This window comes from Galendromus occidentalis, unplaced genomic scaffold (assembly GCF_000255335.2).
Source record: "Galendromus occidentalis unplaced genomic scaffold, Mocc_1.1 scf7180000077484, whole genome shotgun sequence".
NCBI lineage: Eukaryota > Metazoa > Arthropoda > Arachnida > Mesostigmata > Phytoseiidae > Galendromus > Galendromus occidentalis.
In genome coordinates this window covers 2,054,411-2,329,501 of record NW_003805472.1, presented here as the reverse complement: position 1 = coordinate 2,329,501, position 275,091 = coordinate 2,054,411, and the positions used below count along the sequence as shown (strand labels likewise).

The window sequence follows — 275,091 nt, the reverse complement described above, 5'->3', positions numbered from 1 at the left end:
ATGTTCATTTTTGAGTGATCTATCTAGATTGCGTCGCTCTGCATTCTGCGGTAGAGACATCGACCCCCCACTCCTTGCTTGGATCGGCCTCCCGAGAAGCATCTCACCCAGTGACCACGACGGCCGCGGTTCCTTACGTCTGCCCCCACCACGACAGTGGATTTGTTCTGGGGCGATTTATTTCTTCGTTCACGTTCGTTTATGAATTCCAATTCCATCTGTATCCGCATCCGAAAATCACCTTCCGCAGGAGGTGATCTCTTCGCTGATGATTTTTTGTAGTCCCTCTGGAGTTCTTCATCATAGGATTGATTTATACAAGGGAGTCTCTGAGTGAGCGCAATGTCTCCTCCCAACAGCTTGCTCATTCTTTTCTCCCCCCTGCTCTCCTCAGGAATCTCACTCGATCGCCAGATCTGGTGTCCCGGAGCCGGGGACTTTTGTAAAGAGCCAAAGCAGGCGCGAGTTCGGACTCTGATCGGGTTGTTACAATTTATTTCAGACGTCATGTCTTACGCGCAGTACAGCGAAGGTGGCGCTCCGTATCCGCCGGCCGCACCGGGTTTTGCCCCCCCGCCGGGGTCTTATCAGGGTGCGCCGTATCCCCCTGCAGGAGGCGGTTATCCACCGCCGGGTGGATATGCCCCGCCGGGACAATACCCGCCAGAATATCCGCCGCCCGGTCAAGGTGGATATCCTCCAGCCGGACCTCCCGTTTATCCCCCGGGCGGCTACCCTTCCGTTCCTCAGGGACCGGTCACGCAGCCCCCAATACCTTATGGACCTCCTCCGGAGCAAAAGTAGGTTTTCGACCGAAAGCGCGAGCCCCGATCGTCGCCTGTGAGAGTGAAAAGATCTATTCTTCTACCTTCCGATATCTTTCAGTATTCCAATGGTTCCTGTACCTCAAGCCATGCCGGGAGTCCCTCCAGGCCTTGAGTACCTGACCGCGATCGATCAGCTGATCATCAAGCAGAAAGTTGAAGCTCTCGAGGCTCTCATCGGATTCGAGACGAACAACAAATACTCCGTCAAAAACTCAATGGGACAAAAGGTTGGTGGACTGGGATCGCGCAAGACATCTGCTACCCGATCCAGGACCAGGACTCTGTGGTCTGATCTCTTTTTCCTCAATCACCGACGGTAATAAACTCGAACAAAACCTCCCGATTCTCCCTCAGATCTTCCAAGCCTCCGAGAAAACGGACTGCTGCACCAGGAATCTCTGCGGTCCGAACCGTCCCTTCGATATGAAAATCAAAGATCTTCAAGGCAACGAGGTATTCTTCCGAGAGTATTTCGGGACCTACGATCAGGGCTCACAAGCGCAATGTAGGAACGGAAGCGTGAGCTGATTCTGATTCCGGGAGAAACTCTTTTCCAGGTGATCCATCTCTACAGACCCTTCCGTTGTACGTCCTGCTGCTGTCCGTGTTTTTTGCAGAGGATCGAGGTCTGCGCGCCTCCTGGAAACGTCATCGGTTACGTCTGTCAAGAGTGGTCGATTCTTTCACCGAAATTCACCGTACGCGACGCTCAAGAAAACGTCATACTCAGAATCGAGGGACCCATGTGCACATTCAGCATTTGTGGAGATGTTGAATTCGAAGTGCTTTCCGACGCGACCGGACAGAACGTCGGAAAAATATCTAAGCAATGGACCGGCCTGCTCCGCGAGATGTTCACTGATGCCGATAACTTCGGGATTTCGTTCCCCATCGACCTTCACGTTCATGTGAAGGCCACCCTGCTGGCGGCCGCTTTCCTCATTGACTTCATGTTCTTCGAAAAGAGCTCCAATAAGGAAAGTGACCGAATCGGCATGTTCGACTAGAAACTGAGATTTTTCGTTCGCCGTTCGAATCGCAGCAGCAGCCTACAATTTCCGTCTGTGAAGCATGGCAACTTCATCCTACTTCGTGTCCTGCCATACAAATCCTACAGCTCTGATTCGATTCTGGTTCGACTCCACGATCCGGTTCCTGGCAGCCCCTGATTTTTGGAAGGTTCTTAAGAGGTTTGCCGTTCTGTCGTCGTCCGCATCATTTGGAGGCTTCCCCGCGGGCGGCGACATTGATTGTGGTCGAGTTTTTCCGCGAAGGAGTAACTTCCCCGAGTACGCCGACAGCCTCGCGTCGATGTTCGAATCCGGCGAACGTTCTAGATGAGCTTCCCGGAATGAGCGGCGATCAAACTCTGGGAGCGGCTGCAAAAGACAAGCTCCGTAATCGGAGGGGAATCAGGTTATTTGATACGGTTTCAACGTTTCAACGTCCCCGTTATTGCCATTATCACATGAAGTTTTGAAGTTGTCATCGTTGAGTAAAATATTCATATTGGAACGCTTCTCGTCCTCCGGCCGTAACGTTGATTCTTGAGTGCGAAATATTGCGGGGATTCTTCGGAAAACTTGTGGAGCTCGAAAAGTCTTGTCTCCGCGATATTCTGATAACGTGTATGTAAAAAAATGACCATAAACTTTTCGTCAAGCCTTCAATGGAGTTTTTATATCTGTTTTCATTCATTCTTCGTGTCGATAAAGAGCCTACCCATCATTGAGCAGGTCTTGCCCATCCTTCCCAGGAATCGAGATCATTTTGCAGCGAAAGCAGACCTCATCTGGCGCTCAAGCCGAGTCGAGGTACTCCCACTGCTCTAATGCACCTCCCGTGTCCATCTGACTCCTCGTCGGAGTTCCTCCCACGGAGTCGTTCGGAGCGAGAGGAATGTCATCGAGGTGCTTTTAATCGTTTGCGTCAAGCAGCGCGAATTCCGCTCGTCGGCCTCCCAGTCACCGCAGCCAACCTACTGGGGAGGGCGGCTTATCGGCGGTACTCAAGCCGGAAGCGGGGTCGTTCGAGCGGTACTCGTCACTGATCAGAACGAGAGAGCCCAGTCTACGGTGCTGATTCCCTCGCTGTCATCGCAATAGGGCAGACTTCCCATATACCCGAGATCATGGAGAAGGCATCCACGGAAAGCGCAGTGCCGAACTCTCTGCGGTGAAAAGTGTTCCACGAGTTGGCAAGGTTCGCACTGAAGGCACCGTCATTGGGCGTGGATTACCGGGGTCACTAGATAAGTCCGATTTCTGAAGTGTGAACCCTCGACACTATCCTGACCGGTGTTCGGAGCGATCCCTTGACGAAGTGGCTGGTCGCAGGAGCCTTGGAGGAAACGTCTTCGAACCAGACTTCTCCAAAAATCGATTCAACGCTCAGTTGCGCCATCGAACGGTGAACTCTGTCTAGGAGAAAAACGGAACGGATCCCGATCCATCAAAACGGAGCAGTGAAGCATCGGCTCCCGGTGTGCCTCGGGTTTGAACACTTCACAGTGCCGAGGTACAGCAGGCTCTCTTGACCTTCCGACTAATGCGAGTCGCGGGAATATTTCCATGTGCTGACATCGAGCGACCTCGAGCTCTCCTTTCCGAAACCCCTCGATATCGGACACGGTTGCAGCAGGTGTTCCCAAGTGATCCCCTTTGTCTCGGTCGGCTCCTACGTTTCTGTAATATAACAAGGTGACCTGTCCGGGATTCGGAACTTGTCGGAACAATGAGAATTGTTGAGAGAACTCCTCGGAGGAAAATAGCGATTCGGGTCCCTGCATCCGTTCGAGACAGCGAGAACAGCTGGAGGTAGCCACCAGTTTTGAATAGCGGCGACGGAATCAGCGGGTAGAGAGGTGGGCAGCTCGCGAGTCCCTCCACCCCCGAGTCCGAGGAGAAGGCGAGCTCCCCGTATGGTCGAAGCCCTCTCCGTCGAACCTCTCGCTCTAAGGCGATGTAAACACGGCATCGTTGGCGTCAGATGAGGGGCTCCGGGGAGCGGGCGATCGAGTAGCGGTGGGAATCGTCCGTTCGCTGGATCGTGGAGTGTTCGCTGCGTCGAATCTCCGCCCGAAGTTGGAGCTCCGCGTGCCGCGACCGCAGTGGCTCATCCGCTTGGTCGGCGGACTCCATAGGTCATCATGCCAAACCCGAGCCGATGTAAAGTGTTCCACAACTATGGAGATCTCATGCTTACGTGGCTCGAGGAGCTTTGCTGGCGAGCCGGATCGACGTCCCGCGATCAAATGGTCCTCCTAGAGAGCAACGATGGCGCACACTTCAAGTGTCATCAGTGGCTTCTGGCCCGCTGGTCGCCGTATTTCGAGGCGCTGTTCAGTCGATCATTCTGTGAGAGCCGAACTTCGCGGGCGAAGCTCGAGAACGTCGATGGCGACTCCCTCGAGACCGTGCTCAATTATTTCATGCACGGAAAGTTCAACGTCAGCGCTGAGAATTGTCTGCGGTTGCTGTTCGCCGTCGAGTACCTGCTACTGGAAAACCTTCAGGACTTCGTGACCTGCTTCATCGAGGAGAATTTACAGGACGTCCTGAGATCGGACGAGTTCTCCAAGCTCGAGCTCGAACAGCTGTGGAAACTCGTGCCCATACTAGCGCGCGGCATCTGTCTGGACAAGGCGCTGGGCATCGAGACGGTGGTCCTGTACCTCGAATGTTGGAAACTCGGCCAGAACACCCAGAAGCTCGGGATCTGCGACGATGTGAGAGCGCTCATCAAAGAACTCGAGAACAGTCTCCATCGGCTACGGACACCGGAGATCGCGTACGCCATCTACAAGCATACGCCCAATTGCGTCACGAAGCTATTCACCGAAAAACAATTAGGTTCTCGCCCTTCGGGGAGCCTCAACGATCTCTACGACCGCGGAGAGCTGGAGCCCCCAGCGAAAATTAGCACCGGTCAGCTAATGAGAGCGCACTCCACCAACGAGCTCACGTCTCAAGAGGATTGGATGATCCAACTGCGTTCGCTCATCTCGGAGGGAACAACCCTGATGCGTCAGCTATCGAACCAGGAACTCCAGCTTCCACACGATATTCCACACGAATGCATCAAGAACATGGCCGTCATGCCAAACCGCTTCATTTTGGTGCTCACCGACTCTCGCCGGCTCCATCTGTGCCCGTGGAATCAACGAGGTCCGAGTCAACTCGTCGAAGCTCAATGCGATACTGTCCTGCAGTTCGGCCGGGACATTTATGCCGTTCTCCAACAACAACAGGTTGCCTTATGGAACTGCCAACTGAAAGTGTTCGAGACAATTTACTCTTTAAGCGAGCATATCATTCACGACATATCGTGGTACCGAACCAACAAAACAAGCTCAACCCTATCCTTGCTCATCGCGCACAGAGCGTTCCCGTGCAATGTCGAACTTCTCTGCCTAGATTTCGATCAAGTGAGTATCTATCTGCCGTCGTTCCTCGATTCGATTATCGGAGCTGATCGCCTTCAATATCTTCCGAAGACCGGGAGCCGTGTCGATATCCCAGGGCATTCGACCCTGATCAGGAGCCGAAAGATTTGAAGCGAGCTCAAATGTCAGATGACCTAAAATATCGTTCCCAAATCGATACTCGCGGTGAGGGAAACTGCGCCGGGGAAGGCTTTCGGTCCGGACCTCCCCTCGGCTTGCGTGACTCTCCCCCGGGAAGTTTTGGACAAGAACGAGAAAACGAGCTCTCAGGGAATAGATATCTTGCGTCCCGACCGCTCGGTCAAGGTTGAACCAGGCATAAATATAGTCTCCTGATCGCGCCATCCTGCTCCGGTGCTCATTCGCGCCTCAGGTCGTCGTGTGATTCTGAGCCTCTTAGATTCTCCGATACCGCGGGAATCCCTCAATCTGGCATTTGCGAAGGCTCGTCAGTGGCCCAAAATCGACGAATCGACTGAGAAGTATGATATTCTGATCTTTGAAACTACTGCGATCCTTTTCAGGTCACGGGAAGTTTCAAACAGCCCCCGGTTCGATTCCATCCCGCGCTAAACACGTGCAAACTCTCAAATCCACGACTCGTCGCCCTCAGCGAACGGGTTCTGATTCTCTACGAGCAGGGGGATGCAGACAAGGTGAGTCATCGTCGGAGGAAACATCGACGCGTTGCCAGCCCTCGACGGATTGGGGGTGTCGTTCGGTTCTATTCAATAATCCAATAATTCCAGGTTTTCGTCATTATGATCGGCGCACAAGAGTGCAAGAAAGTCAAATGCAAACTCGGAATCAGCAATAACTTCTACCTCAACGATCAATTGCTATTCTACACAGCAGATAATTCAACTTTTTACAAGATTCGCTATGATTTTAAGGATTTCGACTGTGAGGAATGCGGCGAGGTCGCAAGAGTTAACGCGGCTTGTGTAGCCCCATGTCTCAGGTAGATCTGGGAGCTCCGCATCCCGATTCGAAACAGGTGCCATATGATTTTAATTTTCGAGCGTGGAGGTGTTAATGAGGTATTCTTCGAGGTACAGCGTCAGCGAAAAACTTTATTTTTTGAGCTTCGAGATTTTTGCGGGAGAACATATCTCTCCAAGTTCAGTGGCCATGAAGACATTCCGTGATATCCGTAGAGTACATACATATCGATTGGGCAGAGAGACTCGTCAGGCTTATTATAGTATCAACGTCGAACCTTGGGATAGGAGTCTCACTTAGTAGGTCACGCATGTCATCAATCAATCGACCGGAGAGCCGGAAAGAAGATGCTGCCGCCGGGTGACAAGAATTTCGTACTTTTCCGTTTGCCCTACCGAGCCAATGCGTGATTCTCACAACTAAGAGTTCACCTTGACAATACTCCTATATATGAAGGTCAGGGACGGCGAATGCTTCCGAGTGGGGATTCCCCGAGAATCGAATAAACCAGCAAGGAGCCTTTTTTTAAATTGCGAATAAAAAATTCAGCTGCTCATTTCCCGTTCTTCCCCTTCAGCTGCTCATTGTGGCGCCCACAGGCTTCTTATGTGTCATGATGATGCTTGTATGCTGTCCATCTCTTCCAACCCGATTCGGTCTTATTCCGGGACGCGACCAGGATTACGGGAAACTATGGACCGATCTGATGAGCTCGATCGAGCTTCGCCGACACCTAGCCGACGGAAGAATCCCCGATATCCACGGTCTGAGCACCCAGTCCTTCCGTGGACAGAATTCCTCGATCAAGTCATCACCTCAACATGAGAAATTATCACTTTTTTATTTACATCATGATTGATACGAGTCTTATTTACATCACGCATCCTGTTTCGCAATAGCCCCGAAAACTTCATCGGGTACGGCTCTGGTCTCAACGGTATCCATTTCCTCATCGTTGTTGTCGTTTTCTTCGTCATCCTCGTCCGGTACTTCGATTTCGTCCGGATTGTGCACTTTAGATTCTTCCAACGCTGGCTGCGTGTCTTGTGCCCGGATGAATACCGGGCCTTTTGAAATCGTGACCGATTCGACAACAGCGGCGGCCGCCTCGCCTTCGGCTGCCGATGCTTGCGCGGCCGTAAGGCTCACGCTCATTTGGGTATTGAAAGTTGCCTGGACGCTTCGTTTTATACGGAGGAGCTCACGTAGCGTATCTTCGTTGCCATGCGCAACTTCAAATCTTTTCCATTCCTCCCAGAACACCTGCTGTCTCCGGGGATCGCACATCTGGGAACAATGCATGTAGATCATCCGAGCGCGGTCAATTTCGCCGAGCTTGCACTCGAGTTGCGCGAATTCGATACACATTTTCACAGAATCCGCGTCGGGCAGAGTTTCGATGGCTTTCTGGTATATCGGACGGACTTTCGTGAGACCGAAACGCGTCGCTGCCAGTTTGATATGGAGGTCGAACATTTCTTTCTTCTCTTCATCGGGCACGAGATCTTCAGCTTTATCGTAGACGGCCATGGCGTGTCGCGCGAGTCCGTATTGCTCTTCGAGTTGAGCGTAGAGCAGGAATATGTTCTTGATATACTTCGGCGGACAATCAGCCAAACACTGCTCGAAGAGGTCTCTCGCTCTTTCGAGCTTGTTTCCACCGAAGCGCTTGAGAAATTTCGTCAGATACGTGTTCCATATATCGTAGACGTTCGGCCATTTGAATAAGCCGATGCCTTTTTCGTACAGTCTGAACGCTTCCTCGAAGTAATTGTTCTCCTCGAGGAAAAGCGCCGCGTTGATGATTATCTGCGGACTCGCTATCCGCAGATCTATCATATGATCGTAGACGGCTTTAGTGCTCTGCAACGTGCCGAAACTCTCTTCGAGGTCGGCGTATAACGACCAGATCTTGATATTTCTATAGAGACGCATTTGTACTGTTTCAGACTGATCGTGGTAGGCCACTTTACGTGACGGCGCAGACGTTGCCGTACGGCAGAGTTTTATGGCTTCGGTGGGGTTGTCGTGACGCAGCTCCATTTCGGCAAATTCACACCACACGTTCGCGAGCTCATCGACTTTCGTGTAGGGCACCTGCGTGGCCTTCCGGAAGATTATCCTAGCATCATCGAGCTGGCCCTTGGACTCGTAGAACTTCGCGAACTCGGTCCAGATCTGGGAAAGTTTACCACCGCTGGCCAACTTCGGATCGACGGTGGTGACCGCTTTCGTGTACGTTTTTATAACCTCGACAGGATCGTCTTCGAGCAGCTTCACTCGTTTCAGCCACTCGTGAACGCTGTGAGGGTTCTGCCGCAGGAGGACCGAGTTCAAGAGCAGCGGTCTGCGATTCATCAGATATTCGTATCGAGACAATTTTAGCTCGAGGTCGAGCTCCTCCTCCGGCGACATCGTATCCTTCGCCATCAGCTTGCTTATGACCGTGTATTCGAACTGGGAATAGGCATCGAAAATTTGCGCGAAGTCACGCACCGTCAGCACGCTCGACATTGCCTCCTCGTAGATGTCACGTGCGCGCTCAAACAATTTCGAGCGGATATAATAGTCGGCGAGAGAGCACCATAACTTCCCCAACTGGTCCGTGTACTTCTTCAGCCCGCCCCTGATGATTGCGTCGACGTTCAGGCTCTGCATCTTGTCGGGGTTTTTCGACATAAGTTCGCACAATTCCATCCACAGCTGATGCTTCGATTTTCCTTCGGCCGACGTGAAGCTCGGGTCGTTCACCATGTCGGCCATTCTCTGCGCGGCTTCGTTTAGCTTTCCGACTGAGATCAGATATTCGACCGCCGTCTCTCGCGACTCGGGACTGAGCTTCAGGAAGCGCCGGTAGACTCTCAGCCCGGTCTCGGGAATGTCGTGGAACGATATAAACTTTAGGTAAAGAGGCCAGATTCGATCGTGTTGAGTTATCGGCAACGAACGTAAAGACCGATCGAGCGTGTGTCGGAGCCGGGTGACGAATCGTTGACGGTGAAGGAACTCGCAGTACATGATCCAGATTCGAGGCATTTTGTGCATCCAGACCAGAGCGCGCTCGAATGTCTTGTTGACGGCCTCAAAATCCGAATGATCGATGCACAGATGCTGTTCGTCGAGCTGTTTCATGATCTCCTGGAGGTAGTAATGCCAGATCTTGTACGATCCAGGGAGTTGCGTCAGCGCACGCTCGAAAATAATGTTGACTTGTGCTTTCGTACATTTCCTGCTCTTTCGGAACTCGGCATAGCGGAGCCACGAGCGCACGACAAATGGGTTTCTCAAGAGCTCTTCTTCGTAAGCTAGATGGTCCTCCTCAGACAGAAGATCCGAAGGAATTAGGCTCGCCTCCGCCTGCGCCATCGGCTCCTCGTTTCCAGCCTCAGCCATGACTCCGGGTGATGGCCACGTTCGTGCGAGTCCAGCGAGTCAGAGCGAAATTCTTAAATCAATTCAAAACGACTGCTCTCCACGGCACATAATGGATTCACTTTCCGCCTCTTGTCGGTCGCTCATACCAACGGAGCATTTCGCTTTTCGTGTGTACGAAATGCAACCGGTGCCGACTTGCGCTTCAATGCAGCTCGCCGAATCGACTGCTCTGGCTCTCAGCGCGGATGGATTTCCGGGATCTGGGATCCTCTGTCCCCTATGAGTATCTGTCCAGAGATCGTCGGAGGTATGGAGTACCCTGCCGGAGATTCGCCAATCATCATTCAACGCCGTCCGACGCAGCGTCCGCGTCGGAATCCCGCTCGCTGCAACGAGCCAGGGATGCGCGCGGCTGCATTCAAAGGCCAGCTGCTTTGTTAGCAAACGGGCCAGCTTGATGAGAACCCGCCATTTCGTATTCCGAGTGTGATTTGAACAGTGGGTCAGAATCTGGATAAATCGGGCTTCTTGATAGCTGTGTCGGTTGTGAAAGCCGTGCGAGATGTCGATTGGGGTACCGATCAAGGTCCTCCATGAGGCTGAGGGCCATATCATTACCTGTGAGACGAACACCGGTGAAGTTTACCGAGGGAAGCTTGTCGAAGCTGAAGATAACATGAATTGTCACATGCAAGGAATCACTGTGACCTACCGTGACGGAAGGTAATTCCCGATAATGTTCCGCCTCCCCTGGCTATTCTGAACCTGAATTCAGAATTTCCGCGCCCCGCCCTCCGCACGAAGTCGCGGGGATCGCGATATTCTCTGCGAGATCGCAGAAGCAGCAATAGTTTCTGACGAGATATCTCCCTGTAAACCTTCGGAGGGATTCAGAATCCCGGGGGACGCCTTGAAATCGCCTCAAACTCCCCTCCGGAGCGCCCGGCTATTACTGGGTTCAATTGATCGTGTGACAACCTGATTTTCTGGTAGGAGCGCCGGCATAAGTAAAAAAAATTCCTCCCGCAGTACTTCCCAACTGGAGAACGTGTACATTCGAGGGAGCAAAATCCGATTCCTGATATTACCTGACATGCTGAAAAATGCTCCTATGTTCAAAAAACCGCCTGGGAAAGGCATGCAAACCGGCGCAGCGGCGGGTAGAGGGAAGTCTGCCATTCTACGAGCTCAAGGTGAAGCATTTCTACGGGATTTATGTCGATTATTATGGTTCCGTCCACTCAGTCTCGATTGATCGTTGCCCAACCGCCCATGTCCCAACGTATCCTCACGACATGACTTTTTCTTTTTTTATTGCAGCCGCTCGAGGCCGGGGACGAGCTCGTGCGCTGTTTCCCAAAGGTGGTCGAGGAGGTGGTGGTGGTCGCGACGGAGGTGGTGGTGGAAAGTGAGGCGCGGTCGGTGCGGGTCATCCCTCTGGCATCACACAAGATGCCTGTGTAATAAGTTGCATATATGGCAGAACGAAGAACCGAACAATAAATATTCCATCACTTCACTCGTCGTCATCTCCCATGACTTTCTTACTGACGGAAGTCGGGAAGGAAGAAGCTGCCTCACTATCGAGAGTCCCCCGGACTCCAAAGTTCTCGCTGAAACGTACATATGTGTATTCGAATGATTCAGTACGGGGCACGACAGTTAAAAGCCTTTACTTTATTACATTTGCCTTAAAAAATGATGGACCCTCCTCTCCCTGCTCCTGGATGAGCGCTTTGCCAAGAAGCTCAAATCCGTTATAAATAGATCTATCACAAGTCCAGAATACTTTGACAACGGACCGCAAACCACGAGGCAAGCCGGCGTACTCTTCTAGCTTTCCGCTACCATATCGATCCCGACTTCACTCCTCGTTATCAGGATTAGGAGCATTTGCTGACGGGAAGCTCGGCTCACCATAAATTCTCTCGAGGTATTTGAGTATATTCTTGTCGATGAGGGCCTCGTAAAAGTCTCGATTCAGAAGGCGGAACTCGGCTTCGTCGACTCCCTTCGTGCGCATGTGACGTTTCCAGTCACGAATTCGCTTATAGAGTAGTAGCCTCCCGGAGAAACGTGGGTCGCAAAAAACCTCTTTTAACAACGCGATATCTCTGACCGAATGCCCGAGGAGAAAGTCGTTGGACTCTAAGCAGCGGTCGGAGTTCTCAATGATGAATTTCTTGACGTCTTCGGCCAAATCTGAAACGCCGAAAGTGTGCGCCACCGACAGGAGATCGATCGCTTGGTCGACTCTGAAATCGGCAATTCCAAAAATGATGTATTCGAAAACCGTGTCCATCACTGGTCCCGTGTAGTCAACTTCGAAGCATTCCTTGAGCTCAATCCTGCCGTTCTGGTTCAGAAGTCTCTCGAAATGCGCGAACGAGTTCCTGAGTATCTTCAAGTCGACCAGTCTCGTACTCGAGTCTCCGCATCTTAGCACAACAGGATTCGTTGCTCCTGTGCTCGGGAAACACAAAACTCCGTGTGCCCTGACGGGCGATGACGGGCTCGGAGCACAAGTCGAGAGATCGCGCACAATCATGGCTTTTCACTAGGCGATCGTTGAGCAACGGAATGCGACTTCCAAACAATTGTTCCAGATTCGTCTGCTGATTGCGGAATGACGATGCTCCGCGCGCACATTGACGTTCCCGAAGAACGTGCACGCCAGGGCAGCTTTCGGGAAGAGACCGGGATCTATCACTACCCCTGAACCGAGCAGGACGAGTCGTTTCGAGCCCCTGATCAGTTCGAGCTGGAACCAATGGCTGTGGGAAAGCCAAGCTCTGAAATAGAATTCAAGGGACATGGGAAACAGGAGGCATCCTTGCCGAGGATCGACGCGGCTTGAAGCAGATGGCTCAGGCCTTCCCGGCTTCTGAGTTGATAAAATAAATTGGCCGTCCGACAAATTCGCGGAAGAACAAGAATCTTCCATATTCGACCTCGGTATGTTATAAAACCGATCAGATTATCAAAATGTTTTCTCGACTCCACCGACTCCATGGTAGCTCTGACGCAGTGTCCATTGGAGTTCCAGACAGATCGTTAGAAAGTTGCCTCTCGCTTCTCCTGGACCCCGAAAGCTACATACATGAGTTTATCATTGGAATAAGATGGAAACGCGATGCTGACGTCGCATCCCCTCTTCCACGGTGCAGCATGCTTCGTGCTCGCTTGAACAGAAATGTTTCGAGGGATCGAAGTTTTGAGACTCGCCACAGATGGCCTCGACTCCACCCGCGTTACCGTCCGACGTGCCAACGCTGACATGCAATATTACATAAGGAATACACGGTCCTTACGAACGGTCGAACATCTTTCTTTATTGTCTTTCCCTTTTTTTCGATATATCGTCGTTAAGCCCTCATCATCCAATCGATTTAGGCGCCCGTTGAACTCCTCTCATGAATTGCGTAGTGGGAAGGCTACGGATCTTAAACAATTTACGATCATCCTCTCCTTCCGTTCATAAGATTCCCATACTCGAAAAATTTCAATATGCCAGCCGCTCGCCAAATCTTATCGCTCAGTTTTCTCCCATCGTTTCGATTCCCCGATCCCCTCCCTCTCTCCCTCCGGAAAAAAGTTATCTCCAGAATCGGCGCTCCCGCGGATCCTTCTGATTCTTCGTTTTTAGAGCTCCCAGGCCCCAGGTCGAGCCCCTCTCGAAGTTGTGCCCATTCGCGTTTTCGCGTGGGATCCCTTAAGATTCTCAGTCCGTCTCCGATAAGAGCTCCCGTTCCACCAGTTGGGTTTGCGGTTTTCGCTCGAATCGCTCACGGTGACATTCATCTAGTCATTCATTCATTTATTTATCATCATTCTCCGCTTCTGCTTGCGGGCTTTGGTGATGATCATCATGAGTAAAGAGCCCCTCCCCATCGATCGCTTCTGTTTGAAATCCCTGTGTGCGCCCGCGACCTCCGCGTCGAGTTCCGCCGGGGCAGATGTAGTGCTTAGAAGGAGGAAATCTTCACTCCCAACATTGAGGCTCAGCTCCACCGATATCATCGTAGCCCGACGGAGGCTCGAACCATATTGTCCCGATTGGCAAAAGCGATCTGGAGGAACTTGAATTTTCTGCTCACGAGACGAGTTCGGATGACTCGCCTCTTCCATCGTGGAAAAAAAATCGAACAATCATTTCAACCACACCTTCCACCCCGCACCATCTTCCAAACCTCAATCGATCACGGATCGAATTTTTTTTGTGGATTCCACAAACTGATGGTTTGACTTCAAGCAACCTCGTCATCAGGTACAGCCGAAAATCGATGATAATACAGAGTCCAGCTCCCACCCATCGGAATGAGAGGGTGGATGCTTGGATGAGGGTGGGAGGAGCAAGCAAAAAGAGACGACGACGACCGATGACGTCGAATATCTATATGATCAACAGAGCGAAAAGACAAATCAACACATTCATTCCTGCATACACTCGACACTCGATCACACATTCATCCAGACATTTTCTCACAGAAGAGACAAATACTCCGTGGCCAACGAATTCTGGCATACAATGCGGTTGGATCGAGACGAGGAGAGGCGCCTCAAAGTCGCTCAAATGCTGAGTCAGCAGTTACCTTCGGATATTCTTGAGCAAGATGCACCGGGATAAAAATTCAAGTGTTTTATTCCTTTATCGGATCTACCGTTGTTGCGGGGTTGCTCCCATCGATGGGGAGGCTATCTCGCATGACAACGGGGGCTCTATGAGTGATTTCTGACATTGGAAGTCTCATCAACAATGCCAGCTCTTGATTCCTCTCCTCGAAACTTTGGTCGCCCAGGTCCTGAATTCGATGCCGGGTTGAGGCAGACGGATCATTAGTGGGAAGCGGATGAGTGATATAAGTCGGCAGAGCTCTACATTACTATTCTCAAACTAAATCAACAAGGAAACCTATCAGTTTCATAAGGATAAGGGGCCAGCCCCCGTGACGACTGGCAACCAAAGGCCATTCGGGAACGTTCTGTCGGACTCGAGTCCAGCCCGTGATCTCGATTCTATTCTTCTCCCCGAGCATTCTGAATGTCCCCGCGACCGTTACTCCGAGAAAAACAAATCAGGATGGATTCCATTTCTCTCTCGCCGGCTCGGTTCCCGATCCCGAATTGTCTTTTTTAATTAGACGGGTAGACATTGGGGAGGAGCGGAACGCTTGAATCACGTGGAGAAGATTGAATTCGAATCTGATGCTCGAATATGGAGCCAAGGAATCTACCTAAACAGATTGCGTGTTCGTCATTTGATTTTCTTCCCAAAAAAACGGATCCGGGGACTCCAGGAGTCTCAAGGCATTCGAACCTCGATGAGACTCACATTTCTTATGATGCATCCTAATCTATTTCGACTCGTCTCGATCCTACTACTTATCGCATTGCTTCAAGAGCATGTTCGGACATGATAAAGCTGGTTCTCATACATACATAAATCCACCCATTCTCTCCCTCGCACTCGTTCAATTACTCATTCATTCAGCCAGTCTATCCCGCCCAAGCATTCATGGCCTCACTTCATGCTGGCGGACCCCGCATATATACACATATATATTTATATATTCATACAAATTTGTATATGTATCCATATATAGAATATGTATATGTATATACGGTTGTGTGCAGAGAATTTTTGATCAAGCTCGCGCCTTCGTATTAGAGTTAGGGAAGTCGCTTGTTTGCATGAACCGAATGACACAGGGATGATCGTTGCCTTTCCTCAGAAATGGCTCCTGCATTTGTTGTACACAACAAAATTCAACAATGATCCCGTGAGTTTTTCGCACAGCAGTCGACTCGGCAATCTCAGCTCACTCGAAACCATCATCTAAATTCAACACATTCGCCTAGGATGTTGATGTACACATACTCATTCATCTTGTTAATAATACTTTCTCGTTTGTTCGTTCTTCGATTTCTCTCTCATCCAGTCACGCCTATTCTCCTTCATTGCATTGTTTGGAGTCTTTATCTTGTTTAACTTTAATTTGTTGTTCCCACGAGGTACCTACAAAAATAATGGTGGCAATAAGTATCGTCGGATTTCGATGGAAATTCCCTCGATTAGATCCTCCTACGTGAGAAAGATTCCCTCCCTTCGGAACGAGCGCTCGTTCGCCCTGGGACAGGTCTCAGACTTGCGAACTGCGAGGAATTCAGAGCCCAGGTTTCTTCATCCAGAGGGATAGAAAACGAATCGATTCCCCCATCATCGATTGCTTCTCGGGACACTTGAACTCATCATCCCCAACCGTCGGTATCATCATTATTTTTCTGTGTGCCCAGGACACCATCATCGATCCTTCTCGGGATCCCGAGTATTCGGGAGAGAAGGCGTATGTTCCTTGCGATCTCGAGGGAAAATTATCAATGAATTCATAAAATGATAATCTTCCTGGTTCGCGAATCATGGGATGATTATCAACCTCCTCCCCATACAGATCCTCTTCGCTAGAGTTGAAGTATTCGCGCAGGGTGGCCAGAAAAGTTTTTCGGAGTTTTCTCGTTTGTATCAAAATTTTAGCCGTAAAAAGTACTATCTATGGGTTTCGATTATGTACAGTCTATATTACAATGCTGTAAACTAACTTCTCCTTTCTCTCTTAATGCTCCTCAGTTATGCTCTGTCATCGTCATTATTATAATAATTATTATTATTATTGTCATCACCCGCTGTATCATCACTCTGTGTAACCTCAGTGCATGATCATTGGAAACTCCCTCGGCAAGCAAGGTGAAAGTACATTTCTCCATTGAATACGGGTCGATACCCGGTTCGGGGGCACGTCCCGAGCCGATCAGTTTTCAGTCCCTCGTCGCACTCCCGAACGCGGAATTCCGGCAAATTAATTGTTTGTGCGAGTTGCGTGCTATTCCGCTGTTCGAACGACTCAGTCAGTCCGGCTAGGCGGCACGATCGGTCATATATTGATAGCGAGAGAGGAGAGCATTTTTTTCCGAGCTCTTTCTTCGTCTGCGAAATTTCGCTAGTCTGCCCTGATCGCAACCTGCATCTTGAGCTAGGCGATGGTATCGACGGTCGACAGCGACGATATTTCCGCTTATGCCGTCGAGTTCGTCGTGGTCGTCGGCGCAATAGATGCTTCGATTTCCGCCCGCCCAAAGCGAAGTTGTTGAGGATGAGCACGCAACCGATGAGGCATAAGGAGTGCGACGAAGGGATCCTAACTTTCGCGCCGGACTCACCAGATCGAGCCCCGCCACGATTTTCTCCTATTAGGAAACCAATATGCGAACATTTCTAATGGATCTGTATACCAAGCTTCGCTCAGCGGATCCGCCCTTGAACGCACTCGGAACACGGCTGTCGATTTTGTTCTCTTCGTTTGACTCCCGAACGCATCGTTCTTCGTAACTATCTCCGATACCTCCAAAGGTCTCCTCCGAGTTCATAAATTACTCCGATACCCTTGTCCTAATCCATGTCGTTCACAAAATCATTATCGACATCAAGTCGATGCAGCCTTTCGTGTGACTTTTCTCGTGTATCGTTCCGATCCTCATCGTCACCTCAATTGTAATAATAATAATAATTATTAAATTCTTCTCCCACATTCTCATCCCAGCGAGTGGAGATGGTTAAACTTAAAAAAAGAGACCGGTGGACAACCATTTGTAAGGTATACAACGATTTGCCTGCATCAGTTCTTTTGTCCGTGACCTATCTGATGCCGTACAAAAATAGATCTATAGGTATCGTAGATATACTCGGGTATATATATTCATATATTCTTTGTGATGTAAGTATATGTGTGGATGTACCGATGCACGTATTAAATGTTCCTTAACTATTTGGGACTGTGTCTCGTTCCAGGCAGCGCTTGCTCAATCGTTACCTCACGTTGCTTTGCGCTTCCAGCTCAATCGTCCGCGATTCTCTTACTTTCTCGTTTGCATACCATTCGTATGTTTCATCAGGATGAAAAGTCCGTTATGAACCTCCCATACCCCGATCGACCAACTCATCGCGCCGATAAACGCGTGCCACGTCTCGACGAATGCATCGAATCCTGCAACAGGATGCCCTTTTCGTGTCCGCTCGCGTAATCCGCATCCCCACACTTCTTTCCGTACAACTCCCTCTCTGGAAATCCACATCGAGATCGCCGTCCCCATGCGGTTCTCGGTGTCCGCGCGAAGGTTATCCCGAAACTTCTCGCTGAGGAAATAATGATTATCATGGCTACCAAGAAAGAATTGACGCCCGCCGACAAGATCTCATCTGTAGGTCGAAATTCTTGGGGACAAAGCGGACGCCTCCTTGAAGAAGAGAACATATCGTGTTTGTGGAGCCTAAAGATTGGCATTTGAAATCAGGTCATGTATTCTCATTCAGAGGAAGGTGACAGAAAACCAAGTCCCGATCTCCCTCATCGATTCTGTCTTTTCCCCGAGCGCTACCACATACAGCACATGGCTGCGACTATCCAAGTCATGATCGAGAACTTAATCAGGATAACTAAAAAGCCCCCCAGTCTAAGCAGGGTATTTACCTCTTCGCGCTTCTGTTTCCAGATGAGCGATCGTCTGCTCACATCCTCCGACGAATCCTTCTTTCGTCGAGAAGATACTCGTCGCTGCCAGGAGGGAGCAGGACAACGGTCCATGTTTCTTCAAGCAGAGAGCCCGTCGGATGGACGATCGGCTCATCCTCTTGGTTAACTCATCGATATATGGGTTGATTGATTGTTCGATTGGTGGCGATGACGAATGAAATTCATGATGCTTCAACTTTGGTTGTCTCTGTTGAACTTTTCTCTTCCGCGGTCTCAGCAAACGGGCCACGGCCCGAACGACGCTATCGTTCGTTCATTCATTCAGCAACCGCCGTCTACACTCTCGACACACAGCTCCGAAGTCGCGAACTCGATCGATTATAGCACTGGCACCCTCCTGCAAGACGATGGTCGCCGCACCGGCTCAAGTCGCTGCGTCGATTTCCGTCCTGAGCGACCCGGTCGCCGGATGTTTTCCAAAATGAATTCCCGGAAATGACGGGTTCAAATCTCGTCGTTGACGTCCTCCATATCAGCGTCTTCGAAATTCATCATCATATATAAACTGCTCGTAGATTGACCAAGACCGGGGCGACCGAGCATGTAGATCGCGGGACCGGCGAGCGGAGGGTCAGACGACGACGACGACATCGATTACCATACGCTTGGCGCGGGGAAGTCGTTTTCTTCTGCTTTGACGGTGTTCCCGGATTTGCTTGCTTTACTTGACGAAATGCGTATAGTAGGGACGTGGTGAGACGGACTGGTGGACTTCGATCATTCGGCGGCGTCTCGAAAAAAGATAGAGGAAGAGGCCTGTTGCATCGATCGATCGGGTGACTGGTTGATTGGTTGGTTTGACGATTGAATAATCGGAAGATTGATTGAGGGGTCGTGAGAGCTTCAAGTTCGATTAGCTCTGCCTGGAGTCTGTTGCGTTTGCTGCGACGGCGGCTGCTGAGGGCCTGTCTGCTGACCGCTTTGGTTGGGGGGAGGGGGAACCACAACTCCGCTTGTGGGCGCCTGGCCAGTCGGTGTGGCTTGGGATTGAGCCTGGGGAGGCGCTTGTCCGGGAGTTACGTTCGAGTTTGTCGACGGTCCTGTAACGACAGGATTCGTCTGAACCTGAAGCGCTCCTGGACCGTTCTGCACCGCAATCGCCTGCGCGAAGTGCCCGTGACCGTGCCCATGAGCAGGCCCGTGGCCAGCTGCGTGGGCAGGTCCCATCGGCGGGGGTGCGGGCGCCATTATGAGATGATGAGGTGGCGGAGTGCCCGCAGGTCCTCCGTTTGCACTCATCATCAGCAGTGGCTGAGCAGGCCATGGCGGTTGAGACGAATAACTCATTGGCGGCTGCGATGGATGACCGTGGGGTCCACTACTCGATGGGGGCGTTGGAGCACCCGACTGGCTGGGCGTCTGAGCAGGGGGACTCACGACGAATAAGTTCGCTGCGGGACGAAGAGAAAAATGAATATCCGCGAACGACCGTTCAGCGAGAACTGCGAGTTCCCTATACCGCTCACACCTGCTATTCACCAGCGGCTAGGTGTAAACTCAGGGACTCACCGTCGATCTGACTGGGGTACATCGCGTTCGCGGTAAGCTCTCTAAAGATCATTTGGGGTTGAGGTGCTAAATGTATACCTCCATCACTGTACAATTGCATGGATGGAAAAACTCCTGCCGGAGCTGAAAAAATAAATACCGAATGGGATCACGAGCCGGAAAAGCATATACCAACCCCTCATATATCGGCCGGGTCCGGAGAGCTCTTGATCTTCCTTTCTCTTTTTATCGAACTCACCTCCAGGGGGTGAAATTACTCCTCGAGTTGGAACTAAGCTATAGTTAACCATTTGAACTTGCTGCGCTGGAACGTGTCCGAGGGGTGGTTGCATGGTAACCACGTTTGACGCAACCCCCTGTGGGTGGGCTGGTCCGTATGCGTTTGGTGGCGGATATCTGGAAATTCGATGAGAACGATCGATTTGAATCGATATCCAAGATGCGAGGCTGAAGCTCGGAAGCTCGTACGTAATGGAGCGGAACATCGGAGGCAAGCACTCACCCTACGATAAGTTGCTGCTGTTGCGGACCTTGGACCATGGGTGGACCGGTAACGTGCATAGTTTGATCCATGGCTTGTCTATTTTGGCCCTTGTTGCCTCGATACGATCGGTTGTGTCCACCTGCCTGATGCTGGTGCTGGTGTTGATGCGGCCCAGCGGATCCGGGGAACGGGAATGGAGCCATAATCACTCCACCACTTTGAGCGTGAGGGCCTCCTTGAGCGGGTCCGCCTATGCTGATATGTCCTCCGCGAGGGCCTCCGTGTCCAGCGACGGCGGCAGGGTTCATGTGTCCTTGAGGAACCCCATGTTTGTGCGACATTGTCTGCGGCTTTGGTGTTGGGACGAAGTCCTTGGCGTTAGGATTCAGGGTACTTTTCTTGACGATCTCTTCCGTGTTTGCCTGTTGCCCGCTGGCGCTCGGGGCGGGAGACGGCGCTTCGAGGGTTCGTGGAGAAACGCCTCGTTCAGGGGTCGGAGACGCTTTGCTCTTCGCTTCGCCCGGAGGACTAGCAGGTGGTGATTTTTTGATTTCGTGAACCTGAATGGGCGCTTCTTTCTTCGGGACGTTCTGCGTCGCGTCCAATTTCGGGGACGGGGATTTCCGCGTCGCGGCGTGTTTCTCATTGGGAGCAACCTTCTTACTGTCCGATTGATGGTGGTGTTGTTGCTGCTGCTGCTGCGACGATGCCGGCGGCGGGGGCAGCGACTGAGAGCCGGCGGCCTGCGCGTGCTGTTGTGCCGGCGACGCCGCTCGCGTGCCTGAGACCTGTTGAGGCGGCGTGGGAGCGTGTTGCTCCTTCCGGGACGGCGCTTCTCTCTGCTGCGGTTGCATCTGCCCCTGTTGTTGTTGGGGATGCGGGGAACCCTGTTGTTGGGGAGATGGCGAGCTCATGGGCGGCGAGCGGTTGTGATTATTGCGCTGCGAGTGATGTCCCCCTGTCGTCCCTCGTTGGGATCCTTTCACAGCACCGTTCACGGGAGCCATCTGCTTACGACGGTGGTTGTGTGCGTAACGCGACTCTGATCTTTCTTGTTGCTGCTGCAGCTGTTGTTGCGAATGCTGTTGGGACTGCTGCTGTGTTCTGTTCCGGTCTTCTGACATCACAACCGCCGAGTATTTTATCTCCTCGTCGTCTTCGTCGCCCCCGTTCTCCAACTCGTAGTTCCGCTTGTGCTGTGGGTTGGATTCGATCTCGGACGCGATTTTAGCGGCCAAGGCTTCTTTCGCTCGGTATTCGGCGTCGTCCCGCGTCGGAATCGGGGTTGTGTAGCCTGTCAGGTCGTCTTTGAAGGAAGTTTTCACACCGAAGCGTTCCAGGTTCGTTGCGAACATATCCGCCGGTGCCCATCCCGCGGACGTTCCAGAAATGTCTTCTAACTGACCGTATTTGGTGCTCTCGGTACCGTCGTCTTCCCACACCTGCAGATCACGCTCTGTGATGCGACCGTTCGATCGCGAGATTTGTGAATCTGTGAACGCGTTCTCTGGAAGAGGGGAGAGGCACAACGTGAATAGAGCTTCAATGAGGAAATCACGATCGCGGTGCCCCGCACAACCGGTGACAATTCGCTAGAGGCCCGAACGACCCGTTGGTAGTTTGGCTGCTCACCTTTCGTAACGAAGCCGAGGTCAATGTTCAGCGCAGTCATGCTCACAATGTTCGAGATGTTGAAGATCATCGTTTCTTGCAAGGGCTGACTTGGCTGCTTTCGGAGTCTGCCCATGTTCCTCAACAGGCCCGAGAGATGGCCCGGTGCCTGCGGTGCTTCTGCGTGGGCATCTGAACCGTCCGACTCCAGTACATGCACTGTATTCAAAGCAACATCGAACGTCGGGGAAATGGTGAACAAGACCCCTTCGTAAACATCTTTGTCCCCACGCAAACGAACTTGAACAACATGTCCCTGCGAAAAAAGAGACTTCCAATTAGTGTCTTGGGGGACTTATTCAGCCGAGCGAGAATTCCGTAGCTTCTCAGCTCATTCATCTCACTCTAGTCTTACTTCTCGAAATGATCGACTGTTTTCGAAAATTTCATGAAATGTCGACAAAGAGTGAACAAATGAACTCTGGTGGAGGAGCCGGGGATTCAGGGTCGAAATCCGAGGCGGCATTCAATTTTTTTCCCTCGTAAGGGAGCGATTCCTCGAATTGTGAGCGTTCTCTTCCGCTAGTCTGAGTGTGGGGGAGCGGCGAAACATGCGAACAGCATGAGACTCTGACCGGAGAAGCTCTTGATCATTGGCGCATGTCGAGTAAATGATCGGAACATGTGGAATGGAATCGGGAAACATTTTACGCTGAGCGATGGGCCAGCTTCCGTACATAATTATTAGCCGATCCTTAATTGCTGAACCAGGACTACTCCGGACCCATCTAGGTTCGAGATCTCTTGTGAGTACCTCGCCTTTTAAGGCCGAGGGCTACTCTCGAGTGGCGGCCTCAGGATATTCATGCATGAGTGATTGAGTGACAGGTTCTCACGTGGTCGTTCATTATGTCCCGTACGAATGCTGTACGGACGTTCGACCACGACACATTCCACCACGAGGTGAGAAATGAGCCGGGGAGAAAATGCTGGACATCCGTTCCGAAATGAGTGCCGATCAAAGTTCATTCACAACTTACGACTAAGGCAGCGATCGCGTGGACGAATCGGGCATTGCCGTATACTCCCGTGGCGTTCATTGGCGTGACAACTTTGCCGTCGGGATGTTCACGGTTCTCACGGCTCGTCTGAGCTACTGAAGGTTTTTCCGCCGGGGCCTTATTCTGGTTGCGTCCTACTGCCCTGAAAAATAAACGTCTCGATGAATTGCATCCCGCAGGCTTGACCCCCGTAAGGCACCCGTGGTGCGAGCGTGTTCGGCCATTCGTCTGAGAAAAAGAGGACACTCCCTCGATTCCTGACGAGCCTGCTCGCCATGAATCTCGGCAGAAGAAATAAGCCGACCGCTCGATTGACTGCTCGGTCGCTCGGTCGCTCGCCTAGCTGGCTGGCTGCCTGCTTGGTTGGATGGCTGGCTCGATGCAGCTCGACTGCAGTTGCAGAGTCAGCTTAGCAGCTGCCCAAATCGCAGCCGGAACGGTCGACCGATCGAGCCCGGTCATCGCGTGGGACACTCCGAGGAGCAGGGACAAGTCACGGGGCACACTCACTTGTTGTTTGCAGCCGCACCATTCGACTTGACATTCCTTTGTTTTTTGTCCGCCTGGCTGTTCATGGCGGCGGCATAGACTATTCTCGGATTCTCAGAAAAGCTGCTCGCTTTACGGCCCGCTAGGCTTCGGTGCTATGCACTCGACGCTGCGCTGTCTGCCGTGCTTCCACAATCAGCAAACTGGCAGACAAATTCAATCGAACGTTGTACAACAGTTCTGTTTCACTTAACAGCCTGTGGTAGTAGGCCTATGGCTGAGTGGCACCATGAAAACTAGCAACTTGATACAGACCGGGCTCCCAACGAGAAAAGCGCGCCAACTTTCGAATTCCGCTCCTCGTGATTCCTCCGTCGACGTGAGAGAGCTGACGGCGCCGGAGATCCGGCGGGGGTACTTTCGGCAAGGAAGATAATTGTGGAGAGACGAGGAGCGAGCGAGAGACCACGAGTGTCGTCCATTCGGGGAATCCACTCGATGCGTGCTTCGAGAATCGGGACCATGGTTTAGGAACTTGCTGCATGATTGAAGCAGGGGAGGGAAGGGAGAGCCGTCGCGTCGACATTATCGCGGTCTCCCAGCTCAGTATTTGGGATTGACTCGTTGCTCTTCTTCCTGAGCTCGTGGCGGGAGAGCGTGATCCGTCTCACTATCAGACGGGAATTCGCGGGAGAGATAGCATGCTCTTCACAGAGAGCCTGCATCGATTTCGTTGCTTCCTCGATATTGAAAGAAAATTGAGTTCGCTGCAAGATGACGGTCTCCTGTTTTCGGACTATAACTTTGATTAATTTTTAGACGAACTCTCGACGAGCAAGCGATTACACTCGGGATACTCCGGTAATGGTACGGAACTTCGTTCCGGTGAAAAAAAGAAATCCAATCATAAGCTCCGTCCCTTTAATGACCACCATCCGTTACACTCTCGGCGCCCGTTAGGATAAACAGTTCGTCGACGACAGGCTTCTCGCGCCGTCACAGCAGCGGAAGCGCTTGTGCTTATTGACTTTTGACAGCAGGCGGTCAATGATGCGCGACGGATGATTCGCGGTATGAAGCTGTCTTCCGTGCTTCGTTCATTAATGTCGGCAAAAAGCTCTCTGGGATCTACCATGCGGACGAAGAACGCTCAAATTGCGATAGAGTCGCTCCGGAGAAACTCCACCATGGGTCATCATATTATCTTGTCCAAGTCATCTCAAATCTATAGAAGTGACAAGAGGAGAAGAACCGATATAGAGTTTCCTCGGCGAAATCGAGACCGATATCGCTCTCCGGGAGGCTCGTATCAATTGTGGCCTCCTCGGACTGCCGTCGGCAACCGCACGGGAAGGGAATTCACTCGGATTCTTGTTGGTGGAAATTCGTCGACGCACGAGGGCACGAGGCTACATCACAATATGAAATTATTATCATGAGCGCTCCCGATTACCTCCGTCAAGCAGAGTGTATTGAGCGGAGCACGGGATCGAGGGGGTAGTGCTTATTCAACTCACACCCGGATCCGCTTCCGAGAGCCCTGAAGGCTTCGTCGGGAACCGACCTCCGCGGGATATCATCCTCATAGTGAGGAAGAGAGAACAAAGAATCTATGTGAGCCAGGACAAGCGGGATTTTTTCGAATAGTCGGTTTTTCTCCGAATTCTTCTGGCTCATTCATACCGATGTTATCCTTTCTAGAGGAGTCACCGACAGCTTAGAGTAAACCATCGTGAGTACCTGATACAGTCGTGACGAATCATTTCACATGCACCATTCCCACGCCTTCTGAAACCAGGCGGATCCATGTAGGTCGAGTCCGCGGAGTCGCGGTATCTCGAAGGAACTGTATGGAACCAATCGGCCGGGAAGGAACGGAGGACACTGAAGCCCTTACTTTCCAGCTCATTAATTTTATTTACATTGAGCTGAATTGAAGGTATAGCTATCATCTTCCCGTGAGCTTTCTGAACGCGGGAGCAATAATATCGATGAGTTCGGGAACCAGTCAATGACTTAGTGCACCGATCCCGCGGGGGAGCCGTCGTGGCCTCCAACTGTTACTCACTGCTTTCGTACAAATGCGCCGCCGGTGTCATCTATCTAGAATGTGCTATGAATCGCACCTTCTTCTCGGATCTCCGACCTGCCCCCAACGTTTTTAACCACAGTCACGTGAGAGGTCCTCCCCTGGAATATTTCCTTACGATCTTTGGTACTCAGCATTGCCATGGGTATACGATTTGACTTTTTAGTCACTCTCAGCTACTTTGGCATGTATCCTTCCTGCGCGGTACGAAGGTATACATCAGGTGGCGACAACAGGAGAGGAAATCGAATGCTCCCGGTGAGGCAGGACTCGATGGACTTCTGAAGATCTTGGTCGAGGAGGCGATTGTCCGAGGGGGGAACTAACTGTGAGCTGCGAGCGACCCTGTTGCCCAGAGACCACATCAATGTACCTTGTGATGTGGTGCACCTCACACAAACTGTATCACTGCCCCCTCTCATGTTATGCATGCCTCAATATTCACAGTGAAATGTCCGAAGTGCCTGTAACTTCCATCTGAACGCACGAACGAGACATCGAGGTTCTGACAAGTACGAACCTGCCGGAACGAACACCAACCCTCGGAATGTGAGGATTGATTGGGGTTGATGAAGATCATTCAGCCCCTTGGTTTCGCGATCGCCTTCTGCGACCTCAGAAGAGTCGATGATCGATTGCTTGATTGATTTGGATCCATAAGCGACCTTTATACTGAAAAACATTTTCGTCTCCCGGTCGGAAGAATCTTGCACAACACTTTCCCCTCCACTCCTTGACGCTACTCAGAAGCGTTCACGACAGCACTGGATCCCGTTCCTCGAACGTCGGGCAATTCACAGCTCCGGTCCATTATCGTCTTGTCCCAAAGAACTCGTGAAGGACTCCGAATCTCTCTCTGGAGGATTCCGACGGCTCGAGCTCCCGCTGACCTCGCGACGTTCATGTCGTCTTTGGGCAACGTCGGGCAGAGCAGAATCCAGTACTCAAACTCTACACTATCTACAGTTGTTTGAACCATTGAAAAACTCGGAATACAACCAGAGATAGAGCCACCAAGGTCACAGTTGTATGTAATACTCGTCGCTTGGTGTCTAAGGACCGAACTAGAATCACAGATTTCGCGATCTTCTCTCCCGTAGGTAACTCATCGAGTATCTTCGGCGACTTGTTCACCTGGAAGGAATATTCAGTACTTTTCTCGCTCCCGCCACTCGAGGACGAGCCTGACTTCGGATCGCTCAATGGCTGTCGCTCGTTGAAGAACGAGCGGGAACCGATAGCTCACCTGGTAGTGAATGCAGGGATCGCTGCTCCAAGACATGTTGTACAAAGTACAACAGAAGGCGTTTACGCCCACCAGAGGGAACATGATGTACCTGAGGAGAATCAAGATGCACGAACGTATTGGTGAAAGCCTGTGGCAATCACGCCGCGGCGTCAGCTCGTCCGCCAGCTCTCGGGCCTTCAGAAATCTCGCTTCGCTAGGAGATTGCTTAAACCTACAAGGATTGTGATGTGCTCTGGGTGGTCGAGAATGTCGCCGCTGCAGCGAGGCCACACGCGATTCCGACGTTGTTGAGGCCATTTCCGATTTGGATCCATCTGTCGGATCAGAATCAAGGATTAGATGATCATTATCCTGAAAGAAAGCCTTGGAGGGGGAGGGGGGGGGTCCTCGAAATCGGAAGAGAGACGCTAGCAGAAAAATATCGCAGGGCTTATATACATATATGTATATGCAGGGCTCAATATCCGAGCGTACGGCGGGCAATGGGAATTTCTTGGCATCTTTGTTAGTGGGAGCTCTGAGGATTTTCCATTCTGGGGGGGAAGCTCGATCAACTCTACCTCGTCGTTGCATCGCCGAGACTCCGCGGCTCGATCACGATGATCTTGGGGGTGAATTCTAAAGCTCTATCGAACTCGAGTTCATGAATTTCATGGCGCGTCGATGCGTTCGAATCCGAGCCTCCGATATCATGGATTATGACCCACTCCGGCGAAATATCCGGCGACGGCTGGAGACCTCTGGAGAATTCCCGTGTAATCAAATTCAGGAAACAAAATTCCTCAACATCGGACGCGCGGCGTAGAATGCCGTTGCCGCGTGATAAAAGTTGTAGCTGCAGCAAACAATGAAAATAAGTCTCGCAGCCGATCGCTGTATCATTGATTCCGGATGCATCAAGCTGGAAAGAATTGAGAATAGAACCCAGCGAGTCAGCCTGACGGACTACGTGACTGGGGGAAGATGAGGCCCCCTGGTCGGAACAAGAGCTCTTCGAAGCGAAGGCGCTCGTAGCGGAGAAAAGCTCCAGTGGCTGAAACCTTCGGGTGCAAGCTTCTCTGAGCCCGAAACAATACGCGAAGGGCATCTCGAGTGAAGTTTTATCCATACTCTTCAGCTGACGATTAGCGCGTAAAGGGGTTCTCATGAGCCCCAGCTGATCGAAAATCGCTCCCTTCGTCTGCGGCTAGTGCTCGGTCTCATTTTTTTGCCGGAACATCGATCATGCCGATCAACTTACTGTGCTCGATCGGAACCGGCCATCATGGAGCAACGAAAACAGCAAACGCACTCAAAGAAGCGGTCCCTGGCTAAGGCGACCGCCGATAGACATCAATCGCTAAATTGCGGAACGTAAACCATCGGAGGTCCGTTTGTCAAGTCTATGCATAGCGATTCGAGGCTCCACGAGTGTTCGGTCGAGAGGCGATCCGTTTCGCAGGAGTATACCTGAGAAGCATAATCCTCGCATGAAGATGAGGGCGATCCCAGCGTGATCGGAATCGGACTCGTCCGCGGGTGATCGTGCACAACGACCTGGATGATCTTCATGGGCAATCCGATCGAATCCGGGCGGGCTTCGAGCAGCAATCGACTCTTTGGCTCGATGCGAGTCGTTGAGTAGCGACCTCCGACCCACCGATTCAGGGAGGGGTCCTTATCCGGACTTCCTGGGCTCGTTCATCAAATCTTGCTGCATCCAATTAGACCTAAGATCTCGATGTTTCCAATCCCATGGGCGCTCTCGGCTCCATGTGTTCAAACCTCTCTGCGCAAGAGCTTCGGAGTTCAGAGTTTTCCGAGAGCAGGGCCGTGTGACTAGGCTTTGCAGCGGTTCCGGAACCGCGATTCCGGCGGGTCCGGAACCGCACAGTGAAGATCACCTAACTTCGGAACAAGGAAACGAGCAGCTCTCGAAACTACCAATCATTCCAAAGTCGCCCGATGATTATCGTATCAAGCACAGTGTAACGTTTGCACGAGGGTGAGCATTCCGCTGACGGACTTGGAGAGTCCTCCGAAGAATCTCATATGGTGATGAAAAACGAGTATACCTGACGTGAGTCTCATTCAACTCTGTCTCATTCACCTTGCATCGAACACAGAGTGGCATTTTCTTCGAAGGACAACCCATGTCGGCATCGGCACTCCCGTTGGAAGCTTCTGCATACCGAGGAGAACCCTCGCCCCCCCCCGGAGGAGAAAGAAGCAACTTCAGCTGAGGTCGTTCCTCCATGCAACGAATACTTTGAGGAGCGACGCACTACGCTTGATTTGCGAGTCCAATATCAGCATCAATCAATTCGTGCGGAGCGCGTCAACTGGGCCATAGCGTCGACTGGGCCAGACCGTCAACTGGGCCACAAGTTGATTGGCGAATATTATGAGAATCTTCGGAGCGAAGAGGGGCTATTCTGCGGGAATTTCAAACCCATCAACGACGCTTCATTCATTCCGGAGCGCCTGATGATTCTTCTCTGGGAGCTCGCGTGTACGCACGAGAATCTATTGATGCGATCGATTCTGCGGAGATCCCGCACGCTAGACGTCTGGTGTGGGATTCTTTCAGAGACCGGTCAGTATGATCTACCATGCATATATCACCGAGTTCGAACCGAGCTGCCAATCTCGTCTATTCGTCTTATCGGAGTCGAGGTTCCCCTCCGGGCAGAGTGAGTTTCCCTGGACGAATAAATAATCATCGTGATATTAACCTGAATGCAGTCGCTGAATCACAGGTTTCACGAATCGATGACACGAGAAGTGAAACCATCGCGCATCTGAGGGATCTGCATTGAATCGTCGACGAGAAATCCCGGCATGAGGAAATACACGATGCATTATCCGGAGGGGATTGCGCGCGGACCTCGCGAATCTGCTCCCTCCTATTATCGACCCGCCGCATCTATGCGGAGCACTCGGACTGGAATTCGGTTCACTGACTGTTCATAGAACCCTTCGAGATAGCATGACTACGCTCGCAGCGCAAGGGATAGTCTTTGAGACGATTTTCGGCTCGAGAGTTCGGTGCTGCGCGGAGCGAATCGAAATGTCGCTCGTGACGTTGCAGGATAACGTCCATGACTTGCGCATCACTCTCGCGTACTCTGTTCGCGAGAAGCACGGGCCTCGTGGCGCGTATTGTGTCGGCACGGTTTTATCGGAAGCCGTAGCTTCCTTATTTGAACTTCGAGGTTAGCCATCAATCAGATATAGGCTCATACTGGAATGTCGGCATCCGTGGAAAGTCAACGTGGGAGAGAAAAGCTATTTCACGAAGGGTTCGTGTATGTGTTCGTCAAACTCAGCAGCGACAACAGCACGGAATTTCGGAGATGTCAATTCAAGAATAATCAGTCGAGAAAGTGCTTGGCTCGCCTTCACCGGAATGCCGTTTCTGGCGAAATTTCAGTGAGCAGACGCCATACCGACTTCGCCAACGCATCACAAGTCGAAGTTCAAGAAAAGAAGACAGCGTTGAAACGAAGAGCAGCTGATACCGCGGAAACTCCTCAGCAAGCTTCTGATCGCGGGAAGTAGATCGCTTGTCAAGACTCCACTCCACTCTATTCGATGAATAACAATGAAGCTTGTGTGAACGAACACCGTGGTCAGTATCCGCTCGACTGATCCGCAGCAAACTTTTTGTCTTCTCTGCAAATCAGGGATCGCTGCAGCTGGAACTGATGAATGGATATTCATAATTCGTAACAATGATCGCAGGAATATCGCATGATAGAAGATGATGTCTTTCAGGTGGAGAAGCTGCTGATGTCTTTCGTCAGCGTTTCCTCCTCTGCATCCGATTCTTGGTCGCTCATCAAAAATTGTGTTCCCTATTCCCTCCCAAAAATCGTCCAATGATCCTACGAGAGGGTGATTCGGGGGAAAAGCGCTGCTCTCCGGTGGCAGTCGTGAGTCTCGCCGGAAATTCCTTCTTCGCTCCGAAGATTCTCTTTATATATTCGCCAATCAACTGGTGGCCCGGTTGACGGTCTGGCCCAGTTAACGCTATGGCCCAGTTGACGGTCTGGCCCGGTTGACGCTATGGCCAAGTTGACGTGCATCGCTCGCCTTCGACTCTGCCGTCCTCTTGAATCCGGACGACGTCGGTCTCCGACTCGAAGAGGATTAGGACGATGAAGCACTGGGAGAGATCGAATTCGAGACGATCCAACAGCGGATCCCAGAAGCTCTCACTCAGTGTTCCCGTTGGCGAGGTAATCGAGCGTTTAAGACTAGCGGCCCGTGATTCCAAGGAAAACCGAATACGATGGACGAAATCAGGAAGAATCTGGAAGATCATCTGTTACTTGTGTAACAGTCACTGAAGCGGAAAAATCGAGTGTAAATTATCAAATCTTGTGTATGCTTTCGAGGAGAGGCGAGAATCAGTCCGATTCCGCTTCTATCTATCGATTGCATGCATAGTCACGGGTTCATTCATTCAAAAAAGAGGGCGGGTCGATTCGGGCATGAATTTCCCGAGGAACCGCGATTTGCGGGTCTTTGCGGTTTTCGCCCGCGGTTCTGGCATTGCGGTTCCAGAAATTCGCGGGTTCTTGCGAAGCCTACTTGTGACCGATAGATATCTGCGACGCGCAACGAGCAGCGATCTCTCCGACGTCAGACGAGGCGGTGGACGCAGCGGTGGGAGCGGCTATCGAGCTGAAAGCTACAAGAGAAATCCTTCTGTGGGGCAGTAGTCGACAGGAAAAAACTTCAACCGTCGAAGTGTCTTCCGAAGAGGGGCTCGAGCCCGTGGCTTCCACTCCGTTGATCTCCGGGGTCCGCGACGATATTTGACGGATCTCGATCGTAGAGCACACGGAGCCATGTTTTCCTCCCCGTTCCTGGGCAGGGGCCGTTTAGGCGGTTTCTCGGAGCGACTTGCCGAAGGAACTTTAGTGCTTCCATAGTTGCAGATGACGCTTGTTCTCCTCGGATCGGCGGCTCTTTCCGTGACAGCTCCGCGGCTATCTGAACGCGTACCCTCATCTCTCGAGGTTGCTCGAGCAGAGGGAAGCGGGTACTTGCTCGCGTAAACCGTGAGGAATCATGGTCTCCCGATAATGAGAGCCCATGAAAACGGAGCATACATCCCTCATCAGCATCTCTTGTCGACGCCACTTCCGGACCCCTAATGACCCCTAATCTGACTAAGGATTCCGCAGATATGTATCAAGTATCCCCGCATCGACACATCGTCTTTTATTGCGACCAGAGCCTATCATGTGTCTCCATGGATTAAGCAGGATTTTCTCATAGCATTCGAGGCATATCAAGAACACACAATGGGGGACTTAGTTTCTCGGAGCTCTCCGCTTTGGCTACCACGGATCACTTGGAGCGATGGACCATAGTTCTCCGGTAATCTGATTGAGTTGGCATCCCTCTCAAGTCCGAGAAGCGAGCAAAAATCTATGACAGCTTCCTGTGTAAGCCTCTTCTCGGAAATATACTTCTCCTCGTATTGGCATCCGGAGAGCACCATGTGTACGTTTTTTTTCGAGCTCGACGGTCCAGGAGGCAACGCGACGGTATGAGTCACATCCTAAATACATCTTATCATGCAATAGAGACAAAAGTATCAACGAGAATAACAATTTCCGCTCAGATTACTTTTGAGTAATTTTGTAGATGGAACGGAAGAAATGAATTCGTCGTATTCAGCACAGATGTCCGCACCCCGATCCCGTCCCCATGGCTTCAGCTTGCGACAAGAGTTCCACGACACGAATCTTCGTGTCCACTGCTCAAGAACACTTTGGGTGTAGGCGGCTCTCGAAGCAGCGAACTAATAATGAAACTTGAGAGGAGCTCGGTTTGATAGCGGAATCTAGGAACTAAACTTCGAAGTCAGCGAAGATTTCTTTGAAAATAATGTCGAGGTTTGTCTGGAGGAACTTCTTCAAGTTATCTCTGGTCATCAGCGTCCCGACAGTGCCGATTTGAGTGCCGAGCCACGCGAAAGGTTGGACACCATCAACCTGGACCCTCATGTTATGGAGCTCCGTGAGTCTCACTCTCTCGACCTACAATGAATAAAAAGAGGTGGATCAGACTCGGATCATGACTCTCAGGAACCGACTCTAAGGTAATCGAAATTAGTGTCACGCTTACCTCGAAGTTCGTAAGCTTATTGTGGTTTACTGGAGCTTTCAATTGAACTTCTGCTGTGATTCGATCCGCCAGCGTCCAGAAGCCGCCAGTGATTTGCTTTATACCCGCGAAGTTCCATGTGTAGTGCACCTAAAGAACAAATACCGAAAATTCAGAAAATCCGAAATAGTCGAGCGCAAACCCGACGCCGGACCCCACTATGCAGCATCGATTCAAGGAAGATCTACCTTGGTGTTGTTGAACGAAAACACCAATACAACGTTGGCGACATCGTCAAAGCAAGCCACTTGAGGCTCGTGCCTGAGGTAGAAATCGGAAAGTCCGTAAAGTCGGCCGTCGTATAGTCGCAGAACCTGGAATGAGGAACTGAATTAGGATAAGCGGCTTCACCGCAAACATTATTCGAGATATTCGAGGGGAGTTTTCTTCGAGGGCCCGGCTCGATACGGCATTCGAGTTGGTCCGCCTCTCACCTGTCGGATATCATCTTCCATTTTGAAGGGCTCGTTTGACTTGAGCACAGATCTCAAGTGATCGAAGAGATTTGACATGAAATCCTCACGCCCCTTCCCCTTTTCGCAAATCTGTACGAGCGACATATCACCTCCCGCTGGAAAAACACTTCATTGAGAAGTCACTCGTAGAGCAGACTCCATTTGACTCAAGATCAATGAAAGTCGACTTACCCGAATATCCGATCGCGGTAGCGAGCAGCACAAACACCGATAGCCCGATTCGTCGATCCATCTGTAAGATTTCGAATCAAGTTCTTGAGCCTGTGGATCTGAACCTCCTGTTGGTTTCTCGTCGCAAGCGATCAAAACTCAGGCGAAATCCTTCCCGATCGACAGACCCTGGGAGATCGCTCACGCTTTCGGGCTCTGATTCTCACCGGGCGACAATCGGACCACAGGGGTATCGCGCAGCTAGATCCTGAAGCGTCGGATGGGAACTACTAGGGCGAGACAGTTACCTTTCCGGGCCACGTCTGTTTACACGGGAACTAATTATTTATCCAGACTCGACCAGAGTTTTTCTTCTTGCGGATATCAGGCGTACGAGGCCGCCTACGGCGATCAGAGTCCTTTCCCGGACGAGGTCGTGTTAAGAATACATACAACGACTGTCTTCTGCTTCCGGGTTCGTTCGCACAAAAGCATCCCCGCTCTCACCCCCTACCCTCTCCGAGGTGTCTCGACCGATCGGGGAGACTACCCTCGCTGCCCCTCAGAGAGAAACCGATCGTCTTCGAGAACCCAGGAATTCCGATTTCAGGGATTGCTGTGCGAATTCCAGTATGGTTAGGCGAGTCGACAATTCGAATGGGGTTTCGAATCACCGAGCCACGGAGAGTTTATCACGAGAATCAAACATTCGGACTCTGCCGAATTAAGTATTCTGCACGATGATGGGAGACATCCTAATCGCTCCGTCCGGAGGACGCGTGGAAAAACTTCTCGCTCGAAGTTTGGCGGGAGATTCCGGCGTGATTCATCGAGAGGAGTATCCGCTCCCGGGTGATTATCTGTGACATTACGGACCGCAGCCGAATTCCCGTTCTTCACCGTTGATTCGTTGCGTAGACGGAGCTGGACGCAAGCATGACTCATCACTCATCACATCTCCATTCTGAAACTCTGCGGGGACGGCCTGCCAGCACACGGTACCCACGGCACTACGAGGTTTCACCGCCGGGAGCGTGACTCGGGAATCGATCATCATCAAGTTTTCTCCTCTATGCATACTACCTAGAGAGGGAAGCAGATCATCGGACTCTGTATACGCATTCAATCCTGCGATCTTGTCCAAGCAATGTTACTTCTTCATTAGTACTTCGAGTACTTGTATCAATGCCATCGATCGTTGCAGCAGATTCATACGGTATTCTTCACCGAGCGAGCTTTTGGGTCGCACGGCCCATGAGAGAGTCGGAGTTCTTTCAAAATGATCCGGATCGCTCGGATGCAACATGATCCGAGATGAAATCGCCACTATAGAAATTCGAGGACATCCTGTTTTCGAAACTGTGGCTGACATTGATCGGACGGTTCGATACTCATCGTTCGAGAAATAAATAAAAAAAGTCACTCAAACCTTCACGAAGCGCTAGTTCTCTGACGCGGCTTTCAAGATCTTCGTGGTTGAAGTCGCTCAGCTGATCCAGACAAACATCCACATGCTTTGTCTCGGGAACACCGCGTGAGAAATATGTCACAAACGAGCGAATAAATCGTCTTCCCAGATGATCGGCGGAAACTCGACTGTTCGGAAATGCGGAATCTCAAGAATGTACCTAAATATGGCGCACTATTTTCACGCTAACCTTCACGGAGTTCCGATAACTTTCTTCGACAGGTCGTGACGATGGCCTTGTGGCCCACTTTATCCCGGAATGCTCGACCAGCAGCTCCTGGAGAGAAGTTCACGGCTGAGAGCTTCGGCCCTTGAGTTCGAGTAAGATATCAGAGACGTCGCTCGAGAGCTCGACTCGATTCAAGAACTTCGTTGCGTTCGCACGGACTGTTCTGAGGCGACGTTCACAGCGCTGGCTTGGCGATGCTCTGTTGACGGACTGCTTGTCGGGACGATGTGTGCCGCGAGGGAGGGTTGATGGCGTCCGTTCGCTCATTCGCCTGAGAGTCATGATGTAGTAGAAGAAAAAAAACAGCTTTCTCTCAATTGGCTCACGGTACTCACTCCAAGAGCCCACTATAGCTGTCGGGGGACCGAGGCACGATTATGAGAGCATTGATAAAAGCTTTGAATATAGACTGCTCGGTCGAATGGACTGGCGGTGGCTCCGCTTCGTTCTGATAGGAAACTCAACCATTTCCGCAGACACGACGGACAAGCGGTAGTTTGTCAACGCAGTTAGCGAGGCAGAGAGGAGCCAGCCTTCTTCTCGACTATGAGCAAGCGCCATGGAGTTCTTCCAAGGAGATTCCCGCCCCGCACAGATTTCTCTGGAGGGTTTGCTCTTGATCCGCTCGTGTCTCAGGCTCAGAAGATTCTCCTAGCGGACTTTTCGCAAGACATTCGCCCTGCGGTCAATCGCTCTTAGCTGTACATTCTGACGGCTTCCGAAGAGATCGGTAGGGCCGAAGTCGCAAGTTGACGAAACCGCGGCCCCGCCAGCCTGAGTTCAGACTGCTCTGTTAAGAGTCCAGCTCAGCCTGCTGATCTCAATTTCACACGAAAGTCCCCCCGGCGGGCATGATCAGACGGCACTTCGAGGTTTCGCGACATTGGGAATTCACGGAGGAGTACCATATGGTTCTCATTTCGGATCGGCGGAGCTGATCGACTCCGCGGACTCGGAGAAAAGGCTCGGAAGCTCATGCACCAGCGGGCGTCCCTAATGGGATGCCAATCGTCCTTTAGACTAGACGCAGACCGGAGCTGAATCGATGCACTCGATGTGCTAATCACGACACCTCTGGACGTTCGAGAGTGCGAAAGAGACGCCATATTCTCATCACAGACCTCCGGGATCAGGCGGTCAGGCGCCCCTTTAGGGTGGTGTAGCTTCCGCTCGAGATTTTCATGCTAGCGTAATGAGTGATGAGCCCCCGAAGCCCATCCCGGCGTCCCACGATAGCTCTGATTGAACGCTGATGACTATATTTTTTGCTATCTCGACGATCCTATCCCATTAACGCGGACAATGTGGGAGGAATCTGTCCGATTTAGTATTTTCGGAGGCGATCTTTCGAATTGCCAATGAGCTAGAACCCGCGGGTCGCATTTCGAAACACAGCTCTTCGTCCGGATCTCCTCACTCTAACATCATGGAGCGCTGGCGATGGTCCAGAACGCCTGGGACTGGGGCCGTTGGAGCTGTCCTATCGGCATCTTGCGTCTCTTGACGCTGGTGAGATAGCGAAGAGGAGCAAGCTCGCGAATTAAAGAGAGCTCGAGGGTCGCTTCGTACTCCAACCTGAGGCCGTGAAAACGCTCGGGGTCTCCGGGGGACTGGCTTCTTTCGCGAGCTAGGGACAATGCTTGAGTTCGATTGCGGAGACAAGCGGGCAGCCGAATTTCCCCTCCAAAGGATCAATGTCTATACTGGAGTTTCGAACGACAAAGCCGCCGCGGTCGAGGGCCCCTTGCATGATGGCGAAACTCTGATCGGCTCGGGCTAGTAATTAGTTTCTCGCATTTTCGGGCTCAATCACAGAAAATGGGGAGTAGGAAGACAGTCCCACACTCTTTGAATTCAAAATTTTGGGCCTTGCATGGTTTTCGGACCCTACTCAGCGTCCTCAATGGGAATGGTCGTAAACCGAAGAGATAGATCGTCTCCGCTCGGGTAGTCGCCGCGAATCTCGTTGCGGATCCCCCTCGCTCTGTCGATTCCGCTTTGCGTGCTCTTTATTCCGAATTGAAGTCTGACAACCTGTTCAAACTCCGGGAGCGCTCTTGAGATTGGCGAGCTGGTCTAGAGAACTCATCACGTTCGGATTACTCTACACGAACGCTCAGAAGCCCCTCGACAGAAGCAAGGTCGAGCAAGAGTCTGGACTGGTTGCGGTCAATAACAATGTCCGTCACTCTTTCAACCTTCCTGAACTGAAGCAAAACTTAGTCCCCGATCAGGAGCAGGCAGGGAAAGCGATGGATGAATCAGCTCGCCGAGCAGCAGGTCTCATCCGAGTTTTTTTCGCATGTGTTCCGCCGAAACCGCAACCCGACATGCACCCGATAAATGTTGAGCATCGAAAGTGTGACAGCCGGAACGAAGCTGCAGTCCCAGCCTTAAGGATGCGAATTCCCTTCGAATGATGATTCCAAAGTAGATCACAAAAGGGATCTTTCACATTCGGTGTGATTCCATCGCGGAACCGTAGGCATGATGGGCTTAAGCAGTCGGTAGTGTGTAAAGTTGTACTCGCACAGGTTTCCAAGTCGCGAAAAATTGTAGGCCGTTCACTCGTTAACCCGAAGAGAAGCGAAGCATCCGTCGCTTGTGGACGACGAGAAGTGCTCCCCCCTTTTTCCTTCTGCGCGAGAGCTCTCGGTCAATCAGATTTGCAGGGTCTCGGCCCCGAGTTTCCGAAGCGCCGCGCCGCCTTGAGCGAAGACGAGGCATTTTGTAGGGAATGGTCTCGTCTTGGGCTCTCCGGTGCTAACCGGCCGCACAGCAGTGATTCTATTGATGATAATCAACTCACCTGCACTTTTCGAACGGAGAATTCCTCGCGAAACGAATCAGACCTCGGAGCTGCAAAAAACTCTGTTTCGCGCCCGAATTTCAAACGACTTCGCGCTCGAGAAGATGGCCGCGCGCCGAACGTCATCCCGCCGATGGTCCATATGCGGAACTCCCAGCGAGGCAATGATGTTTGTTTCTGTCGATCTACGAGTGATTGTATAGATGTTACCGCGAGCTAGAGTGTGTCAGGCTTACAACCATTGAGTGCCGATACTCGGCACTCGGGACCGTCGAGCGTCATGCGTGATGTGAGTGAATCAACAATCTGTACTGGGCATGAAAACTTTACCGAAAATTCGACGATGTTTCTGGGTTCAGATTCAGTACCCCGGTATGACAATATGCAAGGCTACAAGATCGGTCATTCTTGATGAAAACCGAGGGGCTGAGCGCCTTGATCGTGTGGAGCTCATGACAATATGCTGGTGGAATCCGCTCTCGAACTCCCCGAGATCATTGCCTCTTGCCGAGTGTGGATGGTAACGTTCGAAATCGTACTCAATCGTTACGGGAGTTCTGGGATTTATTTTCTTGGATATCTTATGAACTCCGTCGGACTCGTCATCGCCCTTGACGGCTCGGACATATGGAGTAGCTGAATACCGTACGGATGAGTCGTCGAGAAGTTCGAGAGAAACTCGTAGAATAAGGGAGCAGGAGCCCAATTAGGGAATCCGCAAGAATCCAGCCTGATGAATTGCCGGAAGGTCTGCCGATTAAGAGTGTTCTTCCTTGAGAATCCCTGTCGTAAAGTTGCATCGAAGTAGGATTCCCCGCAGGCTCGAACAGGATTAGATTGAACGTCTCGTGTCATGATGATGTTTATTCCACTCTACTCAGTATTCTGCAGCTCCGGAGGGGTCCACGTCCGGGAAATCCCGATAAGTCGTACTTCCCCAGCCGGTGATAGCTCAGAGAAGCTAAAATTTGTGGACCAATTGCGCAATCCAATCCACGTGTACGGCGAAGACGACTTCTACATCAGAGTCTTCGAAGGAACCTTATCTCGCTGCCTCAGACTCGGGATTTGATCAGAGCCGCATTCCAGTTGACGACTCCGCGGAAATCGTAATTTCTCTTCTGTCCCCCAGATCCGGCTTAGTGCTTATGGCTACAGCGTGACATGTCGCGTGGCGCAAAGTTCACTCAGACTGGACGTGAGTACCACTGACGAGTGTCCAATCCTCTATTCTCTATTGCCTCTGGAAGCGTTTAATATCGAGAGACTGGGAGTATAGACTTCTGATGATTAGTGACTGGAAAAAAATACAGGTGTCGGCAGATCTCATCCGGGACATGGTTCGGGAAGCCCTCGGTCAGGTTTCCAATGAGAGTGATCTCAAGCTCGAGAATATCTCGGTGAGTATAGGCTCGACTTGGCTCCGAAACGGCCTTCTCAACTTCGCCGCTCCACAGTTCTATGTCTTTGTGTGGGGAACTGATCGAGATTTTGTTGAGCCCTCTGGTGCTAACCTGGACAGATAAAAAAATTTCTTTTCCCATCAGGTGTCACGGAGCGGCTTCAAAATCCAATTTGTGCACGATCCGTCGCTAACCGAAATGAGCGTTCTGCAGCCGCGGTCAGGACGGAAAGCGTCGCCCGACTTCATCGACGGTGTCCTGAACTACGGCGGAACTTTCAAAAAGGTCACCCATCGAATCCAACGTCATTCATGTGGCCTCTGGCGACATCTGTGCTAGACTCGACTTCGACTCATGTTCATTCTGAAAGTTGTTTCTTCCCGAAGGTCCGCAATCATCTCGGTCTCTATTACTTGTTCATTACCGAGGAGCCTGTGGTGGACCTCAGCGCCTCCCCTATCGAAGTGCCACGCAATGCAGTTTTGCAAAGACCCAGTTTGAATGTCACCCCGCGTTCCGTCGGTCTCTCGCCGGCTCGCGAGCGTAAACGAGAACTCTACCAAAGTCTGTTCGACGAGGATATCGATGAACACGAAAAATTCGGATCTCCGGTATGGGAATGAGAACAAATCTCCTGAAGGTCACAGATTTCGCCTTGCGTACTCCGAAGCGGCGTTAACTCCGATTGGCATCTTCGCCATCCTCACCATATCCTCATTCGATTTCTCTCCGCAGGAGAAACCGATTAGAAGTTCGCCAAAAGCTGCCGGGAAAAAAGTTCCTCCGAAAAATCCGTCGATCGGGGATAGTGAGGTAAATGTGGTAATTCACATTTTGGCCCACTAACAATGAAATTGGAGCGAGTATTGCCAAACTCGAATTCTGCTAACAGATCTCGAGTTATCGATTGAACTCTTCAGAGCAAAACCTACACCGATGAGAAGACACCTACGAAACAGAAATCAAAAGATTCTGGTGCGAGATACCGGCCATCCGCTCCTGGTGCGACCCGAGACGTCGAAAGTTACGTGCCCACGGGGGTCAGCGGAAGCTCCTTGACCTATAGCCCTAGCAAAATTGACAGGCGAGCCAACGGTGCTGAGCACGCTGCTGGATACGTCCCTACAGTTAAGGAAAAGAGAATTGTAGGTGCTTTCATCATCAAACGCGCTCGCCTCACCTCAGAGCTTTCGAAACAATGGGGTGGATGGGTATCCTCTTTCGAACTGCTTCAAATGCCTCACATTACAGGCGATTACGAGGGGAGCGGAACAGTACGTCCCTTCGAAAACGGCATCCTCAATGAAGGCTACTTACGTCCCCACAGAGATCAACACGTGAGTGTAGGGGAGAACCTACCCGAGGGGATACTTCGATATGCATTCTGATTGAATAGGACTACTTCATTTTGAATTCACGCTCCTCTACAGGAAATCCGCTTCGAGAACTCTCAAGATTTCGAAAACAGCCACCTACAAACCTAGTCGGAAGCAGTCACCCGAAGTGAATGAGTACGTGCCAGCGGGTGGGACTTCGGAGGCGACATCAGGAGTCTCTTACAAACCCACAATGAAAAGAACGAATAGACTGGGAGCATCCCCAGACACGAAAGCAAAGCACGATGAGGCATATGAGCCCTCCGGAGTCACTGATTCCAAGCTACAATATCGGTGAGATTCGTCGCTAGACTGTTTCGTTATTGCATGTTAGGTCCGGGTGTCCGGGTGATTGGGTGGGACGAGCGGTCTACTCGATGACTCGATAGCGAGTGATTTCGTCGTCATCAGATTTATTGAGAACCGAATACTCAACGGCGCGCCGGAGGTACGGCGCGCTGACAGCAACTCGGTCCCAGCATCTCTCCCCTTCTCAGGCCGTAGACCCGCGAGTGCGCGATAATCTAAGCGGGGTCTAATCCTGTAAGACCGACGTAGCGGAGGGGTACTCGGTACTGCAGGCGGGTCCGATACATCGGTGGCAGTTTCTCGAGTGAGAACCGGGAACTCAAAAAGGTCAGCAGGAACCGGGGGTTGATGATCCCGTGGAGAGCAGCTGCGCTTCCAAAGCTGGTTTCGATGACGAATGAGCTCTTGGCCTTGTGCCTCAACTTTAACCATGACCGGCCCAATGAATTGACGAATCGTCGCCGTTACCCTGCTTCCATCAGCGAGAGCGATCGTCACAGTTTCCCCGATGGAGAACGAGCGCGGTTTTGCGCCATGATGACGATAGTAGTACGTTTCTATCTTTTCCTGGCCCTCCGCACGAGGAACGTCAACAGCTTCTCCAAATTCGTTGATGCGGTTTGGCTCTCGCCGGCAACTAGCCGAGCTCTCGTCGCCTACCTCCGCAACTCGTTCCGTCTTTTCGGGCCACCTGACACCATGGTGTCAGACAACGGCGGCCAGTTCGTCTCGGTTGATTTCGCTAACCTGTGTGCGGATTTCTACATCATTCATCTCCGTTGCGCTCCTCGTTGCCCTCAGAGTAATGGTCAAGCGGAAAGGATGGTTGGGACGTAAAAAAACGCGATCGCCTCCGATCCTGCCTCGTTAGATGCCGCTGTGGCCGCGTATAACTATACGCCGATCCACAATCGGTGGCGAAAACCCGCCCGAAGTATTTTTCGGCCGGAAGATCAGATCCCCTCTGGAGGTTTTGTCGCGGAGGCCTGTTGACGTTCCTCGTACGGAGGGCCAGGAAAAGATGGAAGCGTACTACAATCGTCATCGTAGCGCCAAACCGCGCTCGTTCTCCATCGGGTAGAACTGTGACGATCGCTCTCGCTGATGGGAGCAGGGTAACGGCGACGATTCGTCAATTCATTGGGCCAGTCATGGTTAAAGTTGAGGCACACAAGGCCGAGCGCTCATTCGTCATCGAAACCAGCTTTGGAAGCGCAGCTGCTCTCCACGGGATCATCAACCCCCGGTTCCTGCTGACCTTTTTGAGTTCCTGTTTCTCACTCGAGAAACTGCCAGCGATGTACCGGACCCGCCTGCAGTACCGAGTACCCCTCCGCTACGTCGGTCTTACAGGATTAGACCCCGCTTGGATGATCGCGCACTCGCGGGTCTACGGCCTGAGAAGGGGAGAGATGCTGGGACCGAGTTGCTGTCAGCGCGCCGTACCACCGGCGCGCCGTTGAATATTCGGTTTTCAATGAATCTGATGACGACGAAATCACTTGCTATCGAGTCATCGAGAAGACCGCTCGTCACTCTGTTTTCCTTTGTGTCCCACGTCCCACCCCATCACCCGGACCTAACATTGCTTAGGGTGCTGATGATTTGACTCGCGGCGATGGAAGAGTCGGTTGACGATTTCCCTTTTTTCAGTCCCTCGCAAATCACGACGCTTACGAGTCAAAACACATTTTCCCCGGAACCTCCGCTCCAACTTCGCACCGTCAGACGTAAACGTACGGAAGCGTCACCGGAGAAAACAGACGCACAAAAAAGACTTCGACACAACAAAGCATCAGCCCCCGAGAAGTGTTTGATGTCTGTAAGTTACTTCTTGTCCAACTTCGTGAACTCTCCACTTTCGGAAACACTGGCATTAGATATCGGCATCGACTCGTTGACGTATGTAATTCTATACGAGCGACGTGGTATGTTCTTCTCCGACTGTAGGACTTGATGTTCGGCTGGACAAAAGAGAACCAAGATCGCATCGACAAGAAATCCTACTCCGACAAAGAGATTTCTCTGCTGGAAGCTGAGATTTCCAGGCTCAGATCTCTGAAGAGTCTCACCGAAAGTCACATCAGGTGCGATGTGAAACCCGATCTTAGTTATCATGTAGCCGCTCCGTCAAATTGGTAGTTCGATAGCTGTGTAGGAATCTTGATCGGATTCTCACTCACACGTTGAGCTTTCTTTAATTGCTTGGAGCTCAGATCGAATCCTGAGAAATCTTAGGCGTTCCCTTCTTTTGTTGACTTGTTTCCCTCTGCATCACAACCTCTTCACCGTCTTTCCACCGTCCCGACCGAGTTCAAGTGAATTCATGTGAATGCTTGTCGATAATGATCGTTCGAGACACGCTGCGGTCGAAACCAAATTTTTCGATTGCTTACAACGTCCCATGGAAGCTGTACCTGCTCTATATTAACGAATGGATTGAGTCCGTATATACGAGGGTTTCTTGCCATTTTTCCCGCACCCTGTGTTCCAGCCTCAGTTTCAGAGAGGTCTCACCCGGAATGATCCTTCCAATAGAACTTTCAATACGGCGGACTCCGCTTAATTAGAAGGCATTGGGGCTGGATTATTCTGCTTCGATTAGGCGGAGGTTGCAATCATCCAGAACCCGACCTGATTTACCCGGATGGGCCGGGTCATTCCGTTAGGCCGCCTTTTTTAGGCGGAGTCCGCTGTACAAGGATGTCATGCATGCTTCCCTCTGAGCCGGGAGAACTTTCTCGTCAGACGTTTCTCGATCGTACCGCTATGAGATCTCCTAACATCCTTCCAGGTATCTGTTCTACAAGCTGGAGCACGAAATACCGTTGGTGGCGGTCGGTGAACCGCTAAGACAGCGACATGTTTTGTTCATGAACGAGCAAAGCGCTCTCCTCGACAATGCCATCCCAATTACGGTGAGTGTCCGTTTCGGAACGGATGTCGCACCAACCGCGTTGTTGGAACATGCTCGGAACAACAATCGACGAGGCTGCTGTTACTCACAATCAGTCAGTTAGTCGATCAGTCAAATCTAGGGAAGTCCAAATTGACATCATTAGCAATGGTTCTCAGGCGGTATCTCCGACACAGCTCGATCTCATAAGGAAACTATGCATGGACCATTTCAATCAGGAGCACGGATTCAACATATTGTACGTCGTGCGAGTGCTCCTGCCCGAGGTAAATGGCCCGAGACAGTTTTCTTTGGCTCAACTCTTTCGTTTTGATCGTCATGCTCCCCGTTGCGTTTTTTCCCGACAGGCTCGAAAATAGATTGGATGATTATTCGGTCCTCTCCATAGGTGATCATTCGCATGCATATGCTCGTCCATGGCACTTCATACGAAGAGAGTGATAAGCAAACAGATATAGGGCTCGTTGACTTGAACAAGGCCCAATCTCGCCGAAGTCAGAACGTCATGGATCGTATCCAGCAGACCAAGTAGAAAGTAGTCAATTGTCCAGCTCTATGATCTGGTAGTGTTTCGAGGCGCTCCTGTTATAGCCCGAATTGCCATTCCGAGACCGCTCTTGTTTCGCGGTCGCAGTGGATCAGTCTTTCATTCTGATAGCGTTAGTAATATTAACCCTCGAGCGTCCCCTCCCCGAAAAATCAGTTTCCGATTCGGAGAGTGCCTCAGAGGTCCGGTGTGCCCTGGTTCGCGGAGCTGGATCTCGAGCTCCGTTGTTCAGACATCATAGTGATCCTGCGATGAATATCTCAAATGCTCAAGTATATAATGGGACGGTTTCGATTTGGAAACCGAGCATGAGCTCGGAGCTCTTGGGAGAGAATCGCCTTACTACACTTATGGAAGCACAATCTTAGTTTGCTCATAATAAAGTGCTCATAATTTCTGTGTTCATACGGACGACTCGTTCTTTATCTCTCAAACCCTGGATGGTCGCACAGATCGATACGTCGGGAATTGATGGCCGAAGACGATTTTCAGGCCGAGGCCAGCTGGCAGCGGTGCGGTTGGAACAGATTGATCCCGAGAGTCGCCTGAAGTCCGAGATTCGTCGAAGGAGCGGTGGTGTCCCGCAGTTCGCTGAGCGGCCACTGGTAAGGGTGAGGGTAAACGCTCATTGGCTTTCCGTCAGCGTTGCGAGCAGACACTGCACAGTGCGACTGACGAGTCGAAACACAACAACTACTTGTTGCGATTGACACTTCGACGGCTTCAAATTGGATTGCAGTAAGTCTCGTTCGATTACACGGAATTACCGAAACAGCTCCGTGTTAAGCTGCCTTTCTATCTCAAGAGCGAATTCCTCTGATCGTTCGGAATTAATCAGTGATCAAAACGGACTGCGGGTGATGGGAACGAGTACATCAATCGATGAAATAGTAACCTCGATTAGCTTTCGATTTCTTACAATGGAATCTGATCCATGGAAATGGATCAGATGCCGTGCTCTCCGGGCTGAGAGCGTAAACATTTAGATTTGATATTTCGAGAAGCCCTGTGTCGGCACCATGTCCGTATCAGCACCAGTGGACTAGGAAACCATAGGAGCTACGACGAAGCCGAACCGCATCGCGTTCCTCGCTGATTTATTCGCGTGAATACATCCCGCCTAAGCTGCCGAGAGCCGCTCGGTACTTCCTCAAGTCGTTCACTTTGCAGATTCGAATCAGAAAATGTCGTCGCTGCAGCAGCTCCGGAAGCAGGTGGAACAGCTGCGGCGCGAAGCGAACCAGCAGAGGATTCCCGCATCTCGGGCGATCGAGGATCTTTTAGCCTATGTGACTGAGCGCAAAAACGAAGATTATCTCTACGTCGGCTTCCCGAATCAGAAATTGAATCCTTTCCGGGAGAAGAGTGCCTGCAACATGCTATAGCTTCGAATATTCGACGAGAGTCGTTGACTTCGTGAGCTGATGATGGCGGGGCGCACCAGATTGTCCGGCACTCACACCCTTTCCTTCACTGGACGACCTTCCCAAACATTGTGACATCACACCCGTAGAACGTCCCCGAGAGACGAGTCCCCGGGAGTTCGATCGAGCGTCTTTCGAATCGCGATTTATAAATGCAAAATGAGGAGGAGACGCGGAGGTTTTCTAGGTATTCGTTGTAAAACCCTACAAAGTATGGAGGAAGCACTCATAAACAGTAACCTTATATTCCACGCGTGTCTTGTTTTGCCCCCTGACCTCGAATGGTTCCGCTAGTTTCTTGAACAATATATCGCGGCAGCCACAAAGAAGCCCAAGCCCTGGGTGGACGTCGTCATTTTTATTATCTTCCTTATTGCAACTTCATTATTCATCTCGACGTCTCGGCCATCGGCACGATTGAGAGCTTTGGCGCGGTAGAATCAGATCACACGGTACACCAAATGATGACACCCGTCGGGAAACATGGGAAACACTAGCCACAACAATGTTCAAAGATTCCAAGGCTCACCTTTACCTTAATAATCAAGCCTGGGTTCCTCATGGCCTCATGCTTGCGGGGTAATTTCATGCCGCTGCCGAGTAATCTGACTGTGTTAGATCGAATTAGGGGAATCGCTGTCATTGATCTGGTCGAATTTGGCTGCTGTACCGAACGATCTCGGCATTGTTTGCGCGGCGTTCCCCTCTCAGGATGCTCTTAGCGGATCTCTTTTTCAGACTCCTCAATTACTACCCAGGAAGACTCATTCAAGTCAGGAGTCATTTATGCTCATTTAATTCTATCGAAGATAGATGGCCGATTGAGAAACAAGATACGATCTCTGATTATTCGATCCGAAATGCTGTTGAATATTTTTAAAGTAAAGATGGGATCCCCACGCTGAGGACTCTTTTGAAAATTCGGTCCGTTCCTTGCTCAGCTAGATGAATTCGCAATCAATCGAGATGAGGGACAATATCACACTGGCTTCAATATTCGGCAACCTTATTCCGGTCAATCCTGTGAAACCTTCGTCAGCTAATGATTACAGCCGCAACATTGACGGGCTGTCTTCAGTCTTTCGGCGGACAGTGTATTGCAGGCTAGCGGCGAGGACACCCGCGTAGAATTGAGCCTGAGAAGAGGCCACGCAGAACTCTAATCGAGGAAACGGATATGCGCGCCATGGTCCGGCTAATCACAGAACAGTATGCCACGTCAATAGCCTAGGAGGTGAAGGTTATTTTGTACATTGAGTTATTCCGCTGCGATACCGGCGCGGAGTCGGCGTCGTCAGTCAGTGCGATCCGACTCCTTAATTCGTACACCACCCCCTTTTCTGCAGCAGGGGAATCACGTAACTCCGTCGCGCCGCCAGCTTAGGATTAGACTTCTAGATAAGCGCCCCACAATCCGCATTCGAGCTGGCGAGCTAGCAAGTGGAGGAGTTTCATCCTTCCGAGAGGTCTTCAGAGCAGATTTTCTCAAAGCACAAATAAGGCATCTTCCAACACCTCCCGCTGGCCGGGAGCGGGTCGACATCTCGGAAGGATCACCCGGCTTGTGCGAGTCCGATCAGACTTGATTAACTAGTTAAATCACAGACAAATTCCTCCTACGATCACTCGCCTCGGGAAATTTCGACGCCAGCGGCTGGTGCCTGTGACGGACGTGGGAACCCTTGCGCAGGACATCGGATAATAAACTCCCCAACACAGTACACGTTCATCGAACCCTTCCCATTCCGCGCTAAATTGATATATTCTCAAATCGAGTACCGGTTCTCGGCCCCGCTGCTCGAGTTCCGGATACTGGTGATCATGGATTCAGGATCTCACAGGAAATTCGAATGGTGTCGTTTGTGTCGCTTCGTCTCTGCGCTAGGCTTCGCGGCAGCGGAAGCTGCTTGTGCACCGGCGTCTTTGCCTGAGGCAGGCCGTCCTGAAGAAGGTCCCGCCTCTTGGTAGCGTCATCTGTTGCCAGCGTCAAGGTTCGAAGTCGTCGCTGAGCTGGTCGCGGAAGAGGTCGAAGCGGCCGTCGTAAGCTGAGACGGCATCTGTCGATGCGCCATCTCGGGCGTCGCAAGAGGAGACTTCGCACCTCCGCCGCCGGAGTGTACGCTGACCATGGATATGGTTGGAGAGGGCGCGTGCCATTGACGGAATAGTTCGCAAAACTTGTTGTTCGGGAAGAGAGACGCGAGCATTCCTTCCATGAGTACGTAGACGAGACGCCTGTTCAAGGCCTGATGCTGGAACATCTCGAAAACGCACAGCATCCCTCGACGTGTTGTGTCACTTCCGATTATTCGTTTCAGATCATCTGTAAGGCAATTCAGACCATTTTCAGAGCATCTGTTCACGAAATAATTTGCTGCCTCTCCCATTTTCCCTCTCGAGAGCATTCGATTTTCATCAACGCCCATCGGTGAGTCGGTTCCGATCGGACCACTCACCGGTTACACTGCACAATAGGAGAACTTTCGCGGCGATTCTTGTGCGATTTTTAGTTTTCGCGTCGCGCTCTCTCCCCTGCTCGGCGAGGATGCCGTTGGGCCAGAGCGCGTTCTTGAAGGTCTTGACGTATTCCGCGATCTGCTCTGAAGAGGTCAGCTCCGCCACAGACTCGACGATTCTCCGATTTATCGTATCTCCAAATGTGGTTTTGACGATTTGACGTAAAATGACGATGATCCGACGTCTTCAGATTTCGAGTCGCCAGAGGAAGTGGGAAAAGGGAAGAGCGGAAAAAGCATTGAAGTCGCAATCTTGATTTGAGTTGAACGCCCTCGTATCTACTCATCAGCAGTACGAGCTAGTGACATACGAGATAAGGATATTATCGGAGTTCAAAGCGAGAAATTCCTGGAGAATACAATAGACGAGGCTCACCTCAGCCATGTGTTGCGAGTTTTCAAGTCGAACACTTCGTCCATCAGAAGCAGGAGGATTCTGAATGGGATATTGTCGTCGACATCGATATCGATGCCCGCTCCTACTTTGGAGTTGTCCTCGAAATGCTCCGCGGGTTTCGATCGCATCACCCGTACCAGGCCGTCTTTCAATCCGTCAAATATGTTCTCGGGAACATTTTTGACCATCGATCCGACCGTCCTCACGGAAGTCTTCAGCGGGTTCACGAAAGCGTTCATACCGCGTTTGGCTACGAAAGAAAATTCGATCATACGTTAGATGACCGACAGCGAGCGGCCCCACTCAGCCGAGTCCTGGACTAACGCCGGAATCCAAAAGCGCGGTCCCTCTCACTTTTTTTAATCGTGTGCTCGTATCGTCCAGGCTCCAGGAATTGTTCCACTAGTCTAGCCATGTCTGCGTTCTCCTTATAGTTTAGAACGCTCGGCTGCAGTAGACTCTGGAGGTACATGTTGAGTTGAGTTTTCCGCTGCTCCAAGAAAGCTGTCGACATGTTGTTGAACGTCTTTTTACCGGGGAATGCCGTCGTGACAAGATGAGGAAACTGGGGAGGGAATTTGTCCCTGTCAGCCGGAATCTTTCTGTTTCGATGACACTGTGCCTTTCGAGACGAAGAAATGATCACAACGAAGCTTCGCCGGGGGCGCCGGGGAAGCCTACTCTCTCGTGGACTTACGAGTTTAAGAAGCTTTGTGTGGAAGTCATGAAAATCCGAATAGCGCCTGAAGACACACCACTTTGCTTCCATCTGGTTCGGTTCAAGCTTCGTGACGGAGATTGCGTACAAGGCGTACGTCGATGTACCTCGCCGCACGATTCCCGTATTGTAGATAGAGGCACAGAGGTACGACTCAGCGCTGGGCGATTGCGGAGGAGGCATATTTGACGCGAGAAACTCATCTGGCGGCGGAGTCAGAAATTCGACGTCCTCCCCACCGGGTTCGAGACTGTTCAGACTTGCGGAATCCTCTCCGCTGCCGTACGACCGATTGCCGTAAGACAGTCCGAGAGACTCCATGTCCTCGTCGGACTTGACGCTCGGCTCCCTCTGATCGGTGATCAAATCGAGCTCGGCCAGCAACCGAATGTAATAATAACTCTTCTTGAAAGCGGCATAGTATTGTGGTTCCTGCATTTTCTCCATCACCTGCAACGGATCGACGTTCCCAATTACCTGCGAGAAAAATCTATTCACAATCGATTACGATATTCAGACAAGCCCTTCGGATGGCCCACCTCTGCTTGAATGTCGTCGAACCAGTTCATGTTGAACTTCTCGGAGGAGAATCTCTTTAGGAACTTCTTGATATGTCTCTGATCAACGTTGATACGTGGGGAAGCCTGAAAAGACGAAGAGGGTGAGCTCCTCCATTTCTTCCCCGCTGGTCCCGCAAGGAGTACACGGGCTTATGATCAGAGCGCTGTCTCTTGGTGAACCCCTCACTTTATCCAATCCTGTTGTGAAACATATAAGGAACAAAGCAGAATGGTTGAACGACGATGGAGAGCGGATCCTCTCCATCAGCAATAATTATTCGAGGTAGGAATTCACCTGCTCAGAGAGATAGGTGCTATAAATATGCTGAGCGGCTTCCCGCTGACTTTTGATGGAGTTCTCAACTCGAGAGGGGGTGGCATCGCCTCCCACAGCTCGCATTGTCGATGCGGTTTGTTCCGCCGAAGTTTTGAAACCTTCGACATGCAAGTGGAACATTATCAAGTTTTGGGCATTGATGCTGGTCATGAATTCTGGAAGAGAAGCGAGAGTTCTTCGTAATGGGGTTTTCATGTAAGCCGTGACTCGTATGGCAGATTCAGGCGACAAAAACTCACCAATAAAGTAAGATAAGGCGATGTTCATGTTGAGAATATCCTCAAAGGGTATATTGAAAAGTTCGCCTGCCATGAGTTTCTTCAGGTCGTCCTGACATGGGAATCCGGCAACATCGTTATCACACGTTCCGTCCTCAAGACGCTGTATGCGTTCTGGAAGAGCGAATTGGGTAAACTTAGTCGAACCTTCAAGTGGACGCGAAAAAAATCGCGTGTCCGTGTCCATCGGCGCGTCTGCATTCTCGAGGGGAACTCACTCTCAATAATTTCTCGGACGTAATTCAACGAGGCGAGCTGCTGCTTCACCTGTTCGTCCTGCTCGCCACCTTTGTCTCGACTTCGCTGGACCGCAATCTCGTGATTCACGACCTCGAGGGTGGCCGTCAACTCGACCAAATTGTCTGTGCATCGGAGAACCGCCATGAAGTCGTCGGACGAGATGCCGCTCTCTTTGTTCTGGAAACGAATTTCTCGAGAATGAAAACTCCTCCCTTCACGGAAGCGAATACGCAACCTGGCACACACGCAATCCATGCCTTCGTGCGGGGCAGCAGCGATATTTCTCCACTGTGTGATCTGATTCTCTGTATCTTGGGTAGATATTGAGTATCCTTCGGGGAGTGCTTTCTCCCTTGACAACTATTCAGCGGCGCTCGTTCCAGAGTTCCATCCTAGAACGTGATTCCAATCGTGCATGCCCATTCAGGTCCTAGTCCAGATCAGTGCAGCAGCGTGCGAAGGGATTCCACGGCATTCCTCGCTGTGTGCTTGAGCTAGAGAATTTTCGCTACTCACATCGGGATCGGATTTGTAGATTTTACGCTGACGTACCATCCAAACAATTGTTTGATTTATGTAGTCGGGATCGGTGATGAGATCGATGACCGGTAGAAGAACGATATTAGCTATGAGTTCTCGAAGGAAGACGCGTGTGACTCGGTTTTGGAAGTCGGCGGGGGGTAAGAGTAAGTAGAGTAGAACTTCGGAAACCTGTTGCAAGTACTCTGCAAGGAAAAAAAACATTTCTAGCCCTCCTTTTCCGACACGCCGAGAAACACTCGGCAGAACCTCCTCTCGAGCTCGATCGGGGATTAGTACGCAATCGGCGATCATGAGTCACTCACGAATTTCGCGTTCTTTTGATATGCAGACAAGGTCTCGGCAGAGTGAGCGTTCCATAGCGGTCTCCATGGTGAAGAAAGTCCGGAGGAGATCTTCCGCTCGCGCGTCTGATTCTTGCTGAGGTTTACGCATCACCTGCGAATTCGGGATCGGTCTCGTCAGACTGTTCAGCATCCCGATAAGGACTTGGACGGCGGCACAATTCGGAACCGGAGAGAGTTCTCGTACTGATGTTCACGAGGTCGATGATCTCAAAACTTTACCTTGGCTTGAGCTTGTCTGAAGAGTCGTAGATGTGATGCGAAGTCATCCACGAGGTTGACAGTGAGATAAGAAACCTGTAGGGAAGGAAATTTCAGATGGAGTTCCTCAATGGAAGGTCAGCCCTCGACGTGATGGAGGCCTCGTGCCAGAATTTCTCCAGAACGACGTTCCCCTTGTGGATTGAGCTCACTCTCAAGCAAATGCGACATACCCAATCTACTTCTCTGGCCTTGTTGGACAGGTTCACCACAACCTCATGGAAAAGGTCTTTGATGTGCGCTACAAATGATTCATCCTGCGAGATCAGCGAGTACCACGGCGTGACGTAGTCTCGGAACAGCAACTGGAGGACGTCCGACAACGATTCATCTATCACTGTATGTCCCGTCAGATAACGTTCCCGACGCGGTTTCCGGGAAGGTGAAAGAACAGACCTGAAATTGAGAGCCTTCTGTCAGGATCCGCAGTTCCTCCAATTGTTTCAATTTCAATAAAAGCGATCAGCTCTTCAACTATCACTAGCCAATGTATTCGTTTCGCCCGATACGAATTCGCCCAACGGTCTCACCGTGTGATATGTGGGATGCCTTTGAAGCCGATGGGCGAGTCAGTCGGAGATGAGGCACACAAGGCCGCGGTGAGGGGATCGGATGTCTCCTCGTTCTGTCGGACAAGTTCGAAGACATAACTCATCGAAGCCAACCTGGGAAATTGCAATCAATGAGAGAAAATTTCATGTTGTGGCACGAGCCACTGACGCTCATTAACAGCATCGAGTCGTCTATCCGGACTGAAAATAAAATACGCACCCAGCGAGGAGACTCAATAACGTGATCGGAAGAACGAGTATGAGTGAGTAGCCGTGGCAAAGCCAGAGTACTCCCGCTGAAACGGCCAGCCAAGAGCACACCGCGGTCTCGATGGTCATCTGGAGATAACGAGCAACTCAATACTCGGATGGGCTTGCTTAGCTAGCCGCAAGATAAATATTTAACTATACGTCCAACTTCTCGATGATCGGCAGTTCGCTTTATCTTTTCGAATTTCCCTCATTGAACCGGGTCACTGAATGATCAACGTTAAGGTTCACGAGAGAGCTGAGCTCTCCATCTCCCCGAAGTTTCCCAGCCTTCCCATTCGAATAAAGATATGTCGGTTATTATCTCTGTATGCATGGATCAAATATTTCATTCATCGCATCCACCTATCCGGCCTCTCGCTCGCTGATTCACGAAAGAAGTCAACTGTCATTCCAAGATAAGTGAATTGTTGCACTTAGGTCTAACAGGCGACGATTGTGTCAGCGCTTTTACGTGCTGGCCCCATTGAAAAAATCGCGACCTAGGTTCACGGGAGCATATTCGAGCTCAGCCCGTATATCTCATCTCTGGGAAACTTCTACTTCAGATGAAAGGAAGACAGAGAGATCGAGGGATACATCCATAATTAACAATTCACAAACTAGGTGAGCTGATGGATACTCCTCTCGAGATGATAGCATATAACCTCTGGACTGCCACCGAGATCACTTGTATGTTCTTCAGTTCCCGCAATGACTAATCTCCTCATAGATTCTGCGGAAGCATTGCTCGAGGACGCTTCTTACGCGTCAAGATTCGAATTCGCTCCAAATTTCGACTCCCGACTCCCGTTGACGGGCTCGGAATGAAAGCTCTCTTGGCGCAACCACCGACTCGGAAACCGCGCCTCGGAGCGAACATTGACGCGAGCTGGACCCCTTCCTCCAATTGGATTCCCGGCAAGATCAGCGCGTCAGACTAATCGACATGCGACCCTAGGAAGTTGCCAGAGACTTCCTGGTTGCTGATCGAAGGGTTACGAGTGTGTAGAATTCGAACGAACAGATTCAGATAATCCACAGCTGTGGGAATTCGGTGTCATTTGATTCTCTGGTCGCACCTGATCTTTCCAGGAGGCGTGACTTTCACCAGAAACGTCAGTCGACGATTCTCCAACCTACCTTGGGCGCCTGATTCTTCAGCCGATGAGTACGCGAGACGTCATCGCCGATTCTCACCGCATTCGGCAATCATCACTCAGTCCGCCCAATGTCTCAACAAATAGATCTGCCGGATCTCTGGATGAGCAGAAGATCTGGAGGGGCTCCCAAGCTCGGTGGATACTATCGGCTATCGCGGCTATGTTTCATGAACATGAACGTGACCGAGGCCCTTGATCGCGGAACATGGTCTCTGTGGCTGTGAACTGCTGAGAGCGGAACACACTCCACCTAAGTCTTGCCAGCGGCAGCAGCAGCAGTAGCACCACCAGCACACGGCAGCCAGAGACTTTCACCACAACAGAATCTCGGCATCAAACTCGGCTTGTACGATCGTACGCCTTACTTTCCTCGCGGCCGTACTCATGCTCAAGATACCGTACGACTGTACGAGTGTCAAACTCATGGAAAATCCATCCAAGAATTATGGGGGGTGTGAAATTCAGCATAGATTGAATCTGTCTAAGGGAGAGTGCTGACAATGATGTTGATGATCTTTCGCTAGAATCTAAGCGAAAGAGGGCGATTCCTTCGACTGTCTCCGGTATCAGAGGATTTGGTTCCTCAGTCCCACGGAGGTTTACAGCTCATCGCTCAAGGGGTTGCCTTCCATCAGCTCAAGGTTTGATGAACTGATTCTTGCTTGTGAATCAAGGCGGATCCTTGATTGTCATGAGAGCTCTGAAGATGTCGAATCATCACTACCTCACACTACATATCTTCGAGCTCGCGGTGCTGCTGAAGAAAACTCATCTCGATAACATTCTCGATAACCTCGCAGAAAATGAACGAATATCGCCAGGAAATCTCTCCAGCTGCAGCTCCGATTCTCCCGCCCCTGAATACGGGCCAGGCCCCTCGGTGAGCGAGCTCAATAACGCTGGTTGGGAATCGACAGAGAGCAGGACGCAGCCCGCGCAGGATACCAGGAGGAATCCGAGCCCATGTGATGAAGCCACGAGAAAATTTCGAGCCCGCCGCTCAACACGGCCCGAACTAATCGTAAGCTTCCAAACGATAGGCGGAAAATTAAAATTAGAAACTACGGGAGGACCCTGGTCCCTGAGTGAACGAAGGGGCGAAGCATGACCTGAACTTGGTCCCCGCATCAGAACATAGGAATCGTGCCCCCAAGGGTGGGTTCGGGGCCGGACTGTGGGTAGCATGTACCTTAGCGGGGTTGTAGGCTACTGCCAAGCATGTATAGGAGTTCAGTTTGAAAATGGCGGATGCTGCCACGTCCGATTCAAAACAAACGTTGAAAAAATGCGTTCATCCGGATGTAGTGATGGCGGACGACTCTATGGTGTTTTGAGGAGACTTTTTCTGATGCTGTCAGCGTCAGATGAATGAAATGGCGTAATTACTCCCATTCTCATGTGAATAGTGCTCATCGAGGCGTGCTGCGTTCCTGTGAGTATTGCGTAGTGAATACATAACACGGAAGATCGAGGCGCGCTTCTGTCTTCTGTTCTACCGACACCGTTCCCAGTCCCCATTGACACTTCCAACTGTGGAACTGTTTTCTCTGATGTCATAGCGCCAGGGCAAGGTATCGATTTGAATAAGCTGGGGGAGATCGCGTCGCTCAGCTTGCCGCTCGCTGTGCTCCGAGCAGAAGAGGAGCTGAGGAAACCGCCCTAGCGTGTGATCTATTTTCTTCTTATCCCGAAGCGCCTTCCAGACAGCGGGATATCCGTCTCTTATCACTGGCTGGGAACGTTCGCCTATAGTGTGCGGAGAAGCTCAAGTATGGTCCAACGCCGAGCTCCCGTCGCGAAAGCCCAGGTCGCGATCGAGCTCGTTCGCGTTTCGAATTCGCTCGAGCCTCCGATAGGCCACGCAATATGCCGCCTATTTCTCCCCCGAACCCTACTCGTCGTCTGTGCGAGCTAATACAACGTTCTTCAGGTTGCTTGCCGATTATAAGCTGGCAGATCTCCGTGCGGAGAGTCCGAAACCGTTCCGGATGGAACATTCTTGGCTGGGAGCCCGAATCTCACGAGCTGGGTCTGGAAAAGTGAAACTTTTCGGTGAGCGGGGGTCGACGATCGTCCCTGGACTACTTAGCTCTTTGTTTATGTCGTGTCGCGGTCATGTGCCGAGCAAACTATCAAATTCATGCAAAGACCGTGACGTTGATTCTCGTCGATCCGATCATATGCGAGAAAGTCGTGCAAGCTGTTTTCGTTACTCCGATCCAGTTCTGAGAAATAAAGTCGCCGACTGCTGGCGGTCCGAGCGAACGAAGATGACTTCCGCATCGGGGATGCCACTCATCCCGTCGCTTAGTTCGCCGCACACAGAAACACCGATGGCGCCAAATGCGGTCCGAACCCTTCGTTCATCTTCTGCGTTGCGGTCTTTAGCGGCTACGAGCTCGATTGGCGTGTGAGGATTATCCATAATGAATAGGCTACTGGAGGCGCTCGTGATTGAAAGCGAGTTGCAAGGATATCACGAAGAAAAATCTTTGAGGTGTGATGCGATGCTGGACCCTGAGAATTTCGGACGGTAGACGAAGCGAATGAAATACCGAAGGGAGGGGGAGTCGCGAGAAACGGAGTAGGTCTCACTAGAATCCTGTCGCTTATCTTCGCAAAAATCAACATCGGAATTCCGAGATCAGGAATTGAATTCTCCGAGAGAGATAGCTCGATTGTGGACTCGACACCAACTCGACACTTTCCTTGCAGCGATTCTGGAGAGGCTAATCCAGAGAGTCCTTAGTGTCTGCATAGACTCGACTAGGCCAACTTGTTCCGCATTAAGGCAATGCCCGGTCCGGGTTTCGAACCCGCGCTCGGACCCCTAATTTTCAGAGTGCTCATCGACTCTACGCCGGTCCTTCTGGGCTCATGGAGGTCAGTGGATGAATCACATCGCAGAATTTCAATCCCAGAAGCAAAAGGGGAAAGTCGGAGCTTTGTTCCATTCATCGTGCGTCTGGGTGATCTGACGATCCCATTCCGCTCCTACAGGTAGATCGACTGCCCGATGGGCGACCTCTGGCCCAACTTTCCTTGGCTGAGATCAAGGAACAGTGTGCGATACGGAACCTGTCAAAGAATGGATCCCGGAAGGACTTGACCGATCGTCTCAAATTGGTAAGCTCATCGATCTCCCGCCACCTTTCGGAGTCGCCGAAGTAATTTCTAAAATTATTATTTTTATCGTGATCGATTTGACCGGGCTCCGTGCTCGAGAAAAACGTGTTTGCCCTCTGTAGGTTCAGAAGCTCTCCCCGTCCCATCGATTTCTCACTAATAATTGACTTTCTGACTGTTTTTCAGCGGCTCGAACTCGAAAAGCTCAGAGAAGAGGCATCTCGTGCTCTAGCCAAAGAAGATGTTGTGCCTAATATTGGCTTGCAGGTTCGTCGAATCCGCGAGATTGATTCCTCCCATTGAGTTCTCGGCTTGCTTACCGATTGGGGCACCGATGCATGCAATATATTCAGTCCACTGATGGAATTTCAAAAGTTCGTTGAGCCTATCAGGAAGCTTCTCTCTCCTGCAGGATACCCCCGTCGGTCAATCGGACATCGTACGGCAATACCTGGAAGCTCAACAGAGGAGACTACTTCTCTTCGGAGTTCAACGGCCCCATTTTGGGAACACAGTTCCGATCCAAGAAACGACACCGAGCGATGAACGGGTGAGGAGACAGCGGCAGCTTTTCCAGTATTCTGAGCCTTACGCGAGCGATGCTCCCGTGAATTGAGGAGCATCGTATGAATTGTCGTTCGACAACTTACTTCACGGATATTCTGCTGTCAGCATGCGTGCTTAGGATTGATGCGAGTCTCCACCGTGAGAGGCTTTCCTGCATCCGCATCAGTACAAAAAACTACCCGATCGATTCGGTCGGGCCCTGGAGAGTTCTTTTGTTCGTAGCTGTCGATAAGGCATATTGTGAGACTCGGAGAGAGGCTCAGCCTGATTCTCGATGCACGTGGCCGGCATTGTAGACCACAACCGGCTCCTGGGTCCCCGTCCCGAGGCAGGCCGCGCTATTGTTCACGGCCCTTGTACGAGAACACAGTCGATTTCCATATGATTATCTAGGGGATCGTGCGTGCTGCATACCGCCGTAAGATGATGATGATGATAATTATAATAATTATTAATATATTATTATTATTATTATTATTACTCGGGAAGATTCATATGGACAGCCATCCGCCTTGTAGATCGTAAACTCCTCAGGATTGGTTGACTCCAGCGCCTGATTTCGAATATTTCCTTCCTGCAGAAACGTCCGGTGGCTCAAAAAACGAAAGGATCTCTGAAACAAGCCGATCTGCTCGCTAGCACACCGGGAGCGACTAGGAATGTTTTGTCGAACACTGAGGCCACGGTCCTTGACGACCTCGAGGAGACCTCAAGCGCGGTGAAGACGACCCGCGGCCGATCCGCGAATCACAAAGCTCGAGCCGATGAGACTCCCGCCCGGAAGAAGACGCGCTACAATGCCAACGATGCGAGCAACTCTGTCTCAAAGATTTACGAAGATGCAACCTCAGCCGCTCCCAAGCGGCGACGTACGGTTCGTGGAAGTCCAATACAGGCAGATGGGCTCCAAACGCCAACGGTGACCCTAGAGCTCAGTCCGACTGGCACTGATGGCAAGGAAGTGAAACGCGGCCGTGGTAGACCCCGGAAAATCAAGGAGACACCTCCTGCAAACACCGTCGCCGAGCCGCTCCCTGCTCCCGGCTCATTGTCTGACGATGTTGCGCCGCAAGAACACCCGACGGTCAAAGCCGAAAGCGAAAAGAAGCCGATCGCTGCGGATAAAGATGAGAATCGTAGCACCAGGGCCAAACGGCTCAGATCTCAGGACGAGACCCCTCAGACGTTGCAGGATAGAGCCCGAGCCCCACATCCGCCGAGCTCGGTGAGTATCCGTCGCTCGAGAATCGGAATCATTTCCTGCATCACAAAATCGAATTCTTGGCTGGAATGGGAACCTTGAGCAACATTTACTCTGGCACGACGGTCCTTCCCGGAAGCGATTGAGATGCATTGAATTCATAAAAATCTTCAGGCGGATCCCGCACCATCTGACGCGTCTCAGGACCCTATCGAAGCCGCTCTTCTGGCGATGCACGGTGTCGAAGACGCTACCAAGAGCCCGAAAAGACGAACCGTAAGTCCCGGATCCTTTTCATATTCCCTCATCAGGGTGGCTGGTTCGCTGCTCCATAACTTTTCAAGAGAGATACGATGAACTTGTCGTAACGAAACCTTCCGTGTCTCATCAGTTGCCTGCCGATGAGCTCGGAAATGAGATCTTGAAAAATCATGAGAGTGAAGAGAGATCCGAGCAGCAAGACGATACTCCCGATCAACATGTAGATGATTTGGCCCATAATGACAGTATCCAATCTGGGGAGATCGTTGAAAATTGCGATACGGTGAGACTCGCCGTCGTCCGCGAGGACTCGTACTACCTCACTTGGCGCTTCTCGACTCTGTGCTTGCGAGTACACCATTTCCGCGCTCCCGATCTTTCGCAAGGCTCTTCGGAATTCCGGAACGGTTGCCCCGTCCCGTAATTTCGCTTTCGACATCCAGAGGGGTGATGCGAGAAGGCAGGCTCTGCAGGCAGGCTTGCTCTGACTATAAGCTCCTGGGAGACCCAAGAGAGACCCATATCCGAAGCTTGTCGTCTTCAGACTTCTGGCAATATTTCCCGCTCCTCTCACCGGCTCGCTTGCCCTCCTGTCACGTCATCGATGCTGCCCGAACGCCACGAACCCTCCCATCTCACACTCGAACACCCACATTGAAGTTCTCTCTGAACTTGACAATTTTCCGTAGAGGACGAAATCTCAAAAGATTTTCATTCACAGCTGCCTCGTTCTGCCCCCGGTGTCGATGCAACGGCGAGCGATACGACGGCAACGAGTCGAGAACGGTCGAAAACGGTAAAACCAGCCCGCAACAAAGAGGTCTCGCTACCTACCGTGAAGGAGGTCCCGAAAACCGTTGAGCCGAGAGCCGAACGTGTTATAGAGAGAGAATCAAAAGAGGTCTTCGCGAAAAAGTCGACTCCAGTCAGTCAAGGAAGTCCTCGACAAGATGTTAAACGTACAAGCGGAACCGTTGAGCGCACTGTTCGCGAAACTCGGAAGCGATCGAAAGTCGAGAACATCGTTCAGAAACTGACTCAAGACAAGGTGGAGGCCGATATCGCCGCAAAGGGTAAGCGAAACCCGCTCTCGCAGTTCCTCCACAGAGAATGGGGGGATACCCCGTCATCTCAAATTCCTTTAAATTAGCGATATTTTTCTACAACTTGTTTTTCATTCATCGTCACCAGAAGCTAGCCTCTCGAAGCGTCCACGGAAGGAGAACGGTCAGGCAGACACTTCGAAGCTTTCGGATGCATCACCCCCGAGCAGCGGGATATCGCCGGGTAAGCCATGGTTCATTCCGGTCGGATACCTTTCGGCTCTTTCGAAGCCCATCTCTGTTCGAAGTCCTATGGTTCCCCAGAGCGACGCCTCGTTCGGGGGGACATGCAGGACGCTTCCTTTCCGGAGATGAAAGGGACGAAGAAAATGACGCGGGAGCTCAAGATCCGTATTCACTTTCAGATGACTGTGTTTTACGTCTGCTCGGCGAAGGTCCCAAAGTAGAGAAGACCGACAAAAGGCCGCTAGACACACCTAAAACGAGCAGAGAGAAGAAACCCGATCTGGGAAGCCCTCGTGAGAAACGAACGAAGGACGAGTTGCCAACTGTATCATCTCCACCGTGAGTTTCTCCGCGATATAAAGTCGGAAATCATGTCGAATGTGCCCTGGTTCTCACTATCATCGAATTTCCATTCTCTCCGTCTCCAGGTCGCGACGAACTCGACGAGGACCCTCTGGCGAGGGGATCGATGCGAAGCTCGGATCGGAGTCATCGACGACGAGCGGAGCTGTGGCTGCCGCAGCTCCTGTGGCCGCGATCGATGCGGAATCCGGTCGCAGAGACAGCGTAGAAGCAGCTGTTGCTGCGCTAATTGGTGAACCTCTGGAGCCCGAAACCGTCGGAGAGTCAGCTTCGAAGCGCGCTACGCGAAAAACTTCCAGAGAAACAAAACGCGCCGATGAGCAGCAGCAACAGCATCTGCAGCCGCCGCCGCAGCAGCTGCAGCAAAAACAACAACAGCAGCCAGATTCATTACCTGCGGCAGTTTCTCAGCCGTCGACCAGGAGCAGCCGAAGTTTACGGTCGCGGGAGACTTCGACGGAGGCAGAAACTGTCGATATTGATAGTCTTCCGAAATCTGCTGGAGAAGTTGCTCCCGTAGAACAGAAACCCCCAATCGCCGTAGCACCTGAACCGACGATCCACGAAAAACGTGCCGCTCCCTCGACCCAGAAGTCGAACATCGAGCCAAGTCCCGCCGGAGGGAATCTTCCTAGCAAGTTGGAGCAGGTGATCGCTAAATGCGAAACGAGGCGAACATCCGCCCGGAAAAACTCCCTGGAGGTCAAGGAATCAAAAATAAGCGAGATTCTCAGCGCTGAACAACCAATCAAAAAGAACGCGATCGCAACAGAGCCCGTCGTCGACGTCGTCGCAACTGCATCGTGTTCCGTCAGCGGAGAGGCACCGAGTATCAGCGTCAAAGATGAAATACCGGAAACTCTCCAGGTGGCAGATCTCTGTGAAGAGAAAGCTATCAAACAGATGGCACTCGCTGTCGAGTCCGGCACCGACCCCCTCCCGGAGCCGAAAACCCTCGTTGAGGTGAACGATGTGGGCGACAAAGAGACGATCGCGTCGCGGAAGGGGGAGCTACTCGGCCAACCCGGAGAAACGACGCACAACAAGGCTACCGTCGTTGTAGCGCCGGAGAAAACTTCCATAGATCCGAACACAGCTCCGGAGAAGCGGAAGCAGAAGGACGAAGCCGACGAAGACCCCGACTCGTTGAAGATCGATGAGAACCACGACGATGAATTCGACGCTGAAGAGAGTCAGAGGCCCCTCGTCAGCGAACTCGATGGAGAATGCAGTAGTTTGCAGAAAGCGACTGCGGGAAAGCCCGCGGAGGACGAAGTGGTACCTCCGCCAAAGAAGGAGAATGAGACCTCGAAACCCTCGGAATCGAACATCGAAAACCATCAAGGAGCGGAACCTGACGAGCAGCACAAAGAAAATCGCGCAGCGGAGGGGGAACTATCCGAGACTGCAGCGGTAAGCCCTTTTCTTTTTGTTTCCTCACGGGTCGTACGTCCTGGCTCCCGTGAGGATTTCCGATCGTTCTCTGCGGATTCGAACACTGCGAGAACAGCACACTCATTGGGCCTCCTCTCTCGATTTCCGCAGATGAACAAAGTTTCGGATCTACTGGATGGTAACAAGGATATCGCTAGTGACATCGAAGAGGAGGTTTCGAGCAAACCACAACCCGAGCAGGATGATCTTTGGGAAGCCGTTTTTTGTGGCGATCAAGAAGGCAATCCAGCATCAGACTGGCCGGAAGGCAACAAGTGAGTGGATCTCTGTCTCTTTACCGCTGTTTGATCGAAGAGTTCGAGCCGGTTCCCAGCCCCGAGCTCGGAGGGAATATGAGAGAAAGACACGCTCAAACTCTGTCGCTGAATTTCAGTAACGAGGACCCGAGTTCGTCTTATCGCCAAAGTGAACTGTTGGATGACAGTGAAACAAGCATCAACGACACGCCTGGAATCAAGCTCCCTCATAAGTTCCAAGTGAGTGAGAAGATCCACGATAATTAGCGGAATATGTGGAGTAAGATATTATTTGAGGAATCGGAAAAAATCGGGGGTGATTTTCGCGATGGCCTCGTCCTCATCTGATGACTCTTGTTCCTCAGCCCAATGTTGAGAGTGCGGTGGCTTCGATCCTCGATCTGAACGACATCATGCGGCCGTCATCGAGTTTGTCTTCGCAAGGTGGACACAACGAAAATGACTCCGCGGTTATCGACAACGTACCGGATGCCGATAGCGCCGTGGCTGGGCTTCTGTCGGAGACGCCTTTCGACGACGACGGAGGTCACTCCGAACTTTGCATCGACGATGAGGTCGTCTCCGACGCCGTCCCGCTCGAGTTCGACGAAACGGAAGGCCCCGCCGAGGTGTTCGACCAGGAACCCAATCCATCTGAAATGGGCGAAGTTTTGCACGAAGAGAGCAGCACTTGCAAGGAAACTCCTGAGCGACGTATTAGCGAGGAAGTTCGTTCTGTTACCGGAGACGTTGTTGAGAGCGTGGCCACCACGAGTCTCCTCGTCGACGCCACAGAGCAGCAACAGCGAAAGAAAGCGGTATCTCCATGCGACACAGAACGGACATCTTCGGATCCGCGCGAAGACTCTTCAGTAAAGCCGGGGAAAAATCCTCCCGCGGATGCAACGACAGTGACTAGAAGTCCGCCCCAAGCAGCGATCGAGACGCCCCCTGAGGCCAAGAGCAGCGTCAATTTATCCGAAGAGAGTAGCTCGGAGAGCGACCTGGAAGATTTGGGGTCTAGCCGCAAGGCCCGGGTGAAGCAGCAGAGAGACAAATCAGCTGGATCATCCCTGCTGAAATCCACTGATAAAAAGATCGGGGACCGGAAGGCCCCGTCCAAAGGACCGTCCTCTGTTTCTTCGTCATCGTCCTCGGGTTCGTCGTCCGGCTCATCATCGTCGGGCTCTTCTTCTTCTTCTTCCGAAGACGACGATGATGAGGAGAACGATGTTAGCGAGAGGAAGACAGTGAAAGCTCGCAAATCGAGACCGAAATCGCTCGAAGATGCCGCAGACGATTCCAGAGCGCGATCATCGGCGAAGAAGAAGCAATCCGAGCATCAGATAGACCAGACGGTGCGGGACGTCAAGCGGAATGAGGGAGATACGAAGAAGTCCGAGACGACGAGTGACGGAGAATCGAGAAAGCAGCAACACGGGGCGGATCTCCGGAAACGATCGCAAGAAGGCGCGCGGCGGGAACAGCGAGAGAAATCGCCCAAGAAGGTGAAGGAGCAGCGAGCTGATGAGGCTGGAAAACTGCGCGAGGAGCAAGAAGCAGGAGCTGAAAAATCACGCGCAGAAGTCGACGCGAAGGCTGAGAAACTGCGTCGGCAACAGAATGACGACGCGGAACGCGTAACCGAAGAGAAACTGCGAAAAGAACGAGAGGCGGAGAAACGACGTTTACAACGAGAGGAAGAACAGAAAGAGCGGGGAAAGCAAGATAAACTTCAGAAGGAAGCCGAAGAAGAGGCGCGGAAGGCTGAAGAAGAAATAGTGCGGAAGGCCGAAGAAGAAAAGCGCGGAAGGCCGAAGAGAAAAGACGCGGAAGGCCGAAGAAGAGAGAGCGCGGAAGGCCGAAGAAGAGAAAGCGCGAAAGGCCGAAGAAGAAAAAGCGCGGAAGGCCGAAGAAGAAAAAGCGCGGAGGGCCGAAGCCGAAAGAGCGCGGAAGGCCGAAGCCGAAAGAGCGCGGAAGGCCGAAGCCGAAAGAGCGCGGAAGGCCGAAGCCGAAAGAGCGCGGAAGGCCGAAGAAGAAAAAGCCCGGCAACTCCGAGAAGAGGAAGAAGAGAGAGTGAGACTACAACTGAAAGCAGAGGAGGAAGCAGAGCTCCTGCGAAAGCAGCGGGAAGCGGAAGCGGAAAGACTGAGGCAGGAGGAGGAGCTGTTGAGGAAGCAAGAAGAAGAGGAGGCAGCGGCGGAGGAGCTGAGGAGAGTAGAGGCGGAGAAACTGCGCCGGCTTGAGGAGGAGACATTGCGCAAGCTAGAAGAAGAGAAACTTCGCGAACTAGAGGAGGAAAAATTACGGCTAGCAGAGGAAGAAAAGTTGCGACTACGGCGAGAAGAGACAGAGAGGCTGCGTATAGAAGAGGAGGAGAAGTTGAGGATTCAGCGAGAAGAAGCCGCTGCAGTGAAACTCCGGGAGGAAGAAGAGAAAGAAAGATTGCGGCAGCAGGAAGAGGAGAAATTGAGGATCCAGAAACAGGGAGAAGAACGGGGGAATCGACAAGAAGATGAAGCTCGAGCTCTGCGCGAGGAGCGAGAAGATAGAGCGGAGATCCGCGAGGGCCAAGAATCTAGAAATGAAGAAGCAGGAGGCCCGCAGATGCCACAGGCGGGAGTCTCCGCCCAAGAAACGCAGCAATCGCGAGACCCGCCTCCAGAGCAGAAGTCCGTGACGACAGAAGCTACAATACAGCCCCCACAAGCACACAAGACCCTTCCCGACGCAATAGCCCAGGTAAACGTTCCCGTTTCCGAGGAATCAGCCGCTTCCAAAGCTTCGACGTCGTTCGACGATGCTGAGGGAGGATCTCTGGGCCGAGGGCCGAGCGACACGAGTAGAGAGCGAGCGGCGGCTGGTGGCTCCACGATAGGATTGAAGAGTCAACAAAGGAAAAATCCTCTAGTCAGTTACGGCTTCGACAGCGACGACGACGAGGACGACGACGAGGAAGGTGACGACGAGAATGACGACGATACCGAAAATCGCGGTCACGCAGCTTCGAACGCGTCCGAAGCTGTGGCCAAAGACGACACCTTGAGAATTAACGACGGAGGGTCAAACGAAACGGGAGACTCATCGTCCCGCGCCAAGTCCGCCGATGGAGCACGCCAAGACGCAGCAGAGAGTTCTGGGGACTTCGTTGGGGTCGATGTTTCGGCAGCGAAGTCTTCTGACGATTCTGGGGGCGTCCAGGTTTCGTCGTCGCACACAACGAGCATCTTCACTCACTCGGTCGCAAGCCCCGGTCTGGCTACCGGAAATCCGAAAAAATTCGAAGTCACCTCGAGTAGCGACAACCCGACCGGAGTAAGTCGCTCCGCAGTGCCTGATGATCAAGCCGAGGCTCCAGGCCCCTCCGGGGACGAGACCGAGGTCGGGGCTCGCGAGAACGAGCTCTGCGACCAAGGACTCGTGGCGCAAAGCGCCTGTTCGCAGGCGACGAGTCAAGCGGAAACCGCGTCGAGCTCCGACGAAAGCGGTCGTCCGCTCGAAGTGGCTCCGGTCCGTCTCGGTTCGTTGTCGGCGGAGGGGGCGTCATCCTCCGCCGAGATGACATCGTCCTCCGACAGGGCGAAGCAACACTCTCAGGATGGCGCAACGTCGAGCTCGGATGGCCTTCATTCCGAGTCTTCGATGAGCGTCCGTCCACCGGATCAGGAAACCGACTCGAAAGCGTCATGCGTCGCATCGTCTTCGCCGTCCCAAGCGATCGAGCACCCATCGGAACAGCAGGACCAGCAGGCCGAGGACGCGTGTTCGAGCTCCGACAAGCTACCGGAGAACGACGATGATCCGCCCGTCGATACATCGTCGGGTGAGGAGCTTCGAACCGAGGTCCAGTCGTCGTCCGAAGTCAAACCGCTCGCGGAGAAGCCCACCGACGCTTCGTCCAGCTCCGACGAGAAACATTCGGCCGAATCGTATGCGGACTCGTCCTCGCCTCAGCATACGATGACGACGTCGAACATCGACGTTGGGAGCAGAAGCGTAGATGCGGAGGGAGCTCCATCGAGTTCTGACCAGCAGGGCACGGCGGACAGCAGAATCGAAGCGGAACCCGATGGCGTGGATCCAGTTCGAACGTCAGTGGAGGGTTCCGACGAGGCGAGTTCCCCCGACGAGGGCGGTGGCGGCGAGAACGACGACGACAATTCCGTCGACGCGAGCGACGATCCGACTCGGCCCAAATGCTGCTCGAGTAGTAGCGTTCCGACCGAACGAGGCTCAGCCTCTGCTGAAGAATTCGAGAGCGGAAGACCGCGTTGCGAAAGCACGAGCGAAACGAGCCGGATCGCCCGGATCGCCGTCGACGACGACGACGACTTCGAGGACAATTCTCAGCCGGAACTTCCGGGAGCCTGCACCAGTAGTCACAGCCAGCAACATTCGAGTCAGCATGCTGCATCCGAGCAAGCCGACCATCCATCGAATGCCGCTGACGAAGACAAAGACATATCGAGCAGCAACAACAATCACAATAACAGCCACGACAACAGCAACAACAACAACAACGACGACGACAGGAGCAACAGCAACAAGGACAGCAAGAACAACGACGGTAGCAACAACAATCTGATCGGCGAGAGCACCAGCAGCCGCACGAACAATCAGGCGACCTCGGAAGCTTCCTCTGCCGAAGTCGATGCCGCTACGGCGGAGAGCTCCTTGTCGAAGGCCGCCGAGGACAAGACTTCCATTTCGAGCTCCGACGCTCAACCATCCCAAAGACCGGCGGACTTTAGTTTAGACGAGTCCTCTGGCATGGCACAAAGTTCTGACGAGTCGCGAGCTCAGATGATGGCGTCGCCGTTGCAAGTCCCCGACGGCAACGAGGTATCGGCCAGCTCGTCGTCGTCGTCCTCGTTGACATCGACCGTGACTGGCGAGAACCAAGTCAACACCTCCGGTGGGAAGGACTCTCCAGCCCCGACGCCGAGTAGCAGCAGCTGCAAACCCGACCTGAAGTCTTCTCTGACGTCTTCGATGGAAGACGCGTCTTCCGAGGCGATACCAATGGGCGTCGATAGCTTGAAAGACGAGGATGCCTGTCGGGACGAAACCGCCGTAGCCGAAGAGAACGCCGACAGCAGTCGTGAAGACGAGAACCCGAGCTCGAGTTCCCCGTCCGAGATGAGCGGCAACAAGGGGAGCAAGGAGCCCAAGTAGAATTATTCCTGTAGACAGAGGATTTTTCATTTTTGGTTTGTTCGACGATCCGCGGCGCTTTTCCGATTCACGCCTTGGTGGGGAGACATCACGGAACTCCCTCTCGAGCCGGACAGACGTAGGGAGGGGGGTCGTTCGCTTTCGCATCGCGTTTCGACCTCTCCAGTCCCGTCGCGGATGGGTATTCATTATCATCACTATGGCTCCACCGTCGATTCACTATAATTTTTAATCCGGATTATCACATATTATTTCAATATGCTTCATTACACAGTATGCCGGTTACTACTTCAAGAGTACATAAGGATGTGTATAATAATCGTCATGATCGGGAAGGGCTTATCGTTCCCTCTCGGGAGACGGCCAAGTGCAACTGCATGCGCTGATAGTTGATAGGTTAAAATACATGACGTCAACCCCTCTCGTCGGTCGTGAATGACCGCCGATGAAATAATTTCCGACTACAAGACTAAGTAGTAGCCCTTCTCTCGTTCATATGGTATCATACTCGATGTTAGCGAACGTTTCGCGACGTGTCAACCCTGCGCTCGCTCGAGGTGGATACTCGTTGCGGGAAGGACACGATAGTTACCGTACGGCGAGACCAAGCGGACGCGGCGACTCCGGTCCAGACAACGTTTGCGTTTACAGCATGGTTCGGCACCCATCGGAGGTTTATCTGTTGGGTGCTTTTGTACACTTTGTAGATAGTAGGTGAGACATCGAATTTATCGAACACGGGAAGACAAGAAACGTATGCAGGAAGTATGAACTCCGAGACTAGAAAATACGACGCGAAAACTCTACCTCGAGTTCTTCGAACACGGTACGCCCTCGTCCTCGCAACTCGCTACTCAATGAATGAATCCGCATCGATAGCGAGGCACAACACGTTGGAAAAGCAACTAGGAACAATATATGAAAGTATTCGCAAAAAATCGTCCGACTCATACCACTGAGTTCTATCCGTGAGCCCGGCTCTCAGCGGAGCGTTGAAGATGAGTCTTGATATCGAATCGGGGAGTGTCAACCGGAATCAAGCTACCTATCGATTTCCGATAAGCGTATTTTCGCGTTTCGTGCCTGTTCGTGCTTAAACTACAACCCACATAACTGTAACGTAACTGAGTGTTATTCACTTGAGAAACTATAACGTTCGACCTAATATAAACATGCTTAACCCCACGACTTGGAAATAAATCTATAAATATATATATATATATACATGATGCGAATATATAAAGAATGCAAGAGTGCGTGAATTTTTAGATATATACTAGCGGGAGAAAACAACAACAGTTTTTGTCATCGTGGTTTCATCGAGTCGCCAGTCAAAGACAGTCAAACCTGTAAGCGTACATCGGGAACCCTGAATTCCTGTCGTAAATGATAGTCGCAAATGTAAAAACAAATTATTATTGTCGACGATTCCTGTACAAATTGGCTTGATACATCAACCATTGTTTCAACCAACTTCTCGGATGTGTTTGTGTGGCCTGCTACGGTCGGACTTTGAGGAGAAGAATAATAAGCGAATTCGATAAATCCTGAGTCTTTTTTTATTCTTGAAGGTAGGGCTTTGTGGGAGTGGGTCAGTTCGGAGAAGCTTCCTCTGAAAACTCTCGGAACCACGGCTGCAGAAAGAATCTCCTCGACATTAGAGTAGCACAGTCATTCTTTATTCAGAGCTAATACTTCTTGACTCGACTCTCAAATTCAATTAATTGTACTCGTAGCGGCGTTAAACATAAGCCTTCGCAGAATATTGCCACATTCCAATCCTGACTCAAGAGATGGATGCAAGGCCTAATCAACTACAACCTGGAAAATTTGTTCAACAAGTAACGTCCAACAAGTAATGGAGTGGCAAGCTCTTCCTTCGTCCTCTAAGCCTCCCGAAGTCGTGTCTCCGACACTCACAATCTCTCAGAAATCGATTGCTTCATCGGCATTGTTCAAAAGTTTTCTAAGCAAGACTTTCTTTACACCTAAGACTCGTATTCGTCACAAAAATCAACAATGAAATGCCACTCGTCATCACGATGCTCGTGAGACTGCGCGAATTCAGCTGGCAGTCCAGCCTGCATAAGGCCGCAGATCGGCTCAACATATCCCGGCAGTTTGTTCTATCATCGAATGATCATATGGAGGAGTCGACGCGGAAAGAACGACGGGTTGATGAAATGCTCCCTCACTCCGAGGAGATGATTCGAGCTCCGAAATGGACATCTCTGCCGGAGTTCCTCTTTTTTTGCATGAGAAAGCCCGCTTGTCCATCATTGGATGAGGTCCATCGCGCAGAAGAAATGCAATATTCTCTCTATTGCTTGGTGGTGAATATTTCATTCTTTGATTCATTACCGAAAATGCTGCCTGCCCGACGTACGTCGCGAGCTACGATTTTTGACGCAAGCTTACACAGGGCTGCCGGCGCCGTTGTAAATAATGTTGAGCTCTATTATTTTGGGTACATTCTCTTGACTCTGTGATCACATATACAAGCACTCAGCGAATCCCATCCCTCCGAGGTATGTTGTACCAACGTTCGACGGAACTACTCATGAAATTAAATTTTTCAACGCTCGAATTCCTTAGATTCCGATACGATCGCGGTAGAAAAACGCAAACAAATGAATCAAACCAACTCAAAGACGTCCTCGCTTTATTACAAATCATCGAACCTTAAATTATAAAACGGCCGAGTGCAAAAAAATACCAGAAGTTTGCGAAATCATCTTCCCTCCTATGCTCCTCGAACATGATCGTACATGCTTCCGTTGCTTCGATGTTCGATAATGAAAAGAGAAATCAAGCTCTGAATTTTTCCGTCGTGATTGTTTGGAAGACTCTACCCGGCAATAATGGGACATAAACTTCTAGACTTTCCCAAACTCCAGGAGATTTTCGGCTATACGCCTCGTACGCTATACGCCTTCCATGTACGCATCGCTCTGGCATAAATAACAGTGGTTTAATTCTCTATAGGCGGTCTTCAAAGTTCGCTCATAAGCAAACAAATCATTCCTTCGATTCGTCTCTAATTGTACTACAGAGGTCTTCGTCGTGATCGTCAACAATTAAAATATCTCGTATGTTGTACTCGGAATTCACCGTACCATCGATCCGAAAGTCCACGGCTCCTCCCTCTCGAAAGAACGGAAAGCCCGAAAACCAATGGCTTGACTCTCGCTTCCGTTCAAGCTTGACCGCTTTCAAGAGGGGATCGCTTCGTTTTGCATCGATGGAACAGGAGGGCAGGGCCATTAGTTCCTCTTGTATGAATGCACTGCAGTTCCTAGCCCTGAATCAGCCTAATGCCGCCTCGCGTTAACAACTCTTCGTAGTACGACCGTTGTCAAATTCCCGAAAAGCATCTTCTCGCAGTTCTTCTCCGACCGTGTAGAGGTCACGGAGGATTTCGTGGTATTCAGTGCGTTTATCAGATTGTATTCCCCGGGTACTCCGGGTCTGGCTTTTCGCCCCCCAAGGATAAGGAAAAATCAAGTTCCTTCTCCCTGAGAAGCGTCACAGAAGCAGAAACCGGACGAAGGAGCCATTTCGAGCCGTTTCGATTAGACGGAGGATTCGATTTAGGTTTGGGCCGTTACCATCTCGACCCATCGCCGTAAGTGTGCGTGCTTCGTTCCGTGGAAGCGATTACGTTCCCTGCCTCCCATAAATGCATGACGTCTCCCTCCGTCGAGGTTTTCGATGGATAATGATCGAGTTGCTCTTTAGTTAGCGCTATTGGTCTTTCCGTTTGGGATCTAGATGGTCGTTCTTTTTGAAAGTTTCGTCTGATGACAATGAAAGCGCCTCTCACGATAACTATGGGGAGGACGGAAATCCTTCTCATACAAATGTCGAGACTCGGAGCTCCATCGATCCCATCAAGCAGGGATCGGGAATGCTTACTCATCCCTTGCTGTATTGCGGGGACTCTGCTTTTGAAAGACTAAGATTTTTCCTAGCGGTATACCTCTACTCTTTGGTTGTGTAGTATCGTAGGTTTTTGAAAAACTATACCTCGGTATAGGTGGACTGAGAGTGGCGTTCCCCAGAATGGAACATCGTCACCGGAAACGAATACCGACTATGATCGATTGAACTCCGCAACCAAAAAGTAGACAACAATGGAGACATTTTGTAAAAAGTATTGCACTCTGAAGTTGTTGCTGCTATGCGGAAGCTGGGACCGCTGTCGCGTCCCCTGCTGTCGAGGCTCCGCATGACTTGATTTCCGAGCTATTCCATGCTCCCAGCCTCAAGCCGGAGTTCGAGCCTCGGAAGTAGCCCTCAAATGGAGGTTTTCATCACGCTCCGCTCCCGGCGGTGAAGAAGCATAAATATCATTCTGGCTCCCAGGTGGTTCCAGTGCTTTCTGTTTTTTGTGTGCTCGTGTCAAGGTAATATCTTCTCCAGCTCCATCCGATTAACAGTGGAAACAGTCAGATAGATCTATGAAAAAAAAAAGTTTGTGTGTGCCGGTGTGAGGTATTGTTCGCTGATTTGAACGAGGTATTCTCTTTCGGATTAGTTCGGAGGTGTATCACACCCCGAACACCGTATCACACGTCCTTCAAGGGGTTGGCAGTCGCGGTAGTTTTCTTGAACGGTTCCGTCGAGGGGTCCGAGCTCGCATTCGCCCTCGCAGTAATTGAGCATCGAGCGGAATTTATCCAACTGAGGAATCAAGTAGTCCGAATGATTATTCCGTATATATATTTCGAGCTCCGCAAAGTTTCTCGTGAGACTCCACCGTTATTAAACCATGATATATGGAATCTGACCTGTGCTTTTGAGAGTTCTATGCATTCCCGCATTAGGATCCAAGTGACGCTTTCATAACAAGGTGGAGTTGTGAGGGAACCTTCGTACGTGAAGTAGTTTCCTGGTTGGTCTGAGAGGCGAATGGAGCAGTCTGAGATTTGGCTCGCTCTGAGCAAGAAGGATCGTCGAGATCAATTCGGAGAAACCGAGGGCTATCCTACGATACTCACGAGGGTAGAACGCTCGAAGGTTAAAAGGACCGACATCCGTAACGCTGCTTCCTTTGTGCTTGATTTTATCGATCAGAGAACAGATCTTCTCGAATTCAGGGTGTTCGTCCCCTTCCTGCAGAATTTTCATCTCGTGATTAGTTTGTTTCTCGATCACCAACGATGTCAAACAATAGTGAGCGGTGACTCGGCCTGCATTCCGCCACAGCCTCATTGGCGTCCACTCACCTTCAGGAGGATTCCGACGACGGCGAGCCCGTTTTCACCGCTCATCGCTTTGGCGGGCTCATCGTAGAGATCGATGTTGTAATGCACGAGGTGGAGTTCCCCCGCTGTGCAAGTACCTGCGGTGAGAGCATATTGAGCATGGCTTTCAATCGGCAATAATGGATCTCGGAGAGTTTCCGAGCAAGAGAGCGAAGGGAAATCTCACCATCGATTGTGTGTTCGGATCCAGAACAGCAGGACGGTCCCCAATGCGCGTGGAATTGAACTAATTTGTACCGGTGGTTCAGAGGACCGCCTTCAAGGTCTGAAAAAGCGAGCGCTATAATGTCACGCGCCGGGACAGGACGACTCACTCAGTCGAATATTTTGTTGTTCCCATAAATCGATGGCCTGGAAAAGTTTCCGACAATCATACTCACTATGGCTTGGGCTGTTGACATCGACTCTCCACCCGAAACCTCCGTTCGTGAGCTGCGTGGCTGCTACATCCTGGCAAGAGGAAATTCGCTTGAGCCATGCGATTGCCCCGACCCTTCATTCGTTATTCTTGAGACTCTGGCCAGGACACCCACGAGTTCAAGGAAAATGATAGTGGGGGATGACACGGGATCGGAGCTCAGATCTCACCTCGTATTGATATTTCAAGGGTTTCGAAAGCAGCATGGGATCCCTGACCGCCTGCGAGCTGACGATGTTAACTGGACTTTGTCGATGCCCCAGTGCCAAGGGAAAGTCTTTGCCCCAGTGTTTCGGGCCTGAAATCAAGCACAGCATTAGGACACAACTCGTTTCATGGGAGGACGCGAGTGAAGAATCAGGGATCTATCAGCTCCCTCCGAGACCTCGTTGCCGACAGTTTTTTTACCCGCCGTCTATGGGGTCGTATGCGGGAATCCTCATCGTAGGAGAAGCGAACTTGTATACGAATAGTCTGTAGAAGCGAGGAGGAAAGAAATTTAAGACGGCGGTCTCCTCCATGACGATGTGACAGTGGACTTGCAGCTCATACCCACTGGGATGAGGAGAGACGGTTCTGACAGCTTTCGTTCCTGCTCTTGACAGCGCAACTGACAAGGGAGGATAATATTTCCGATCTCGGAGTCCCACACGGTGGTATGATCTGACCCGGAGACCTACTCTATACGAGGTATATTTCCCAATAGGAATCGTTCCCGTGAACGCTTCCCCATGAGAAAAAGGTTTCCGAGATCCGATTTGATCATGTTCTGATTCTCCACCTTGAGGTTCAGCTCCAGAGATATTATTTTCCCAAAGAGCTCCGGCTCGGAATACAGGGATGCAACAAGTCAGAATGGGCCCACAAGCACGTAGGATGACGGAATTCCCTGCGAGAACGTGTTCATCGCCCTGTCGACGCGGACGCATCGCACAAGTTGTGGGACGGGGAGTAAATGGGGTGCTAAGTGGTTCTCGAGCGAGAGCTCGACACACCGAGCGAATACATACGTCTGGAATACGCTGGTGTGATTCTGTTGCGTGGCTCGCGACGGAAAAACCCGTAACTTTTCACGTGAGGAACCTCTTCGTCGAGAGTTGAAGTAAGGGAATTTACTTCTCCGTAAAACCCAGCTCGGTTTGCACTGGCAACCGTACGCGACGGATGTGGACGGGTCGAATTCCTATGCTCGATCACCTTGACGCAAGCCGAACCCATCGTCGGTATCGGTGTTATAGAAACTCCTGAGCCGCGAGCATCGGCTCGACCGGATGAACAAATGCGTGCATTACTTCGCGTCCGATATACACTCACTCTACGCGATGGGAAAGCGTTCATTGTCATGCAAGCGAGCCGGTTGAGCTCAGTCAGTCAGACGGTCCGCTCGGATTTTCTATTGAAGCCGCGTTTCTGTCGGACCCGCAGTCCGATCGAAACGTCATTGTGTTTGATTTCTACGCCATAGAGGACAAGCGAACGTCGAAGGATCTATTCCGAGTCGCTCGGTCTCCGTATCACGGAAACTTCCCGAGGAAGGTTTCTGCTTTCGATCCCTCAACCACGAAAGTTCCCCATGGGTAAAGTCGCCTTGTCATCGAAGGGTGTACGTATTGCGTGATGCAACTGTGTTGTAGCGAGAGATATGCCGGTATCTAATCGTTCGGTATCGCGACGAAGGATGTCGCGAGATGACTCGCAAAAAATGCAAACGACTCCCCAGTCAGTTGCCAAGGCAGCTGATCGCGCGAGGGAAAATGAGACTATACAACAATCTGCTCCATCAGTCTAATAAATAGTTGTGATATGGGAAGGGATAGAAGAAGACTCCATTGGCTGCATACTGATATTATCTGCCGAAAACCTCGAGGGAACAATTAGCAACTGAGTACACTTGGAAATCCTGGGTCGACTGGTCGAAGGAGTCAGCTATCTCCGTTTCTCATGCGGACCGGTCGGATTCGTCGGAATCCGCCTTTAGAACTTCAAGAAGATCATCCGCTCAAATGCCGCGATTCAGGGCCCGCCGATCTCTCCAAATATCCAGACGGGGCCCCTCTGTTCAGGCGTGAAGTCGATCTCAACAACGAATAGCTGCTGAGGAATCTCCGACTCGAGTCGTCAGCGAAAACATGTGGCGCCATCTTGCGAATGAGTCAAACTCCCTCGCAGAGCTCTCAATGTTGACATCAATAGTGGTCGAAGATGAGCAGCCCCAGATTACTACAGATGATGTCTGTCCGAGCGTGGGGCAAAGTCTTGTGACTTTCTAGAGTTCCTCCCTTCGAAATCCAGAGTCATTCAAGTACTTCTGGCGGAGCCTTCATTACGGGGCATCCACTGGAGCCCCACCGTAATTGTTCTGAGATTGAACTTGATCTCAGAGGTGCAATGGGATGTTCAAACTAGGTGAGCTTGCTGGAGTCCAAACCTCTAGACGGCGCCTGTGTCAAAGGGATACTCTCCCCATCCTGAGTCTCCTCTGCAAAAGCCACGAGATCCCGAGCTTTGTTCCACAGCCATTGGATTGTCTGAGTGCACATAAACATGTTCAGAGTCGATTCATCGAAAGCGATCAAGCGAACGACTGAAGCTCACACAGGATTGCTTCGGATTATCCCATGCGGAAAGCCGAAAATCGTCCGGTTCTTCCCGTCCGCAGAGCTTCCCCTCATCGGCCACCATGACATCCTTGTCGGAAACACTGAGGAAGCTCCTCGTGGCTTAGGACGAATTTCAGAGAACTGATGTCCTGAGAGAACCGAAAACTCGAGTGAGAACGGGACTCCCTGAACCTTGAACCATCCTCGACGACGGAGTCCTCGAAACAGTGGCTATGTTTAGGCCCGTAATCGATATATTCGACTAATTTATTACTGGGAGCCAGGGGTCAACGTATGAGAGCGGCTCCTTCGACTGAATCTCGCGGAATTCGACGGGACCCGGTTGTGTCGTCTCCGGGCGTCGAGCGGGCTCCCGTGAACCTCCGAATGATCCCCCGCGAGCCGCTGCTAGGACCAGCAGAGAGGTCGTGCGCACGGACGGTCAGGCGAAAATGAAGGGATACCGTTATCGATGCCTGTTCCTGGACCCTACTATTCCAGCCGAGTTCTTCGCCGAAAGAACGGTCTTCAGATTCCCCCTTCGCCTCCCTCCCACGTCGTCTAAAAACATACTAGTGTTTTCGAGGGACTCTACAGTCGACTCGACCTATTTTCGATGGCCAATGGTCGTGAATAGCTCCGCATGATATGGTAGGGGTGGAACCCGCAGACCTGTCGATTGCCACTTTTAGAACTGCAAGTCCAATCTGGGTCCGGCTCCCTACGGCCCGAGCTCCTCGCTGATCGTCCTCTGTATGGGGAACAAGGTTCCCGAGTTCCCATCCTCGATTCTTTCATCCCCTATCCGTGGATATTCCATCGGAAGATTCCACTTATTATGCATCATGACTCTAGACAGACCATAAGACGACCCAATTAATACCTCCAAATGACTGATATTCGATCTGATAAATTCCTGTCTCGATTTCTCGTAAACATCGCGCTCGAGATCACTCTGCTGGGGCAGTGTCCGATTTCCGTTCACTCATGGCCTTCTTACTACGAGCGAAGATGTGTTTCCCCTTGACGTCGCAGCTACGTAGCATATCTTAACAGATCAGTTTGGAATGAGCGTGCGGAATTCCTTGACCTGCGGCGTCGCGCGTAGACTGAGACGCAGGATGTGAGCGATGCGAACTCTCAAGAGCAGGTATGCCGGACTTGGAAAAACGCTAAAGCGGGCAGAAAACAGAAGAGCAAAGAAATTCACAGGGCCCGCGTCAGCTTGGTCTTTGTCTTCCGCCAAAGGCATGGTCCTCACCCGATTGTTTCGAAAACCTCTGCGATCGATATCGAGACCCCTGCCAGCGTATTTACGAGGACGCACTCACGCGAAAACAAATCGACAGCTCGTCGAGTTAGCGAGCGAACCACGAGCAACAGGAAAACCGAGGGAACTCTCGAAGATAAACCGCGGCTTGTTCGTGCCTCCGGACATTGTTCTGAACGTTCAGGGACCCACCTTCTTCGTCGATCACGACTCGCTTGAATATGGACATCGCTTTCCCATCTCGACCAACCACCGCCGGCATCAATCTTCTTAAAGCTGTATTGACCAACATAACTATTTAGTTCAGTATCACAGTGGATGAAGTAGGTTCCGTTGAACTTCGTGGCTGGACGCTTCAGTCAGTCATATCCCGCGTAAGTTCACTCCTGAACGACCACCCAGAGCACGACGAAAGCCTTATCATCTGCTAACGGGTCCGGATGGGAACTCAGGTCGAGGTCGATTTCGGAAACTTAATCCTGATGGTTCTCCTTCCGGTGCGCGGAGGGGAGCGTAACCGAATGCGGAACTGAGCGAGTCTCTCGCTGATGGGTCTTCCTGGGCCGCTCGATCTCAGTACGAGGATTGACTTAAACTCTCCAGACATGCCTCGAGATCATTTCTGTCATTCCTTCAGTTCTAACCGCGGTTTTTCCGGCGCGGTGAGGGAGAGCCCTTCCCCTCTCGAGATTGCTACCGTATTGCAGTTTTCTCGGGCATTGATAGCGATTCTCTCCTGTCTGGAATGATTCGGTATCGTTTTCCCCTCGGACCCCTCCTTTCATTCATTTCTCTCTTAGGATGATTCAGCGCGAAGAGAGACCTTGTACATGATATCCGCTCGTACGTCGCGACGGTTTCCTACGCCGAGGCGCCCTCGGTGGTCGTCTCGAGAAGCGAAAGCCTTCGGCGTGTCAGACGGCTTGACAACCCGGCTCCGGTATGAATTTGCCATCTGAGCTACCTTTGTGTTTCCCCAGAACGGAATTCAGATCGTGATTTTTTTCGAGTTGAGCGAACGCAATAATTTCGAGTCCACCACAATAACACGATAATCGAATCTAGTTATGGGTCGACGTGCGATGAAATACGCAGGGCAGAAAGCGTCGCCAATGCTCCCAAGTTTGCCCATTTTCATATACCGTGTCGATAACGATTCGCTGTAGGGCTCGCTATATCTAAGCTCGTGGAGGCGATGCTTGGACACCTCATTTTCCAAGTGATCGCTCCAGCGATTGCTGACTTCGAAGGTGAGGACGACTACGCTTGCAAGCATCACTTCTGTTCAGACAGTCCCAGAGGAGAGCGTTCCCTCATCTCTTGCACTTGTTTCCAGAATAGCAGCGATACGCTCCCGATCGTGGCGATAATGGTGATCAGCCGCTGCGAGATAAATTGCTGAACGAGGCCCTCGGTTCAACGGAGGCGAGTCTAGGATTCATTGTCGAACCTTCTCAGGTTCCCAGGCTCGGGCTCGCGAATAATGAAGTTTCTAGCCGCAGGGAGATCGAGCTGACTTCGAGCAGGCTTCACTCGAATCTGGATTATTGGCCTCGGGCACTTTCGTCGGAGCGAGCCCGCTCTCCGCCAAGCAAAAAGGCAGCAGTAAGGGCACGCAGGCAATGAAATGACAATGATTCGGAAGAAGACCCGTGATTATATCCGGCTGCAAAAGAACAATAGTTCCATCCGAAACTTAATGACGCTCATTGTCGCGAACGCGGACGTGGCCGCGCTATAAATCCGGCGTAATAATTCTAATGGAAACCTCGTACTAATAATTGGCTATCCGAGTGAGAGAATTATTCCCGCTTTGATGAAAGCTTCTTCCCGCGGAATTTCCATCGCTTTTCGTGCGGCTCCATCAGTAATACGTGTACGCAGGAGGACGTCAGTCAGACACAAGCAAAAACCTCGGTGGGTTCCTTGCTGAAAGCGACATAGTTCGTAATTGATTTCCTGGCATCGGATGTCGGTCTATTTCTGTCGCATTCCCTGAACCATCCCGGGAAGCCCCGCTGTGCGGGAGGCGATTCGCCGCAAGATTGAGTCGAAGACCTGCAGATTCTGAGCTTCTGATCGTCAAACGGGCGGCCGGGACCTCAGCGTTCAGGCGTCACCCGGTGACCATCCGACGCTGCTTCAAGCTAAACAGGGAGGTGTGCCTTCAAGAATTCATTGAACAATCAATTCCTCTCCGCATGGGAACAAAGTCCAACCAGACATCTACATTGATCGAAAAAATTGAATTATGCCCATCTGACTGTCGGCCAGAGTAATTCTCTGCTGGTAAATCACGCGATCTTGAGAGCGAAATGGGGTGAGTTTCTCCGTACGAGAGGAATGGAAATTCCTCTCTTGTCCGGTCGGCATTCAGAGCGACCGATCCGTCTCAACGCTTCTTATCGGATTGAGCTTTCAATTGGCACTAATTGCGCTGTAAGCGAATTAGACCGGATCATCAATCTAATCAGGCTTCGTCTGTAGAGCTCATCCGGCAGTGCGGTGTTCGAGTGCGATGTCAAGGAGTCCGGGTACCAACACCTAGGGCTCTGAACTGACCGAGCCACACGCGAAGCTTTGGCGGCCCAGTCTGCGACGAGAATGTGACAGTCACCGCCCTGCGCTCGGCGTGCCGCGTTGAGAAGTTGCCAGATAACGCTAATAGAAAGCCGAAGATGTCAGCGTCGAAGCTGCCGATGTCCGAGCTCGCCCTCACGGCCTCTCTCCATTATTTCCGGCCGGCCGTGCTTCCCGCATCGTAGGCCGTCAAAGGTACCTCGGAGTTCTCCCCTTCCGGTGGTTGCGGCAGAAGAGAGATCGTCTACACACGCGAACATCTTCTGAGTTCCCTGTCGCATGGAACGTGATGAATGTGTTCGGTCGGGTCGTGGGCCGCTCGCAGCTGGCTTCGCATGATATATGGAGCTCCAGGAGAAAATGCCCCGCACCTCGAGAGAATTCGAAGCAGAGGAGAACTTTGGAAATCAAAAAGCCTCGCTCTCCGTCGAGACCCTCTGCGAACGATTGTCCGGAGCCGGGATCAGAATGAAGTGGAACACACATGTATGTACATCGAGTTCAGAATAAATGGCAGGCAGCGGAGTAGATCATTCTTTCAATCAGTTTCTGATGCTCGTGAACTTGGCTTGCATGTTATTTGTCATCGCTCGACAACAGTCGCATGGCGACGAACGACCACACTCGACGGGCATATTGATAGCGCCTATGGTAAGCGATGTTCAAGTGACAGCACTTGTCTTTGATTCATCGTCGATTCTTCTCGACTGCTTGTGAGACCTACGGTTCCACGCCGTTCGCGGTGCATAGCCGTCGTTGGACGAGATCTGCAGAGGGCACCGAAATCACTCAATTCCCTGAGATTACGCCGATATGGATCGTCGATCTGTGTCACTCTCGAACAGGACTACCAGGTCAAGAGACTCGGCAGCGCTTTTTGGACCGGTCTCTCCCGAGATGTGGTCGAATCGATTCAATGGAAAAAGAAGGGAGACGAGTTCGATTACTAGAATGTTGACTCGTCGGTTGCTGCTGTTCGCGTCGCTATCCGTGCGCGACGCGAACTCCATAGAGATCGTTTCCGAAAGCTCATCCTGACGGTCGGATGTTCTCGTCGGGAACGCCCTATATGGTTCCACCGAAACGTCACGGTGTACCTGATGGTACGGGCAGCCCCTCTATTCGGGAACCGACTCAGAAAATTCAATCCCCTGATGACCGATAACCTCCCGCGGCATCTGTGGACTCGGCAGACCGTACCATCTAAGGTCAAGCCGAGCATTCTCTGAACCGATGCCCCCAAGACCGAAGGATAGTAGCTGGTGGAACACCCAAATCTACCCGAACAGACCGCGGGGTTCGCCGTGCACGCTTCCATTCGAGCATGTGTGCAGTGGATTGGCGAGTCGCACGAGGCAAGTCCACGAGGATCGGGTGAAAGGGATTGCTGTTGACAAAAACATCGTGCCAGTCAGGGGCGGAATTCCCACAGGGTCTGCGGAGACATCCGACGGAAGATTCCTGACGACTCGACGAACCTCTTCCAGGAAACCATTCCTAGAGTTCTCGGATTGAGCGGAATCGGGACGAGCTCACTGCAACTCCGTAGCGGCGCGAATCCATCGAATCGGGTTTCATGCGTGGGTTCCATTTACCGACCGATGAGTGAGCTGTCAGTGCGGCGCGCTTATCGCTGGCAATGACCAAGGACCACGTTAATGCTCCAGCTAGCGTGAGGGATGTCGCTGGTTCGAGCCCGGCGTTGGAATATTTCTTTCAACCTCGGAATACATACAATTTTCAATTTTCCTCCCGTGGGTTGCATGATCGGGACTTCATTCCTCCGACGCGGAGCTGCGGGCGGCAAGGATGTTTTTCGGTACTCGTCTATGGCTTTCGTTCAGGGCTAAAATCCCTCGATGTGATGAGCCCTCTGAAGAGGTCACCTCTCCTCCATCCGGATCGATACTTCATCTGGCAGGAATTTGAAGCGCTGACTGAGGTAGCGCCGATAGAGGCCTAGTCATTCAAACGAACGGTGCTGGCTACCGACGAGCTGCTTACATGGTTGTTCGGTCGCCTGTTTGTTCGATGGCCGGGTTGGTCGGCTGGTTCGTTCTTTGCCGAGCAGCTCTCTCATTAAGAGCGCTTTCGACTGAACTGGCGCAGAGTCAACTCAGTGAGCAGGGAGCAAACATCGTTTTCATCAAACTTATAACTGGGCCTGGCCGTCCCTCCAACAGTCGTTCCGCCTGGACTCTAGACCCCTAGACTCTGGACTACGCTCGTGAAATCACCGTCGTTGAACAAACACGGTGTTGCCTTGATGAATAAGATGCGAAAGACCACGATTACTGAACAGTTACGTCTTCGTGCGGGTCACCGTGGGAGACTCATCCGGAATCAGGCGGTCCGAGCACCCGATTTCGGCTCTCTCTACACCCTTTCAGGGAATGGAGTTGAAAAGCGCCCACCGGCCGAAGAGATGGCCTGTCTGAGACTCAGGGAACAAGAGGTTCCGGAACGACATCAAGTAGATTGACATTGAGAAGCTCTCTCAGTTCCGAAATTGACTCCCGCCGAGCTCCTTGACAGGGTTTCGGCGAAGATTCCCCCTCTCGGCTCCGCTGCTCTGACTGACTGACTGAGAGAACATCTCAAAATCAAAAGTCACCTCAAGGCCGACGCGGAGGAAGTCAAGCGAGGAAACTTACTGAAGAGACGACGAAGCAGCGAGAAGAGATCCCCTCCCACAGTCTCAATGAAGTGGGCCCTTCAGAGACCTCATTCCATTAGATTCGCTTTTTCTACTACTCTGCAATGTCGGACTCCTACAGACTCTGTTTCAGAAGTTGGAATCGAGCAGCAAGACTCAATTTTGAAGCGATTTTCCAGCTCTACGTGCTATATCGGGTTTTCCGAGGATTCGAGGAGGAACTCTGATGCTTCCCCGGGGCGAGCTACTAGGTAGGTTTCTTTTTTTCGATGAAATCCTGAGACCAAATAGATACGGGCCTGCTGGACGTGAAAGAAAAGATACGTGAAGCTAAGCGACCCTTACCACCAATACACATCCCGAATTAAGGGGATTGGATGTTTGTTGACGCCCCAGGATGAGGAAAAACCGAGACTTCTCCCGATATGAGGCATGATACCGAAGTGCGCATGAAGCACGGCTCGCTTCATCCCGGGGCGATAGAGGTCGAATCCGATGCTTCCCCAGCAGTTTCTCCCGGGATATCCGAGAGCTCTACAAACATGAGGGAGCTTAGCAGCAAATGTACAAGGGCGATTAGCGTATAATATCACCCCGTATTTGAATTCATATCGGATCAGCCTCGAGCGTAGACTCACACAGGCACAAACGAAACCGGACTTCTTCTCACGAGGAGTTCTCAGATCTGGCCAGTCAGCTCGGCCCTAATGTTTTCGCTGCATAAACGGGAACGTGCTCGGCATGCTTGATCAAATCGCTACAGGTTACCTCGCGCTCCACTCGAGCGCATCGTCTCGTAGGCACGATAATTTGAGGTTCAGGAAAAGCTAACTCGAGAGTTTGCTCGCGTACAGCCGTGATCCTCCGACCGAGAACCCAGAGAGAGCTTCCAGAACCAGAACCGAGCTTGATCTCCACAACGCAACGATGCACGGAATTACTTGTTTGGAATCGTGAGAACAGAATGGGAGTCGGGCCACCGAAAGGCGACGGGTTGCGGTCGTTTCGATGTCGACGGGCCGATTCTCCCTCCAGGTTCCCGTATCGACGACTCGGATGCTTCGGATGAAAATCACACACGCTCTGGTCGATAGTCGACATGGAAGAAGCAGATTCTGAATTTCTGAAAGTGAAACGTAGAACGCTCCGATGAAAGAGAACGCCTGCTGTGAAGCGAAGAGCGGCGGTGTTGGAAACGATTTCCAATTTCCGAAGTGAACGGATCTGCCGCGCCGCAGCCGATCGAGCGAAAGCAGACCGGACTACTCGTTCAAGAAGTCGTCAGCCTTGAGCTGTCACTCAGAAGATGCGCTCTTCCACGCGAAATCTTTGTGGATCGCTTAGATTGATTCCGTAGGAGACCGGATTGTAGCACGAGGTAGGGACCAGGCGAAATGGAGACAATCCGACGCTAATGTCATCACATCGGCGAACTTTCATCCACCTGATCTGCTAACGCCACCATTTACATATTAGGCGGCCGCTGGTGCTGATGTTCCATTGTTCGAAGACACCGCGCGTGATGATACAAATGGAACTGGTGCTGCTTCACTTACCGAATCCGAAAGCTCTCCTCCTTTCGAAAACGACGTGTGGCGGGGAAGTTACGTCGATGTTGAGTAAAATGCATGATTCATTAAATTCTTCAAAAAAGACGCGTTCGAATCCCATCGTGGTCGGAGGCGAATTCTTCGGATGCTCTAGCTGAACATCACACCGGAGTGAGCGCATGAATATTTTGCCGGAGCTGACGTCAGTCGTCTCTAACGAATGCTAATCATCGACGTGCGCGGAATCTGATGTCCGCATCTACATGTATGCAGAATTCTTCTGATGTTCTGACTGAGCTTAAAGAAGAACCTGCCGTTCGATTTTTCTCCAACCATCTACCCCGTGAGACGTGAAGGGTCTCCATCAAGCCCGACGGTCGCGTTGGATATTTCAATCCCTTGCTTCAAATGATTGATTGTGCTTCGGGGTTCTGACGCATCCACGAGCGTGAGCTGTCCGCACATTCGAGTTATTCAAAAAGAATGAACGGAATTCCGTTGCGTTTTCCCATTTGAAAATTACCAGGCGGTTCTCGTCGGCCGCGCGCAAGTCCAGGAACGAGGGCGTATGTACGATCTCCGTGTCGCCGGGCAATATTCCGTGAATTTCGCTCGTGTGAGCCACTCGACACATACATAGACTCTTGTGCCACTCGGGCTGTGGTGAGTAAGGGACCACGACAAACATTGTTCATTCCTGCGAGAGTCGTGTTGTGACTACTCGGACTCTCGGTTTAATATCGTTTATTGCTCCTCGAGGCCGGCCCGTTTTCCGATTCTCACGATCGCTACCGTGGACTCGGCGGCTGCCTCAAGAACACGGAGGGTCAAGCAGAATCTCGGACTCCAGCAGCGTAGCTCTGCGAGGAAGAACGAATAAGCTCGACGAAATTCGGAACACAGCTGCGATATCATAACGCGAGAGCTCACTGAACCGTCGCGGATTGAAATTCAAAACAAAGAACAGGTGCTTTCCCTAGATCGCAAGTCAAACGGAACCGAAGGCCGTCTACAACAACGAATGTAAATAAACCGAGCGCTCAATTTTTCCCATTGTGCTTGTCGGCAATGGCTTCCGCCTCTAGGAAATCGCAATATAGCGGCGATCAGACCAGCTCGTCGGATCATTGCGCGAATCGTCGACAACGCCGACAGGTCCGAAAGTTCCGAATGGAACTGACGGTGCCTACGGTGATGTCACCGACGCCAGTCCTCGGCTCTCGTCAGAGAATCACGTTTCGTTGCTCGTATCGATAACGACACGAAGAGTGTTCACGACGCTGCTAGTGACGCTAACATGGGACGCGTGCCTCAAGCGTCGCGTGCCGGCTTATTCGACGTCGTCTGGCAGCAGGCGTGTCGACGTCGCGTTCCTTGACGAGACGGGGATCCCAAGCGAAACTCCTTATCATTGTCGAGCACGAGCTTCTGACGACCTTGAACGTCGACTTGTGTGACCGAAGCTTCGCCCACTCGCTTGGTTTCAACTCCGATCCGACAACGAGACAATACCGTGCGACCGACCGACGTAGTCTGTCGCGACGTCGGGCTAAAATAGCTCCTGATAGAAGTTTCCCTTGCTCGACAGCGCTCGTAAACCGACGCCGCCGGCTCGCTAGACTGACTGTACCTGTGTCTGGGGTACGTACCATGTACAGCTCAGCGTGGCGTACAGTATCGTCTGAAATCTGCTTAGACAGACCCGAAATAGCTTCGAAGTGGGGAACTCAAACAGAAACCCCGCCTTGAACAGAATCCAAATCTCAAATGTTACGACGTGCCCGAATTCGTTCCATAGACGGCACGGAAGGAGATCGAATACATGCGGAGAATATCGCTGGACCCTGAGAGCAAAGATCGAGCGTTCGCTCGATTTCTGACAATAAAATCGAAGGAAGTGACAAAGTCCCCCCGATGTCGGAGCAGTATTCAGAGCTGCCACGGACCGGGCGCGGCTCGCGAGCAATAGCTCCCTCCGGAATAGCCGGAGGAGCGACGCGACGGTCATGAAACGGGCCGACAATCCGCGCGTCTCCACCACAATCGCCTTGTCAGGGAACGTGCTCAACCAGCGGGGATCACACGACATCGACTTCATCGATAGCTTCCGGAACTCAATTCCCAAGCTCAACCCACGACAATATAATCGTAGATTTTCAAACGAAAGGTTTTAGGCCGCGCGCATAACCGTCGACGGAGTCGATTCCGCTCAGATCACCCCGTCATTCGGCTGATCAAAGAAATCGTGTCGCCCTCAGGAACGACGAAGACCTGGGATTTCGATCAAGCGAGATTCGGATTCTGGATCGACCTGCGGGAATCAGATGCGCGAAAACTCTGCACCGTCAAAGGCTGCAGCGCGGAATCTCTGTGTCTGCGCATCGAATTTCCGCTCGGATTCGCTCAGAGCGGGTATACTCTGTTGTAGAGCTCCGTTTTTGGATCTAGACTTCTGGGCTTCGAAGAACGCGGCGGAATCTCTGGGGAGCGCTTCCGGATTAAGCGCGAGATTTCTAGATTCCCACGAGAAACTGGCGATAGGCCAACTTTGTTGTTTCCAAGATGTCGGAGACCGTATCAATCTGGGCTCGGATTGTTTACGGAGGTTCAACGGTACCGATGCGCTCAAATATGCTCAATATGCTGTGGGATCATTACGGCATCGGACGGTTTCGGAGGATTCGTGACCGTGGGGTGACCGGGGCGGAAAGCGATGCATTCATAGAGAGACAAGAATTCGTCTCGGGATTTCCATCAGTGAGCTCAACCTTGCGCAATCGATGAGCCCTTTATGTCCAAATACTCCGAGCTTTCCGCGGTTGATTTCTGAATGAGTCTCATTCAGATGAATCTCACTCGGAACAAACAGCAGACGCACGTCGGGAGCCTCCCCGTAGATCTCGTGCTCGCATGCATTATGCACGCTACGTGGCTTACGAAAGCAATACTGGAAGCATCTCATCGGGATGAATTCCTTTCCCGTACGTCCTGGAGACTTCCGCGAAATTTTCAAGTCGTTTCGCAATTCTCCTCGAGAGAGTTTCCGATTGGAGGCGATCCGATGAAGTTTCTTCTTCTTCTCAGTCAGTGAAATATCCATCAGTGATGATTCGGCTGGGCGACTGGCTCGAGTCGGAAATGTCACGCTTATTACACCATTGGTTTGGGTTCGGTTCTCGTGTCGCTTGCCAGGAGGCGACGGCATGACGGTGAGTGAGGCTCGAATGCTGAGGTTTTCGGTAGTTTCACCCGAACGGCCAACGAAAGGAAAGGTCGCGATCCAAACGACGAAACAATCGACGCGATCGTTCTGTAACGGCGCCGGAGTCCAGAATGAATGACTCACTCACTCCGCAGAGCAATCGGAATTGATCATTGAGTCGAAGATATCTAGGCCGGTACGGCCCCTGTTTCGTGGAGTCCATCCGGGAGTCCTGTCCAGATCCGAACGATTCGCCTGATCTGAATGGGTCGCTCGGACGTTTTCCGAGGATTCAGACTCCCCTAGAAGATAGAGACTCGGGACATGGACTTGAGCGCAAAACTTTTCGGGGCAACCCCGAAAGTACAGAGAGTTCATAGAAAATTCCGTCTGGCTCTGAGTTGCGACCACTGGTACATGTTCCCATTCGTAAAGGCAGCTGAATCGGAAGCATGTGCCCGCAGAATCGGAAGCACGGTTCGTTGTCTACTGACTCGGGAACGAAGAGTCCGTTCCCTCCGCGTCTCGCGTGGAATTACCGAAACTTTTCTGAGGATATGAATATCGGACTCGTTCCGAGGGTGTCGCCCCCCTTCTCCTTCCAGAGTTGGAGTCGAAGGAGGCGGAAAGATTCTATGATATCTCGACGAAGCTCCTCCGCATCATCGACCTGCAACCGCCGCGCCGGTTTTCCGTAGTTCCAGGGTACATAAATGGACGACTGGCGCTTCTGCTTCGCGAGCAATTATTCAACTCTTCGCTCCGAGCTTCTTCTCCTTTTACAGAATACAGAATTTTCGAGTTTGTGAGGCTTCTCGGTAGCCCTTCTCGTTTTCCCTTTTTGCCGGACACGGCCGTTGCTCCTTTGGGATGGCTCTCCGGAAAGCGAATCTTTTCCGTGTCCGCATCTCCGAATCGGAGCTTCCTCGAGCCGACGACGTAAGCCGAGAGTGGAGCTTCACTTATCGCTCTGGAATCCCCGGCCATCAACAGAGACCAGCGTCGCCACAAGCGCAGCTATCCGCACTTGTCAACGATGTCGACGATGTGTAATGCAGGATGTCCTCAGCAACGGCAAGCGCTCTTCCGTTCAACGAGTGTGTCCATCCATGAGCTTATACGCGACCGTCGACGTCGTTTCGGTCGCGATCAGTCAGTCAGATGTCGGCGCAAGTCCCCGTCGGCGTCGGGTGAACTTGTCTCAACATTATCAGACGAACACCCGCAATCTTCCGCGTCGCCTGGAGCAAGTGAATGCCAAGCCGTTTGTGGGTCCATAAACCCACTGAACGCCGACCAGGAAGAAAGACCAAAATCAGACGACTTCTCAGTTCCTCCGCGATGACCAGGAGATTTACAGGCGACCGAGTCACCGCCGCTTCGTGATTAGGCTACTGGGGTATGTTCATCGGAGCGGAAGAATCACCACCGCTCGTCTCGAAACTGAATAATGGCACCTGACCAGCAGACGCACCGCGGTCGTTATGGGCGTCGCCATTTGAAAATTATCGGTATTCGCGGCCCGACCCGCTTGGTTATGCTAACCGCTTCAAACGGAACGCATACCGAGCATTTAATGGAGCCGCTATCGTTTGAGCCACTGCGGCGATTCCCATTCTTACGGCAACGGCTGACAGCGACGGATCGCTCCGAAGCCGCACAATGCGACGGGGGAATGACGCTCGCGTAATGCAAGAGTCGCTTTCAAGCGCAATTCCGTGCCAGACCGTTGCTTATCGTTCGTGCTTCGCCCGGGTCACTCGCGGGATAAGGGGAACCGATCCGCCGTGAAGTTTCCAAAGAGGATAATTCTTGATGGGAGACGCCTTCCTCCTGGACCGAGCTGGAGGAGAATCAGAGTCTCCGACGAATCTAATTATCGGATGAGGGCGGCGATCTGCCGGGTCGGCACGATATTCGGCACCTGAATGAAATTTTTACCGTCACATAGGGGAGACGGTCGGTCGAGAAACATTTGGGGAAACGCGACATCCATCGGAAAATGAGACGTAGCCGTAGAACGAGCGAAAGTCCAGCCAGTATGGCTCTCGGACGACTGCAGTCGGCTCTCTTTCTTAAATTCTCGAGAATATTCACGACCTGAGGACAGGCGGTGGGAGCGGCCTGTAACGAGCCATTGGTAAGGTCGAGCGAGCGTGCTTGTTAACTCTCGCTGGTGTACCGGACTGGAATCGGCATCGCTTGGAAAAACAGCTCGCGGCCACAGGACTGTTCTCTGAACGAACTCATACGAGGCGATATACCGTTGGAGAGCCCAATCGGGTCTAGAGAAGATAGGAAAGAGGGGCCAGATGCCCGGTACGGCAACATACAGGTAGGAGAAGGTTCAAAGGAACAGCAGGGAATCGTTTGTCTGCGATGGATTCAGAGGGACAAGACAACATTTGTTTTTGCTCGCGCGTTCGTCTCTCCTTCGCCCAACTCTACAAGACGATTCTCCAAAACCAATTCGACTTCTACTCCGCCTGGTCCAGGGCCAAGGGTGGAATTTTCCCCGAACAGAAGTCTAGCGTCTAGCTGGTCTTTTCTCGGAGAACCTCGCAGTCAGACGAGGCCGTTATGGTAGACACGCGCCACCTCGTTCCCAATCCGTCCCGCTTCTCGTTTTTCCCTTTATACTATCAGAAACACTCTCCCTCCTTTGTTCTCTTCGCCCTGATACAGGCTCCTGACAGCTTCTGAGCCTTTCAGCCTTTGAGACGTTCTCGCTCTTCGGTTTCCCGAAACTTGGAAGATCCAAAATTTTTTCTCCCAGCGATTAGCGCTGTGGCTAAGCCGATAATTTGCGGACGCCTACGCTGTGTCCCCGAGTTGCCATCGGTAGCGACGGAACTCTCTATCCTCGGGATCGGGAACGAGGATCACTCGCCGAGGCACCGATCTGAACGTGATCCACTGAACAGATTGAAGGAGAGATCTCAAAGGAAACAGAGACGGTGGCGGAGGAGCTCCTGCAGCTCTGACGGATCGATCTACAGCCCAGCCACCGAGAAGTCGAATCACGGCCTGGTACAAGCGACCAGATCGCTAAAACATTCCGGTGGACGGTCAACAAACACTGCGCTGTGAGGAAGCGTAACCATCGGAAGCGATTCGTAATTTTCGAGCCATGAGAACGACCGCAGAACGGATTCGGTGAATCATTGATGCGCGCCGATTGAATGGGACATTTGTTAGAGTCCGGTAAAAGAGTTCGTCCCATCGGAGCGGAATTGATCGATCAGCACAGATTGGTGCGAGCGGTCTTTACGACACCAGCTAACGGGCGAAGGAATCCGGGTTTGCTCTTCAAGAAAATCAGGAATTTCTCTCATATCGAGGCTTTTAAGGCTGTTTTACGAGATAATTGACGCGCTACTGTCTTACCTCCTTACAGGCTCAAAACTAAAAGGAAGGGATTCAAGAGAAGGTTCTTACTGAAAGCGAGAGATAGAGTTGGAAGATATGCTTTCTCGACAAGAAAAATGACTGTGTCCGCATAATTCGATACTGGTCGACCTCGGAAACAGGTAACGAACATATAACTGGTTCGTTGAACGTGCTCACACCCTGCTTTGAGCTCTTCGCGCCACAGCGAGCCGAGCTAGTCCCACGCGAATTTCCCAGGATTTTTTCTGATGACTCCGTAAAAGAGAACTGACACGAAACATCCGACACCGATGTGATTTTACCCTGAGCCGAGAGGATTTTGGAATTCTGGACGAAATTCGAAAAAAAATCGATCATCGGAAAACGGATTGGAAGTTCCTTCCATAAGTTATTCCGCTCCTGATGAGTCCGCGCTAATTCGACTCGAATAGTTTAAGCAAACATCTGCGAGTCTCGTTTCACGACTGTCAAGTAACCTAAGCTGCACGACATTAAATTCCCTCAACGGTGACCTTGTCCCGTGTGTCTCAGTAGCGGGAAGTTTTAGGGGACTTTTCCTAGTGTTTCGGAACGCTTCAAAATCGATGACAGTTCGAGAATATCGATCACGAACTGTTGGAATGGGATTCTGCAGCTAGCCAGTCCGACTTCGGAACGTGTCATCAACTTTAAGCCCACTGTAAACGAAGTGTTCGATGGACCGACTCACCATTGCATTCGGAGTATCCCCACGTCTGAGGCATGATGACCGTCGAGTGTCTTGGGAGGGGTTCACGCGGATTCTTCAGAGGCCAAGGAACAGGAATGGTGGGGTTACGGCCGCGGGACAAAGTTGCCTCTTACGGCTGCGGGAGAATCACCGAGTGAGGTAGATGTTCGACCACCGAAGAGTGTCAGTGACGGTCTTAAACTGAATACTTGCAGCCGCAGCGGCGGCAGCCATCGGGCTGCGTGTTCCTTGTGAGAGGTAGAGCGGGAGAGACGGTCGAGGGAAAGGCCACCCGCCGAGGAGGATGGAAAGAGATATCGAGCCGTGTAGGAAGAACCACTGGAAACGCGTCGGACCCGTCCTATGTTGTACTGCTACTATCGCCGCAACTGCAACCGCTCGCTCGCTCGCTGGGTCGCCGCGCCGCCGTCATCACTGCCATCGTCACTGTCGCTCTTGCCGAGAGTGAACGGCACGGGGAACCGCCGAGCTGAGAGCCTCCACCAAGAACGATTCCCGGGAAAGGAATGAGGAAAAAATTCTTCCAGCCGAACTCCGCCCGCTCCGGCTGGTTATAATTTGCAAACAAGCTTGGCAAGTTTGTTTTCGAGCCATCGTGCTCAGCGGCCCCGCTCATGGCTTCCCGGTCCCGGCTGTTTTTCTTAAATCCTCCCGAACGGATCTCCTCGCCTCGGTCAGGATGACCTCGCGAGAGGCTTCGTTCTGCTCGGAGTGATCACGAACGGGAGACGTCAGGGGACATCTCTGATATCCGCGTCTTGTTCCAGTTCCAGCTATTCGGACTCACTCAGGAGCTGGCAGTGAGGGACTCTGGGAATTTCCCGGCACTGCGGAGGAGCTGGACGAGGAGTCGAATCGAAGCTCGGAGCCCTACTTTTGGAGACTGTCCAAAGGTCGAATGGGCTCAGTGGCCTGGTCGCGGGCATTCTCCACGAAGACTCACTCTCGTCCTGGAAAAAAAAGAGTCAGATCCCATTGGGCATGGTCCTTTTTTTGTCAAGACACCAACAAATCGGTAGTCTTGTAGCGTGCGGCGTATGGCCTCCGGAGTCCAGACGGTGTTGGGGGGAGGGTTTTTTTGCCAAAATTCGCCGGGTCAAAGTAAAACGAGTCAACAGACAGTCGGACGGACCGACGCTCCTCCACTTGGTTCACTGCCCGAGCTTTTGTCCGGGAGTCGCTGCGAAAGGCACCGTTGTTTACCCGCAGACATTCGCTCGAGTGGGCCGTGGTCAGAGCACGTCTCAGTTCGAGAGCGCCTCCAGGAGGGCTGTTCGGTGTCTTCGCCTTGGAAATTTCGTCAAGGTCACGCTGCGCTGCTGCCGCTCGAGTTTACCGAGTGGGGAGCCTCGGAGGGACTTCCATAAATTGTTGCAAAATCTCCTTGAGTCGTTCACCATCATCGTCGTCGCCGTCCGTGCGCCCCGGGCTTAGATCAAGCGAGTTCCCCTTATCTCGAAGCGGCCGGAATGGTGGAGCTGGGACCCATCGCCGTTTCTCGGTGGATTTTCGCCAACATCCGTAGTGAGGACCTGTGTAATAGTTGTCGGGAAGAATATCAGAGCCGTCATCAGCACTAGCTCCGAGGGGCGTCGAATCGGAGCTTCTGATTATTGAGGAGCTCAGCGCTCACTCGGATTACAAGTTCGGAGACAGAGTAGCACGCGGGCAGGAAAATTGCTCCCAGATCAAAGCTTTCCTAAACATGAGCGCTCTACCGATTTGGGACGACGAGGGGCTTTGCTCGCGACGGAGCATCGATCCATCCGGAGCCGCGGAGCTCGACACGGAACACGACCGCGTTACACTTGCCTCGTCGCCCAAATCGACTCTCTGTCCGAATTTCATCTTTTCTGAGGTCGGTCTTCTGAAGACCATCCGATAGTGGCCGTCCCCTGGAGAACGAGCGTCAGGCCGAAGGGCTTGCTCACCTCACAAGCGGTAGGATGCCTAATAAACGTCACTTCTCTGTGCCGATTGGCACATGAGACCTTTGGGATGGATTAGGAGGATTCAACGAGCAGCCAGCGGTCCCTAGTGCACCTGGAGATCTGCCACCAGTCGAAGAGAAGCAGTGGACCTGCAGGAAGGCACGGGCGTCAATCCGGACGCTTGATTGAATCATCTGATCGGTGTCTATTCGGCGTGCTGTGCGTGGATGAGCGTCGGTACGTGCTGCTAAGGAAATCACTCGTCAAGGGTATGCGGGGCTCCCCGCAGAGACAGCCTCACCTCCCAGACAATCTCGTCCCGGACACAGCTCGCCCGGTTGGATCAGTAGGATGACCAAATTGAGCGACTGGTGAAAGGAAGCGTCCGGCGGCGGGGTAGCGCCTCCCGAGCATTTTGCAGGAACGGTGCTGCCCCGAAAAAGAGGTACGATAGGCGTTAAGGCTCATCAGGGAAATCGCCAACTTCGATGATCTGATCGGTTTGCTTGAGGCTATGGCCAGTGTGTGGCGAGTTTACTCGAATACTTCGCCTATTACCGGGCCGTCTCAGCTCCCGAACTCTGCATGTCGGATCACCTTCGTCAATCGGAATCGTCCTCAACCTTAGTCTGTGGCAACCTCACGTAAAATCGATGTTCCGAAGAATTTCTCTCAAGCAAATACTAGCGGGGCATTTCTCTACTAACAGTTGATCTCTCTCATTTGTCGTCGCATTATCGTTTTCCCGGGGATACCACCGGGATACCACCAATTATCATCATGGGACTGCCGTGGGCTCTGGTCCCAGAATCGCGAACGTGCGGGCCCGCAGTCGCGCCTAGAAAGACAGACTCTAGACATGTGTCGTGATGGTATGCTCTGCTGTTCCGTGTTTCTGCTTTGAGGCTCGAGAGTTGGTGCTCCTTTCGCGGAGTCGTATTGCCGATCAATCTGCTGTCATGCGGCATGAATGTCCCCTCGTCCCGAGAGCTACAATGTGCTTCTGAAAGGCTCTCGGTCTTCATGTTGATGCACGGCTGCGACGAAGAGGTCGTGGCGTCGACACAGTACGATGAGTATCGCATCCGACAAACAATATACATATACCACGAAGGCATATTCAATCATGATCTGAACGGGGCGGTTTCTTCTCGTGACAACACGAGTGGATGATCGATTCCCAGCACGATCCTCAACAAACAATGGGGGTCTGGCGCTTCCTGAACAAATGGTAGGACCTCCTATCTATGCGGTTCAGGCCGCGGCCGCTGATCGGATTCTCGGATCGGGATATCGTGAAGATCTCCTCTGGGCCTCAAATGCGTCCCGCAGTTTCTCTATGTTTTGACGTAGCTTGGTATATTTTGGCTTACTCTGCCATTGACCAAAATTCGGGGACTTCGCTCCCGGCCGCGCCTTCCGCTTATGGGTGCGTTTCGGGAGCATGAGCTTCTGAGTTTCCGGCGGCACGTCCGACAACTCAGCGTTGAGAATCATTCAATGTTTTCGCTCTCGCCGAATTCCATCCTCTCGTAGCTGTTCCGGGCTTGTGAGGACTTCGGCAATCGTCGGGCTCATCGGAGCCTCGGAGAACGATTTGCAAATCAATCGGTTCTGATCTATTTTGACGGGGCTGAATGACCATTTACTGCTTATGTCCATCAGGCGGGCAATCTCCTCCCGCGACTAACACGCGATCTGCTATCGACGCCATTCCTCAGTGGGAATGGACTGGAAACGCTTTGAGATCGACTCCGCTGTCAGCCCAGAATCAATTGAAGTGGACTGAGAAACTCGGGGCTCGATGGACTTGCCGCAGGGAACCTGAGTTCCTGGGATATCCCTGATACCGGGCGGAGACAGAAACAACGATCGAAAACTCTTTACGATCCACGCATCGGTCGGTTATCCTGGTTCATTGTGATGGTGCTCGAGGATCCTCGGCCGTTTGAGCCGTAATGAGAGGGATTCAGCGGTCATTTGCTGAACTCTTCAGCCGAGACCCCGACTCTAGATACAATTGATGCAAGGCTCTCGCCGCACGGTCCTGGAAACTCTCTATCGTCGTCATTATCCTCCCGAAAAGGAGAGTCTCGTCTGCGACAAGTGTCCATCATTCTAAGATTTTTCGTCCGCTCACGGGTGGGGGTCACAGTCCCATTGTCCCGTCAATTGTCTTGATTTTTTCCAGCATTCACGGGATCCGCACCGAATCTGTGAATCTCGTGTTCTCTCGCTTCCGAAATACGGGAGTTCGTATAAGCTGGGAAAAACTGGAGGATAATCCCGAAGCCCGTTCCAAAAGTTGGCCGGACCGAGATATACGAATTCCCGTTCGAAATATGCGTGACGGGTGGGATATCAGCTCCATGAGCGCTGGAATCTCCCTGAAATGAAGGAAGTCAATCCTTAGGAATGAATGGGTTTGCCGATATGTAATGAGAAACGGAGCCTCGCCTGAAGTTTGAACAGGTGCATTCGTGCGGTATGCGAGGGCGGCTGCGTAAACTGGAGTCCCTAGGAGTCAGATGTCGGACAAACTCCGAATCAGATGCGGGCAGCTCGTGATAAGATTTCGAATCGCCATTCAGTTTCAATTTCGATTTTGAGGTCCCGAGAAACCAAACAGAATCAGGACTTAAGATCCTCGATGATTGCAACGATGTCAAGAGTCGGAGTCAGAACTCGAGCATTACCGAGGGTGCGTGTGGACTCTCGTGACGTTCGTACGACCCGCAGTGAATCTTCTCCCAGATGCGCGGAGTTCAGCTCGCCAATCCCACGAAAGGGTCCAAAAAGGAGAAAAAGCGCACATGTAGAATCTTGGGAGCCTGCGCGGAGCCTTTGGATTTCAGATCCCCTTTCGAAGAGACCCGGAGGGCTGAATGAAGATAAGTTCCAAGGGGAGCGTTGCTGAAGTTTGGTGAATGCTCGTTTTGCAAAGCTGACGCAGAATGGAAGCTTCAACGCAATTCTGCTGCGCAGTCTATAAGTCAGCAGGCTGGGAGCGAGAGGCTGGAATATGGTCCGGAAGAACAGATCCATTCCGGAGTCCTTCCTGCCATACGCGCAGTATGAACTCGAAGTCTGATGTCCGAAACTCCTAGTTCCCGTAGAACTCATGGCTCATGATTGCAAGCATTCCTGGATTTTTTCCTGCATCGCCGACGGCTGATAGCCATTCATTTGAGCAATCGGCCACCAAGCTCCCGGAGATGATTTTTGTTCCAAGTCGATCCGCTTCGTGGAACCTATCCGGAGAGCTGATTCGACTCATCGTTTAGTTCGACGAACGATCGCGCCATCAAATAGATGGTGCCGAGTCGGAAAACTATGAATTATTGTCGAATCCCTCCGAATTACTGGCGCTCTTAATCCGCGCCGGTCATCATCACGCCCATTCGTTGGTTTTCAGCTCTCATTAGTACCTACGCCACGCTACTAAATAATCGATCCAATATCCCGAATCGCCGCAGACGGATCGCGTGTTATACGCCCGAATTTCCGCTTCAATGTTTCCCTTCTTGTAAGCTTTTTTAATGAAGATCACTGATCACTTCAATGTCGAATCCGGACCATTCGGAAATTTAGCGATAATCCATGCCGAAACAGATGAGAGATTCGATCTATTCGGGTTCGTTGATTACGAATAATTCGCAGCTCACCTAAGCCCATCTGACAATGAGACCGATGAAAGTCATGATCAAGATTGTCGAAACTTCCAATAATGAGTTTAGCCATGGATCGGAATGGCGAGATATTTGACCGAGGGGAAGCGAAGGGGAAGATGGATTCCAGCGGGGAGAAGCTCGCAGAATACGACAGGAGCCGCGATTTGGATAATGCTTGCATGTTTTTTCACGGCACGGGAGCGTCAGACTCAAAGGGCATTAAGTTTAGTCTAGAGTCTGCTCTCGGAGGTCTGGGGCCTACCTCGGACATCGTAAAGCCTCGCGTCTCCACTGACCCGTGCCTGGAAAACTCATGCAGGAGGAAGCGATGATCCGTTCCGGACCGACGAGACGGAGAATGAATCAGGAGCACACAACTCCTCTCTTCTAGGGGTTTGGGGTAGTTCTGGGTAGTTTGCCGCTATGCGCTTTTCTTGAAAGTTCCTCCCTCTTCTGCTTTTAGACGGACTCCCGCACGAGGTCTGTGCCGGGATTCTGTTATTCCTTAGCCCGAACGATAAGAACTCGATGTTGGAGATGATTTCGGGGAACGGTTTGGCTCGTCGTCTACGCTTCGATGTTTCAATCCAGCTCACAACAATAGATGAGTCGCTCGTCGCGATGTCCGCGCCCTTCTCAGCTCCGTTGCGCACGGTTGCTGTCGACGACACTTTGTCGATTCTCCCATGCCAGCCCGAGGAGTCTCCTAAAACTTCTCCATCACGGACACGAGGTGCTTATGCGACTTCACGTTCAAGCAGTCGATGCTACCATTGATTAAACACCCAATTCGACAGACAAGCACACTACCTAGCTTGTTACAATTAGTTTGGGATGCCTCAGGGGCCGCGACCGCTTGCCGAAGTGAGTCCAGAGCTTTCATCATACTTCCTCGACTATTTCTGATTCTCAACCCCGAGATGCCGGAAACTGCAAGATCTAGGAGTTTGTCCTCTTCCTGGACTGCGCGTGTCACGGCTCGAGCCGCGATGAATACCGATGCAGACTCGCTGCTCATGTACAATATCATCCCATTCTCCAGGAGGACGTCTGCTTGGTGAAGCGGGTATCATGATCATGATCATGGAGGCTTGCTTAGGAGCTTGATCGAGCAGATTTTCCGAAAATTATTGGAGAAGTTTCGACGCAATCACAGTGCATCGCCTTACGTGAGGACAGACCCTGATCTCAGCGAATAGCCCCGACTCAGGGATCCGGGGACCAATTGGACGTCGCGAACGCTGAATTCCCCATCGAAAGCTTTCGAACTCCCGACGCGAGCTGTGGTTATGAGGCTGGGGAGAATACGTGGGGGAATATGACATTGTTGCACATCCTCCTTCCACCTTCTGTTTGGGATTCCCCGAATCGAACCCGATTCCGAATATGAGGAAAAATCTTGTCCCCTCGCTAAAAGGAGACCTTCGCCCGTAAGAACGGTGTAGCTGGAATTCAACCGGGGATGGGAATCTCAACCTCTTTTGACATTGAAAACCTCTTAGAAGTCCTTACGATCCCCGCGAATGTCGGGGTGCTCACGAGCAGAGCTCTTGCAAAGGGAAATTTTCATGGGAATTCGAAGCTCCATAAGGCCCGGAGGCATGACAGCACTCCGAGCTGCGAGTGGTCCATCAGGCTCCAGGGTCAGCAGGCGGTAAGCATCATACAAGGAGATCGCTCCAACCATGCGCATAAGATGCGAATACCTAGGACCCCAAGAGGTTCGAGCCGCTCGATCCACTCCGGATTTTCCTGAGCTCGACGAAAAGAGGACATCGACCGACAACTGATAAGGATGGCGCAGAAAACTTTCATCAGGGGAGTGCTGAACGTATTTTATTGTAGTAGGCCAATCAGAAAGTTCGGCTCGCTGATTCTCCCTTTCAGTGCGAACCATTCAACTAGCCCCGGTGGATAAGTTAGAGGTAATTTCGCGGAGCTTTCGGTCGACGGAGTTTGACATAGTGCGAGACTCACGGGAGAAAAACGAGCAATCTCTAGGATTGTGAGCGGATGAGATAAGTTCACGACTTCGGCATCCTCGAATGTCTCCTAAAGAGGGAACTTTTGAGGGTCGGAACTCGAAGCGTGCAGTCGTCGCGGACAAGAAGAACAAATTCATTGTCCCCAGGCTCATCTCCAGGAAAAGCTTTCATTTATTTCGAAACCATCAGCTCATTATGCTGCATGTACAAGGGTAGCATGGTAGCATGAGGTCATGGCAATATCTCCTGCCATGTACCGTCATCAGCTCATTCGATTAAATAAAAACTCTCGCCTCTGATCGAGAACCAGTCTAAAAAACGTGATCGTCTGACGAATCAAGACGTTTTGATAAAGTGTCTCCCAGAAGGTCAACAGTTCAAGATATGGGCATATCTTTCTGGCTCGAAATTCGATCATTCCTCGCGTCTTCGACCACAATGGAAATAGGTGGCTTTTTTGCTGGGATGGTTTTCTTCGCTCCAGGGGTGCTGTGCACAGAAGCAGGAGGAGTCGCGGGCGCGATCAAGTCAGGTTCCGATGCAGATACCTTCCGTGCTGTGGGTACAGCAGCAGCAGCAGGCACCAAAACTGGTTCAGTCGGAAGGGGGGCCGTTGGCGCAGGCACAGGTACGGCAGCTACAGGTACGACTGCGGGTACGGGTGCAGGAACGACGGCAGGTACCACGCCGACGGGCTTCGCTGGGGGAGGGCTCGCAGGTGCAGGCGAAACTGCCGCAGCGAGATCCCGGGCCTCTTGCCCTGCTATCGCGGCTTTTGCCGGCACAGTTTTCTTCGGGATAGCAATCGGATAAAACTTCAAATCCCCGAGGACTGGTCCTGAAATAGCACTTGACTTGAGCATTTTTTATCCCATGACAATCAAAGGAGAGCTCTGAAATTCGACACGATCGAAAATCCCAAGTCGGGAGGGACGCAAATTAGCGACAGCAAAGAGAAGTGAATGATCTCTCTAGGCAGGGCCGTACCTGGGTGTTGAAGGAATAAGATCGTTGCTTTACTCTTCGCAGGGAACATGATCGAGTTCAGAGCGTGATCGTCCCCATGTGCGTGGTGCAGTGCGGATATGAAAGATCGTGCAATCTCTACTTCTGCGTCATCCGACAGCTCTTCATCGAGAGATCGCTCGAAAACTTCGCCGGATTCAGGGTCAGACCGGGGTCCTAAATCTCTGTTGGAGAGCTCTGATTTCAGGTATGACCATGGAACGTCGCCTCACCAACACTTTCACGGATTACATAGAATAGAAGACCGTTCTGGGAAATAACTGAGAAAACTGGCTGAAGCGTGACTCACGAGGTGACTTTAGATGTAGAGATAGCGTTGGGGTCCGCGGACCTCGATTCAGTCTCGCTTGCGCTCGATTGTCCCTGGTCTGCATCCTTCGAGTCCAACTTCCTTGCCGTAGTGCCGTCGAACCATGATAAGAACCCAGAGAAGCTCGGAATTGAGCGTTTCGAGATAGATTTACCAACGTCGGGTTCTGGACCTTGTCGAACCTCCCGAGAGCCGGAAACGCCCTGAAAGATTCGAATTCGTCTTAAAGCTATAAGCTATAAGTTTCAAAAGTTCTATAATCCACACAGGATGTCAATCCCTACGCGAATGCCTCGGAACTCAATGCCGGCAATCCTCCACCGAAAGAGATGTGATCGCTGGAAAACGGATGGAGAGCAGTGTGTAGCCTATCGGACTCATCGGGACTTACGTGGGCTCCGACCACCGAGAGAACGACGAGAGTAACGGCGCAAATCTTCACGAATTTCATTCTCAAAGCTTAATAGGCTGCTTTGACCCGTCACCGACAAGCGCGCACAATTCACGCCGAATGATTGAGCCCACGTCGTGCACGTACCTTGAAGCGGTCGTGCACGAGATCCTGAACTTGGTCCCGTGCGCATTACCCGAAACCTACACCTGTGATTCCTCGGATGATCGAATGTTCCAAGGGTATTGAACACGTCACCGGAGGAAGAATTACGTTAATGACCCCAATAGAGGCTCATTGTCGGATCGGAAGAAACTCCGACGACTAAGGAAATCGTAAGAAAAAGTTGCCTTATCGATACATCCCTTATCAATATTCAGTGTCGACCTAGCATCTCTCGACAGGTGACAACATTTCGGGCGGGACCGAGTAGATAGTGGGCCGATTCCCGTTTTATTGTTTTGTCAAGATGGAGAGGCACACGTTTCGAGCATTGAAGCTGACCATGAAACACGCGCCTCTGCCGTCGAGTTCCACAGGGTACTCTTCTTCCCACGGGAGTTGAGCTTTTCTTTACCGTTGACGTCTAAGGTATAGATCCTTTTTTTTGTCCAGGAGGTGCAGCTCGTGTTTCGCTGGATCCGACGCGATTTCGGTGCTACATACCTGAAATCTCCCCGATGTTTGAGTAGAGATCTCTGGATTGACTTTTCTCCCTCTGTGGCGACAAAATACACGCACGACCACTGGAGCACGCGCCTTTACGTGGATGTTCGCAAATTCGATTGCTTGAACGATGGCGGTTAAACTCGACAGTGTCTCAAGTTGGATTCTTGGTAAGTCCTGAGGCAGAAAACGATTCGAATCCGTATCAATAAGGATGTCTGCTCATCGTCCTAGAGGAAGAAATTCAACGTGTCTCCCTCCTTTCTCTGTGACGCCCCCTTCCTGATGTCGAAAAGTGACGCTTTGTAGTCTCCTAGCTTCCGGCCGAATCGCTGCCCGCGGGCGATCAGTCAGACTGCGAGGATACCGGTTCCTCGAATCGTGACTTCGATACTGTCCCATATGTTTCAAGCGCAAAGTCAATCTGCTTGGGTCGGGGAGAAGAAACCTTGCTCGGAGCCGGACCGGGAAATTTTCTTTCGAGGAGACCTGATGTGGAATCTTAGCTCTTTGCTGATTTATTTGTAGTCCGTAGAGCTCGTATACATGCACAAACTTACTTTGTGATCTGTAGATATCTGGAATTCGAGAGATCTTTGAGAAGGGAGAAACCACCCGCTCTTCGCGTTCCCCCCAAGCCACATCCAGACATGAGAAGATATGCGAAGGTGCCTGAGGTAATCGACTGTGGAATCGTGCATTTTGTATTCAGGGCTACCTGGACACCACAGTCTTGCCAGGAACAATGGATGGAGTCAAAAAACGGACATGAATTCGGGGACCGCAGTCAAGCATGAGTTTCGGTCATTCTCCTATTCAATACCCGGAATGAAGGGCAATGCTCAAAGAGCGGAAACCGGCGGTTGCCCCTATCTGACACTTAGTTTTCTGCGCCTTTGAATAATCCGAATATTTCTATGTTCCCCACAGCGATCTCGGTGTCTGCGCTCTTCACCTCGTCGATACTCGTCTTCCGGTGCGCATCGATCCTTTTCATCGGCATCTACGAACGCTTCGGTGTTTCCAGAGAGGAGGCTGCCTGGCCCATCACGGCATACTTCGTCTCGACATGTTTCAGTGGTATGAGCGACGCTGATATATCGGGTCGGGGATCCGCGGTGATTGTTAAAAGGGTGATCCGCTTCGAAAGTGAATCTGCGGCTTCCAGGTCCGATCGTCGGACTCCTAAGTCAGCGGATCGAAACACGGAAGCTGTTTCTCTTCTCTGCATGCTTTAACAGCTTCGCAGTGATTTTATCGAGTTTCTCAACGAAAATTTGGCATCTAAGTCTCACCCTGGGAGTGCTGCTCGGTAATTCAACGCAATTTCACCGAAGATCATAATATTTATCCCCTGAGTACTGCCTTCAATTCCTAATTTCCTAACTATATCCCCAATTAAGGAACTCTCCCGACTTTTCCTTGAAGGATTCTCAGCCGGGATCCCAGTGACTCTGTCGGGGGTACTCGTCACCCAATACTTCGATAGATACCGCGTAGCCGCCGTCGGTGTCCTAATGGCTGGACCTTCTATACTGTCAATCGTAGCGCCATCTGTTCTGCAACTCTGCATAGACACCTATCAGCTCTCCGGGGCCCTGTTGCTCTCCGCTGGACTGTGCATGCAGGGAATTCCTGCGTCTCTGTTACTACTGACAATCGATAAACCGGAAGCGCTTCAGCCCCTGCCAGCCGAAAGTGCAGACGTCAAAGTGAGAGAGCTTCCTGGATGGATACGGAATTCGGATCAATGTCCCCCTGTCGTGAGCGTTCCAATCGAGCCAGTCATAACCTCGTTTCTCGTTTTCTCCCTTTAAAAAAGGTCCCTCTCACGGAGAAATCTTCTAAGGAGCAGATAGACGCCGACCCCACCGGAAAGAACATTCCCCTTGTCGTGCTGCGTCAATTGGGAGGGAACCGGGTGAGAGAATTTCGAGATTCCGTATTTGCTCGAGACATTCGGAAGGGGCAGACAAACGAAAACTCAATGACGTAACTAACGTAATGACTAGAGGTACTCATTCTGCGCAGGTTCGGAGGGACACCCCGCGTTTGACGATCGAGGACAATGAATCCGCCGTGCCGAGCTCAATGTACAAGGTCGACAAGAAGGGTTCCATTGTTCGCTTGTTCAGAATGAAATGGTGAGGAATTTCCAAGAGACTCGGAAATCGTGTACTCCGAACATGATCTGGCTCTGATTCAAATGTACATATGTATGTATGGTCTCCAAGGATGCCCCGTACCACAGGTTTTATATCATGGCGCTGCCACACATGGCCTTCGGCCTGACTTTGTCTACTCTGCTCAATTTGATTGAAGACTACGGTCGGGACAAGAACGTCGATCCCGTCATTGCGAGGAACCTCGTGGGCGTCTTCGCAGGAACGGACCTCTTGGCGCGATTGGGGTCGTCCTGGATCACGGATGGTGGTACGTGGGACGCCTTGCAATGATTGACGACCATGAGCTCCTAGAGTCCTAGAGTATGACTGAGCTTCATTTGTTCCACGATAACGCTCCCGTATTGCAGGCTTCATCGCAAGGGAACATTTCTTCATACTGAATTTCCTCATGAAAGCAGCTTCCTTAGTTCTACTCGCTCTGACCAGCAACTCGATCGCTCTGCTTTGCACCGTGGGGTGCCTGGGCTGGCTTTTCGGCACCACCATGATCCTGTTCATAGGTACGGACGTCGATATTTCCCTCTGTCGCTTCCAATCACCTTCCGATTTTTTGAAGCCTGGCCAGAGCATCAAGGAGAGACCAGACTACGAGGTTCAAGCTTTTTTTCCAGACATAATGAGAGATAGACTCGGTCTTGAGCTTCTCGCGTTCGCCAACGGAATGTACTTGTTCCTCGGAGGCTTGCTCGGGCTGAGTCTGCCGAGAGCAATAGGTGAGCAACGCCAGAGAGTATTCGCTTGAGATGGACATGGGGGAACGCGGGATATCTGATATTGATATGATGACAAGGTACGCCGGAGTTCCGCTCCAAGCACGCAGGAGTTCCCGATAGCCACGCCGACGATCTTTGCGCTGATCTAAGTGTTTCTACAGGTTTTTTCCGCGAACAGAGCGGTTCTTACAATCCCATAATGTATATACTTGCGGGTCTGACAGCGACCGCTTCACTCGTGTATCTGACGGGATGTTCCCTCGGACGCGAGAAGAGCCTTCCCGGAATGCATTTGAGTCAAGTGAGTCTTCAGAGCAGTCGAGAAAATCCGCCCATCACTTCCCCTCGGAACCGAAACTGACATCTCTCTCCAACAGGAGCTTCCTGATCCTGAAGAAGCACTGGACTCCGGCAGGTTTCGAAGCGCTTCATCCACTCTGTCGGTGCAACGCCTGTGATAGTTTTCCGACCAGGCATTAGTTTCTTTATTTCAGGGCTTGGAATCTGCGTCGTTGGTGACGGATTTCCCGCGAAAACGAAACGGGACTGCGATTCCCTTCGAGGGGCTGAACCGATCCGCGGAACCCATTTATTCGATACCATAATCTTCCTCAGGCAAGGCCCACAGAGGATGAACTGACGCATCCCTGAGCCAGAGAAGCTGACGTCGATCATAACGATCGGATCTCGAGAATCGATATCAGCAATTTCTCGAAACCTTGAAACTTGACCAGCTCGGAAGCTGTCTTCTTAAACGATCTTCAGCTGCTTTTCCTTTCATTAAATTTAATTCTAGAAATCTAGTGTCTGCTCGTAGAAATTCCACTCGTCCGTATCTCATAATTTTTGTCGAGATTCGGATATTTAGCCTTCATTCTCGATGGATCCTCTCGACCTCTGATGTCCAACCTGGTAGCCGAGGCTGGCCATGGCGCAGAAGAAGACTGGGTTTGTCATCATTGACGTAGATACAGAGAATTTTGGAGTCTCTCTTCAAACGACCGGATGTTTTAAATATAAACAAGCTATTATATGACTATAGTTTTTTGACCTGTACTACGGATTGAATAAAGCTTTCTGATGGTTAAAACAGAAGGGGCTTTTATTGACCTGTTTCTCATCAATTCCTTTCATTCGTCTCTCGTCGTTTTAGAACATGCTCGGCGCCTTCTGCCATCCCTAACGCTTTCTAACTGAAATATCCTTGTGCTTTGCATTCAATAACTGAGCCGGGGTCCTGTTTTTCAGCTCTCGCCAAGATACTCTTAGATGGTAAAAAAGCGACCCTGAGCTCCGGAACAGGACTGATGGATTGAATGTTACTCTAGATTTTTTCATCTCGGCTTTATGTTAAGCGACGACCGATTAGTTGCCGATTTCAGCGGCGAGCTTCTCAGCCTTCTCGCGGACTTCTTCAACAGGACCAACCATGTAGAAGGCGACTTCAGGAAGATGATCGAGTTCTCCCTTGAGGATCATATCGAAACCAGAGATGGTTTCCTTGAGGGGTACGAATTTTCCCGCGTGACCAGTGAAGACCTCAGCGACCTGGAATTGACAGCGGCATTAGTTTTGTAACGTCCATGTGTGTGTTTGAAATTTTAGTGCGAATTCCTCATCGACGGGATTCGGATCCGACCGAGGAGTTCATGAGCCATGGGCCGGTCTAGTCTAATTGCATACCTGGAAAGGCTGGCTGAGGAACTTCTGGATCTTTCTGGCACGGGCGACGGTAAGCTTGTCTTCCTCAGACAACTCGTCCATACCCAGGATGGCAATGATATCTTGGAGTGACTTGTAATCCTGGAGGATCTTCTGAACGCCACGAGCGATGCCGTAGTGCTCTTGTCCTACGACGTTGGGGTCCATGATACGAGAGGTGGAATCGAGGGGATCTACGGCGGGGTAGATACCAAGCTCGGCGATACCACGCGAAAGTACAGTGGTGGCGTCAAGATGGGCGAAGGTGGTGGCTGGAGCAGGATCCGTAAGATCGTCAGCAGGTACGTAGATAGCCTGTACCGAAGTGATGGATCCCTTCTTTGTGGTGGTGATACGCTCCTGCATGGAACCCATGTCCGTGGCCAGAGTGGGTTGGTAACCGACAGCGGACGGGATACGACCCAGCAGAGCGGATACCTCTGAACCAGCTTGGGTGAAGCGGAAAATGTTGTCGATGAAGAGCAACACGTCCTGACCTTCGAAGTCACGGAAGTACTCAGCGACCGTGAGTCCAGTCAGAGCGACACGGGCACGAGCGCCGGGGGGCTCGTTCATCTGACCGTATACAAGAGACACCTTCGAGCTCTTGTCCTTGAGAGAAATGACGCCTCCCTCAATCATCTCGTGGTAGAGATCGTTTCCTTCACGGGTACGTTCACCGACACCGGCGAACACGGAGTAACCCCCGTGGGCCTTGGCGATGTTGTTGATGAGCTCCATGATGAGCACAGTTTTGCCGACACCGGCACCTCCGAAAAGACCGATCTTTCCTCCCTTGGAATAGGGCGCGAGCAAGTCGACGACCTTGATTCCTGTGACGAGGATTTCCTGTTCGACGGACATATCGACGAACTCGGGAGCATCGGCGTGAATGCCGAGGAAGTTCTTGGCTTCGATTGGTCCCCTCTCATCAATGGGCTCTCCGATGACGTTCATGATACGTCCCAGAGTTTCGGTTCCGACGGGGATCGTGATGGGCGAGCAGGTATCGACGACTGAGTGGCCCCGAACCAAACCTTCTGTACCGTCCATGGCGATGGTGCGGACGACACTCTCTCCCAGATGTTGGGCGACCTCGAGCACCAGACGGGGCTTACGGCCCTCGACTTCGAGCGCATTGAGGATGGAAGGGAGGTTATCATCAAACTGGACGTCGACGACGGCACCGATAACGGCTACGATGCGTCCCTTCGATCCGGTCTTGGCCTGAGCCTGGGCAGCGGCTCCGCGCTTATCTGTAGAAAAGGAGAGAATCAATCTACGGACTTCAACGATTCTGAGGTGTGAAGTCGACTACGGATGGGAAATCGTCGAATGAAATACCTAGAGAATGACTTCCGATCTATCTGAGCCGTCATCGATTCTCCTGCAGACTTTTCTTCGAAGCTTTTTCACTCTCGAACGTTTCTTCAGTATGGATTGACGCTCGACCACGACTTCCCGAGCGGAAGCCCGTCACAAATCGTAAGAGTGACCTAGCGTCCTCAACTGTCCTTTCGACCCGAACACGGATGATTGCCGGCATTATTCTATCCCAATCGGGATTCCCGAGAACGAATGCAGATGAGGGTTCATGTCAGCCGGAATTCTGCTCCTGAGGCTTCAAACATGTGAGGTAATCGGGGTCCAAGTCCCCAGTGTCAACAATGCCAGGTCAGACTCTTGAAGTGCATACGATGCGACCATCCCATCATCAAGGTATGGCAGAGGAGAATTTTTCCCGGGGAATTATCCCATCCGAACTGCTATTAACTGATCCCTGAGGATCGGAAGCCTCATTATCAAGCGCTCCCAGCAAGCCACGCCGGGGTCACGTTAAGGACGAAGCTTCGCGAGCGCGATATCTTCTCGAAAACTTCGAACATAGCCACAATGATTGAACTCAACGACATTCCCTACTGTCAGCTCGGAAATGACACGCGGAATGGGGAGCTGGCGTGTGCAAACTAGAGTTTCGGAAGAGCAGCCGGTCTCGGCGCATCGGTTCGCTCGAGGTGGGATCATAGACGGGACCTTTCAGATTTTTCCACTTACCCGAGACGAAAAGTGCGGGGAGGCATTTGCCCTGAATAGCCTGGGCCTTAGCCAAGCTCACTGGGGGCTTGACGGTTTTCAGAACCGATGAACACGCACGACCTACGGCGCTCAGCATCTTGGCTAGTGCACAGAGGTCGGTGAAAAACCAAGAGCGAATAACCACAGATCACGGGTCTCGAAACGGTGATGATGAGAGCGGCCAATGATCTTGCTTGGTGCCGCCTTCCTTGATGCGCACTCGACCGCCAAGATTGAATGTAACCCTTGCCACAAGCAGTATGAGTCGCTCTGTAGTGATGTCCATCGCGAGAGTGTGACAATCACTCATTGACATTCAGGGGATCGGGATTCGGGTTCCGTTCACATGTGGGCCAGGCTGGCGGGCGGAGAGGCGGTGCGCTCCGGTCGAGTTACGGCAGACTTCGCAGCGATGGCCCATCAATGAATTTCGAACTTTTCCTGTCGGATTTCCGGATGAGACCGGAAGAGGGGTAGAACGCTCCAGTGATCCCCTGAGCGAAGAGCTCCAATCATTGATGCGTGATTATATGATCATTATCCGCACCTCATCGTGCGAAAGACTGTCACGTACTGAGCCTTCTTTTTCATGGCCTCTGTATACATGTCCCGTCCTTCCGCGCGCTCAGACCATACCATCGATTCTGTCTTTCGCTTTTGATTCCTTTTTGAGGGACTTCAGAAGGATTGGCGCGATCGTTACACGGACGAGCTCCGTCCATAAATTCGCGCCCTTTCGTTTTCTGTTCCAGATACATATAGACTGTGAATGAAATTTTCATCACTCTCATCGGACGAAAAATAAAAATGTCATTCTACAAGAAAATATCCTCTTTTATTGGTTGTGGAATCTTAGTTGGAACTACGCTTTCCCTCACAGCAATGATAAATAATTGATCATCAAACGCGGAGACATCATTGGTGTCGATCGATGGCGTAGAGCTCGTTGAGCTGCCGCTCCCGATTTCAAACCTCGCAAGAACCACAGAAGTGTATAAGAAAGCCGCTAACAACCATCGCGAAAACCCATACTAAGGCGCTGTACATCTTACTCTGCTGGAGAAGCGGCAACTCACACAGCGTGCGCGCTCCGCCTCGTGAGGTGGAGATTTTGGCTCAAATTCGTGCCGTCGTTCAGCGCAAGGGTTCGAAGGTCTCAGCTCTCGCGACGGAATAAACTCGCGGGAGCCTTCTCCGCATGGGAATTTAGATCCTCGCCTTCCTCATCTCTGTCATGCCCCATATTAGTCCTTAGCCACACATAGTCGAAGACAGCTGCGTATGTACTGAGATCTTAGAGACGCTCAGCCAGCAATCTCTCCTGATCAAGCTGAAGATGCAGAGCGCGCAAGACGAACACATGCTCCGCATCATCCAAAAGCAGTTGGAATCGTGGGTCTACGGCGGCACCGCCAACGGTGTCCGTTCTGCTGATGGATTCGAATGTACCATGATCGCCACCGAGTTGAGACTCCTACTTGGGATGCCTCGAGACGGAGCAGCTCGACCCCGGAAATCACTACATCGTGTGAACAGAATTTCTTGAAAATACTTCGGCGTTCCGTTCCTCGCCAGATCATCATTTGGACGTTCATCAAAGAGCTCAACCATCATTCCCCAGCTGAACTGATGTCGGAAGGCGCTTCTCACGGAATTCGGGAGGCTGAGCTGAAAAAGAGGTGGAGAGAAAGGTCAGTGGATTGGTACGCTGAAAGCCATTCGAGAACTCCTCTCACGTCGAGTCGAGACCCCGAGTGCCAGGACTTGGGCTCCCAGACGTCCTAGCAGCATGCTCAAATGCCTAAGGGGAATCTTCGCACAACAACTGTCATTGATGGAGGATTCGTTCTCGATATGTATTCATATGTCCAGAACATTTCGCCCAAGACGAAGCAACTCTGTCAGATCACTATGGCACGATCAAATATCGAGTGTATAAATGTGACATGTCCGAAATACTGGAGAAACAATCATCAGGGACGGAGTCTCAAATCCATATGATATCACATAATACCAACCTTCTCATCGAGCTGGAGTTCCTTGGCGTGTTTCGCCCCCGTTCTAATGATCGTTTTTCTCCACACTGTTTTATGATGAACTTCGATGACTGCGGCTTCCTCTGCTCCGATCCTCCGAGGAGATTATGCTGCTGCTGTTTTCCGGTGTCCGAATTCTATTGAACACCGGACCTCCAGAGGGTCGTACACTCAAACAATCCACCCCTAGTTCTAACATCGCCTAATAAAGATCACTATTCCGGGAATATGGCTGACACGGCTCGAATGAACCCCTTGAAAGACTCCGAAATTTGAGCAAAATCAAACGGTCATCGGAGGAGGTATAAGCCCCCGCCAAGAGTATTGGAAACAAAGAGATAAGGGTAAGAGAACACAAAGGGGCTGGAACACTCGACGGCGCGTCTGGAGTTTTCTCTGGAGTCGCGTTCGTTCGTGCCGAGCGAGGAAACTTCAGATGCCGTAGTGCAAAGCACATCTGCAACTCAAGTTTAGGCGCAGCGGTCTGAATGTTGACAATTCTGGTGATACTAATATGCCCCAATTTGAATCTTCCACGACGGAATTTTCTATTTTTTTTATTTTTTGTTTATGAAGATTTGTCCTCTCTGACAATGACAACATGTCGTCTTCGCCATGACCTTGTCTCTCGTTCCTCATGGTGATCCTTGTAATTTTGGTGGCATGTTAGGTGTCTGTCTTTCCGCAGGCTCCTTTGTTTATTTGATTTTTCGTTCCACGTTTCCCTTCTCTTTCGATTTCAATGGTCGGCTATCAAAGACTATGTGCGCATGAAAGGCTGGTATGAGGCTAACTTTCTTCCTGACTTTTCCGAACACAACGCGCAACCTTCCGTTTGAATAAGCCGTAGTTCTCTCGCCAATCCTTCGCTGCATCGACGTTCGCCGGAGATTCGTCATTGGGATCTGCCAACATACTGATCACCTGTTCGAAAGAGAGAGCTCTGGATAAGTCGGATGCACCCCGATATTCACTTCATTCCACCAAGGACCGAATAAGTATTCTCCGCATTCATTCGAATGATGCAGCAACTCACTGAGATTAGAATAGTCTCGACCGTGTGTACTGGAAGCCAACGCTCGCTTGCTTTCTCGTAGCCGTATTTGTCGTCACCGGGCTCGTGCAAGATTGAAATGCAAACGTCCCCGTTTTTATCGATGTTCGGATGCCTGTAAGAGAGAACCGTCAGCTCGAGCTCTAGCGTCCGCGGATCGTGTGGGAAACGAGAATACTGAGCATCGCTGCCGTGTCCAACCAAACACGTCGCGGACTCGACTATGCCTCATAAAGAAGACCTTCCTCCTAGTTTCAGGAATCGCGAAAGTCAAAGCCTTCGAAACTCACCAAATTTCAGTGATGAACTTCATCTTGGGTGGACGAATGGGATATTCTCCAGGGAAGAAGAGGTGTGCCTTGAAGAAGCCGCCCTCATAAGGCGTATCAGGGGGACCGATTATAAGGACCTCCCACTTATAGATGTCATTGTCATCGATGAGACCGGCGGAGAAGCCCTCTACAGGATTTTTCTTCAGCTCTGCGGGGAAGAAAGAACAACATCACATCGAGTCGAATCATGCTGAGTTCATCTCGCTTATGATTTGCGGAGGTATGTAGTTCTCGTTCCGCGGAGAGCTGAGGTCCGCTACGGGGTATTTTCTAACTCAATCAATTTGACCTGAGGTTCGAACTCTCCGTGGATTCGTAGACCTTCCCATTGTCCCTGTGCCCATAAATTAATCTCATTGCGCCTTCCGGTGGACCGTTGATAAGGACAATCGATTGGGCTTCATTCAACAGCGAACAATGCGACCTATGAGTCTTAGGAAGGTTCACGATTTTCAAGTCCACGGAAAAGCTCGGGGAATCTGATCAATAATCAAGGCATTACCGAGTCGACGTGAAAGGATCGTTCTCTGAGAAACCCATGAATCAACGTCCCGGGCTCGTACCGGGGCAAGATGTACCCTCGATTTTCTTCTCTCGTATTTCTTCTCGAATCCACTCCCGACAGACTCGCAAGCCTTGGCAGCCTCCAACCCCTCTCACGCATTGCGAGAAACAGGCACAGCTCTTCATGACCGGAGAGCTATGGGGCTCGGATGACCCGGAGCCGAATGATATCGTGCGAAAGGCTCTCGCAATCTCTCCCGATGCGTTATGGGCGAATCGCAAGCGCGATGTTCGCAATGAAGCGTGTGCTATGAACGTTCGCTTCCTAACGAGGAAAAGAATTTGGTGACGAGCCCCGGTCGGACATGAATTCCAGAATTCGGACATCAGACACATCTCGCGACATGGCTCCCGAGCCTCGATCTCGAATGCAGTTCCCTCGTAGTTTTGAGATCGACGAGGCGATGCGATCGATCCATGCAAGGGAGGGGAAATGCGCCCCCGAAGTGCAATGCTCATACTCATGGCATGCGCTGGCAAAATGTCCTCGCAGAGAAACGAGGCACTATTTGCGATTGACACGGACCCCTGTAAGTCCGGGATTTCGTTTGGAATGCGCACAAAGGGGTGAGCCGAGCGCATTCTCGGAAGTGTTCCTCCCGTGTGAAAAGAAACAGACCCCATAGTTGGGCGTTACGTGAGTAAGAGTAGCGATTTTCCCGGGGAGTTCCCACAAAGCTGTGCCAATCCCGGATTCACGCCGCATCCTGGGTTAGAGCCATTGGATTCCCGAGACTCGCATGCGAAGGGCCTCGGAGAACACCGAATTGCGAGAGCAATTCGAGCGGCGAGCGGCCACCCCTCGTTGGCAGCACCAGCAGCACAAGTAGGCATCCGGTCAAATTGAGTTACGCTGTATTTTCTTACCGTTAAGCTGTTTCCGCAGCAGCAAAGCACTCCGGCTGGTGTCCATTCGAATCAGTTTAGCTATGCAATGTCCTCGGGCTTCTAATACTCTTGTGGCACAGCCTGCAGAGTAGCACACAGCAAAACGCAAATCACCTAGGCATCGGAAACCTGCCTATTTCGCCGGACGGGTCGGAAGGGGCGGCCATCTTGGAAAATGGCGCTTCGGCGCGGTTTTCGAAGTCAAATAACTCTTGCGTCCCGTATTCCGGATATTTTCGGAGCTGAATCTCGTCGTAGGCGACCTTCTTAGTCCGAGGATTATCGCAGGTGATTCTTGCGAGGCCCTTCTCGAGAACCCGTGTCCCGGAACCCTCCATCATATCCATGTCATACTTTGTACTCCAGATTTCGTCTGAAAGAGCTAGGAAATTCAGGCGCTGGGAACAGAAAAGGAAGACTGGAAGACTTTTGAGAAAAAAGAAATCAAGCTGCTGAAAACCTAGGAGGGCATCATACGCACTGGATAATCCGCGTTTTTCTTATCGGTGCCGTGGTCGAACGAGGGAATCGTATGATACCCAGCATATCCGTTCGTGAATGCACGTGAGGCATGCTTTCCCGTTTACGGGGAAAAGCTTTCCTTTCGACTGTCACGATCGGAGCGAATGAGATCAAGCCGAAAGCCGTGGGTCCCGTCCACGAAGATCATACTGATTTTTTGATGGTACAGCTTTCTTTTCCTCGGAGCTCTCAAGTGCTGAACTCTTCGAATGCTGGAAGGAAGAAGCAGCCCAGGTACGGAAACGTCTGCATGAGAGAGAAAGTTCGAGAAAAGCCAGACAAGCACGCAGAAGCATTCATGGCAGAATGTGCGAATTTTTAGGTACCCATGGAGAACCCCGGCGCTCGGTTTCCGGTTGTCGTCCACGGACACTGCAGCAGCTAGTCAAGTTCTGGAGCACACGAGCCATCGAGAGCGTAGAATTGTCCACTGGGATCGCGTGGGTAGCATCGGAATATCGAACTGATATTATAATGCAATTGAACGAGCAGCATGATGAATGAGCTTCGTGTCGTCCCGTTACACGAGTGCGAACACATGAGGTTCAAATCGGGAGTTAAACGAGATGACGAACGGTTCTTATACGGTGACGTGAGGAGGATGGAAGACAGCGCAATAGACGGAAGAGTCTTGGGCACCCTTGACGATAATGCGAACTAGATTGATGGAATGGAGATAAGAGGGTGGAGACGTGACTTGACGGTGATGAGGGGAGGAAATTCGAATGACGACGGTGTTCTCACGGATCATCCGAAATTATCGATCGATTATTAAAAATTATGATTATCGCCATTTTATTATCGCGCTTTGATTGTACAGGTCTTCCGGAAGCCCCGATCGTTTATATTATACAAAGAGTGCAACTACGACTCAATGCGGGATGTCCTCCTGAGCATTCACGACTCACGCCCCCTCTGCTCGTGCCATCCCGTCTCATGATTTGAGGTTCGGTCTCTTGAACCAGGACATCGGCCACGGAGCCTGTATGACCCGCGAGTGTGCGGACGCAGGACTTCGAACGCATGTCCTACACGCGAGCCGTCCAGTCCCGACCGCCGCCGTCTATCGATCGTAGAATGCAAAGCCAGAGCGTATACCCCAGAGCGATGACCGTGGTAATCTCGGATCACTCTGTTCTGCTAGAGGTCCCAGCATTCCACTGGTTTATCTTCTCCACAGCTGAACAAGAGTGGACGATGCGGACTCACTGCGAGACTGCAAACCTCCGAGATGTGCCCGGTTAGCGACAGCTTTAGTTTACCCGAATATTCACCATCCGGTCGCTCGAGCCGAACCAGAACCGCTCGTAGCCAGGATCGAACGCAACGCATCGGACCCAGCCCTTATGACCAAGAATAACGCGGCGAACTTGCCAATGACGATGAAATTGGGATCAAGGCTGCGACGGTTCCTCCCATGGGGTGCGGATTTGAGCTTGGCTGCCCTCCGGAGCCGAAACCAGAGCCTGAGAGCCATAATTCTTACCCAAAACCACTGCTTCTGGGACCCGCACTCCGCGCGGATCTTGATCCACGGTATGCATCACCCTTCCGTGTTCGTCCCGGGCTCCGATTCAGACCTGGAGCTCGTGAGCTTCCTCCTTGATGGGAGGCAGCGCTACCAGAGACGTATCATAATTGCGTTCAAGTGACGGAAAAGCCATTGTGCGACGTGTGGAGTTACGAGAGCAAGATCCGGATCTGATAGAGCTGGTTTTCGCTTTACTTCTGCGACGAACACTCGAACCCGGTCACCGGCTCAGCTGTCAGAAGACTTGCTGATGCACAAGCCGCTGTTACATTCTTCAGAGAGAAGTTCATGTTCTCTCTGTCCTTCTTACTTCGCTTGCGTTGTTCGCTTCTTCGTGAAATCCGAGACGGCACAGGAGTTCTTCCCCGTGTGGTAGATGTCGTTGCATTCGTTGATGACGTGTTTCATCGTCTCCTCATAGATGCCACCCCTGGGACAGGTTTTATAGGTTCCGGGGTAGGTCTTGTGAACTCTGGTTGGCAACATGTAGGCTCTGGCCAAAGCTAGGAGGGCGCTCCCCTCACCGTTATCGTAGGTGAAGTCAGTTACACCTCGAGTTTCTTTCCCTTGGTGTAAGTACTGAGGCTCGTCATGAGCAGCATGCTGTCTCTCCTCATCGCCTCTTGCGTCTCTCGCATCCTTTCTTTGGTCCTTTTGTTGAAGATATTAGAGAGCGGGCGTCTTTCTCCATCGAGTTGGAGACTGATGTCTGAACACTTGTATTTTGCTCAAAGTCGTTCGGTCTCCTGGTACGCCTTGGTTTTCTTCTGAGTGAGCTCCATCATTCTCAAGATTGCTTTCGGCCATCTATTTTCAGGCATCGATCTCACTCTTCCGAAGAATCTCAATTTGTTTTGGGCATCCCGTGCTCCGGAGGATGACCATCTATGTTCGCCCTCGACGAACTCGTTCGATACTTTCGACCCTGGAATCCCTAGTGCCCATTTCCCGGTTTTTCGCTGGGCTCCATTCAGGGTGTCCCTCAAATTAGCGCTCCTCACCAAGACCGATTTGGCGTAGGAGAGTTTCAGGACGGCGCTTGCTTTCCACTGCACTCTAGTGATTTCGAATCGGTTGAAACCCTAGAGAGACGTAGCATGCATTGCATGCAGGGCGGAATCCGCCCCTTTCGCCCAGGCCTCATCATGTGCATTGAGGTAGTTTCTGGAGTCGGATAGGGCTGTCCCACGGTACTTAGAGTTTTTTGCAAATGGGATGGATTCCGCTGTTCTGACCTGGAACCCGACTCCGCGGTTCTGGAGTTTGGTCTCGTGATCCCGAATGTATAGCATGAATAGGACACATGACATCGGGCATCTTTTTCTCGGAGTCCCTGGTTCGTTTCTATCCACCTCGAGGAATTCTCGCTTCTTTGTTTCGGCGCATTTGGCATGAAGCACGCTAGTTTGAAAAATCGGTATTGCACACAAGCTGAGTTTATCAAGAGCACGCTGAATTGAAGGTTTATATCACGGTCGTTTATTTCGACATTATTTTTCGCTTCCTTCCTGACAAAGTTAAGAAATTCAGTTATGTACAGTTGTGAGCAAAAGTTCCCTCTCCTTCGTTCAACTTAAAATCGAGTTCATGAACTCAAGCGTTTGTTTAGTCGTCTTAATTAGTCCACTGCATCAACGGTTTGGACGGCTCGCGATGATCGGAACAAAAACTCAAGCTCAAAGAAACGACAGGCGCGTCGGAAACGTTCAGGTTGAGTATTCCTTGTTTTCGGAGGAAATCGGCGGTAAAACCTGCTGTGTAAGATATCGTAACCGGGAGATGTAGAATTATATGGCAGGATCTACGTCCAAGTGGGTCGGTTCGCACCGTCATTCAACTAGTGGTTTGTCGAAAACGCAAAGCTTCACTTATCCAGCGAACTATAGCTCACAAGAATTCGTCATTTTTCTCGGAATCCGATTGTCATCGTAGTCATTAGAGATCATAAAAGAAAAATTGGATAAGCAACCGACGGTTTGATCATACGCGAAAGTTTTCAACTCATTCAACTCAGGCAGTATGTTCCGTCGAAGTAGGCGAGCCGCTCGGGTCATAGAAACTCTACACGGAGTCTTTTTCCGTAGGAAACCGGAGGTGGAACTCCTCAAAGAGAACAGCCAGTTGCCTCGCGACACCCAGCCACCGCATTTTCCCGCAAGTTCTCCGCCGTCACCGTCTGTCCAGCAATCTCTTGATCGAATTCGTCGGGAGCGCCTACGAAAAGTCTACTCACCAAGAGCTGCCATTGGAGGAAACATTCTTGTGAACTCCATTGGCTGCTGAGGAGCTTTGTTCGCTCGCAAATGCGAATATAGATGTCATATGCTCGAAGAAGCTTCGCGGTCTGACCTTAAGGATTTACATAATCCCCGGAGGGATCAAGGAAACGTAGGACGGGCACGTCCCCGAAAACCTTTGCTCGCACCTGTAGATAACACACACTTCTAACAGCTTCGCCAAATTGCCCCTATGCTTTCATTGACTCGAAATTGACTAGGCTTCGCAGCAGTGGTTCGGAAGGTCGCCGAACCGCCATGCGCATTGAACAAACTCTCACGCAGTGATCGAGACGTGTAGACGAGACTCCCAAATCGAGAAGATGAGGGTTGCTCTATCCGGACTCTCGACCTTGGCCGAAACCTTCTCCCTTCGAGGAAGGTCATCATGAACGTCTAGTTTCCTAGCCGTCATCGTGAAAGAATGAAGGATACTGGGGTTTTGATTTCTCGCTGCAACTTCGTGTAGAAGTCACCTTCTGGAAGTTCGGCGGCGCAAACTTTCAATCTGGGTATCCAGTGGCTCTTCGTCCTTATTTTACACCGAAATCTCATAATTGCTTGAACCGTCGGATAGAATTGGCCGACGAGAACCTGCAGGAGAAAGGCATCAGAGTTTGAGAACTTCGCTCAGAGTACCTGTGTCAAGAGACCAGGGGTCGGAAGGTCGTTTCCGTCTCCATTTGGCGAATTGTTCTGATCCGCGAAACGAATTCTACTCTAGTCGCGGACAACTTCATTGGAACGTCAGAATGATCAAGTTCCTGCTATATTGAAGATGAGTCTCCTACCTGGCGTCATTAGTTGTTTGTTTTGCTGGGCGTTGCCTGTCCAATTCAGAACGGTGCGATTGACCTGAGAGCCTTCAGACCTAGCTGTGACCAACAATTCGGTCTCGGAGCCCTAGAGGAAACGGAAAAACCTGATCGTAGGTGCTTTAGAGAAGAGAGAGCGGGACAGTGATACTCCCAATGCCAATGGATAGTGAGCTGAACGTTCCGATTCTTCGGGAGCCTGATTCCTCACTGCATGGATTACGGAGTCATAGTTTCCGGCGAAACTCCCGACACTTGGTGTCGAGCTTTCGTCACTTATTGCTCCACTGTTACACTGCGACTCACCTTACGGACTAGGGAACCCATCCCGCTGTGGGCCGGCGTTCTTTCCGAATTATTGTTATTACTTCCACCGTTGGAGCTGGTTTGCTGCGCGAAAGGGTGCCCGACACCACCTCTCGGCGGCGAGCTCGGACCTCCACTTGAGCTTTCACACGGTGGTGAGAGGATTCTGCGGAGGATAGACGAGATGATCGAGCATGAGTTAAGGCCAATTGAGCTCTCTGAATAAAATGCGGGCTGTCGGAGTCGATCGAATAAGGCGAAAGAAAGCGTCTCGTGAGCCACTCACTTAGGCTGTGCTGAGGCCGGTAATACCCTGACACCACCGGTCGGCCGAGCTCCGATGGGAGCCGTGTTAGCCTCGATGATACAGTTTTGCTTACGACTCGCTCCGCTCAGTGGTAAATTGAGCGTCTCCTCACGGCTTTTCGTGTCTTTCTCTCCCGAGACAGCTGCCACTCCTGAATGGAGCTCGATTTTGTCCAACCTGAGATGAATGAGAGTGAGAATGGAGAATCGCATGCGAGGCATTCCACCCCAAGAAAAAATATAAGGGGTTCTTCTCAACCTGAGAGAAATTCCTCTTCATCGGGTCGGCGATACATCCCATGAGGATCGACGTGGAATGTTCACGTATAACTGGGTTTCACATACCGTTTATCAGTGTAGACAACCTTGAGCTCCTCGACATTACGGACTCTTGTCGACGCAATTTTGTAGCTTGGATACATCGGACCGCACAAGGTGTAGCAGATATTCCGGGCACAACCTTGACTGAATGGATTGTAACCGCCGCGGAATTTACCCGTCACCTGGTCAATCGAGGAACAGTTTTCAAAAATAGCTCTCGCCTTACGTCATAATTGTTTCACCATTCAATATGATCATCCGCGAATTCTAATCGTGCCGACGACACGTCGATGAGATCGTTTCCCCGACTAGTTGGAGTCGTTGCGAATTGCCTCATCGAATCCGGGACGTATAAAAATATCGAACCTGTTCGTTTGTGGTGCGGCCTCGAGCAATAAGAACCATGTGGAATCCTGTGAGCCCCAATATAGGCAAGAAGAGCAGGCAGCACAAGAGCATGATTCCTGGGGATGGGGACAGGGAAATCAGAATTGTTCCTTCGGATGACGGGAAGCAGTGGCGGCGCCAGTCATTTTTTTTCGGGAAGCTTGAATGTTCCTTGGATACAGCATCCCCCGAACAAGGAAGTCAGCGCGCTCGGAGACACAAAGAATAACTCCATAGGGCAAGTATTAGTGTTGCTTAGATGCATACAATGATACATATCTATGTACATTATATAGTAGAAGCAGCGGAGACTTTCCGCGTTCCGTCTTATGTTACTTTCCCAGCGACGAGCTGAGATACGACTCACTTAAGCGTTTGAATCACAGTCATACCACTAGGGCAATTGTCCGATCGTTGCCTTTGGCGAATTCGTCCACGATATGATTTGGAAGTTCTCAGCTCTCGGTCAGATGTTGATGACGGATCACCAATCATGAAAGAGGAAACCCGCGTTTTGGGGTTGCGTGCGTGTAGTGCGTCCAAGCGCATGTGCGGGATCAAGTCTTTCTCGTGACCTCGAGAAATTCAACCCGGCATGATCGACAGCAGCAGTCTGAATGCTCCGAAACCGATGGAACATATCTATGATCCGGAAATTTTTAGGAAGCTATAGCTTACAAAGCTTCCCGCTGGCGCCGCCACTGACGGGAAGTAGGGTCTTGATGGGTGTCGCGAAGACTCGTCCTCCGGAGAGGAATAGAATTCAGTCTCACCTATTGTGAAGCATCCTTGCAATGAAGTGATGTTTTTGCGGTTTGTCTCGTTCAGTACATACACGATACACCATGCGAAGATGCTCAACAAATGAACGCTGAGAAATACCAGGAACAGGAAGAAAAACCGGTAGTTTCTACGGCCAATGCAGTTGTTCACCCACGGACAATGATGGTCGAACGTCTCGACGCAGGCGTTGCAAATTGAACAGTGAGAGACACGCGGCGGTCTGCAAAAGATTCGTAGACATGGATAAGTCAGGGGGAAAATCCATCGGGCCACAACCAGTGCTCTTCCTGTTCTGTTAAGCGGAATCGAGCTCGAAGCATCAGTCGTCGTCTCCGTACTCACCGATAGAATTGGCAAGTCGTGCACCATTTCAGGTGTACCGAGACGCCATTGATCTGAGTATTCTTGAACAGTGGGAAGCGGAATTCATCAGCGTCATTAGCCTGGCATTTCTCCTTCGGAATGATACCTGGGGGGAGGAAGAGAAATGGATTTTTCATTCGCAGTCGCACAGGCGTGGCGTGCCCAAGTCTTCCGAGCATGAATGCAAGGGGGAGCCATCGATGAGCTAACGATCATCGGAAGTCCCGGACTCTTGTTCCCAACATAGCTCAGGCTGAAGGGGCTAGGGAAAATGACTATCCGGGGCCAGGATGAGTCGCACTCGGGGTATATTCAAATGAACAGGTCAGTTCGACGATTTCGATGCTGAAGAAGACGAGCAGGGAATCAATGAATGACACCATCGGCCTGCCCTGCCCCCACGCAGAGGAAATGAGTGTTCGAAGGGTTTCTCCCTGAGATCACCTCCTCGAAAGCGGCTGAGGCACCTGTGCGACGCGGCCGCTTCTAACAAACGCTCTTTCCATAGTACGGGTGCCCTGAACTATCTCGAGCCTGATACCGTGATCGGGCTCCCTAATTCAATTCGCTCGTCAGAATTCGTCGATAGACGCAAGTCCTAATCGGGATTGACACCGATATTGGTCTCTTTAGCCGCGCCGACGGCGACATTGAGTTTTTTTGGCGTTGTGTGTGGGTTACAGCTGATCGACTGAGTGTGTAGTGCGGCAAGGCCTCAGGCTTCGGATAAAAACAGCTTCCGATTGAGTCGCATCAGCAACGCTGCAGAGCAACTCGGTTTCCCTCTTCGCCCGATATGGCTTTGTGGGTGGCTGATCCGCTATCTGTTCATTACTGCGCATCTTCCGTGCGAATTGTTCCGATACGGGAAGCAGCTTCTTACCTGGATTCGTGAAGGTTGTTAAGGCGAAGTTGATGACTAAAAAACAAGTGACAATCCCCTGCACTATGTACACCGTGAGATTGTACTGTTCTGCTAAAGCTTGACATCTGAAAGGAAACGTATCCTCATTAGTCAGAGCTAATCAAGAATTCGATTCCATCGTTCGAATCGATCCCGAAATAGCTCCGGATGGAAGTTCGGATGTGACCGGCAGACCTGCATGAAGGCACACGACCCTGTGAATTCATCCCTGAAGTTAAACGACGGACTCCCACTCCCTAATTTTCCGCAATGGCAGCCTCCCCGCAGAAGTTCCATGACTCGTAGAGGCTCTCCCAGGATTTTCGAAGAACCTCCACTCGAGGTCGTCGGCATCAGGCCCATTTTGCCGAGTCAATGAAGCACTGATCCCACTCCCTGCCAATACATACAGTTTTTGGTACCTACGCCACAACTTCCTCGGACCCATTGAGCGCGACTCCGATACCGCACTCGACCGACAGACGGGACAGCTCCGCAGACCCGCTCCTTCCACCGGAAAACGATCTCTGTCAGCAGAACATCGCGTTAGATCGAATCAATAGAGGGTGTCGGAGGGCAACTCGTGACAGATCTGGGATCGGACTCAGATTAGGGGCATCGCCACGCACCCCTGCCCCCTGGGTACGCTGTTGCCCCTTCGTGTCAGCGATACCGTCCGCGAAAATCTGCGGAGATTTAGGCTTGAATACCGAGAATCGAAGGGAGCGCAGCGAGCCTGGCTGCCGTTGGCTGCGAGAGTACACTCGCAATCTATCGTAGGAACGTCGGTTTTGCCCGCGGCAGCGACATACACCCTTACGCGATCTTGCCATAAATTTTACCCTGAGAGTCAGTGCAAGGATTCCATCTCGGAGTCCGGGAATCGTGAACACGGGATCCAAGGAATCGCTTGATTCAATTCAATCAAAAATCGCCCCGTGTATTCGGGTGCAGAGAGGGAGCCGCGCCCAGGTTCCGGGCAATGAGTCCGTTCAGAACACTATTTTTGAACGTGCTCAATAGCATACGGGCTTGACGATTCTATCTATTGTTTAATTTGAAGTGTCAGGTGTCGCTGTGGATATCCGGCCCCACGGATCCAATGAAAGTGTTCGTTCTCAGCAGGATCTACGGAATTAAGGAGCCTTCCTGATTTGTGTCGGTCTAGGCCATGACATCCAATTTCCTTTAAACCAGTCGAATCCGTGCGACTGCTCCTCGTGGATTGGCACGAGTCGAGGAACCATAGCACGGGTTCCCGGCGAGATCCGGGATTTGGTTCGGCGGTTGCTTCTCTCCCTTACCACATAGGCCACCTCCTTGGATCCTTGAGCAGGCCGACTACCAGAGAGCGGACGAAACACTCGTCCCTCCACGGAGGAGGAAGCATCTGAGAATCGAGTGTCTCTCTAGTCTGTCCCTGTCGAGCTGTCCGTCCGCGAAATTTCCCCCTGGAGTGAGGGGAGTGGTTGTCGAGTATAAGCGAGACGTCTGAGGTCTCTATTCATCGCTCTCTCGGGGCTTGATCTCAGAAATACCCCCAGGAGCGCAGGAGCAACGAGGATATCGAGTTTCGAGCGTGCCAACTTCACCGGAGGAATTAAGGCGGGGCTCACGCGATAGATTTCTAAGAGTCAGAGTCGGAGCAACACGGTCAGCGAGTCGCGAGTTGAGGTACACCTGTGCTCCAGAGACTGTTGGGTCTTCGAGCGAAAGTGGCGCTCTAATCCCTTCCCCCCCTACAGCAGAATGAGAGGAGGCCTTCAAAACCATGTTGACCAGGACGAGGAATCGAGAGAACAAATGAAGCCTCTGATCTGACCGCTAAACGTTACCGTCCTGATCGCGATGGAAGGCAGCTGATTACTGAGCAGCGGGGAGGAACTTAGGATCGCACGCAAGATATTAAAAAGACCTCCGTTTGAGTCGGGGTCTCACCCCGATGCTTCCCATGCACTCGATTGACGGAGTCCTGACACATAAGACGTACTCCCGAAAATCACCATCAGAGAACTTTCGATTTTGCATATAAACAAGCACACGCCATCATTGATGAAGGAGGAGCAGCTTGATTCGCCGAGTGAGCTAATCGTCTGGAAGGGCGGATGAATGTAGCCGTCACGGACGGCTATCTCAAGATCGTTTCGACGCTACCCGGAAGTTGCGGCAACGTTATCGCTCCGAATAATTCGATCCAGGCATGCTCGAATCCCACTGGGACCGATATAGACGAGAGCAAGCGGAGAGTTGCCGAAGGCGAAGTCATCGCTGTATGGTTACGCGTTACGCCACTTTGAAGGATGATTTTATCGTGCAGCGATATCCGGGCGGCACCCGCGTTTATCCGCGGAAGACCCAAAAGATGCTCCATTCGATGAGCGAGGAAGGCTGAACGGAGCCGTGGTCACTCAGGAGGGTTCTCCCATGAGGATTCGTGTTCAGAGAGTCAAGTGTTCCAATGAGCATTTCCGCTTCCGAAAGTCTGTGATCGAAATCGCCGACGACAAGGAGCATCGCAGCGTGAAACTGAGGCCAGATACCATGCGAGACAGACGTTCAGAGGAAGAGCAGACCCGGTCGGACACTTCCGTGTCCGATCACTCTCCTGCACTGGGAACGTATTTTGAACGCTTCGAGCAGATGATGCGGTGACAGGGATGGAGATTTCTCTCGCCGACATTGGTAATGAGTCGGGTTTCCCCTGTGAGGGATGACTAATGCACTGACAAGCTGAGAAACACTAGTGATAAGTTCCGAAACTAGGTTTGAACTCACGGGAATATAAAGAAGATGGCTGTGGCTACGATAAGCAGGAGCCAAGAGAAGAAAGCCGGGACGAACCGGGTCCGAGATCTGCACTTGCCCATTCTAGATGGTCAGGCAGATTGGGGAACTCACGACCGAGTCATTGCGGAGTTAGTCGATCCTTGGGAACACCACCGATCGACTTGAAGCTTCAACACAACCTCGCACTAAGCAGCACTAGCTACACTTGTTCTGGTCGGTGTTGCCTGCCTTTCGAGCGTAGGAAGAAGCGACCTCATAGAGGCGACCTGTCGAGAGCACCGACCGCACAGCCACGGAATACGGGAGGCGTTCTCGTGCTTCACTCTCGGAAAACCGTAGTGTCCAGACAAAGTTCGGAACTGGACTAAACAGCCACTCGATGTTGCGCGGGGCGGTCAACCATCCGATTCGTTCATCCGATAAGTCGAAACTTCAGCGCGCGAAAATTCGAATCAGCGCGCAGCATCCTCCTACAGTGCGTTTTCCATGGAGAAAACGCGGGTTCCCGTCGATGACGCTTGAATCACAGTCTGCCGGCTCCGGATCTACTTATGCAAAGATCTGGCTCTTGGACCACCTTGTTCTTTAGCAGATTTATCTGCTAGATAGCGAAGGAAACGTAGAAATCATGTCTCTTGAAACGGCGAAATATTTTCCTTGTTTTTGAGCGAAATCATCTGAGATTGACAATGTCATCTTCTCACGAGGAGTTGCCCCGACCCAAATCGCAGTCAGGGGCTCAATCCGAAGACCGAACTCGGTGTCTGTCACTTCCGCCGGAAACATATGTCGAAGGAAAAATTCTGTCAGCCTCGGCCACGTACTGAATCGGAAGTTAACACGGTGCCGAGTCGGAATTTACTCGGTTTCAAGGTTCCGCCCTTTGTGATTATCCGCACGAAGGAGCATATCCCTCCGGTTTCCGTCGGCGTAGAGGAGTTTCTTCCAGAGAGAAGTATACGCGCACACGTCAACATTTTCGGACAAGGAGATATCGGTCATCTAAGACTTCAAGTGCGTTCCGTCTTCAACGATAGACATGCGGTTCAAGTATCATGGGAGAGCTTCGACATTGAATTAGGGACATTCGATTCCGTGGATGAGAAAACTTCGAGTTGGGAGAGATGAGGCGCGACACTTGGCGGAAACAGGGGAATTAGGAGGCGTTGGCCCTTCCAGGGAAAATGAGTCCAGCGTCAATAATTGTCACACCCGCGGCGCGGTGCCATCAGAGATCCCGGCGTAATCGCGGATGACGGGCTACCAGTACATTTCAATGATGCAAAATCGAGGAACCGCCGTCGCAATCTTCCCTCCAGAGCCCTTCCAAGCTCTCCAGGAGATCGATGCGGATGAGAACTAAAAGTGAGAATGGTTATGTTGCAGATTATTGGCACGAGAACTCGGCGAGGTCGGATCAGCGAGTCAGGATGCTCCGAAACTTTTCCCCGCTTTCATCCTTTCGATCCTCGTTGACGCAGCGGTGACGCCTGTTCCTAGCGAAACAAGAAATTATCCAGACGACGAGTATCTTCCGTGGGGTGATTTTTATGATTCTGGCCATAATGAGTCATGAGTACGTCGCCGAACAACACTCCGCCGCTTCGCACATGCGAGGGAGCACCGTCCACAGCGGAATTGCTTCCTACGAGCTCGAGCCCGCTTCTCACTCTGGATCAGTCTACCACCGTCGAGCTTCCCTGAGACTTTTAACTAGGGAGCGTCTCGAGCTGGAAGAAACTCTCCGCAGGATCGAGGAGTTGTCGAGATTACGGCGCAAGATCCCGTTCAGAGCTTGAACAAGGCCTTCCAATATGGTCCATCTGGGGTATCTTGGGATCCCAGGTCGCCTTCATCTGCCATGAGGGTCCTCCGAGAGTCCGCGATTCCACTCCAACGAGATCTCGGACCGCAGTGCTTCGCCAGTAGAGTGGCGGGTCGCGGTGTTCTAACCAAAGAAAACGTTGAGCGACCGCGACCCTTGCGCATTCCCTATTCCAGATCGCGGGACAGCTTCCAAGGCGAATCGGGGAGGAAACACGCTGATCGACTGCTAGACGACTGGTCATTGATGGCTTTGGCCATCGCAGTCAATCTATGTCCCCATCCAAGAGGTCAAGATCCGTATGGGGACCATCGATGTACTTCGAAGGCGAGATGATCTTCGAGTTATCCTCGGGAATCCCGTGAGATCCCGAGGCCCAACCTCGGGGGTCAGTTGAGAACAGGAAGAGCATGTGATTGCGAATGATTCGTCTGCCAGCCAATGAACGGTGTCTTATCCTGCCAATCGTTGTGCAAAATGTCCTGAATTTTCAAGAGAAAGTTGCAGATTATAGCGCTGCTCTGGAAGGGTGAGATATGTACCTCGAGGACTTTACAAGGAGGACCCATTCATGAATCTTCCCGTCCTCCGAAAGATTGTGGAAGTTAGCGGAAATATCGCAGTCCACGATTTCTCCCAGCCTCAAATTCGAAGAAGCGGAGTTTCTCGCGAATCACCGTGCAATATCGCGCGTGGTCGGTTGCTCAGTGGTCCTGGGCGCTGCTGCTGACTACTGCGCCGAGCGATCGGTGAAGTGAATTCAACATGGGTCGAGAAACACGATCCGGAAGGAGCTCTCGGAGCGATGTATCCCACTTCACGAGATGGGAGCGCAAGTTATGGGGGTTCCCTACGTAAAACGCATGTAGTACGTATTGTTTGAGCGGCCTTGAGTATCGTGACCGTGAAATTACGGGGATATACGAGAATGCAGACGGTCTCCGTTGCCTACGCGAAGCTCTATGTGGGACAGCTCCTCCTGATTCGGGAAACCCTGGATGGTATTCGTTGCTCTCTTGATCCTGACTCAATGGAATCATGTTATTATTTTGACCGGCCGTCGCTGCCGTCCGCCTTCGTGTCGACGTTCCTCGGCGGCGACCCAACCGAATGGATACGGCCGATGTCATAGACCCGGAGAATCAATTTCCGGAACCGGCGTTCTGGAGCGCATCTGCGAGGTTTCGCCGGCTCGTCGTGACTCGATCTGGGGTTCCACCGAAGCTAGCATCCGAACGAAACGAAGTTGGGAACCATATGGATTGACGACATCGAGACTCGGACCGGATCGGAGATTCTTCTTCATAATTGCTGCTCTGGCTCCCACGGCTGGGACTGCACGGAGGGCTTCAATGGAGGCAAGCGAATCTAGCTGGATCGAGGAAATAGCAGATGGAGGCCTAGGAGTCACCGCATGCAGAGTTATTATCCGCGACGGTTCCCTCTGGAGGATGAGAACGCAGCCTCTCCGATTTCAGAACTGAGCGAGACCTCTCTATTCCATGAATTGGCTGCCAACCAGACACAATTTGGGATAGCGCAGGTCTCTAAAGACCAGGAATTCGCGCCCCGAGCGCCCTCTCGCGAATTCGTGTCGTGGTACTCCTTAGGTAAGTCTCATTCTAGGCGAAGCCACGGAGGTCCCTTGCACGCCGTCTATACACGCGACGCTTGTATCTCTTTCGGCTCCCCGCATCGTTGGCAAACAGCGGCATTTCGGGTCTTTCCGCGAATCAAATTCGCTGAAATCTGTCGCTGGACGATCAGGTGCCAAAACTCAAAAAAATTGGTCGCAACCGCAGGGAGGGAGGTGTTCGTCTGCAGGGAAGAAGCACGATCTCGAAATGCTTCAGTTGCTGACACGACGATTTCCCCTTTTTTGTTCTGTGGATTGCGGGCATCCAGAAGCACGGGCTGTCTCTCCTCGCTTGTGTTGGAATGTTCCAACAGCTTGTCATCCACGGATACACGGAAGATCGGAAGGCTGGCAATCTCCATTTACGGGCAAATAGCACTGCGGGGGAAATATGCAGGGAATGCTGCAGCAGATAGAGAGGGGAAGTCTCACGCGGGATGTGCGCTTCTGAGTCGCCCATCGGTACCGTATTCCGTAGTGTTCGTTCGACATGTGCCGGAGGACTAGTGAGCTTAGGGGCTTCACCCTACCGACGCAGTCCACCTGGCCACCTCCACACCATCTCAAACTGAGCGAGAATGTCTAACATAAGATCTGCGATATTTTTCGAATACGTAATCTTATCAGTTTCGCGATTCTTTTCGAAGCACGGCTTGGTATGATCGTCTCTTCTGGTCCTTTCGGGGGTTTCCGTGGACAAAAATCGGTCCCAGGGAGAAATCGCCCTCGCGCGAACCGGCGGGTGGAAGCACGCCGTTTCGCGAAGTCCCTCTGGACTTGCCTGCAGGGAATGACCCCCTGTCTGCATACATGGTCGCGTGCGTCACTTGACCGACGGTTAGAGTTCTCCCGCCAAATCAGCGGTGGACGGGCGCGGAGGCACGCCATCTTGTTTCGCGCCGCTCACACTCGGCAGCAAGCGATCACCACCGCCGCGCCGCCGAATGAGCAAGCGAGCGAGGAAGCGAGCAAGCAGTCAGCAGCCCACGGCGGCGGTAGCGGCAGTCGTTGAGTCGTCTCTCCTCATTTACGGTGAGTAAATTCGTGCTCCCGCGTCAATCCTCTGCGTAAATCGACATCATCCCCATCGCGAGCCGTCACTCGTGGTCGCGAAACGCGTTTTCACGAGGATTCTCTTGTCGCGCTTGCCTGCCCGCTCGCTTCGCATCGTCAATGCAGCATGAGCACGGCGTGCTGTTTAGGTCCGTGCGTAAGGCTCCTTGATTCCGCCGCGTTTTTCGATGCAAATCACGCCATGAAACGCTTGCGATGGCGATCCCTGAATCCAGAACTGTCGTCCCTCAGAAACAACGTGTTTTACGGCGTCCGGGCCGCGGTCGTGTTTCAGTGAGTGAGCGCCTGTCTCGGGCCGATCGTGCGTGTGTCTGTGGCGTACGATTCCCAATGAAGCGTGCCATCCGACCGATGCAATGCGTCCGCGTGTCGTGCAGCGACAATTATGACGATTCTGATGCGAATCTCAGAATCGAGCGCGTCTACCATGCGGACGGCGCTAATGCGCAAAATCCACTCAGAACCACCACCGCTTCGTGGATACGCGGGCGGCCATTGATGTTAGGCTGCCGCCGCTACTGCTACGCCAGCCTACAGGCCTGGTTGACCGACTTCACGCGGGCTCATGTTGTCTCGTGTTCGGAGTTCTTTCGTTCGGAATCTTCGGTAATTGCGACTTGAGCTCATCGGTCTTCGAGAATCAACATTTTGCGAAGCCAGCGTCCGGATCTCGTGGTCGCCAGCCCCGATCGTGGAAAGTCGCGCACTATCATCACGTCGACGTCGCGTCGCATGCCTCGGTTCGAGGATGCAATCGATTCGGTATGTTCCGATCCGAAAACCAGGGATCCGCGTTTTTTCCGTTGGAATCAATGTCAGGCGCGATCTTGATGTTTCAAGCGTTATCCGCATCAATCGAGACCGGACGTTTCTGGGCAGCGTGCTGAGCTCCGTCTCCGTAAGATTCCGTGTACCCATACGAAGTCCTTCTTCCGATGCGCGAACGCCGATTAACGTGACGGTCAGCCTCTGAAACGCTGCTTTCCGGACGCGGATGGACGGACGGAATAACGGTATGTGGCGCTTCCTTCTTCTGGCGTGCTCTCCCGTCTGTCCGGCTCGCTGGCTTTCTGCCCCTTAGACTGCGGGATAGGTGCACGGACAGGCAGACAGACAGTCGAATGGAAGTCGTGATGATGCTTTTCACTTGCTCGACGACGCTAATTCGATGTTGTGCGGCGGGCTACGACGCGCGCGTAACGTATTCCGGGTGGAGTCGGAAGATTCAGCTAGCTAGCCAAACACTCGGTTGTCGTCGTCCGCTCTGCTGCTGCTGCTGCTTGTGGCGCTCATACAAACGAGCTGTCCATAGCGAACCTAGCCGGCCAGCAAAGCATGCAGCATCCATCGGGTAGCGACAGCAACACCAGACAAGCATTCCCGATGGAGGAACGACGACGGCCGGTGGCGGCGGCGGCGGCAACCGCTCATACAGACCGATGCTACTGCCGCGAGCAAGGGACTCCAGCTCGCTCGGAGGGTTGCTCACTGCCCGCCTCAGAGCCTGCTAGGTCTCGCTCGTAGCAGCCGAGCAGCCAGTCAGTCGGTCGGACGGACGGACGAGCCCGCTATCCTCTAGCGCACGCTGTTGCTCTGGTTGGGAACCAGCGAGCGAACGAGCGAGCGAGCGAGCGAACGAACCAACACAGCCCCACGCAGCACCAAGTAGGCGAGTGAGTGTGAGCCAGTAGCGAACAGTCACTCACTCACTCACACACATACAAACGGCCACAAACGAACAAGCATCCGACAGACTTTCAGCGTCGTTGTCGTAGTTGTCGTCGTCGCCGCCGTTGTTGTCCTGGTCGTCAACGATTCACGACGAGCATGGTCAGCTTTCCCGTCGGAAATCGTCACGACTCGTGTCAACGTCGTGACGATCAACGGGGGTTGGTCGTCCCCCATCGTGCTCTCGGAGATCGCAGAGCGGTTCTTGTGGTGCATCGTGCTCACCTGCGAATCAATCTGGGACGTGCAGGAGTGATGGAGTCAAGTGCTGATGAGTCTGTCAAACCGGTTTCGAAATCACGCGGTCCTCGAAATAGTTTGTCTCTGCTCGCAACGGGCCCGAGTTCTTCGGAGCCGGTGCTCTCGAGACTTGTGAGCGTCGCTCAAGGAATCGGTACCGTGTATCGGAATTTCTAACGGGGTCCGACGGTTTCTCCTAGTCTGAGTTCGGTATTCGAACGTGCGGAATTAATTGAAGGGAAGAGCGGGAACACATTTCGCGTCTACAACCGATTCCGCCGTGGCTGCGAGTTTCGCTCGTAGCGCAACGAGGATGCGGAGCTCGTGGCGCGCGTTTTTTTCTGTACGTAGCGGAGTGGCCCGCCGCGGTCAGCCCACGTTAGGGGTAGACAGTAGAGCTGTCAGGGCATAGACAGTAGAGTTCAGGCATATGTACTACCGTTCAATGTCTTCCTGGAGTCGTCTGGATTACTGCGATCTGTTGCTGTCATCAATTCATATCACAGTAATTCTAGATGAGCTTCCGACAGATACGCCTGCGAACGTTCAAATCGATCGTGTCCCGCCTGGTTCTTCTCCCGGTTCCATCTCTCAGCCCGGGGCATAAGCTCTCCTGATTCTGTGAAATGTCAATTTCCGATCGAGAATCATATCACAGTCTCATGATGAGCCTCTGACTCGGGCGAGGCGGCTCGGATCCACGAGTTGCTTGACCGTAGGTTCCAATGCATGATCCACTTCTCGGCTTCTCGGAGCTCCAGACTAGTCAACTCCTTTCGCGTAGATGCATGCTTAGAGTTTCGGTCTTCCGATCGTGGGTAGCTTTCCAGGTCCATCCTGATCGCGAAGTGAGAGCGGTACGACGGAGCGTCAAAGTGGCTGCTGATGTGTCAAATGAATTTTGAAATTCATATCACAGCCAGCTTTGATGAGCTCTGAGTAATCGATCCACAACAACCTTCGCGACAACACGTCGGCGATAGAGACGTCAACCACCGGCCGTGCCCGGGCACGGTAGCCGCTACCGGTGTGCACGTCAAACACGATGTCGCGAAGCCAGGAGACAGAAACGGACAGAAGATGGAGTCGTCACTGTTGTGTAGAAGCGTCAGAGTGGTTGGGAATCGCGTCGGTCTAAATGCGTATCACAGCCACCTCTGACGGCTTGTGCATGCCAAGAGTCACCGAAATCGAGAGACGATTCCATCGAAGCCGCGGAGACCCGACCGTCATCAGGTACGCATGGACTAGGAATAGCGGAGTGGTGGGCTGACCAAGCGAACGGATTCGAGATCCTCTGAATTTCCAACGACGAGACCAGTGCCATACAAAACGGACCTTGTGCAGAATCGATGAATGAAACGTGGATAGTTTGTCGGGTGGACGACGGATGCTCATTGCTTTGTGTGGCCTCTTTTCTCTCCTCGCGTTTCTCTCTCTTCGCTCGCTCGCTCTCTCGCTCATTGCTTGGCGCATGTTAGGCCTAAGAGAGCGAGCACGACGCGCCAGGGAAGTCAGAGCTGGAGTTCAAGAACATAGAGAGGAACCTGAATTTTCTCTGTCTTGGGAAATCATCTCGCCGAGTTCCGACCACGACGAGATCGACTTTCCCAGGTGAGAACATCGAATGTCCTCGTTGCTAATAGCTCGCTTTCAGAGCTGTCTGTGATGATGATTGTTGGGCTCGAGATCATGTGTTGGATTGCTGATAGACGCCTCCCACGCCACAGAGTGACGCTCGCCGGGCGATCCGATTCGCGTCGTCGAAATGACCCAGAAGCTCCAGAAACGCTCGATAATTAACCGATTCCTTTTTCGCTAATTTCCAGGTTTGTGAGATCGATCCGAGGTCAGAATGTTGTTCTACTCGTTCTTCAAATCGCTCGTCGGGAAGGACGTCGTAGTCGAACTGAAAAACGATATCAGTATCTGCGGGACCCTCCACTCGGTCGATCAGTATCTGAACATCAAGCTAGTAGACATATCAGTCACAGATCCGGAGAAGCACCCTCATATACAGTCCGTAAAGAACTGCTTCATTCGAGGCAGCGTCGTCCGGTATATTCAGCTGCCCCACGAGGACGTCGATACTCAGTTATTACAGGACGCTGTTCGGAAAGAGATGAAGTAGATCGCCCGGAAGATCAGATGGCATATATGGCTTCATCTCTGGGAGAAGCGATTTTAGACTCTTCGGAGGCTTGAAAACGGGCACCATTCTGTAAATAAATCATCTAAGTTTCTGTTTGCACATTCCCCGAATTTCGATGCTTTTGCTTACCGTTAGACAAAATATTAATCATCCGCGGACCGAAGGAGTCCCAAACAAACTACTCCAACCCCGGTACGGGCCGCTGCCCCGATGAACGACGTACGCTAAAGTCGTACCCGGAGCACCCGCCCACTATCGAACACAGAATTAGTGGAGCACGAGCATCCATCCATAGGCTGGATTCTATAATTGTCGCATTTACGGAGCTCGGAGGTGAAAAGGACAGTTTCATGCTAGCGGTCGATGAAGTTCGCTCGATCTCCAACAAAGTCCAGGCCCTCGCTGAGGAGGTCAGAGTCAGGATCCACTAGCGAGTCTATTCTGACCTCGATCCAGGAGAGCTCTCGGAAGCTTTCGTGGGAGTGAAGATGAGGTAACTTCGCAAAGTACCATCCAGCAAATAATCGGGAATCGTCGTTCGGACCCCTCAAGAATAATCTTTAAAATACTCATTCGTCGGATCCCGGAAAAGGGACTCCTTGGTTAGCGTCTTTATCGCGTTCCCGATTTTCTCGATGAGGCTTCTTTCGAAAATCATTTTTTCCGTGTAGCAACGAACGATAATATCCCGAGTTTCTCAGCTGCTTTGGGCCTTGCAGCTGGTCTCGAGATATCGATTGCTCTTCAGAGTTCTTCACTTAGTTTCGAGCCGAGTTCGTACCGGATACAATATTTATAACGCTAATAATCGGAACTCGATCCCCCTCCATATCCATTCGTCATTAGAGTTGTCACCCGAGGGCTTCGCTCCGAGTCTTATACCAAGTCCTTCGGCGCGGAGAAGCTCGCGGCAGAAGGAGAATGTGGGGAGACGTTCGGTCGTCAAGAGTTGTTGGGGAATCTTCAATCTGAAGAAGGATGAACACGGGGGCTTCCCGATTCCGTAGTCTTCCGAGGTCATCGTTTAAACACCTGAAACCGCCGGCAACTGCTCATGGGTAGGACGAAATTATGGAAGGCGAGGGAGCCTTGCGATGCCGTGATCTACCTTGATATTGGGTCCGGGAGACCTTTCCGCAGCGGGAAAAGACCGCCTGTCCGCTCGAGGGTCCCTAGCAGAGATCATGGACATCATTGTGTTCAATCTCTCCCAACATTTGGGACTGAGTTCTCGTCTCCTGGGTGTCACGAATACTGAGGTTCCTCGGATACGTGAGAGAAGCGGTTCCTCAGCCGGAGTTCCACTCCGTGGGGAGCACGGCGCACAAACGTGCGATTTCCATTCTACCCGTGCCACCAGGTAGAGCGAAAATCCACACGGGACGACGACATCTCAGAGGGCGCTGTCTCCAACATGAATCATGACCACACTGCGGACAACTGAGCGCGCCGGAATTCGGACCCATTCCTAGATCAGTTTCCAGATCGCTGTGATTCACTTCACTCAGCGTCGTATTCTCTCTGAACCTCCAGAACGCGGAGCACCAGGAGAGAGCTGGCCTTATCCCGCCTCTAGGAGCGTGAATTTGGAGGAGATCATTGTCTCTGGTCACTCGGGTTTCGCTCCCAAGCTAAGTCAGGCTGTCGGAGCTCTTCGTGTTTCCATGCGTTTCCAGGACTATGAAACTGGATGCTAGACGAGAGCCGACGGTGACCTTTGACATCGAAACATTCCACATAGCGCTTAATCTCACATTGAGCTCAGGGATCCTGTCGATCGCTCCGGAGACGAGTGAGTGCGGCTCATCGCGCATATTCTCCACCGTTGCACCATCGGTTGGGTGCACTGTGGCCGAGGGGACGGCATAGCCATTTTCCGTGAGCGCTCGGAGCAGGTGCCGTTCTTTGCAACTCTTCCAGCGAGAGCTCTCTTTGCTCGGAGCGATTACCTCAAAGCTCTCAGAGCTTTGCCCGCTTCTACAATGACGCCAAGGAATCTACGTGTCTCTCATCGTCAGAGCGGAGACTGAGCAATCAGCTGTTACCTGTCAAAGGACTATACACGCGACTCTGAGTGGAGATCAGTGAGAAAAGCTGGACGTAAGTTCCAAAATCCCGAATTCTATCCATGTCTTCATATTCTTTGAATCGATGTTCCACACCCTCAAGGATTGGGAAACGCGTAGTAGCTGGAGATGCTGGTGGAGTCGGATTCGATGAAGGGAGGCTAGCCGCGGAACCGGGAAAAAGCGTCGAATGTTTGGTTTACTCTCTCACACAGCAATGACTTCCATCGGACCGAGTGTCCAGGAAAGTTCGAATCTGGCTGTGTCATGGAGAGATTGACCCGCGACGGCAGCTGAGACTCCCGATTCGAGGGTCAGGGACCGTGGACGGGAACCAAATGACTACTTGGTATTGTTCAGAATCCTGAGTGTATTCCGCGAACAGCCTCTCCAGCATGCACAATGATGCGCCGACTCGCTCGCTCAGTGTTCCGTGCTCAGCCAGCGAGCAATTAATTCGCCAACCGAGAGACCTGCATCGAAGTCGCTTTTCGGACAGAAAGGACTCGACGAGTTCCCCATTCTGATGATTAACCTCAGTGGCCCCGATTCACGGACTTCCGATGCATGAGCAGGGAGACTTCGTCTTGGTGAAATAATTTCTTTGCCTCGAGTTCTTCGTCAAAAGTCCCAGAGGGTTGCTCAATGGACATTTGACTCTCCGCAACACAGATCAATCCCAACCTTATCGGAACTGACCAGCTGACTTGGTCCTTGGTCGACGAATTCGGAGGCGAAATTCGAAAGGCGGCTGCAAATGTCCGTGAAGTGTTCGACGACGGATGGTTTTGAGCCCGAGCGTCTGAGCCCGACTGACTGCCCCTGAGTTTTGTACCGATCTGCTCCCATCAGCTGATTGTGCTCGGGGCCACGACTATCGAGAGCATTGAAATTTCACAGCGCCAGGCTATATCTACAAGAAGAGCGATTCCTCGTTGAACGAGTAATGCTGATGGATATCGATTTTACGCTAGCTAGACGCTTCCCTCTGACGAGCGATTCTAGGTATGGTCAGATACGGCTCTCTTACAATCAGTGTTTCCGTACGCAGCTGACGGATAAACTGAGAACTGAGTCAAAGTTTCCCTCCTCTCGAGAAATCGTACCGAGCGACTTTCGCTATTGAGGAAATATATGTACAAGACTCCGACAATCACTCCCGAATCATTTGAGTCTCCTGAAGGACGTTCGACCATCCTAATTTAACTGACTTTTCAGCATGGAGAACCGAGAAGAGCCAGCGCCGATCGCGAACGTGGTGGACGCCCTCAGTGGAGCCGACACAACACACCTGGAATTCAATCAGGTTCGACAGACTCCCTCTGAGCCGGGACCGTGCCCAGTGACTAGATTCAACGGATTCTCTCCAAGATCATCTATCGATCGAACCATCCCTTCCGAGTTGATGATCAGCTCCCATTTTTACTTTTCTCAATTCATTCCAGGCAATGAAAGATTTCCAGAACATGTTCCCAGCTATGGACCCTGACGTCATAGAAGCTGTGCTCCGAGCCAACAACGGTGAGACGCACGCTCGAATTATCTCGAGTGTAATCGAATGATAGTTATCGAAATAAGTATCGAAAATAATGACTTGTAGGGAGTGATGAACTAGCAGGCAACAGTGGCGATTGGGCGCTGCGTTTGTGTCTCCGTATATCGAGAACTCTGTTGAGCCCTCCCTCCCCCCTCCGTGGAGCGTCACTCACTCGGATGGATGGTGTTTCCTGGATGGGCCAATGTGTGTAGTTGCACTTCGTGGTGCGCTTTTTGCTCCCCGGAGCTTCTTCGCGAGTCTGATCCGAAGTCATCGGTTTACATCGAATATATGACGGGCCTGCTACAGGCCGTGGTATCTGTATCAGGCCGACAAATTCACGACCCGAGACTTGAAGCGTGGTTCATCCTCGGTGAGCTTGTGACTTGATGCATTCCCTCTCTAATCTCAGCACAAAGTCAATGAAGATTTAGCCTCAAATTATCTGTAAATAAGAGCGCACGATGCTCGTCCATCCTCCTGGCCCGGCTGCGAACGTACCAGAAACTTCGTACCCCCTAAATCCCCGGCCTCAGAATCGCCTCAATGAACCGCAGGCTGAACGGTCCGACTACCGACCACGATGGCCTACCCGAAACTACCCTTCCCTGTACGAAACAATCGATCTCGCAAACACTCCAATATTTTCGATATCTTGTGGACAAGAGAAATCCATCTATAGGGAGGCAAGAGATCGGCTGTCGATTTCGAAATTTCTGGGGAGGAGTTATCAAGTTTTTTTCAACTTGAGTCTTCCTGAATGTATTTCGTCGCGAGTCGTGGAGTCCGCTTGGAACGACCATTTCAGTCGTGAGCATGCGTTTCCAATCACGTTCTCAGTGACAGCCAGACGATGCTGCGAAAGCTCGCTCAGACTTCTTGTTCAGCGATCGCTGTCTTCAGTTGCTCCCTTTGTTTTCCCGCCTCCTAAAGCAGAACAGTATCACTGAAAAGCGTCGACCTGTGGATAGTTTTTTCCCCATGGAGCGCTCTTCAACGTTGCTTTGCAACGTTGTAACAGCAAATCGTCTCAGCTGTTGGACAGGTAATGCCCGCCCGGGCGCTACTTGCACCACTCTGTACCTGCTTACTTAATGCAAGAGCTTGTCTCGTCTATACTTCAGGCTCATAAATCAGCGCATTAGAGGCTGATGTGATCTGGGTTTTCGTTCAGCGAAACTTCTCATCAATTTGCGGCGACTCGTCATCTCGCTGGTCTCGCGTATCTCGAGATGCTTCGAACTATTTTCGTTTGCCAAAGTCCGATCGATTTCTGTGTCGATCTTGAGCAAGTCAACTCAATCCCGAGTACCTTCTCGCGGAGGATCTCCACCAAAAGGTTCAAACCCGGATGAACTCCGCGTTCCGGGTCTGGCCTCCCGTTATCGCGATTCCTCTCGCCAACTGATAGCGTTTCAGAGAACGCCGGCCAGAAGCCGCCGGCGCTGTATCTCTTCGAGCTGGCTCTGAGTTTCCCGGAACGTTCAACCCGCGCCCCTTGGGAGGGTCACGAACGCGCGAAAAGAGATACCGATTATAGCGCCAAAACTCGTTTGACCTTCGCCTTGAGAACTTGGCAAGTTACGCTATGAGTGAGTGGCAACGGTTCTGTTTCGCCATCACTACCATGTTTCCAAGTTTATAGCGAGCAATCGTGATCAGCGCCTTTTTTTAGCTCCACTGAGCTCTAATTGAGGCTTTTCAGCTCACGATAATTAGCGAGGGACTTCGAATCATGAAGATGACGCTCATGTGTAGCGTGGATACAGCCATCAAAGTGAAACCAGCAGCACTGATGAAGAGAACTCCACGCGGGATTCGTATCGAATTACCATGCTTTAGTGATGCTCGAGACCGAACTCTCTGAAAGAGAGCAAGGAGCTTTTTCAAGTTTTAACCTGAAGGTTTTTTCGCACCGGCGTTCCGCTACGCTCATTCGATCGTTAAGCAACGAAACAGTTGAAGTTCTCTCAAGGTACAGGAAGACTTGTTTCACAGTTGTGCCCTGGGCATTCCGACATCCGGTCATTATTAACCGCGTTTGTCACGCGGCCTCTCCCAATTCTCGACTGCGGAGCGGCTCAAATTCCGTTTAGTCCGGGAGCGGCCGCTGCATGGAGCTCCTCTGCTCCGTGCATGACTCCTCGGATTAATTAAGAAGTGTTAAGACGGCTACCGTTTCACCTTGGTGCTTGTCCGATCCGTTCGCTGAGAACGGAGCTAACAGTTCGCCTCCTTTCCGCCGCGGTGGCATTGAAGTTACCTTCGGCCCGACGCCAGCTGGTGCCGCCACCGCAGCTTCTTACCCGATCCCGTTCTCTCGCTGCGACAGCTTGTCGTCGGGTTCATTCGACTGATTTTCTCACCTCGTCCGCGGCAGTGGTCGAGACGAGGCTGTCCCTAGAGACGTCAAACCGCTCCCCAGCCGGGGGACCGGTCATTTGACATCTACGCGGAGACAGAGTTCGAAGTGCTAATCATCCACCTACGGAGATGGAATACGTCCGTGCCAGTCCCTTGGATCTCTTTGCGCCCGGATTGATTTCATGTCGCACTATGTGTTCGTGATGCTGCGTCAACTCCAAACTTCCTCCATGGGGGATGCAGTACGTGGAACTGTGCGAGCTGTTCACTCGTTGTGGCTTTCGCGACCCTTGAAGATGAAGGCGTACGCCTGCATGTCGAACAACTTTCCCACGCGTTTCGGTGAGTCTCCCACGCAAATACTGTGCTGATTCCGCAACAAAACGCCGATAACGGCTCTTCGGAAAGCACCGGACTCGGAACGCGTAAAATCATGAACCCACATCGAACGATGTCGTTTCGCGAGCGCTAAAGAGGATGAAAATGTCGCGGCCATATCATCCGTGAAGAAAACCTTCTGTGTTTCAATGTGATCGATTGGGTCCTGTTTCACTCGCGGCTTGTCGCGGTGCGCGCATCGCTCCACTGACAGTATCCGTTTGGAACTGTCTGTCGCAACTTCTCGGGTGTCTCCAACAGCGGTTTTGGGAAAAAAGGGAGGCAAACAAATCAGGAGGATGCCGACTACAAACTGAAAACCACGAAATTCCACCCTCGTCCCTTGAGTTCGTGTGCAAGGAGTTTGAATAATCTCAGAGCTATCTGGAAGGTCGTCAGTCAGAGACTCTATGCAGCGAGCTCCGCATATTCGGCTATCGATGGTGCAGAATGTCTTGCGGAGTGAGGCGCGAGCCGTTCGTGCTAACTTTCGTTCCATGGACGTTGACTCTTCGATGCCTGATCAGACGACATACTATTCGACGACGTAATCTCAGATCGAATAGAATGCAAAATGATAATGACCCAGTCCTATTCTATCAAGTCCTTCCGGCGAGCCGCTGCGAGCTTCACCGTCGGCAAGCCGCGGCGGACGTTTACTTTGTCAGCTCCTCACATGTACCCAAATGGGCGACCTATCAGTGCAAAGCACTTCGGTATCGCTCCGGACTGTTACCCGACCTGCTTTAATGGATCAGCCTCGACACATAATTCGAAAATTGTAAAGGTCAGAATATGGGTGGGGTTTGGAGCTCGCGTGTCAAGGAATGGGCTGAAGCTGCGAGACTTCTTTTCTTTGATCTTCTGACAAACATTCCCCGATCGGGACCGAAATTTCCGGCGGAAACACCGAAGAACAAAAAACCGATGCTCCAAGGGCAGACTTCGGCCACAAGCCGGAATACTTATCAACATAATCGACGCATGAATCATCGAGGGAAAAATCGCCGTCAATATGCTCTACGGCAGAGTTTCTGTCTGACTCTCTCATCCTACTCTCGGGAATGGAGAGACGAGGAGAATCAATCGCGAGCGGAAAGTCTCGGAGCAAGGCCTTCATTTCCTCGTAAGGCCTCGGAAGCCGGGAAACTCATTATCTGTCTCGAAACCGAGCGAAAACCCTCAAATGCAATCTCGCACTCGGTTTGATTTTTGTCGAATGAGGGAAAAATTCACTGTTTTTCCGTCACACCGAGAATTCGCTGTCTATTTCACGGGACGCTCATTGGAGGGTTTTCCCTGAGGAATCTGGCGTGAAGAGATTTCACGGGAGATCTTCCACGCCTTGGAAAGCTCTTGTCAGCTGTTTGCTCTATTCTGAATCTTTTCACTCGTGTCTAAGAATGATGAATAGTTTTCCGTCTGAAGATGACCTTGACCACACCGAGGCTTTCCCCCCGACAGCGAGAACCAGTTCATATCGAAGTTTGGTCTCCTTTGTTGACCATCGAGGCTGTCGTTCGAATGCGTGTGAATAATTGCATCGCACTGTCAGTGGGACCCCGTGGAGCGATGTTCCGAAGCTTCGAAGCGACTGTACAGTCGTCACGACATGTCATCTTACATGGGGGTCACGAACACCGCGGGCCAGCTTGACAACGGAGTGACGTCGCCGATCATGGGTGTCAAGTCCTTGTTAGAAGAGAATAGGGGAAACGCCCGTTGAATTATAATGATGATTCTTCAATTTCACCGAAGTCGCCACAACTTCCGCACTACTCTCAAATTACCCGCGTCCCCCTGATGGCGACGCGTGTCGGCTGAGTATTTCCTTTCGTTTTCTACAGCTTTTCTCAGCCGGTTTCCCGGAGTTTCGTCAGTCCTGCGGTGCCGCATCAGCACGCCGGCTTTCTGTCAGCGGCTCTGGAATCTATGGAGCCTCGTTCTGATCCGAAGCGTCTGACCTTGCGATATCGATCAGCTGAGCCGATGAACGCGCCCGCCCCGGCGGTCGTCGAACTGTAAACTTAGAAACGAACTACTCTATGATATTCAAAGCTCGATTTATTTCTTTTAAAGCGACCGATGAACACTTTCCGATTCACGTGAAAGTTTTCCTCGCTCCTCAACCGGTCGAGCCTACCCGCGGGAGCTGAATCGAGACCGCGGTCAACCAGTGTTGGGAACCGACCTTAGTCGTTGCCAAAACTCACCGGCTGGCGTGGGAGTGAATTGACGATTGGGGATTTCTCTCTTCAGGCACAGTAGACGCTACGATCGATCAACTCCTCACGATGTCGACGGATACGGAGAATGAAAAACTTCGGAGTCAACTTGAAGCACAAGAGTATCAGCAAGGAGGCAGCTCATCCGGCCTCGCCTGTAGCGCGTCCTCAACACTACCACCGTATTCGCCCGCGAAGTAGGTCTTGCGAGTCGTCGTCCCGGATATAAATCCGAAACTGAACGAGTGTTATTCGCTGTGGCAGCTTCCCAACTTTGTATTGCCGTTGCAGGAAAGCAGGAGCCTCCGGCTCATCCACGAAAGCCTTGCGCGACATCCGGAATTGGAACCCTCCGATCCTGGGTCCGCTGCCGCAGAACTTTCTACGTCTCCACAGCAGTCTATCGTCGAACGAAGCGACATCGTCCGGAGATCCGGAGCTGTCACAGTTCCTCGAGGACGAAAGAATGGCCATATTCCTCCAGAATGAAGAGTTCATGCACCAGTTACGCCGTAACAAGGATTTCATGAGCTCTCTCGACGGTCCTGGGAGCCAAAAAGCCGACGGACAGGAGCACATGCAAGACGATGCAGCCTTCAGGTGGGTTTCGGAGTCATCTTGAAATTTCGGAGCTCCTCGCGATAATGCGACAATTTGTCAATAATGAGAGTCTCTTTTCGCAGAGAAAAGCTCAAGAATATGGGCAAGGTATCGAAGCGGAAATTTGCGCAAATGGCGCGCATCTTCCAGAGAACCAGTGCCATGGCAGGAGCAAAGAGCGGGAAACACTTCAAACACATGAACCTGCAAATACCTTCTAGAGACAACCTACTCCTCGGCGAGGAGGCCACATCCGACAGTGAGGTGGGATTATGCGACGGAAGCCGAATATACGTATTCTCGAAGAATCAGATCCGAAGAGTTCCGATTCCATCTCTTTTATAGCAATTGAACTAACCAAAGCTATCGTTTTTCAGGAAACCGAGACAGCCAAGCCAAAGAACGCTCTCTAGGCGATTACCGAAACATTGTGCAGCAAGACCTTCAACAGCCGGTCATGACGCAGCTTCAATGACAACGGCCGGGCAGCGCACAAGCGGTCCATAAAATCAACATGCGATTGTTTAACGACGGGAACTTTTCACAATTTAATTATTGAAGAAAGAACTGGGAAGTTTCCGCCCGGAGCGACTAAAATAAAACTCGGCTCGGTTTGCAGAGCCCTAAATTAAGAATAAATAAGTATTACTGTTGTCCCTGCGTGATGTGGAGCGTCTTCGTTCGATTCAGGCATCGTCTTGTCACCCTGAAAGCTCGTGTATCTTTCGAATGCTTCGATGTCGCACTCGAGGTTCTGCGCTCGAATTTTTCGCAATCTTCCCTCCGCTGCTCTCCGACTCCCGAGCAGCGTTGCTCGAAGGACAGCGATCCCTAATGACGTCATGGCAGCGGTCGACGCATCATTGATCACAATAAGATCCCGAAACCCTTTGAAGCGCCGGCGCCGGCTTGGAAGAATGCTAAGGAGCCTCTCCAGCAATGTAGTTGGCGATACCGTAGCTAATAACAAGAGCGAAACTGGAGCGTAGCAGGGGACAAGGAGATTGGAGCGGAGCGATGATCAGGCCGGTAGTTATACGCGTCGGCTTATGATAGAGACACTTCGGAAGATGAGAGCAACTGATTGATGGAATACATCTTTCGCAGTGGCGAGCGCACGTGAGTGCTTACCACAGTGATTCGTCTTGATGAATCTTGATCGCCGCGGACGGATATGAGAAGATATCCTACCCTCAGACTCATTCATTCGCTTTCCAGGGACCCATTCAGGAGGGCCCCAGTTTCGTTCACTCAGAACCTGGAGACTCGGAGGACAGGGCTCTTTGGAGTCTCAGTCCTCGCCGGTCAAGAATGCAAGCAGCGATTTTCACAGTGATTCTTCTGTCTCTCTCAGTTTTATTCGTTGAGCTGTCGGCAGTGAATCCAGCGATATTTAATATCCTGGCGAGGAACATTCACGGGCGTAAGTTCATCTCGTGCGTGCAGAGACTTCACGATATTCCAAACTGAGAAATTCCCTCTCCTTAATCGTCGATTCTCCTGCATTCATTCGCTGGCTGAGGATCTCAATGTGGAATTCGTCAAGGCCTCCGGGAACTCCTGTGGGTTCACGGGTGCTAACCTCGGATAAACTCCAGTATTTTTCCTCGTACAGGGAACCCCTACAGCTCGTACAACCCGTACAACCCATTCAGCATTGATGGTTCGAGAAATCCGGGGAGCGAATTCGCTCGTCGACGAAAATGGCACTTGGACCACTTTCAAGAATCCGAGTCGTCGTCTTCGGCGGAGGAGATGAGATACTCTGAGGGGAACGATGGAACGGAAGCCTCCGTCGAGGGTGAAGAGAACGCGGAGGAAGCATCGACGGAAGGAGTTTTCATGCGCAAAATTGTGATGGCATCGGGAGCGCATATTGTCAGGGACTCGTGGTGTCTCGTCAGTGATTCTAATAATTGTATACCTGCTTTATGAGGAAAACCGTGATTTGATTCTTCGAGAATAGAGAAACGCACATTCAAGAGCACCATGCGAGTATCCTTCCCTCAATTCGCTCGGTGTCCATCTTAATTCATTCTCATTAGATTCCGATGGAGTTCCATGGAGCGAAGGAATTTCGAGGGGGAAATCGCTAACGGAGCAGATCAGCAGAAGCCGCCTAATTATATCCCGATGAGTATGGGGAGCAGAGCGGGGAATTTTTCCCGCAGAAAACTGCGCCGTAGAGGCACGTGAGATGGGGTGCTCTACGAAAGGAGGCCGACTACCCGGTAGAATTATCTTGAACACTTTTTAGATATACGCTCTGATACTTCATAAAACCCTTTATTCTGTATTTCGGAAGCTTCGTCTTCCGCGGTCCTAAGCTACATCCCGGGGAGAGGCTAATCGTGGACACAAGGGCTTCAGGAGCCACACCCCATCGCTTAGAACCTTCTTCCGATCTGACGCTCAGTCGGGAGAAGACATTAATTGATGTACATTTTGCCTCGAGCTATCCATCCGAGATGACAGCCGATTCTTAATTCCGGTGATTCCGCACCTGATTGCAGAATTATTCCACATCGAATCTCCGAGGTATGCCAAATCGAAGTGTCGATTGCCACGGACCATCTGCGACAGACTCCTCAATCAGTCGTCGCTCTGGAGAATCGCGTTGACTGTTGAAGGATGTCGTACAGAATGATGATGGTCATCTCTATGGCCGCTTGAGTTACAATCTCGTCGTGAAAGCTGTTTACAGTTCGTTCTCGGAGCCGACATATGAGGACTGAGAAGGGATCAGGATCAATAAAAATAGCTGCAGGTCTGTATAAAAGCGAGTTGAGGAATTCCCTTTCTCTCAGCCGAATGGAGTCGACGGTGAATTCGAGAAAGAAAAGGAATTTCCCGCAGTCGCAAGTTGAATGCTGCGAAATCGTGAATCATATACGAGTCAATCGAAACACCACCAGATGATGAAAGCTCTGACGATTTCCTCCCGAGCTTGGAGCTCGTGGTTGAGCGTGATTCGATCGATTGATGGAGTGATGGTCGATGAGTTCACTATAATCAATGAGTGAGCGAATCGGACTACTTTTTGCCGCTCTTCCGGTACTCCCGGACAGAACAGATGTCTCCGCGCGTCGCGGTGCAGAAGGAGAGGTTGTAATCCTGGTAGAGCACGTTTCTGAACACGCCCTCGTCGACCGGCTCGCGATTCAAGCTCTCCTCGGACGACGAGTACATGCCGTACAACGTGCTCACGTCGGGAATTGATGACGGCAGCTCGTAAAGTTTTCTCGTGCATTGCTCGTTCCTGTGGATGAGAGGGAGGAATTTCGTCAGATAGACTCGCAGACGGAAACCTCTGATTTCGGCGTAAAGCTCTCCCGGAGTTTCTCGTGCAAGCCCCTCTACAGGGGCTCCTCGGTAAGAAAGTTACTCCTAGCATTCACGAAAACCTTACCGGCAATAGTGTACAGGCTCCGCCGGCAGTCCCTGAATGAATTCCCGCAAGAGGAACATTTGTTCGCGAGAGCAGTTCTCGTAGCCCGCCATCGGTGACCACTCGGTGTCTTCGACATCCAAGCCACCGTTTCCGACGAATCTGTACACGAAACCGGACAAGATGCGTTCCGTGATGCCTAACGTTGCCGCCAAGAATTTCTTACAAACGCGTATCTGGAATTCGGTGAAATCAAGAATTCAAAATTCGTCCGTTGATGAACAAATATCCACATGAAAAATCGAATGTCGAAAAGGCGAATGTGAGGATGAACTGGACCAGTTCTGAACTCACCTTCTGCAGGTTCTGCTCCAGATGAGGTAGGAAGTATAAGTAAACGAAGGAGCGATTCCTCGTGGAGCCCATCGATTTCGCAGATATTTTTGGTATTGCTTTCTCTATACAATACTTCTCCATCCATTTCTGTTGTTCCTGGAATCCGCTTGTGCATTAGAGAGACTCTGGGCGCTCAAGATATACGCTCTTCAGTAGAGTCACGTTAGGGACCCGCATGTTCAGTACGCGCCTCGTATTCGCCAGCAAAGGAGAGGCCTACTCACCTCGGATCCCCCTTGAAAGCCCCAGTATATGTCGTAGATTTTAATCCTCAGCTCCTCGGGAAATTTGGCATTACACCCGTTTGTGCAATCATTCCCGCAAGGCGTTTCTCGTATCAATCTTGAGGAGGGTGAGAGAAGTTTTAGTGGAGGAGCAGTCTTCAATGAGTTCGGGGGAAGGACCGTTCCGAAGTGACAGGAACATCGGGGTAATGAGGCCCGTCACTCCATGAGAGCTTGAGCTCTGGGCGCAGAAACAGTCCGGATACCTCACTCGCTGAAGTACACAAACCTTTTCTTCCCATCGCCTTCTGTGAGTGATTTTTCGTCCGCTTTCTGACTTCCACTGTCCTCTGCGTCCATGTCTTCATCATCCATGACCTCTTCTTCGACGCTTTGGGAGTCGCCTGGACTCGCAACAGCAAGGACCTTGTCTATATATTCGTTCCAATGATTCAAGTACTTTCAAAGCACACGATGAAACTTCGGAATGAGGTACAATTCGAGGAAGTGAATAAATACCGTTCTCGGTGACTTTATCGGAAGTGTCGTGGGTTCCCTCCGAAGCGGGGCCATCGCCCTCAGGACTACGATCTAGAGGTTTGGACTCCGGGGCTAAGGTACTTTCCGTCATCGTGTGACTGAGCCGAATTCTCGGTGGATGGGAGCGAAGGGAACGCTACCTGGAAAACGAGGAATCATTCTATCTAATTAGAAGTTAAACGCCACGATTTGTCAAGATTTTCTGATTTAATCCACTGCCAGGCATCGCCATGGTGTGCGGACAATTAGACGATCGCTAACAGCTTAGATCGACACTCGACTGGCCCGTTCCTATCGGAACCGAATCGAAGCCGCGACCGACCACTGTCACGATGGCGGCAACGACGGCGATGCCGACAACGAACGCGTAATCCGACCCGGATAGGCAGGAATCATGCATTGTGCCACATTGTGGAGGCTGGCTATGTCGGAGAATGTAAGTCCGTTGCAAGGGTGGGCAAATCCAATGGCCCGTCAAGCTTTTGGCGGACGGGCCAAAACATAGCAACGAGATACCGCAAGCAACCAGCGGCTTTCGAAAAAACCAAAACGACACTCTCGGATTGCCACGAATCTACAATGCAGCGACTCCCAGCATATCAATATGTTCGTTTCCGTTTCTCCTGCGAACGCCTCGACAGGGTTCCGGAAACTCGAGAATCATACGGCGTTGGTCTCACCGTTTTCGTACACTTTCTCGAATAAATGATGAGCAACGCGAGAGCCGGAGGCGAAGTTCAAGATATTCGCAGCTTTCCGATAATTCACCCCGGGGTTCCTATCGCATGCAGGAGACACAGGGGTGAGGTCACCTACGACGCGCCGAACCGATCGGGTCTGGGGGGCACAAATGATTGAGGGTCGATCTCTAACACAGGCGGCTCCGGAGTTCCGAATGCTCGAAGACACCAATTCAACAGCAGCAAATCTCCACGGAGTCGGTTGGTCTAGCGAACAGTATTCCTGAGACACTACAACAGTGACAAACGCTCGAGCACACACAGACGCACACACAGACAGCCGCTCACACACACATGAGTCGCTGCCAGCCTGCCGGCTAGTCAAACAGGAATGATCTCTGGAACGCGGGGAACCGGGTGAAGTTCCAATCTCATATCCTGCCACTCCACGCCGTCCGTTGATAGGGAAGCGATGGGCAACCAAAACATGAATGGAACTTTCGAGTAGCGATTCAGCACATTGACCCAGAAGCTATTGAACACCATTCGATCCGCAGTATCGCAATAATCGGTGCATTGCCGAGCAAGCCAAGCAGAAGTATTTCGGAGTGTTCTTGACAGTTCCGATCGCGAACTCGCGTCCCGTGACGAGTGGCAGGTCACAGCGGAGAGTCCTCCCCATTCGTCGGAAGTTTTGCGCGAGACCTTCACTTACCGAAAAAATAATCCGCACCGCAACTACCTCTCCGGAGGTGTACGTGAAAACGATGCTTGCCGCGAACCAGGTGTTACTTTAATGGGTCCAGACAGTGTCTCACGGTGACTCGTCACACGGGGAGGTCGACAATGCCACCGGAAAACTTACGGTGTATTACGGGACAGGAGCTCAAGCACACTATTGGGTATAGCTGACTCTATCGCGATTTCTCAATTGATCACTGAAGCGCTTCCGCCACTGTTTTAGTGAAGTGTCGGCGGCGTCTCTATACATAGAAGTAGGGAGAGGAGGCTCCGAGGAGAAGCTTAGTTCACACAAGGGCGAGAGTGGCCAGGCGGCAGACACGAAGTACCTATAGGAATTGGGATGTTGAGCTTAGACCCCGACAGTCTCCGATCTCGAGCCCCCTCCGTGGGCTGAGGTTTTTTTTCGAAGTAGATCGATATTCAAGCCCTCGTTCGGGCTGCCCGTCTAATACGTCTTAGGGGGACAGAGAGATGGTGCGCATGGCAAAGATTTGTATAGCTCGGAGAGTGTTTTCGGAAACCTGGAGAAGTCCTCCCAGGTGCATTCCTTCCCTTCCGAAAGAATTATCCTCGGACCTGGTCGGCATCTGCCCCATTGGGAAATGCAGGCTGAAGATGCACAGTCGAGGATAAGCTCCAGCCTGCTCGTGCTATGGAGGCGGCAGCGATGAGCGTCACTGAAGGCGCAATTCCGTTAGAGGCTAGGATCTTCCGTCCGTTCCCGAGACCCGGATCGGATTACAAGAGCCGATTCCGAAGGGGAACGTAGACGCAATTCTTGAAAGGAACAGTGATCGAAAGACTCCGGGCATGAAGCTCGCGGAGCTTCGTCGAGATCCGCCGGCAAACCCTCCCGCAACCCGCAACCGACAGAATATCTGGGAAAATCGACGCAGAAATCGAGGGCGGCTCAGAAGGTTCGGGTTCCAGCCTTTGCTCCGGCGGAATGTAGATCCTCGAGCCTTTCTCGCAATTCGATGCCGGAGGCCTTCCTTTCCTACGAGTTCTTCCGATTTCAACGTAAAGTCTTTGGATTCGGCTAGCGATTCGTTGCTCATGCTCCCGAAGACGTCGCGTCTCGGAAGGTCAGCGATCTCCCGTTCGAGCGATACGCGCCAGGTTCGGTCAGCCCTCGAGTATCTATAGAACTGCCCGACGTGAGTTCTACAGTATTCATACGATAGAACTCATGTACCCACCAGTTTGGATACATCAACCGATTTCGGAATCGTCCAATTCTGCCTGGCTGCAGATCGTCGACTGTAAGGGTCCGTTTGGGTACCCCATCACCAGAAGTGTCGTACTCCCCAACAAGGTCTTCAGCCTCCAGGTGGACGCTACTGGAACTCTGAGGGAAAGCTAGAAATCAGAGCCTTTCTCCTGATTGACCTCCGAGCGACAGCTCCGTCGTATTTGCCTATATTCTTCTCGCTCTTGACTCGTGGGCGCCCCGCTTCGAATTCAAGAGAATATGAATACAGGAGTCCGAAGTCGCGACGAGAAAATTTAAAAATCTGAGGCAGATTGCAACTCTTATTCGTTTTCAAGTAGACTTCCAGGAGCTCTTTGGTTGAATCATGGTAATTCATACCTCCGAGTTGCGCTACTGCAAGAAGAATATCCTCTCCATCAGAGTCGACTCAATCGGGGTAGCGTCTCTTCGCGCAGCCTAGTCTCGGTTCTCGAGATCAGGCTCCAGAGTAATTAACAAAATCGAAGAACGACATAACGCGATCTGAATCAGGAATGAGCTTCTCGGCGAACTAGTGCTGAAGCTAATCAACTAATCACGACTAACAAACGCGATCTCGAGGAGTCTAACTAAGCGGCTTGCTCCGACTGTTATTAAGCCACCTGCTAGGGGTCCTGGGTCGTTCTTGACAGACTTAGAAGATGTATGGAGTCCAATTCACGTTAAAGGAGCTTACAGAGCGGACTTATCCGGTCGTCGATCAGATGAACGATTTGAGATTCGATTCGCCGCTGACATAAGCCCAATCCGTGAACGCTCCGACGAGGCTCCGTCGGAAAAGGGAAACTGGTCGAAATCCTAGAAATGGGGAGATTTTCCGATCGGATCTCGACGCTCGATTTTACATTAAGGATTCTCCATGATATCTAGGATCTAGGAGGAACGAGAACACTTTCAAACCTGCCCCTCCCGAGGATCGATCAATCATAGCGGAGGTATGATGAAGGAATTACCGTGGTCAGAGAATCAAGCCAATGGTATCCCTCAACATGGCAGGATTATCGTTATCCTAGGAGCCGACCTAGTATGTCTTCCTCAGTTTGGAGGCCGCTCTCCACTGGGGATATCCCGGGGCAGTTTGGTGAGTTTCAATCTTTAGGGACAGTGGAACCTATAGGAACAGCGGGTAGAAAGGGGTCGGTACGATCGTGGTGCTTCGCGGGATTCGTGAGGACCGCTGTTTCTAAGAAAATGAGTTCCAGTAAAAGCTTGTTATAACGACCCCCCATTACAACGAATTTCTCGGTACAACGAACATGGAATTTCTCCTCCTTTGGCCAGCCCGCCATAGGGAAAGTGTTGAGCGGCATTCGTTACAGCGAAAACTCGGTACAACGAACCAGTTTCGTCGGTCCCTTCGTGTTCGTAGTAACGAGCTTTTCTTGTATCTAATTCCGAGTCGAACCCCGTCAAAACGTTTCCTCGATGAATGAGAGCTGTGGAGTGGATGGACTCATCAATAACAATTATAATTGCTCAAAGTCGATCGAAGAACCGGGTGGTCAGGTTTCAGCTTCCGAAAGAAAACGATGGACGTCTTCACGACTTCGAGGCTCTCGTTGGTCCCTCCCTCTCCCTCGACACATTGCCAATAAGTTCAACTCTTCCACCTTCCGAAGAGGAATTCTCGCTAGAGTGGAGCTCCGACCCGAGGCCCGCTTCCCGAGATAAAAGTGAAGTCGGGACGGCACGATGACACTCCTAGATTATTGACTGAATTCCGTGCTTTCGAAATAATTTCGCCCAGCGAGCCTGGTTTCATCGATGGGTAACTCGCGGAGTTCCTCTTCCTCGTTCGCCTCCTCGGTATATTTCGCCAAGACTCCGAGAATACCGGTCCCATCTCTTATTCACAGTGTGAATAATTTGTTTCCTTCGCGCTTCGGAACGGGAACTACGGACTGCACTGAACAGCACTGTCTCTGAACCTTCGAGGACTCTTTAAGACGGAGGAGAGGAGGGTGTATCCCAGGGCGAAATCCGCTCGTCCCCTGATCAGGGTGGAAACTTCAAAGTCCCATGTCCCGTCAAAAAAGCTTCTTGCAGGATCACCTGCCGGTTGCGCGCTCACAAGACGGTTGAGTGCGTCCAAGGCTTAGCATGCGTTTTAGCGCATGCGCCGCCAAAGGCCGACTTCCAGCTTTCAGAAATTCAGCAAGTCGCTTCTTCGGAGAGTAGTGGTGGGAACCCGAGGGAGGGGAACACCACCATTGGCGCCATCGGCAGACGACCCTGCGAGCAGCAGCGCCCCCTACGGCCCGTAAGAGAATTGACTCTGTTGGTGTTGCTGTTGCTCTGTGCTGCGAGTTGGCTGGTGGTGGTGGTGGCTCTCCCACAACAAGCGTGCCATGTCGCTTTGCCGGTAAAGTGAGTTCTGAACGTTGTGGAGTGAGCAGGACCGGCTGTCGGATATCAGTGCGTCGTCACATTAACTTGACAAGTTTCACTCAACGTGTTTTATTCGTCGCCTTCTCGGCTCTAGGCTGCAACGCGGGTTTTAGTGGGGGAATTGTTGATGTTCGCTCGGATCCTGGATACCTCGAGAGTCTCCGCCGCTGCGGTCTCCTGGGATAACGACTATATTCAGTCCTCTACTCTGCGTGTTAGTGTGACGGAAGCGAGCAGTCAACTCTCCGTCGGATGTGTCATCTTGTGCTCGGGTCACTCCCGACGTCGGTGTGGATGCGTTCAGCTTAAGCCGGACAATTGTTCCACGACCTGATTCCCGGCAAGGAAACATCGCGGTGAATTTACATGGGAGCTTAGAAGCGCATCTCCAGCAGAGTTTAAGAAGCTCAGACAGTTCACGATCATCACCATCAGCTGATTCGTTACTGGCCCGAGTGGATCATCTCGGGGCTTCACGAAAAGGAACCACATCACTGAATATTCTAATAGCGCAGTCTGGAACGAACCCACAGAAGATGGAGAATGTGGTGTCCGTCGACGTCAACGTTTCTGTCACATGATGCCGGGCCGTTCCCTTGAAACCCAGTTAGTCTCACTACACCCACCTCTCCTTTTTGAAGTTTTGTCAGTGTCGGGCACCAATGCGTGTGAATTGACTCGTCGGACAGAGGAAGAAGCGAGATCGATCACAACAAGGACAAAAACATCGGCAGCAGCAGCGGCGGCGTCGTTCGACGTGGATGGTCGAATCCGAATTTATTAGAATAAACGTCTGACTGACGGACTGAGTACATCGGAGGGCAACGATCCATGATCATGGAATTCTCAGACCTGCAACGGAGCTGGTCTGACCGCTTCCCCCAGGATAAATTATCGCTGATATTCGAGGAGGATATCAAAACTCTCTTGACCACCCACAGGGCGAGGGTGGGTCAACTCCGCAAGGAACTCGCGCAGGAAGAATTCTTGGTGGAATATTTCGAAAAAGCTCTCAGCGATGAACGACAACGCAGACGTAGCGTCACCTCAGAAGAGACTCGATCCCCTCTCGGTCCGCTATCCCGGGAGAATTCATTGAAGGGCGACCCGAGAGCAGATCCGTGCGCCGATCCGGAAAATTTCGTGACAGTGATCGCTGTGTCGTCATCCGAGGAAGAGGTTCGACCTCTGAAGAAGAAGCCTCCGGCACCACCTCCGAAGCGGGTTGCCGCCAAATGGCCGCCCGCATCGGTGGTCAGCTCTCTGGGGCTCGGCTCAGCCTCGGCTCCTTCGACTCCCACAGCTGACGAATCGCCTTCGGACGGGGGACCGGCAGCCGCAATGTCCACGTTCGGCAAGGCCAGCGAGCGAAAATTCCATTCCCAACTGTCGAATCAGTCAACTTCTTCGAACACATCGGCGTTCCACCTAGCCCTGAACAATTTCAGCAGCCGAGAGGCGTCGACAGAGCCCTCGACCCCCGTCGGCGGGTCGGCTAAACCCCTCCGGCCGATGACCACCGCCGGCGGGACGTCGGCGAGCGATCTGAGTTCGCAGTCGAAATCGAATGACTCGTCGCTCGAACGAAACACGAATACCGTACAGAGTACGGACTCCTCTCTCGAGCGCAAGTCAATCCTTTCAATTGGCCAGCACGTCGAACGGAGCGGAAGTAGCTGTAAATTGGACCGGCACACATCGAATGCGTCATCGCTCGGAAGGCCGTCGGATACCGAGGGTAGTAGCGGCGGCGGTGGTGGTTACGGCGGCGGTGGCGGCAACGGCGGTGATATCAAGAAATCTTCGACGCTCCATCTACTTAAGGATCATAATAGCAAAGAGATTTCGGGGGATTTCTCCGACACGCAGCTCGACTTCGAGGCAGGTTCTCATCGGAAGCTCGATAAAACTTCGACGCTTAGCTCCAACGACAGCTCTTTCGATGGGCTGGACGATGCGCCGATCTATGACACGGTCGCCGCCGACGAGGACGAAGACTACGATGGGGTGCGCTGTACTAGCGAACAGGACTACGTCGAATTCGGAGGCTACGGGAGAATTCCGGCCTCCCTCGTCACCGACTCTACCGAAGAGGACAGCGACACCGAAGACCAGCCCCGTCGGAGGAAAATCTTGAATAAGATGAAGAGCTGCGAAGATTTGACTTGTACGACCAGCCTCCCGATCGGCGGCAGCGGCAGCAGCGGTCTGATAGAAGCGAAACCGACGAGAAAGCCACCGCCAGTTCCCGGGAAGTCAGAGGCCGCCGCGGCTCCCCAGATTCCCTTGAGAAGAGGGAAATCAGAAGAACGTTTAGACGGAGACTCAGGTGGGTTGGGTGGAACGCTTCTAGGTATGCTAGCTCAGTCGGCTAGCCGTTAGAGAACGTTCCTCGAGGCTCGGCTGACTAATCTCTTGAGTGCGCGATATGCCGATCATCATTCGAGTGCCGACCGTGACGCATGGACGACTACTGGAGCCGTGGTTCCGTTTAGATTACGTCACGTCCAAGAGAGGTTTCCGGAGTCGAATTCCCGGCGGCGACCCCCTAACGGAGGCAGGGGGGAGGAGATGGGTCGGGACGAGGGCATTCACGGTTTAGTCTGAACCCCTAAAGCAGGTCCTATCGTTTGTAGCATCTCTGAGATGATGGGAACCGGCGGATTAAGAGCTAATCTTTGAGGATTATTTTGATTTTTCGCCTTCCGCTCTCACGCAATGAAAGCTTCGATGATAATATTCTCGCGGTCGCTTCGATCTCGATTCATGGATCGGGTTCTAGTGTTAGCGTCAAAGATCCCCGGAATGGAGGATCGTGTGAAGTTCCGTTGGTCTCCCGATCGTGAGCAGGAATCTTTTTTTTCGCGTGTGTGTCGCTCAATCGCCTCCAAAGCAGAAGGTACGTCCCATACCGGAAGCGATCTCATGTCCCTGTCCGGACGAAGGAAGCTGCTGCCCCCGAGTGAACAGAGAACCAGCTAATCAGGGAATGTGATTGCCTTTGGCGGGTCTGAGCTCAGCTCAGTTCGAGAAAACGTCTCCGATTGCATGGCACCGGAAAAAACGCTGGATCTTAGTCACTCCTTCCCAGCTGCGTGTGTTGATTTTGACGGTCCGACTTATCGGTGATGGATTTTCCTCTTCGAATCCTATGCGAAAAACTCGTTTGAGGTAATGCAGCCGTCCTCGATGGAACCTTAAGCGTTCATTCCCAAAACACATCAAGTGCGATTGGCGACGATAGTTCAGCGACGTCTGTCATCGTGACGGTAAAGGCGACGCTTATGCGTCACATCAAGCAGCTCGCTTACGATGCATTCGAGCGTTTAGGGACGTATTCGACAGGGGAGTCTCCCTCGCATGCATGTTCGTCGCATAAATAAGAGGTCAAAAAAATCTACCGTCGCAGTCGCGGCTCGCTATGCGGGAGAGCGCTGGCCCGCAGCAGCCGCCGGACGCGGCCGCCGGACTCGGATGATCTGAAGTGGGCCCGCGAGTCCCTCGAGGCACCTCTGACAGCCGCGTATGGCCAAACCCACATTCCCGCCTCCTCGCCAAACACGGCATACTTCCGAGCGCATAACGGGACCCCTATCGACAATATACATGCTCGGTGCTAGGGGATTTACAGCCTAGCGGCAATCCAAAGCTCGACAGGACTCGGCTTGATATTTGACTGCGTCCACGGAGAGTGAGGCCTCGTTTGTACGTAAGGGAAATGAGCGGGAAGCGTGCCCCGATCTCCCAACCCATGACTCGCGATGAGCGCCTCTCTGATTCACCTTCAACCCGTTATCCGCGAAGAATGGATCGCACACAAACGACAATACCTAGTCTACAATAGAAACGAGCATTAGGGTAAATGGAGCAGTTGAGGCAAATGATTTCTTCAGAAAAGAAGAAAACAGACGGATTCGTTCAAAGCGGCAACAAGCGCAGCAGCTGTCTGCGTAAATCGGAAACTGTCAGAGCTACCGGAGTCAGCAGTCTCAGTCGAGGTTCGGGGCCGGTCGAGCCGGATTGGATGTTTTCTGCCGGCCCGACGGAGCCCAGGGGTTCCGAGATGTCGTGCTCTCTCGAAATCACTCGTAGATATGAATTCAGCATTAGCAGAGAAGAGAGGGAAAACTCGCGGTTCGAAGAAACGGAAGAGAGACTCTTGGGGGACTGAGAGGTTATCAGGTCGATATCTACAATGATTGTACACACTGTTGAGTCTAACGCCCAATTTCCCAGAAAGTTGGGCGATCATTTTCTGGCCATCGACTGGTCGGGTTGATCCGTGGCGTACATTGAGCGGAGCATTCACTGCGATCGGTGACCACGTCCGTCGTCGGCTCCTCCGTCGGCTCTTCGGTGGATAGCTTGGGTTCAGCGGCTTCCTCGCTCTTCGTTCATCGCTTCACCCGGCTGCATTTTCATTGTGGCTGGAAGAAGATTCCTTCCAGCGATGGCGGAGAGGACCGCGTCGGTACTTCACCGCGGCATCGAGGAACTACTCTACGACCGATTTGGAAAGCTCATTCCCCGCCGATGGACTTTCGGATTCCTCCGTTTTATACTTAGTAGTATTGCGAATTCGCTCGCCATCGTGAGCTAACGCCCAGTGAATAGCCTTGCCAACGCCGCTTTTCTGTTTGTTTGCGTTTGGCAGTACATGGAGCGAAGCATCCGCGATGATCCCGAATCCGAACTGCATCCCAAGTGAGCTTCGTACAGGATCGCGTGTAGCCGCCCACTTCTCCACGGTATCCATTCCTTCGAGGAATAAACGGTTCTTCCCAATATATTACCCCAATCAAAGAAGCGACCGAAGAAGGGAATAACGCTTTCCCAGCTTTTGATCATCCGAGAAGCAGCAGAAGCTGACGCTTCACGGAGAACGCGAGCGACCCGTTCTCATAATAGGGGGCTGGCTGTCGATCGTGATCCCGCGACGATGGTCGCCAACGCCAGTCAAATACACTGTACCGGGATGAGCTGGCTAAGATGGAAGGGGAGCGCCGACATCGCTTGCGAATTTCATGCGTCAATGCCTTTGCTAAAGTCACCGCGCGACCGTCTGGCTTCTGTTTCGCTCAGGACCTCTGATAAACACACTCTGCGAAGCGACGTCGACAACCATCGGAAACGACTCCTTTATCATATTTGAGCGAAGAACGACTCGATACCACACAGGATAGAACGCCGTTCAATCAGGAATAATAATCGAGTCGGATCCGTGCAGGTTTCTGAGCAGCTCTAAAAAACGCATCTTCCTGATTCGATACGCTCCTCATCTGAGAGTTTCGGTCTGCACTTCGTTGTTGTCTCATTAGACTTCGAATGAGCCGCAGATCCATCTCATTAGATAGTCTCCGCGTATCGCCTTCTTGGGGGACGGGTTCGAACTGGGTACCGAACAACGAGAGGTAACGTCTCGATCGAGGGCATCCGGTCCGTACATTTCCGCGAGTTGTCGCCGCGCGCAAAGTCGAAAATCGACCGGCTTTCTTCTGCGATTTTTCAAAGCCAAACGCGAGAACAACGTCGCCGAGCGTCTTCGTCTTTCGCTATCTACAAGCAGAGTGGTCGGATCCTCGCTCGGACGGACGGCTGGCAAGCAGGCGGTGTTGGACGTCCAACCCACGCGCGAAGCGGAGAATCGTGGTGGTAGTAGACCGACTTGACCGCTAGCCGGATCGTGGCTCCAACGAGCAAACGGCTTCAAAGAATGCAAGACCGTGGTGCCTCTGGGTGTTCGAACGGCGCGGCGTTCCGGAGGCGGTTGAAGAGCCCACACCACGCTCTCAATCAGCTGATGTCTCAGACGATGATGACTTTCAAGAACATTGCATTGGGATGAATTTTGTCTCTATTTGTTTGTCGAGTCGCGTCAAGGAGCTTCTACGCGCGGAAAGCGGCGTTCCGAGCCGGAGCCGATACCGTGAGCGCCTCGTTCACGCTTGCGACGGGTACAGACTTATTTTATTACCCCGATTCTTGCTGTTGCTGAGAACAAATGCTTCATTCGTATTCGGAAAATTCTTTTACCGTCTATACTTTGCTCCTTACGGACGGCGACGTTACGTGTAATCTATCCATTGCTGGGAAAGTATTTCGTACAGGAAGGGTACATTTCTCTCATCGGCGATGAACAGGCGGACAGTGTGAAGGGTTCCAGGAGCCAGGGGTGAAGTTCACCACTCCCTAACTAGATTTCATGGCGAAGACAACTCGCACAAGTCACGACGGATGCTCGACGTCATGCTTCTAGAATAGCTGCCTATACCGTCAATGTTCAAATCCCGAAGTGAATCGAGCATGACCGGAGTTGATTTGCGCTGCCTCGTCTCATGGCAGATCCATTCGATGTATGGCCTCCCTCTGTCTGGGGTTTTCGTGCGGTCCCCGCTCTGCGCTCGTCCGAGGTGACGGAATACATGTACTGAGGGAAGTCGTTCGCCTGACGTCGGCGGCGCGGCGTTCAGACCGTCGTCGGAACGAGCGCTTGAGTCTCTGGAAACTGCGTCCCTTCGTCCGTCCGTCCGTCCGTCAGTCGGTCCCTCCATAGTTGCGGGAGCTAAATCAACAATGGCGCTCGGCAGCGATCACATGGCCGGCGATGACGACTGTCGCGACGACGACGACGTTGTTGATGATGATGATATCCGTAAAGAGCTCCCGAGCGGGATTACTCATGGGTTTTACGTCGGTAGCTAGCCGCCAACCGATCTCATGCTACTTCACGAGAACGGGCTGAAAATCGCGAGTTTCCCGGTGACGTTCTTAGTCATCCACCTATACGTTTCCTATTCTGTAGTGCGAGAAACAACTCGAAATGAACCTTTTGAATATTCCATCGAATCTACGAGCGAGCCTATCGGGTAGCCTCCCCGTTTGGTATCAATGCGACATACTGTCCGTTAGGTCTCGACGCGGAGGACGGATGGGTGCCTCTTGTCGTTACGCGGCTCTCGAGCTTTCAGAATCTGTTTTTTTTTCGTTGTAAGTATTTATCTGAAAATACATGAGTAGGAATATTCTCCGGAACACATCGAGAACTTGGAAGTCCCGAGTCGGAAAGAGGCTTCGCTCGGGAAATTGTCGTAATGATCCGGCTGGATGAGTATTTTCGAGCTCTCCGGGTCCAGCGCTAAATCATGCGTCGACAAAGAAAAACTCTTTCTCTGTGTTGATGACAACGCTGGGAGCCAACAAGAGGCCTCTCCTCATGAACACACATCAGGATGGTAGGGCTGCTGCTGCCAGCGCTGCACCGGCACCAAACATAACAGGATCAGTCGATCGAAATATATACACTTACATAGTTTGGAATCGAAAACACCAAGAGTAACACCTACAACAACATCAACAAGCCATCTGGCTCGCCTAAAGATGCTGTGACGGTCGACTCAGTAGCAGAGGAAAGAAGCCTCCGTCGTTCCGTGTATCGAATGCCCAGATGGAGCTCTGGAGATCGTTGGACGATCTCTTGACACCAGAGGCGACCCGACTCGAGGGTAACGAAGAGTGGAACTTCCAAAGCTTTTCTGGTGCTCTGTTTCTCTAGACTCGGGCGGTCTCTTCGTTTACTCATGGGCGAGCTCGTAATTGCTGGCTCAGCTCATAGACCGATTATTATTTATGTATTGAACAACGTCGAATCCACTGTCATTAAGCGCTCCTCCTCGACGACGGTGCGTATGTGATCGTCGCTCATCATCACTTGATGGTCGAGGGCTGAGTTTATCGACGCCAATAAGGAGCCCACTACTGGGCTCACTGTGGGTGCTGCTTCAAATGGAAGTACCATTGAAACCGCCAAGTGGTAGATCTCCCGGCGCTTGTCAACAGTTCATAGACTCATTGATTCTCAGTATGAATTTTCATGATTTCTGCATTCGACGCTCCAAATCAATCCCGGATACCCGCGACACGATTTCCCCCTCTTTGAAGCCGCAGAGTGAGATAGGTGCACGGACCTTACGCAATGATTCGGATAACTTCCAAACATAACGAGAGAGCGTGAAAATCTCTAACAATTCCATGAACGGGGGGAGAGGGTCAAGTTCACGACGAGGATGGGAATTCATTATCCATCTAATGTACCGGCTGATGACGGTCTTCTCCGAGGTCTATCGACTCTCCGTGCCGGCTTCCATCGATTTCGGAAGGTCTCACCGAGCGTATGGGGAACATATCAGTTGAAATATTCAGAGCAGCGTCACCGTCGCTTGAAATCATCCGGTTTCATCGGATCCGATGGTTACCAAGGTTTCTTCAGTTCAGAAGGTCGTTCATAAACACACAGCTAGCAACTAAAATAATGGTCGGGTGAACAGCTCAAACTAGAACGGAACGAAGCAAGCTTTGAAGTTGTCCGTTGTTCCGCTGCCAGATCTAGACGAGATTGAATCTGCGCTATGCGCCCCCACCCACCCTCCATTATGTGGCGGGCTGTTCTGAGCCGGTGACCTTCGCTGTTCCTCCACGTCGCCTGGAATCCCGTGGAAATCCGACAAAGCAGTTGTGTAGAATGAAGCGTTGAAATCGAGCCAATCGACGAGTCTGGAAACGAACTCGGGTGAAATTAATGCTTCCGAGAGAGGATACCTGATGGGTTGCCTGATTTCGGTCTTTGGGAAAAATCCCCCAAGCGAGGAATCAAGTTCCTTCAAGACGTCGCCATTGCTGTCAACGTCAGTGGCGATCACACCGACAATGGCAACAAGACTGGCGAAGCCGTCACAGGCCGGCGCGATGCCTTCCGACTGCTCGCTCTGCTCCGTTCTGATTTAATTGAGGATACTGAGTGTCGCGGAGTCGCTCGGGACACAATCAGCATAACTTTCAGCGACGGATGAGTGTCTCTTGAAACGGCGCGGGGGAACGTTCAAAGACCGTTGTGGTGGGGGGCATACGAGGTGTTTCGGACAGGTAGAGCGCAGGGGATTTATTCCCTTGTTGGAGTGTAACTTTCCCCCTCCAACGACTCCGAAGCCTTCAAATATTGTTGGGAAACTATGGAATACGGGCTATCCGGCTTGACGGTCCCCATGGCTGATGTGTGGCGGATTTTCAAAGTCCAGATGCTCAAACAGGCACCCGCGAAACTTTTGTCCAGAGCAGACAGTGCGTACACGCCGGCAGTGCTGGTGGTATGGCCGTTGAGGCGCTGACGACGGCTGCGCTCGTCAGTGGCCAAATAAGGAGCACTACGTTCACGGGCAGCCCCAGATACTGGAGCGAGCTGACAAACGAGCGGATGGACGAGCACAGCTTAAGAAAAGCCCGTTGGGTGCCTTACTGCCTCCTCTTTCACAAGCTGTTGCCGGTTCCGCCGCCGAAAACTCTCTCGTCGTATCTAACATCGGTCACCCGCTTCTCGGCTTATCGAGTCGAGAACGATTCGAAATACGCGCATGCTGAGTCGACGAGACGACCGGAAGAGAATGGGACACAAAAGTTCATAAATTCGGAGCCAATTTGGGAATTAGCGATAATGGCTTCGACGTCGCTGTTCGGTCGGCGATACCGAGTGACATATTCCGAAATACAGCGGCTGCCATCCACGATCTCGTCGTTCTCGCTGTCGAGTCTTGTGTATACGGGGAGAGCGTAGCCATCGAAAGGCCACAAGGAGAGGGAGACTCCTGCTCTGAGTTAGGGCTTGGATGCCGAAGAATGAGCTGCCGATGAGCAATCACTGACGGAACATTGACCGATGTGACGCCGAGAGCTCGGAGCTGTCCAAACAATGGTGGATTTGCATTATTAAGTCATGCAAGTTATTAGGTGCGCAGGTTATTGACGTCGTACCATGCGGAGACCTCTCGTTTGAATGGGGCGAACGGCTGCTCCCCATCGACAGCCTACGGGGGCCCGACCGAAAGGGAGGAGAGGGGTTTTCCCCTTGGAAAACCCCGCGGCAGCTTTTCCCGGAACTCGCTTTCCTCCAGCTGTTGTCGGAGGAGATTCCGCGAGCTCTTGCTTTTATCTACTGTATGCGGCTCCACGATCTCCCTGCCCGGATGGGGTCAACATGCGAAACAATCGGAAGAGGTCGATCCTTATTCCTGCGTCCTCGCGGAATAGTTCATCATTTGGTAGCTTCAACCTGGAAAGCTGTTTTTCCGAACTAGGTAGATCATCGCGGTGACGCGACAGTTCCAGTCAGGAGTCGACCGTTTTAGATCCCGCACTCTACAACGACCCCGGGAAATTCTGCCCCTGCAGCGACTGTCTCCACCGCCGCCCGTCTCGCAAGCACCCAATCAGCCACAAGCAAGGAAAACACGCTTGTGATACGAGAAATGGCGGCCCGCTCAATCTATTCTACCCCTGTAGCTTATGAAGAAACGCGCTCGATCGGAGCGAGGGAACCACTATTCGAGGGACTAGGTTGTCCCAGATCAGATGTCTCGGCCGGGTGAAGCTGACTCAATCTATTTGGAGTAGCCGCCGGCCGCAGGGCAGCCTCCCTGGAACCGAGATTTGCTGACTCCAATGACAGAAAATGATGCTTTCCTCTGGAGGAAGTCTCCCGATGCTTTTTTAGGGTCTCCGTCTTACTTTTCCTTCCTGCTGAGCCGAGCAGACGAGGCGTCTGGTACCATGAATCGATCGTACAAACAGCCGGAATCGGGTCTGATGGCAACTATCCAGAATCATAATTGAGAGAAGATCACAAGCAGTCGACTCCGTCGGAATATCGTGTGATTCGGGAACGGTATTTTTTCGCATAAGCGCGCGGCTGTCGGCGGAGATCAGAAATACTTGAAGACTCCGAGCTCGTTTTTGGGCTCGGAGTCTCGAGGGAGGAAACTCCGTTGGGTAACGACGACGTGGGGACCCTGTGCGTGCTCAGTTCAGCGCTCCCCGTAAGTTCCACAACTCGGGGGCGGCAGACCCACCCAGGTTTCGTGATCACGGAATGGTCATCATACTACGAAGTACGAGCTCTACCTCCGATCCGGGAGACTCCTCGGGATTGCTGGGCGCCGACCGGGAAGTGGGAGGGCCCAGTCAGTCGAAGAGACACACTGACGCTTTCATTATTTCACTCCTATTAAGCGACGACGGGCAAAGAAATGGTCACGAGAGCTCCATGGCCAGAGCCCCGTTATCAAAGCAGTCTTTCCGTGAATCGATTTCGAGGAGACCCACGGTATCGAGGACGGTGGCTCGCAGAGAAAAGTTTCTCGAACGCTCTCACTATACAATGCGATTCTCGATTTTTTTCCCTGCGGAGGTTGATACAGCCCACATGAAAGAAACTATTCCGGTGGCGAATCCGAAATCCCTGCGTTTGCGATGAGTCCTAGCTGGCGCGAAATTTTCCAGGGCCCAATCTGTTGTCTTCCGCGTCACGCGTGCGCTCGCACAACCCGTGGCCGATTCGAAGAGTCGATCGAACCCGGAAAAGTCATTCGATGTCTCTTTCATTATAGGTGTCTACAGCAGTTCCATGGAATCGTATCTGTCTTCGAAGACTTCACCTCAGTTCCGCCCGAAGAAAAGCAAAGAGAAACACGTAAGACCGATCCACCCTTTTTTTCGAAATGACAGTTATTGAGGGATGAATCAGCCGAACTGATTGATTTGCTGAAACATATCGGCGCACTTCATTTGCCGCTGTTATTGAAGGAGAACGAGATCCCCGAGAAACAACTCCGAAAATCCACGGGCTCAAACGGCTCATTAGCCGAAGACGACCGGGAAATCGACAATGTGGTGAGTATCATATTGAGTAGTATAATAGGTATAATGATACAGAGCTTGACAGCGAATGCCGAGCAAGCATTTCGGATCTCTTCGCCGGACTGCTCGAGATTGTATGATGAGAATTCCTCCAATATCCTCACTCAGGTCAAGAAGATCGTCGAATCTGTCATAGAGAGCGAGACCGCTTATGTCGACTGTCTTGACGTCCTGTATCAATACGGAAAAGCTTTGAGCTCGGCGACAAAAACGAATCAGGTAGGTCGGTCGAGCGGAGGTCGTTTCTCAATTCTTCCCCAGCGGAGCCTCCACGAGTTGGCATCGCTTGTGTATCGAGGAACGGCTTTCTGAAGAACATTTCTTCGCTTGACAGGCGGTACTTTCGCGGGAGGACGTCGACACAATTTTTTTCAAAATCGAACAGCTGCTCGACGTCCACAGAAACTTTAGGGATGGTCTGCGACGAAATCTTCAGGTGAGTACGTTTTTTTTCTCCCGACCGGCGGCGCATTGTTGTGCGCACCAAAGTTTCCGCACCCTTTGTTATTCCTGCTCGGCTTTGTTTCGCTTTCTGAAGCTTGCCATTTGATGATGTGGTCTACTTGAGAAAACTGCGACTTCCATACATTCAGAACGTTTCAAGTCGGAAAATTAAAGTCGAAGCCAGCAAAGGGTATAATGATTATGATTAGAATCCTCGTTGAAAACTCACTGTGCGCTGCTCGCTCGGAGCTTTGCTCTGACGCGAAGGAACTCGTTCAATCAGGAAGAAAAAGCTATGTTGATCCAGCAGGTCTCAAACAGCCCGAATCAGCAGGGATGCGAGATCCGGCGGCCTTCGATCGGGGAGAACTTCAAGTTCCTGGCGAGCAGACTCGAAGTATACAATTTGTTCCTGCAGAACTACTCGAAAGCAATCGATGCGGTCCGAAGATGCTCTCAGAACAATGCCAAGTTTGAGGAGCTTTCCAAAAACATGAAGATGAAGGTAAGCTCTCGGAACTTTGATTGACGGCTTTGATCGATTGATTGATTTATTTATTAACCATTACATGCTTTGCGTCGTATCCAAGAGACTCCATGCGCGGGGGCCAGTCTCCTCAGCTGGTTATTGGTCGGTGGATCTGACGCGTGCGGGAGCGTGTCTTTCCGTCTCCCGCTCCCATCTCTCAAGACTTCTTTTCGTTGTCTCTACCCTGTTCTCTTTTTGAGTCCTCGTGTAGGCCTAGTCTTTTGAGGATCTCCGGCTCTAAGCTCCTCTCCTCGTCCGCACTCGTTTCGTTGTGGTAGTCCCACAACTCACAATTCCGTTCTATTTCTTCGAACCTGGCTTGATACCTCCCTTTATGATTTCTATCTGACCCATTCAATGAATGCCGCGGACTCTCTCGGGGTCGTCTGAGTATGCGACATCGAATCGAGCTCATTGGAGGCTTTCTCCGCGCAGGGTCAGACGACGTCTTTGGAAAATCTGCTCCACAAGCCTGTAGCTCGCATTCAAAAAAATGCGCTTGTCATTGACGATCTTCTTCGGGCAACATCGGCGCAGCATCAAGACTACAATAACCTCAAAGTCGCGTCAAAGCTGACACAGCGCTTCCTTGAGAACCTCAAGATGAACAGCACATTGGAGAGCATGTTTCCGGTGAGTACATTCCTGTTTTCCGTAACTCCACGGGTTCGACACATGTCCCGATACATCGATCTCAGTATACGACCGCACCCCGGGGTCAAGTAGCACACCTAATGCAAAGAGGTGGCAGCTGAAGCTCCAAACGATTCTAAGGCTGAATACGTGATAGGCGATCCCAGTCCCATAGTGGGCTTTTCGTACCTATCGCTGCTAGCAAGGATAATGATGCTTCATTCCGCGGATCTACATACATATGTGTATAACCAATTCCTTGCGGGAGAACTAAAATAACCAAAGGTCCGTTCGGGAGGGCATCTCAACACGACAGCTCATCGATCGTGGGTAACAAACATCGGTCGCTCGAACCCTTCTCGGGATGGGGAAGTCTCATGTTGTCTGGTGGTTCACAGAAAAGTTCGAGTCTCATAGTTGTACTGACATTCGTCTCTTTCTTCCTGTTTTTGTTGTTGTTCTTGTCCAAATCCAGCCTGCCCCCTCCGTGGTGAGTCCTCATTTCTACCGTGTGTGTGCGGGTCTGGTCTTGCATTGGATGTTCTACCTTCCTACTACTAACTCTGGAATGAATCGAATTTCGGTGGCGGCTGCCTTTCGGTACGACGGCAAAATACAAAATATCAGTCGAGTGTATGAGTAACAGGCAGGTCGACATGACGCAGCGTGACGAAAAACGGCTTACAGACAACACGGGGGCGTACGCAGGGGGTAGGGGCTGAGGGGGCTTGAGCTGCAGTTGTCGGGAACTCCTCGATTCGAGCTTCCGAGTTGCACCGGACCTCGATTCATGTGCTGCGTCCGACCTCGTCCGAGTTGTGGTGCCGCCAACTACGATTGAGAGAGTTGGGTTCCAACGGCGAAGTCCACCCGAGCTATATAATGATTGAGAAGCCTTACCGGCAGAACGTGGCGACTCTCTTCGGATGCGAGGCCATTCCTGTATTTGCGGCAGAGCAATGGATGCCGTGTTGGTTGTCGACCATGTCGGGGATTACAGGGCTTCCCGCTCCCAGAATCAACGACGCGTCGGTGACAATGACACCGCATTACCGCGAGCTCGCCACGGATTACCATTGGGTTGTGCGACACGGCCCGAGCACTCTCACTTACTTGCGAAGTATGTATGATCAGAATTCAGAGTCAATCAACGGCTCGCCAGCCCGATCTGGGGAATTTCTCGCGCGAGTCTCACGCTCTGAGAAGCGGCTTTTGCTCATGGGGTTGCGGGACTCGATCCGGGAGCTCGAATGACGTCAGTCTCTCGATCCTGGTGTCTCCATTGATCGTGATCCTATCGCTTGACCGCCTGTTGGGAGAGAGGAGCCTCGTGTGTCCTGAGGCCGCTCCCTTTACCGGTAGTAATTCCTTGACGGTGGCACCGATGCAATCTATTCAGTATTCGATGGTGTCTGCTTGTTTTGGGTGCAATATTTGAGATTTCTCCCCGCTGCAGGGGAAACGTCCCGAGTGCCGGTTCTCTCGGACTCCGCTCCCTCCATCGATTTAGTGGCCGTGAGCTTTCTCCGTGGCCGATCGGAGTGCGGACGTTCTCGACCGGGGCGGGTCGACGTGCTCAAGCGAGTCAATGTTCAGGTCGAGCTTGCCGAACCGAGTCAGGCTTTTGTCATATCGGAGCATTGAGGAATCCGGGACGCCGCAAGTGAAACAACATTGGGATATTTCGCGGTCACGCTCTCTGAGACAGGTGCTCGTGGAATCTCACTCACATTATTTCTTTCACTCACTCATTCTCTCGCTCAGTGACACATACTCCCCGATCGGCCATGACCACACACTCTTGGCAGAAGGAACAACGCGATGGAACACAAACAGCCAAGTCGTTTGTCAAGCCCAATTTCGATGCAACTCGAGTTACGTGCTCTTTCTCGTGGGAAAACAACAACGTCAAAGCGCAGACCCATATTCGATTAGCTTTAAGGAGCGTGCGACAAGCAGCGGTAGCCACCAGCGCCACGGACAGGCGGTTCAGCGGCAAAGAGACACTCTACATGCTTGGTCTGCCGAGCGCTAGTGTAAACATCAGTCCGAGTATTCAGATCGCCATATAATCATCCGTAAATGACGTCCGACCGTCGAGGTTAACCCGCTCGTTTGTGACAAGAGCTACGCCTAGCTTCCATCCGTGCTTGGAATTGGTGATGGCTATAGGAAGAAATTCCGCGGGACTTTCCAGTGATTCCGCGGGGCTCATTCATACGCATCCGGAACCCGGGATAAATAGGAAATGTTTCCCCCGGTAACCAGAAAGTTTCACTGTGGGGCTGGTCTGATACTTTCACTTCGTTTGCATTTTCTAACCCAGATTTTCCATGCCGGCTAAAGTTGGATGTCCCGGTCTCAGAATCGATTCACTCGAATTCCAGCCCCAGGACCGCGTTTTGCGTCACGTCGTCCGCAACGTATTCATGGTACAGCTCGACGGCCGTCGAAAACTACGACATTTGTTTCTGTTCAATGATGTTCTTGTTTGCGCGAAATGTAAGAGCAACGGCAGAACTCGCTACCTCGAGGTTAAATGGTTCATCCCTCTCAATGAGGTAAGTGATGTCTCGGAAATCTCATCGTTTCAATGACCGCTGAGCTATCCGCTGGATATGTCCCCTCCCTTCAACATCCTGATTACGTCCTTTTTCCATCGATTGAATCAGTTCGAAACTTCATCATTCTAGGTTACCCTGCTGGACCCCGAGGCCTCAGCTGAGCCCATTCGCGAGCAGCATCCCACCAATGTGTGCCAGTTGAGAAGTCGCGCCAACAGCATCAGAGATCAGATTCGAAAGTTGGTGAGTGATCGTATCCAACGTTGATCATGAAGCGTTAGCGTTAGAGCGGAAGAGAGGGTGAGGGGAGAACAAGGCCTGACGACTGTTTACTGTTTATGAGGGATAAATCATAAAGTAGGGCCATAAAAGCGCTCTCGGTCGAAAGCTAAAGCGTGTGTTCGATTCGCCGCAGGAAAACAAGCGAGGCCCCGTCGGCTGTCAAGGGGGAGTAATCACGTCCCGGAACATGGACAAGCTCCGGAGGAAATTGTCCGATCTCGAGGCCGCTCTGATGCTGCACTCTCCCAACCTGCCATTCAAGATTGGGCACAAGAACAATAAAGTGAGAACGAGTTCCTCTTCCGGTCAGGGGCGGGCTCGCCCGAGAAAGTCGTCTTCATAATTGAAACAAGGATTATGATTTAAAATTTGATGATTGTAATACCTGATTGACAGGCACGATCAAGCTGACGATCGTTGCCGTTATCCTCTACCCCCGAGTGAAACGAGCTAATTTCGACTTTGCTCTGTTCGAATTCCAAGGTGTACCAATTTTTCGTATCGTCCGAGTTCGAGCGTCAGCAGTGGATCGAGGCCATATACGCACTTCAAGCCCAACAGCCCGCGCAAGGTGGCGCAATGCTTTCTAACCAGGCGCCCCCCACGGTGTACGAACTGAACTCGTGTATAGCGTCAGCGGTGAGTTGAATCGAGATCGAATCAGGGATTTCCGCAACATGGTGTTTGTGAGGCGCGCGAACCTTCCTGACTCTCACATCCCGTTTGACAGGGCAACAAGAACACTCTGGGGAACAACGCCCGCGCATCCGACGATATGCTTCTCGGAGAGCTTCATCTGCGAGTGAACAGTCTCCACGGCGGCGAAGGTCTCCGCCAAGCCGCAGTTCACATATGTTTCGAGATCGATTCTTATGGGCACTTCTTCCGCAAGGGACGGACGAAGACCGTCGATCTGGGCGGTGGGGAAGCCAAATTCAATCAAGAGATCATCATGGACGTGGATGGATCCCAAACGCTACGAATTCTCTTCTACGAGGAAACGCAGCAGGGACCATCGCTGAGGGGAAAGGCGACGTTCGAGCTGAGCAAGTCCTGGCTCACGGATCAATTCCAGGACAAGTCCATAAGTCTACAAGAACACACGTTGAACCTTTCGATCAAATACGTGCCGTATCAAGTGTGCCTTCGACGAAACCTAGATAGTAAACCCGTTGGGACCTTCGGATTGAAGATCGAACAGGTTTGCAAGTGAGTACAAACGAAACCCCCACTCCCATATATTAATTACCCAGGTATCATGAGGAAAAAGCTGATGCTGGCGTACCGTTGCAGAAAAGAGAAATCGACCGTGCCATTCCTCATCGGATGTTGTGTCCGAGAAGTAGAGAAACGTGGGATCAACGAAGTAGGAATCTATCGAATATCCGGCTCGAACTCCGATGTTCAGCGTTTGCGGAAATCGTTCGAGAGCAATCCCTACGAAGCGGAGCAATTGCTGAAGGAGGTCGATGTTAACGCAGTCGCTCATCTACTGAAATTATATCTCCGGGAGCTACCCGAAGCGCTTTTTACGGACGAGCTCTATCCGGACTTCTTCGAAGCCCTGAGTGAGTACCCGACTTCGAGACAGGGGCTCTAGGGGGCGCGATTTTCAGAGATTCTCTGCTCTGGAGGAAAATTTGTGATCCGATGTCCATTGATGTTCTTCATATTACCCTGAAGGTAAACCAGATCCGGACGAGAAGAGCTCAGAATTACTGGCGTTATTTCAACGGCTCCCGGCCATCAACCGCAACATCGTGATGCATTTGGTCGAACACATGGTCGTAATTAATAAGCACGAGGAGCACAACAAGGTGAGCTCGGTCTCCCCGATTGAGTGAGGACTAAAATTCTCCAAAATCGGGATCGTACACACATGTCACCGCCGATCGTCGAGCAGCCGGTGCTGGCGCGAGAGCTAACTCGATATTTTCGCGGTGCAGATGTCGATCAACAATTTGGCGACTGTTTTCGGACCTACCTTGATAAGACCCGGCGCAGGGAACGCCAGTCACGATAAAGATTTGCTCACGACTGGGACCGTGGACGTCATGGCGCAAGCAGGTAGGCGAGGACTCTGTCCGGGGATCATGGAGGGCTCCAGTACACCGAGGAGCCGAGATTTGGGTGGAGCGATTCGCAATCAGACAATTGGAACTTATCCACAGGTATACTCCATTTCTTCCTGAAACGGCGGGTCAGTGGAATGCCATTGGAAGAACCCATCGAGTCTGCTCACATGTGAACAATGGTTGTCAGACACGGGGCTCAGGTTCAATGAAGAGGGAGACTGCTCTGATTCAGTCAGATACCTTCAAACGATGCGTCGTCACGACTGACCACCTCCTCAGGCTTCGTCATACCTCATTCCTTTCATCCGTCGTCGTCGTCGTCGGAACCTCTCGCGAGTTTCATCAGCCTTCTCAAAATGATCAGTATTCACGATTCTGCCACCGGAGCGGGTGGTTCCTTATGCTGTGCTTCTATTTTTTTCAATGTAGGCATCCCGAACCCCGAGGGCGCAAAAGCTGTGACGTGAGTCCTGGCGGTGATAAGCTTCAATATCCATAGAAGAGGAATCCCGATCGAGGGAGGCTTCTCGGGATAACTTCCTAGGGAAAATCCGAGTGAGACTCGTTTTCCGCGATTCTGACCAAACTGCATCAACAACGTCTTATACTAAGCTTTTGAAGCTCCAGCGAGACAAACGCAGTGGTCTTCGTATTTTTGCTATGCGTAACTTCTATGTTAGGGGGCGTCAGCGTTCGACGCCCTCGACCATCAGGGGAATTTCATGTCTCGCGCCGGAGTGCTTGAATACTTCATTTCTCCGAGGAGTTGGGACGAAGTCCAAGTCTGAGTGTATCTTACTATAACGGAACAGCGTTGATCGAGAAAAGCAGAACGTTTGTGTGAATCTTCTTCACCTAAGGGTCAGCGAGTATATTTAAGGATTTGAACGATGCGCATCTGTGAATGGTAGCTTTGGCAGTATGGAAGCATAAATAATCAACCATGGAAGTCAGATGTAATTTTCGCACAAGATAAATACACCCTATCATAATTTATGATTATTTGACTTGTTCTCCTTCTGGTGACGCCCGTCGATATGGAGCATGCCATGATTATAAAATTATTCAGAGTTCCGGCTCCTCTCCGACTCACCGGGAAGCGTCCTCCGATTTCCCCGGCGATTCATTTCGGAAAAGCTTCGGTATTATTCAGGATGCGTCCTTCTAAGTAAGACAATTTCTCGTTCTAGCAGCTAATAGCTCTTCGGCCAGCCTAAGTAAGAGAACATAAGTCAGAAAACCCCGAGATCGCCTGATTGGGTTCCCCAACCCCCATGTGTACTTCCCGGGCGCATCCATCAGACTCCAAGGCAGCTCTATGCTTTCTTGGAGACTCATCCAGAACTGTTCCGCAGAGAACAGTGCCATGCTCGCGAGAAGCATGGAACCCCGAGCGTGGGTTTCGGCAAGACCGACTGAGATTTGGTGACAGGCTAACGACAGGCCGGCAGTGAGCACAGAGTAATGCTCCCGTAAGTTGCCGGGGGATCATCACTCTTGCCCGAAAATCCGGAATTCAATGCTCCTCGGACTTCCAGAACTTCAACTCCAAGGAGCAATCGGATATAGCGCGTTCTTCGCGCCCGCCGACTTGGTTCCTTGATCTCCGTCGCAGCAATAATCGCTATGCAGTGTATATTTTTCGGTCAGGCCAGAAAAATCGAACTCTCGTTGGAAAACATGAGTTTATGCATTATTGATCGACTACGAATGATCTAACGACCATCAGCATGTCCATGGAGCATATGTGTGGCGCGAAGATCTTCGAAAAAGTCTCGGTCGGAAGTCGTGAGAATGATTTGCGGACTCCAAGGATTCTGCGCCGATGCGACCGCGGAAATTTGAAATTGGCAAGCGGGGTCGAGGGTTCCGTGGAACCGGCTCGGAAGACACTTGTCATGAGAAACACACCGAGAGACGCACGCACAAGGCAATACAGAATCTATTGTATGTACAACTTACAAGCATATGTCGGAATTATCGGGTAGGATCCAGGATCACCTATTTCAAGTCCCTACATTCCCATGCAGGTACTTGATATATATTTATGGTTTATACTGCATCCTAGGAGTAGCCCCTTCCCGAGTAACCAAGTTCTAAGGGCTCTAGACATGATGGTCTGCGACATGAGGACTTCCCAGCAGGAGACGTCACCGCGGCACGAGAGACGTCACGAGATTGTCAAAACACGACGTGTCGGCAGAACGACGGCGACAACTCAAGAGATGACCCGAGTCACAGCGACGGGACGAACACCAGAACGACAGAGGCGATCGTCTTCGAGTGCTCCCATGAGGGCCCGGCGGCTGTAGCGGGCCTTGCCGAAGGCCCACCCGGCGGACGCGCTCGCTAGCGGGCGTGTGTCGGGGACGGCTGCCTTCTTTTTCGGCAGCGATGACCTCGATCCTCGATGAGGAAGTCCGCCACAAAGAGCCTTGCGCTTCCGACGCAGAGCAGCGGACTCGCTCCATGGACGCATTGAAGTGCTGAAAGCAGGCTGTCTTGACGCCTAAATCTCGATCTCTGTGAGAGGTAAGGCTTGCTCCTCTTCTCGCACGAGACTTCGGGCGCTATTTCGAGGGCTAGGGAGCGGTTCAGCACCCGGAGGCTGCTGTTCCGTCAGCGCCTCCGTCAGAGGGACGAATTTGGAGGTACTAGCCGTGGAGAAGACTCCATGATGTACTCCTGGCCTCCGAGGTTGCCGCGAATCAGGATCCCCTGCGAGGGATATGTACCCGGCGGAGACATCTCGATGACCCGTTCAAATAGAAATTCAGTCATTTTGAAGTTGTGAGTACCCTGTGCGAGAGTCGGCACAACCAGAAACACCGTATCAGAAAGATTGCGGCACACGGCGGGCGGTACGATTCCTTTGCCTGTCGCACCGCACCACCTCTTCGGCACCTTCAGCAGACCAACGAATACACTGCCAGAAATATTTTACCCTACCTCTGTTGAATGCGGCGCTCTCTGCAGTCGAATCTCCAATCGAGAAAGTCATTCCGGACACGCATCCGGACCCATAGAATCAGTCGCTCTACGTTTAATCAGGACGCACTCCATGCGTAACAAAGAATGGTCCTCCTCAACCCCTTACAGGGGATCTCCCGGACGAGAATACGCGGGAGCTCTCCGACTTCCCGAATTCTTGCTTGAGTTCCTTTTCCCGAGGACACCCACCGATGATTTGAGCCCGAGCGCTTGTGCAGCTGTTTTGAAGAGGCGGGATTTTGTTTCGGCAGGCCCGAAGGCCCAAGCAAGCGTTCGTAGCAAGTGGAGAAGATCACGTCCGAAAAGGTCTACCACGGTTCCTTTTGATATTCTCATGAATCTGGAAGAATCATTTCCCCGATGATATACATAGAGGTTTTCATACTCCAGTAGCAATCGTTTTCGACTTCGCTGCGGCTTCGGACCTGCTCCTTCGCGGAACCGCCATACCGACTCGAAATCCGTTGAATGAAACCCAAGACCTGAGTTACAGGCTAATCTTGGATCCGAAGAGCTCCGACGAATCAGAAACCATGGTGTTCCTCCTCATCTACTCGGGATAATTCGTGCCCCCTCCATAGAATTGAACCAGACGAGTAATTCGACCTCTATGCGACCTCGAGGGTCGAGAGAGTTTCTTTCAGAACTCGTCTCTTGCCATATCATTGGCGGCAGACTCTATCGGCGACAAGACCACTCTTTCGGCAGTGGTAACCCGGAAATCCGACCCCAGCTGACCGGAATAGTTATGCTCTGAGAATCTAAGACGATGTCGAGTCAGAGGTGAAACCAATTTCGAAGCGCGATAGAGTCCCCTCAGGTAGAGCCACTGGCTGGGATGCACATTCGCAAATCGCTCTCTCGTCGCGCCCAACGCACCCCGCTCTTCGGTCTTCTCCAGAGGGTCCGTCTTGAGGGACAATCTAATCCACCCTCGAATAGTAACGGTTTGAACGCGGAATCAGAGCGCTCACACAGCTTGAAGATGTCAGCGCGAAGCTTCCGAAGATATAAATCAAATACCGTCGCAGGGGCTGGATCTTGTTGACTTCGTCCATGGCGAGCGAAATGAGAACGTTCCGGATATCACAGATGGGCCTCGCTCCCGAAGAAGGATTCGGGAAGCGAAGGATCGCGTGTCCAAACCTCCTTCTATTCCCAAGCCAGAAGTCCACGTCTATTCCTCATTCCCTGCGTATAATGAGCACCTGAAGAGGCGAGTGCTCCGCAACTCAAAACCCGGTGAGTGTGTTTCGCCGTTCCGGTCGAGAAAGAGCGATTTCGAAAGGTGAATTTCGTTGTGTATACGGTCTCTGATAAGATAAAAGTCGTCGATGCCAGCGATGCCGACGAGTCTCAATCGTCTACGACAACAACGACGACAAAAACCACACAGAAGTTCCAATTCATAACAATCCGTCGTCGCGGACGGTTCCGACAATCACAATCCAAGATTCGGCAGCAGCGGCGGCGACAGAAGAGCGGAGGAGGGGCCCTGATCGAAACTGCGGCCCCTTGAAACTTTCTCCAAAATGCCATATCATGCTTCTCGCTTCCCTCGGAACGCCATCGATGCCAGTGATCATCATCATCGTCCGAGGTCTCGTCAACATCATAATCACAATTTTCTAGCGGGAAGAAGACGGTGTAGAATGCTCAGACATCATTGAGGTCGCATTTGGAGCTAGCAAGGCTTGGGCCCTTTTGAAACGGAATCCTTCACCTTTTCCGTTGTTCACTAGGAGCGAGTGCCGGAGAAGCTTCGGCAGTCCGTTGTCGATCGAGCTCCGGTCCCCGGCACCGCGCCGGAGGACCTCCAGGCCCCTGAGAGGGGTCCGGGAGGAGGAGGGAGGGAAGAAAATTAATGCCCATTGTGGGACCCTTCACCAGCCGATCCTCCAGCCTGTCGCTTCGCATTCCGCGGGGCTGGAGTACGACGAAAGAAATATTCAGCATCTGAATAGCGATAAAGAGACCCCTTAGGGGGAAACAGCCCTGGAGTTTCCTCAGAGAGAACCGCCGTTGCGGCGGCTGAAACCGAGTGCGGTTGGATTCTAGATGAGCCGCGACAAGAGTAGCTTGAACAAGGTCGTTAGTGTGAATCATTGACGGCGGCTCTGTAGTTGATCAGAGATTGAGCAAGATCTGCGGTTTCCGCTCCAGACCATATGCCTGATCATGAAGAATCACACGTAGACTCAGAGAGGTCATTCCATACCGAATTCTTACTCGGATCTTGCTGCCTCGACTTGTGGAGGCGGAATCACTGAGCTCGATGAGCCTTTCTAGACCAACCCAATCTCTGAGACGTTCGTGAGGAGCCTTCCGCTCCCATTCATCCGATGCTCATCCATCGGCAAAGGGAGATAGCGGGCCTCTCCCATATCGAGCGAAATGATTTGCCGAAGAACAGCTAGGATACGCTCATAGACCACTCAAGTCATCCGGATCCTGAGGCGGACTACTCCGGAGACTCACGGAGGGCTCGCCCATCTGATGATTTCCGCACAGGGTTAGAGTCCCGTCATCTGACGGGGGAAAATCTCCCGTCGCACGGCTCGACTCAGTGCCCTTTGCAGACGCATAAATTAGATTATATGATCCGATCAACAGGGGAAGATCTTGGCAAACCCTAGTTTCGTGGGGAGAAATCGTCAAGTCTCCAAGAGAGGAAGGATATTCAGCAAGGAACTAAAGAGAACGTCCAGGCGTTCAATGCGCCTCGTCGTCCCGGTCCGGTAGTTTCTTGCATTACTCCTGAATTGCGATACCGCCGAGCTCATAGCGTCAGAAATCACGCTCAGCTGAGCGAGCGAGCAATTGACCGACTGACTGTCTGCCCAATTCCTTGGAACCGCTGAATGGGAAACGGTATCGTCAACGAGCGGTGATACTCCGATGCGGTGTCCTCCTTTCTATGAGACAAATTCCTCCGACTCGAGTCTCGACGACTGACGAGGCGGGTTAAGAGACAGCCAGACGCACAGACCGGCAACTGGGCAGGTAAAGGAACAGGTAAGCAAGCTAGCGAAGCCGACGAGCGAAAGCCACACGGCTTCAGCCGAACGATTCTCACCCTGAACGCAACTCGCCATTGGCTCATCGCAGGGAGGAGTTTGCCTTGGCGCCGCCCTCCGGATCTTCTTCAGAGGTTCTTCGACTTCGAAAGAAACCGTGCGATTGCTTCAGACCGGCCTGCCGAATCACCTGAATACAACCTGATTGATTTCGAATCCGTGTTCTGTACTGTGTGCCGACCATCCAGCCGGCCGCGTGAAGTTCCCCGTGAGACCTTGTGGCCGCTGCAGCGACTGAAACCGTTTCTGTTCCAAATGTACACTGTTTTTGATATGTTTCTGCCAGAACGGAATTCGTCACGCGTCGAGTGAAGGAGGACCGTTCTCTCGGCCGGCAGTGCTGAGCTCCCGTTGCACAGTCGTCCCATCCGCTGAAGACCACTGTTATGCGGTCCGATCGACTAAAGAACGCAAGCACCAGCTAAGATACTGCCACCGGGCCGACATCATGCAGCTAATTGATCTCCTAGTTTTGGCATTAGCGTTTTCTACTCACACGGCTGATGCTTGCGGCGTCGGTCGGGTCGGCTTCCGCCGGCGACCTCCGCGCAAGCTGACCCCGCTCGTAATTAAACAATACGTGCCAAACGTGGGCGAACACACCGACGGAGCGTCTGGCCCACCCCGAGGACCGATAGTTAGATATTCGAAAGGATTCTCCCGACTTGTTCCCAACTACAACAAGGATATCCAGTTTGCCGACGATGAGGGAACCGGAGTCGATCGGATCATGTCTCAGGTAAGCGCTCAAACCTTTGCATGGCGAAGTCCTTCGAAGTCGTGCCAAGCACGATAGCGTGACTGTCATCCTGGCAGAGTCCGCGAGGAGCATCCTCGCGTTCATGTGCGGCTTTCGGGAGGGAATTGCGCGAAACTGAAAAATGCTGGCCCTCGGCTCGAGAGCTGAGATCGATGCCTGCCCCCTGAATGTCCTCAGCCAGAAATTTTCATAGAAAACCGCTGCGATAGATGTTCCGCGCAGGTCACTTCACACGCTCGTTAGCGATCCAGTCTCCGGAGCGGCTTGAGATCACCCAACGGAGATCTCAGAGCTCTACGAAACAAATCAATTTCGCGATTAGAGCAAACGGCGGAAACAACTGGCGAGTGACTAGTTGGCGTGGGAGCGGATGAGACGGTCGAAGCAGCAGCAGCAGCAGCAGAAGACGAAGAAGACAAAACGCTGGCGATCGCAGATTCGATCTGTCAATTCACAATTGATTGTTGATTCACCCGAATGAGTCATACGTCGACACGTAGACACTTCCGAGATCCGAGCACTAGAGGTTAGACCGCTTTTCTACGCTCTAAAACGCTTGAATGCTCGTTCCTCGGCAGCTATTCGACGAATTCCACGACCGGTCGTTTGCACTCGGAGACGCACACCACAGCGAGCAAACATAGGTGCGGAATTGTTTCGACATGTGCACTCGAAACCTGTCCCTGGTGATAATAACCAATTATGGCCTACAGAGAATTACTCCAACAGAGTCAACCGAGATCCTCCGCTCACCCTGCTCAACAGCCGACCGCATCGAGATTTGTGATTGAGGCTCCCATGCCTCCCATACCTCTGAGCGTCGAAGAAATGTTTCACTTGGAGGTGATCGTGCGTATAATTTGCGGCCGGCCGAGAAACCTCTCGACTCCTGATCTATTCACGCAATTCCAGCGCATGTCGGAAAGGAGACCCTCCGATACCGGTGGCGATTCTAGTCGAAGTCTCGAATCCGGTCTGCCGTGCGCTGGCAGGCCGCATTCAGGACTTTGACGGTAGCCGTTGAGCTCGAGGCTAACTCGAACCACGCAGGAAAAGTTCGCTAACGAGAAACTATGACGAATGTTTTGACGGTCGCTTAGGTCACCTTAGCACGAACGAGGGGGCAGGGGTCGAGTCTCAGGGGCTGGTGTCGTATGTCGCTTGTACAACTTACGACAGGAGACCAGAGGCGGTCATAGACCTATCAGGGCCACCTATCTCGTGAGGAGACGTTATCGAGCACAGGTTCCATCATCTATACATTCGTTCTCTCTCAGGGTTCAAAGTTTGAGTCAATATTTGAAATTTGGGTACCCCTCATACCAAACAAGATGAGAACGCCAAGATTTGCTCGTCTTCTTTCAACGTCTCCGTCTGCTGCCACGTCATATCGTCGCCGCAGCGGAGCCGTACCTGCCGCCGGATAACTCCACCTGAAAACAATCGGGCCAGTTGATTTGTCAACAAAAGTATTATACACTCAGACACACTCGGTCACTCGACGCTCACACCTTGCTGAGCGTCGGCGCCGTCGTCTTCTCGTACAAGACAGTTCAAAACACTCGAGCGTCTCGGATCGACTCACCACAAACACCCGCGGAAAAACACTGCCTGACATTTGATGGAGCCTCATCCGCTCATTTCAGCATTTCAGACCCCCGACCGCAATGAAAAGCGCTCCGTATTTCTCGTCTGTTTGTTCGCGGAAATTGATTCCATCATCACGGGTGGCTGTTAGTATGCATTAGCTATTTCGCTCGAGTTGCTGTCGGTTCGAGTGGACCGCAGACCGCAGTGTCCGACGAAAAGATCCGATTGGATTAGGCATCGGTCTCATCGATCGGACACTTCCAACATGAGCGGATTGACCGAGTTTATCCTTTGATAAGACTACTTGGAGTCATGCGGTTGAAAACCTATGGAAGAACGGCGAAATGTCTAGCAGCGCGATTTGGGAAAGATTTGAGTTCGATAACTAAGCGCCATGAGAGTCGAGTATCGCTCGCATAGCATCGGAAGCATTTTTCACTGGGCCACTTGGTTCTTATCTTGGTCTGAGTGAGCTGAAATCAACGAAAACGAGAAGGCAGAGAATGAAGGCAGCGACTCCCGATTGAATCGTCACTCGGGGCGGGCCCTAAATTCGAACGCATACAAAACGGGAATTATGCATACATTCACTCGGCAATCTTCGGAACTGGCGCTGAGAGCAGAAGGCCTACGAGGGAATAGCTTCCGGCTAACCCTTCTGATCAGTGCCTCCCCCCAAGATTGGATTTATACGAGAGCCCGTCGAATTGGGGCTCTCGAATCCGAAAAGCGACTTTAGCGCGGCAAATCGAACCTTCCGGAGTTTTTGTGAGAGGAAGTGCGGTGAGAAATCGTATCCCGTTTCATTCCCGATGGCACTCCAACACGTCCGAGCAGAATAAGTGCTTGGCGTGGCGTCGTTCGATCTGCGTGTTGTATAGTCTACTTTGAGTGCTTTCCTCTGTGTAAACAGACTGTCAAATCGCATCTCGATCGAGATAGAATATGGTCTGCGAAATGATACAAGAGGTTCCACGCCGCCACGTGTCTAGGTGAGCCAAGATCTGCATCCGAAGCGAGATCAATAGCGCAGGCGTCGGGTCCTTTTCCCGGGCGCTTCGGGAAGTCCCTGGTGTGGATGTGGGGGCCGATAACGATAGTTTGCTCCTTCGGGGGGCGTCAGAGTCCAAGCGGACCAACACAGAAGCGCTGAGCTCCCTCGGGATCCTCATGGAGGAATGTGCAATCTACAGGGTCACAGTATAGGAGATGGTGATGATGTATAAATAAATACCAAACAAAGGCTACGAAGCCAACTCTATGAATTATGAGCGGGTCTTCACCGCGAGTCTCTGGAGAGGCTAACCACCTCAGTACTTGAACGCCAAGGTTGACTCATCGTTTCGTTCGATCTCCGAGTTGAACAACACCGATGCGAGAAAGTATACAATGTTGCAGCAGCAACAGAAGCAGTAGGGGAGTGACGGGGAAAACTGACGCTGGCACGCTGGGTACCGCCATCCTCTGATCGCATCCGCTGAAGTTCGGCTATGCAATGTCCACGGGACGATGACGACGCGACGTCGGAGGCAATGGGCAAATGAATCCAATCAGGATTCCTTTCCGCTCTCACGCAACGTTGACGCCTCACTTGAAATGCCAGTCTCATTTTTATTGAGCTTCTTTTCTCATCCTTCTTGAGGCTCTATTTAAACAATCACTCTGGTCACGTCATCACCGTTGACTAATCACAGCCGTTCGGGAACTCCTCAAAGGGAAGAGGAGAGACGACGAGAGGGAAGCAAACAATACGATCAGAGTCTTCAGCGCGTCGCGAGGATCCTCAATTGATTAATTCACGAATCGCATGAATATGCCAACGACGCAAACAGAGAACCCATTCGGTCTGAGGAGGATGCGGTCACGCCGACCCGTTCTGAGATGGTCCGGTTCCTACTTTTTGAGAAGCGAATGGCCGGCACCCATCATAAATGTCGAAGAAGCGCGGCTATTGACCACGATATACGATAAGACATTCGTCTTCGGGTCGTAAGTGCTGTGCGTTATGTGCACGCAGTGCTCCGTCTCGGTTTCTTGAGAAGTATTTGAAGAATTCGAGCCCACCATTCCGAAAGAAGCCGGCTGCGCGATAGCTCCAGCAAGGGAGTCGGGCCGTGTTGTAAATTCATTCAGTGTAGCAGCACACGAGATCGACATCTCATCGCCGATCGCACCGAATACGTGAGAACGTGAGTCTCTGTTGATCTTTCTCATTTGGTATCGCGGTGCGTGGGGTCGCGCATTCCAGGGCCTGACCGCCCTCGACAGACTTGGTTCCAACGCCGAACTCCGCTCCCCGTTCACACTCAGCCGAGGCTCGAATTCAGCGCTTACGTGGGCTTCGCAGCTCAGTGTTGAAGAGCGGAAGACGAGTCTCCTCTCCGATGAAACGTAACGCCGAGTCACCGAAACGCGAGGTCTGCGCATACAGGTCGATATTTCCAGCTTGTTCCGAGGTTCTGGAAGCGACCAACCGATACCGATCGCGTCGGACACGAATCGTCGCGCGAGCAAGGGAAAGCTTGAGAAACAGAAAGATATATTGCCCTGTAATAGGTATAAGTTTGTCGCACGAGCAATTTATAGCGTCCGATAGTGGCGGCTGATACGGCTCTTCAGCAGCAGATAAAGAGCAACGAAAAAAAGGTCGACGGAATCTCCGAAGAGTGATCCTTCAGCCGCGCCAAAGCTTGGCGGTCGATGTTCGGCTCGGCTAGCAGCCGGAGGACGCTCATGACAGAGCACCTATAGCGGATATTTGAGTTTCCGCGAATGAGAATAATAATAATCTCGAGAAAAAGCCATTGATAACGAAACCGATAGGCGGAAGATATCGCACCATACGTAACGTAGCCACTCGATCATCCAAAAGTCGACGCAGCGATCTCTGCGACCGCGAACAGACGGCAACATTGTGATGATCGATATCCCGCCTCATATCCGTCCGCTTTTGTCCAAACAAATTCCTCTGAATCGCGGTGGATTTCGTTTCCCATTGGCCGACTCGACGCACGGGTAATGGAGAGCGTAGTAATCGCTTCACGCTTCACATCTGATTTCGACAGATTAGGCAGACTCTTGCCGACCGACGTTGATGTTTGTCGTCTGACGCGTTCGGACATGAGATCGAAGAGCGCCGCCGAATCACTTTTCCGTGGATTCTTATGTCAGACATGCGATTATGTCCTTTTTTTATGGTTCTTAGTTTTTGGCAAGCCGTCCTCGGTAATAATCAGCGCGTCAATCAAACTCTTGAAGTCTCCGACACAGCCCCCCTTCCGTGTCTTCAGCTGTCCTTCCCCTTGATGAGTAGGTGTTGTTGTCACCTCTTCCTGTAGGGTTGAAGTTCGGCGTCTGTCCAGCCCATAGCTGCAGCTCAGCCTATACAAACGCATACATTCGTTCGTGGGGCATATCCATGGCCGAGAAAATGGCGCTTCTTCGGAAACCCAAGGAACATTCCTCACATCCGCCCTTCACAGCACCCATGACTTCAACGAGAACCTCAGTGATCATCAGATTGGGTGGCCGCGTCGCCTTCAGCGGCGACCTGCGGGTGCCCCTGTGTGTGAGGTCCCGCGCGTCGCGGAGATTGTCGACGTAAGGGCAAAGTTTTTTTCTCAACCGAGACTTCTGCGATATTCGCTTCACCGCTCGAACGGCCAGTGTCATCCACCGGATTTTCCCTGGATCTTCGAGCGAGAGTTCCTTCGCCGGGGAGTCCATCGCTCTTCCAGCTGCGCGAGATTTTCGCGCCCCGACGGATTTCCACAAGAGATTTCCAGGTCGGAAACCACGGTTCCAACTTCCCGCTGCAGGGACTGCCTGGGGAAGAGCTTACCTTGGGAATACCGGTCATCCCCTCGAGCTGAGCGGGGGAAGATGTTTAATTAGTGACGATACGAACCGTCCCGAGCCGTGTGATTGGAAGGGACGGATAGATGCTCTTTTGAAGTGGTAGTCTCTAGATGGCGCGGTCGCGAGGGATGTTTCACAGGTCAGCGTCGAACTTCGAGAAAGGCTCAGTCTCCTTTCGGGGCAGAATCGTTGGTGATCAAAAGCTACTGGCACCCTTGTGTGTTGACGGACTTTAAAAAGGAATTCTTTCGGCTTTGTTGATGTTGTCGTCGTCGTTTTCGCTGCTGATGCTGTCGTTGATCGCACCGAGGGTTCTGTGGTTCTGGTTGAGCTCAAGTCTCTCGTACTGGAGCAGGGAAACAGCTTCGGGGGCCGGGCGGACGCATCAATGAGTGGATTCTACTGGAACCGAGTCCCGGTTGTTCCGTAAAGGGGTGAAGCGTTTTCCGTTGAAGTCTCGCGAAGTCAATCTTCGGTACTTATCGCTAGCTGCATCGCCATAGTGACTGTCATAGAGCCCCTCACAGAGCGGACTTCTTGGGTGGTCCGGTGGTAGCGGCGCCACCCAAGACGGCTCGCCAGCCGAGCCGAAGGCCGGGGCAGACAACAACAAGCTTCACCCTGAGGTCCATTCGTCGTTCTCGACCACGAACCCCCGTGTCGTGTGTTGGAGCACCCAGGCCTACGGACACAATCCACGGTTATCGGTCGGACAGTCTCATCCTAAGTCGGAGCGACGCGGAAACGATTACGTAAGACTCATCGAGCCAAAGGAACGAAATTTTGAGTTTACTCAAAATCTCGAATGGTGCCATTCTTTCGAATATCCCGAATGGTCCCCGGCCGCCCGTTTGCTGACGTCCCGATCATGTTTGTCTCGACGATTTTCCCTCAATCTCCTCGGGTCCTCATTGCCCGGGAATTCATGAATCCTCTTAAGGAGTTCGCTGGTTCCTCTGAGATCGAAGTACCCGAGAGTTGTGCAATGATTCACGCTCTGTATTTTTTTTTCCTGAAAAACATCCGGGTATCCTGAGCTCTGCGGAAACTCCTAGATTTATCAGACGACTCGACTGTCACTTTTCGCTGCAATCCTGCTCTTGCCATCGCGCATCGGACGCTCTCCTAATGAGCGCTCAACGAGAACAATCACAGGAAACATCGAGCGCTCCGGTGCGCTCATTCCTGAGTGGGAGCCCGAGACAGATTTTCTAGAGTTTACCCTGCTCTGACAGGTTTAAGGCCATTTTTGGTTCGTTCTCAGCGTGAGATTTTCTCCTCTACGATGCTTAGCTTTTCGAAGAAGCGTCCCGTAAATTTTAGGCGCCTCCTCTCACTCACCCTGTTGAGAGCGCTCCCATCATAGGCACCCTGAGCGGCGGACCGAATGAAATACAATTCAAAACCGTCCCCGCAAGTCTCATCTCGGCAACTTTGACAAATCGGGATGAGCGCATTTTCTCGTCAAAAAAATGCAAGTGGTTTCCTCCGCCTACAGTACGTCATCACACCACCGCACTGTCGTTTGTCGAGGCATCTCATGAATACTCGAAACTCATAATAATGCATACGAGAGAAACGCAGAATGGGGAGCAGAGACCTTTCGGCCGACGCGAGCTACTTATGCCAACAATCTATCGATCGATGACCGGATAATTTTGTTCTGTTCGTGAGATTCGGAGAAAAATCCGAGATCGTCCGCTTCGGGCTCGAGAAACTCTTTGTCGAGCCGATGTCGGCGAGGCTCTTGAAAGGCAAAATGATGTTTTAAGAATGTTGAGCCCGAAAAGGCGGTCGGAGATCTTTCGGAATGAAGAATGAAAAATAATTTCCTCTCGCTGAAACCAATTCGAAGTCCCCGTGGGTGGCAGATTCGTGTCAGCGCCCGATATCCAATCGTAGAATGTATCGGGTGCGCTCGATCGCTTGTCATTGATCAAAAGCCTCGATAAACAGATTGAAAACTCAGTGGCTCGCTTTGTCGGATTTCTGACGGTTTCAGTCACTTTTTGCTTTTTCCTCGTCAGTGATCCGCTCGGCATCGGATAGTTTTTTTCTCGAGCAGCCCCTCTACCGAACGAAATCAGCGTCCTACAAGTTGAAGTGGTCCCCAGTCTTGAATGGGATGCATGTTTGGCTGGTCGCCTTCTTGAACAAGACCGCCTGCGAGGTTCCTGCTAAGGTGCACGCTTAAGAATTGGCTGCGTCCGTCCATTGTTTGCTCAGAGAAAAGAGACTCTAATACGTTTTTTATTGGTGGGAGTCTCGCGCGGCGAAGTTGTGCTTCGATTCGTCGCCGTGCTCTCCGCCTGCACACGCTGAATGGAAGTTTGAAAGGTTTCGACTCCCGAGTTCCTGTAATCCGTTCTCGGAAAAATTCCATCGACCTCAGCGATTGGAGGTCTCTCGACGATTATGGAACTCTTCGATGCTCTCAACTGCACGGGCGATCTCGCTTCTGAGAGCTTCGCTGTGATCCGTCGATTGGCCGAAATCGGGCGTGGGAACGTCGCTTCGGGTTTGATATCATATGATGCACGAAAGTATGATGCGTCCACTTCCTCGATGAAATCGATACCCCCCATCGAGATCGGGATCAGGAACCATGAAAAACCGTGTATAATCCCTCCGTTGCTTTGCAGAGACTACGTGACAAACTCAACATCCTCGCCGTATCGGTCATGAATCAGTGGCCAGGAGTGAAGCTACGAGTCGTCGACACTTGGGTCGAGCGGAAAGCCTTCAAGAACAACTCCTTGCATTATGAAGGTGAGATTCGCAAGCGTCCCCGCGTGCGTCCCGTACGGGACGATTGATGATTGTACCTGATTCCGCGAACCTAATGCAACGAAGTCAAGTCAGACGTCTTCATTCGAACCCCTCCCTCCAATTGACTAGAGAGAGTCCCCTAAGGGGGGTGACTGATTTTCCCGCGATGAATTCCAATGGGAGATTTTGTCGAAAATTCCAGGGCGGGCGGTTGACATCACAACAGACGATCGACAGCGGTCCAAGTACGGTATGCTTGCACGGCTCGCCGTCGAGGCAGGCTTCGATTGGGTGTTCTACGAAGACAAGAAACACATCCATGCTTCTGTCAAGCTCGGTAAGCTGCCCCTCTCATGTCGCTCCGGAAGTCTTCTGAGACCGCTCATCGAGCTCCATCCTCATTCTGGCCCCTACCCTCACGACGGGCGGGAAAAATATATTCGATGTTCTCAAGAGAAACACTCCGATTTTTCCAGATCCAAACAATGGGAGGAATACCGCCGGCTGCTTTGAGAGGAGTTCTGTGGTTCAAACCCGATCGGGAAGTAAGCCGATCTCTCAGTTGAACATCGGAGAGGAAGTTCTCACATATGATGAGGCAGAGAACCGCTTCGAGTTCTCACCGGTGTTGACGTTTTTGGATCGAGATCCTTCTCGGAAAGAAGATTTCTTCAAACTGAAAATCGAAACTGGAGAGCAGCTACTGCTTACACGGTATCATCTGATTTATCGACACGAATACGACGACTCCGCCAGTAAAACGTACGCTTCCCGCGTTCTGCCCGGAGACGTCATCTTTACCCGCGTCAACGGAAGCGTCGTGCAATCTAAAGTGGTTTCGGTTCACGTTCAGCGGTCGTATGGAGTTTACGCGCCGATGACAGCCTCAGGCAACATCGTAGTGAACAATGTTGTAGCCTCTTGCTACGCTCTAGTCAACGATCATTCACTCGCGCACACGGCATTCGCGCCTCTGCGATTATTCTACAGTTCCGTGAGCTGGGTGCAGCGAATTTTAGCATCTATACGAACAAATATCCTCTACTCGTCTGCGTCACCAAGTCCGGCCCAAGACGCGGAGAGCAGAATCTATACTAAATCGTTCCTGGGCGTCCATTGGTACGCCCGGACATTGTACACTCTGTTTCGACCTCGGCTGCAAGCCTACTTCCCTTAGGAGCTGCCTGTTTGATCAACTATGTCATTTTCTGTAAATACGCTTTACGATTACACGATTCATCTCGCACCTCGTCCGGCGGCGGGCACCCATCGATTCGGAAACGGGCGCGCCTCACCCTAGGCTCGTCGATAAGAAGATCCGGAACCATCGGAAGAGCTTTCTGATCGGATGATACCGCCTGAATGATTTGATCTAGCTGTTTATATTCAGAGAGAATCGAACCTGACTCGGAATCTAGAACATGTATTCGAGATCTACGATGTCCGCAAGAATCGCGGGAGGTAAATACAGACAGGTTCAATCCTGACTAGGAATGCTCGTATTTTGGGGCATCGATTTCGAAAATCCCCCGTTACGTGCGAGAAATTCAGCATCAGACGCGCATTGTTTCCGGCAGCACGTCGTTCATCGCATCGGCGAAGTACTTGTTAATAATCAGGAAGATGTGACGGTTTTCTCGTTTTGTAAATATCGTGAAGAGCTGATCTAGTGAAGCGATCGGGAGCCGGGAATGTACATATTCTTAGTCGGGAAAACAAATGAAATTTTAGGGGAGAAATTGAAATTAAGGAGACTCCATCGGAGGTGCACGAAGTAGGAAACTCATAGGAACCGGTTTCAATAACTTTCAAATTATTATATTCCTTATCGATCAAGTATTGAATTCTACGAGATTGTCTTCTGACAGACGCTGGGACATTAGAGAAATGTTTGTATTTATTGGAGCGGCGAGATTGTTATACGGTGAGAGCCTTGATTGCTACGCGCGGCTGGAGTCAGCCGTTGAGGCATCGAAAATACCATACGAATAAATTAACCACGGTTGTGCGATATAGGAAGCGGCTCATTCATTGCGACCAATCGGCCAGAGCACACATTTGCCGAGGCGGACTATCGGGGAACTGGGATCTTCTTTCTTCAGATGAGCCTCTTGAGGGCTGGAGAGAAAACTAACGGATGAGAATTTCTCGTATGTGCGTGAGCAATTTATTCTTCCCGAAAACGTAACTCGATTTCTCTCTCTCTCTCTAATGTCCGTCACACGGTAGTAATCCACCCATGCTGTGTGCAAACAACAATCTTCGAACAATCTTTCCGCACGATATTTACAGTAGCTCGCTGATTTGAGCATATTGGACTTATTGACATCTGGTGACCTCCTTCAGAGACGCTCTGATGGCCCAGGCTCCTATCAAGTATCGGTACCAGATCAGCACCAGATCCTTCCCCATCTCGAGCCACGTCCAGAACGGCGTTACCTTCGAGCCCTCGATTTCGGTCCAGGTCACGGCGACCTGAATGATAATAACAATTGTGATATCTAGGTACCGGAGCCTATCAGGAGAGCGCTCTGTGATGAGCCTTAAAAATGGATTCAGCTTTATCTATCGGTTCACGTACCTCACTGATGGCGAAACGGAGCTTCTGAGCAATTAGGAGCAGCTCAACATCAAAAGCCCTTATAGAGAAGAGGATGATTGTTAGAAAAACGGAATTCTGATCACAGGTAGTCCGCGAGAGGATTCTGGTGCTCGAACAAACCATCTCTCCACGTGCAGCGATGTGAATAGTACTATGGCGGCGTCCCGTGTCATCAGTTTGAAACCGCACTGGGTGTCCCGAATGCCCCGAACAGCGAACAGCCAAACCTGTTCGACGGCATAGAATGCGATTAGTTTGAGGAGATGAGCGCCCCGATCATTCAATGACTTGATTTCTTCCGGCGGATGGCGGATAAAAGGGAGCGGATTTCATCTCACTCACCAGGGTGTGGAATCCATACATAAGTATCGTCCTGAAGAATGTTCTCTCAGCTACCGACTGCTCTTCCAAATGAGCGCGGGACCCCACGACGACGGAGAAGGCGTTCTGTGGAGATTGGGGAAGGCCCCGTTGAGTGATCGATCCGCAGGAGGAATGCGAGATTCGGGGGACAAAATGGCCTTTCTCCATGAAATCGTTCAAATTTCCAGAAACGCGGAAAAGTAATGATCACGGGAATGAGCTTACCTTCACTCTAGAAGCGGCGAGTGCTTCTTCAAGTTTTTCGAGGTCTGGGAAATGTGTCGCACCATCGGCGTCCGCGAAAAGTAGGGATTCGCCCCGAGCGCTGAGCATGCCCTGAGAAGAAAATGTTCTCCAGTTTCGTTCGAGAAAGCCTCCGAATTCTCCCTTTTAGATCGGCATCGGATCTCACAAATAATTTCTCCCCGCGAAGTGAGTTCGAAGATTCGATACTTTGGGATGAGATATCTCGAGCGTTCGCATTCTTCTCACCAATCTCACTGCACCTCCTTTGCCTCTATTTCTCACCAAAGTGAGGACGCGAAACTTGTCTTGACCGTAGAGGGCAGCCCATTTCTGTGCTGTCTCTGACGTTCTGTCCTTGCTACCGTCGTCCACAACAATGATCTTGAATAAAACAGCTCGATCAGCAATCTTTTGACTTCCCAGATCCAAACCCGACTAGGGATCGATCACAGATCCCAGCTCCGCCCTCATCAGAGAATGGGCACCTATTGGTACTTATCGTCTTACCTCGTAGGTGAAGCTGGTGTCCTCTTTGCAACGTTTCTCCAAATACTGGGTACATTCCTCGAGCATTGGCGGTACTGGAAGGAGACTTTCTGAGTTTCGGATAGAGACGGTAAGGAGCGAGGAGCCAGAGACCTCGCAGCTACATGGGACCACGCGAATCAGGTCCTCTGGATGAATATTGGGTCTAAACATGCGTTGCGGTTACTCACGGCGTTCTGCTTCATTGTATGCCGGAATTATGACCGAGAGCGTTTTTTCGGGAGCGTCTGAGATCTTGGGGAATGATTTTCTCGTGAGGAGATTTTCACCACACTTGAACTGCATTTCTTCTTCATACCGAAGAATATCCGGATACCGTGAGCTGGTCGAATACAGCAACGCAGATAGCTGAGGATCGGAAGCGAACAGATGTTCGTAATGTAATCGAAATCAGCGAGTGTTGTCAGTTCGGATGGCGTTGTGTCATTAGTTTATCGAGGCAAATTCTGACTTCCCCTCATAATGCCCCTGTTTCCTCCCGCGGAATCCAACGCAAATCGGCAATCTTTAATCTGTTGCAGTGACACGTAACCAGGAGCTCGATCAGCTGATCGGCTGCAGAAATCTCTGTGCGATTCCCGCTCTAATCTCACCGTTATCACGACTAGGAGGCCCAGACAAACGAGAGCCCAGAACACATCTATGAGATCGATCATGGTTCGCGATTCGAGGCTTCCTCATAAAAGAATATTAGCTGTACACGTCTCAGCGTCGAAAGCCGCCCAGCCGGTTCGACAGACATAGAGCACCGCAGCCTTTTGCTCGCTGCTCATGCCTGCTGCTCCGGCAACATAACAAACAGGTGGGCATCTACCCGGGAGAGTGTTTATGTGAGATTCGGGTGGTCGATTCAATGTCTCTTTAAGTCGCTTCCGAGTGCCTCTCCCTCGATCTTTGCTCTCCGACAATTGCTCTCCTCTCATTACTGTGCACTCTGGCGAGCTCCCGGCATTACTCTCCTCAGAGAAAAGCCAGTGAATCGAGAATCGAAAGCAGAATCCGTCTGCTACAGACCTCTGGAGCGATGGCCGTCGTGGTGGCGGGAGCCCTGGAGCTACACGCGCAGCGCTCCTCGCCGTGCTATCCTTTATGATGCGAAGATTATTTCTACTCTAACAAAGACGCACTAAGGGACTTCGGCTTATCAGTGCTCGAGGATACTCATGCATATTTTCGGCGCTGCGCCTTCCGTAGACAATCCGGGCGGATCTCTAAGAATCGCGCCCTCAAATGCAGATCCTCCTGGGGAGCGAATCAAATTCCGCAAATACGTCCACCAGCCATGCGATTGGTACCGCGCATCGCGACCAGGCATAGGGCTCCAATCAATGAATTCTCTCGAACAGATTCCCGATGACACAGTCGTTCTGACGAATGATTACTCTCGACCGGCGATTGTCCGATAAGCGCTGGACGGACTCGCTGAGAGCCCTGCCGCGCCGTCTCGGGACCGACAGTTGAGAGAGGATCGCGGAAGTAAACAGTACAGCACATTCCAATTCGTTCACGTTTCTGCCTTAGGGCTCACTGTCGTAAACTCAGGATGCTCTTGAGCGGTTCCCGGAGAATATCTTGTGAGTGTCAGGCCGGAGCTGCTCCTCCCTTTTATTCTGATTCGACTAGCTGCCCTAACTTCACTGACGCTCCCGCTTTCTCAAAGTCCGTTCCTCTCTTCGAGAATTCGAGGAGTTCTTCACTCCGAAAACAGTCTTCGGCTCGTCGGCTGACGATGAGTCGCCCGGAGTTGGGTCCTCGAGCTGTAAGTTACCGCCACGGGGGTCGCCGAAGCAGAAGGAGCTCCGCAGATATCCACGCGGTATATGCATCTCTGGGTACCCGACAAGCTTCCTCAAATTATAGAAAACATGAGCGCTGGGAGCCTGCTCGATATAGTCCCGCAAAAGCGATCAGGGTGCCTGTGATGGCGTGGTATTATGAAGCATACCCGAAAAACGACCTGAGAGCACGTCAGGCTCGGAATCGGCGATATAAATAGTCTAAGGCTGTCTCTCATGCTTGTACCTTACGGTACACATACTAAAATTGGAACGATACAGAGAAGATTAGCATGGCCCCTGCGCAAGGATGACACGCAAAATCGTGAAGCGTTCCACATTTTTTTGTGGCGGTTTTCTCAGAACTTCTCCGCTTAGCTCATGAGAAACCGCCCACTATAGATTTGATCCGAGTATTGTATATTGAAGGTGTTTTCAGTGAACTCACGAGGAGAGCGAGCGCGTTTTCCGGTTCCCAGACCCTGACGCATGTTAATAGCGCCGGGGAAGCGAACCAAGTCGACATTTCTGCAAAAGGTAAACTTCTTGGAAATCCGCGCCTTTTAAACAAGCAATCTCAGTATTGACCCGGATGATCGCTCCGGCAGGAGTCACGCTCCGCAGAGCAGAAGCGTCCTGCAGGGTTCATCTCCCGCCGAACGTATTCGACCTCGTCAAAGAGAATCGACTTCAGGTCCAGTGCTCCAATTACCCTCATCGAACGGGGATGTCCAATACTCGATGCCCTTCTTCGTGCGTCCAGGCAACCACAAGTTCCGCTTCGACAAGTTCCGCTGACCTTTCAGAAAGGCGACGTTTTCTCCGCGATTCGGCTCGCTGGAATTCAAGCATCGAAGCTTACCCCGCATCTCATACCCCTTTGTCACCAGATATCTCTTGAGAAGACTGAGGTCAGGGTTCGAGTTCTTTCCGTGTGATGACCATTCGACGGCGCCAGCTTGGCACCGGTGTCAGCTTAGATCCTCGTAACTTGATTCATTGCAGATTGAAGTCTCGTTGGATGCAGAGAAGTCTTGCGTCCTCATAAGCTCGACTGCGGTTTGTAGTGGGAAAACAGGCGAGTCGTTCTTCGGGATCTTCCTATCGAGAGCGGAGCCGACGCATCACAGAGATTCGGGAATAAGAGTTTCTTCCGGCAGGTGTTGAGATGGAGGCATTGACTGCGTGCTCGGTTGCCGCTTTGTGTTTATACGACATGTGTAAAGCAATATCCCAAGAAATCGAGATACAGGATCTTAAACTGAATATGAAGAGCGGGGGTCGAACTAACTTCGACCGTGGAGCATCGAGCATGTAGCCTCGGCTATGACCCTGTGATGAGCAGAAAACTCCTCGCCGATGAGCAGATGAGACCAAGGAACCGTGGCGACTAGATAAGAACAAGCTCTCCCAGAAACCTTACCTGATCGGAAGAAATAAGAGTCATCTTGGGCTTCTCATAAGGTCTTTTTTATTGATCCATTTCAAGCAGTATTCTCAGTCCAATGTCGCTCGTGACCGGACTGTTGATGGGTGTCGGAGGAAAAATTAAACTGCCCCGCGCAGCGATCGTGTGCGTGTATCAGCTCCGGAGACGGTTCCCTGATCTCATTCATGGGCATCATTCCACTCGGATCGACGACGTATAGTCATGAAAAACGAAAATTCTTGTGGCACTTGAGTTACATCGATTTGCTGAACCCGATGCGAGAAGAACACGTGGCTCAGCGCCTCCCATGGTCGCTCTACAGCTGGCACGATTTCCTCGAGTTTGGAGCTCATGGAAATCTTCTGAGTGGGACTAAGCGCCGTTTCTGTCGAGCGGAGGCGAGGTCCCAGTCATCGGGAATCATACAGATGTGACACCGATTCACGACTTGAGATGCGCCGCGTTCATGAAAGGTAATGCTCCAGCCATCCATGCGTTCGCCATCGTCGGTGAGAGATCTGACGGAGGTCGAAATCCTCGTTAGGAGCAAATAATCGGTAAATCTTCGTAGTCTCTTCCCCGATCCCGTGCTAGATTTATCCCAAAAAAATATCTGGCGTGAAATCTATTTCGGACGTCTGCGTTCCCACTCTTACCGTAGTGAGCCATGGGCGCCGCTTGCGCTAGATGCGCGACCTGCGCGTAATAACTGGGGTGTAAGCCACCGGGAGATACTATCGGCCTCTGAGATAGAACCAGTGGTGATAATGTGAGCCCTGCAATTCATGAGCACCATTGAGGAGACGGTCTCGTTCACGGGTCCTCCCCTAGATGAAGAATCTCGTTTTGTGCATCCGTGTGGAAAGTTTCAGAGTCGACAGCGAAGATAGATTCCCAAGATACACACTGCCCCATAAAAAAACTTTCAGGGAGAAACGTACCGTACATAGAGTCGTCAGTGAGTTTTACGGGTTCACCAACTACGATATCTCTGTGGGTAGGTCTGTAATTCAAACTCGTGCCTCCACGTAGTCTCGGGCTGAGATGACCGTGAACTTGATATCCACCTTGGATGCCGTCCCCTTCTACGTCAGTATGTCCCTGACGATGGCCGCGATGATGATGATGACGATGATTTTGGGGGCGGCGATGATGGTTATGCCCGTGTCCCGAGGCTCCATGATACGGGGAGTCGTGACCATGCGCTGAAGCAGGTCCATGATGGTCGGAAAGGGGTAGCGAAGGTTCGTGGTGTGAAACACGAGTGCGATATCTTCGTCGACCACGGCTGCGGCAGGCAGTTTTGGGAAAATTAAATTGGGGGAGACTTTCGGCCGGGCCGGCTTCTAACCGTGAGAAATCATATGAACGGACTCGAGAATTATGATTCCTCGGTTCCGAACAATTCGCGCCACCGATTGCTTGTAGCGGAAAATTCCTCGGGGAATAGGGATAGCTGGAGATATTCATCCCTCCATCTGCTCCCGAGAAAAGGCGGCGCTCCTGATCAATGATCACTGGCCCCGAGCTAAGAAAGTAAGTTGCGAACGAGCCAACAAATGAGAGAAATAATATCTTCATCAAATTGGTAGCCCCTGAGCGGCGAAAATTCGTGATCTTGCTAGGCCGAGAACAGAAGACGAGCGGGAATTTCGTTCCGTCTTCCACGCAACGAGCCGCCCATCGGACGAGCGATGGTTGCATGGGCGACGACGATCCACTTTCAACTTGGGAGACACGGAAGTTATTAAAGAGCGAAGAAGACTCCTCCTCGACCACGCGTGAGACTGTCGTGGTAAAAGCGAGCGGCGAGGAGTTTTCCCATAGGCACGATCCGCTGCGCCTACCTCAATGTAGCGAGAGTTCGAATTGTAGGGAAAAAATAATCTCTTGTATTGTTTCTCCGCGGGCGAATCTCACCTTCGTGGTCGGTGTTCGTCATAGCCAGACGCGTAATGCTCTTTCCGCGGACCGTAACGATCTCCGTCACCATCGGAGCTGTGGTATGGTCCTCCTCCGTCACTTTGTCGCGTCCCGTGATGATCATGGTGTGGAGGACCGTTATCCTCCCCGGACCCATATGTTCGGTGAGGAGCATCGTGACCGTAATCATCTTGTCCGATTTCGTTCTGTCCATCGTAAGAATCCCGGCCGTCGTTATCCGTCGGACTGTAAGAGTTTCTGGGTCCATCGCTCCCAACATCGGACGTTGGCTCGTAGTCCTCCTGATTTTCCTGAGCGGGCTCGGGACCACGGTCGCTGTCATCTCCGTCTCCCCCACTCACGTGTTGAGGATGTCGAGGGCCCTGCAAGTTGGGACGTCCATCAGTGACCGAACGGGGACGAAGAACTTGAAATTTGTCACACGCTGATGTGGAGAATACCGGGACTTTGTAGACACGTACGTGGTACCCGGCTGAAGAAGCATGATGCGCCCCAGATAGCTCTCCCGCCAGCTGCGGCTGCTGCCGCTGAACTCCGAAAGATCCAACATACGCAGGACTCCGATACGGCGGAGTCTGTCCTCCGACGAGATGCCCGTGTGCTTCGAGAGGTCCTGAGGGATGCACTTCTGCCACGGGATCATGATGTCCGGGAGTCCCTTCTACGTACAGCGTAGGACCTTGGCAGACACAGCAAGGCACGATGATCGACACCTATGGCCGGCATGAGGATTGATCGGTATTCTACACGCGGCTCTATCTGAATAATTCGACATTGAATCATCCGTTGGCGGAATCCGCTCGGGAGTTTCGCGCACGCTAACGAAAGAAGTCAGCCGACCGTTGTGGGAACTTACCAGGAACAACGCGAACATGCTGATGACTCGACTTGATTCCGCTTTGGCGATCTTATCCTATAGAATTAGCATGGTGCTCTCATTATCTGAAAATCCGAGTCATTCCATGAGGGAAAGTGGGTCGCTTCCGAAGACTTCTTGCGTCGATACGAGTATTCCACGGAGGCGGCAGGCTAAACGAACTGGCATGCTCTTCGAATTGGAAGATTGAGGGCTTCGACAAGTCAAAGTTTTTCTCTCGAGTTCCAACGACAGTCCATGAGTCGCGATGCCCCGGACCGAAACGTGACGCAAAAGATTGACTCGCCGCTGAGCTTCGCTGTATGCTAGACTGCTTCTCGACAAGGCGTCGAAGAATCTTCATTGAAAAAAGATGAGTGAATCGCATAAAGCAAGCGGAAACATCGCGTGCCTTGCGGACGTCATCACAAATTTCGATTGTTGTGATGAAGGGTTCAATAATTTCATTCAGCGTCAATCGATGCATGTATATTCCGTTCACTTCGGACTCAATGGGATAGATTCTTGGACTCCTACAGTCAGATCGGGGTTTGAGATCACAAGCTCTCGATGGACTAAGACGCGTGGAAATGTCGGCGAATTATCTTCGGGTGTTCAGGAGCCCCGGTGCCATGTAACCAACCTGGGTTTGAAGAGGAGGAGCACTTGGTGTCACCGTTCCGTCAGTCCACGGTATCCGCCGGACTCAGACGGCGAGCGTACGGACGTAGTCCTCGAGTACACAGTTTCCACTAGAGGCTTTTCTCCTTTTCCGACGATTCGTGCAGAACACTTTCGCATCCAAGTCGGAACTCCTCGCCAGCCGCTCGCCGCGTGCCATTTAAGTTTTGCCGTGGGAAGGGGCAACGAGCAGGATTACCACCGTTTTGAGAGGAGAAAAACGCGCAAACCATCAGCTCAATGTTTTTTACTCTACTCTAAATCGTTATGTGTTTTTACAACGAGGGAGGGGAGTCAGACAGCTGTCGCTGAAGTTGACATGGGGCAGCCGATTGCAGTGCCCTGCCGATACAGAAGGAAAGCCTACTGAACTTTTCGAAGAGAGAAGTCCGACCGAAGCGGTGTCGCCATCTTAAGCCAAATCGTTGCGGTGTCTCTATGTGTTGCTTCAACGACAAGAACGAGAAGCACAAACCAACGGACGAAAAACAAACTAAAAATGCTGCGAAGCTTAAACGAATGATTTTTTGCCTAATCTCTCGGGCACGACAGACACTGCTGTTCAGACGAAGAGAACGCCTCGCACATACTGATTCGAGTCTCTCGCGGCTCCGAACCGTTCCTCGTTTGAGGGAGATTCGCTCATGGCGTCATGAGCCATGTAGCTGAGCCCCGTACAGGACGACAGGAAAGTTTCGACGTCCCTCTGACCCTGGGAGCTTTTCACGCGTCTGCTCGGCCCTCCCCCTCCTCCGTCAAAGCTCCTCATGGGGTCCCTCTCGTCCTCTTCGATAGCTTGTTCTGGAGCGACTCCCGAAGTACGTGGAGGGAGAGGCTCCACTCGACGTGAAAGATTCCTCGGAAGTCAGCACGGAGCTCCTGATCTAAAATGATGGTTTCCTCGAATCTGTCACTGGGGAATAAAGCAAGAGCTGTCTCCAATAGACCGAAGGGAATATAACGACCCGCGACTCTAAGGGCCCGAGGACCCCGCGATTCCCACGTCTCGGCCTGCCTGGCTCCGAATTTCTTCTGAAGACGTCATTCTAGATATATCTCGTCTCATTGATTAGCGACGATAAACGCCGCTCCTGTGGATCTTCCCGCTTGCAGGAGCGACTACGAGTGTCGGCTCACTTATCTTACGAGAGGCCGGTGAGGAATCGACATCGGAAATTTAGATGTACGTGGTTCTACGGCGCTTCCTAGCGTACATATCTCGTCAACTTAATTCTCAGACATTCATGACTCGCGGGCCGGCTCCAACTCGAGCTCGTGGGTTGGAGTTTCGCCGCGCATGCGCGGAGCTCAGACGGCTAGTCTCTGTTTACGGCGACCAACAGATGGCTGCAGCTGGCAATACTTGGAACTCAAGGTCCTCGGAGACTCACCGAGGTATGTCTGCGTAGGACATTGAACTATTCCCATTATCGCTCGCGGATCATCCCGGAGAATCTGCTCCGCTCTCAAAAGCGCTCCCCAGGTGAGCCGTAGCATGCCCCTATGGCTCTCCGGCGATCACCCTCGATCTGAATGACAGCCGATCGTCATCTCTGAAACTGCTGAATCTCCCGAGTCGCCTGATACGACTGTTGACGAATGGCTCTCATCGTTGGCGCGAGCACCCAGACATCGATGCAGGGATTCGGTCCGCGGCCTTTCTACAAGATTGCGCATGAAGCTGCAGAGACTCAAGAACTGTTTTTTTCCCTCCTCGCTGTTCCAGGGTATCGGTTCCACTTGGGGAACGACCGTTTTCTGACAGTATGACTGAAACACCCGACGAGCTTCGGGAAGCCTTCCGACCTTTCGACACTGGCGACGGTTGCATTCTGTCAAAAAACTTGAAGTTCGCAATGAGAGCCCTTGGTTTCGAGCCTCGGAAGGAAGAAGTGAGTGTTCCCGTCGTGTGTACCGTGGAGCATGATTTCCTGAATCTAATCCCCCCACAGAGCATTCATCGGCGGCCGAACTCCCTTACAGGTGCGCAAAATCCTCTCGGATCTCGGCAAGAACGACATGCAGCAAGACAAGGTGAGAATAGACTCAGGGAATTAATTATTCTCCCCGTTTTCTCCTTCTCGAAAGCCAAGAGAATGATCACATGTATGGGCTCTCGAAGGTGTCATTCGACGAATTCGTGTCCATCATGAGCGCAAGGGTAGGCGACGATCCGACCGACGAGACTCTGAAAGCCTTCAAGCTATTCGACGATGATAACACAGGTAATTCTCCCGCCAGCACGGCCCCGGTCTCGTACCGATCCTCCAAGCTTCTTCCAATGTCTAGCAGTCGTAAGATCACTCACCCAATAATTCTTGATTCCCTGTAGGCAAGATATCGCTTGAAAATCTGAAAAGGGTAGCTCAAGAGCTCGAGGCTGATATATCAGTTGATGAACTCCAGCAGATGATCGAAGAAGCTGACAAGGACGGTGACGGTGAAGTGAATCAGCAAGAATTCATGCGGATTATGAAACGAACTTGTCTATATTGAGAAGCACGGAGAATTCGGGAAGGAAGAGCAAGCATGCAGCCGGCCTCGGAGAGCTTAAGAGCCTTTTGCAGTTTTTCGTTCCGAGTTCCGGAGCACCGGATGTCGGTAGACTCGGACTCAGAAAATAAAGATATCAGGAGAGAGTGTACGGACTCGGAGATGTTTTTGCCGATAACATTGACCTCGGGGCGCGAGCCCCGCCCCGAACTGCATCTCTATCGGATTCAAGGAACATTACTTCTTTTTCTTCGTTGGCACATCGATGATGTTCGTCAATTTTTATTCCTCCATGTCATTGATTGAGAATTCTTCATGATAACACATGCTCTATTCTAGTTCACTACTAACAGCTCGGTTTCGGCACGGAAGCTTTCCTTCGAAACATGTCATTTTCCATCCTCGCATCTCATTCATGTATTTGCATAACAGTATCGCCGTCATCATCGATCGCGTCGACGACGAGATCAATTCCTGAATCATCGGGTTCAGCGTCAAGATCGCTGCCTAGTAACGGTTTTTTCTCGTTTCTCGTGCATAGACTAACATCGTTGATTGATTGATTGATTCGTTCGTTGATCGATGGATCATTCCGTCAAACCCAGGAAAGTAGAGAGACACTTCCGAACAAAAAGTTCGAGACCTCGAGAATCCGAGAGTATAGCTCCAAAGAGCTGAATACAATGTGGTAGAGAATGGTAAGTTGCTCTTTTCGTCTCACCCGTTGCTAGCGTGAGTGAGAAAATCGCAGAAGCCTTGAGCATACGGTTGCAATTGTTGCGTTTCATCGCTCCAGTCTCGTTCACCGACTCACGCAGTAAAAAACTCTTCTCGACGGAAGAGTTATCTTGGAACTGATGGATAATTTTCGCAAATTTTCAAGAAAAAAATACAATTCTCACATCAATGCTAAGGGCGATGCGTCGACGCGCGACGCTCTCTTCAAAGATAAAGATGGATCTATCTAACATTTTGTGTTCGTCTAGATGTATATATATGTAAATTGATTCCATACATACATATATTTTTATATATACTTCTGAATTCGATCATATTTCGGATATGCTGGAGGTAACTATAAAGTAGAAGGGACCGACATCGATGATATGTATCTCTCAGAAGAGCAACGAATAAGTCAAGAACTCATCGGATACAGTAATTATCGAGATTTTCTCGGATCACTCAGAGCTTTAGATGACTTCCGACGACGATCGTCGTCTCCGTCAATCCTCATGTTACGCTCCGAGATAAATGAGAACGGTCGCCGTGGAATCGATTGCCGTACTGAGAGCACCCCGGTCGAACTATCCGGAATGCATTATTTACTCGGGCGTCGGGGGACTCCTTCTCCTAGAAGGCAGCATGTAGAATGCGCCGACGAGCGGCACTAAAGATATGAAGGGGGCTTCCGGTGGAACTCTTTGTATGTTTGTTTGATGATGTTAAGACGACCGGCTGGATACACCGTCTCCGTCAGAATTCCAAGTCGCGAGTTTGTGTCTGGAACAGTCGAACTTTTTTCCCTTATGTTCGAGTGACATCGGACGTCATCATAATTCCAGAGCGCGTGCTATCGAGATCGGTTGTTCGCTCGACGATCGATGCTCCGGGGATCCTGATGGTCATCTGGCTTTCTCGCGTTGTTGCTGATGTTGTTGTCGCTTTTTAAGCTGATGTCGCTGTTCCGAACTATTTTGTCGTGGTCAAAAACAAGAAATGGGTGATTTTACACAGTATCAGGCGCTGTACAAAACAATGGCGGTTGCTCGGTCGGTGTGCGATTGCTTCTCAGTTTTGTTTGTCACTTTGTCTAAAAGGGTTACGAGGTTGCTGTCGTTGCTTCTCGACATGGAGATCTCGATCGAGTCCGCGATTTCTTTTACCTCAAGCCCTGGAGCTTAGGCGTTCTGCGCAGCTGATCTCGATCACGAGACGAGACCGAGGAAAGGACTTTGTTCGAAAAAAACACCGCCGTTTCAAGCACGTGATACATTTTTACATCTCACACATATTTACACCGCGATCCCTCCACGAACTCTAAATACTGTTGGGATCCTGATGAGGCATTTGGCTATTCGCAGTGTTAGCACCCGGAGAGACGCCAAGCATCGCGTGAGGGTGTTGCTTGGAGTCCGCACCGGTGGCTTGCGGGCTAGCTCCATAGTCGAGCCACGAAGGTGTCGGGCAATTCGACATCGGAGATTCCGTCATCGGTCCTCCTCCAAGGAGATGTTGAGGGGGAGGTCGCGGTTCGTCATTCTTGTCATCTTCACGTCGTTTGAGGCAAGCTGCCTTAGGGTTGAGGTTCCGTTCGCGGACTTGCTGTTCCAGAGAGGTTATAACTTCAACTGCCTGATGAAGTATACCGAGCTTGGTTTGGGCCTTGTCCGACTTCAAATGAAGCATACACATTCTACCCAGCTCTTTGAAAGCACCATTGATATCTCGCACACGAATTCTTTCGCGTGCATTATTTGCCTGCCGTCGGCCACGTTCTCTTTCTGCCTTAGTTTCAGGATCATCGTCCAGTCCGTCGTCGGAGACGGAAAACGCATCGCCCCCGGAGTTCGAGCCGGGACCCAAGGCCGAGTTTGAGTTTGTCCCTGACGCCCAGTTGACGTTCGCGACGGTGAGGGCCTTCGTCGCCACGGGCGCAGGTCTTTGCCGCTTGGCAACTTTGACATTCGCTGAACTTGGAGAAGTCGGGGTTAGGGCGGGGCTAGAGGTTTTCGAACGTTTCGCTCCAGGTTCCTCCTTAACCTCGACCTTGAGACCGGTTCCGGGATAGGCGGGCGGTTTCAATTCGATCGGGCTACTCGCTCCAGCGTAATTGGGACTCATTGGGTACTGCGGCGGGGGATGTTGGGGACTCGTCGCTTCGGCAAGATTCCTTAATACGTTCATAGCATCATCGAGGCGTTCTTCCATGATAACGCCTACGTGGTTCGGAACTAATTCGTTTCCTGTAAGCGGCACAACACGATCAGCAACGGTACATCGAGAGCACTAATAGAAGGGTCCAAGGAACGCGGTGGAATTTTTTTTTTCTCGCGTTACGGTCTCAATAATTCAAACCGATTGATATGGCCTGAGAATAATGCGCAATCAAAACTCACCTGTGGGCACGGCGCTATCAGTCGGACCGTAAGGGACGTGCATTCTCTGCTGTGGCGGCTGAGACCAGCTAGGGGGTGGGGACACGTTGGGAGCCCCGTAGTCTACATAAAGTTTATTGGGCATGTTTGTACCGCTGCCGACCTGCGCAGCCGACAGGGGCAGCGGGGAGGATTGCGCCGAAATCGGAGTCATCTGAGGTGAATGGGGCGGGTATTCATTGAAACTCGACATCGGGGGCAATCCGGAATACTGATGGGGCTGGGGCTGCTCGTGGTGCAGCGGAGGAGGTGGGGGTAGGCTCCCCCCGTAATACTTGGGCTCCCAATGGCCCTCGCTAGGACCGGGTGAGTTGTCGAAGTAGTCGACCGGCGATGTGTACTGGCCCTTGTTCAACATAGTCCCGAAGTCGGCGTAACCCTGTCAACGAGAAAACCATTAGTTGCAGATGGCGGACGGAAATTCAAGTCAGGGATCTCTCCACTCTAGCCCTTGCCGTATGTATGTATGTATGAAGTTGTGCGGAGAATAACCCCAGCACTAGAGCTGTTGGAGAATGACTGCCTGGATGACGCGGAACATCACGGCTAAGGAAGCTGCGCGAGTCCGTGACTCCAGGAGCTTGCTCCCTACGCTTCGGGAACACGTATTTCAATTTTATCGAGTCTCCACTTTTGGATGATGCTCCATTCATAGGTTTTGCAGCTCTCGTAAGTTTCCCCTCACTGGGCTGGCTTAGCTCCGCATGAAGGATAAACTAGGCAGTGGGAGTTCGGACATTTCGATGGAGACAATCATCTATTGAGCCTACAGAAAGGTGGCGAGGATTCCTCCCCAGGCTTGATCGACGCACGGAGCCTTCGTTCTTGGCTACGCTTAGAAGAGCCGTGTCGCCGTAGCGCCATCTGGCGTGGGGCACCAACCTGCAACGAGACATGGACGCGTGGAGGACGCGTGGGTTCGAGCCTTCTAGTCGAGAAGAAGGCCTCTTTCTCCCGTTCCTCGCTCAGAAAGCAGCGAACAGGTAGCAGATTCCGAAGCGAACATGGATGATTCGGTCGAGATCCGCACCGCTATGGATTTTCCTTCAAATTGCGCCTCACAACGGTCCGAATCCGGAGATCGTTGGCCCTCGGACCATGTCGCCCTCCAATCAGATGTGAAAGATATGGAATCCAATACGAATCGAGGTCCGAATCCAACGCGAAGCTCATCGAAATCTATAGAATCTATCGAACCTTCCCCGGTGACCCATAGAAAAAGAATACCGGTCCCGTATAATGAGGATATCCACGATCAAATCTCAACGGTTTTGAATATCGAGTTCCGAGATTATCACGTGGCAGACATATAACAATATAATAATGATAATAATAATAATAATAATAACTCTGGAGCGCGCACTCTCGATGTCCAGAGACATTGTTTCCGGAATTTCTGTCTATTTCGATCGTACATATATCGCTGCTTCTTTCTGTGTCTATCGGCGGAAGGTTCCCGGCTCATACGCACTAACAGCAGAGCAGTACCCCACCACCAACACCACCAATGACAACAACAACAACAACGATAGCTAGCGGCAGCAGCAGAAGTTTCGTCTTCTTTCTGTAGACGCCACCACGAAAGCCACCATCTGTTCGTGTCTGGAGGGGCCCAAATGCTCCCGACCTCGAGCGACCAGGCAGGCAGGCAAGCAAGCAAGCAAGTAGCCAACCACACGAACACCGAAGAGAGCTTCGATCTCCGCGAACCGACCAGTTGAACTGCATCCCCTCGATAGTCGTTCACAGACTCCTCTCAACTTACTCTGAAATACATTTTCATAGCAGTCACCAAAGCGATGCCTTCGGACGACGGAGACGCGTGGGCGACGCGCGTTCGTTGCGCGGGGAATGTTTCTCTTAATTATTATACGTCTCCTGAATAGTTCAGTATGATTGAATCGTTCACTTCAGATTCATCCGCGTACGTCAATCAGGTGATGTTCTTGGCCGCAGCCGTGCTCGTTCCTCGTTCCAGCTGCGAAAAATGCCGACGGAGATCCAAATAGAGACCAAACACCCGCGGAGATCAGAACGGTTCCATGGCGACCCGGAATCCATCACGTTTGAGCGACAAGGACCGAAAGAGACTCGTGAAAAAAATGAAAAGTTGTTCAACTGAACTCTTTCGTGAGAGCCTCTGCCCTCTCGCCTGCCGACACATTCAAGCGACCAGACGTATCGGACGAGACTCACAAGAAACGATTCAGAGCACGATAGTGGAGGAACGCGACCGGTCTCGAGAAGCGAGCATCTTGCACACGAGCGTCCACCGACCATAGAATCCGGCTGTAGTTTGACCAGGTTAAACAGAGAGATCCGTGAAAAACAGCCCGTGGTCCCGCGGAGATTGCGACAGAACAATGGGACAATCGGAGCCAACTTTGCTCACCTGTGTATGGAGTGAGCTCCTGCGGAGAGCTCCGAAGAAAGCAGGTGTACCACCCGAAAACCCCCGTTCCTGTACCCATGCATGCATACGTACACACATCCAACCATCCATCCATCCAAAGGTCCGTCCATCCCCTCATCAATCGGTCTTTCCGTCCGTTAGCCCGCGCGTCCATGTCGTACGCGATCGCATTGCGGTCCGACCCTGCGTCTGAGAGAACGCTGCATTGAGGCCGTTCTTCAAGTGGGATAACGAAACATTCGACTTCGTACTGACGTCCGGAATCTTCGTTGAGAAGCGAGCGAGGCGCGGCCAGAATTTCAGCCCTGATTCCAGCGATATCGGGTAGAAGGTGGTCGCGTACGAGTACGAGGGTTTTTTTTCGCAGGGATTTTTGGCTCCATTTTTTTCTAGAAAAATCGAGTGTCATGCATCGCGTTGTTCCGGGAATTGATCCTGCGCGTCGATGGAAGCCAACGCCGGAGCGAATTTCTTCGCTAGGGCGCCCACCCTAATGAAGAAAGGTATGGTTGCCACCTTCCGACCTGAACGACTGCAGTGCTGTCTGAAGGCCAGAACGCGCCGATGACGCAATAACGTCCGCACTGAAGTCAAAAGTCGCGGCACAAGCTTTCTGAGAGAGCGAATTTCGTTGTTGTGAGCGAGTTGCTGTAGTTGCATAGATAGATAGCGCAGGGATACGAAGTACAGTCGAGAGTGAGGAAGCGATGGAGGTGGATTCAACGAAAATGATGACGAACATTTTCTGTAGACGGTGGCAGCAGCAGCAGCAACGGCGCCTTCATTTGGTCGCCGATCGGAACCGTTGCCTGTTTGCCTGCCTGACTGACTGCCTGGCTCACTCACTCGTTTGCTCGCTAGCTGATCCTTCCCAAGATCGACGCCCGCTTCGTTGCTACGGTTGCTGCTGCTGCCGCTGCCACCGCCGCCGCCGCTATCCCTCCAATGAGGGCCAGGTGTTTTGTGAGACTTCGGTTTTTTTTCGGTGACTGTGTCGCCCCGTCACCGAAGAGCAGAAGTCGAGGTGAAAAATAAGAAGAAAAGTCGGGAGAGAAGAAGCCAGACTCGGTGAGAAGAAGAAGCTACTGCAGCGGTAGCAGCAACGCTGCTTGACGCGGCTCGACTAGGAATTATGAGAATTTTCAGTCTGCTCTCTCTCGGCTATTCAACAATCGATCCTTTCGGAATATTTATCTCTCAGTTTTCGAGGACCGCAGGAATATTCTGCTCTTGCATACCGTGACGATCACTCCCCATCGCCCATACCGTATTCTTCCCCCAGAGCGCCGACTTCTCACCCTCTCAGAAACACGGGAGGTTGCTCTTTCAGATTTTCAGATTATTTGCAGCGGTCAATATTTCCAACTTCGTAGGGCAGGTTTCGAATTTCGCATCGAAAAAATCACGTAGCCCAAGCAGTCGTATTGAGGACCAAATGTAGTTGTGACATGCTGTCGGGAAAAATACCAATCGAGTTCTGTATATGTAGCGATGATACGATGGAGAGGCAACACATAATAATGTCCTAATGCGCATGAGGCGTTCGCCGCCGCAAACGATTTCTGATGTTGTGGTTTCAATATCTATTGATAGATGCGGTCCGTGAAAGGCAAGCAGCCTGACACATACAGATCTCCGGGCCTTCGTTCAGTGGGACGAGTTCACGAGAAAAACCCAGCATCGGGTCGTCTCTGTGTGCTGGAGCGTTCACTTCATCGCGTTCCTCATATCGCTCGGAAACTCTCCTCTGTCGAGTGAACCAATTAGCTGCACGTGTCGCTGAGGAGTCTCTCTATTTTTGCATGCTTTCGAAACACTCGAAAGTATGCTTGAGAATCAGATACGTCCACATCCGAGTAGGACAGGTTCCAACATATCCGCAACTTACTCCCGCTCACAATAAGTGATACCGACGAGTGGCAGCAGCTGACCCCTGACTTCGAATGCTATATTCGTCGTGATCGAGAACACTGGTCGCAATATTTTCTTTTAAATGCAGTCTCGGTCGACTCTCACGCCGGAACCTCAGTCCTCAGTCTAGGAATAGACGCCCGAAACATTTATGTTCCCCACCCACGCCGGGGGAACAGAATCAAATGCGGTGAGAAATATCTGAGTCCCTCACGAATCCCGAAACTTCCAACCCGTGGGCAAATACGGGAAGGAGCTCTCCGAGAAGGCACTCCACGCCCGCATTGGGGGATACCGAAGACCTCCGTCTACGTTGAAGTTACATATGTATGCGACTGCCCGTCCCGAAGGGAAAAGTCCTCCAGGGCACGGAGTTTCGCTTCCTCCCTCGTGGCAGACAGGGCATTTTCCCATTGTCAGCACCGATTCACGATGTTGCTGCTGTAAAGTGTTTCGAATTTACGGAATATCTCCCTTAGAGCGAGAGGAATAAAGCAAACGTTTGAGCTTCATCACCACTGTGGTTCGGGATCCGGGGATAATTCTAAAGCTCAAAACACGATCGTGAAATTCGTCATATCCGTGCTCCTGGCATCCTCTGCTCAGATTATCGCTCGTTGAGCCGATACTGACTTCGGCGAGTATCGTGCAACGGAAGCACAGGCCGCCACGTCCTAGTGGTGATCGCTCGCGGAATTGTTTTGGAATGCTCTCGCCTTACATGATGTCACGATGCGAACTTCCGTCGAGTGCACTTTTTGAGTGCGCCACTTCGAGCTCATGATACGAAATGAAATTTTGGTGGGGAGGACCTATCCTTCTTCGTGTTGGCTCTCGCAGCCAGGAAGTTATTGACGGTAGAATGCATGGGATACTCACCGATTGACTGGAGCCGAGGGTTGCTGTAGAGGAGTATTCGTTGAAAAAGCCGGACAATAATTGCGTGGTGGCCATGTCGCTTGTTTGTTGAGCCAACGGAGGCAAAGATTGAATCGGCTGAAGGGGCGGAGGAGGTGGAAGATCCATTGGGCCCACTCTGTGCATTACGCGCGTCGACACGAGAGGGGCTGCCCTCGCTAAACGATGTTGTCGAACATCAGACACCAATGATCCACGAACTTCACCGTGCTCTGGCCACTGTTCGTCTGGCCGAGTCTAGATTTCAATCACGCTCAACGGGATGGTCGAACCGCGTTGTTTGAGACCGCGAGTGCCACAGAACTTCGAGCGGTTCCGGGTCGCCTCAGTCAGCGAGATGTGTGCCGCAATCAGCTGCGGATTCTGACTCGGCCAGGGAAGCGACTCCCGAGTTTCGAGCAGCACGGGATGTTCGTCGATGCGCCGTCGCACGACGACTGGCCTCGATGCTGGACGCTTGGAATCGGTGAGCAGCTGATGAGCGCTACGCACGACTATGCACCGATCGCGAGCGTGGACGAAGTCGACGGCGTTTAGGGCGAAGCACAGAGCGAGTTACGAAGCCCCAACCGGCTGCGGGATGTGCGAACTTCAGAACAGTAGCCGAGGCATCGGTGGACGTTCACGGTTTCTCCCGAATACGGGGTGATTGCAAGAACATTCACGAAACTCACTGGATCACAACGTAACGCGGTCTGAGCTCTCTTGAGAACAACGCGTCCAGTGTGCACGCGAGTCCTCGTAGGAAAGGGCCACTTGTGAGGGTCTGTCCCACAACGGATCCAACGCTGACATAGCCGCGCTCGGTGAAGGAGACTGGTTCTTTGAGAGGAGGGGATCGGCTGAGCAGTCTCTCTCTTTTCGACTATGAAAACCACGGAGGAAACTTCAGAGAATTCGGCGGGCTCATTGAGAATATCACAATCGAAACGCATATGCTCCTCATCATGAACGGTCCGCGCCGGCTCGGATGATTTTGAATCGAAACCTGAATTGAGCCGATGTTGAGTTCGGTGCAATCATCAATATTTGATCGCTCGCGAAAAATTCTGCCACCTCTCGGAAACTCAGACTCTCGGAATTGACGGAAACCGGAGATCCGACGGATATCCCAATGGAGTAGGAGAATAGGTAGTGAGACGATTCCGTTCAGGACCCAGACAGAGAGCTAGGCAGGAGAGTCAGAATTTTAGACCGAACTTTAGCCTTCTGCAAAGGGACGATGTGGGGCATTGCCGCCGTCGAGCTTCGTCGGGGGAGGGCAATCGCAAAAAATCACTTTCTCATGTAGGTAATTATCTTGTATCGAGATTCTCCTGCATTCTGGCAGATCTGTGAAGCTTCATTCATCCCTGAGAGAAGCGGGACGATATGATGAACTTCGAGAACTCCAGCGGATTCCATTCCTGTGATTTCCCCGATCCCAGACTCGGAGCGGCCGCGATCCGGGAGAGATTCTCGGCCTCTCACGGTGTTTGGAACGAAGTCTTCGAAACTTATACGAGAAGAAGGGTGCGGTCTTTCTCGTTCCGGGAAACCATCTGGACTTTGAAGACACTCCCGCTCGATTACACTGTCCTGGATGTGCGCGGTGTCTCTTTGGCCGTTTTGACCGCGCGGTGCTTCAAACAGACTTCTCGAGCGTACCTCAAGGAACCTCAGGAGCTTCTAGATTCAGCTCATTATCACCTGAAAATTGCGAAAAAGAGATCAATCATCCTCACGTCCCGCTTTAGAGGACCCCGATGAGCACCCATCGCGCGGCGAAATCCTTGATCGTCGTAAATTATAGTGTCCTTGCTTATCATCAGTCGGTCAAGATTAACAGGGTCTACCATGCGCTTAATCGTAATATTTACACCGAGTCGCTTGCTTATAGGGAGCTCGGGCCAGTTTCCCTCGCCAGGCAGATTCTGGCTGATCGGAAGCAACCCGGATTAGAGCCTTAATCTCAATAATATTGTTTTCGTTGTAATTGGTGGCGAAATGCTGATTCCCGTGGGACCCTCGTATTTCACCTACTCTCTCCGAGTATCGAACTGAGAAGAATGGAAACCACGACGTGAAGCAGCTCAAGAAGTGAAGAACAAGTGAAGAGACTCGAATCGGAACTTCACACACTGTCCGCTCCAGCATGCCTATGTGGACGATGATCATTAACGAACTGTCGTAAGGGAACAGGAGAAAGAGTATGGAAGCATCGGGCCAAAGCAGCGGATAGATCCGACCGTGACTGTTGGCCACCACTATCAAGTTGGCCGGGCGGGCGGGCGTACTGGATGGCTGGTGAGGGGTCAGTCCCGCGAGATCCTCGTCATTCGTCGCTGTAGAAAAAACACAATAGAAGGTGGTTGTAGACGCGAACGCTTCTGATTCGAGCTGCCTAACAGGTAGACCGCCTCGGTCCAGCGCTCTCAAAGCAGCCTACGGAGCTCGTTGTTTGCCAATACACCTTCCAACGGCCGATCGTCTGTATTCGCGGATTTTAGACTCCGAGGCACGAATCTGATGTTGTTCACGTCACTCGAAATCCGATGAGGAACCCGTTTTCCGGGGAGCTCATCTTCTCTCCGGGAATAGAGGCCCCAGATCCTTGAGACAGAATCTTCCCTTTCAAGAACACTCCGGGATGCCGTCGGCTTCGGCTGATTCATAGGGACGATCACATAAGAGATCGATCCCTTCGGAGATGGGCTAGTTATCGATTCCCGTTTTACCTCGGAGGAAAGGCTTGATCCCACCGGCCAAAAGTCTACCCCACCTCTCTCTATACGCCGCCGCGGCTCGAACCGAATGACTGTGACGCTTCTAGTACATATACCTCAGACAGTGAGCAGAAGGCCGCAAGGAATACTGATTTTTCCGGGATTCCGAAGGCCGAAGGCTGCCGTGGGAGCACATCCCTTCCCGACGATATATGCGGGAGATGCTCGAGATTGGTGAGCCCCGTATACCGGCGATTCTCTGTACCTTGGGCGCCTGATGGTGAGATACCCACGAAACAATGGCCGGACGTTCCTTGACTTCTGAAGGTGAAATTATCCCAAGCACCTAAAGATACGGAGCTCCGCAGGGCCTTTGTGGACTACACTCTTCATCTAACAGATGAGATTCACTCTTGACTCATGATCATCCTATGGGCAAGCTGCTCTCTATCCGATAGCCCGTGAGCCTTCGGCAAAGCACCGCGAACCACAGAGCGAGAACTAGAATCTTCGTGAAGAGGATATTGGATGCTAGCCATTGTAAATCAGACATGAGCTATCTCAGTAGCTTGCCCCAATAATTTGCCATTAGGTCTGCAGGAATCACTGCTCCCATCAATGCTCAATTCCGCTCTATTGCAATGACGCGCGTCAGAACGGTCTCATTCACGTTTGGATACATGATCCAGGGTGATCATATCTTTCTGAAAACTCGCGCAAACCAGCGAGACCGAGGACGGGATCTCTCAGATGAGGCTGCCGTCCGAGACCGGCGCGGAAAGTCCAGCGTTGGAAAGATTTTCCCTTCTGACCCAATCGAGCGCAGAGCTCTCCCATCTCATAATTGCATCTGGTATATGTATGTATCTTGGAGGAACCTGGTTGCGGAAATAGAAATTCTTCTTGAATATGTAATCGGAGCTCGGCCACGAAGCCTTCTCGCGAGATGACCGATCGAACTCAGGACAGACGAGGTGTCGACGTCGCGCCGTACCACTTGACAGTCACATCAGCTGTTGGCTGGAAGCGCTACCCGTTGGTCATGGATCGGAAGCCTTGGGCTCTCGGCCTCACTCACAACGACATCTTGATTTCTCTCGCTTTCGACCCAACCACGGCTCAAGTCGACGCAAAATCTCTGTCAACTCACACAAGAACGATGAAAGGGACTTGCAACCAATAAATTTCCGTTAGACCAATGTGTTCGAAAAGGGGAACCCCTATGATAGAAACATGGCAGGCGGAGATCTCCAGTCTCGACTCAGCGCAAACCCGGTACATGCGAAGTCATAGCTCTCTGAATCTCAGTCTGAGAGATCTAACGTCTGTGCCCGAGTTTCTAAGGCTAGTCAGGGAGTTGGCATCGGTCGGTGCTCGGAGAGTCTCCTTGGAGTCGAGTAGACTCCAACCTCATCCACAAATGATGCTCTCTGATGTGCATTCGTAGGCCGTTATCTTTGTAGCGTCCCTCAAAAGCTCACGATTCAGGCTCCGAAATTCGACGCTGTAGATGATCGCTCTCCTTGAGCGCGACCAGCGGGAATCGTGCTTTCGTCATAATGGGATTCGGATTGGTTATCCATTCAGCGGCAAGTCTCTCTCGACATGGCACTTGCAGCTGCCCGAGTTGTCGTAGCTCGGCCACCGGAACGCGAAACGTCTCCGTCTCCCGGGAAAATATCGACGTGTCTCGGTTGATTGCCAAGTCTCCTTCGATTCCGATTATGCTCCTCCTGCTGAGAGAAGCTCGTAGACCCATACAATGCCGTGCGGCTCACGCAAGCCTCGATGGAGTTTTTCCGTTCCTCACGGAGAGTCGCAGCCGGGTTCCCTGTCTTGAGCGCGTCAAGCCGGTTTCTCGTTTGCCGGGAAGAAAGGAGGGAGTTCGGAGTCGTGCCAGGTCGGCGGAAGCTCGGCAGGGCGGGCAAGGTTCCGTTGGGCCGAGCGTCCCCTCTTGGATTCTCGCGACAAGTCGAAATTCGTCTATCGCTACACGGCAAGCCATGTGTCTCTGGGACTCCGGAGTGAAGGAGAACAACGAGGAGGATACGCCCCCCTGAATCAGCTCCGATACGAGTACATGCTGATCCAGGCTCGAACCTTTGGGCCCGAAACTGGGCTGCCTAGCCTTCACTTTCTTTCATATATTCGCTTTACAGCATAGCCGCAGAAGACCCTCGACATTCTGACTTTCTTCCTTTGCCAAGCATCTCCCGCTATCCAGCGGAGTCGCTGACGGACGAGGGATTGGGAAGCGAATGAATAAAATATGTGTTGGACGTAATCATCTGAGTTTATTTCAGCTCTCATGATCTCAATACTTGACACATATCGAAGGAAGTCAACTGTGGCACAGGCGACGTTCTCGGGAACCTTCACGTTCGTAACTCGATAAGATTCTCGTTTCATCTAATCTCTGTATATAATCCTCTCGGTAATTAATTGTTGGGTTCGTATGCTTGTGTTTTCGTCTGTTTCTCCGCGTGTTTCATGGTGTATCGGTACCACGCGTGTCGTTTTCCGTCATGGCTGGTATGCAATCACTTGATTTTTCAGTCTTTCCGCAGCTTTCGGAGCCGATCCCGAACACAGATGATTTGATTTTAGAGTTGGATTTTATCCCTCGAAATTCCTCTCTCTTTCCTGTTTCCCTCGATTCTGTGTTCGCGGTACGTGGATTCCGCTGACGTCCTCATCGTCGGCTTATGCCGTTGGCAGAACCCTCATGCTTAACCAGCAGAATGAATCGGTTTCCTTTCCAACGTGTATCGGTCAATGGCAAGCTGGTCCTTCGCTCCCTTACGCATGAATGTCAAGTCACTGCTGAATGAGGTTCTCGTAGGAAAAATACGCAGTGACGAACTAATTGATGACTCTGCTCGGAAATTTACAGATCTACATATAGTTCATCCTAGATGCGATATGGGAGGATGACGATTCAATCCGAGTTGTTTTTCTCCAAGGTGACACTGAACATTCGATGCGGTGATGGATTCATGAGGAGGTGTAAGAAATATAATCACATCTCTACATAGAAGAACGCGAGATGAATGATGTGATTGGCAAGGATCCGAGAAGAGATGAATAATTTCGGCTCGAAGAACCATATACCACAGACCGACTGTGCGTAAGCTCGCCTTCGTTTCAATCATGTGGGAATCGATGCTGTTTCAAGGTGGAAACGGAAGTTTGATGACCCAACCTAAGTACAATAGTATTTATATACGAGAGAACTGTCTTGTAAGCCGGCTGTGAACCGGTATGGTTCTCTACAGTAATCTCCTATGTTCGGTTTCCAAGGTATCCTTCTGCACTGGAAAATCTCCCCGGAATCACGATGACAGGCGACTTGAGCAAGTGATACGTTCATAGGATAGGTAGAAGTAGTAGTATTGACGACGAGTGATCGGAACAGAAAACAACCTTCATGAGGTCATTCAGTTTCCAGGTGAGAAAAGACAGAGCAAAATCATCTTCGTCTACGTTATCACAATACAACCATAATTTGGACAAGCTTGGAAGCAGCAGTAATTCCGAAAATCCGTCGAGGGACTTGACAGACAACCCACAGGTTGAGATTGAGTTCAGTCGGAACGTGGTAAAACCAGAGGAGGCAGAACCCAAACGCTAACATTTGAGCCTCAGTTCAGGCGTGACTCAGGGTAGACGGAGCTCCTGGACAGACGAAAAGGAGGCGGAGAGGAACTTCCATCTTTGTGGGAATCAATGGAGACCCATGTTAAATTTAATACTTCATAAATAACGGAATCGAAAGCATTGACAATCGGAAATAAGCAGAAAGTACGCTTCAATGCGTGAGATGGAGAAGGCAAACGAAGAGACTTGGATATAGGTCGGAGATAGCTCCCGGAACCGATCGAGGGTTTTGAAAACGCGAAAGAAGACAATGATCAGAAGACAGGAATGAACTTAAAGAAAACTCAAAGAAATAAGGTTGGAACGGTTTTTCCGCCTTTATTTACAACATTCATATAGAAATCGTGTTCATCTTCAGTGTATCCCGTAATCTCACCTCTGAACGATATCTTTCATCTTTTTCCCCACTGTCCAAATAATTGTCAAATGACTTCCATCGCCCCATCCCGAGGTTGTACGTCCAGATAAATCTCATCTCTCATACAAGGTTCCTAATTTTTGTGTCCGTCGCACTCTCTTAGAGATTATTGAATGCCTGAAAATCTCTTGGAAATTTTGATGTTTGTCTGTGTTCCGGTGTTTCAAGATTGTTCATCATTTCGTCGGACGAGCGTATCAGATCTGCAACCTTTTTTGTCGTTTCGCCTCGATGCTGATTCAATTCTGGTAATCATTCCTCGTGTCTAGAACGACAGAGCTCTCCTCTCGATGTCATGCGGGGCTTACACCCTCAGCATCACGAGGTTGATTCTCGAGGAAATGGACATGAAGAATAATATTTTCGGAACCATATCGTCGCATGGGTTGAATAAGAGGAGTGCGGACGAGGATCTCGCGCTTGACTCATTCGACTGACGTCGCTCGGGTGATAGAGAGCGGAGCGTCCTTTTCAACAATTCGCTAGAAGAGCGCAAGAGCTATGAGAGATGAGTATTCTCTGTCTGCGGCTCCAACTCTCATTCCCGTGATCATTTCTATCGGCATTCTCTCTTTTCCTTTCTCTCTTTCACTTTAATCTTCATCATGATCGACGATTCCGTCATCAGGTTCATCGAATAATTAATTATTCAATAGTATTTACATGGGAGAAAAGGTTGTGGGTTTGCTCTCGATGAGGGCAGTATCGGCCGCTCATCTTTTCATAGTTTCATCTCGTTATGTTACAAGAAAGTACACATTAAACTATGCATGTATTCTCAATCAAATATGTCCATCTCCGTCGTCTGTCATCAATATTTTAAACTATGTCTGTATCGTCATCGTCGTCAGCATCATCAGCTGTTCTGGAGACTGTCATTGACAATTATGTTGTGGTTCTTCTCGCGTCTCCATCGGTGGACCGCTGAAAATTCTGATCTTGAATGATCAGACCAATCAATCAAGCGATCCATCTCGACAGAGAAACAATGACAACATTCATGTGTAGTGCAGCAGCGCAAGCATATCCGAGCGAGGAATACGATAGCGTCGTAAATCCGGTTGTACACGAGGGTCTTGAAAAAGAGAAACGGATTTGTTGCGATAGTTTCTCTCTTTTCATGGTACCAGACCAAAAGTACCTTGCCGAAGGCAGCGCCGAGGAGAGTTCCAGGTCTCCAAAATCATGCGAGAGTCCGGTTAACCGACGTTGCATGCGACATTGTTTCCCATCCGCATGAATTGCGCCAAAAGAGTCGAAGTTTGCTGCCACCTCCACTCACGACTCACGAGGCGACAGGATTCGAGGGACGGTCGCTAATCGATTTCGGCGAGATCGGGACTCTAACGCAACTCTCGCAATAGCGCAATTTACAACTTATCATAGTGGATGTGCGTTCCAGAAGGGTCTCCCCGGTCGGATCGACAACGAGTGTCTGTCCGAGCCTGGGGTTCTTCCCTCTTTATCGAAAATTAACTGGCCAAAATTATCTACAAGATTACGCTTGCGTCCGTTGTCGTGTTTTGTACAGCCGGAGTGTGATTTTGTCGTCGAACTATATTCAATCGATGAAGCGGCAGAGTTCGATGAAACGGATAGAATGGAATCAGTGATCGTGGTATGTCCAGGGCAATCAAGGTCAGAATGAAAGTTGATACACCGCCGCTCGTTAGTCGGAAAGTGTAATGAGGGGAAACTCTCATTGGCTGTTCAGGGTCGGTAGAGTGATATCATGGTTCGCTCGGCTGATGGATGTAAAAGCCGGGAAATGCGCATCCGATTCTCTTTCTACGTCCCCACCGAGACCTCTCCGGAACTGGGATTCGCAGTTTTGACTCCGCATGAGGGGGAAGGGAGAGGAGGAGTTTATGCAGCCGATATTGGTTTCCCTCTGATGATACTTTTACGGGCTACGTTCGAGACAAAGAAGAGTCGCCAAGCGACAGGACGCGCTTGACCCCTTGTACAGCAGAGTTCTGAGAGAAGCGCGAAGAAACAGCGAGATCACCTAACCTTCCGAGCGATAGCCCGAGGCTCCGTAGGGACTCTGTGAGGGCAACCCACGTACATACAGACATATGTTTCAGCGATCTTCGAATTGACAAACTTCCAGATTTTCTGCTGTATGAGCTAGCTAGCCAACTAGCCGACCGGGCCTTTGCACGTCGATACGTAATTCGTGGACGCCGACAGCATCAGGTACGACAATGACGTTTCCAACACCGTCTCGTCGGGATGCATCACCAGGTGGGTCGCTCGTCAGGCTTCGGAGTTCCAGCCCTGGGAATCGTCTACCAGCACTGGATGTCAACTGATGCCGCGGCACACCCGGAGAGCCCGATTTCCGCTCTGAATACTGGAAGGTCTCATCAACGATGCCTCGTTGATCTTCGAATCATGAGTACGGCCTCGTGTTTTTGAACGATTTCCCACTCCGTGGATTCGGTCGGCTCATGCTGTCACGCTCGACCTTGAATGAATTTATGAATAGCGTTCGACCTCTGCGGCAGCTCTGTCTCACAGTGGCTTCTATGTGTCAAGTCCCTCGAATGTGCTTTTGGAAGGGTGTACTGCTCCCCTATTTCTTGGATAGTTGTACTTTTTCGCCGGAGTCGGACTTCGCATCGTGATCGATGATCGACGACGACGACGAACGGTAATCAGCCATTTTTCCCCGCTCGACGACATCTGAGATAAAGGACTAATTTACAGATGAATAACAAGAGAGCGGAAACAGAAAACCTTCATGAAATCATTACAGAAGGTAAGATGGGTTTGATTGCACGCTAGTGTACACAGTGTTTCACTGGCTGTGTTTTGAGAAAAGTAGAGAGAGGGGCGTACGACGCCGCGTTTGGAGGAAACAGCGTTTGATCGATCTTTTTTCGCCAATTATACCTCAGCCTGACCTGCGCCGTCCTCGAAGCGTCATCTCATCAGCGGATATCTTGTTTCATCTAGGCCCTTGTTTCTGCGTCTGTTCGGTTGTTTGTCTTTCGTCTGTCAGCTCCTTTAAGGTGGTTTGTTTTTGTTTTTTCTTATATGAACGTGAGACCGAGAGTCAATGCAAGAACGCCTGAATCGATTTATAGAACTTTAACAACAAAACATAGTGCACGGCTTCTTGCTGCTGTACCATAATCATCACCATTATCGTGGAGTTGCGAATCGATCGAGCAGCATCTTGGCTGCTCGATCGGTTCAGCGATCATGCCTAATTCACGAGTCTGCTTGCATTCATTGAAAGTTCTTCTTATTCCTCTTCTTATAGCTCGATACCTAGCAATGATCAATTGTGGTTTCATTTCTACCTGCTTCTGGAGACCTATTCAGATAGTTTTCTATATACATAAGGGATGTTACACATAATGAGGGATGTGGACAAAGGTTTCGATTATGCCCGGCAGTTTTGTTCGATGCGGCCCCGTAACCCTCCAATGGTGAATGTCAGGAAGCGCGCTTTCGCCAGAGCACGATCCCGATGAGGGCTACGAAAACCGTAGAACGAAGCTCTTGGGTCTCTGACATATTTCTCGATTTGCGTTCCTCACTCAGATTCGTTTTCATCGTGGGCGCGTATATCACGTCATACTCCACCGGTTTTTACATTTTCGAGTGTTTTGATGTTGAAATGATGACGCAGACGCTGCTTCACTCCGAGTCTGTTTCCAGGATTGGATGAGTGTGTCTTGCTTGGTGTCTGTGCTTATGCTCCGAAGTCGCTTCGTCTGCGTCATCAAGGTGATTGTAGATGAAAAACCCTGCTTTTTCACTGTGGAGCACCTCATCCGTATGGAGTCGTTTGAAGCGGACGACATCGTATCGAATAATGGGGTGAATGATGATACATGAAATCACTCGCATTCGTCCTCGTTCGCAAGATCAATGGGACAGAACAAGATATTTCTATATTTAGAATGAACGCTCATAAGCTATTGTATGGGAAGGCTCGCTGTAGCGTATGATGAAAGTATGAGATGCTATTTATATATGAATAATGAATATGAGCATGCGGCTTCGAGTATCCGCATGAATATGCTTGTGAGTCTGTTTATGTGTGTGTGTTCATGTCTCAGTTTGTTCGCAACATAGTATCTACACATTCCTGGTTACTCGAGTAAGAAAGATCACAACTTCGATATTCAAATCACCCTTTTGTGACTTAGGCCTCCGAGGCCTTTGCAGCTTGCAGTATTGGAGCAGTCGATGTCGGTACTTGTAGCAGTGAGTCTTGAGCAATTTAGAGCAGCCCTGTTTCGCCCAGTCGAGCACTGGGTAGGCGAAGCCGATTGGGAGTCTTACACCGTCGTGATGACCACCATTAGGTGGGCCAGTTCGCTGACGCTGTGCAGCAGATCCGGCGCGGTGCGAAGTAGACTCTCGTGCGAAAACGAGCACGAAGGGAATATGTGAATCACGTGGACGGGCTGGAAAAGTAACGAGATAGTTTTTTTAGTTTCGGTGCCTTTCGCTTCAGCTAATGTTCTGATGACGTTCTGAGTGAAACCTTTAATTACCTGGCTCGTTTCGGGTTGCTGTCCCGCGTTCACAATTCCTGCGGCTTGTTTGGATGACAGATAATTGATGAAACCGTTCCGGAGATAGCTGGATTGTTCCAGGACGGCCGTCTGGTCCCTGCCACAGGGCAGAGCGAGCAGTATACAATGTTCTTCGGGTTTTTGCATCTTCTTCGAAACACCCTCGAGTTGTTGGGGCTCGAGTCGCATTCGTTGAGTGATGCGGACGGGTTGTGGTCCTCCCTCGGCTGTGATTGCGGGCAGCGTTGCCGCGGCGATGCGGGAATTCCCTGAGATGAAATGCATTTGCACAGCGGCCTGGTCGCTCTTCAGAGCCAGACATCCATGCCAGATGAGGGGGTATCGGGAGAGCCAACCGGCGTCTTGGTTGGCCTGATGTTGGTTCGGTGGACTCCTGGCGCGAACGACTTGCTGTTGAGCCAACAAGTGCACCGGAGGCGGACCGTGCAGGACCGAGTCCAGCGGACGTCCCTGATACCGTCCCGTGCGCTTCATCTGAGCTTCCTGCTGCAGCTGTTGTTGTTGTTGCTGCTGCTGCAGCAGCTGTTGTTGTTGGAGTTGCTGCTGTTGCAGCTGTTGCTGTTGGAGCTGTTGCTGCTGCTGTTGTTGCTGTTGTTGTTGCAGCTGTTGTTGTTGGAGCTGCTGCGCTTGCTGATGTTGTTGCTGTTGCAGCTGTTGTTGGTTGGCAGCGGCAGTAGCTGCCTGTTGGGCCTGGGATGCGAGATCCTTCTTCAACGCCAGAGCTCCGGCCGCGCTTGCGGGATGCGAGATATAGGCCGGTCCCGGAGAACCGACAGACATCGGATACTGATGGTTCTGATGCGCAGCTGGCGGTTGTTTCAGATCGGACTCCGTGGGCGTTTTCACGTGAGCAGCTCTGGCGTACGGGTTCCCGAGAGCTCCCGGAGAACTGTCTGCCCCCTGCATCGACAACGGTTGTCCGAGCTGTCGAATTGCGGCCGTGTGGTATCCGCTGCCAGGATGAGAAAGACGACTGAGCATATCGTGAGGCTTTCCTGATTGATGTTGTTGTTGTTGCTGCTGCTGCTGCTGCTGCTGTTGTTGTTGTTGCTCTTGTAGTTGATGAGCTTGGGCAGCTTTGCTCTTCGGCTTCGTCGGACCGGAAGGTGCCTCGTGATCTTCGTCCTTCGATTCCGCTTTCGGATCCATCGAGGATCTGAAACCACCGAGAGTGGATTGCGGAGGTCCGAAAGCGAACCGACCGAATTGGGCGGCGTACAACATCTGCTGATGGTGAACGAGCATCTCTGGCGGCAATCCGAGATGATTCGGTACCAGGAGGTTCTGTCCGCTTCGATTCGGATTGAGCATTTCCTGTGAAGGAACTCCGGCCAAAGGCGGTGTTGGCTGTCCTGAGACGTTCTGAGCACGAGCTTGAGCCGTGAGTTGAGCCGTGATGGCGTTCAAATACTCCTTGGGGAGAAGGTGTGGGTTCTGCAGTAGATGAGGGTTTTGCAGAAGTTCCGCGATACCGGCATTCGATGGCAAGCCAACTGCCGAAGGTCCCGGCTGGGGAAAATGAGAGGAGCGTTGTAGTTCGAGATAGAGGATAGTTCATTTACGACAGTACCCTTCGGTTATTCCCAACTCTGGGACAGACTGGGAAATTTACATGTGGTAGTTTGAATAATTACCTGATCGAAAGCGAAACCTGAGGGTATGGCAGTTTTCGCGGCCGTCGACTTGGGTTTCGTAGGACCCGTCGAAGGCATTTGCGCACGAGCCGTCTGCGACACTTCTCTCGGAGTGAGCGCGTTCGCGGAGGTCTGGCAGGCGGGTGGGGTCCTCGACGTGTTGCTGACCGGCATTCCGTACGGTGACAAGTGCCCAACCATCTGCTTCTGGATCTCCGGGGGAATCTGGGAGGAGAAGGCAAGGAATCAACCATAAGAGGGATTCTTCGATAAATATTTGGGGAGACCGTGAGAGTCGAATAATGGGACCCGGGGAGGAAAACTCCCTTAAGCGGGGGGTGTGACCTGCGAGAATAATAAATTCGTGAACCTACTTCCAAGCGCGGAGATCCTTGCGCGTGGGAATGATTCTGACTCTGACCCATGGCCGTCTTCGTGTCAGGCGCATGTCCGATCGCTGCAGACGACACAGGAATTCTCGAGGCGGCTTGTTGTTGAGCCGACAAATTAGCCAAGTTCGCGGGGAGTCCTCCAGGATAGATCGGGTAATGAGGCGAGGAGGGGATTTTCGAGCTTGCCGAAGAGCTGCCGGTAGAACCCCAGGGCGTTGCCTGAAGGTTCTTCGGATTGCTTGGAATCGCGTGATTTTTCTGCAGGGCCAGGAGCTCCGAGGCTTGGGAACTCGATGGAACGGATGGAGCCGTCGTCGGTTGAGCGGCCGACTGCTTCTGCTGGCGAGGTGGACTGCTCGCGGGCACACGGGGCACGTTCTGCTGTCGGGCGTCCAGAGCGGTGGCCTCCTCCGTGGCGGAGGTACCAGATGGCACCGCGGCTTCCGGCGGGAGGGCTGCCGCTGTCGTCGTCGGACTCGTCGACGATGTCGACCTTTCGGGCGATGCCCGAGAGGCCGATGTCGGTGACGATGCACCCGTATGCGCAAGGACCGGCGGCCTCGTCGGCGAGGGAACCGCCGCGGACGTGGTCGTCGCGGTGCTCGCTGCAAATGGAGCAGATGTCGTCGCAGGAGCGGTCGTCGTGCTCGTTGCGACATCGGACGACTGCTCTTTGTGAGCGGCCGTCTCGATAGCTGACGTTTTCACCTGACCGCTCAGTTCCAGTTCCTGCTTGAGCTCGACCGAGCTGACCGGAGGATTGAGTTCTTCCGTGATGGTGGACGAGCCCGCAGAATGAGTTCTTTCTCGAATCGGTGCGGGATTCTCGTCTTCGGCCTTGATGTCGAAGTTGGATGCAACCTGATCGATCTTGGTCGGTTCTTCCTGCTTGCGTCTGGCACCTGAGCGGACGGAGAAAAAAAAATCGATTAACGCTAAACCCATCGCTGCGTCGGGTTGCGCGTGAAGAATATTTTTTTCTTTTGGAATTCGAAGAAAATGTCGAGACAACACAAGGGCGCAGACTCACCTCGTCTTCCAGCTTTCGGAGTTTGCGGTGGAGGCTCTGTCGATGCTTGCTGGTCGGCTTGCGGTTCCTCTTTCTTCAACTCCTTCTCCTTGCCGTTCGTCTCCTGAGCATGACTGACAGATTCATCGAGATCTTTGCGTGCCAGCGTGACACCCCGTCTCGGTCTTCCGGATCTCGTTGTTGGCAGCGAATCGTCCACAGAGCTGGTCGTGGAACCCTCATCGACAACATCGTCGGCCGTGTTCTTTCCTGCGAGTCGGGCAGATTTGCGAGTCTTTCCGCTGCCGCCGGTCTGGCTGCTGGAGTCGTCCTGAAGGGCGGTCGCTTGAGCACTGGTGGTCGTCTTCGGCGCAGCGGTGGAAGAGGACGTCGACGTGCTCGACGTTGACGTCGTCGTCGTCGCCGCCGTCGGGACCGTCGATGTTTTCCCGGCCTCATCGATCTGCTCTGAAGTTTTGATGACCTCGGCGCGATCGAGACCGTCCTTGTGCAAGCGGATCGTCAGAGAGATCTTGCCGTGTTGAGACGGCTCGGCCACGTATTCCTTGTCGTCGCTCGAGCGTCTCTCGCCCACGGCGACCGCATCCTTCGAGTCCGAGGCATCCGCAGGCGTGACGTTCTCGGTTTCGGCGGGCGGCTTGTCGGCGTCGCCGGACCTCTCGACAGATTCGTGCGGATTAGAGCCCGAGCTGGGCGGTACCGCCGACGAGAACGGATCTTCGTCGTCGGAATCTTTAAATTCGTAAACGTCGAACGAGGTCGTCGCCGGTCGTGCGGAGCGTGCGTTCGCGTCTCGGTTGAAGCATGGCTTGTCGGCCGACGTCCGTAGCGACGCTGCCGACGGCTGGTCGTCGCCACTGTGGAGCTCGTCGCCCTGGACTGTCGCCGTCGCCGCCGCTTGTTGGCTTCCAGCAGACTGCTGAGCTTGCTGCTTCTTCTTGCCGCGGGCCGCACGTACGGGGCGTGCTTTAGGTACAGGTCGCTGCTCTGGGTCGGTTTCGGACTCGTGTGCCGTATGCTTGGCGTCGATCGAGTCGGCTGTCTGCGGTTGGGCTTGCTGCTGATGATGGTGATGATGAGGAGTGTGATGATGGAGAGGATGCTGCGCGGATGGATGTTCCTGTTGCTTCTGAGACTGCAGCTGGGGCGGGCCAACAGCTGCCGTCTCGGGAGTCTGTTCGGCGGCTGATTTGATGTCGCTTGCCGACTCCGACTGATTGCTCGCGGCACCGTCGTCCGACCGTAGGCCGCGGCGGAGCTTCTCCACGGAAGTGGCTCGACCCCCTCTACGTTTGGGTTCAATCGAGAGCTGCTGCTGCTGCTGCTGTAGGGTCGAAGCCGCCACCTCGTGGGTCTGGCTTTGAGTCTGACGTCCGCCGCTGCGGCCTCGTCCACCCCGACCGCCGCGTTTTCCCTTTCGGCCGCCTCGTTGCTGAGGACCTGAGGGCTTCTTGTGACCTCCGGATCTCAGCTCGTGGTCGAGATCGTCCTGATCCTCAGGGTGTTCGTCGACTTCGGTGTTCTCACACTCCGAGGGCTCGCCGGCACTGCCGGCCGCTCCGGCCGCCGCTTCGCGCGCGGCGGACGACGCAGCCTCGTCCGGGAGGCCGTCTGCGGCGGCCACTGTCGAATCCGTTTTGTTGTGCTGAGAAACGGGTGACGAGAGGTTCTCGATGATTTCCAGAATGGGCGTCGAGTGCGACTCGGGGAAATCGTCGTCTTTACTCGAGCTGTCGTTCGTGTCTTCTTTCGATCGCTCCTCGGCCGCGGCAGGTTCGTCCTTGGCAAGGCTCGAGACTTCGTGTTGCGGTGTTGTGGCCGGCGACGTCGAATTCGACGGCTTGTCGTCCTCGTCGTCGTCGTCGACATCGTCGTCATCGTCTTCGTCCTCGTCGTCTTCTCCGTCACCGTGGACGGGACTCTCGACGATTTCCAGCCTTCCCGAGTCTGACTTGTCGGGCGAAGGAGTTTTCACTGAAGAGCCGACCGTTTCAAGCGCATGCTGCTGCTGCGAAGGATGGTGGCCCATGTGGCTCTGCAACGGACTTGGCGTTTCGGTCGCGGCTGCGAACGTGGGCGCCACAGCTGTTGATTGCTGCTGCTGCTGCTGCTGCCTGTGAGAGGACAGATGCTGATCGGGAGTAGTTGGCGCGGCGCTCGTGGTCTTCGACTCGGCCTGCAACGCATCGAAAAGATCTTCTGCCTGACTGTGGCTCGCGGGATTCGACGACAGCGCGAGGGCTGACGTCGCGATCGTCGGTGCGGGGCTCGCCGAGAACCCGTCCTTGCAGGGCCCGAGCTTGTTGGTGAGCGTGACGTTGCTGTTTCCAGCAGCACCGGTCGACGTCACGCCTCTGACGCCACCTGCTGTCGACGTGGCGGTGGCAATGGCCGAATGGTGCTGCTGAGAGCCATGCGGACCGTGATGTGCTCCGGCGCGACCGTGGGCGTCCGCCTCGCGGGACGCAACGCGTGCCGAAGGCTCCGCGCACGGGGTGACGCGACTCGCAGGCACATCATGGTGGGAATTGCTTTCCGTATGGGGCGCCGAGGCTGTGCGCGGCGACGCCGAACGTCGACGCAGGATTTCGGCGGCGGTGCTGTTCTGTTGTTTGGACGGATGCGTTTGTTGTTGCTGCTGCTGTTGGTGTTGTTGTTGTTGGCTGGTCTGCCTAGTGAAGGTATCATGGAAAACTCGGGCGAGTTTCTCATCGGACCTCTCGACTGTCGGCGGACTCGCCTCCGGCTGAGCCGCGCTGTCCTGTTCGGTGACGATTCGCAGCGAGTCGGAACTCTCTTCGTCGTTCATTTCGTAGGACAGCGGGACGTGGGCAACAACTCTAGGCGAATGCTTGGTAGCCACGACGGAATCCTCAGCGGGCTGTTGCTGCTCTACAATGAAGTCGTCGTCCACGTGGACGACGGGTGGGTGATCCTTGTCGATGTCGCCTTCATCACCCATTTCCTGGAGTAGAGCGGAAACAGCGAGGTCGTCTTCCATCTTGCGCTCCGAGTCCAGCTCGTAAACGCCGCCGCCGCCGCTGCCGCCGTCCTTGTCGTGCGCCAGGGGCGGCGAATCGTTCTTGTTGTTGTCTTTGTCGAACGCGACACCGTCCTCCTGCCAGGCGTCGCGGGTCGAGGACATTTCCTCCTCCAGGCGCCGGGTCTCCTTGGCGGCCTCCTCTTCGAAATGGCGCTCCTCGATCGGCTTGCTGTCGTCTCGCTTGTTGAGATCCGTCGACTCGAACGTATTGCTCGTCTCCTCGGACGCGGCGGCCATCAGCTCTTCCAGACGACGCGCCTGCTCAACAATGTCCTCGTCGACGCGGTTGTCGTCCGACATTTTGCTATTGTTGTCATCGATGTCGTCCTCCAACGCGTTGACCGTCTTGCTGCTCGCACTACTGCTACTGCTCCCGCAAGCCACGCTGTTCGAGAGCAGCTGCTGGACTTGCGGTGTCCGTAGCTGCGACAGCTGCTGCTCCTGTTGAGAGTGCTGTTTCTGCGGCGGCTGCTGTTGGGGCTGCGGCTGCTGCGGCTGGTGATGCCGAGCGTCACGATCCCGTTTGATCGAATCCCTTGCCAAGTCTCGGCTGTCCTTCTCCGCAGCTCGGGAATCCTTCAGGACGTCCTTCGTGTTGAAAATCGAGTCCTTCAGAGGGTCCCGTTCCACTTCTGTCTGTGAGTGCTGAAGGGACTTCTCCGAGCTGCTCTGCTGCTGCTGCTGCAGCTGGGACGGCTGCTGTTGGGAGCGATGTTTCTTGTCCTTGCGGTGATGGTGATGGTGATGATGATGGTGGTGGTGTCGGCTCTCGCGGTCCTTCTTACGTCGGGCGTCCTTGTCCTGAGCTTTGTTGTCCTTGTCCTGGGCGGACACCACTTCCATCTTCGAGCCAGAACGATCACCACCTGCAGCGCTGCCGCTCAGCTTGAGCGTTTCGCTCAGGTCGTTGTTGTTCTTCAACATCGCGTCGCTCAAGGCCGACAGGAGCGGCGACTCGCTCCGCTGCCGGTCGAGCTTGTCGGTCGCGTACGCCGAGTTGCAGGTGACCGCGTCGTGGCTGTCACCGAACACGCCGCCACCTTCACCGCCGAGACGGTTGTGCAGCTGGCGGATTGGCGACGCTTCCTTGGCCGCGGGCGGCGGCGGCGGGGACTTAGCCGCCAGTTGGAACTCGTTCTGGAGCATCAGCTCGTGGTCGGACATTTCGCTCTCGTACTCGACCCGGGCGGGGGCGCGAGGATTGATGTAATCGTCCTCGGATTGTTCGATGTCCGATTTGTCCGCGTCCGTATCCTCGGCGCTCCTGTCCCGATCGGCAGCCGACGACTTGATCGACTCGCCCTTCGCCTCCTGCTGCTTGGCGGACTGTTGTTGGAACGATTGTTGTTGCTGAGACGGTTGTTGTTGGCGCGCCACGATCGGAGCCGCCTTGGACGCCTTCAAGGACTCTGCCAGGAGATCCTTAAGGGCCCAACTTTTCTTCGCCGGTTGTATACCTTCCTGAGGGCCCGTGGCGGCCGCCGGTGCGGCGACGCTTTCGCTCGCTTGCGCAACAACGCTCTCTTCGGCGGCGATCTTTCCGCTCGGCTCGTCCTTCTTCGAGGAGATCTCCTTCGGCTTGCTGACCGTCCTTCTGTCTTTTGCCTGTTTGCTCTGTGGATTCGTGAATGTGCTTAGTATCGTGCTTCGAACGCTACTGGAGGAATTCTCGTCGCGAGGAAACGTCGCACTCACCTTCTTCAACCTCCTCCGCTTGTTGTTGGTTCGCGGGGTCGGCGCTCGATCCTCCTTGACGATCGGCTCGGGTTCTTTGCCCTCCTTGCTGCTCTTTGATTTGATCGTCGAGTCCTGCTGCTGCTGCTGCTTCGAGCCTCGCTCAACATCGATGTCGGCTTTGTTGGTGTTGTTGTTGTTGTTGAGGAGAACGGAGACGTCCTTGTCTTTCGACTTGGATTTCGAGAGCTCCTTCGATTTCTTGATGATACGCTCATCGTCGTCCGACGTGTCGACGTCGGCGTGCGCCTGGGACGTCGGCTGAGACTGCTTGTTCTTCCGGTTCGAGGATTGTTGTTGACTCCGGCCGGACTTGGTCTTGCTCGAATCGTGGTTGTTCGGAATGCTCCGGCTCGAAGACGACGAGGTGACCTTCTTGCGCTTCTTGGCCACCACCGGCTTGTCGATTTCGTCCGCATGGTCCGAATCGGTGGAGTAGAACTCGGAGTATTCGAGTTTCTTGCTGGTGGCCGGTTTCTTGGGCACCTGGAACTGGCTCGACACGTGCGGCTTCATTTCAGCGTCGCTGCTCTCGTCGGACGCCGAAACGATGGCGTTCGATCGAGAGGAACTCTTCGATGTCGCGTTCGTGTGCTGCGGGAGACGAGACTTGCTCGGAAGTCCCGATGTAGGCTTCGTCGATGCCGCCGGAGTCGACGTCGAGCTCCTGGGCATCGAGAGGGCCTCACCGTCCGACGAGCTCTCGATGACGGTCTTCCTCTTCTTGGCCGTCGGACCGCTGATCTTGCGTCCCTTGCGGGCGGGTTTGGTCTCGTGCTCCGAATCGGACATCTCCGACGGTTGGAATTCCTCGCTCGCCTCGGAGTCGAGTGTCTTCTTGCGCGCGCGCGACTGCTTCAGTTTGCTGAATTTGTCGCCTTTGCATTCGTCGTGCACCACTTGTTGATGTTGGTTCTTGCACGACCTCTGTTTGACTTTGTCGTACATCGACAGATACATGGGCACGCCATCGACCAAACCGAGTTCTTCCATCGGTATGCCGGCCGCTGCCGCCGCGTCGGCCACCTCCTTGGCGATGGCTCGCTGTTGAGCCTTGTCCTCCTTGTTGTTGTTATTATTATTGTTGTTGTTATTATTATTGTTTATGCTGACACTGTTGGCGTTGTCGTTGTTGCCGCCGCTGTTGTTATTCGACGGGTTGGAAGCGGAAGAGTCACGCTCGCGGCTCTTGTTGTCCGCTCGACTCGACCTACTGCTGTTACCGCTGCTGCTCTTCTCCTTGGAATCCTTCGTTTCGGAACTCTTGCTGTTCCTGCTGGTCGTGCTTTCCCGTTTCTTGTACTTATCGGTTTTCTCCTTTTTACTGTCGCTACTGCGATCTTTGCTGATGGCGTTCTGGGACGACGAAGACGAAACTTTCCTTTCGTCCTTGTTCTTGCTCGAATCCTTGTTCTTGCTAGAGGATTCGTTCTTACTGCTCGTATTCGCTGAATTGCTGCTGTTGGTGTTGCTGCAATTCGTGCTCGCGTTGGTATTGCCACCGCTGCTGTTGTTGTTGTTGCTCGTGCTATTGCTGGTTGAGTTGTTGTTGTCTTTACTGCTCGTATTCGTACTGCTACTGCTGTTGTTATTGTTGTTGTTGTTGGAACTGCTTGAGTGGTGATCTTTCTTACTGACATTTTCTTTCTTACTGCTGTTACTGCTATTATTGTTGTTGTTGTTGTGCGCTTCCTCAGACAGTAACTGTTGTTGTTGTTGTTGTTGAGATGATGAGATGTGGTTGTTTGTTGATGATGAGGAAGATGACGATGAAGAGGATGATGAATGTTTACTAGAGTGCTCCTTATCCCTAGCGTCCTTGCTCGACTTGCTGCTTCTGTCTTTCGACCGCGATTCCTCTCTGCGACTGCTTCGTGGCTCGCCTTCGGTTGAACCAGATTTGCTCGATGAAGAAGTGAACTTCGCTCGTTTGCTCTCCGGTTCAAGTCGCTCTCCAGCGGATCTTGTGGATTTGCTCGACTGTTCCGACTCATTGCTGTCGAGCGATGATACGCGACGCTTGGTGACTTGTTGAACGGAGCTGCTGCCGGTGCTGCCATTGTTGTTGTTGTTGCTACTACTGCCGCCAGCTACGCCGGTGCCGACCGATTCTCCTGCACCGGTCGTCGGCTCGTCGGCGGCCGTCGTCACCGCAGAGGACACCTCCTTGCGACTAGAGGCTTTGGGACTTCTGGCTTTACTGCTCTGAGCAGATTGTTGCTGCTGATCAGATGAATTTTTCTGCTTCTGCGAGACTCTCGGATCGTCTTTTTCCTTCTTGATTGAGCTTGCGGATTTCGAAGAAGTTTCCTCTTGGCGACGATTCGACGACGACAACGACGAGGTCACGGCTGACTCGCTCGTCGCGGTGTCACGGCGTTCTTTCTTGATCGACTGTTGCTGAAGCCTTCCGGCAACACCTGTGGTCTGCTGTTGCTGAGTAGGCTTGTGACACGGATTAGTGGTGCCCTTCGAGTTGGTCAGAGTCGCCGTGCTGCTGCTGCTGCTGTTGCCGTTGTTGTTCCCGCCCGTCGGAGTTATGGTCGGCATGGCGGTTTGTTGTGCGGCAGTGGCTGCAGCCGTCGCAGCTGCCTCTCCGACAGCCGCCACAGATGCTGCAGGTGGCGAGAGAGATCGTTCTTTTTTGATTGAGTCCAATTTCAGAGCCACTGGAGCTCCCGGCGAGCTGACCGGCGGATTGACGACCTGATTGGCTGAACTCGAACCGAACGGAAATCGAGGCTGGCCTTGCTGTGCTCCCATAATGGGCAAATTCGGCATCGAGAATTCTTTGGCAGCCGCTTTCGTGCGAAACGGTAGAGCCGGCTTCTGTTGCGACTGCATCAACTGCGAAGTCGACGAGGTGAAACCAGAGCCTATGGAGTTGACTGTCGCTCCCGTCGGCGGCTCCACCTTGAAGCCCGAGAGCTGCGGTGTGATCGGCGTCACGGGAGATAGAGCGACGGCGGCCGCCGTCGTCGTGAGGCTCGCAGTTGCAGAGTTGCCGCCCCCCAAGCTGGGAGGGAGTTCGGACGCTTCCCTCTTTATGAGACCGGCGGCGGCCGCTACTGCCGCCCCCGCCGGAGACAGCAAGTTAGCCTCCGAGCCCGACTCGATGGTGTTCGGCTCGTACTTCTCGTTGATGTGTTCCAGTCGCTTGGAATCCTGGTCGAGGATCGACTGCTTGGCCAACAACGACTTCGTGATTTCCGACGGTTCGGTCTTGTGGATCAGGTCGGACGCCGTCGGCGCTAGCGCGGGAGTACGCGATCGCTTCTTAATATTGTACTTCTGGTAGTCTATAACAATAGGAGGTGTTGACGGGTTGACGTCCGCTCCGGATAACGATCGCTGCAGAGCAGCACCTCCCAAACCGGGGGTCGACACCGAACCTCCACCAGAAGGAGCTGAACAAGAAGACGTCGAAGCGGGCCACTTGTCGTCGAGGGCCCTGATGCGTTCCTCGATTGAGGGCCTATTGCCGCCGCCGCTGCCGCCACCGCCGCCGCCACCGCCGCCGCCGCCGCCGCTACTGGTGCCGCCGGTCACGCTGTTGGCTTCGCTGCCGCTCGTGCAGCTGCTGCTGGCGTTGCCGCCACCGACCGCGTTGCAGCTGCTAGCCACCGTGGGCGACGCACATTCCGCGTCCGCAGCGATCGCCGACGTAGCAGCAGCGGCAGCTGCCGCCGCTACAGGTGTTGAGGCGGCAGCTGCTGCCGCGCACGACCCGGCCGCCGCATGATCCGCCTGGATGCCGCCCCCGACGCTGAGAAGACCCTGCGGCGTGGCTGGCGTCGTTGCGCTGAATGACGTTGCGCCGCTGCCGCCACCTGCTCCAGAACTGCCGCTGGCCGAGGTGCTCGAGCCCACAAGGTTGCCGCTGCTGCCGCTACTCGTGGATTTCGTCGTCAAGGCGTTTTGGGATGAGGAGTTTTCCTGCTGTGGATGTGTGCTGGGATGGTGCTGGAGAGGAGCGTGGGAAGGAGCGCTTCCCGTCGATGAGAGGGGATTCTGTTTGTCATGAGATGAATGATGGAAATGATTGATGGCCGTCGAACTCGACGTCGACATCGGTGAAGGAGATCGTGAGAAAGAGAACGCAAACTTTGGCAGCGGCAAAACCATCACAGGACGTTTGGCTACTTCGTAGTCCTCATCTTCGCTTCGTTTCTGCTGCTGCTGCTGCTGGGATTTACTGCCAGGATTATTGCTGCTGCCGCTACTGCTGCCGCTGCTGCTACCGCCGCTGGTTCCGGTTGTTCCTCGGGTATAGCTATCCCAAAGCTTCGCCTGGCGGGGATCTCGGCGCACCGAGTCGGAGGACGTCGCCGTCGACGACGTCACGTGATTACCGCCCGATCCTCCTGAAACGGATCGGACTCCGTTTTCGAGACCTTCTTTGAGCGATGACGTCGTTGTTGTCGTCGACGAATGTTGCGTTCGTTTGCCGCCGCTGCCGCCGCTACAGATCGCAAAGCATGGGATTTCTTTGGTAATTTGATGAGGTCGCTTCGATCCCCCGCTGGACGAGGAGCGGCCTCCGGAAGACGTCATCATTGCTCCGATCGGACATCCGCTCAACGATGAGCTCGACGTCTGGTTTCCACCAACGCCACCGCCGCTACTTGCGAGGTGGTGCGAATGAGAATGGTGCGAATGGTGAGAATGGTGATGCAGACGCTTGCTCCGGTGGCCGTGACTGTTGTGGCTTTGGGACGAGGTCGAGAAACTTCGGAAATCGGTGGCGGTCGTGCTGCCCGAGTCGCTATCGCTCGAGCTCAGTATCGAATCGTGTTTGATGTTGACGTATTTTACGGCCACTCGACTTCGGTGCTGGTCGACGTCCACGGCGTTCGCCGATTCTTCGACAACCATCAAGCGGCGCTTTCGCTCCTGTTGGCTCGGAGATGCTGTGCCGCCGCCACCGCCATCCCCACCACCTTGTACGTTTGAGGTGCACGTGTACGCAGGATCGCTGCGACGTCGTTGACTTTCGGATATTAGTTTGTTGCTGGCATGGCAGTCGTTTGACGACTGTTGCTGTCCAGACGCGTTGGCTAAGATCGACAACGATGAAGACGATGAAGAGGATAAACTCGCGGCCGCTGTCGCTGCCGACGCGATGCCCGTCGCCGCAACGGACGACGCGGAAGTGAGCGCCGACGATATACAGATAGTGTCCCTGAGGTCGCTCTCCACGGGACTGCTCATCCGGGAGGAGCCTCCGCTCGTTCTCCGGTGTCGCTTGTTTCGTTTGGTCGAGTTGACGGCGATCAACGGCGGCGGACTCCGACTGAGGTGTCGCAGAGTTGGCGAGGCTCCGCTATGATGACTGTCCTCGTGATCGCTCATCGAGTTCCGGAGGACCTTCTTCCTCCACTCGTCATCGTACACCGAAAGTTCGTCCATGGAGTCGTCTTTCTCCGAGAATCGGTGGTTGTTCGTCGAGTTGCTGTTCAGACGACGGGGCTCGACAACGATCTCGTCGTGGTAGGCGTCGTTGTTGTAGCGCGGCGTGCTCGAGCTGAAGCTCGAACGCGCGTTCCGGTTCGACGTCGCACCGACTGTCGTCGAACTGCTACTCCGAGCCGTAGATGAACGGAAACTGGTGCTGCTGCTGGTTCTTGACCTGCTGGGACCACTGTCATAACGTATGTATCGAGACTGCTCGAACTGCTCGGTGCGTAAATTGCTACGCTCGCGATCGTAATCCGGGGGCAAGACGGCCGCCGCCCGACCTCCGCGACTTATCCACGGCCGGTCTCCTTGTGCGATCTGGCCGGAGTTTTCGATTCGCTCGAAAAACGTTGACTGACATTCCCTTGAGGCAAAATCCACTTGGAGTCGCTTTCCGTTCAACGCTCGACCTCGCATTTCAGACACAGCGTGCTGAGCGCAATCCAACGAGTCAAAGTACACGAGGGCGTGCCCCCTTTCCCGGTCTATCACAGTGTAGGTCACAGTTCCGTAGCGGGAGAACTGGCGGGTCAGAAACTTTTCGTTGACCGTGTCGGCGATGCCGTCCAGCCAGACACACATGGTGGGCATCGACTTGCCGAATCCCAATTTGATTCGATTGGCGCCGAGGTTCTCTCCGTCGAGTTTCCTCATTGCCTTGACGACTGACGCAATGTCCGAGTACTGAATGAAAGCGTATGAACTTAACGACGCCTGCTTCTTGATATCGATCTCGATGATCTCGCCGAAGCTCTCGAAGTGTTTCCGCAACTCGGACGTTGTTATGTCTTTTTCCAGATTTCCGATAAATAACGTGCGGGTTGCTTTCGGGTTGTATTCGTCGAGCTCGGCTTCCAGCGGTCGAAATTCATTGTCCTCGCCGTCAAGTCCTTCGTGCGCCTTGACCTCGATTTTGCAGCCGAAGAAAAGCTTGTCTTTGGATACTTCGAGGGCCTTCTCAACGTCTTCAGGTTTCTTGAAGCATACTACCGCGTAACGATCTGTGCCCTGGCCTATAACTTTCACTACTGTGACTTTGCCATGCTTTTTGTACTCGTGAAACAAACCATCCTTCAAACTCGTATCGGTCGAACGGACAGGTAGATTTCGTACGCAGATCCCGAGCGGTCTCTTGTCGTTCGTGACAATCGGGTCGCGCTCGCGTTGCGATAACTCGGGCATCGCTTCGCTGCTAAGGTGGTTGAGATTAAGGGACGAGACCGAATGGCCTGACGTTCCGGAGATCGCTCGTAGTCCCGACGCATGACTTCCATACGACGTCCTGAAATTCAAAATGGCCCATTAGTTCGAGTACGAGCTCCGGCTCTCGAGCGACGATTATTTTCGCTTCGTTCCTCTGCCGATAGGTAATAATAACAGGCAGAAAGGCCCGGGAGTAGTCTCTCTCCCTCTCTGTCTCGAGCTCACCGGATGACCACCACACTCGATCGTTCGTAGTTCGGCCAATGGACAGAAGGCACTCCCGAGCATATCGTCACGAGCTCCTCGCCGTTAAAACATGAACAGGTATAATAATTCCTCTGCCAAGCGCCACGAGTCGTAAGGAGCGCCGAGAACGGGAGCGTGCACTCATCACAACACCCGGGGACCCAATGAAAACCTTTCCATTAGATTACCCGATTCCATAAGCCCCGCCGGCAACGGCACGGACGTTCGTCGCTCGGGCAAAAATAGCGGAGGTAATTGCATAACTCACTCAGCCTCCGGCGTGTTTTTCACTCGTGTCTATGCCTTGGCAGAGGGTATCGATCGATCGATGCTGATGATCAATGAATACGATACCGATTCATTTACGGAACGATAGGTCAAACTCGGCATGCCCACAGACTCTTTGAGATAGGAATCGAGTTTCATTGCGCTCCATAGAGGGAAATCCATTCGAAACTATCAAGGCGTACGGCCATCGCTTTTGATCTCGGCCGTTTCCGGGAGAGACACTCGATACCTTCGTTCGAGGGCGAATGGATGGGTTTTTCGGATGAGCTCTCCATGCACCGACCATCGAGAGAACTATACGAGAAGCATCTCCGAGACTGACGACAGTGACCGAACATTCGTTCTCTCTCCGGATAGATCGATAGATAGAAAATGGATATGGATTAATGATAATGAACTAAAGTCATTTTGTACTCACGTCGGGGATTGGGATTTTTGGGAAGGTGATATCGACCGATGGCTCGGTTCACTCGAGCTATCGCGTCCCCTGACAGAACCCGTTGAACTTGGCGAACTGGATTCCGATCCAGAATGGTGTTGCTGCAGATGCTGCAAGTGTTGTATCTGTTGTTGTTGTTGCTGCAACTGCAACAGCTGTTGGTGCTGGTGATGGTGATGATGGTGTCTGCTTCGACGCGAAGGTCTTTCTGTCCGACCTCTACGGGTCGCGATGCCGCCGTGGCCGATGTTGTTGTTGGTGTTGTTCTGGAGGGTGGTCGTAGTGGGGGTCGTCACGGAAGCGGGGGATCCTCTCTTATTGTCTTCGTCGCAGACGCCTCGCTTCAAGTTCGAGTGTCCTCTAGAACGAAACGACGAGTTCGTGTCGTCCTCATTGTATACTCCTGATCCTTGTGAGGCTCTTCGCGTTAGATCTCCCTCTAGGAGACTGCTACTGCTGCTTATCGATACTAACGCCGAAGTCCGAGCATCTGCCGAGTCGGCCGCGCCGCAGCCAGCCGTCCGACTAGGAGACAAACTAGTTACAGTTGCCGCCGCTGTTGTTGTCGTCGTAGCAGCCGTCGCCGCCACCGGCGTCGACAGCAACATTGAGCCAGCTGATGCAGATGTTGACGATGTCGTCGACGAGAGCTGCGTTTGCCGTATCCGACAACCCGAATCGCTTTTCGGCGTTCCTCCCGATGCAGCCGAAAACGGGCTTTGAGATCCACAGTTTGCTGTGTTCTGGCTTGTGCTTCGATTGTGCGTCGAGCTGCTGTTGCTGCTGTTGTTCCCCCCACCACCACCACCTGCACTACCACCTCCGCCATCTGCGCACGCGTTTTGGACATTGCTGCTGCTGCTACTGCCGCTGGTGGCGATCGCTGACGTTGATCCAGTAGCCGGCGGTTCATAATAGTCGGTCTTGAGCACCCAATCCTCCAAGTTGTTCTCTGCATTGTGCGCTTTGGCTGCAGATCGGATGTCATTAAACGATACCGTACAAGTACCATGGCCGTTCTCGTCGAGAAGTTCGAGAAGCTTCACGTTTTGCACTTTGCCATACCTGCAAGGGAGAGGGAAATTCATGATGAGACTCATCGAAGGCATGACGACGTTTGCTATGAGGCTTTGCGTCACGAGCGCGTCACCGCTCGAGGTTTCCATCGATGGGCTTCCATATATTATGCCTAGTACATGTGGATCGATAGAAAGCAGCACCCAACGTTACGCTGCACTCGGTTCTCTCTCCTCCGTACGAGAATTACTGCTGCTCGGGACGTTGTTCCGAGTAGACTTGACCGTTGATGATCCATTCCCCCCCCCCTTGATGTTACCCTCGGATACATATATTTATTCTCCGTGTCTGTTGTAGATCCCCCTCCGCCTTGGTGCGGATGTCAACGGTTCTCGTCAACGATGAGCGATTCGTTCCCAAGCTAAGTAAGGAATATGAGCTCGAAAATGTAGTGGAGCCATTATCGAAAAGTCCGTTGCTCACGTACATAAAATCAGAATCGCGAAATTGCGAATTCGTCTACCTAGAAGACCAATGAATGAATGTTTACGGAAAAAAACTTCGGGAGAATGCTCGATGCGGCTCCAAACTCCTGCGAGCGCTGTCCTGCATCGGGACACTAATGATTCCATCGGTCATCCGGCGGGATGGTGAGTTCGACGCAAGAACCGTCGGCGGAAGTCCCCTAATTCCAGATCCTCAGAGGGCGCCTCAGCAACGATACCTCGGTGTCGAGTCGAATACTGAGGTCACTGAACGAGGCATCCTCCGCATACATGGCTCGAGTTTTGAGGAAGGGACGAGGCAGCGGAGAAAATGTGGGCGACAAATGGGCCTCGACCTATGGGCCAGCAAACAAGGTTCGGGACGAATGACACAATCGAGAGAACATTCACCATTGTTCCGCGCGAGATAATGTCAAATCCTGCGCAATCTCGTGGTCTTTAGACGACGGACCTATCTTTTCGGTGGACGGAATTCGCGATTGACGGACAAGCTCTCTCACGGTCTGGAGTCCTTTTATCAAGGATGTTTCATGCTTATGCGTGCCAAGGTAAGGGCACGCTGAGCGCTCCACGATCGGATCAACAGATTTATCATCGCGTAGGAACGATTGGACGAAGGAGATTTCAGTCTAATCGAAGGAAACTTCCGAATCCGTCTAGTCGGAACACTATCCCGACAAAAGTCCTCAACTGCTCTCGTGGAGCAATGAATATCCACAGATAGACAGCAAGAGGAACAAGACAGGCCCGTGAGGAGCGGCCCGGCTCCGCGACCGGAGGCTCAATTTTCAAGGGAGCGTCTCGATCATGAGCCGATACCATGAGGCGTCCCGGCATCGATACTCGGCAGCTAGGAGCTCGCGATCGAATTGGATGCCGATCATCTCCGGGAGGGACCTTAGTGGTATGATCCCTCCAACTCGATAGCTCTCGACTCACGAGCGCGTTGTTCGGTGGCGCTACCAATTTTGTCGCTGCTGCGTTCCATAATGTTTTCGTCGGAGCATAACCGCGGCTACAGTCGTTGTTGATGTAGCGCAGGTTTCCGGTGTCAGTGCCGCAGGCCTGTCTCCATATTATTTCCTCTCTGATCATCATATTGCCTCGTGGTGGACGAATTCTATCAACGATGATGGCAGCAGAGGACGATCGCTTCGGTCCTGGTTCTTATTCAGCCCGAGCGGGACCATCTAACCGTCGTCGGAGGATCCTGCATCCCGGACGGGCATTCTCGAATCAGACTCCCACATCGAGGAATGACCCGCGAAAAAAATGCTCGATTGTCCACGTCTCGAGCGATTGGTCTTCGCGATTGGCCCATTGGACGTGAGTGTTCATGATGCTCGAGAAATTCAGCAACAACTCATGAGTATGGACCGAATGGGAGCCGCTTCGACCGGAGAGCCTCCGTCGCGTATTTCTGCGTCTAGAGTTTAGTTGGGGCGGGAGCTGTTTTATTTGCAGTAGGAGGAATCGTCGCTGTCTCACTCAGTCGACGGAAGGAAAAACCTTCGGAAGGAGCGAAGTCGCGGCTGAGTCTGTTGAGAGGAAAAGGCTTTTTCCTTCCCTTGCTTGTGATGGTAGTTGCGTTGGTACTGCGGCGTTAGTCCCCTTTCTCCATGTGAGTGAGTCTGTCTCTGTGTGAGCTGGCTGGCAGCAACGTTCTCCTTCGAAAATAGATCGTCCAACCATCCGAGCAGGAGGAGCGACCGAGTGAGCGAGCGAGCGGGCGAGCGAATGAACGAACGAACAAACCAACGAAGCAAGCCAACCAACTCCTGTGCGTTCGTCCCTCTTGGCGCAGTCGTTGGTATCGACCGGGCGGCAATTTAGCGCAAGGGAGGGTCTGCTGCTGCCGCCGCCGCCGCACCACCACCACCGCCGTCACGACTACCACCACCGCCGGCAGCAGCAGCAGCGGCACTCGTCGTCCCTTGTCGATCCCCAGGCCCACCCGTCGGTCGGCCTGCATTCCCGACGTCCTGAAGCCGGTTTCCTCTCTCTCGCCGCCGCCGCCACCTCCGATGTTTCCCGATTCCGATGGCTCGAGCGTGCGGCGGCCTGGCGGCCAGGACCAGCCCCTCGAGCGGGCCGTTCGCAGAATCTTTTCATGTTTTAGCGTCGACCCTCACCAGGGTCCTGGCTCTCATTGGCCGCCGCCGTCTACTGCAGAAGGGGCAAGCTCCGCATTGGCTGTCGTCCTGGAAAGGGTCCGAGGAGCGGGAGGAGGACCGTCAGCGAGGCAAGTCCGTGGCAAGACCTGCCGCGGAAGATAACCCCCGTCCGGGGAAAGGAATCGCCCCGCTCCCCGAAAACAGCCATTCTCCTCTTTCCACAGCCCATCCCGCAGTCCCTTTGACTGCCTTCGGTGTTCGTCCCTCCGACGTCCCCTACCTCCTCCGGTCGTCCCTCCGACGACGTCCCTTTTAGTATGAAGCCAACGGAGAAGGGCAACCTTTTTCCCGCGTTGCTATATTCTCGCTGCCGCGTCCTTTGTCCCAGTGACGGCGGGAGCTCTTTCACATCCTTCTGCGTTCTCTATCTGCTTTCCCCCTCCCTTTCCCCGGCAACAACCCCCCTCCCGGCGCTCTACCACCGTCTTCGCCGGCAGGCCGACTGACTGACTGAAAGCCCTGCGCGTGTGTATAGAGTCCTGTGCAGAGCCTGCGTTACGTATCCCGATCCGACCCGGCACCCTTCTTCTACAGACTGAAAATATTGTCCTCACGTGATGAAACATCAATGATGTATCTTTTCTCCCTCGCTCCGAGCGTGAGGGTCCCTGTGGGTTTGCCTGTGTGTCTCTTTTTTTTTCCGTCACTCCTCTCCTCCCTCCTCGCTTCTAGATGGGACGGCGGCGGCGCCGGCTTTAACTAGAATACTGTTTCAGAAAACATCGACGCTATGGCCGCGACGGACCGGCGAGACAGCCAGCGAACGGAGAAAAGGACGGGTGGACCATCGCTCGGCCGAGTAGTCGTTTGCACAATTCGACACAGAGAAGCTCCGCGACGATGTTGACCGAGAGATGCGAAGGCAATAGCGACTCGTCTTACTCGTCTGGCGATCGGAGAAACGACGTCGCCGTTCGATTCAATAGACGACGGGTCGAATGACGTCCTGGAAAAGCGGATGCACAGCACGCGCGCGTTCAGAGACGCAGACCGCCGCGACGACTCCCATTGTGATTCGTCGACTGACGCGACAACGATGACGATATGTTCGCTCTGTTTAATCTCGACTCGGCCGTCTACCGTGTTTGTTCATTGTCGAGCGTCGACATTATTTATAACACCTCGCAAAGCACAGTCGTATGGCTCGATACTGGTTGACGGAACGAAGCCGGTACGTCTTCTAGCTGACGCCCACGTCTCGTTGCCTGGATAAATTTCGATTCCCTCCGAGGAGCTCGTCAGTCGATGAGTCGCCCTGACGTTCTCACTCCACCTTCCGGATCATGGGAGCGCTCACTTGGTACTTCGGATTAACAGATCGATCCGAACCCACAAGTATATACCATCACGGAAGACGAGACACGAGAGCCAAGCGTCTGGTTTTAGATATTCGGATACGTCGGTAAGCCACACGGAATATCCGAGCGAGTCGATGTTTACCTGGACCCTCTCTAAATCCCAACCCGACGATTGGGAGTGACTCGGGAAAACTCGCGATGATCAATGAATGCTATCCCCGAGGATCGGATCGCCTCCTCAGTCTCATCGGCTCATTCGTCTTGGCTCTTCTTCGTTCTATACTTCAATCAGAGGCAAATCATCGAGGCGGGCGAATCAAGCCTCTCATTGATGCCCTCCACGAATCCCTCGGCGAGGGATCCGCCGACGGCCGATCTGACTGGGCTTAATTCAATCGCGTATTGATAAGTCCTCGACTCATAAAGCTCACGAGGTATGCAATCGAGATGCTGATCAAATGCGCAATCGATCGACATCGAGGACAGTAGGGACTGCGGGATAGAACACCCCCGCCCCTCCTCGTTCCATCGGACGCCGAAATATCTCGGAACGTGCCCGATGTGAATTCGAAATTCTCTCTACGCACGCAGTCGGGGCGAGTCGTGTTCGGTGGGGGCTCTGATGTTCGCCGGCTGCAAAATCGGCGGATATCGATTGGACTCAGCCGTCGTCGGAACCAGGGCCCGATTCAAGGTTGAGGGGACGAACTTCAGGGTAAACCCAATCGGCAGTCGTTCACGCAAACTTCGGTCGGGCGACTGTTCAAACACGGCTCGCTTTCCATTAGTGACAGCCACGACAGTCGGACAGCACTCGGTCAATCAGAGCCTTCCATAGCCCTCGGAATCGGAAATTCTTCGAGACTCTATTTTGTCTCAGATTCATCGGCCGTAGCGCGAGCACGTTCAATGGAAACGGGAGAACGCTGACGCCGTTTTTTCCGAGAGGCCACGTTCTCCCCAACGGGCAAGACAAATGATAACATTGAAGTGGCTCAACTGCTGCCGATGACGCGGCGAGCCGCCGCCGCCGCCGTCGAAAGTTCAACGACCAAGGTCATCTTTGCCCATATTGCGATCCTGGACATAAACTTCCTGGACGACGCATAAAAATATCGCGGACCCTGATTCCAGCAGACTCTCAGCGCGGTCACAAAGTTTCCAATCCGTATGAGGAAACGCTGAATCTTTCGATTTCGGTTTCGAGGTAACTTTCGGAATTATTTTCCTGGATAGGGAAGATATACCATCATCGATGCTCGGGTCAGTTGCCGTCGTCAACCCCTCCGGGGTTCCGATACGGAGCCGCGGAAAACTCATATATCGATCGTAAGTCGTTCGCAAGCACATCCATCGCATGCATGCTCCACAGAATAGATCCAAGAGCTGCTCAGTCGGATCCGGCGCGAAATCCGCGACGCCGCGCCTATGTCAGTTGGTATCCGCCTTCGATCCATGTATGTATGATGATGGAGGCCATTAGAATTTATGATGACGTCGAGCTTGAACCACGAAACCATAGCACGCTGCATGTGTGGGTCTGGAAGCGACTCGTACACAGATCGAGCCGCTACGGCCGGGTGGAACTACGGGTTGGTGCGACGTCGATGTTCGGACTCCACGGTCCGCCTATCTGACTGACAAATTTCGGGCTTGATGCCCGAATGCCTAATCAGACTGCGATATTTTCAGCTTCGGCTAGGAGCTTTCTCGTAGAATGCACCGCGAGCGCTGGACGTTCCGGTTGGAGGACTCTGTCTCTCTCAAACGAAGATTCGGGAAAATGGCGCCGGCGCTCGGGGAAGTTGAGCTCGCATTGGAAAACTCGAGACGATGAATTTCGATGATTCCAATGCATCTCGGAGCGTTTCAACTCCAGGTCATGGTACAGAAAGGTACGGACACGATTCAGAACATCATTGCGGAGTCAGAGGTACGTTCCGTTTTTCGGGGAAAACACCCTTGGCAGCAAGAGTGACCCTGGGTGAGCCGATAATAATTGTCGGAGGGACGTCCGGTCGTAGAAGGTACCCTTGCTGTTTCCGAGTCCGCGAGTCGCCACGACCCCCAACTAGCAGGGAGATACCAGGGTCCCACGGTTCCGTAGCAGTTGGGGTTGGAAACTTTCTGGAGCACCTTGCAGCTTTCCTCGTTCGCGATATGAGGCTGTGCGATAACAGCAACGGTCTACGATCGAGCGGGCTCTTATCAATTTGGCTAGATCGATCGACACGATGATGCATAGTTAGCTCACACAGCAATTGAGCAGCCCTTCTGTTCTGGCTCATCGACGGGCCGGTTAGTCCGAAATGTTGAAAGTTATTCAAATTCGCTAATCTAGAACTGGTTCAACTTGATTCGATCGCGAGAGATGGAACCGAGACATTTTCCTCTCCGTCTGAAGCGTCGATCACTACGCTGCGGCTCGGGAGAACCAGTTTGTCGAGGGAAACGTCCGTCGACAAGACCGCAGACCGGTCTCCTGTTCTCGGGGCCGAGATAATAAAAGAGAGAAAACATCACAAGCGCTTGCCATAGCGACACCAGTCGGCGTGATCGTCGAGCATCGGCACGCACACCTTGTCGAAATAATACGTGATCTACGAAGTTCGCGATAAAATCGCGATGCTCCAGCCCGCATTCGGCCTCATCGTGACAATGTCAGCAGAGCAGAGGGCGGTATTTTCAATCGCGGATTCTCAGAGGTCGTCGTGGATTCTGAATGACGAGCTCGTAGAATCCTCAGCTCTGGAGCTTGGAGCCTTTCGTATGGAGCACTGCATTCGGGCCTCGATCATCAGAAAAGATCTCTGTCTCACTCGGAGCGAGTTCTGCGCTAAATGTCACCTCCGTCGTTCGCGTACGTATCGGTGGTTGCCATTGTTGGCACAGCGATCGACGAAGTTCCTTCCGTCACGATCATCACGAAGATGCTGATGATGATCGTCGTCGTCTCCATCATCATCATCATCATCAGCTGAGTGCTGGGTTACACGGACGGTAGTCAGTCTTGCTGAACAAGACGGGAACGATCAGCTTCGTTGAAGTTGGCCACTCGCAAATAAACGGGAGACCGGGGGGAGGAAAGCCGAAATTACAATCGGGCGACTAAACTGTACGACGATGACAATCCATTCATGCGTCTGGTGCCGAGGCACCAAGGCAGCGTCGGATCAAGGTTTTGACGAGCGTCACGAACCCACGAGACCGATTTGTTGTTTCAACAAAGGCTCGCAGAGAGGAGGAGAGAACAAATTTGTCAAAAACGGTTGTCGCTGCGATTGATGGACCATGTAGTACAATCGATGGTCTTTCGTCGACGTCGCCTGTCCCTCCGTGAGTCGCTCGCGACTCGCCAAGCAGACCGACTCGTTTCCTCCCTCAACGACGGCACCAGACAGAGCGACGGCGCACCGACCGATCGTCTGTCTGACTGACTGACTGACTGGCTGACTGGTTGACCGACCGAGGGATGGACGGACAACCCGCAGAAAATGCAAGACGCAGAAAAAGAGCATCGCTGGTCAGTCAGCCAAGCAGCGGCAACAAAAAAGAAAGAGCCGCTTGCTAGGCTTGGTCGGTCGGTCGGTCGTTCGCTTGCTTCGCTCGCCCGTTTGTTGTTATGCTGCTGCTGCAGCAGCAGCAGAAGTGGTTTCGGCACTTTCGGCAGCGGAGGTCGACGCACCAGCATCGACAGCAACAACGACGGCCGCTGCTGCTGCCGCCGAGCAGAAGACGAACCAGCAGAAGCAGAAATCGAGCGACGACGCGTCTGAACGTCGGACGAAGAAGGCGAAGGAAGTCTGCGCCACGCACAGAAAACCCAGCTGCTGACGCAGCAGACGAAGGAATAGAAGAACATCCTTTGCAACTTCGCTCATGACGGTCATGATGATGATGATGGTGATGAGGATGGAGGAATAGAATAGGATGGGAGAAGGGCCACGATGGACAAACAGCGCTAAGAGCATGACCAATGCGCAGGAAGAATAATAAAACTCGGCTTCAGTGCTTCTGAAATGCATGCAGAAGACGAGAAATTCGCGTCGGCGGACTCTGCTCGACTCCGCGGAAAGCGGCGGCGCTGACGACGACATAGTTCCTACGGTTTCGCTCAGATGTCGTCCACGATTTAGCTGGGTCTCACGTCCTGGCACGCATCCACTCCTTCTGCTCGATTCAGGCCGCTCAAAGTCATGAGTCATGAGGTTTGCGCCTTCGCAGCCGAGCCTATGGGGTTCTCTCGGAGCGTCCCGAGATCGCAAGTATACACAAATATACAAAAAGTACAATTATTGTGCACAAGCATTTGTAAAATATATTTGATGTGGGCTCGACCGGTAGTTGGGACAGGGCAGAGGGATTTCGGCGGCTCTTGTGAGAACGTCACAAACGCCACCCGAAGTGACGTCCGACGACAAATAGGAGGAGACTCACTTCTCGCATCTGTCAGAGATGGGATCTAATTTTCTCTCCGAGGTTCGACAGCGTCAAGCTCGTTAGCGTGCTAAATGACTTCCACGACAGGTACGAGGGTCTCCTTTGGTCAAGTTTCACGGAATCGCCGACCAACTTCCACGGAAGGAGAACACATGCGCCTGCGTCGGGTCCGCCGTTTCTCATCGCGAGCTCGTTTTTCTCACAGAGAAGCCGCGAGCGCGCGTCATAGGTGCCGTTCTGCTTAGTCACAATTTGTTCCGTCTTTGTTTCTCTTTTTTTCTGCTTGTTGTTGTTTTTGTCTAGCGCGGCCGAACGTGGTAATGATTCGGGATACTGGTTCACCGGTCGCTAGCTCAGCTCGCTAGCTGGTCAACTGGCTGGCGGTTCAACTCGGCAAGCCAGTAACTGACCGCCCGGCCGGCCGGCTCGGAGAGAACATAATTACAAGCCGGTCGGTTTGCTTGCTTGCTTGCTCGCTCGTCCGCTTGCTCGCTGGCTCGCTGGCTGGCTATTCAGCCTACACAAGAGCATTACTAGCGGGCGAAGACGAGATGAGAAGCGTAATCACCAGAACGAAGCTAGCCAGAACATCATCAACGGCATCAGGAAAGGTTTCACGTGATTACGGATCCCAACAATCTAGAGGTCTCCCTGCGATGCAAGAGCTGCCTCAGTCGTTGATCAAGAGCTTCTCGTTGTTGTCCTTGGTGATCTCCTTCTCTAAGGTTCGGACTATTGTTCTCATCGCCGCTCTCTCCGGAGATCATCTCCTCCGCTAGCCTCTGTTTACCGTTGTTTGCGCTACCGTAGCAGGATTTTCGAGCACAAGGCTCGGATACGCGCTTTCCTCGGTCCCGGATTCAAAACGTGAACACGCGAATCGAGACAAGCCTCCTTCATCGATGAAGCTAGCAGGAATTTACGGATAACCTATGAATACCATGAACCATGAGAAATAATTCATGGAAACCGAGGTCATTGGCAAGCTCGATACGGTAAGTACGTCAACGACGGACAGCCGAAAATCCTGGCTTTTCATCATCGACTTGGCCACCGTCGCTGCTGACCGCTGCTATTATGTTACTCAGCTGGCAGCTGGGGGACGCCGAAGTCATTCCTTGACTCTTTATGGACAAAACTGCTGCTCTGCTTTGCCACTACGGTCACTAGATCGCCGTGCTGTCGACAACAACAAGCACATCGTTACTGCTGATGCTGCCGAAACAAGAGCAAGGAATAACAGCCGGAGCAGAAGCAGCAGCACCAACAACAACAATAATACTCAATTCGTTATCAACGACCACGTCTTCTGCGTCAGCAACAACATTTGCATCCGCAAACAACAAGACACAAAAGGCACGAACGACGGCGGCGGAAACAACAACAACGACGGAAACTAAAACAACAACAACGGCCATAACATTGCAATCGCTCACGACAATGAAACCAGTCTGGAGTTTCGTTCTGCGTCTCCCGCGAATGCTCCCGTCCCAAGACAAGGGAATGTGCCCCGTGAAACTCCGCCAAGCTTTTTGACCCCGATGGAATCTGCAGAGTCCCCTCTCTCCGACTTCTCAGGGGTCGAAGTGAGATGAAGCGGAAATGTTCCGAGTTTCGAGCTTGTTCTAGGAACTGACCCGGCTCAATGGGGCAGCTGTTCTCTGCGATCTCAGTCCTGGGCACTTTCCACAGAAAATTTCCGCGGAAAATATTCCATGGGATTCACATTCCCATCGGACGAAGCTACTCGAGGGCAACCTCCATCGGATGAACGATGTATCTTCCCTGGCTCGCTGAAAGCTCTGGAGACACTTCCAGAGAAGAATCAAAGACAGTTCTGAGTCAATACATATCTTCAATGTTTCTCCAGTCTTCAAGGTTTCGCTAATGCAAACAACCCCTCGCACCGGCTCAAAAGGGACGACAGTTGTCGCACCCTGAGAAAACACAAAAACAGAGAAAAAAGCATGATTCTCCGTGTTCGCGGCACAGGAGATTCGCGATCGCGGACCGACGTCCATCTCGCTCGAGGCTGGTATCCGCAGCCGCTGTTGAATATTCTCCGGTCACGTACTCGGACCGAATGAGCCTCATCCAAGCACAATTGAGCCATTGCTCGTACACCGAGCTCGATCTGATCAAGGAGCCGATCTCAGTCAGAATCCATTCTTGACTCCGATCTCCTACCGCTTCCCGGGAGACGGAATCGAAGCCTTGGAAAGAGCGGGTTCCAAATACCCGGAAAGAGCTGAAAGCCATTGGCCGACTGGACTACACCCTTGATTGAAGTTTCGGGGGAATAGACCCTGCTATCAAATCCTCTTTCGCGTCGGAACTCTCCCTTCGGGAACTACGCCCGAGTCGAATTATCCTCATCGCCAATGGATGGTCCGAGAACTTTCGATTGAAGCTCTGAATGTTTTCCGAGGAGTAGTCGAATGGAGTTATTCCTTCCGTTCTTCTCGCTCTGAGCTCGGATGATTGCGGGTTCGTCCGCATGCTACGATCCTCGAATGGCCTTCATCGCCTTCCCAGAATGACAATACCCTCCCGTTCGCTAAAGTAATCGCCGCAAAGCTCCGAGGAATGAGGTACATGGACACTTAAACTTGCCGACGTCAATATTCCGTACATAGCAGGACCGCGTAAATTACTGGTTGCATGGCGTACTCCAATCGAGATCGAGTTCGTACAGGAATTTGGATCTCTTACCTGAAAACGAAATGAGATCATTAGAAAATTTAGCTCCAGAACGACCTTTGGCAGAGTTTGTCCACGAACGCCGGCTCTACGCTGAGAGGAGTTCTACTTCCGATAGACAGATAGATAGATAGATCTATCAATCCCTTTATCAGGCCCCGACCGATCGACGAATCTTTCAACGAATTCTCGGTTGTATCAGCTGACATCTGTTCTCAATGGGTGTTCCTATGTGAGTGCGATTCAATCCTGGGAATCCATGAGTTCTACTGTATTTTATTGCTTAGAGCATGCGTAGTTAGCAACAATCAGATTCGTGAGCTGTTCCCGGGAAACATAAGAGCGAAGAGAGAAGGTCTCTTATTACTGGTAAGGAGTAATTAGTACGAGGTGGAGACTTTCGCATAAGTCTCACTACGTCTTCAGAGAGCGAAGAATCTGATAACGATGGAGCTCACAGCCAGTCCCTCTCGAAGCGCGACCAGAGCATCCCTCGACGATATTCAGCCGAGAATTGATACTTCTATACATGGGGCTCAAACGAGATTGATAGTCGGAATGTCTGTCGAGACTCTCTCTAAACCCTATAATTCCTATCGTTCGAAACTGTCCCCAGACCGTATCGGAGATGACTCCTATCGGAGTCCTTTGCCTCACTCAGGGAACCTTCCTACTCTACTCAGTGCAGTTTGCTTCCTGGCCTACCGAGTCGCAAATGCGTCTTCACGTAGTCAAACAGTAATAAGTTATCATTCGAGAAGGTTCAGGTCGGCCCCCTTCCTCATTACAGGACCCTATTCCAATGTCCCTAGCCAGATTCCGAGCCTCGACGAAGCACTACGCGGCTATTGATCACGAAAACAAGCGATCGATGTAACGCATTGACATGGGAACGAGCCATAGCAGTAGGCCTCGAAAACACCTGTCCCGGAACGTCGACGTCGGCAGAAAAGCGAATGTCCATAAGATCCGCTGAGAGCGACTGTCATTTAGGATCCCGCTCTTTCAAGGGACATTACCATCGTGGCTAGCTGTGTCTTCGGAACCTCTGTCAAATGTCGACTTGCGTCTCAGGAGGTTCTATTGCAGAGCGCCGTGAGCTGTGACCTTGAGAACCGTTCTAGACCTCCGTCGAGCTGAATTCGATGCAAGTTAAGCAGTAAGAAACAGTGTTGATGTTCAAAAAAATACGTCTCGGATATCTCTGACTTCGCGAAGGTCCAACGTGGAAAAGAAACATCAGGGTCGAATGCATCAGTCGGCGACAAGACGCTACTCAGCGGAAATCGAACAAGAGACTGATCCGATTGAGGACCAGCTGGCCGATTGTGCAACCAGCAGCTCCGGAGGCTTTTTTGCTCTGCTCGACAATTTCGACAGACGACTGACCAACACGGTCGGCGGCGGGACCACACACAGCCCCGAGGTTACCCTTAATTGTACTCATTCGAGATCATCAAACAAACAACCAGCGAGGGCCGCTCACTCGTACACATCGAGTTTGTGACACAATGTGCACTTTAGTTAGCCATGTAAGAGTGTCCGAGCGCGATACGCATACATATCATCAGCGAGTTGTAGGCGTTAGCGATCGTGATGACTCTCGCCGAGTTCGTTCCAGCGAGGGACTCGGCGGCGGGCCGGCCGGTCGGTCGGTCGACTGGCAGGCTGGCTCGAACGAACTCCACCCTGACTCCTCCCGCGTATATTGCTCAATTCTCCAACGTCGTGCAGCATCGTTAAGACAGCTGGGAGGACATATTTTAGTTGCTGAATAAAGTCGCTCCACCAGCTAGTCGAGCACTCGGGCTTCCTTACTACACTTGACCAGGGTTCGAGGCTGTTCTCAGGTGGTAGGATCCCGTTTGACCAGGATCGACTGACCAACTAGTAGATCCCCATTGGGTTCCCGTTCCCGCGACAACTTGTTAGCTGAGACCTTGTGAAGGTAATATTTCCCACAGAGACAGTGACAAGGTCGCGGAGGACGCACGGGGGGTTCCCGGGTGCACTACTTGGGGTATACAGGACGCCTCGAAGGAGCTTCAGCTTCAAAAAGCTCCTGACGGGGCATCTCTCTCCATGTTCTGCCTGTTTGGCTGCCTCTCCTGACGGACCGGACAAGCTCTTGGTGACAACATCATCCCCGTCAAAGTCGTTCTCAAGTTCGCCATCATGCCTCAATCAGAGAACTCATCAGGCAGACGAGGGAAACGAGGGAGAGAATTTTTCGCTAACTTTGAGGTCCTGAAATCTCGTGTTCCACGCAGCCGCTTCTAAGCAGAGAATCTTACTGGATACTGTCGACGAAGCTGATTCCGACGACCCAGAAACGCTTCGAAGATTGTCAACAGCAGCGGCGCCACATCACCTCGATATCTCGCTCTGTGATGAAAGAACGGAGGGGAAACTTCGTAAATCTTCCAATACGGTCGAGCGTCGGTCCGTTGCATGGCCCGATTTTCGAAGACCGACCGACTGGACGGAGCGCAAGCGTCTCGGAGCTCTTCGCTCACCATAACAAGCGGGCGGACGGACGAGCGAGAGAGAAGATCGAGGATCAGAGGAGCGGAACACTTAATGTAATTAGGCACGTCAGTCCCTCACATCCAAGAACTCACAACCGACTTTGATGTTCCGAAGGTTTGCTCCTCGCGAGAAAGGTCAACAGATAGAGCGACAGCCGAAGCGAGCACTGTCCTCAAGAATATCCTGATCATAATTCATAGGATAGTTGATCTACGATACTGGGACTATAGTTCTCCTCATAGAACGAGCTCCCCACGGCCCGAGGATCATAGGGAGTTGTCTTTCGCAAGCTGATATGCACGGAAAGGTTTCCATTGCTCTCGAACATCCATCATCACTTCGATATCCAGCTCCGTATGCGGTTCGATGTTCCGTCACCGAGGGGGATTTATCTCGAGATAGGTTTTCGCGGAGGAATCGCTAGCCTCAGCGCCCTCTAACTCCGTGGAATCTGGAGAACTTTTCCTTTCTGCCCCACGTGCGGAGTCAGTCCAGCTCCTCGACGTGTTTCCTGTTTACGAAATTTTGCATCCGAGCTCCGTTCGCTCTTCTCCGAGCGCATCAGCCGTGGCATTCCCTCGAAAGACGAAGCTTTGGAGCTGGCTGATGGCACTCCTCTCTAGGCTGAGGTAACAAGTAATCTGCATTTCTGCCTGTCCTCGGTCCCACCGACGTGGTGCTCTTTCTATGCGAGAAGCCTGGATCAAGAGGCGTCGGATCGCTTATCGCTTCACGCGAACTAAGGAAGATAAGGAAGGGATACAGGAACTCGAAAGGCGGTACGGAGAGATCGAACTACGGCAGGCGAGAGCGCCGAGGATTCAACGGCGCATCTCGCAACGGAGGGAACGTGGTTTGTCCCATTTGCCGAACTTATTCGAATGCCTCCCCGCTGGAGAGACAGGGCAGAGACTTCCGAAACCCTTTCCAAAGGCTGTCATCCATTGCGGACCCGACCTCCTCTTCCCTCCCCGCTTTCTCCCGGGGGAGGCAATGGGGGATGCCGGGGACGAGCGCAGGAGGAATAAAAATAAGCGTATGATTCCAGGTGTTTGGAGTATTCTTAGGTATTTGGGAAAGGTCTCTCGGCTTAGATGTTCGTACGTGGTTTAATGGACGCAGCGGGCTGCAGTCGGCGTTTTTTCTCTGCTTGTGAGGATTTAGTGGGAACCACCATATGGACCATATGGAAGGGAGTTGAGGGCGAAGGAGGAGGGTCGCTCTCCTGCGCAGAAGTTCTTCCCGACGCAGGGTTTCATGGTTGGGGTGCAACATCCTCCAACTCTCCAACCGAGACGCAAGACTGGCGCAGTCTCCGAATGCGTGATCTGCCGTCTTTGATCTTCTTCCCCGTATTTCTCGGGAAGCCTTCGTTCTCCTCCTTCCGCCGCCGGGACGACGGGGGACGGAATCAGGTCGCTAGCCGACTCGGAGTCGGAGCTCAAGAGTTCTCTGAAGGCTGCTGATTCCCCCGCTCTATGTCGATAGAGCCATGAGCGGCGCCACGGAGGATCTCGAGACTAAAAACACCGGGCAGAGAAGGAAGCGTTTTTGTTAGTCTCTCAAGAAGCTGCTTCCCTCTGTTTCTGCGATTTTCCTTCGGAAGGGCAATCAGAACAAAAGAAGGAATACAGAAAGGGGAACAATGATCTTTCTCGAAAGACCACCACCACCGCCGCGGTGGATAACAACGACCTCCGCAGCAGCATTGAATCGACTAGGAAACTGACGATGAGCAGCGTTTCCGAAAGGCATATCTCGCTCTCTCGGCGTTCTGGATGGAATGAACGAGTGCGAAGTCTCCCAAGCAGAATATGCGGAATGGAATCACCAGGAGAATTCCATTCGGTTCGTCCCGCGCCCGAACTTCGTATCCAGGGCTCTGGGATTGATTTCTGTGAGTTCCCCTCGGCGGGGGATGGTAGTTTTCCTCTGAGGACAGTGGCGGAGCTGCCAAAGAGCTTACGAGGGGCTTCAGCTCGAGGTTCATCCGGGAAGAGCAGACTCTGACTAGGGACAATGAGGAGTGAGCAAACAAAAGAATAGATATCACGGAACCTCAAGATGTATTTGCAGTAGCAACGCTCTACAACAAAGCGACAATCAGCCACTTGATAAGTGAGCGATATTGTAGTATCACGTTACATCGCTGGGTCGGTCGGTCTCTCCGTCAGTCAGTCAGTCTGCCGGTTGTTCGGTCAGTCCGGCGCTTCCAGTGACATCCAGTGATTCTCATCCTGTGACATAGTCGAGTATCGGCAGCCAGTCCGAGAGCTCATGGCAAGTAAAATGCTTTGGTGATGTCGACGATGCCTCTGTCGTTCCTTTCTGCAGCTACCGGCTTGCTTGCTCGCTTGCTTGTTCGTTCGTTCATTCGTTCGCCTGCTCGCTTGCTTGCTCGGCGAAGAGGCGATACCGACCGAGTTCGTCCCCTTTTTTCGTTCTTCTCTGTGCGGCTGCTGCTGCCGCTGCTCCCGCGCGGCCGATACGGAGCGTCCGTGGTGTTCGTCCCCCCGCTCTGCGAGTGGTATCGCCTGCCAGCCAGCTCAGCTCGTTCGCCATGTTCGTTCGCTGGCTGGATGGTAGGTTGAGCCAGCCAGCCAGCACGCCAGCCTCCATACTCACAGACAACACTCACACAGAACTCGGCTGATGGTGCGTTCGCTCGCTCGCTAGCTTGCCCGCCGCTGCGTTGGTTGTGATGGCGGTGTGAGAAGCTGCTCCGCCGTCATCGTCGTTCCTGCTGCTGCTGCTGCTGCCACCAAAGCGCTCTCGTCGTTGTCGTCGTCATCATCATCCTTCTCGTCGTCGTCGTTGCTAGCCTACTTGGCTCGTCCGCCCGCCCGCCTGCCTGCCCGCCAACAACTCATAGAAGCTCGAATGAAAGAACGACCGAGCGAATATCCGACCAGTCTGGCAAGCAGCGAGTCGCTTCCTTCCTTTCTCTACCTACAGGCAACCACCCGAGCAACTAAAGTAGCCAGCAGGCACACTCGTCCGCTTGCTTTGAAGCCTGCCGGCCGTCAAGCTTCCAACTTTTCAGGAAATCGTCGTTTGCCGCGAAAGACGAAGTAAACACCATGGATCCAACTACCTACTATTCCGCGAGCGGCGATGAGGTTCGAATTCCGCCGGATGGTCCCATTCAAACCATCGCATACGTATCTGTCTTGGACGGGGATGCACAATTCGGACTGGAGTTCTCTCAGGAACAATATCCCTACGGATCCTGCGGACCGACGGAACGGCGTTCTACGTGATTGCGGCATTCGACATTTGCTAGGCGTCGAACTTGGCGACAATGTAACAGCCTTGGTCTTCCCTGATATCCGGGTTCGTCTCCCGGCTCTTGAGGATCTCCCATCTCAAAAGACACAGGATTACTGGGCGATAATCCTCTACACGTCCTCGGTTTTATTCCGCCGTTGATAAACGGTGAGGATACTGTTTTCAGCGGTACAGGATCACTCAGCCATCAGCTCGATTTCATTCATGTATACGAAGGCCCGGGACGCGGCTCCGGTCGTAGGGGGTTGGAAATGGAATTCGCACATCTCTGATTGTCGTCCTCCGAATCCCTTCTCCAGCAAGATGCGTCGCGTTCGAAATGAATCTTACGGTCGTCCATCAGTTTTTAGCTTTTTCGATGGCGAGCAGCTGAGCGATCGCGATCTATTCCGCAGTCGGTGCACAAGAGATTCCCTTCCAGATAAACGCCGCATGAGGATGTAGCGAGCAGGAGATTCCTAGAGCAGCAGCGAGGGTCGGTGGGGAGTCGTCCTGAGTGAAGCCACCACCGTTCCTTCCCACTGGTTCGCGGGGAATGGGATTCCTTGACGGAACTCCTCCAGCCTCTCGATTAATCAATGTCCCTTGGAAGGGACCATTGGTTCATCGCCGTTGCGTTTCGCAGCGTAAGCAGCATCACGTGGAAATTGCACGGAGAGAGGGGCAGCGTCGTGCTGGATAGAGATGACGTCTCCCGAATTGAGTCTATTCAGTACCTATTTCTGTTGGCTTCCCTCCGAAAACTTTTCTGCATTCGAAGTCACCGCTGCGAACTACCCTTCGAATCTGCCATGTTGGCGATTTCACTTCACCGCACCGCCCCAAAGTATTCCGCATAACTCGGGTTCCTCCGAGACCGGCGAGGGAGTGTTCTGGCGGACATCGAAACACCGAGCCGGAATCTTCGCTAAAAGCGAGGCAATGAGCATCCTCCAGCCATGAATTCTGATAATCGTCACGATTGAGCCCTCGGCGACTAGGCGAATCGTGAGTATGATTGGGAGAGCTGATCGTCGGGCGTTTCGTCTCTAATGATCGGAATGACCCTCCCGAATGTTCACTTAACCAAAATAGATCGCTCCTCCTTTCTCCATAGAATCTCATGATGACTGTTCCCTACCTTCGCCGTCATATTTGTTTATATCTCTGGAATCTCCGGAACAGAACACCGCGGTCACTGTTCTGGGTGAAGCTTCCGCCGCCGATAATAATCCATCTACCTCCTCTCTCTGCCTTAGATAGTGGTAGTTCACCATCAGAATCTCAGCGATCGACTACACCCCTTCTGTGGCGTTATTTTCATTCGTCGTTCGACCGTCTCGCTATCTCTGGAAGCTCCTCTAGAAGGAGAGATGGTGGCAAGCAAGAGTCATTGTAGTCTGCTACGGCCTATCGCTTCCATCCGTTCATTCTGAGGCTCCTTTCGGTGAGACGGCCGACTGGCGTCGGGATAGACATCCGAAGAGCAGCGGCAGCTCGAATGCTAAACAATGCTTTCGATGCTACCACTTGCTCACTTCGAGCATGCCACTCAAATCGTCGTTCGCGGCGACACCGAGCAACGTGGCCCGACATGGCGGCATAGCAAGCATAACCACGGCCGACAAACGCCAACAAGAGCAATCAAACGTTCCTAGATGACAATTGTCGGAGCCAAGGCAGGCCAGCAACATGCCTCCGAGCTCAGGAGGATTGATCGCTGCCTTCACGGAATGGTCAGGGTTCTGAACGTATCCTGATCAAATAGGTATCGATGAGAGCCATTGCTCGGAACTCGGAACGTTTTCAAGGTTTGACGTTCGAAGCCGGGCTGATCTCGCTGGCCATCCGCCCCCCCCCCGACTAGTTTTCCTCTGGCGGAACAGCATTTCAGTCCACCTTCGCACGTCACTGCTGCGCATCCGTTTCGGAAGAGAAAGCGTCGTGGCTCTTGCATTGGACGTGAGGCTGAACGCTGGCTCGAAACATTTCGACGCAACGACATCTGGACCGGAAAGATCCGAAGTCACATCGTCGATGGTGCAGCTGTCGTCGCTGCTGCAGATGCTCCACTCTCAAGATACACTGCAATGAGGCATCGACACGAGGCTCGATAAGAATCGTGCGCAGATGCCACGGTTTCAGCATTTCCCATGTGGATACATATCCAGTAAGTACCCATGTCAGTGAATCTGATATTTGTTCGGCCGCAGCTACCATGTCAATAATGACGACTGTCGCGAACGTCGTACTGTAGCTTTTCTCCGATGGTCGACGAGCGGGTCGAACTTGATTTCTTATGCGAGCACATAAAAAAAACTCCATCCACGACATTAATGTCGGCCGGCGGCATCCCACGCGACGGCTACCAAAAGCTTCGGCGTTTGCGAGATTCGCTTCTCTGCTTGAAGGGACCCGATGTCGACGTTCGCAGCATGTTGTCGCACGGCGAGGATCTACCGATTGGCAACAGTATCAAGAGCCATCGTTGTTCTCCAACTGACCGGAGTGAGCAAACAAACAAACAAACCGAAGAAAACGCATCTGATCAACGGAAAGGAGTCTTTCGGAATCGCTCCGATGGCGTCCGTCATCTCTAGCACGTAGTCGGGCATGGCTACGAGTGACTCAGACCACGAGGTCCGCCACTAATTCCGTTTGTGAAGCGAGTTCGGCTTTTAAGCCGACACCTGACCAAGGTTTCGCAACTGTGGCAAAGATTTCCGTCTCTCCCTTTGGTTGTCATTGTTCTCGTAGTGAATCGTCGAGTCATGGACGATCAGTGCGTTGTGCACCGAAAGCACTGGCTTGCCTCAGAAGATGTCACCAGCCGCCATTACGACGTCCCGGATTTCGGTCTTTCCGGATAATAATTTTTATTCCCAGGGCATCCTAGTTTATTATTAGGCTTCCGAGAATCTCAACGGACGCATCGTAACCTTGACGAGGCAGCGCTGCACAAGAATATCGCGGCGTGCCTCTTCGAGAATGGAGGACTCTCTGTCAGTCAGGGTTTACAGACGCCTGACCTCGCGCTTGTTCTTCTTGTATTCAATGACAACACCGAGTTTCATGTTTAGCGTATCCTGATCACTGAGCTCGTTCGGCCGTGACTCCCTCGCTCCTCTCCCCCTCCCCCAATCGAAACTTGATTCGTAGAGTCGTGTTTGATGCCGACCGAAAGGAGTATATAATTGAAGATGCGTGAGCTTCGAGTAGTGTAATTCCGCCGAATCGTGGATCAGTGCCTCTCCCACTCCCTGGCTTCTTCTTACTCAACTTTTATTTTTCCCCCAGCCAGACACATCTAAGCGACCGCGCCACTGAGCGAGCCAGACGAGCGGCTTTTTCATCTAAATGCGCAGTGGGATCTCGGCAACGCCAGGCCAGTGACGTCGTCACTGCGGCTCGCATGTCGTGGATCAGCTGGCACAATATAGCTGACTAACATCCACTCGCTCACTTACTCACTCGCTCGGAGCGAGTGAGCATATGAGCCAGTTCGAACGCAGCTTGGTCATCCATGCAGGGATAGACCCACAACAGAGAATGGGTCACCGCTTACCGTGGATGAGACCGACGACGACTGCTCGGGAGCGTTTTTCGTCAGCGACATCTTACGACTTCGGCCAGCCCTCTAAGGGGGCTGCTGAAAGCAAAAGCCAGCAAGTCTGTGACCCACAGCGGTGACTCGCGATGACGCCGCGGCCGCGTGGCGTTTCTTCGACGTTGAGTTACCACGCGAAAGAGCGAAGAGTCCACCAGCCGGTCGGCTGCTCGGTCGGTTGGTCGCTTAGACAGAACCGAGAAGCGAGCGAAAAACGAGACGAAAACCTGCCGACGTTGATGTTCTTGATGCTGCCGCGGCTACTGCCGAGCAAGGACCATTCGGAATAACGAAGAACAGGACGACGTTAAAGACGAAACGAGTTTGGTCGGGTCGTGGCCTCACATGAGCCGTAATTAAACAACGGCAACCAGAGGAAAACTCTCCCCGCCAACGAGGAGATCGACTTCACCCCGATCGCAGCAGATTGATGAGCTCTGAATCGAATTGCCGGAGTTCTGCGAGATGCTTATTGGTCAGAGCCGCGGAGAGCAAGCCTTGCAATTCCAGCCTATTCGTTTTCTGGAAGCGGCTCTGCCGGACGCTCGACGTAGGCTCGAGCAGGAGCCCGTGCTTCGCCCCCCGGATCGGGCTCCGCGCTGGAGTCGCTCGATCGTTAGGGAAACATCGAACCAGACGTATTGTTTCCCCGCTCGTCCGACGTCGCCGGATGGAAACATCAGATAACGAGGGGAAATCGAGGAGGATGAAAATTCTGACTCAGACACAATAGTGGCTCGAACAGATGGTGAGGCAGATGGAATGGATGAGAGTTATTATCATCATCATCGTTCTCATCATTGTTGTGCGTGTGTGACGCTGCAATTAAACGCCCAATCGTTGCTATTGTTGTTTTCTCGTATTCCCCAGGAACGCCGCAAACACCTTACCCGCCGTACTCCTCCACTCAATCTCGGGAGGCGACAGCAGGGTATCGTCGCTCACTATGGAGGGGCTTGACGCAGGAATCGACACTTCCCGGGAGTTCCCCGGGGATTATCTGATGCTGTCTTCCCAGAAAACCAGAGATCATTGCAACGCCTGTTTCCTTCTCTTGATTCTCCCGTTTTTCTATTCCTCGTATTTTACTCTCAAGCCGTGGTGGTTCCTCCTCGTCGTTGAGCTCCGTATGACTTCCACGGTACGCCTGACAGACTCCAGCTGCTTGCGCAGAAACGGCACAGTCAGGGAGCAACAATTAGTAGTCGGAGTGAATCTACACCACGTCGGGGACAGTTTTTCCTGTCCAGCTCCAGCAACTGTTCACCTCTCCGATCCACCTCTCTGTCGACGAGGTTCGGACGGTGTGGACTCTAAGGAATTCCCGCATTCCCTTCAGTTGCATGTACGTATATTTAGACGGGTATTCGTGGGATTTTCTCTCGCGACAGAGTATCCTGTCGAGACAGTTGTAACTCGCAGCCGAGAGTTTCTCGTGCTGTTGTCGGTCGATCTCCGAGAGAGTCCATTGAGCGATTCTAGCGAACGAAAGGATCTAGATTAGAAGAGGTCGCTCTAGTTTCAAAGTTCTCTCTTCATGAGTTGGCGTATTCGCTTTTGACGACGGCGATGAGTTTCTACTCGGTTGGTGATAGAGGCTCGCCGTAAGAAGCCGGATTCATATTAAGCCATCGTATCCACGTGAGGGTCTCTGAGGTTATCCGCATGTTGGTCTTTGCGAATGCGGTCGCTTCCTAAAATTTACCACAACAGCAACAACAACAACAACAGGAGCAACTACATCAACAGCGACTGTCACAAGCGACCGAGTGCAAGTGCTACGCGGCGCCGTCGAGAAATGACGATTCAAATGATGGTGGTAGTGCTTGCTTCGTCTGTTGACTGCTGAATGGCTGGTGTTAGATAGAAAGAGAATCCTCCTCACAGGCGGCGGACTCGTTCGCTTTGCCGTGCGCAGCCAGTCAGTCAGGTCATCAACCAGCGGAACGGCCCGGCCGAGTCGACTTGGTCGGCTCAGCTCGCCCAACACAACTCGCTCGCTCGCTCGCACACAGATCGTCCGACAGAAAAAGCTGCAGCAGAATCACTAGCAGCGGCGACGGCGGTGAGCGAGCGAGCGAGCGAACGAGCGAGCGAGCAACGAAGCCAGTCGGGACCGTCAGCATCAAACTAAGCGTCCTACGACCGAGCGAACGAACAGCCGAGCGACCGACCGAACACAGAAGAACGCCAAGCCTGCAGCAGCCTCCGACGCGGAGCCGCGGCAGCGAAACGAAGAAAGCCAAAAAAATGCCAAGCGCCAGAAATGGCAGGATACATTCGTCGCCGTTTGTCTGCCGCGTAGCTCATCATCAACTCTCTTCCATCCACTGTCGAATGTAGTGATCGCAGAGAGAAACAATTCCAGCAACAACAATCGTTGTTGCTGCCCGATGAAAGCTAGTCGGCATTACGCTCACTCAATCACCGCGAGAATCATCAGACTGAGCTAATCACAAACTATGCGACGAGAGACGATGGCTATGCTACTAGAAAAACATCAATACCCATCAGGTAGAAGATCATCGAAGCCATATATGACGTCATGTGTTTTAGCAACAATCACGCTGGCGGCTAGGCTAAGTAAGCCGATCGACACGGCCAGGGCTACGGCGATATTGCTATAGCAACAATAACAGCTGCGTGCGTTGTTGTTGAATCAGTTGCTCTGGAAAGCAGTATCGCGTCGAGCTAGGGAACGAGGGGAATCCCCATCATGGCCGATGGAAAAGGTTCCCGGAGTGCGGTAGCTCAGTAGCTTCCGTGGTACTACGTCGCAGGATTCCGCTGGTTCCCCCAACGAGAGAGGAGAATCGATCGGATCCGCTTCGAGAGCTCGGAATTCCCTACGTGTCGGATACTTTGCCGGAACTTCGAGGTTTCGATTGCCACCAGAGGAAAATCGCTCGAAGATTCCAATCGCATCGGCCATCGACTGAGTGAGCGAGCGATCGATGACGAGGGCTGGGTTCGATTTCGCGGCTCGGGCTCCGATTCAAGAAATCAGCGAGGAAAATTCATCACGTAGGTACCATAACCCCGGAATATTCCGCTATGAATAGTAGTCTGCCACGCAGTATTATCGATCTCATTCGTCAAGAATGAAAGCATTCCTCCATTCGGAGTGCATTTACCGCAGCACAATGGCCACAGTAACGATCATTACTCAAGATCTTTACCCAGAACGCGGCATAACCCGTGAGCGTCGCACTATTCGTATTGGAAGGAGCCTGTATCCAACTAGAGATCGTTGAACAAGTGGCTGGGTACGAACGAACGAACGAACAGACGAAAGAAAGGAAGGACGAAGCCTACTTCCCCAAACTTAGACAACAACCCCCATCGGACCCATACAAGCCTACGAGGGTGAGAGGGGAATCAGGCAGGCTGGCAGCGAAGCAAGAAAAACGCGCCTAGCTCAACTCTCCGCGCATGCCTGATCCGCCGACTCCCTCTCTTCTTCGTGGTTGGGTCGCTTTGTGGGTCGACGACTGACTGACTGAGAGCAATTTTTCGATGTTGGAGCTTTTCTCGTACCTGGGAAGCTCAGCGGGCCGCTCAGCTCACCAGGTATTCGGCGGAGCGCCAAATTCTATCTTTGAGGCTTTCAGATCCCATCGAGTCGCGGAGTACGAGACTTCTCGGCTCGTTTCCGAATGTCTTCCTTCCACGGATTCGAATATCCTCCAGGGACTGGGAGGAGTACCGAAAGACAGACATCATGTTTTCTCATAGTTTTCTGCCGAAGGGAAGATGTTGACTATTCTCAAAGGACAGAGCATCATCAGCGTTTCTCGAGTCGAGAACTCGGGAAAGCCGGACGCTGCGATTTACGCAGCAATCTCTATAAGCCATTCCTCATACGTTGGGAAATCCTGCCGACATTCACTGGCAGCCCGGTACGCTCGGGAGCCAACAACACTCTCAGGGCCACTTGGACTGGACGCGTAATAAATACCCCCGACGCAGAGACTCGTTCAAGGTCGAGTCGAGTCTAATATTCCCGATTACTACGCGACGTTTGTGTTTGACTGTCATTCGGAATGGCTGACCTTCCAGGCCTTGCTTACACTCCAGCTCAACGGGACAGCGACGATTAGGAGGTAGATAGATATAATCGAGGAAACCGTCAAATGGACGGCCGCGAGAGGCTAATTTCGGGCTTCAGTCCCGTAAGACGGGGGGAATAATATTGAAGCACTCATGCAGCACTCGACCTTTGAGGCTCGAATCTATTCATCGCACTGTCTCCTGATTCCGGCTCAGAACTCCTTCAAATATCGATATCATCATGACGGCGGTGGTACAGTCGGCGGCCGCGGTCCGGCGATGAGCGATCTGGAACCAGCGAGCTCAAGCAGAGTTGCACTCACGAATGGATCTCATTATCATGCAAACTGAGCTCGGAACAGCTTGAGCTTCTCAGAACGAAAGCAATAGTTCCTTCTCTGCGTAGCGTCTACATAATAGGAGCTGCTTCCTCGACTTCGGTGAATCTAGATTGAAAATTTCCTCGCTGCAGCGATTGTCGGAGACGCACGGTTTTCTATAATCGTTCTCAGGGATGTCGGAAGTTTCGGCAACTCGAATGGCTGCCGCAGCGTGACGTACGTACAAACGTGGGCGTAGTTGCTCTACAAAACCGAAAACAAATTGGCTCCCACCCCCTGCTCCTATCGACCTGAGCTAACAATCGCCACACTCAGTCCTGTCCGGAGGGAACGTGGACTGAGTTGTTTTATGAAAGAACGACGACAATAATGCCTCCCTCGGTTTTCATTCTCGGGATGCTGGCGGAAGACCCGACCGGGATTCGAGGCTCGGCGCAGCCTCTGCGACCGACGAGCCTCGAGTGCTGTTTCGCTCCTTTGATGAAACTCTTAGCGAGAACGAGTCGGCGCAAATTGCGCAAAGCGTACGAGTTGAGTGGTCACAACGCCAACTAGGTACTAGTGAAATAGCCGCTTTTCGCTGCGGACCTCCGATCCCGTTTGTTTCGACACAGATAGCAGAGGCACCGTCGCTTGCCTCGCTTAGTAATCCCGGGGATTTCTGCTCTCACGTTCTCATCATCCACCCGCGATTTCTTCATCTTGAGTTTTTTTCCGGGATCGTGGTTTAATTCCATTGGAAAGCCCAGAACCCAAGCTATGTATCCACTTTTCGAGGCGATCGGACCGCCACGAGGAGCTCTCACGCAGAACTAGTAAATTTTGTTTCGAATAGGTTTGCGGGTAGAGTTTACTGCGACCTTCGTTCGACGGCCTAGGCCGATTCATCTCTGAAACGACCGAAAGCAAGCCCGACGATAGACGGCGGACTCCTCAAGCGAGACCCGACCGACCATCAAGTTTTCCCTCCACATACCCCGCGAGACGAGGGTGCGAGGCAACGCCGCCTCGGCGGCGGCGGCGGTGGCAGCGGCTAGATGGGGGATGCCCATCAGCCAGCCGGCCAGCTAGTCAGCAGCGATTCACGGCCTCGGGAGGAACTGGGGTAAGCTTTCCAACGTCGAAATAGCCTGCAGGGCGCGTATATTCCTCCTTGGCTAGCAGACTCGCAGAGAAACTGTCTTCCTTCCCCCACATAATAACTCTCTATGTGCTGCTCCCTCCTCCTGAACGGCCCTTGCCATTGAGTCCCGCCCATTTGCCCCCCGGGGGACAGGCGCAATACCCTGCAGAGGGAGCCCTCGCCCCACGAACGAGGAGGGTTTCTCCTATGTGTGCTGACAGGGTCCAACGGCCATTCTCGTCGCCCGTAGAGGCTGCCTGTCAGCCAGCCAGCCAGTCGACGTGGCTTGAAATACTGGCCTGCTGCGCACAGACTGCTATCTCTGGTCCAACCCCCTCCCCCATTTCCCCCCGAGATGCCCTTGGGGGAAAGGGAAACAGAGAGGGGGGGCGGGGGTGCCTGTATAGCGCCCTCGAGGCCGCCGCTACTGCTTCCATACCACCGCCGAATAAGGCCGGCTGGCCAGCCAGCGGAGCTGGTTGAGAGACGTAACAGCAGCCATTACGAGCGCCATCAGACCGTATTCTTCCCGAGTCCTAGTCGTGTAGAGAGCGAATGGAGAAACGAGCGCACGAGCGGGCGGGCGAATCGGCTCGCAGGCGGAAGGAAGGAACGAAAGACTGGCTCGCGATTGAAGTAAGCGAGGAAAGCCTGAGCAGGCCGTCGTGGCCCTGAAACGGCGCAATAGAGCGGAGCGCTTGAACTTATTCGAGTGCACTTCAGCGCTTCCGGATCTTTCTCCTTCCGGGATCATCATTACGGGGATCAATTTTCTCATAGGTACCGAAACCATCATCGACGTGATGAACGTTCCTTCCCCGGGTTTTTCACTTGATCGATGACAGCGGCGGTGTCTTCCATCGAAGGAATCGGAAAGGCTCTCCCTCACCAATCGCTTGCTCATCCTTGATTCGGGAGGAGTAACCATAGAGTATCGGAAAGGAATGCTCCGAAGAAGCTCTTGGAAGGTCAATTTTCCGAGTTGCTGATTCATGAGAGACTCCGGAGGCGTTCGATACCACAGATCGGAGGGAGATGTCTCGCAGGAAATTCTTCTCCGACCTGGATCGATGCGATCGAGTTCGAGCGAGAAAACGTCTGACGGGGCTGCCGCCCCGGGAGGAGGGCGGTGGTTCCCAAGTACTCAAGTCAACTAGTCCGAAACTCGGGACAGCAGTCGGTCACAGAATCTCTCCTGGAGCATTCTGAATTTTCCTCCCCGAGGTCCGTCTGACATCTGCGGCCAGGACCGAATGGAGCTTTGCCTTCTCCCCTTCTCCATGTCTGCCACGGAATTCCATCAGCGGTGCATTTCGACAGGATCTACAGAGACCGCGCCGAACCTGCTCAGCGGGCTGGCATGAACATGTATACCGCGGCGTCTGTGCTACTGCTCCCTCAGAATAAGGATTTCTGTTTGCGGAGTATTCTCGGTCACTGTCTACGGCTCGCTCGGATGTTTGTTGTGGCAGGAAGCGATGATGATCGATCGGACCGCGAAAGATGGCGGAAAACACGTGAATTGTATAGCCGCCGACGCGAGTGGCATTACGCTATTTCGAGGTTCGTAAAATGTTTTCTGGGCTTGGCACCTCCATTCACAAATCGAGGGATCGGGGGGGCATTCGCTCCTCGAGAATCTCTCGACGGGAAAGATGTCTCGCATGGCGTGATTCTTTCATGAGCTGGACGTGCAGCTTTTTCATGATGGCAGGACACGTGATTTGACGTGCCATTCATCGTCTTTTGTAGAGGAGTCTCTTATCAAGCTTATTTTCCGAAAGTAGGTAGTTCCGATCGCGTCGTCTGCTCGCTCGGAGAGTCGGGCGGCGACCGGCTGACTCGATCGGCGATCCAAACATCATTCACTAGAGCAGAGGCCAGTCTGGCTGGAAAAGAATTCCCCACGTCATCAAACGCTCCGCGTGGTCGTTGACGACACCGACGTCGACAACGACAGCCTTAGCCGCCGTTAGCAACAATATTAGTAATTCAGACAGCTGAAGACGACGAGCGACGTCCATCCAATGGATGCCCACCGGCGCGCTCTGCGGTTCGTTCTTTCCTGCATCGCTCAATTTATCATCAGTTCGTTCGCTCAGCCGGCCTTTCGTCAAGAAGCTAGAGTGACCACACTGCTACCTGAACGGCGGCGCTGGCGCGGCGGTAACGACCACGGTAAGAATGGAAGTGGGAAGGCACATTGTTAAACAGGCTTACGAGTCAGCAAGTCAGTCACTACGCCGGCCGGTTAGTCTGGCACGCTGCCGGCAAGTCAGCCAAATTCGCCATCACGTAAACACCGGCCGAGCAGATCAGTCTATTCGCAGTCCCAGCCCAACTACCGCGACGAGGATGCGTTGCAACCTGCGGGTTGACGGGTTGTCAGCCTCCTCCCGGCACCAAGAGTCGCAGGTCTTCGACCACTGGAGACACCGAAGCGATGAGATCCCATAGGAGCGCACGGGACCTTGAGCACGAACAGATACGAGAATTCTTTCTCGATCGAAGCGGATGAGAAAACCTTTCCCCGGGGGAGAGGCTCGCGCGACGATACTTCAAAGTACAATCGACCGTCCGATCGTACCGCGCAGAGTGTGGAGCTCACGGAATAATCCGAAAAGCCCTGGAGGCTCAGCTCCCAGGACGTGGAGTATCCGAGGGACTAAGGGAGAGCGTCATCGATTTTCGGTCGTTCCTACCCATCGATCGGATCCAATCCGATCCCCTCCCCTCCAATGCAAAAAAAGCTATGTACGCTTCTGACAGCAACAAACAACAATGATGACGGATGAGGATAACGATCCATCGTCCGGGAAGCGGCAGCTGGCTGCTGGATGGGGAAACGCAAGGATACGTGGCGGAATAATTGAGCGTAATGAAAGTGATGATGCGGTGGCGTCGGAGGCGGTCGGATTATGCATATATCGGAGACGCTTTCCGGCTATCTCTGATCCATGGATCCCCAGGACACTCTCGTCTCGTTCCGACTTATCGACTCCCGGGATATCGAGACGATTCCTCGCTACGGATCGCTCGCGCCCATGGCGAATTCTCTTGCGAAGCTCTCGGCGAGGGAAACATTGGATACAGCACGATCCCGTCGCATACCATTCTGATGTGGGATGAACAATGCAAATAATATGTTCCGACCGTCCCACGTGGCGGGGATCGCGCTCGAATACGAGGCAAGAGCCACACACCGTCCGGAAATTTCTCTCTCAGACGGATCGAGCTGTTTTCGGTCCTACCATGTGGACGGCAGGGGAACGAAATAGGGGGACAGAGAGAAGGAAACTGTTGCTTCCTCGGAACACGCCAACGTCACGGCCGGACCGGCAAGAACGTACTGTGAGTTCAACTCGCTGACGATATATTGGCTCACTCACTCACTCACTCACTCACTGAGGGGGAGAGCTTCTTTTTGCTCCGGCAAGCTGCGCGGGGGCAGCCGGGACGGCCAGTCCGGAATCGTCGGCATTATTACAGCTTCGGGCCGGTTCGCGGGGTGGCACTCTTTCATTTCCGAGTGTTCCAACACCATCAGGACGTGATTGCCTGGTGTCCCTGCAAGACTCATATTGGAATAGCCTCGTCGGCCTCCTTCTCACTCCATTGTCGCGGACGCTTGTCGTCATCGCCGCGGCCACCACTTGCTGTGGTTGTTGCCTCGGCCGCCACATGCCCGTGACGGACTTATTGGAAGCGAGCAGAATACGATAGACACTGTTTGTGCGTTCATTGCCGGCCTTCCGCAGAGCGACCTATCGCAACGCCACCGAGCCATCCTGTATCGAACGAACGGCATCTAGCGACTCCGAGGGACCGTCGACTGCATATCAATAGATCGACAGCGCATAACTCTGATAGATTGTGCGAGTCTCTCTCTCGGCCAGGCTGATACACACTTGAAATTGCCCGATTGGCTTATTCGAGCCTCGACGCGTCCGCAGGACAATGATTGGATTCCCCGTGGGACGAAGAAGATTGTCATGGCTCTCTCCATGTTCTCCCGCCGGAAAAAGAAATCTCCACAAGACGGCTCCTCACCAACAGGCGGGATGGGCGCCTTCGACGCGGAGATTCTGAAGGAGTCTAAATCGATGGAATATCCGAGAGATTGGAGCATTCGTTGGCGGAGTTCGCATCGTAACAGCGGTAACATCCGTGTCGGGAGCAGCATTCCTGAAATGACTCCAGCTGAGGCTTTCATCTGCTTCTGTACTCCCCTCGAGATTCATTGAACGGTCTCTCATAAGGTTTGGCAGCGGTCCTCACGTGGGGATTTTTCCGCCGGTCGAGCTGAAGAAGAGATATTCAGAGCGAGAGGGTGGCTTCCAGAACTTTCGCGAGGGCGCGCTGGTGCTCTCAGCAATGAAGCCAGTGCTCTCAACCTAAACACGAATGCCTCAAGAAGAAGGCCGTTGTGGTGCATATCAATAGATCGACAGCGCATAACTCTGATAGATTGTGCCGCTTTGGCGAGCTTTTGAAAGAGTTCTGAAAGACTCTCAAATAATGCACTTTTCTGGCAGCATTCGACCTTCAGTACAACGTGTACCTCCGCCGATGATCTATTGCTGTTGCTGCTTATCGTCCGAATTACGGATAGCACGTAATCCACGGCTGCCCTCTCCCACTCGTCAGTGCGATACGAATGAGATCTTGTCGGAAAATCGCTGCCCGCAAACGGAATCAAAGCGATCTAGAGCAGCATTAGCCGCGGGAAACCTTCGTGTTTCCCCTGATTTCCATCTCGGTACGAATAGCTTGCTCCTTTCGCGGTGATGATATAGGGCCTCGGTCAATTTGGGTCACATGCCCAAGGTTAGGCCGATTTTCCATCTCGGAGCTTCCGTAGTTCATTCACCGCCAGCACTGCGGTTCCGTCGAAAGCACGTTATCCGAGCTGATAACATGATTTCACGGTCTCGAGGTCGAGAGGGAAATCGCCTTGCAGAGATTGTCCGCATCTGGTCTCACGGAGAATACTTGTGATAGCTCTAATGCTTTGTGGACTCTTGCCAACTGTCTCGGCAGAGAGATAGAGCCAACAGAGTTTGATGGAAAAGAGCTGCGAGCTTAAACACGTGCGTTGTTCCTGAGCATTCATCTCCCGCACGGCCAGAGAGGCGGAGAACGAAATTTCCACCGCTCTCGCTCCGGATGAAATCCCAAGGAAGATGGAAGTTCAGAATCGAAGCGGGAGATGACTCATCTGCCCGGAAAACTGTTATAGGCAAAACACAGGAGCGACGCGCGTCGCTCGGTAGCTCGGATGGTGCTATGGATGACGATCATCAGCTGCAGCAGCTCGTCGTTTCGATCGCGCGGGTAAGATGAAGAGATCGGCCGCGACCCGCACTATCTCCGCGTAGAGGATCCGATGCGGATATAGATATGTACGACGAACGTGTCCCGAAGAACAAATGGAGCGCTCGCGAACACTCGCATTATGGACCTTATTTCTCTCGGACTGTTGTGATCGTGCTCGTGCAAAGACCGGGAAAATACCTTCGCCTACGCCACGTCATGGCTCCGGCTGGCGTCCGGAAGAGGGCGAACACCAGGCACGTTCCTTGTGGCGACAGGCCATAGCATACGAAACTCCCGCCGCGCTTGATTGGTCGTGATGGATAGGAAATTAGAGAAGTTCCTCTTCCGAGGGAATTTGTCGAATGAGAGATCCGATGACGAATCCTGGAATGAAATTCGTCGAAAGCCCCTCACTCAGATGGTGAGGACTCGACGATCGCCAAAGCGATGGACTTCCAGAACCTTTTCGATTCCTTCGGCACGCGGTCAGCGTGATCCTTTCCCTCTCTCGCATCGATGTTAATTGAATCGATAATAAGACAGCGCGCCCAGGTCGAGCTCGAACTTCACCATTCACCTCCCATGAGTGTTCTGAATTCATAGGCGAAAAAGTCGCTGTTGCTAATAATACAGCGAGGCCTTGATTGATCTGAGACTTTCTCTATGCAGCGCATGGAGATGAAGTCTTGCATGGAACCTCGACTGACCGAGGGAGCGGAATCCCGAGAGAAGCTGGAAGACTCGACACGCGCTGTCTCTCGCGTTTTTCGACGAGGAGCCGCAGCCTCGCTTGTTCACAATGGCTCGAGCGGACGCGCTTGGCCTCGAAGCTTTCCCGTGGCTTCTCTATGTGGACCCGGACATCGCGATGGGCTCGTCAAGAGAAAGAATACCTGGGGCTCTAACAAAGAGTCCGAGCTCGCGGGGCGAGAAGGTTTTTGGCGGGCTCGGACCATTCTGGCCTGCTCCACCCCTCTTGTTGTCGCTATCGACCACGTTGAGGTTCGAATCTTCTCTGTATCGAGAAACAAATCCCGAGAAAATATAGCTTCTAGCGCGAGCACGTTCAGGCAATAATTCACGAGCGGGAATCAGTATTTTCGCTCGAAAAAAGGTTGGCTGTCCATATAAGGATTGTCTAGCGGCACCGAAGATCGATTCGCCACTCCGCAAGCGATCGAAAATTCGCTGAAGGGACTCGGGTGTCAGCGAATCCGTGCAGAAGCGAAACAATACGAGAAACTGGGACACCCAAAAGCATATTGAAAATCCTCACCCATTGGCCCATGGTCCTCTCTCGCTCTGCTCGGGCCATTGTAGGATCATTTCCTTTTCCCTCTGAAGACAGAAACTTCGGAGAAATCGTATAGGAGGAAAACGCAGCTCCGCAATCTGAAGATCATTGCCGGACGAATGCTGTACGTGGAAGGAATCATGGTCCCGACGTCCCGATACGAAGGCTGTCAGCGGAAAATATACAAACAGAGTTAACGGTGGGTCAGGATAGGATGGAAAAAAACCTTCCATGAACGGAATTGCGGCTTTCTTCTGCAGCGGTTAGGGAGGTGATCGATGGATCAATCAATCGCTGCGTAACAATGTGGAAGTCTCGAAACTTTCTCGCTCCTCCTGCTCCACGACATGCCTTCCGATAATTCCGCGAAAATTTCTGGACATCTGTCGTCGTCCTAAATGCTTCCCTGCTCTTGCCGGCTGGGCGCAATGTAAATGATTCAAGTTTACTGGTACCTATCTTAATGAGGGAGCAACGGACCCGAGCTACCATCGAGCCCACCGATCAGAAGAATAATTGCACGAAGATGAATGTCCGTTGCTCAATTCGAGAAAAAATGACGTCATCGGTAGTCATGGATGGGAGTCAACCAATGTCGCCTCGTGAGGGGCGAACACCTGACAGCTATACGTCCTCGGAGCAAGAAGTAGATCGAGGAGGATGACGAATGGAAAATAGGGAATAAACATATATCACGTCGGCTTCGAGATCCTCAGGTCGGGCAGGCAGGCGGGCGGGCAAGTTACCATCTAACCACACCCTTACCCTGCCCGGTTCACTGACACCGCAGACATCACGCTATTTCTGCTGAGCCAGAATAGCAAGATGCACAGAACCTGCTCGGTTGCAGAAGAGGACTGCAGATGGAACAACCGAAATATGAGCGAATTACTCGGGAGCGGGGGAATGCGGTGAAGATCCACGTTTTTTTGCGTGAAAGAGGAAGCGCGATACCGTGTGAACAATCGAGCTGCTCAGCTGGTGCTCCCGAAATCCCCCGGACGAGTTTCCGCCTAAGGGAGAAAGCCGAAGGAGAGCCGCGCGGGAAGAGTCTCGATAGATATCCCACCGATATGCCGTCGTCAGATCGGGACCTCGGAGCATGACTGTGATTTCGTGGATGACGAAGTGCACAAAGATTTTGGCGGAGTTCCACGGCGGCCGTGGATTCTACGGTCTTATGCGCAGGTGATGGCTTCCTCTAACGCTTTCGGGAGGGAGGAAGACGGAAACGCCAAACAGCGCCATAAATTCCACTGCTCTCTCGCACTGCCCGCTCGCGAATCGCTCCGTGCCAGGCCACACTCGGAGAGGTTTGGCGAAACTGGCGAGAGGCGAAACGGAATAGAAGTATGTATTCCTCGTCTTTCAGTCTCTCCAGCGATGGCGGTCTGAAAGCCTTCCAAGAGCTTCCAACCTCGCAGAATGAGCCGAGTGAGAGTTCCCCAACGTAGCACTCGGTCATGGGCGAGACGGCCGACTGACGTGTCAAGGGAAGATGGAGAGAAAGGGGCTCTCCCTGAGGGAAGCTCCTAACCCCATTTAGACAACGAGAATCTCAGCGGGCCCATCAGTCATCAGACTTGGAATCGACTCCGAGCCTCCATTCTCTGAGCATCTTCGGGAAAATTACTCGACGTTGTTGAATCGTAGGAACCCGTGAGTCTCGACGCGTCCCGAGTTTTCCCCGTCTCTTACCAGCGGAATAAAAGCTTTGTTTTTCGAAAGATTGGGTAATCCTTGAGGTGAATACATGGAATCGAGGTTAGCGGAACTTAGTGGGAGCAACTGAAGAAGTCAGAACAATGGGAGAAACAGAAGATGAGGACTCACCGCCATGGAGTCTGCAAACTGGGCCACGGCAACCTGGGTATCCATAGCATATCCAAATATGAACACTTAGACCACGCAGAGAACATTCTTCACATCGAACTTCACTTCGCCGTGATCGTCGTTGTTTTCTCTGCCGTCGTTTCCGTCTTGGTTGGTGACGCTGGTACGGTGCTTCCTCTGTCGTTACCGTCACTGATGAAGAACATTCCAGGAGCCTCAGACATCCATCGAGGAATCGACCCATCAGTCGATCGAGCTATGAATCAATCAATCACTCGGGCACATTTTTGCTGACGACCGAATCCTTTGCGAGCTCCGTACGAAACTTTGATCGAACGCTCCTGAGGAAATCGCACGGAACGAGACACGAACGAGTGAAATTCGATGATGAGATGGCCTGCTGCTTGGTAGATATCCATAGTGCACACAACATCAGGAAGAACAGAACGTATCCATTTAGTATATCCGATCCAGCCACAATAACAACAACAATGACCCAAACTTATCCAGGGGGATTGGGAGCAAAATGAAGTCTTGTAGGCAGTATCCATCCAGGAACCTCATGTTATGAGACTAAAGCTTAAACGTAGCCTGTGGAGATGGCTCGTGAACGTGTGGTGCGATATATTTCTTAGATGTGTTTAGCGTTAGTTTAGTGAGAGGTCGATCTCGAGGATTGAGGTGAGAATCACGAAAGATTGGTCGAAAGGTTCGAGAACGATAAGAAGACGAGGAATGATTATGCCTCTCACTTGGTATGACGACTTCGTACATCAGGGAGAGATACGATATTTCGTGAGACATTATTCTCCGAATCTTTGTGAATTTCTCGAGTATTTTAGGGGTGGTCTTCGACGCGTGAAGACGAAGTCGGCACCAAGTGAAACGGCCCAAGTGAGGTCTATAGTGTAGCAGATAGAGAACTAATTTGACAGAACACCCGTTCGGAAGCTGCCCTTGAGCAGCTTCTGTCTCGAGCGGGCTGCTCTCGATGCCTACCGTTTGAAGTGGTCCCGTATGTGATCTTCTCGGATTTTGTCGGGAAGGTTACCGACCCAGAGATGCCTGGTTTCTCTAACCATGGTCAGAAGTCAACAGCAGCGAGAGCCAGTCCTGAAGCTCTTCAAGCATGGCCAATAATCATGGCGCGATATGTTGACTCCGAGAAACGAGATGCCGTTGCTAGCACACTGTCGATGCCGCCCGGCCGTGCTCTGGTGTGAAATGGTTCCGTTGATTTCACTGGAAATCCTCGTTCGTCCCTCCCGCGCCAGCAGCACCGAGTCCACTGAGGGGACCCTCGGTGTTGCCGAAACGCCTTTACACTCGCTGCACTCGATCCACTTTTGCACCTTAACACCGCTAACACACACAATTTCCCCGTTCGTCGTAGAACGGTTGAGAAGAATCCAACACACCAGAGTCTAACTGCCGGCAGGGCTTCTGTCCATCTCTGAAGCTGGGACGGCGGCCTATTCGGCTGCCTCCGAGAAAGTTTCTTCTCTCGCGGAACACAAACTTCGATTTTCGCTCAGAGTATGCTTTTGCGAACGTGATGCCAGACGTTGTTGCAATCGACCAGTTCGACTTCAGTGACTGGTGAATGGTGAATGCGGCTTACAACGAACGAGCTCGTAGTAAGCCTAAATTTTGGGATTTCGCTGCTGTTGAACTTTCTCGTCGTAGAACTTCTCCGTCATCGACGTGCGCGGCGTCGACGACTGAATCTATATACAAGAGCGCACAATACACAAACGAGTTGCTAGATTGGGCCGTTGCCCGAAGACCGACAATCACTGAACACAATTTGAAACGCACTAATCCTTGTGGGCTGCTGCTGCCGCAGCGGCTGCTGCCTCCGTCGTCGTAGCGGACGTAGCAGTTGCTGGATGGTTGCTGGTAAAACAGACGGAACAATTTCTGTCGATGCAGTTGTCAATGCAGCTAGCGTTGATGATGATGGCGACGACTGCAGCCACAATCACTAATACGGGGGAAGCGCCGTCGGAGGCGGCGATCGGCGACAAAGCAGTCAAGAGCTATCTCCTCTGGGCTCTCTTCTCCTTTCCAACTAATCAAGGAGGGAAACTCAACATAGAAGCACAATAAACACACTTTTAGCCACCGTCACCACCACAACAACAAACTTCAGCTGTCTGTTGTTTCGTCGTCGTCGTTGCTGTCGTTGCTGCTGTTATCGTCGCTCAGGTTGCTGCTGCTGCTGCTGCTTTGGCTTTTCCTTGCAGTTAGGGACGTGTAGTCGTCATGGGAGAACTCTCATTCAGAGTTGTAGAACTTGTCACAGCGCACAATAATAGATGCTAGATGGATGAATTATTGGTTGAGTCGAGGCAACAGATCCGGTTGGAAACGGTACTGAGCCAACACTGTCTGGCGCAACCTCTCCGGGTGTTGGCGCTATCAACTCTGCGGTTCGCTACGTCGCTCGTTCATCTAGAGAATCAGGCGCGTCACATACCCACCATTCTCGCTGGATCGCGCGAGATTCGCGCGCTTGGCTCCCGCCCGCCGAAAGGGTAATCGGAGAGGATACTCGGCGAGGGAATGGCTGCTTCGAAGGACGCCGGCTGCTGACTCGCTGCCGTCTCTACCCACAGGCCGCCGCCACCGCCGCAGCGGCACGGCATACCCTCTCCCATTTTCCCATGCTCGGTGCGGCTGCCGCTGCCGCCGCATCCCGGGCACTGACTGACTGAGTCTCTCTCTCCCCCTCGCTCGCTCACCGCTCGGCGGCATACTCGTCTCTCGCTCACTCGCTCAGCGGCGCTGCGCGAGTGGCTGGCGTTGGCAAATCCGGGCCTCTCGCCCTTCCCCCCGCCATCTTCAACAAGGACTGACAGCGAGGACTCGGCGGAAGAGCATGAACAAGAATACCCGACGCTGCCGACACCAGCGGGCGTTTAGAATTGTGCGTGCGCTCCCAAGCTCGGGTTTTCTCTCGACATTCCGTTCTTCTTCCAAGCGACGGGGAATGACGCGTTGCCGGGCTATCGTTCGCAAACAGAGAGCTCTTTTTCGGGCTGTCGACATTTCTAGCTGATTTTTCTCGTCGTTAGACTCCTTACAGTAGTTCCTCTTCGCAGTAGCGTCTGTCTCATTTCGCGTCCGATCTTCTCTCGGCTAATCGCGTCGTTGCTCAAGAGCGAACACCCATGCAGGAATCCTGTGCTTTGGTGCGGAAAAAGGGTTTTGGAAATGCTCGTCCGCGTTTATCTGCTTTGGATTACGATATTGCACCCGATGTGAAGCTGAAAATGATGACGCCTCCGGATTAAATGGATGCTTTGAATGGAATTATCCCTGACGGGCTGGATATCTGTGGATATATCAACGGGTGGAATTCTGAGAGTCTCCAAAACGACGGACTTTGTGATAATGAATTTCTCAGCCTCGGAATTTCCGAGCGTCAGTCCTCTCTGACGACATTTCCTCCGGACCGACTTAGGCTTAGCACTCATACGGATACCGTGACGCGTTTCGGTTGTGCACGGAATGGATCCGTGACTTCCGGGGGCCTGTGCAGCGACCAGCCGGCACTCATGGTAGAAACGCCGAGAATGCGCTGATTGCATACAGACATCTACTTCAACTGCGAATCTTGGAATTATTCTGTGATATTCGTCAGGTGGAGATATGAGTGCTCACGGAGATCGACTCTGCTCACTCGTCGGAGCGAACGTCGAATGCCTTCCTAAGCCCCTGGAATATGTAATCTGATGATTCTTCGAAAACATCGAGAGATACCGGAAAGTGCCTTCCGGGTGCGCTGAGTGCCGTTCTCCGACATGTCTCAAAATCGGTGCGGATTCGACTGCAGAAGAATTCCGGGAGAGACGCTCGGACTCTAGGCTATCGATGGGAATAAGTCCCTCAACAGCGGCTACTCTCGCCCTTCCGCGATACATGAGCATATCGAGTATCGAGGTTGCTTTCGCGAGTCCTCTCGATGCCTGTCAAGTGGTTTCCCCGCTTCCGAGTGTCGTTCCATCGGCATCTCTTACAGTTGCTGGCTTCAGCTGGGACCATCGAGAGCTTCATCTTCTAGAGTCAGGAGCCGTTACTAGTCTGGAGGCAGTCTCCGCAAGAGTGGTCGGTCGGGATGACCTAGCGCTCCAGGAATTCCGTATCTTGGACGCATTCCGTATCAGCTCGAGTTTCGAAAGCCTCTCGAATTATCCGGGACGGCGCTGTGTGGAGTTTCCAATCATTCGGAGCCTCTTCCCTCCACGTCCTGGGCGGAACGCATTCACATATCTATGTAGCTCCCTGCCGCAGTCGGAAATTGAGTTCTCGTTTCCTTGACAAAGATTCTCCGACTACGGACAAAGGGGAAAACGTAGCCTCCAGGGAAGGAGAAACAATTGGATGCCTCACGGAGTCAATGCAATGCTCGAGCTCCGAGTGAGGAGTGATGGTGATACTAATGCTGGATCCATCTGAATGATTCTGGCGATATCAAAAATCTCTGCAGGTCATTCAAGTAATGGGGATATTTCCACGGATGAGCAGCATTACAGCACCAGCAGCGAGTGACATCGTTTCTATACCAACGTAACTCAGGGTTTGGTCGTGGTCACGTCGGCATGAGGCTTTCACATTAATGAACTAATGATTCCGCCGCTGCCAGTGTCACTGTTCACGCGGAACTCACCAGACGCGGTCGCAGGGGAGCCGCAGTAGAGCGATGGCACCGCTCTCTCGCAAACGTTGGTCCTCTCTAAGACATCTAGCACGGGATAAGAACGAAAACGAGTTTCGTCTGCCCTGATAATGGTCGGAGGAAATTGGATATGGCTCTATTCTTTCGAGTTCGACGAGCTGCAATCAGGGGGCGTGGAGATCAAGTTCAATTCTCAGATTTCGGACCCAGCCCTCGACAAACCTTTGATAAATATGCATGGCATCGAGTTCTCCTGGAATTATTCAAGTCGCCATAGGATGCAGAAGAGTCACTCCAACGACCACCGAGATGACTTAAAATGATTGGGAATTTGAGTTCCGACTGAACTCTCAAAACACGTCTATGAATTATAACCATGGAGAAGTTCTGAAACCGGGGGAAATGATGCCATGAGTCAGTGAAAGGGTCATGTTGAACTAGAACAGCAGGGGCAGACGCGGGGGCGACAAGATCGGAACATATTTCAGCCAGAGCGAGCGCAAGGAACTCCGAGAAAGGCTTCCGTGATCTCCAATGACAACTTGGGACCCGAGCAAAGACCGAACGACCTGCCGTGAAGTCTTCGATTGCATTTAGCCTCGATTGCTTTCCCCTCGAGTCAATCCCACTGAGCTCGAAAAGTGCAGAGTCTCGGAGTCGAGTGTCCTGAGGGATCTCGATACAGGCGGTAGCTCCCGTGCCACGGCGGATCCAGTGGAGCTCCTCCACGAGACCTTGGGTCGGCCATCAGGCGGCGTCCGGATCCAGCCTCGGGAAGAACACGATGAGTGTCACCTCCAGAGCTGCCTTCAGTCGTTCAGACGAGGAGGTTTGTTTATGCGCCTCGGAGCATTTACGCAGTGGTGGCCCACGTGGAACCGGTGCTTCCCTCGTCCAGACCGCTGCTCCCATGCTCCGAGAGCTCCCGGGGAGGGGGATCGGAACCATTTATTGTCTTCCGAAACTTGATTTCCGAGGGTTCTTCGTCTATATCAGCGTTTCTCAAACCAGGGGGACGCGTCTCCTGGGGGAGACGCGCCTGGAATCTAGGGGAGACGCTTAGGGTTCCGAGAATTCCCGACCGACCTGATTTCAAGTTTATGAAAGCTTACCAAGCTCATTGCTACTGTACTCACAGCTTATAATCATTGTACAATTGGAGGATGAAGCCGTATATACGGTTAAAACGGCGCTGTGGCATGTCTCGGTCGGAACTCTATATTTTCAGATATTCGATGACCCTCGGGGGAGACGCGAGCGCTCCCCAAGGGGCAGAAGGGAGACGTAGGAGAAAAAAGTTTGAGAATCGCTGGTCTATATCATTAGGTCATCATTGTGACCTACTTACCTGCTGAAATTGAAGCTCGCACTTCTAAAAATCTAACATAAGAGATCCGACTGGACGGATTTGCCAAACGGACTGGATGCCGCTTCCGGGACACAACGAATCGTCACGGAAGGTCCCGTGCAAGAGGTAGCATTTGACCAAGAAAGGACGAATCGATCGCTGCTGGCCGAATAGAAGAAGGTTGACGTCGAAGTTTAACCCTCGGCGCTCACCGTTGCGAGCCGGGTCCGACCGTCTGGCCCAACGAGATTTCTGCGAGGCAGGTTTTTCCCGAGCTTTCGCAAGCTTATCTTGCAAAACAGGTGCTCTCGGACGAACGGCGTCTAAGGACTTCCCTAACAGACTGTATAAGAGCGCTCTATCGCGGGAATCTCCCATCACTTTGCGACGGGCTCGAATCTCGTTTATATAATCGCATCGACG

At 52.2% G+C, this 275,091-nt stretch overlaps 26 protein-coding genes and 1 non-coding gene across 27 annotated transcripts in view; 14 read left to right on the top strand and 13 right to left on the bottom strand.

The window, feature by feature from the left end:
• The window catches only part of scramb1 (phospholipid scramblase 1), a 3,540-nt gene extending 1,046 nt beyond the window's left edge, over positions 1 to 2,494 (top strand). Inside the window, exons 2-5 of the mRNA XM_003745703.2 lie at positions 503 to 800; positions 886 to 1,054; positions 1,182 to 1,280; positions 1,385 to 2,494. Coding sequence (XP_003745751.1) covers positions 508 to 800; positions 886 to 1,054; positions 1,182 to 1,280; positions 1,385 to 1,834 — 1,011 coding nt within the window. The 5' untranslated portion in view covers positions 503 to 507 and the 3' untranslated portion in view covers positions 1,835 to 2,494. The remainder of the gene's footprint in view (positions 1 to 502; positions 801 to 885; positions 1,055 to 1,181; positions 1,281 to 1,384) is intronic.
• Positions 2,495 to 3,975: 1,481 nt separating this feature from the next.
• LOC114828347 (uncharacterized) lies at positions 3,976 to 6,486 on the top strand. The gene is made up of 3 exons (XM_029112137.1): positions 3,976 to 5,253; positions 5,796 to 5,927; positions 6,021 to 6,486. The coding sequence occupies exons 1-3, from the start codon at positions 3,976 to 3,978 to the stop codon at positions 6,234 to 6,236; spliced, it is 1,626 nt and encodes a 541-aa protein (XP_028967970.1). The 3' UTR covers positions 6,237 to 6,486.
• A 557-nt stretch (positions 6,487 to 7,043) lies between these two features.
• On the bottom strand, positions 7,044 to 9,645 carry fand (Pre-mRNA-splicing factor SYF1 fand). The gene has a single exon (XM_003745701.2). It carries the CDS (start codon positions 9,604 to 9,606, stop codon positions 7,090 to 7,092), a length of 2,517 nt encoding a protein of 838 aa, XP_003745749.1. The 5' UTR covers positions 9,607 to 9,645; the 3' UTR covers positions 7,044 to 7,089.
• Positions 9,646 to 10,044: 399 nt separating this feature from the next.
• On the top strand, positions 10,045 to 11,106 carry SmD3 (small ribonucleoprotein particle protein SmD3). Its single transcript, XM_003745576.2, has 3 exons — positions 10,045 to 10,311; positions 10,618 to 10,781; positions 10,909 to 11,106. Exons 1-3 carry the CDS (start codon positions 10,151 to 10,153, stop codon positions 10,998 to 11,000), a joined length of 417 nt encoding a protein of 138 aa, XP_003745624.1. The 5' UTR covers positions 10,045 to 10,150; the 3' UTR covers positions 11,001 to 11,106.
• Positions 11,107 to 19,016: 7,910 nt separating this feature from the next.
• On the bottom strand, positions 19,017 to 23,413 carry LOC108864542 (ataxin-2-like protein). The gene is made up of 7 exons (XM_018640420.1): positions 23,349 to 23,413; positions 22,818 to 22,980; positions 21,799 to 22,093; positions 20,185 to 21,673; positions 19,921 to 20,078; positions 19,683 to 19,805; positions 19,017 to 19,564 (listed from the first exon to the last, which is right to left on the bottom strand). Exons 1-7 carry the CDS (start codon positions 23,411 to 23,413, stop codon positions 19,017 to 19,019), a joined length of 2,841 nt encoding a protein of 946 aa, XP_018495936.1.
• Positions 23,414 to 25,902: 2,489 nt separating this feature from the next.
• Positions 25,903 to 27,997, bottom strand: LOC100906517 (transmembrane protein 11, mitochondrial). Its single transcript, XM_003745700.2, has 5 exons — positions 27,906 to 27,997; positions 27,226 to 27,405; positions 26,881 to 26,979; positions 26,663 to 26,753; positions 25,903 to 26,550 (listed from the first exon to the last, which is right to left on the bottom strand). The coding sequence occupies exons 1-5, from the start codon at positions 27,929 to 27,931 to the stop codon at positions 26,377 to 26,379; spliced, it is 570 nt and encodes a 189-aa protein (XP_003745748.1). The 5' UTR covers positions 27,932 to 27,997; the 3' UTR covers positions 25,903 to 26,376.
• Positions 27,998 to 31,844: 3,847 nt separating this feature from the next.
• Positions 31,845 to 35,421, bottom strand: LOC100899989 (uncharacterized). The gene is made up of 6 exons (XM_003745573.2): positions 35,112 to 35,421; positions 33,475 to 33,535; positions 33,262 to 33,398; positions 33,016 to 33,141; positions 32,789 to 32,917; positions 31,845 to 32,700 (listed from the first exon to the last, which is right to left on the bottom strand). The coding sequence occupies exons 2-6, from the start codon at positions 33,533 to 33,535 to the stop codon at positions 32,512 to 32,514; spliced, it is 642 nt and encodes a 213-aa protein (XP_003745621.1). The 5' UTR covers positions 35,112 to 35,421; the 3' UTR covers positions 31,845 to 32,511.
• A 2,670-nt stretch (positions 35,422 to 38,091) lies between these two features.
• On the top strand, positions 38,092 to 40,312 carry LOC100900135 (uncharacterized). The gene is made up of 6 exons (XM_003745574.1): positions 38,092 to 38,248; positions 39,092 to 39,157; positions 39,273 to 39,359; positions 39,507 to 39,647; positions 39,749 to 39,973; positions 40,098 to 40,312. The coding sequence occupies exons 1-6, from the start codon at positions 38,240 to 38,242 to the stop codon at positions 40,206 to 40,208; spliced, it is 639 nt and encodes a 212-aa protein (XP_003745622.1). The 5' UTR covers positions 38,092 to 38,239; the 3' UTR covers positions 40,209 to 40,312.
• On the top strand, positions 40,211 to 44,903 carry LOC100899853 (uncharacterized). The gene is made up of 9 exons (XM_003745572.2): positions 40,211 to 40,225; positions 40,283 to 40,507; positions 40,614 to 40,699; positions 40,793 to 41,032; positions 42,701 to 42,869; positions 42,998 to 43,134; positions 43,842 to 43,965; positions 44,123 to 44,230; positions 44,353 to 44,903. Exons 1-9 carry the CDS (start codon positions 40,211 to 40,213, stop codon positions 44,494 to 44,496), a joined length of 1,248 nt encoding a protein of 415 aa, XP_003745620.2. The 3' UTR covers positions 44,497 to 44,903.
• A 3,002-nt stretch (positions 44,904 to 47,905) lies between these two features.
• LOC100906370 (sorting nexin-13) lies at positions 47,906 to 53,016 on the bottom strand. Its single transcript, XM_029112127.1, has 15 exons — positions 52,898 to 53,016; positions 52,657 to 52,791; positions 52,300 to 52,522; positions 52,088 to 52,162; positions 51,827 to 51,959; positions 51,498 to 51,706; positions 50,960 to 51,158; positions 50,703 to 50,855; positions 50,422 to 50,618; positions 50,106 to 50,210; positions 49,546 to 50,016; positions 49,203 to 49,413; positions 48,828 to 49,098; positions 48,392 to 48,636; positions 47,906 to 48,258 (listed from the first exon to the last, which is right to left on the bottom strand). The coding sequence occupies exons 1-15, from the start codon at positions 53,014 to 53,016 to the stop codon at positions 47,906 to 47,908; spliced, it is 3,099 nt and encodes a 1,032-aa protein (XP_028967960.1).
• Positions 53,017 to 56,883: 3,867 nt separating this feature from the next.
• Positions 56,884 to 67,762, top strand: LOC108864541 (titin homolog). Its single transcript, XM_029112126.1, has 16 exons — positions 56,884 to 56,952; positions 57,090 to 57,215; positions 57,402 to 57,482; positions 57,628 to 57,765; positions 58,363 to 59,007; positions 59,158 to 59,259; positions 59,375 to 59,527; positions 59,966 to 60,317; positions 60,713 to 60,872; positions 60,962 to 61,128; positions 61,417 to 62,309; positions 62,442 to 62,605; positions 62,725 to 62,827; positions 62,953 to 64,391; positions 64,423 to 67,091; positions 67,236 to 67,762. Exons 1-16 carry the CDS (start codon positions 56,884 to 56,886, stop codon positions 67,760 to 67,762), a joined length of 7,788 nt encoding a protein of 2,595 aa, XP_028967959.1.
• Positions 67,763 to 70,409: 2,647 nt separating this feature from the next.
• Positions 70,410 to 91,613, bottom strand: LOC100906226 (carbonic anhydrase). The gene is made up of 8 exons (XM_003745698.2): positions 91,405 to 91,613; positions 73,618 to 73,745; positions 73,410 to 73,479; positions 73,196 to 73,294; positions 72,991 to 73,106; positions 72,763 to 72,877; positions 72,553 to 72,662; positions 70,410 to 72,445 (listed from the first exon to the last, which is right to left on the bottom strand). Exons 1-8 carry the CDS (start codon positions 91,436 to 91,438, stop codon positions 72,296 to 72,298), a joined length of 822 nt encoding a protein of 273 aa, XP_003745746.1. The 5' UTR covers positions 91,439 to 91,613; the 3' UTR covers positions 70,410 to 72,295.
• A 9,324-nt stretch (positions 91,614 to 100,937) lies between these two features.
• On the top strand, positions 100,938 to 104,854 carry LOC100899570 (monocarboxylate transporter 12). Its single transcript, XM_003745570.1, has 12 exons — positions 100,938 to 101,074; positions 101,355 to 101,575; positions 102,336 to 102,485; positions 102,574 to 102,717; positions 102,834 to 103,117; positions 103,228 to 103,326; positions 103,437 to 103,549; positions 103,657 to 103,838; positions 103,939 to 104,091; positions 104,203 to 104,304; positions 104,466 to 104,605; positions 104,682 to 104,854. Exons 2-12 carry the CDS (start codon positions 101,536 to 101,538, stop codon positions 104,760 to 104,762), a joined length of 1,488 nt encoding a protein of 495 aa, XP_003745618.1. The 5' UTR covers positions 100,938 to 101,074; positions 101,355 to 101,535; the 3' UTR covers positions 104,763 to 104,854.
• Positions 104,855 to 105,378: 524 nt separating this feature from the next.
• Positions 105,379 to 108,267, bottom strand: ATPsynbeta (ATP synthase, beta subunit). Its single transcript, XM_003745568.1, has 3 exons — positions 108,061 to 108,267; positions 105,988 to 107,261; positions 105,379 to 105,852 (listed from the first exon to the last, which is right to left on the bottom strand). Exons 1-3 carry the CDS (start codon positions 108,176 to 108,178, stop codon positions 105,670 to 105,672), a joined length of 1,575 nt encoding a protein of 524 aa, XP_003745616.1. The 5' UTR covers positions 108,179 to 108,267; the 3' UTR covers positions 105,379 to 105,669.
• A 2,381-nt stretch (positions 108,268 to 110,648) lies between these two features.
• On the bottom strand, positions 110,649 to 113,116 carry Ube2g1 (ubiquitin-conjugating enzyme E2G 1). The gene is made up of 4 exons (XM_003745567.2): positions 112,935 to 113,116; positions 111,462 to 111,651; positions 111,154 to 111,286; positions 110,649 to 111,041 (listed from the first exon to the last, which is right to left on the bottom strand). Exons 1-4 carry the CDS (start codon positions 112,978 to 112,980, stop codon positions 110,907 to 110,909), a joined length of 504 nt encoding a protein of 167 aa, XP_003745615.1. The 5' UTR covers positions 112,981 to 113,116; the 3' UTR covers positions 110,649 to 110,906.
• A 3,348-nt stretch (positions 113,117 to 116,464) lies between these two features.
• Zdhhc8 (zinc finger DHHC-type containing 8) lies at positions 116,465 to 124,620 on the bottom strand. Its single transcript, XM_003745566.2, has 10 exons — positions 124,245 to 124,620; positions 121,449 to 121,555; positions 120,545 to 120,671; positions 120,193 to 120,422; positions 119,399 to 119,496; positions 119,057 to 119,214; positions 118,692 to 118,889; positions 118,406 to 118,571; positions 118,076 to 118,187; positions 116,465 to 117,878 (listed from the first exon to the last, which is right to left on the bottom strand). Exons 1-10 carry the CDS (start codon positions 124,334 to 124,336, stop codon positions 117,823 to 117,825), a joined length of 1,344 nt encoding a protein of 447 aa, XP_003745614.1. The 5' UTR covers positions 124,337 to 124,620; the 3' UTR covers positions 116,465 to 117,822.
• Positions 124,621 to 134,773: 10,153 nt separating this feature from the next.
• Positions 134,774 to 142,746, top strand: LOC100898756 (CUE domain-containing protein 1). Its single transcript, XM_003745564.2, has 7 exons — positions 134,774 to 135,011; positions 136,196 to 136,283; positions 136,423 to 136,498; positions 141,516 to 141,678; positions 141,773 to 142,081; positions 142,165 to 142,345; positions 142,459 to 142,746. Exons 2-7 carry the CDS (start codon positions 136,197 to 136,199, stop codon positions 142,492 to 142,494), a joined length of 852 nt encoding a protein of 283 aa, XP_003745612.1. The 5' UTR covers positions 134,774 to 135,011; position 136,196; the 3' UTR covers positions 142,495 to 142,746.
• Positions 142,747 to 143,250: 504 nt separating this feature from the next.
• On the top strand, positions 143,251 to 144,063 carry LOC100898612 (uncharacterized). Its single transcript, XM_003745563.2, has 2 exons — positions 143,251 to 143,504; positions 143,697 to 144,063. Exons 1-2 carry the CDS (start codon positions 143,393 to 143,395, stop codon positions 144,014 to 144,016), a joined length of 432 nt encoding a protein of 143 aa, XP_003745611.1. The 5' UTR covers positions 143,251 to 143,392; the 3' UTR covers positions 144,017 to 144,063.
• A 458-nt stretch (positions 144,064 to 144,521) lies between these two features.
• LOC100898473 (uncharacterized) lies at positions 144,522 to 146,515 on the bottom strand. Its single transcript, XM_003745562.2, has 5 exons — positions 146,379 to 146,515; positions 146,090 to 146,207; positions 145,824 to 145,961; positions 145,491 to 145,705; positions 144,522 to 145,340 (listed from the first exon to the last, which is right to left on the bottom strand). The coding sequence occupies exons 1-5, from the start codon at positions 146,462 to 146,464 to the stop codon at positions 145,115 to 145,117; spliced, it is 783 nt and encodes a 260-aa protein (XP_003745610.1). The 5' UTR covers positions 146,465 to 146,515; the 3' UTR covers positions 144,522 to 145,114.
• Positions 146,516 to 152,434: 5,919 nt separating this feature from the next.
• Positions 152,435 to 170,959, top strand: RhoGAP1A (Rho GTPase activating protein at 1A). Its single transcript, XM_029112125.1, has 16 exons — positions 152,435 to 154,022; positions 163,126 to 163,208; positions 163,322 to 163,408; positions 163,520 to 163,654; positions 163,770 to 163,871; positions 164,187 to 164,384; positions 164,844 to 165,062; positions 167,435 to 167,602; positions 167,735 to 167,848; positions 168,021 to 168,170; positions 168,371 to 168,526; positions 168,618 to 169,096; positions 169,181 to 169,455; positions 169,571 to 169,704; positions 169,834 to 169,954; positions 170,059 to 170,959. The coding sequence occupies exons 1-16, from the start codon at positions 152,525 to 152,527 to the stop codon at positions 170,133 to 170,135; spliced, it is 3,996 nt and encodes a 1,331-aa protein (XP_028967958.1). The 5' UTR covers positions 152,435 to 152,524; the 3' UTR covers positions 170,136 to 170,959.
• A 5,519-nt stretch (positions 170,960 to 176,478) lies between these two features.
• Positions 176,479 to 186,184, top strand: hh (hedgehog signaling protein). The gene is made up of 4 exons (XM_003745695.1): positions 176,479 to 176,769; positions 184,881 to 185,007; positions 185,210 to 185,344; positions 185,484 to 186,184. The coding sequence occupies exons 1-4, from the start codon at positions 176,479 to 176,481 to the stop codon at positions 186,182 to 186,184; spliced, it is 1,254 nt and encodes a 417-aa protein (XP_003745743.1).
• A 1,142-nt stretch (positions 186,185 to 187,326) lies between these two features.
• On the bottom strand, positions 187,327 to 189,539 carry wol (Dolichyl-phosphate beta-glucosyltransferase wollknaeuel). Its single transcript, XM_003745694.1, has 9 exons — positions 189,358 to 189,539; positions 188,935 to 189,112; positions 188,726 to 188,799; positions 188,465 to 188,599; positions 188,198 to 188,308; positions 187,952 to 188,056; positions 187,730 to 187,836; positions 187,589 to 187,646; positions 187,327 to 187,482 (listed from the first exon to the last, which is right to left on the bottom strand). Exons 1-9 carry the CDS (start codon positions 189,418 to 189,420, stop codon positions 187,327 to 187,329), a joined length of 987 nt encoding a protein of 328 aa, XP_003745742.1. The 5' UTR covers positions 189,421 to 189,539.
• Positions 189,540 to 190,252: 713 nt separating this feature from the next.
• Positions 190,253 to 191,857, top strand: LOC100905493 (cyclic pyranopterin monophosphate synthase). The gene is made up of 6 exons (XM_003745693.1): positions 190,253 to 190,338; positions 190,969 to 191,076; positions 191,148 to 191,233; positions 191,346 to 191,450; positions 191,545 to 191,617; positions 191,700 to 191,857. The coding sequence occupies exons 1-6, from the start codon at positions 190,308 to 190,310 to the stop codon at positions 191,855 to 191,857; spliced, it is 561 nt and encodes a 186-aa protein (XP_003745741.1). The 5' UTR covers positions 190,253 to 190,307.
• Positions 190,783 to 190,884, top strand: LOC114828349 (U6 spliceosomal RNA). Its single transcript, XR_003777121.1, has one exon. It is a non-coding gene; the product is annotated as a U6 spliceosomal RNA (small nuclear RNA).
• A 5,358-nt stretch (positions 191,858 to 197,215) lies between the features above and the next one.
• Positions 197,216 to 197,945, top strand: LOC100905347 (caltractin-like). The gene is made up of 4 exons (XM_029112123.1): positions 197,216 to 197,341; positions 197,433 to 197,483; positions 197,572 to 197,674; positions 197,782 to 197,945. Exons 1-4 carry the CDS (start codon positions 197,216 to 197,218, stop codon positions 197,943 to 197,945), a joined length of 444 nt encoding a protein of 147 aa, XP_028967956.1.
• Positions 197,946 to 199,979: 2,034 nt separating this feature from the next.
• On the bottom strand, positions 199,980 to 206,465 carry LOC108864539 (protein daughterless-like). The gene is made up of 3 exons (XM_029112122.1): positions 206,301 to 206,465; positions 201,059 to 201,476; positions 199,980 to 200,905 (listed from the first exon to the last, which is right to left on the bottom strand). The coding sequence occupies exons 1-3, from the start codon at positions 206,463 to 206,465 to the stop codon at positions 199,980 to 199,982; spliced, it is 1,509 nt and encodes a 502-aa protein (XP_028967955.1).
• A 10,704-nt stretch (positions 206,466 to 217,169) lies between these two features.
• spen (spen family transcriptional repressor split ends) lies at positions 217,170 to 269,721 on the bottom strand. The gene is made up of 15 exons (XM_029112121.1): positions 269,639 to 269,721; positions 233,124 to 234,209; positions 229,176 to 232,250; positions 228,611 to 228,986; positions 228,092 to 228,340; positions 227,868 to 227,980; positions 225,473 to 227,798; positions 222,321 to 225,391; positions 221,118 to 222,281; positions 220,735 to 221,033; positions 219,687 to 220,606; positions 219,313 to 219,537; positions 218,357 to 219,187; positions 217,637 to 218,200; positions 217,170 to 217,546 (listed from the first exon to the last, which is right to left on the bottom strand). Exons 1-15 carry the CDS (start codon positions 269,719 to 269,721, stop codon positions 217,418 to 217,420), a joined length of 14,511 nt encoding a protein of 4,836 aa, XP_028967954.1. The 3' UTR covers positions 217,170 to 217,417.
• Positions 269,722 to 275,091: the final 5,370 nt, after the last annotated feature.

Coding starts and splice junctions, on each gene's coding strand:
- LOC114828347 (XM_029112137.1), top strand. CDS start 3,976: ATGCCAAACCCGAGCCGATGTAAAGTGTTCCACAACTATGGAGATCTC. Junction 5,254..5,795: donor TCTGCCTAGATTTCGATCAA/GTGAGTATCTAT, acceptor GATCCTTTTCAG/GTCACGGGAAGTTTCAAACA. Junction 5,928..6,020: donor AGCAGGGGGATGCAGACAAG/GTGAGTCATCGT, acceptor CAATAATTCCAG/GTTTTCGTCATTATGATCGG.
- fand (XM_003745701.2), bottom strand. CDS start 9,606: ATGGCTGAGGCTGGAAACGAGGAGCCGATGGCGCAGGCGGAGGCGAGC.
- SmD3 (XM_003745576.2), top strand. CDS start 10,151: ATGTCGATTGGGGTACCGATCAAGGTCCTCCATGAGGCTGAGGGCCAT. Junction 10,312..10,617: donor GTGACCTACCGTGACGGAAG/GTAATTCCCGAT, acceptor TTCCTCCCGCAG/TACTTCCCAACTGGAGAACG. Junction 10,782..10,908: donor TGCCATTCTACGAGCTCAAG/GTGAAGCATTTC, acceptor TTTTTATTGCAG/CCGCTCGAGGCCGGGGACGA.
- LOC108864542 (XM_018640420.1), bottom strand. CDS start 23,413: ATGAACAGCCAGGCGGACAAAAAACAAAGGAATGTCAAGTCGAATGGT. Junction 20,079..20,184: donor CAGCAGCAACTTATCGTAGG/GTGAGTGCTTGC, acceptor TCGAATTTCCAG/ATATCCGCCACCAAACGCAT. Junction 19,565..19,682: donor GTACCCCAGTCAGATCGACG/GTGAGTCCCTGA, acceptor TTCGTCCCGCAG/CGAACTTATTCGTCGTGAGT.
- LOC100906517 (XM_003745700.2), bottom strand. CDS start 27,931: ATGATGGCCGGTTCCGATCGAGCACA. Junction 27,406..27,905: donor GCCGGTTCCGATCGAGCACA/GTAAGTTGATCG, acceptor GGAATTCTCCAG/AGGTCTCCAGCCGTCGCCGG. Junction 26,754..26,880: donor CAGAGCACATCACAATCCTT/GTAGGTTTAAGC, acceptor GATTCTCCTCAG/GTACATCATGTTCCCTCTGG.
- LOC100899989 (XM_003745573.2), bottom strand. CDS start 33,535: ATGGATCGACGAATCGGGCTATCGGTGTTTGTGCTGCTCGCTACCGCG. Junction 33,399..33,474: donor TACCGCGATCGGATATTCGG/GTAAGTCGACTT, acceptor GTGTTTTTCCAG/CGGGAGGTGATATGTCGCTC. Junction 33,142..33,261: donor TGGAAGATGATATCCGACAG/GTGAGAGGCGGA, acceptor TCCTCATTCCAG/GTTCTGCGACTATACGACGG.
- LOC100900135 (XM_003745574.1), top strand. Junction 39,360..39,506: donor TCAAGCTCGAGAATATCTCG/GTGAGTATAGGC, acceptor TTTTCCCATCAG/GTGTCACGGAGCGGCTTCAA. Junction 39,974..40,097: donor ACGAAAAATTCGGATCTCCG/GTATGGGAATGA, acceptor TTCTCTCCGCAG/GAGAAACCGATTAGAAGTTC.
- LOC100899853 (XM_003745572.2), top strand. Junction 40,700..40,792: donor GTCCCCACAGAGATCAACAC/GTGAGTGTAGGG, acceptor GCTCCTCTACAG/GAAATCCGCTTCGAGAACTC. Junction 43,966..44,122: donor ACAATGCCATCCCAATTACG/GTGAGTGTCCGT, acceptor AATGGTTCTCAG/GCGGTATCTCCGACACAGCT.
- LOC100906370 (XM_029112127.1), bottom strand. CDS start 53,016: ATGACCATCGAGACCGCGGTGTGCTCTTGGCTGGCCGTTTCAGCGGGA. Junction 51,707..51,826: donor ATCAAAAGAACGCGAAATTC/GTGAGTGACTCA, acceptor TTTTCCTTGCAG/AGTACTTGCAACAGGTTTCC. Junction 48,259..48,391: donor CCTATTGTGCAGTGTAACCG/GTGAGTGGTCCG, acceptor ATTGCCTTACAG/ATGATCTGAAACGAATAATC.
- LOC108864541 (XM_029112126.1), top strand. CDS start 56,884: ATGCCCGGTCCGGGTTTCGAACCCGCGCTCGGACCCCTAATTTTCAGA. Junction 57,483..57,627: donor TGCCTAATATTGGCTTGCAG/GTTCGTCGAATC, acceptor TCTCTCCTGCAG/GATACCCCCGTCGGTCAATC. Junction 59,528..59,965: donor TCGTTGAAAATTGCGATACG/GTGAGACTCGCC, acceptor TTTCATTCACAG/CTGCCTCGTTCTGCCCCCGG.
- LOC100906226 (XM_003745698.2), bottom strand. CDS start 91,438: ATGCCTCAGACGTGGGGATACTCCGAATGCAATG. Junction 73,480..73,617: donor CCTTGAAATATCAATACGAG/GTGAGATCTGAG, acceptor TCCTCTTGCCAG/GATGTAGCAGCCACGCAGCT. Junction 73,295..73,409: donor TGTCAACAGCCCAAGCCATA/GTGAGTATGATT, acceptor TCGCTTTTTCAG/ACCTTGAAGGCGGTCCTCTG.
- LOC100899570 (XM_003745570.1), top strand. CDS start 101,536: ATGGCGGTTAAACTCGACAGTGTCTCAAGTTGGATTCTTG. Junction 103,327..103,436: donor GTCAATTGGGAGGGAACCGG/GTGAGAGAATTT, acceptor CATTCTGCGCAG/GTTCGGAGGGACACCCCGCG. Junction 103,839..103,938: donor GTCCTGGATCACGGATGGTG/GTACGTGGGACG, acceptor CCCGTATTGCAG/GCTTCATCGCAAGGGAACAT.
- ATPsynbeta (XM_003745568.1), bottom strand. CDS start 108,178: ATGCTGAGCGCCGTAGGTCGTGCGTGTTCATCGGTTCTGAAAACCGTC. Junction 107,262..108,060: donor CCCCGCACTTTTCGTCTCGG/GTAAGTGGAAAA, acceptor CCTTTTCTACAG/ATAAGCGCGGAGCCGCTGCC. Junction 105,853..105,987: donor TCCTCAGCCAGCCTTTCCAG/GTATGCAATTAG, acceptor TGTCAATTCCAG/GTCGCTGAGGTCTTCACTGG.
- Ube2g1 (XM_003745567.2), bottom strand. CDS start 112,980: ATGGACACCAGCCGGAGTGCTTTGCTGCTGCGGAAACAGCTTAACG. Junction 111,652..112,934: donor GCTGCGGAAACAGCTTAACG/GTAAGAAAATAC, acceptor TCTTCCCCGCAG/AGCTGAAGAAAAATCCTGTA. Junction 111,287..111,461: donor AAGTTCATCACTGAAATTTG/GTGAGTTTCGAA, acceptor TCTCTCTTACAG/GCATCCGAACATCGATAAAA.
- Zdhhc8 (XM_003745566.2), bottom strand. CDS start 124,336: ATGGGCAAGTGCAGATCTCGGACCCGGTTCGTCCCGGCTTTCTTCTCT. Junction 121,556..124,244: donor GCCATCTTCTTTATATTCCC/GTGAGTTCAAAC, acceptor GTTTCCTTTCAG/ATGTCAAGCTTTAGCAGAAC. Junction 118,572..118,691: donor CCGGCCTCAGCACAGCCTAA/GTGAGTGGCTCA, acceptor TATCCTCCGCAG/AATCCTCTCACCACCGTGTG.
- LOC100898756 (XM_003745564.2), top strand. CDS start 136,197: ATGGAGAACCGAGAAGAGCCAGCGCCGATCGCGAACGTGGTGGACGCC. Junction 136,284..136,422: donor CACACCTGGAATTCAATCAG/GTTCGACAGACT, acceptor AATTCATTCCAG/GCAATGAAAGATTTCCAGAA. Junction 142,082..142,164: donor CAAGACGATGCAGCCTTCAG/GTGGGTTTCGGA, acceptor CTCTTTTCGCAG/AGAAAAGCTCAAGAATATGG.
- LOC100898612 (XM_003745563.2), top strand. CDS start 143,393: ATGCAAGCAGCGATTTTCACAGTGATTCTTCTGTCTCTCTCAGTTTTA. Junction 143,505..143,696: donor GGCGAGGAACATTCACGGGC/GTAAGTTCATCT, acceptor TTCCTCGTACAG/GGAACCCCTACAGCTCGTAC.
- LOC100898473 (XM_003745562.2), bottom strand. CDS start 146,464: ATGGATGATGAAGACATGGACGCAGAGGACAGTGGAAGTCAGAAAGCG. Junction 146,208..146,378: donor GAAGGCGATGGGAAGAAAAG/GTTTGTGTACTT, acceptor ACCCTCCTCAAG/ATTGATACGAGAAACGCCTT. Junction 145,706..145,823: donor TGGAGCAGAACCTGCAGAAG/GTGAGTTCAGAA, acceptor ACCGAATTCCAG/ATACGCGTTTGTAAGAAATT.
- RhoGAP1A (XM_029112125.1), top strand. CDS start 152,525: ATGATCATGGAATTCTCAGACCTGCAACGGAGCTGGTCTGACCGCTTC. Junction 163,209..163,321: donor AGAAAAGCAAAGAGAAACAC/GTAAGACCGATC, acceptor CTGTTATTGAAG/GAGAACGAGATCCCCGAGAA. Junction 169,097..169,180: donor AAGATCGAACAGGTTTGCAA/GTGAGTACAAAC, acceptor GTACCGTTGCAG/AAAAGAGAAATCGACCGTGC.
- hh (XM_003745695.1), top strand. CDS start 176,479: ATGCAGCTAATTGATCTCCTAGTTTTGGCATTAGCGTTTTCTACTCAC. Junction 176,770..184,880: donor TCGATCGGATCATGTCTCAG/GTAAGCGCTCAA, acceptor GTTGCTTTGCAG/AGACTACGTGACAAACTCAA. Junction 185,345..185,483: donor CCATGCTTCTGTCAAGCTCG/GTAAGCTGCCCC, acceptor CGATTTTTCCAG/ATCCAAACAATGGGAGGAAT.
- wol (XM_003745694.1), bottom strand. CDS start 189,420: ATGATCGATCTCATAGATGTGTTCTGGGCTCTCGTTTGTCTGGGCCTC. Junction 188,600..188,725: donor ACACCAGCTTCACCTACGAG/GTAAGACGATAA, acceptor GTTTTATTCAAG/ATCATTGTTGTGGACGACGG. Junction 187,647..187,729: donor TCGCTGCACGTGGAGAGATG/GTTTGTTCGAGC, acceptor CTTCTCTATAAG/GGCTTTTGATGTTGAGCTGC.
- LOC100905493 (XM_003745693.1), top strand. CDS start 190,308: ATGCTCTTGAGCGGTTCCCGGAGAATATCTT. Junction 190,339..190,968: donor CGGTTCCCGGAGAATATCTT/GTGAGTGTCAGG, acceptor TGTATATTGAAG/GTGTTTTCAGTGAACTCACG. Junction 191,618..191,699: donor GGTTTGTAGTGGGAAAACAG/GCGAGTCGTTCT, acceptor TTCTTCCGGCAG/GTGTTGAGATGGAGGCATTG.
- LOC100905347 (XM_029112123.1), top strand. CDS start 197,216: ATGACTGAAACACCCGACGAGCTTCGGGAAGCCTTCCGACCTTTCGAC. Junction 197,342..197,432: donor TCGAGCCTCGGAAGGAAGAA/GTGAGTGTTCCC, acceptor ACTCCCTTACAG/GTGCGCAAAATCCTCTCGGA. Junction 197,484..197,571: donor ACGACATGCAGCAAGACAAG/GTGAGAATAGAC, acceptor GGGCTCTCGAAG/GTGTCATTCGACGAATTCGT.
- LOC108864539 (XM_029112122.1), bottom strand. CDS start 206,465: ATGCACAGAGTGGGCCCAATGGATCTTCCACCTCCTCCGCCCCTTCAG. Junction 201,477..206,300: donor CCCTCGGCTCCAGTCAATCG/GTGAGTATCCCA, acceptor TCTCGTTGACAG/GGTTACGCCGACTTCGGGAC. Junction 200,906..201,058: donor TGATAGCGCCGTGCCCACAG/GTGAGTTTTGAT, acceptor TGCCGCTTACAG/GAAACGAATTAGTTCCGAAC.
- spen (XM_029112121.1), bottom strand. CDS start 269,721: ATGGTTAGAGAAACCAGGCATCTCTGGGTCGGTAACCTTCCCGACAAA. Junction 228,987..229,175: donor GCAGCTGCCGCTGCTGCTAC/GTCGGCGATCGC, acceptor CGGCGGCAATAG/GCCCTCAATCGAGGAACGCA. Junction 227,981..228,091: donor TCGGAGAGGCAGCTGCGACG/GCTGCAGCCACT, acceptor ACCAACTCGAAG/GGCACCACTAATCCGTGTCA.